Genomic DNA, 242,140 nt, shown 5'->3' with positions numbered 1-242,140 from the left:
ACAGTAATTGTCCTTCAATAATTGTAAGAGACAATTTTAATTTTACTACTTCTGGAATTGCTATATTTCAATCAACGTTCATTTTTTTGGAACATGCTCAAGAAACTACAATCCAGATTGAAAAAATACGAAAATTAAAATGTTGGAACTCCCGAAACGAAAATCACTTTATACTTTGTAAAAGGGTCAACAATACGAAATTTCTGCCTTCTCTACTAAACAATATTTGGAAGAAACTTATTCTTAATTTCGTCGTGGTGTTTGTTCAGAAACGTTTGGAAATTTTTACTTATAACCCTTTCAAAGAAGAAATCATCAATATTACTCGATACGATCCTTGATACTTGTTCCCTGATAAGCTGTCCAATTTACATGGTTATCAGCTACGAGTGTCTTTTTTTAATTACTTTCCTCTTTCGATCAAGAAAAACGATGAATGGATTGGTGAAGACTACGTTCGTTTAAAATTAGTGGCCTCTATGATGAATGCTACATTTAGAATAATAGAACCACGGGAATCTCCTTTGTTTGATGGAGCTTACAACGACACCATGAATAATTTCACGGATTTTTGCTTCATAAGCCATTATTATATGGATTGCATGTACCAAGATGCTGATTTCACATACCCTCACCAACAAAACCAGATTGTTGTTCTTATTCCATCAAAAAAAGGATCTTTGTTCAACAATCAAACACTTGTTAGTATATTCCGGCCTGTTGTGTGGTTGCTGTTCGTATCTTCAGTCGTTGTTCTTTCTACAGTTACATTTGTTGTAAATTTATTTAAAAAAAGAACCTTCCATACGAACTGTCTAGAGTACTTGTCTATGTCGCTTGGTCGCCCGTCATTAAATCTGGACAGCCAGCCATTCGTACTAAAATTACAATCTACAGTATTCTTTTTCAGCTGTATCATATTTCTAACAGCATTTCAGTGTTCCTTAATAAGTACTTTTGTAACACCAAAACAAGACCATGAAATTAGAACGATCTCTGAATTTCGAAATACCAAATTGAGTGTCTACACCACAGCGCTGTTAGCTAATATGATTCCTCCTGAAGAAAATCTCTCTGATAGAATATTCAACATTTCTGCTAATGAACGAATTGAACTACTATACTCTCTAGATACACGATCAGCTCATATAGTGCTATCGACGTATGCCAAAAAATTTATAGAAACTTTGAAGAGTAAGTACGCCAATCCGCCATTTTACATAATAGAAGAAGCTTTAGTACCAAGCGTAGACAGGTACTTTTTTCAAAGGCATTCTCCTTATTTAGAAAAAATTAACGAATGCTTGTTAAGACAGAAGCAATACGCACTGTCAGAAATTAGAATTCACTCTGGTTCATCTCTTAAAGGCAACATTACCAGGAACGAAGGTTCTCGGACCGTGTTAGGAATGAAACATCTTCACCATGTGTTTCACTTATTTACCATGGGCTTGTTTTTCAGCGTCGTTGTTTTTATATGCGAAATTCTTTTGAAAAACAGACCAAAATTCATTATCTGGCACAAAAACAAATAAATTGTCTATTATTTTCGAGTATTTATTCTAACAAAAAGCAACTATACATTTTTTTAGAGCATTGTTTCCAAATGTAAATTTCTGACTTTTTTTACTTTAACCTCATAAACACATACAAATATTAATTATAAATGAATGAGACGTGTGAGAACTTTTACATGTGCATGTTGTTTGTATTGTTTTATCTATTTTTCTTTGTCGTGGTTGTTTATTTGTAATTTTTCTTTTCTTTGTACATTTAGAATTACTAAATAATATACTAATGATTTGTTAATTACGAGTATGTTTTTCCTGAACTAGAATGTCATTAAGTTAGCGAAACATGTATCAAATAGGAAATGTGTATGAAAGTACGACAGCCTAATAAATATTTTTTATTGTGTCGTGCTGCTATAAATCATTAATTTATTATTTATGATCAGTTAATACAAGCGAATATCATTCAGTCTATTTTGAAAGTCTGAGTTAACGCTAAAGCCAAAATTAAAAAAAAAACTGATTTCGTTTTTAGCACAAACAATTATTCTAAAACCTCAATGTTGCAATTTTTATTCATGCTTCTCATCTTCAGCCTATTGTTAAAATTTACTCGACCTGTAAAACACGCACAAACACAATTTTTGGTAACCGAATTTGAAAAATACGTCGTTAATTACCGACGTTTCAAACACGTTTCCTCTTGTAGCTACATCAACGTCAATTCCGAAGCGACTAAAGACATTTCAAACGTGTTCATCAAACACAGTAATTGTCCTTCAATTATTCTAAAGGATAATTTTAATATTACCACTTCTGGAATTGCAAAATTTCAATCAACTTTCATTTTTTTGGAACATGCTGAAGAAACTATGATCCAAATTGAAAAAATGCAAAACTTAAAATTGTGGAACCCCCGAAACGAAAACCACTTCGTACTTTGCAAGCGAGTCAACAATACAACGTTTTTGTCTTCGTTATTGAACATCATTTGGAAGAAGCTTATCCTTAATTTCGTCGTGGTGTTTGTGTGGAAACGTTTGGAAATTTTTACTTATAACCCTTTCAAAGAAGAAATTATCAATATTACTAGCTACGATCCTTGATATTTGTTCCCTGACAAGCTATCCAATTTATATGGTTATCAGCTAAAAGTGTCTTTTTTTAACGACTTTCCTCTTTCCACTAAACTGAATGGTAAATGGACTGGTGAAGACTACGTTCGTTTGCAGTTGGTGACCTCTATGATGAATGCTACATTTAGAATAATAGAACCAGAGGAATTTACGCATGATAGAATGTACGAAGATACCATGAGTGGCGTCACTGATTTTTGTTTCATAAGCCATTATTTAATGGAATATCTTTACCGAGATGCTGACTGTTCATATCCTCACCAACAAAACCAAATAGTTGTTCTTATTCCACTAAAACAAGAATCTATGTTCCATAATCATGGACTTGTTTCGATATTTCACCCTGTTGTGTGGTTGTTATTTATAGTTTCAGTCGTGACTCTTTCCACAGTTACACTTGTTGTAAATTTAGTTGAAAAAAGAACCTTCCAAACAAACTGTCTAGAGTACTTCTCTATTTCTCTTGGTCAGCCGCCGTTCAGTCTTGACAGGCAGCCAATCGTACTCAAAACATCATCTACAATATTCATTTTCAGTTGCATCATATTTCTAACGGCATTTCAGTGTTCCTTAATAAGTACTTTTGTAACTCCAAGAGTAGAGCACGAAATTAAAACAATCTCTGAGTTTAGAAAGAGCAGATTTAGTATCTACACCACACCGCTCTTAGCTAATATGATTCCTCCTGAGGAAAATCTCACTGATCGAATATTTAACATATCTGCCCAAGAACGAAACAACATGCTATATTCTCTGGATACACGGGCAGCTCATGTAGTCATGTGGACGTATGCAAAAACATTTACAGAGACTTTGAAAAATAGGTATGCAAAACCACCATTCTACATAATGGAAGAAGCTTTAGTACCAGGCGTAGACGCGTATTTTTTTCAAAGACATTCGCCTTATTTAGAAAAAATCAACGAATGTTTACTAAGACAAAAACAATACGCACTATCAGAAATTAGAATTCACTCTGGTTCATCTCTTAGAGGGAACATTACTAGGAACGAAGGTTCTCAGACCGTGTTAGGAATGAAACATCTTCACCACGTGTTTCACTTACTTGTAATGGGTTTGTTTTTAAGTGTCGTTGTTTTCGTATGCGAAATTATTTTGAAAAACGGACGAAAATTCATCATCTGGTACAAAAACAAATAAAGTGGTTATTATTTACGAGTACTTATTATAACAACATGCATTGTGTGTATACGTTATTCGGCAAAATTAAAAAAAAAAATAAGAGTGTTATCTCCAAATGTAAATTTCTGACTGTTTTTGCTTTCACCTCAAATAAATACCTAAACATTAATCATAAATTAATGAGACGTGTGAGAACTTTTTCATGTGTATGTTTCTAATGTTTCATGTATTCTTTCCCAGCATGGTTGCTATATGTAATCTTTCTTGTTTTTTTGTATATTTAACATTATTAAATAATGTACGACTGATTTATCATTTGTGTTTTTTCTGACCGAATACTGGTTGTTCTTTATTATTTATCATCATATGATGCTACAGAATATTAAAAATTCAATGTATTCTTAAATTTCGCAGTAAATCGTTAACCAAAATAATCTGTTTCAAGAATGTTATTAAGTATATCTTGATTGATTTTTTTACATTTAACATAACTAAATGATGTACTAAAAGATTCTTTCAATATTCAGATTCACAGATACGTTACACCTGTCGACACGATTTATTAATTGCGTTTTTCCTATCTGAGAATGTATCAGTAAGATAGCGAAACATATCAAATTGAAAAACCCATATAAAAAATATGTCCTGTATAGCTAGATATGTATTATTACAACATGACAAATATTCCAAACTAAAAAATATTTCTTATTTTGTCACGCTACTATAAATAATTAATTTATTATTTATCGTTAGGTAACAGTCTCGAATATTGAAAAAGAATTATTTTGATTTTCAGTGTATTTTTTTAATACAAAAATCTAAGTGCTCTACATCCAAATATTTCATTACCACAATGTTAAAGTTTTTATTCATGCTTTTCACAATCAACGTATCTTTAAAACCAACACAATTTCTAGAAACCGAATTTAAACAATACTTAATTAATTACCAAAGTTTCAGACACGTTTCTTCTTGCAGCTACATCAACGTCAATTCTGACGTTACTAAAGATGTTTCAAACTTGTTCATCAAACACAATATGTGTGCCTCGATAATTATAACAAAGAATTTTAATTTTACTGCTTCCGGAATTCCAAAATCCCAATCAACGTTTATTTTTTTAGAACATGTTGAAGAAATTATAACCCATATTGAAAAAATCCAAAATTTAAATTTTTGGAAACCGCAAAATGAAAATCACTTTGTACTTTGTGAACGAGTCAACAACACGAAGTTCTTGCCTTCGTTGCTGAACACTATTTGGAAGAAACATATTCTTAATTTCGTTGTGGTGTTTGTTTGGGAACACTTGGAAATTTTTACTTATAATCCTTTCAGCAATGAAATTATCAATATTAGTAGTAGTCATTCTTGATATCTTTTCCCTGAAAAGCTGTCCAATTTGTATGGTTATCAGTTAAGAGTATCCTTTTTCAATGACTTTCCTCTTTCCACAAAGAAAAATGGTGAATGGATTGGTGAAGACTACGTTCGTCTAAAATTAGTGACCTCTATGATGAATGCTACTTTTAAAATAATAGAACCAGAAGGCCTGCATCCATTTGATGGAGCTTACAACGATATCATGAACAACGTTACTGATTTCTGTTTCATAAGTCAATATTATATGAGTTATCTCTATCAAGATGCTGACTATACATACACTCATCGACGAAACCAGCTGGTTATTGTTATTCCATCAAAAAAAGGAACTTTAGTCAACAGTGGTACATTTGTCTCCATATTCCATCCCACTGTATGGATACTGTTCATGTGTTCAATCATAGTTTCGTCCATAGTTACATTCATTCTAACGTTTTTTGAAAAAAAAGTCGTCCGAATTAACTGTCTACAGTACTTCTCCACTTTCCTTGGTAACCCGTCAGCCAATCTTAACACGCAGCCATTCATACTCAAAACACAATCTATCGTTCTCATTTTCAGCTGCATCATATTTCGAACGGCATTCCAGTGCTTCTTAGTAAGCAGTTTTGTACTTCCAAAACCACATGACGAAATTAAGACTATCTCGGAATTTCGAAACAGCAGATTCAACATTTATACCACACCGTTCTTAGCTAATATGATTCCTCCAGAAGAAAATCTTTCTGATAGAACAATCAACATATCTTTTGCTGATCGAACTAGAATGCTGTATTCTCTGGATACGCGGGGAGCCTATCTAGTCACACGTATCTTTGCAAAAAAATTCATAGAGACCCTGAAGAATAAGTACGCAAAGCCGCCGTTCTACATAATGGAAGAAGCTTTAGCTCCAAGTATAGAGACGTACTATTTTCAAAGGCATTCCCCTTATTTGGAAAAAGTTAACGAATGCTTGCTGAGACAAAAACAATATGCACTGTCAGAAATTAAAATTCACTCTGGTTCATCTCTTAGAGGCAACATCACCAACAGTGAAAGTACTCAAATCGTATTGGGAGTGAAACATCTTCAGAACGTGTTTCACATACTTGCAATAGGCTTGTTGTTAGGTGTCGTTGTTTTTATCTGTGAAATTCTTTTGAAAAACAAAAATAAATAAAACGTCTGTTTCTACTACAAGTATTTTTTAAGAAGTATCTGAAAATAGTTTCTTACAGGGTTCATATAAAACAACTATCCATGACTAATCTAAATTTTCAAAAAAATGTTTACAATGTAAATTACATCTAGAAAACCAATTACTTTGAAATTTTGCACACTTAGTATGATTGTTGTGAACATCGCAAATAGGTCATCAAAATTCATCCCTTACTAAAATTTTGTTAAAAATATTTATAGTGTGATTTAAAATTTTAAATTAGATTTCACTATTTATCTTAATATCAACGATTTTTTTATTATTATTATGATAAGATACTAGCCAGCATTGCTTTAGTGATTACAGAATATCTGGAAAGTTCATGACGTCAACCTAAAATAAATTATTAAATAACTTATTGTTGTATATTTCGTCAACCATACACTAAAATAACGAAGAAAGGAAACAAGGAAAGAGAAAAAGAAGAAAAAAGGAACGCATCAAAGAAAAAAGATAGAAAGAGGCAACGATGGATAGGGGCAAAGAGAGAAAGAATGAGTGTAAGAGGAGGACACAAGGAGCAAAAAGAGGGAAAGACGAAAAAAGGAACGAAAGAATAAGGGAATGAAGGAGAGGGCAAAAATAGTGAGAAAAAGAGGAAAAACGTGACAACAGAGAGAAAAAATGAAAGAAAAAAGGGAAAAGGGAAAGATAGAACGTGGGAAAGTGAGAAAGTGAGAAAACAGGGTGAGAGCAACAGAGTGACAAAAAACGGGAGAGGGAAGGAATGAGGAAACAAGAAAATGCAGATTTGCGAAAAGTGGGAACGAGGAAGATAGAGTGAAAGAAATAGATGGAGAGTGGCTGAGAAAAAACAAGAGAAAGTTGGTGATAGCGAGGCAGAGAGACAGAAAGTATGTAAGGACAAACATAAAAGTGTGTCATCTTGGAATTAAAAAAGAAGTTTTTTTTCAAATTTAACGGGACATAACTCCAAAACATTTGCAGAGCAAAAAAAGACAAGAGAAAAGAGGGTGAGAGGGAAAGAGAGAGACAAATATACGGATGGAGAAAAAGGGGAGGCAGAGAAAAAGAGAAAAAGAAACATGAAGAACAGAGAATATGGAAAGAGGGAATAATGACGAGTAGCATAAAGAAAGAGGGATAGAGAGAGGAAAAGAGGCGAAGGCGAGAGGAAAACACGGACAGAGGGAACCAAGGAATGAGGAAATAGGGGAGTGTGGTAAAGAAAGACATAGATGAACAGGAAGACAGGAAGACAGGGAGATAGTGAGTGAATGAGAAAGGGTGAGAGGAAAAGAGGGAAATTGACAGACAGAGAAAAAGGGAACGAGTGAAGTAATCAAGAAATGAACGAACAATCGGAAAAACGAGGAAAAGGGAAAATATGAATGGAAGGAAACAGGAAAATAGAGAAAGAAGAAAAACGGAAAGCGGCAAAAAAAATATGGAAAGGTGGAATGATGGACGAAAAGAGAGAAAATGGGTGCAAGAGGGGGATACAAGGAGCAGAAAGTGTGAGACGGAAAGAGAGAGACAGGGGAAAGAAGGAGTAAAAGGGAAAGGCAAGGGGAGAGGGAAGGAACGGGGAAACAGGAAAATGTAGATTTGAGGAAAGTGGGAAAGAAGTAGACAGGTTGTGTGAGAGAAATAGAGGGAGACTAGGTAACAATAAACAAGAAAGTAAAGAGAGGAAGCCAAGAAGTGGAAATGAGGGAAAATGGCAAAGTGAGAAAAATGGAAGTACGGAGATAGGAAGACGAGGATATAAAGCGCTGGAGAGAGGGGGAAAGAGGGAGAGAGTGAAAGTTGAGAAGAAAAAAAACCAATGAAACATACAGAGGAAAAGGGAAAAAAGGGTAAGAGAAAAAAAAGGAATATCAAAGAAGTACAAAAAGAAAGAGAAAAGATGAAAAAGGAGAATAAACAGAGCTGGCAAAGGGGGAGTGAGAGAGGGAGAAAAGAAGAGACAAGAAGCAAAGAGAGGGAAGCACAAAATAAGAACAAGAAGGGCAGAGGGAGTGAGGAATTATAGAGAGTAGCAAAGAGAGAAAAGAGGACAAGAAGGAAAGGGCAGAGTTTTTAAGTGGGAAACAAGATGATAGGGGGGCACAAAAACAGGGGAAGATGGACAAAGTGAGAGAAAACGAAGAAACAGAGAAACAGTGAATTCGGAAAAGAAGAAATTAGAGAAGAAGGGAAATCGAGATGGAAAGAAAGAAGGAAAAGAGGAAAGAGGTAAACAAGGAATGACAGAAAGAAAGAAAAAAGTAAAGGTTGAAAGAGACAAAAATGGAAAGAGGGAATGATGAAATTAGCAAAGGGAGAGAGAGAGACAGCAAGAGGGGCGAGGGGCAAAGGAATGGAAAAACGGAAAGAGGGCAAGAGGGAAAAAGGGAAAGAGAAAATGCGGTTTGGAGCATTCGATTTCTGGAGGATTTCTAGTCCGACTGGTGAATTTTCAGGCCGAATCCGTTTAGAGTAAAGGGACGAATATAAGGCATTTCCGAACTAAAAAAAAGTCGTTTTTTCACATTTAACTTCTACATCTTATTATTTCAACTGTATTTAAAGTTACGCACCTAAAAACTCCCTCATATAATATATCAATTTTATAAACGTCTAATGACAAAAAATATTAGTTATTATCTTTATTATTCATCCAAATTTTCCACTCCACAAATTAGCCTAATTGGTTCTAATTTATTTATATTTAACATTAATTTTTTATATTATTATATTTATATTAATATTACAAACAAATATTTTATTACCACAATGTTAAAATTTTGTTCATAATTTTTGCTTTCAGTGTTACTTTAAAATTTACTCAACCTGTGCAGTATGCACGAACACAATTTCTGGAAACCGAATTTAAAAAGTACGTTGTTAATTATCGACGTTTCAGACACGTTTCTTCTTGTGGCTACATCAACGTCAATTCTGAAGCTACTAAAGACGTTTCAAGCTTGTTCATCAAGCACAATATGTGTCCTTCATTAATTGTTGGGGATGATTTTAATTTTAATGCATCTGGAATTGCACAAAATCTGCAAAAAGTGTTTCACATACTTATAGTAGGGTTGTTGTTAGGGTCGTTGTTTTTATTTGTGAAATTATTTTGAAGAACAAAAATAAATAAAATGTCTACTAATTACGAATTTATTTCAACAAGATGTATCTGAAAATAATAGCATAGTCTATGAATCCGCCTTGATTTTTAATCACAATTATTTTACAAAAATGCTACCATTTGTTCCAAGTAACGATATCTTGTGCGCGTGACCATTTTTTAAGATATTGAATTTGTGTAGTGTTTAAAATCAGGTGCGGGGGGAGTTCTGTCTAAAATAACTGAACCATTTTTCTATGTTGTATCCGGCTGTCCATCATCAGTTCTTTAAAGAATAAATTTCAATAAACATACCGAAAATACAAAAACAAAATAATTGGCGGAAGGTTATTTCGACAGAACTTCCCTCGCTCCCAGAGCACAGTACAATAAATTCCCCTTTGAAAAATTATACATAATAGTGGTAATAGCGTGAAAACAATGAGAAAACATGTTCTCTCACTGTCTCAGTACATGCGTAACTTCGACTGTTTATGTTTATACTTCAAAAGAATTCGCCTATTATCACGCTCCGATAACAAGCGTCTGCGTTAAAAGAAAATGAATTTTGATTGATTTTGTTTCCTCAAAACAGAGGCGACGACTAATTTAATTAATTAAGCTACAGTGGGGCAAAACGGACCGAATATAAAGTTAATATCACATTACATAACCCACATGTTAATTTAATGGTGGAAATTATCTCGATGATTTTTATGTTCGTACATTGATCTCTATGTATGAAGACATAATCTATGCAAAATCTAAAAATATCATACCAAAATTGACGATCAGTGAACAATTGATCGACTGCGATTTATTGATAATTCCTCATAAAATATAAAAAAGTACTGATATTATTGAATTTTGACGCATTAAAAATATGTTTCAGAAATGAAAATGTAGTGTTCATAACTTCGGCACAATCAACACATAATGCAGCTTTAAAGTTAACAAATATTCTAAATTAATGATAATTTTTATGCTGTTACTTGCATCACGCACCCTTTTTGCTAGAAATCAGTGTTTTATTTATTATTCATGACGAAATAACAGTAGCAACTAAACCGCGATCACAACAAAATCTTTTATCGCTATAATGTTAAAATTTTTATTCACGTTTTTTATCTTCAGCGCATTTCTAAAATTCGCTCGACCTATGGGACAAACACAATTTCTAGAAGATCAGTTTAAGAAATACATAGTTAATTACCAACGTTTCAAAAACGATTCTTCTTGTGGCTATATCAACGTAAATTCCGAAGCTACAAAAGACGTTTCAAATTTATTAATCAAACACAATCAGTGTGCTTCAGTAGTTGTAGGAGACAACTTCACTGCGTCTGGATATATACCAAAACTTCAAGCAACTTTTATTTTTTTGAAAACCGTTCAAGAAATTGTAACACAAATTGGAAAACTCCGAAAACACAAGTTCTGGAACTCGCGAAAAGAGAATCACTTTGTGATTTGTAGGAGGGTTAACGACATCAAGTTCTTGCCAGGATTGATGCAGACTATTTGGAAACAACACATTCTGAATTTTGTTGTAGTATTAGTCTGGAAACGCTTGGAAATTTTTTCTTACAATCCTTTCAAAGAAGAAGTTATTAATGTGACTTCACACAAGTTTTGGCATCTCCATTTATTCCCCGACAAGTTATCCAATTTGTACGGATATCAATTAAGAGTGTCCCTCTTCAGTTACTTTCCTCTTATAACCAAAGAAAATGGTGAGTGGATGGGTGAAGATTACATTCGTTTGCAGTTAGTGACCTCCATGATAAATGCTACGTTTAAAATAATAGAACCACCGGAGAATACTTTTTTTGGCGGAGCTTACAATGATGTCATGAATGACGTAACAGATTTTTGTTTTATTAGTCATTATTACATGCATTACCTTTATCAAGGTGCTGAATACACCTACACTCACCAACCAGATCAAATCATCGCTGTTGTTCCATTTCAACATCAAACTTTATTCCACAGTTACACAATTTTTTCGATATTCAACATCACTGTGTGGGTTTCGTCTATATCCATGATAACAATTCTTGTTATTTTTACAACTATTATAAACTTATTGAAGACAAAGGTCGTCCAGATTAACTGCCTGGAGTACTTCTCCGCCTGCCTGGGTAACTATTTACCCAGTTTTGACACAAAACCATTCACAATCAAAATTGTGCTTTTAATTTTCATTTTGACTTGCATCATCATTCGAACAGCTTTCCAGTGCTTCTTAATAAGTACTTTCTTAACGCCGAAACCAGACGACAAGATTACGACGATTTCTGAACTTCGTAAAAGCAACTTAAATATCTACACTTCAGCTTTCTTAGCTAATATGATTCTGTTTAATGAAAATCTCGGTGCCAGAGTGTTCAACATGTCTGGTCCAGAACGTACCAAAAGACTGTACTCTCTGGACACCAGTGCATCCTACATTATTACATTGACGCTTGCAAACAAATTTATGGCGACTGTGAAGAGTAAGTACGCAAGACCACCATTTTATATTCTGGAAGAAGCTTTGGTGCCAGGTATGGATATGTATTTTTTTCAAAGGCATTCGCCATATCTGGAAAAATTTGACGAATGTTTGTTAAGGCAGAAACAATACGCACTGTCAGAAATTAGAATTCACTCTGGATCATCTCTTAAAGAAAACATTTCCAGAAGCGAAAATTCTCACATCGCATTGAGAATGGAACATCTTCAAAGTGTGTTTCACATATTTGAAATAGGTTTGGGGTTAAGTGTCATCGTTTTCATGTGTGAAATTCTTTTCAAAAACAGGCGGAAACTCATCATTTGACATTGAAATAAAGAAAGTGTTTGCTATTGACGAGTACTTTTATAAATCATAGACCTTGCACAAAACTCTTGTTTCTTACCAGAGATTTCGACTTAGAAGTATATTAAAAAAAAAATTATGTTTTTTCGACGTTTCATGGCCCCTAGATTACGAAAAAATAAGTCTAAAATAACATACTCTCTTACTTGTGGTTTATGAATCTGCCTTGATTTTTACTACCAATTAATTTACAAAAATTCTGGTGCGATAGTTACAATTTGTTCCAAGTAACGATATCTCGTGCACGTACGTAAGAGACACGGAAGTCGGTGGCCGCTTGATTTAAGGCATGAATTTAAGCAACTTGAACTCTGTGCGCGTGAGTTCGAATTCCATCCTCGTCGATTTTTTCAAGACATTGAATTTGTGTAAGTGTGTAACACCAGGTGCGAAGAACGTTCTGTTTTTCTTCACTTCTTTAAAAAATAAATTTCAATAAACCTACTGAAAATATAAAAACAAAATAATTGGTCGAAGGATATTTTGACAGAACTTCTCTCGCCTCCAGAGTACAGTCCAACAAATCCCATTTGAAAAATTATACATAGTAGCAGTAACAGTGTAAAAAAATTGATCGAAAGTTGTTTCAACACAACTTCTCTCGCTCCTCAAGTACAATGAAACATATCCAGCATTTTCGAATGGGCGCACCCTCAGTGACTCAGTGATTAATTTTTTTGAGACATCCTCTATAAGCAAAACTAAAAAATATGAATGGAATGATAAATAACAAGTATAGTCTCATCCTATTTTGGACATTTTAGATAGGATTCATTTGGCAAAATTTTGGGCTGACGTCATCAATTTTTTGGAGGGGATAAGTAAATTATTTTGAATAAAAATTTAATATGCTTGTCTTATGTTTAAAACATCTGCAAGATTTCAAAGTATTCGGTTTAGCAGATTCAAAACTAAATTGTAGGTGAAACGAACTTCACAGGGTCAGCTAGTTATTGGTAATTCCTCATAAAATATAAAAAAGTATTGATATCATCGAATTTTGATGCATTAAATATCCTTCTCGTTTTAACATACTGAAAAAACTCCTTGTACATCTATAACAGTGTTTATAACTTTAGCACAATAAACACATAACAAACAATAAAGTTAACAAATATCCTAAATGAATAATAATTTTTATTCTGTAACTTGCATCACGCACCCATTTTGCTAGATAGAAATCAGCGTTTTATTAATTATTCATGATGAAATAACAGTAGCAACTAAACCGCCATCACAACAAAATTTTTTATCGCTATAATGTAAAAATTTTTATTCACGTATTTTATCTTCAGCACAATTTCTAGAAGATCAGTTTAAGAAATACATAGTTAATTACCAACGTTTCAAAAATGATTCCTGATGTAGCTATGTCGACGTAAATTCCGAAGCTACAAAAGACGTTTCAAATTTATTCATCAAACACAATCAGTTGTAGGAGTCAACTTCACTGCGTCTGAATATATACCAAAACTACAAGCAACTTTTACTTTTTTGAAAATCATTCACGAAATTGGGGTCGACTACAATTCTTTTTTGCCTACGCTTGGAAAGTAAAAAAGAACAAAACATAGATAGCTAAAATTACCCAAGTTAAAACTATTTGAACAGTTACATGTTGGACCACAAAATTTAGAAATTGAAAAAATAAGAATTTTTTTTCAAAAATGTATGCAAATAAAGCACGCCGACAAAGTAACTTGGGACAAAATAGCTTCACCGCAAAATAGCTTCACGGTAAAATAACTCCATCAAAATAGCCCAAGATCTAAAAATCTCCACTAATGCGCAAAAATATCAGACAATAAAAATATGTAAGTGGATTTTCTTGAAACATTTTTCATTTCTGAACCAAAAGAAACTACTTTGAAAATTCGTAAAATACAAACAGTTGTTGGTTAATTCGCAATTTCATTTTTTATTAAGAAAAAAGTATATTGTACGCAAAAAACATTACTACTTAATTATGGCCTGAGCTGACCTGACCTGACCTGATCTGACTTGACCTGACCTGACCTAACCTCTCTATATTGTCCCAAGTAAGCAAATTATTAATAATTTCTATTTTCATCTATACCGAGCTATTTTGGGGCTGTTTTGCCGGGAGCAATTCGTCACCTTAGAACTGGTTTGCCGCATATCCAAATCGCGTCCGAGGGATTTTCGCCTCTACTGCTTGGTGCAGATTTGCCGCATGTCGCACTTGGGCGAAGCGAAACATAGTTTAGATTCAGTGCTGATTAGCCGCATGTCCAAGCAGAAATCGATACAGTACCGTTATCCGTTTTTACATACTTCCTTGCTGTTTTGCTTTTCAGCGCTAGGTTTGGGGTTGGGAAAGAAATCGTATTCAACTTCACGCGCAGAACAATAAGAATAATGTGAAATAAATAAAAAAGAGACTTCACAATTTTGATGAATCTGAAATTTAAAAAAAACAACTGTAATTTGTGCAACTCTTTTTCTGTTGTTATAGATGTTACAAATATTTTCGATTTTTTTTTTTAAGAAAGATTGAGTTTCAAATTATTAGATTCGAAATTTTACAAATTTAAATTTCAAATAGATTTGTTGCTCGTTAAACAAATAATTTAATTTTTTACTTAACAGTAACATTTTTATTTAATGATTTCTCGGAAATGATTGAACTTATTTTCTCTAAAATTTTAGTCAACAAAATTCATAATGCTGCATACTTATATTCGTATTTGTGGAAATGATATTTCCACATCAATAATTACAGATAATAATAGATACATTTTTCAGAGATAATTAAGATTAAGATTTCTTAATCAACTTCACACGCAGAACAAGAAATACGGCAAGGACTCATAATGTGAAATAAATGAAAAATTGAAACGATATTAGAAATCTCGTGGTGAAGTAGTTAACTAAGTATAACGAACAATGAATGTTAAGTTATTGATGTTTTGATTCGATTTTTTCTAAATATTTTTAAAATAAAGAGACTTATTTTTCTTTATTTTTATATAAAATCTACATTTGATAAAACTCATTGCAGTCATTCATTTTTCCTAAAAACTGTAGAATCCAAATATTGCATTGTTAATTTCCATTGTTAAATGGTGAATTGTGAACGAAATACGGAGTACCAAATTTAAATGTGTTTTACAGAAAGGAACTATTTTTACAAAGGATAATAAAATGATATTTTCTTTGCATTGGCGGAGTAAAGGCGGCTCGTTGACTCGCTGCAGTCCTACTAAAATTGCAGCTTAATATGTAATTTTTTTTATATAAAATATTCAAACTGATAAAGAACACTCGGGTAAAAATAGGTTGTTGTCTCAAACAATTGGATTCCAGTATTTTGATTACGTGGATATTGACTACAAGTAGCTATTGTCGGGCAACCAAAGAAAATTAGCAGTGATACTGTTTAAAACTGTAAATGCAGTATATTTGGATTTGGAAATAAATCATTCGTTACCATGTCTTATGTATCAGTGACAATTATGTTGACTGCAACCCAAATCTATTTGATTACCCCTAACTCCATAATATCTAGTACTTAATATAGTTATACGCTTTTCAGTTGAAAATGAAAGAATTATTTGTACTGGTAGTTGTAAACAATTGTATAAATCTTTCCGTTGGATTCCTTTGCGAACTCTTTGTCAATTATTATTTATGATACTATGGTATGATCCCAAACTGTTTAGAGAAGAAAGGGAGGCTGTGGTGTGCGCACGTAAACTTGTCCTATTTCTTTCCAATACATTAGCTCTAAATATTAGCTCTCTGTCTATCATCTCCTACGTGCGCTTATCATAGACTCCTTTTATCTAAAAAGTATGCAGTATTTCCCGCGCAAACCAGCAGTCAGATCTCTAGATTGCTTGGCCTCGTGATTTGTCACGTATTTTTAAATAACATACAGTTTTCTAAATTTGCTGAAGTACTACTAAACTACAAAAATAAATAAACGGGTAAATTATATTCTCAAATTATAACTCCGAATTAAACATGCCGTGAACCCTACTAAGTATAAATTAAACGTCATTGTTTGCTAACTACATAATTGATTAAACTTATTATTTTAATAAGGTAAGGTATTAAACTAGACAGAGACGTGAATACTTTTTTTTACTAATTTTAATAATTCTTATAAATGAGTAGATACTTAATAATAAAGCAATACATATTATTATACGCAAAAAATGTATTTGCATGTTTTTGCATAAACTTCCTGCACTTATAATTTATGAACAGTATTTTGGACGATGCTCAATTAATTGATAAATAATAGTATGTTGATGTAAAAAGAGTATCATTACATTACTTCAAATTCTTTTAACTTTCTTTATGTCGTATATCCTGGTTCCAAAATCTCAAGAAATTAGGGTTATTATGGTAATTTAATTCAATCTGGGTGCTTAGGGTAAAAACTCAATAAACAACAAATGAAAAAGTATGTTATTTTTAAAAATCATATAACATTTATTGCTGTAAAAGTTGGAGATGACGTTATATGATGGGGAGGATGATTACAAATGTTGGTCAGCATTTTATCAACTGGAAACGAGAGACCTATGTTTTCGTATTATAGGAGTCATGAAACGTTGAGAAGCCATAAAAGTAGCCAGTCGCCCGATGAACTTGATTACAATAGTTCCTTAGCTTACGCTCGAGACATAAAAAAAAATAAACAATAACATTTGGATTTAATAGCTTTTGATATCTGGTATACCTAAACAGTGAGTGAATTTTATGCGGCTATTATTACCATTACATATAACCATCCAGTTAAATTAATTGGTAAAAAAATTTACCCATAAATAAGTTATTGTAAAGTTATTTTTATTTACACGCGTATAATTGCACAACAATAATTGTTAGACAAATAGAATGATAAAGAAAGGCAATGTCATATTAAAAAACAAATTACTCGTTTCGATGTAAGGTACCTTATATAAGTTAACAACATACATCTATTTAGTTATTATAGGTAAAATTCTAATACGGAATTTGTTCTTGAAGTAAGTCGTAAATTGTAAATAGCTATAAATTCGGAAATAATTCTTTTTAAAAGATACAAGTCAAAAATGTATTAGGCATGATTGTCAAGAAACATTCCAATTCTGTTTCAAATTTGCAAGCATTTTATGTCAAAAGCTGATTTTTGTAAACGTTCCAGTAATAAATTTCGAAGCAAAGTCCACCTAAACAGATTTTGCTTCGAAATTTTAATTTTCATATTACTTTTACAACATTTTAATTTAAAAAATTAAAAATGTATCTATTATTTGTGATTATTGATGTAGAAATATCGTTAATAAAATGTTACTGTTTAGTAAAAAATTAAATTATTTGTTTATCGAACAACAAATCTATTTGAAATTTAAATTTGTAAAATTTCGAATCTAATAATTTGAAAATATTTGTAACATCTATAACAACAGAAAAAGAGTTGCACAAATTACAGTTGCTTTTTTTTAATTTCAGATTCATCAAAATTGTTAAGTCTCTTTTTTATTTATTTCACATTATTCTTATTGTTCTGCGCCTGAAGTTGAATACGATTTCTTTCCCAACCCCAAACCTAACGCTGAAAAGCAAAACAGCAAGGAAGTACGTAAAAACGGATAACGGTACTGTATCGATTTCTGCTTGGACATGCGGCAAATCAGCACTGAATCTAAACTATGTTTCGCTTCGCCCAAGTGCGACATGCGGCAAATCTGCACCAAGCAGTAGAGGCGAAAATCCCTCGGACGCGATCTGGATATGCGGCAAACCAGTTCTAAGGTGACGAATTTTTTCGTTAAACTATTTAATCGGGGCTAAATATTTTGACGCCTGAAAATATAATAAAATCGCAATTATTGGCACTAAAGTTTCCTCGCCTGTAAAACACAACCACTGCCATATTCGTTGTTTTCAAACCAAAAAAAAAAAATTGTCTATCACAGCTTATTTACGACATTAACACGAAATTCTTCACATTCTTCAGTAGTTGGACTACAGTTTAAGTGAGGGTGTTTTACTACTCAAAAGAAGAAATTGATTTTTTTTCTGGTGACAAAAATTTTAGTTCAGTCAAAATAGGAGTTAAATCATTGTTCAAATTTATGTCAACCCACCTCGCGAGAAATGATTAACTTCCCATGCTCATTGTAAAGTATACTGTTATAAATCAACCTGATTTATTCCACCTGAAACATGAATTAACATTTATAGACCTAACTTCAATAAATTTAAGTACTCTCCTGGGGTATTGGCTAATCGACTTCGCCCTAATGTATAAAACATTGAAAGTAGAACAAAATATGGCTACTATTATATATGTAATAAAGGGGCGTGGATGCCATTATTTTATTATAATAAAACAAAATTACAAATGTACATGAAGATGACCACATAAAACTTAAAAATATAATTCTGTGTTTTGACAAACGGCAAAAATCATTTGTGGTAAAGTTAATATCACAGTTGATGACCTACATAATAATTTAATGGTGGAAATTATTTCGTTAATGTGATTTGTATGTTCGTGCATTTATCTCTATGTATGAAGATTTAATATATGCAAAAAATATCAAGCCAAAATTGACGGTCAGTGAATGATGGAGCGACTACGAATTATTGACAATTCCTCATGAAAAATAAAAAAGTATTGATATTATTGATTATGACGCATTAAATACCCTTCTCGTTTTAACATACTGAAAAAACTCCTGTAAATTTATAACACAAATGAAAAGGTAGTGTTTGTAATTTTTACACAAAAAACACATAATGTAGCTTTAAAGTTAACAAATTAATAATACTCCTAATTTTTATTCTGTTACTTGCATCACGCACCCATTTTGTTATACATCAGTGATCTATTTATTATTCATGACGAAATAACAGTAGCAACTAAACCACCATCACAACAAAATCTTATATCATCGCTATAATGTTAAAATCTTTATTCACGTATTTTATCTTCAGCGCATTTCTAAAATTCGGTCAACCTGCTGAACAAATACAGTTTTTAGAAGATCAATTTAAGAAATACATAGTTAATTACCAACGTTTCAAAAACGATTACTCCTGTAGTTATATCAACGTAAACTCCGAAGATACAAAAGACGTTTCAAATGTATTCATCAAACACAATCAGTGTCCGTCAGTAGTCGTAGGAGACAACTTCACTGCGTCTGGATATATACCAAAACTGCAAGCAACTTTTATTTTTTTGAAAACCATTCAAGACATTGTAACGCAAATTGGAAAACTTCGGAAATACAGGCTCTGGAACTCGCGAAAAGAGAACCACTTTGTGATTTGTAGGAGGGTCAACGACATCAAGTTCTTGTCAGGATTGATGCAGACTATTTGGAAGCAACGCATTCTTAATTTTGTTGTAGTGTTTGTCTGGAAACGCTTGGAAATTTTTTCTTACAATCCTTTCAAAGAAGAAGTTATTAATGTGACTTCGTACAAGCTTTGGCATCTCCATTTATTCCCCGACAAGTTGTCCAATTTGTACGGATATCAGTTAAGAGTGTCCCTCTTCAATAACTTTCCTCTTACCACCAAAGAAAATGGTGAGTGGATCGGTGAAGATTACGTTCGTTTGCAGCTAGTGACGTCCATGATAAACGCTACGTTTAGAATAATAGAATCACCGGAGAATTCGCTTTATGATGGAGCTTACGATGATATCATGAACGACGTAACAGATTTTTGCTTTATTAGTCATTATTACATGCACTATCTTTATCAAGGTGCTGAATACACTTACACTCACCAACCAGATCAAATCGTCGCTGTCGTTCCATTTCAACATCAATCTTTATTCCACAATTACACAGTTTTTTCAATATTCGACATCACTGTGTGGGTTTCGTCTATCTGCATGATAACAATTCTTGTTATTTTTACCACAATGGTAAACTTAGTGAAGAAAAAAGTCTTCCGGATTAACTGCCTGCAATATTTCTCGACCTCACTGGGTAACCCTTTAACCAATTTTGGCACACAACCATTCGCAATCAAAATCCTGTTTTTAATTTTCATCTTGAGTTGCATCATCTTTCGAACAGCTTTCCAGTGCTTTTTAATTAGTACTTTCGTAACGCCAAAACCTGAGGAAAAAATGACCACGATTGCTGAATTTCGTGAAAGCAACTTAAATATCCACACTACAGCGTTCTTAGCTAATATGATTCTGTTCAATGAACATCTCAGTGATAGAGTGTTCAACATATCTGCTCCAGAACGTATCAAAAGACTGTACTCCCTGGATACGAGTGCCTCCTACGCGATTATATTGACGTTTGCGAACAAATTTATGGAGTCTTTGAAGAGTAATTACGCAAAACCACCATTTTATATTCTGGAAGAAGCTTTGGTACCAGGTATGGACACATACTTTTTTCAAAGACATTCGCCATATCTGGAAAAAATTGACGAATGCTTGTTAAGGCTGAAGCAATACGCACTGTCTGAAAAGAGAGTTTACACTAGTTCGTACTTTAAAAGAAACTTTACAAGAAGTAGAAGTCCCGTCATCGTGCTGGGTGTAGAGCATCTCCAGAGTGTGTTTCACATACTCACAGTAGGGTTGTTGTTGAGTGTTCTTGTTTTTATCTGTGAAATTGTTGTTAAAAAAAAATTCACGTAACAAAAATAAAGTGCTGGTTGAGTGTTGTTTTACACTGGATTTTCTGTCAACTCATTTTAGTTTTTTTTTCTTTTAGTTCGGTTAAGCATTATTAATTTTCCATGTGTTTACCGGGTTTTCAATAATTTCCGTGATTGGTAAAAACATGAATCAAAGGCTCATTACGTTTTTTGTTTAGTTATCGACTTTCCTATGTTTTTAGTACCCAAGCGTAAGCTAAGGAAATATTGTAATTGTTTTATCGACGTAGATAAAACCTAGAGTAAGAAAAAATAGGACTTTCGTTTCCGTCTGTCTGTCTGTCCTCTCTCCGCTTCTGTGTTGATCTTTATTAGACAGAAGTAGTATATAAAATGTTTCTTCTAGACCAGGATGTCTGTATGTATAAAAATCAATGAAAAACAGTCCAAAAAGAACATGAAACTACCAAGAAAGAGCCCAAAATCCATAAAAAAAACCCCCATAAACCCCAAAAAGGCTTTTTACTTCTGGACTAAGGCATTTGGCACTTGGAAAAATCCTTAAAAATCACCCCTAATCAAACAAAATTACCTCAAAAGCCCTCTAAAAAAAACTCAGAAATACTTTGCTTTTAAACACCCCAAAACAGATTTTAATTTCAAGAGTCTAAATTATCATGGCTGATTTAGATTTTTAGCTAATTATGCTGATTCCAAAAATATAGCATATTGATAGTCACGGAGCAACATTTTCGAAACAATCTGTACGAAATGCGAATTTTTGAAAATATCTAAAAATTTTGATATTTCTACGGTCGATTCCGGAAAAACGTTTACAGTTATCAAAGAAACGAAGCCCGAATTGAGTTCTAGAGCTCGAAATCTACCAGAAAATGTGTTTTGTTAGGTTTCGAAAATTTCAAAAATTGGCTGAAATTTGAAGAAGGGGGGACCATTGAAAAAATTTCTCTTTTAAAAAAGTTGTCTAAAAATCGTGAAAAAATTCAGAGCCGTGGATATCGACATGCTGATTCCAAAAATATAGCATGTTGATGGTCACGGAGCAACTTTAAAAAAGTTGTCTAAAAATTGCGAAAAATTCAGGGACGTGGATGATTCCAAAAATATAGCGTGTTAATGGTCACGAAGCAACATTTTCGAAATAAGCGGTACGAAATGCTCTTTTTCAAAAATTTCTAAAAATTTCGTTATTTCAACAGTCGATTCTGGAAGAGCGGTTCTAGTTATCAAAGAAAAGAGGGCCGAATTGAGTTCTAGAGCTCAAAATCTACCAGAAAATGTATTTAGTTAAGTTTCAAAAACGTCAAAAATTGGCCGAAATTTGAAGAAGGGGGGACCATTGAAAAAATTTCACTTTTAAAAAAGTTGTCTAAAAATTATAAAAAAATTCAGGGACGTAGATCTCGACACGCTGATTCCAACAATATAGCATGTTGATGGTCAAGAAGCAACATTTTCGAAAAAATCGCTGCGAAATGCGAATTTTTTAAAATTTCAAAAATTTCGATATTTCAACGGTCGATTCTGGAAAAACAGTTGCAGGTATCAAAAAATCGAGGCCGGAATTGAGTTCTAGAGCTCGAAATTTACAAGAAAATGTATTTAATTGAGTTTCGAAAATATCAAAATTTTTGCGAAACTTGAAGAATTTCGATTTTAAAAAAGTTGTCCAAAAATTATGAAAAAATTCAGGGACGTAGATATCGACACGCTGATTCCAAAAATATAGCATGTTGATGGTCACGAAGCAACATTTTCGAAAGAAACTAAGTATTAATCAATGAAAAGAAATTCTTATCCAAAACTTATTGCGTTTACACATTTTTCATTTCTGAACCAAAAGAAACTACTTTGAAAATGCGTAAAATGCAAACAGTTGTTGGTTAATTCGCAGTTTCGTTGTATCATATCGTATATTGTACGCAAAAAACATTACTACTTAATTATGACCCGAGCTGACCTGATCTGACCTGACCTGATCTGACTTAACCTGAGCTGACCTGACCTAACCTCCTCTATATTGTCCCAAGTAAGCAAATTAATAATAATTTCTATTTTTATCTAACCCGAGCTATTTTGGGGCTGTCTTGTCGGGAGGAATTTTTTGCTAAACTATTTAATCGGGGATGAATATTTTGACGCCTGAAAATATTAAAAAATCGCAATTATTGGCACTAAAGTTTTCTCACCTGTAAAACACAACCACTGCCATATTCGTTGTTTTCAAACCAAACAAAAATCTAGCGGTACGAAATGCCACTTTTTGAACATTTCTAAAAATTTCGTTATTTCAACAGTCGATTCTGGAAGAACGGTTCTAGTTATCAAAGAAACGAGGCCCGAAGTGAGTTCTAGAGCTCGAAATCTACAACAAAATGTATTTAGTTAAGTTTCGAAAATGTCAAAGTTTGGCCGAAATTTGAAGAAGGGGGGACCATTGAAAAAATTTCACTTTTAAAAAAGTTGTCTAAAAATTGCGAAAAAATTCAGGGACGTGGATATCGACATGCTGATTCCAAAAATATAGCGTGGTGATGGTAACGGAGCAATATTTTCGGAAAATTGGGTGTGAAATTCGAATTTTTCGAAATTTTTAAAAATTGCGATATTTCAATGGACGATTCTGGAAAAACAGTCTAAGTTATCGAAGAAATGAAGGAATAAGTGACTTCTGTGGTCCAAAATCTACAAGAAAATGTATTTGGTTAAATTTCGAAAATCGTCGAGAATCGGTCGATACCTAATACGAATACCTACATAATGGAAAATTTCATTTTTGAAAAAGTCATCTAAAAATTCTGAAAAAATTCAGGAATATAGATTCCGACGTGCTGATTCCAAAAAGATAGCGTGTTTATGGTCATGGCGTAATATTTTTTTCAAATGTGTCTATTAAGTATCCATGGTTACTTGAGAATACTTTATTTCTGTTTAAAGTATATGAAGTTCTTATTCAATTCCCATTCTGATTTTTGAAAATTCGCTGATCCGAACACACCTTTTCCCAATTAATTCGGATTATCGAGGTTCTACTGTATTATTATTCTTATATGATCGTAATTAAATAAAGACGTGGGTATTCTCACATTTTCTAGAAAATGAGGATCTTAATTTGATCAATAAAAAATTGGTCGAAGGCTATAAGTATAATCCCACAAATCCAGCTCTTTAAAAAAATATATAAAACTTGATTTTACGATTGTCGTTACGTCATAACCGCTGTAAAGTAAAAAGCAACGACATAAATAACACCCCCGCAGCTCCAGCACCGTACGGACAATGTAAAATATATTTAAAGCACAGAACTAAAGGCATAAAATATCCTTCAGCACTAGGTACAGTTTTTTTTCTGGAGCCAACTGTAATAGCAATCTGAAGCTCAAGTGTTTATTTATGGTTCTGCATCGAGAGAATGTCACGTAGAAATTAGTTCGATTTGAATGAGTTTGTCTTCTCAAAACAGAGGACTAGAATTATTAATTAAACGACTGACATCACATCACTATAAACCACAATTGAACAATGCGTTTAAATGCAAAATGGTGAACCCCAAAGTTGGAAAAGCGCCCTTAAATCAATCACAAGATATGGAGAACACAAATATTGTTTATTCCTCCATTTTGGTACATACAAAAACACATATTCAATGCGATCAAAATCACAAAAAGCTGGTCTCCGAAACGCTACACTTTGAAGCTGCGCCATCGAGAATAAATCTTCAAATTCAAGCCGCAAAAATATTATTAAACCTGCAAGAAAATAATTAGATCTGAAACAACCTATTAAACCTCGTCCAGAAGGACATGAATTTGACTAATGGAGGTTTCAAGGTCCTTTCTTTAAAATGGGATCTACGTTTAAGATGTTCTGTTGAAGAAATAAAACCCATTAAAGTGATTTATTTATTTAATAAAGCGATAAAAAAATGACTTTTGAATGCGACTTTTTTATTGAAATTTAGGGAAAATGGGCAAGAACTTCAGCTGTTCCAAGCTTTGCATGAATGTTCGCAATATTTATTATACTATTAAAAATGGGGAAAAATGTCCAGCAATTTTTTCACTTTTTCTATTGTGCTCCATCTTTTGCATTTATGAAACGACTTAAATTTCTAATAAGAAACTGTTTCATTATTACTATTTCTTCGTAATATACAAAAAATATTATTCATAATATAAATAACTGATTAATATCATTCCAAATAGTTAGTACAAATGAAGGCACTAACACTAAGGCATCATAATCTACTACTGTCTACTGTTTAGCAAGATCTTGGTACAAAGATTCCATAGTCCAAACTTCAGTACACCTCTGTACTTCCTTCTCAGGATAAAGCCTGCTAGTTAAAATTGATAAGTCAATATCCCCTATATTTCCAAAGTTCGGTTGTCCGGTTTCAAATTGAGAATCTAGCTCTTTATAGGTTGACTCTTTCACAGTCATGCTACAACCAATCAATATGAATCCCGCTAACCTATTTACAACAAATACTTTGGAACTTTAACATCTGGTAAATTCAGAGGATCATCTGGCATATCATCAATATCAGGTATCACTGGAATGTCATCGTCAGACTCATGTCCTTTTTCATTTTGGAAACGTTCCCTAAATTATTAAAACACATTTAATTACACACAAATAATCTCAGACTTACTGTTCCATGATATTCGGCCCCTTTGTCCTACAACATTATAATCAAAACGCAACAAAGTAACTGATAATAAAACACTACTTGCTAGATTTTGTGCCCTCAACAGCCCACCCGCCAGTTTTCCTAGTTCTTATTGGAACATCAGGAGTATTGTTTGACCCTGAACCGTCCAAAACTTCCTCTGGAGTTCCTGGTGTATTACTGGCCCGTCTACCGTGTTTGGTGGCAGACTAAAATAATGAACACGTTACTAAAAAACTAAAAAAATTAGTCGCATACCTTTTTATTTGGTAACAAATCTACATCTTCGTCCCAGTTCATTATACCTTTGTTTGTATTTAAAAAAATCAATTAAACGGTGGCTATTTGAGGTTGGAATAAACAACACAGATGACGTTTCGTTGTCATCTGCGCATGTGCCACAAGATGCGCGATAATTTTAAATTTAAACAATAAATTTAGTACAGGGTATTATTGTTTTTTGTACCACCCATAATGGCTTTTATCTATTACTACAAACTGTTTAATAAATTGCTTAATACATGTTTCGTGTCTACTTGCAAACTTTTATTTTATCTATCCATTTTTGTAGCTGAATATCTTAATTGAGACTAATAGTCTGTTGTTAATGCACCTAATGGATTTTCTTCACGTATAAAAAACACATTACTTAAGTAATCAAGCAAAATAATGCATTTTGTTGACAACATATTACAAAAATTGTTATTAATGTAACACATCACTCATGTTAAAATGCTGCCGTGGTTAATTTTTATTGCTCCAATTCAAAGTATCTTTATTCCAACATTTGGAGAACAATACAAAATTAATATCCCCAAAGATTCTTTGATTGAGAAAGAACTCAAAAATTTTTTTACTGAATGTTCGAAAAATCGTTATTTGGAGACTAAATTAACAGTAATCTTATCCTCTACAAATTATGTCGTTTACAATGTAGTACAATGGTACCTACAGAATGAACAATATGAACATCTACTTATTGGCAACTGTAGCAATGAAACAGGAATTTCTTTTACTTCTGAAGAACAATCTGAATTATTAATTTTACCGAACATAATTGTTTTCGTCAAAGTCGAACTTTTAATAGACTTTTTGGAAGAAATCAAATCGTGCCCTTTATGGTCCCCAAATTCGAATATTTTTTTCATAATACCAAATTTAGTTAACAATAAATTAGTTATAGAAGAAATTTTAGAAATTATATGGTTGAAAAAAATTTTAAACTTCGTTGTAGTCTACGTTGATACTGAAATAAACGTCTTTACTTATAACGGATTCAAAGAAGAAAAAGTTATTCGTTATAGAAATTTTTCCGAAGATCTATTTCCGAATAAATTACTGGACATTAATGGGCATGTTTTAAAAGTGGGGATGTTTTTGGATGTTCCTAGAAATATAAAAAACTCTCGTGGACAATGGCACGGTCCCGACTACCACGTACTTGAGACGGTAATTTTTATGATGAATGCAACTCTAGAAATTGTCGAGGTACCTCCAGAACAGCATTATTTTGCTCTGTTTGATTATGTAGCAAACGAAACCATCGATTTTAGTTTTATTCCTTACTACCAGATAGACGATGCACATGAAGTTGATTTTTCCTACCCTAGGAAGTTGGAAAATATGGTTGTTTTGGTACCAAAAGCGACACTAATTCCTAGACGAAACTATCTGTTTTTGGTGCTAGATTATAAAATTTCACTGGCCACACTGGCATTCCTAATTATTATAACTTATGTTCTCAAAAAAACTACTTTTTCAAAGAATAAGAATCCAACATTTGGCTACTGGATGCTTATCTCCTGGAAATGTTTCATAGGGAATGGAGGCACCACAAACTTTCAAACTAGACATGTTTCAGTAAAAATTATTTTAACTTCATGGATGTTACTGTCTATAATTATAGGAGCATCGTTTCAATGCTCATTCACAAGCACTCTTACCAAGCCCAAATACCACAAGGACATTAATACTCTGGAAGCTTTGAGGGCCAGCAGAATCAGGATTCTTTGCGCGGATTATTTTCGTGATTATTTTTTAAAAACCGAAAGCCATGAGCTGCAAAAACAACTAGTGTTTGTAGATCCTGAGGTAATTGTGCAAATCAGAAATGGATGGTCAGCGGGAAAAGTTGCCTTCATTGAAACCTATGGTCGGGCCGTAGTTTTGCAAAAATTCTACGGGTACCACATCGTTAAAGAACCCATAGCGACTGGATACACCGTTTATTTTTTCCAAAAGGGTTCTCCGTTTAATGAGGAAATCCACAGGTGTGTTTTAATTGACCAAGAAACAGGACTGTCAAAAAGAAAAAACCAGATCAGAAGACATCTCAGAAAAAAGTTCGTCAAACAAATAACTACAGATCATTCTTATTTGACGTTTCATCACCTGCAAGGGATATTTTTGGTACTGTTAATATTTTATCCGATTAGTATAATCGTGTTTGTGTGTGAAATATTCGACAATGGTAGTAAAAAAACGAGAAAATTCAAAAAATACACAGGTGTTTGATTTTCCCGCTCTGTCGTTGCACATTATTACCTCACAGGCCAGCCAACCTGAACTTAGTTACGTGACAAAAATGACATTGACAGATTTCATTAATGTGACGTTTCAGTAAAAGCTGATTAATTTACGGTGTGTTATCTAAATTAAATGAAAAGATTTAAACACTGATAAGGATTAAAAAAGTACAAAATGGTGAGCAAGTCACTGTGACAATAAACGTAGCAATTTTGCTTAGTGAAACTTTCACTTGCACTCAGGAGCATTGAACTGTAAATAGTGAAAGAATTGTTACACTTTTTTTGCAACGTGCACGAAATTAGTGATTGTCAGTACCTTTTTAGGTGTACAAATGAATAATGGAAAAATATCCCTTGAAAAAGGCCGGCACGGCAGTACCCCAGCATTCACCAAGCTATCAATCTGTTGATAAGAAGGTAATTATAATTTTTCGAGTATAGGGATTCACAAAGGTTTGGCGATGGTTATTAGTTGTGTGTTCGAGTAATCAGACAAGGGGAATATTTTATGATAGTAAAACCGTTATATTTTATTACTTGGGATTTTCAAGAGTCAACAATGAACAATCACTTTGAATTCTTGGAAGTGGAACAACCACAAACTGTCATTGACAAACTTTTTATGGATTTAAAATTGTCTACAAAATGGTGTGTTACAGTTATATTATTATTGTGTGTTGTGTGTGTTGATAAAATGATATTGTTGTTTGGAATTGAACTCGGAATAGTAGCAACTATGTTTAGCACTAGAGGGTGATTTAGTGATAAAACAAGGCAGAGAAGAGGTACAAAATCTGAAGTCATTGGCAAAATAAAATATTCAAAGCGTAGTAATTCAATATGACGCAAATTGAACTTCCTACATTATCAAGAAAATTTTATTGACTTGGTAAAATCCATTTTCAATATTAAATTGGTATTTATAATACATATAATAGGAAATTGCTTAATTGTGGCTGTTATCAAGTATGTGAAATGGCCACCGCCCAAGTTAAATTTTGTGAGAGATAAATTACACGCCGAACATCTCATTTTTTATGACTGGCTAGTTGTACATTATATAACAGAGGAGATTTTTTTGCTACCTAAATTTAAATATGCCTAATGAAAATTATTATTGTTGGATCTAGATTTTTAATAATTAATTATTTGTAGTTTATGTTGTATTTCCAGCACTACCATCACATATCTTGCGATTTATTAATTAATAATTGACTTGGTTGACCTGAAATTTGAAGAACGGACAATTTAAAGCAATTATTGTAGCCAGAAGTGTTCAAATCAAAATGTAACATGAGAACTTGGCATTGTGACCTTATCTCTTTCTGTATGTATTTATCGTTGTTATAATCAATTCCAAAATAAAACATCATCTGTTGGATTTAGTTAAAAAACCCCGATTGCATAGTTTAGTTATTATAAGATTGGCACTACAATGACTTTAGAAAGAAACATAACCTTAATTTATTTCACACTAGAATAAATTACTAAAACTGATGTTGTTACCAATCGTATTTTTGAAGAAATTGCGGTGTTGGTGGATTTTTATGAAACGACAATCTTGTATGAATAGAAATTGATGGAAATTACACAATAGATACAGAAAAAAATCAATTCGCTTTTATTTAAGGAAGTGTGACAACTTATTTTTGTAGGTAACGTTGTAAATTACCAGAAAACAATAGTAATTTATTTGAGTACACGTAACACACAGGAAAAATATCTATTTAAATTTTATAAACTAAACACATTAAAACAAAATGCGTCAAACTAACGTACAAACAACACGTTAGGCATACTTCCAACGATAAAAATGTATGCGCAATGGCGATAATTTTTTTAGGTTTGCGGGTGTGCGGAACGTGTTGTGGTTGTGTAGTGGTTATAAATTGAACGTTTGGCGTGATTGCATTCAATATTTTCTGGCGACAATAAATTGATTCTGTTCAGATGTAATAAAAAAAAAACGTGTTCATGTAAGTTTTTGAAATAAAATGTCAATTTTAATGAGTGAAGCCTTGAAATAAATACACCTATGCGCAGTGGCAGTAAACACGCGAACTGGTTAATTAGTTTCTCATTGTTCTTTTTTTTTCGAACTATAATGTTATATGTACCTTATAATTTAATAGATAAATAACTGGCACGTGACAAACATGCACGTTTTTTCAGTCACTGCTAAACTGTAAATATGTACGTTATGTGTTTCTGTTTAAATTTACAAGTTACAACAAACTTACAATTTTGGAAATTTTTAACGGTGTAGCTTTTTTTTTATTGTTGTTTTTGTTATTAATGTTTCTGAACGTAATTTTTATTTCTTTGATATTTAGGTTTGTTTTGACCTTGTCATTTAACTGGGTTCTTACCCGTTGGACGATAATAATAGCTTAATAAGTAAAGATGAAAGGGTTGGCATACCACTTTTTACTTCCGCTCTATTTGTAATGTAATTTATCCTATACGTTTATAAATAAATGTGTACTGTACATTAATAATTTTCAAAGGTTTGAAGTAATGACAGTTAGTTCATGGTAAAGTGAACACCTTAAAAATGATAAGAAAATGGTTTTAAAATGCCACATTTTCCAAAAAGATTGTACTTGATTAACTTATTTTAGTGTTTTCTTATTATTTTTTAATCGATCTTCCTCCTAAAAATCTCTGACTAATTCTACATTATTATATTTTTGTATTTTATGTCTAAGGATTTTGCTGTATTATATCGTCCAGATAAATCGAATTGTTCTGTTCCATACATAGGGTTATTTCACATGTTTTTTCATCGTAGCGGCTTAAACAAAAGCGGAAGGCGACAAATAGATAGACTGAAACTTTTTTAAGCCACCTACAATGTAAGAAACATTTATAATAACTCTGTATTTTAAGAATATAACAAACAATTTGGTACAAAAATAAATTAATTCCATTTGAATTAAGTTATCTTTAAAGTTTATTTAGTCTCATAAACACAATACATAAACGGAAAGAATTCGCCCTTTTTGAACATTCGGTACATATTTTCATATTTATAAAAAAATATTGTTCTTTTGAAGCATTCGAACAACAATTGAATGTTTCGTTCGTTTTATATTGATATGATTAGCTATATAAGTATATGTTTTAATATTCTAACACAACAACATTTAAAATTTCATTTCATTTTTATTGTTCCCATTTTTTTCAGTTCTCGCCCTTCTCGTCGTTCGCGTTTCTCGTTTCCCACATTTCTCATTTCTCAAGTTTTTCATTTCTTATTTGTCACATTTCTTACTTCTTTTCTTTATTCATATTTCTCATTCTCGCACTCCTCATTTCTTACAGTTCACAATTCTCTCGTTTCCCATTTCTTACGGTTACCACTTCTCACGTTTCCTGTTTTTCAAGTTTTTATTACATATTATAATTGTTTTTTTTTTTTGACCGTTAATAAACATCATCAAGTTTACCATTTCTCAGTATTCCCATTTCTCACGTTTTTTCATATTTTTTCATTTGTAACCTTTCTCATTTCAAACGTTTCCCATTTCTCATTTATTTTTATTTCACATTTCTCATTTTTCAGGTTTTCCATTTTCACGTTTCCAATTTCTCATTTTTCTTGTTTTCCATTTCTCGCCTTTCTTCATATCTTTTTATTCTCACGTTTCTCATTTCTTACATCTAATTTCCGATTTATCACGTTTCCCGTTTCTCACGTTTTCCACCTCTTACGTTTCCTGTCTTTTACGTTTCACATTTCTCACGTTTTTTCATATCTCTTCATTTGTCACGTTTCACATTTTCAACATTTCTTATTTATTCAATTTTCGATCCCTATTTCTCACATTCCCCATTTCTCACGGTTCCTATTTCTCTGATTTCTCATCTCTCACGTTTACTCATATCTTCTCGTTTATCACGTTTTTGTTACTAACATTCCGCATTTCTCATTTATTTTTATTTCATATTTCTGACACTACATTTCTGAGATTTCCAAGTTCTCACGTTTCCTATTTGTCACATTTCTGATTTTCCATTTGTTACATATCTGAGATCCCATTTCTCATTTCCCTCATATCTGATTTCTCATTTCTCACATATGTATCTGATTTCTCATTTCTCACGTTTTCTCATATCTTCTCGTTTATCACGTTTTTATTTCTAACATTTCGCATTTCTCATTTATTTTCATTTCATATTTTTGACACTTCACATTTCTGATATTTCCAAGTTTTGACGTTTCCCATTTCTCACATTTCTGATTTACCATTTCTTATGTATTTCGTTTCTCAGGTTTCCCATTTCCCACTTTTTCCATTTTTCATCTTTTCCATTTGCACATTTCTGATTTACCATTTCTCAGATATTTGAGATCCCATTTCTCATTTCCCACATTTCTATTTTCCCATTTCTTACGTTTTCCGTTTCTCACATTTCTCATTTCTCACGTTTTACATTCCTCACATTTTTCATTTCTCATGTTTCCCATTTCTCTCATTCTCATTTACTTATTCTCAGTTCTATTTCTTACATTTCCTGTTTTTCCCGTTTCCTATTTCTTACTGTTTCCATTTTTCATCTTTTACATTTTCACATTTCTGATTTCCCATTTCTCGCATATCTGAGATCCCATTTCTCACATTTCTGATTTCTCATTTCCACGTTTCCCATTTCTCCCATTTCTCATTTGTCACGTTTACTATTTCTGACATTTCACTTTTCTGAGATTTCCAAGTTCTCACGTTTCCCATTTCCCACGTTTTCCATTTCTTACATTTCCTGTTACTTCCGTTTCTCATTTCCTACTGTTTACATTTTTCATATCTTCCAGTTTCATATCTCTGATTTCCCATTTCTCGCATATCTGAGATCCCATTTCTCACATTTCTGATTTCTCATTTCTCACATTTCTGACTTCCCATTTCTCACATATTTGAGATCCCATTTCTCATTTGTCACACGTTCCCATTTCTAACATTTCTAATTTCTGGATTCTCACATATGTATCTGATTTCTAATTTCTCACATATCTGATTTCCAATTTCTCATGTTTTAATAATAATAATAATAATAATTTTTATTGAACCAATTTTAAATAAATTAATTAAAAAAGCATTGGTACAAAAGGTTCGGATACAGCAAAAACTGATATTAATCAAAAAAATTTTACATTGCTCACATATCTAATTTCTCATTTCTCACATTTTTCATTTCTCACGTTTTCTCATTTTATCTTCTCGTTTATCACGTTTTTATTTTTATATTTATATTTTTGACATTTCACATTTCTGAAATTTCCAAGTTCTCACTTTTCCCATTTATTACATTTCTGATTTCCCATTTCTTATGTTTCTCATTTCTCAGGTTTCCCATTTCCCACCTTCCCCATTTCTCACGTTTCCTATTTCGTCCGTTTCTCATTTCCTACTTTTTCCATTTTTCATCTTTTTCATTTTCACATATCTGATATCCCATTTCTCACGTTTCCCATTTCCTACTGTTTCCATATTTTATCTTTTTCATTATTACTTTTCTGATTTCCCATTTTTCGCATATCTGAGATCCCATTTCTCACATTTCTGGTTTCTCATTTCTCACGTTTTCCATTTCTCACAAACACGAATGGATTTTTTTACCTAATTTTATTTATTATTTTCATTGCAGTAGGTGTAACACAAAACACTCATTTATTTATGTAACAGGAGCAGACATGTCGTCAACATTAGGAAATCAATTCCTTAAATTTTTATAAAATTCGAAAATTTTAGTTTTATTGGTATTTATCTCGGTTCAAATTTAGAAAAAAAAAGATTAATAAAAATTGTACATGGACTTACATATGGCTCCGGATTTACGAAGTTGTGTGGTCTTTAACATTGCAAGAAAGCTATCTTTTTAAGTTTATGCTTAATTTATTAAAAGTGTATTTATCTTAAATATTAAGTACATTTTCTCACCATATCTGAAAGAAATCATAACAGTGCCATTAAAAATTACGTAACAAGTAACCCTCAATTTGTCGAAATTAATTTCTGTATGTATTTGTAGGAACATAATGTAGACATCGACAGTGGCGTAACCTTCGTGATAGTCTTATAATCATAAATTTGAATGAGGGAATCATTGCGGTTAAATTACCATAGAAACGATGTTTTCTCAAATTTATTTTTATTTTTCTTAAGAATCGTCGATGTATCCCTTCACCATCTCTCAACAGTTTCCAATCTCCACGTCGCTTAAAAACGATACAATTTTTTTTCTGAAGTAGTATGGTGGGTGTAGGGAATTATCTCGCAGCTCCCGATCTCCGCTACTAATTTCGTAATCTTGCTCATCCTGTTCGGACTCGGAATGGTTAGTGCACTTTCCACTTTTGACTATCTTAAACATTAAAAATTCTTCAACGGGAGTTTCACAGATATTTTCGGTAGTTAGGTTTTATGCGTTTTTTTTTTTATTATTAAAAAATAGTCCAGCGAGATTATTCTCTGAACTCTCAAATTGGTCAGTGGTACTGTATTAAAAAATTACGCATTTGACTTGAATTACAATATGAAATATAATGGCCAAAGAAAAAATGATACGAGTACCAACAAAAAAAATGGACATATTTTATTGTGCTAAGGAAACGTAGATAAGTCTCTAGTTAAGACGTTACAGAATCTTTTCTTACTTTTTCCGTAAGTGGTATTGCTGTGATTTGACAGTTATGTGTGAATATAACTGTCGTTGTTACCAACGTCATTATTTTAAAAATAAATTTCATGACCTACTTGCGGACTTTTTATCATCATATGGCATTATCTGTGAAGTAGACATTTTTAAGACTGCGTCGTTATTTTGTCTTAAGTTAAGTCAATGTCAACATTCAGTACCTGCATGTCTCGCAGCCAACTCTAATTCGTCACAGTTTCGATCGCACGGTTGTTTTAAGCAACAATTAATTTAGTAGATTAAATTTACGACCCTTCCAAAATTGACGTACAATTAGCGGAAAACATCTTTTAATGAGGTTAGTGTAATAACTCAGTGGATGCGACATTGAGGCCGTAATCAATAATAATTTGAACGAAGTTTGCAAATTGAATTGCCGACCTTGAACGCGCTATTTTCAGATATTAATGAAAACACGACAGCCCCTGGAGAGTTATATATTCTCCGCAGACCCCCTAATGACTAAACCCACTTCCATTAATCTAAACCCTCCGAACAAATTTTCAAAATTTCCACCACCACCAACAGGACATGCACGTGTTGCTAACGCACCAATAACAATTTCAGTTGCGTCCTTCTTTATTGATAAAACTTGGTTCGATAACTCGAAGTTCGTAAATAACAGTCCCGATCAACATTTAAACAATTCATGGTGTAATTTCCTCCCGCATGCGTTATTCACGTGAAGGTTTCCCAAGCTGGTGGCATTTCTTATTAACGCACAGGTGTGTTTTCCCAAAACCGACCTTCATAGTAATCTCGGTAGTAAGAACCACCATATGCGACAGAAGCAAAACAAGAGGCGGACTCGTCCATTCATGAGCCCCAATGCAGAATGACCTGATAACGTATCGATCTGGAGGCCGCGCATGCTGTTACATACAAGTTGACAGAGCAATTGTGATGCGTTAGAGTTGTGTTGTTGATTGTCGCGCCTCTTCAACCCTGTGTTTGACTTTGGTCTTTTTTCCATGTAGTACACGAACGGCAACAGAGCCACTTTCGTCGCAACGCCGGATGAAGATATGATTGACATCACAACTTCAGGAGGCGGAGAGAGGACGACGAGATTGGGCGAAGATGAGGATGGCACGTCACATTGTGAGTATTTGTTGTAAACAACACGGTAGTGTGGAACGTCAACTTGATGTTGACGCTGGGTGTTGGGGCTCAATGAGATGCCGGAAAGGGAGAAGCGATAATGCGATTGGGGATTCAATTTTGTTTGGGTTGGATAATGTGGGTTTCACTCGGACGTAGTAACATATGGGTGCTGTAATGAATTGATTTTTGTTGTGATTGTAGGCTAATGTGGACACATGCGTATCGTTGTTTCATTGGAAACGAGCATTTCGAAATTAATCGCGATATTAATTATAGTTTGACAATCGTTCCGAAATTGGTGTCTTTGTTTTTTGACTTGCACCTTTCTTTTTATTAGTTTAATACATATTTTGGTTTCTTGGTCGATATCAAAAAATTTCTCGTTAGAATGTGCCGTGGAAAAATCTTGTCTCTTTGATTGATGTTATTATCGTTTTTTGGATAGCCCTATCAATACTACAAGCGTGGACCCGACCATAAAAAACTCTTTAACTTGCCTAGCAACACACTTGACGACAAAATTTTATCACTGTTTTTTTCCCACCAACAAACTTTTGACGTTTATCCAATTCCATATTTTCCTCCAATTTTGTGATGACGTCCCCTCGAAATTTTTCATAGAAAACAGGATTTAAATTTTACATTTATAAGCGGAGCTCCTACAAGGTTATTTATTAGTCAGCTTATTGCGTACAGTGTTCAAGTTGCCAGTGCTTGTTGCACCGAGCACTGGCAACTGGCACACTGTTACTGCTATATCGATATTTTTCAAGAACGGTGCACCCCATTTTTTCAAAAATGTCACCCAAAATAATATTCAAAATCAATCAAATTTCATTTTCTTTTAATTTTTGACGCTGATGTTCGTTATCTGAACGTGCCAATTTGAACGTATGAAAGTAAACAAAGCGGGATTTGTTATTGTGAAATAACCTTCAACCAATTTTTGATAGGTAGAAGATACAAAATTAGAATGAAGCAACTCATTTTAGTGATCAAGTCAAAAACGGCTGCTCTAACTGTCTCAAAATTCTGGGACTACCATACTGTTATTGGTAGTTGAAACTAATGTGTATCTTCTCACCACAAAATCTATGGATGTCATGACAAAATTTTATTAAGAGTGTCTGAAGCATGCAACATAGCATGTTTTATGTGGTTTAATAATCCAAGCGTACCTTTATTTTGATATCAGATGCAGGTCAGATTTTGTAATTTATCTAGGAAATTAGACTTTTAACTTTTCGAACTTTATGTTTTCTGAACGTTTCGTGGCCCCTAGAATACGAAAAAGTGGATATCCTATTTTTTCGCCTGTCTGTCTGCCTGACTGTGTTGATTTTGATTATACAGATCATTTCCGCAATTAGTGGACCGATTGTTGTCAAATTTTGTATGCATTGTTACAAAGTTTTTCAAAAATAAAACAGTGGAGACCCCAAGATTGTTTCAAATTCTTTCAAAAACAAGAGAACACGGGTCACCGATATTGCTTCAATTTTTTCCAAAAACAAGACAGGACGCCCCGAGATTGTTTCAAATTATTTCAAAAACATGACACCACAGGCCTCCAAAGTTATTAAAAAATTTTTCAAAAACAGGACACAAAGGGTTATTGAGATTGTTTCAAATTTTTCCAGAAAGGAGACACAAGGGGTCCCCGCGATTATTTCAGATTTTTTCAAAAGTAAGACAGAAAGGGGCACAGAGATTGTTTCAAAATTTTCTAAAATTAAGACAGAAGGGGACCCCGAGATTGTTTAAAACTCTTTCAGAAACATGACATCATAGGCCCCCAAGATTCATTCAAATTTTTACAATAACAAGGCAGACGGAGCTCCCGAGTTTGTTTAAATTTTTTCCAAAAACAAGACATATAGGGCCCTCGAAGTTGTTTTAAATTCTGTAAAAATAAAGACCCCGAGGACCTACATGATTTTTTCAAATTTTTCCAAAAACAAAACAGAAGGCGCCCCCGAGATTGCTTCAATTTTTTCAAAAACAAGATAGAAGAGGCTCCCAGATTGGTTCAAATTTTTCTAAAAGGAAGACAGACGGGTCTCTCGAGGTGGTTTAAAAATTTTCCAAAAATCAGGGTGAAGGAGACCCACAGATTCTTTAAAACTCTTTCAGAAACATGATATCACAGACCCCCAAGATTGTTTCAAATTTTTCCAATAACAAGGCAGAGAAGGCCCTCAAGATTGTTAAAAATGTTTCCAAAAACAGAATGGCAGGGGACCTCAACGTTTAAAATTTTTCCAAAAACAAGACGTATAAAGCCGTTCAAGTTGTTTCAAATTCGCTCAAAAAAAGACCTCGGGGACCCCCATGATTGTTTCAAATTTTTCCAATAACAAGGCAAACAAGGCCCTCAAGATTGTTGAAAATGTTTCCAAAAACAGGATGCCAGAGGACCCTAACGTTTCAAAATTTTCCAAAAACAAAATGTATAGGGCCTTCCAAGTTGTTTTAAATTCTCTCAAAAAAGACCCCGAGGACCCCCATGATTGTTCCAAAAACATGACAGAAGGGGCCGCCGAGATTGCTTGAAATTTTTCCAAAAAACAGGACAGAAGGGGTCTGCGAGATTGCTTAAATTTTTTTCAAAAACGAGAGAAGGGATCCCCGAGATTTCTTCAAATTTCTCCAAAAAAGGGCCCCGAGATTGTATCAACTTTTTCAAAAACAAGACAGAGGGATCCCCGAGTTTGTTTCAAATTTTTACAAAAATAAAACAGAAAGAGCCCTCGAGATTGTTTCAAATTTTTCCAAAAAGAAGGCAGAGGGGGCTCCCGGGGTGGTTTCAAAATTTTCCAAAAATAAGACAAGGGGCCCCCACATTGTTTAACACTCGTTCAGAAACACGACATCACAGGCTCCAAAGATTGTTTAAATTTTTTCCAAAAATAAGACAGAAAGGGTCCTGAGATTGTTTCAAATTTTTTGAAAATCGAAAATATCAAAAATTAACTATGTAGTTACAAAGCCTAAATGAGAATATGTAAAAATGTACGGGGTATTTCATTAAAAAAACTAAGCGTTGAGGTACGCTTTAGAAAACAATACTCTGTATACATAGTTAAAAATAATTTTAGTGTATAGTCATTAAAAAACTGTACACTATTGGTCTTGCCTTTTTTTCTCTCTATAATAATAGTTAATGGGATATCGAAAACCACACGCTTAGAGAATCACCTGTATATCTACACACTTGTCCTTATCAAAAGACTGATGACATAATTTCAGGAAATTATTTAATAATAATTTAAGTTCGTTTTCGGAATTTTGGGATAATGTATAAATCAAACCAAAAAATCAGAAGAAGAATGTTACGATTTTTCACTCTTAATGATTCTAATACAATTGTAAAAAAAGTATCTAATACTTGCTAAGGTAAGACTGATTTTGGCCAGTGATATACCCTCTAAGAAATAAACGATGGGTGAATGACGCTAGTACTTGCTAAGATAAGACTGATTTTGGAAAATGATGCACCTTCCATGAAAAATTAGGGCGGGTGGGCGGGGCTAGTATTTTCTAAGATAAGACTGAACAATATCAAGAGTAGTCACTAGAATGAAGTCTCTGTAGAAAAAAGCTAAACCTGACCCCCCCCCCCCCCCCATTTCTTTTCTCCATTTCACTGACTTATTTTATTTGCTGTAAAATGGGTAGAATGTAAAATTTAAAACAAAGTCAGAAAGGTAGTATTCCATTCGAACTGGGGGAACGAGGTAACGGTTGAGTTTTGGGTAAAAGTTTCGGGGGAATTTTGATACCAAAATGCCGATAATTCAATAATCTAAATCTATTTTTCTGCGAAAACAATCAAAGAAAATACACCAAGCGCTCCTACAACTTTCTTTTCGAGTTCTCTTCATGTGTCAATTAGTTCGTGTTGTGTTTTCGTAAAGTGAAGTTCAAAAGTGTAAAAATGTTTTAAAAATTGTTTATCATCTAGTATTTTGTGCAATTTTTAAAAATACCCAAAGTCAAATCGTCTTTAAAGGACAAGTTAAGAAAATGGACGAAAAACAACATTTTTCAATTGTTCTGTAAAGCCTGTAGGAAAATCGTTCGCCTTCAAATTAGCATAATTCCTTCAAATGTCTAGCACTAAAAAAGTCTTAAATTATTTTAATGTAGTTGTGTTTTACGTAACGAGTTTGGTTTTTCGCTATTGTTGCAACATCAAAGCTCGGTTTATAGAACGTCGTGTTAAATTTTAACAGTGAGGTAAGTTAACTCGCATTCCCATTGGTTGAAGTACCTGGTTTTGACCAATGAGATGTCAGCATTTCAAATTAACTGGATGTTAAAATTTAACACGCAATTAAATATTTAACTTGCGTTCTAGCTATAAACCGGCCCTTAGACAAATAGAACAAGAAAAATATTTGTTTTCATAGGAAACAATTGTCGTATTTAAAAATTCAGATCCGCCATCTTTAAAAATGGAGGATTAAAATGTGCACAAAATTTTTAGTCACCTTGCCTTAACATACGGGAAACAAATTAAATTTTATTTTTCTATGGAAGTACCCTCTATTTTCTTAAAGGGTACGTTATTTGTCAAAATCAGTCTTATCTTAGCATTAACCCGCCCACCCGCGTTCTTCTCATTGTACAACGACTAATTTTATTTCTGTTCTGCATAAGATCTACCTATCAGTCAGACCAGATAAAATAAATAACTGAAATGTCGATTGGGGGGGGGGTGGGGGGGTGGGGGGCGCTAATTATATTTTTCCACTTTTGATCTTATTTTAAATCTTAGATTTTACCGATTGTCAAAATAGATATTCAATTCCCATTTTACAATAAATAAAATAGGTCAGTGAAATGACTAAAGCAAGCACTAATAAGACGTATAGGACCCTCAAAGTTGTTTTAAATTCTTTTAAAAAAAGACCCCGGGGACCCTAATGATTATTTCAAATTTTTTCAAAAACAAGACAGAAGGGGCTGCCGAGATTGCTTCAAAATTTTCCAAAAATAAGACAGAAGGGGCTTACGAAATTGCTTCGATTTTTTTCAAAAACAAGACAGAACAGACTCCCCAGATTGATTCAATTTATTTCAAAAACATGAGAAAGGGTGCTTATGAGGTTGTTTCAATTTTTTTCGAAAATAACAGAGAAAGGGGCCTGAGATTGAATTTTTTCCAAAAAAAACAAGACAGCGATCCCGAATCTGTTTTAAATTTTTTCAAAAATAAGACAAAAGTTGCTTACGAGATTGCTTCAATTTTTTTTTTTTTTTTTTAAACAAGACGAGACTCCCCAGATTCTTTTAAATTTTTCCAAAAAGAAGACAGAGGGGGCCCCCGGGGTGGTTTTAAAATTTTCCAAAAATAAGACAGAACGGGACCCTGGGATTGTTTAAGACAGAAGGGGCCCCGAGATGGTTTCAAATTTTTCTAAAAACAAGACAAAAGTAGGAATATACGAGCCTATTCATCCCCACCAAGAATTTTATGTCATCACTTCAACATTTTGTGAAGTAAAGAATATTTAATTTTTTTTAAATAATGTGCTCGTATTCTGGTTGTTTATGAACCTTGATTTATTATTTGTTATTATAATTTTTATTGTTTAATTCTTCCTCTGTTTTAATATGTATGTAATACGGAGTTCTAACTCAATACCCATTTTTTTTAATCAAATCAACGGTTCATTCCATTTTAATGAAAATGTAAAAATACAATAAATGCAATAATGGCGCGTCTGCCTATATTAAATAATAATAATAAAAAACGTATTATATAGGGACTTTGCTAACTTGATATCATTAATCCTTTTGACAATCAGATATGTCATCATAAAATTTTAAATATGTAGCCAACTTGACAAAAAATAAACATTAAGATGGCGTTGAATTACATTACAATAAAGTCATTATAAAAGATTGTACATCAAGTCGCTTTTCAAATTTGGTGAATTTTGACGTCATAGAACGGTTATTTCATGTACAATATTTTATAATCACCTGTATTAGAATTGAAAAACTACTAAATAAATCTTTTTGGGAAAAAACTAACATGCACGAAGAATTAGTTATCCTTTAAATGCGAGAATAATTCCATCTAAATAACTTCCAACCAATTTTTTCCCCAGGGTTGTGGTTTTTTTGGGTCGTTATACTTATCTCGTATTATTAAACTCAGCCAAACTTTCCATCTTTCGGATCATAACAATACTTGGCCAACTTTTTTAATAAATGTTTTACCAGTTAATCTCTGGTAGCTTAAAAACAGTGGATGCATGATTTTAACACTTGTTGGATTTCATGGATTAAAGATCAGATCAATAAAGAGTCATTTATATCTTCATTGTTGATTTAGTTGGAACTTTGATAACTGAACGAAATTACTCTATTTTCAAACATACGTACTGTAGCATTTTAAACGCAAGTACTTTTTTACTAGTAAAAATAATAATAATTTTAAAAACAAATAAAAAAAAGGAATCCTTTGACAGCATTATGTAAATAAATACTAGCAAAACCATTTTATTATAACCGTTGTTTACTTACAAGGAATTCATTTTTTTCCCATTTTTTTCAATAAATTCTTTCAACACTGTTGTACGTATAAACGCACTCACACACACGCTACCTTCAAAGTTTTACTTATCCAAGTCATGAACAGGATTTATATTCATATACTTCTATAAAGCACAATTTATGACCTATAATAATATGAACAAAACTATACATAATGCTTAAAAACGTACTTAACTTAAAAATAACCATAACATTCAAAAATAAATACGTTAATTGATAAACACTACGATTGTTCCAATTACATTTTCCAACGTTTTCATAACTTCGTGTTTTATTTCCAGATTCAGTATCTTTCGGAGGCATGCAAGGTAAGTATCCACTCCCACTCCCAGAATAAACCCTCTACCGACAAATCCGTCAGAAAACGTCGATATTCCTGGTATCGGCCAATATGACGATTTCCACACTATCGATTGGCAACGGGACATCGCCAGAGACCGGATGCGACACCGGCACATCATCAAAAAGAAACAGGATTCCCTATGGAACTTGATAGAGGGAGCACATGACGCGTGGTCGGGATGGCTATGTGTCCTGTTGGTTGGATTGTGCACTGGTATGGTAGCCGGTGGTATCGATATAGGCGCTAGTTGGATGACAGATCTCAAATTTGGTATTTGTCCACAAGCTTTCTGGTTGAATAGGGAGCAGTGCTGTTGGTCGTCGAACGAAACCAGTTTCGACTCGGGAAACTGCTCCCAGGTTTGTATATTTTCTGTAATATGTCTCTGGGGTCTTTAAAAAGGGATTCTTGTTGTTGGTTTTATGGATTGAATCCAAGGGGGCAGTTTATTTCATGATGTACAGTTTGTTGTAAACAAACAGGTATAAAAATGCATCCGTGTTTAAGCGCCTTATTTAAAAAAAAAAGAAAATTTAGACTGTTTTTGTTAGCTAGTTTTAACTAAAATTCATCAATATCTGGTGTGTTGTTACGACGTAAATAACAAACGAGGATTAATGTTATCAGTAAGTTGAATTATGCAAAAATTCGTGGAATTGTTTTTATTGCGCTTCATCGATCAGACTTATTTTTAAGGTTTCACTAAGACAGGTTTTATTTAATGAAGCTTTCAGTATTTATTTGACTTTGTGTACTTTGATTGTATATGTTATTTAATTTAAGTTTAATTTCCCATATTATTGAATTTTATAAATCAAAAAATATTCTTCGAACTCGATCGTTTAAAAAAAAAAAACACAAGTCTACTGTTTTCTAATAAACGACAAAGCTGTTATTACAAATTGTAAAGCAAAAGTTTAATTTTGTCAACATTGTTTATGAATGCGACAAATTTTTCAACCTTACATTTATAAGAAGATAACCCAAGGAAAATTCTGGGAATTTTGAATATATTGTACTCTACCGACTACCAACAGACTTGCTAGGTTTTCGTGGAAAAATTTCTAAAACGGAGCAAGAATTTGCACATTGAGAACATTTCTAATGAGGCGTCTAAAGATCTGACAATTCATGAAAGAAACATTTTTCAGAAGTACTCTGTCTCAGTTCAACAAAATGAGTGGAACAGTGATCTAAAATTAGCAAATTGATATTGCAACGAGTGTCTTTCAACTCTTCCGTTTCCGTCTGTCTGTCTGTCTTTCGTCTGTCAGACAAAATTTGACAACAATCGGTCCAGTGATTGCTGTCAAATTTTGTATATACAGCCTGTTATTGAAAGGTACGTACAAAATAAAATCGGCAATTGGTCTCGAAGTATAGGTGCTAAAAGTTAAAAAAAAATCAGGTAAAAGTGTTCTCCTTTTAGAGATAAAAATGATTAAAGTTTATGTCCAAATTCGTTGTACGCCTCTGATAAAAAGATCATCTTTCGTTTCCGTAGCAACATTTAGTCTTGACAAAAGTTTTATTGTTACAGTTGCTAGGATTTACTAAAATAAATTAATTTTACCTATTTAACGTTCAGTAGCGTCTAAAGAGATTGGATAAGGGTTAATTTTCCCGTTATAATTTTGATAACATAAAATAAGTTTTTCCGACTTCTTAGACTTCGCGAAGAACTGTCCATTTTGTTGTACGTACCTTTCAATAACACCCTGTATGTTGGCAATATCATATAAGTAATAGTATAATCATATAAGTATAAGTAATATCGGTAAGTAAAACGCTAACCAAAATTTGTCTGCTCAGCCCCATCAACAATGGAAATGTTTTTTAAATTTTATAAAATAACTCCTCCATGTGTGGTTTATGAATCCGTGTTGAGTTTTTACTTTAGGCATCCATATTTTTAGAAAAAAAATCAAAATTGTAAAACATTGCAATTTAACTTTAAAATTGCAAAATCGAATGCTTTGAAATCTTGCAAACGTTAAAGAACATAAGCATGGTAAGTTGTTAATCAAAATTTATTTGTTCATGCCTTCACAGGAATTAATGATGTCATCTTATAATTTTGTGGAATAAGTGTTATTTAACTGTTAAAAAGTAACATATACCTAAACGTCTAGTTTATGAATCCATGTTAAATTTTTGTCGTAGAGATCGAGACTTTTGGAAAACAAAGCAGATATGTATACAAATTTTTCGATTTCTTAATTTCTAGACATACAATATTGTCGAATTTTGGGTTTTCAACTGTCTCAATTTTTCAGTATTTCAGTTTTGGAATTCTTCAATTTCTCGATTTCGTCATTTTTCGATTTCTCAATTTTCCGATGATTCAGTTTTACGATTTTTCAATTTTTCGACTTTTGACATTTCTAATTTTTCAATTTTTCGATTTTTCAATGTCGCGATTCACCATTTTTCCATTTTTCGATCCCTCAGTTTCTCGCTTCTTCAAATTTTTGATTTTTCGATTTCGTCATTTTTCGATTTCTCAATTTTCCGATGATTGTTTTACGATTTTTGACGTTTCAAAATTTTCGATTTTTCAATGTTTCGATTTTTCAGTTTTTCAATTCTTCAATTTTCCAGGTTTTTGAACTATCCAATTTCTCCATTTTTAAATTTTTTCGTCTTCAATTTCTGCATTCTTCAAATTTTTGATTTCTCGATGTCCCGATTGATCGATTTTTTTAATTTTCTCATTTATCGATTTTTCAGTTTTTCCATTTTTCCATTTTTCAGGTTTTTGATTTTTCGGCTATCCGATTTCACAATTTTTCCATTTTTCGATTTCTCAGTGTCTCGATTACTCCATTAATTTTCTCATTTCTCGATTTTTCAATGTTTCAATTTTTCAGGTTTTTGATTTTTCCATTTTTCGACTATTCGATTTCTCGATATTTCAATTTTTCGATTCCTGAATTTCTGGATTCTTCAAATTTTTGATTTCTCAATTTTCCGATGATTCAGTTTTACGATTTTTCAATTTTTCGATTTTTGCCGTTTCTAAATTTATAATTTTTCGATTTCTCAATGTCTCGATTAATCAATTTTTTAATTTTCTCGTTTCCCGATTTTCAATTCTTTTACTATTTTTCAATTCTTCAATATTTCTACTATGCTACTTTTCCATTTTTCAATTTTTCGTCCAGTTTTCAGGTTTTCGATATTTTAATTATTTTGGGATTTATCAATTTTTTGAAGTTTGGATTTCTCGTTTTTTCAATTTTTCGATATTTTAGTTGTCCAGTTTTTAAAATTTTAGAATTTTCGATTATTCGGTCTTTTGTTCTTTCGATTTCTCGATCTTTTCTTGATTTTAAATTTTTTTCGATTATTAACATTTTTGATTTTTTAATTTATCGGTTTTTAAAATTTTTCACTTTTTGATTACTCAATTTCTCGATTTTTTTAATTTTTCGATTTTGGCCGGTTTCAATTTTCCAATTTTCCGATATTCCAGTTTTGGGATTTTTCAATTTTTCGTCCATTTTTCAGGTTTTCGATATTTTAATTTTGGCATTTATCAATTTTTCGAATTTTAAATTTGAATTTTTCAATTTTTCGATTTTTTGAAGTTTGGATTTCTCGATGTTTCAATTTTTCGATATTTTAATTTTCCAGTTTTTAAAATGTTAGATTTTTCGATTTTTCAGGTTTTTGATTTTTTCGACTATTCGATTTTTCAATTCTTGAATTTCTCGGTTCTTCAAATTTTTGATTTCTCGATTTCGTCATTTTTCAATTTTTGACGTTTCTAAATTTTCAATTTTTCGATTTCTCAATGTCTCGATTAATCGATTTTTTAATTTTCTCATTTCTCGATTTTTCAATTTTTCGGTATTTCAAGTTTCTGATTTTTCAGTTTTTCTGCTATGCGACTGTTCCGTTTTTCAATTTTTCGATATTTCAGTTTTGGGGTTTTAAATTTTGTCCTTTCGATTTCTCGATCTCCAAATTTTTCGACTTTTCTTGATTTTAAATTTTTTTCGATTATTAAAATTTTTGATTTTTTAGTTTAGCGCTTTTTTAAATTTTTCGCTTTTTTGATTATTCAATTTCTCGATTTTGCCCTGTTTTAATTTCTCAATTTTTCGATTTTTCAACGTTTTGGCTTTTGATCTCCCGATTTCTCATACTTCCGACGTTTCAATTTTCGGCTTTTCCATTTTCCAACTATTCGAAATTTCGATTTTTCAATTTCCCAATTTTTTGTAATTCCAGTTTTTCAGCTTTTCGATTTTCAATTTTTCGATTTTTCAGTTCTTCCATATTTCTGTTTTTCCATTTTTTCGAATTTTTAAGTTTTTGCTTTTTAATTTTTCGATTTTTTAATTTGCGACTTCGATTTTTAGATTTCTTGATTTTTCAAGTTCTCAATTTCTCAACATTTCGATTTTGAGAACTTTTCAATTTTTGGATGTTTTCATTTTTTAACGTTTTGATTGCTCGATCTTTCGATTTTTAGACTTTCCGGATATCTATTTTTCGGTTTTTCAATGTCTTGATTTTTCATTTTTTGATTTTACAGTTTTATTTTTCAATTTTTCAGTTTTTACATTTTTCGAAAAGCATTTTTTCCCGTTGGTTGTCTGCTTTAAATATATTTCATATTGTCTTATTTTTTTTATTGCTACTTTTAGAGTTTCCAGATAATTGAAAAACTAAAAAAAATCAAAAAACAATTGATTTTTGATTGTAAAAAAAAATATAATTGACAATAAAAAAAATAGAAAGGACCCTTTTTCACAAATTACGAATAAACATGTGGCGCCACTTTTTTTTATTGTTATTATTATCGACGTAATTATGCTTAATGAGGACAATTTAAAAACAATATTTTATATTATCAGCACCGTGCCAAGTACGAATGAGTCAAATTTTAGATGGCATGAGTTCGCAGAATTATAAACATATCTTAAAAATGTTGGTTAAGGCGGCTTTTGTTCTTTCAAATCTATGTCGATCTAAAGTAGTTAGCATGCTTAAACCGTACCCACTACTGTGATCACCCTTAACTGACCATTTAATATTTATTTCACCACAAAGGAGAATATTGATCTTGAATAAATAGACATTATTGACTAAGTTGTGTGAAGAATACCTCTATTTAGTTAATATTCGTGAATTAATAGACACAATATATAGGCAAATATTATTGTCAAACATATGTTGATAAAATCATTAGTGTAAATTGTTAAAACCAATATTATTGTTTTAATTTATTGTAAACATTTAGATGTCCATATTCCAGATCACGTTTCATGACATTGCCAATTCGTTAAAAACACCCAAATTCCCTGTAAAGGAAAAAAGATAATCAAATTAAAACTTAAATGATCAATCTTCCGTACAACACTAATAAAATAAAGAAAAATCAATTTACAACGTACAGAATTACGGTAAGAGGAAGTTTCAAACCCCATTTTCTCTCAAATTTTATTTTATAGCTTGATGTAATTCCGCGTTATTGCATTTAGAAAATAATAAACTTAACGACCGGCCGGAGCTGCTTCCGCTGCCTTGATACCTCTAAACTAAGTGAATTGTGGGTCGTAAAAGCATGTTATTTGAAATGGGAAAATACGGAAAATGAAATTATATCACTGTAACTGAAACCCACAAAATTCAAATACTCTCCACACGATGAAATTTTACAGGGTATATTAGTGTCACTTAAGCTAACAATGCTCGAACAACCTCCCTCAAAGATCCTCGTCTGTCCGTGACGTAAAAGTTAAATTCATAGTAGAGCAGGGGATTTTTCATTTTTAGCTTGTAAAATTTTATTAGTGTGGTTGATATAATTTGTGAAGCCAACACTGGAAACCTGTATATCGTTACATTAAAACGTGCAATCTAGTGAACGTTTAGTGATGGAGATTAATTGCAGTGGTTGACATGGCCTGAGATGCTCGGACAGTCCCGAGAAGGAGCTGGAGCTTACATAATTTCCTACTTATTTTACATAGTGTTGGCCCTTTTATTTGCCGCATTGTCAGCCTCTTTGGTTCGTATGTTTGCGCCCTACGCTTGTGGATCTGGTATTCCAGAGGTAGGTACCATGATAATGTAAGCCGCCTTAGTTTAGCTACGTCGTTTCAGATTAAAACAATACTGAGCGGATTCATTATCCGAGGGTATTTAGGAAAATGGACGCTCATCATCAAATGCGTGGGCTTAATCCTGTCTGTTTCGGCAGGTCTCAGTTTAGGGAAAGAGGGACCCATGGTCCATATAGCTTGTGCAATAGGTAAATATTACTCTTAGTGATATTTAGTCAATCAGGAAGTTGTAATAAGATTGTCGCGTCAATAGATTTGCTTCCATGTTATAGAAAGTATAGCAATCAAAAAATTGTAGGTAATATTTTATCATATCTCTTTCCCAAGTATGGGAGAAATGAAGCCAAGAAAAGAGAAATTTTGTCGGCCTCGGCGGCGGCGGGCGTTTCTGTAGCCTTTGGGGCGCCGATCGGAGGCGTACTTTTCAGTTTAGAGGAGGTGAGTAGTAATTTTAAATGGTTGACGTCATTTCACCGCTCAAAATCACAAAACAACACCTTTCAGTGACCCTAACACCCCTTGACCTCACCAATCAATCAGATAACTAATTATTCTCAAGAGGTGTTAAATAGTTCCTTTATCGTCACAGCGACACCTATGACGTCCTACGCCATTCATCTATCCGTCTAAATTTTGTCCGCTCTTAATAACTTCCGCACGAAAATGTCGTCAGCGTTCCCCGTTTTGGAAAAGAATAAATCTTTCATTGACCCTTGCATAACACATTTAATTTCATTGCCAAAAACACACCTCAGATCACCATCAATGCCACATACTTAAATAATAATTAAGCACATAATACAGCACACCCAAACCCGTACAATAATTTTTTGTGTATTTGTATGTTAAGGTCAGCTATTATTTCCCGCTGAAAACCTTATGGAGATCTTTCTTCTGCGCTCTGATCGCCGCATTTATTTTAAGATCGATTAATCCGTTCGGAAACGAGCACTCGGTCCTCTTCTACGTGGAATACAATAAGCCGTGGATTTTCTTCGAGTTGATACCCTTCATAGGGTTGGGGATTATCGGGGTAAGCAAGTACACAAACGAGGGAAATTTAATCTGGCTCATCTTTATTAATGAAGGGTATAATCGCAACGATATTCATCAAGGCCAACCTCTACTGGTGTCGGTACAGGAAGTATTCGAAATTGGGTCAATATCCTGTGACGGAAGTTCTTGTGGTGACCGTGCTGACCGCCATCATCGCCTACCCCAACCCCTACACTCGAATGAACACGAGTCAGTTGATTTATTTGCTGTTCAGTCAATGTGGAATCTCGAATTCGGATGATTTGTGGTAAGTCGTAGGATAAATAACTTCTCATTCGTGAAGGAAAAGAATTTTTTTCATGATGGGTTCAACTAAGTAACGTTTTGGTACCAAAAAACTGTTCATTTTTTCGACGTTTAACAACTTATAAAAAGCGAAAAAGTTGGTCTCACGTTTCCGCCTGTTTCTATTCGTTGGCGGTTTGGTGAGACACAATTTCCGAAACTGCTGAAGCGATTACTTTGGGATTTTAGATAAACTCTAAGATCATTATGTAGCCGTCCTTGTAAAATATGTATGTCGGCATCCTAAAATCCTCTTTAGTAAAACTTACTTGAAAACTAGAAACTGTACTTACTTCGAAACAAAATACGGTTGCAAACGGTGTTAGGAAATCTTTAAGGATTTAAGTTTAAGTCTAAGAACTATAAGTAAAATCTCGTCGAGTTCAAGCGAAATGACCCGAAAACGTAATTATCATCTGTATTATGTCGAGTGTAGCGAATAATGGATGAAGGGTCCAACACTGTTACTTCGTGCATTTCGTGTTTTTTTTTTTGTGTGTAGGATTTTTAGAACACTATTTTTTTTGGTTGATTATAGTGTTTCGAATTTCAAAATTGATGACTATTTTTCGTAAAGTCAGGTAACAATAGCCTTCAAATACGTTTACCCACTTGAGAGCCTCAATGTAAACTCTGGCCATGGCAATATTAGGTCGGAGCAATTAATAAAAATAAGAGGTCAGTTTTAAAACTAATTTCTCAAAATTATAGATACATGTCATAATTTGCTACGCCACTGAAAAAAATAAGTAGTTTATTTAATCGAAAAAAAAAACGGACCTTAAATGCATCATTACATGGAATTAATAATTGACTTTCGCTCACATAAACATATCATTCCAGTTTAATATCAATAAACCGCTTTTTTCTCCATTTATAAAATTACTTTACCACCATGTGTTCATTTTTAATTTTTTTTCTATAACGACCTCTTATCATTTCAGTCGAAACTGCAGCCAGTATTGCCGCTAACCACTCATGGCATTTTTAAGTAAAGTATTTAATATGTTTATTTAGACGGTGGTCGATTTATTCGTTTACTTCAAATTTATGGCCAATTAAAAATCCTTCGATTTTAAAGTTCACCATTTCATTAATTATGCAAGTATGAATTTTTTATGACCCGGAACATCCATATAAAATTGCAAAAATAGGGAGTGATTTTTATTTCAAAAAATGTTTTATTTCCCGAAGGTAGGTTAGGCCTATTATATGGATTTTCAGCATTTCATAGTTCCTAGAATATGAAAAAGTGGGTCTCCCGTTTCCTTCTGTGTGTCGTCTGTTGGATATTGTATTAGAAAGATTATCTTTGAACTGCACTGGATATAAACTGAAAATGTGTAAAATAATAATAACAATCAAATGCATCTGATGCTTTATTAATCAACCAATGAAAAGATTTTTTTGTGGTTTAGCAGGGTATCCATTTTTTATTTTGAATTTTTGTTACTAGATGTTTTAAAAATAATGAATGAAACAATTTTATGTTATCGATTAAATCAAAAACTTTTTACTTTTTTCCCCGAAGTTCTGGATGTACTTTTTTTATTAATACTACCCTGTACGTAACAATATTGTCATATATTTGTTCCCACCAAAAAATTGATGACGTCACTAGAGGCTGAAATTTTACTTCACTTATTAAAAGTATATAAAATTTGGATTCAAAGACCGAGGTTCTGGGGCCTCTGGAAAATTTGCGATTTCCGATTGTGCCTGGTTTTTGAAGTAGTTTAAAAAAATTTCGGGGACTCCTTTTTTTTGTCTTTGAATAAATTGGAAAGAATCTCTTTTTGAAGCACATAATCTGAAAATCTCGGGAACCTCTTGTGTTTTTGAAGTAGCTTGAAATAATCTCCGCGATCTCGTGTGTTGTGTTTTTGAAGTAGTTTGAAAAAATCTCGTAGACCCCTTTTGTTATGTTTTTGAAGTAATTTAAAAGAACCTTGAGAAACCTTGTCTTGTTTTTGAAATAATTTGAAGGAATCTCAGGGACTCCTTGTGTTTTGCTTTGAAGTAGCTTAAAAGAATCTCGTGGACCTGTTGTGTCTGTTTTTAGAAGTAGTTTGAAAGAGTCTTGGGGATTCCTTGTCTTGTTTTTGAAGTAATTTGAAAAAATATAGGGGACGCATTGTGTGTTATTTTTGAAATAGTTTGAGGGAATTTCAAGGACTATTTTTGTTTTGTTTTTGAAGTAACTTGAAAGAATCTCAGGGACCTCGTGTGTCTGATTTTTGAAGTAGTTTGAAAGAGTCTCGGGGACCCCTTGTGCCTGGTTTTTGAAGTAGTTTGGAAGAATCTGAGGGATCCCTCGTCCTGTTTTTGAAGTAATTTGAAAATATCAGGAACCCTTTTGTTGTGTTTTTGAAGTAATTTGAAAAAAATTCGGGGACCGCTTTTGTTTTTGAAGTAGCTTTAAAGATTCTCGGGGATCTTTTGTGCTGTATTTTTGAAGTAGTCTGAAAAAATCTTGGGATCCAGTGTCTGGTTCTTGAAGTAGCTTGAAAGAATCTTAGACACCTCTTGTGTCTGATTTTTGAAGTAGTTTGAAAGAATCTTAGGACGTCTTGTGTCCGATTTTTGAAGTAGTTTGAAAGAATTTCGGGGACCTCTTGTGTTTTGTTTTTGAAGTAGTTTAAAAAAATCTCGGGGACCCCTTTTTTTGTCTTTGAATAAATTTGAAAGAATCTCTTTTTGAAGTACATAATTTGAAAATCTCGGGACTCCCTTGTGTTTTGTTTTTGAAGTGGTTTGAAAAAATTTCAGGGACCACTTTTGTTTTTGAACTGGCTTGAAATAATCTCGGCGATCTCTTGTGTTGTGTTTTTGAAGTAATCTGAAAACATCTTGGGATCCCGTGTGTATGGTTCTCGAAGTAGTTTGAATGACCCTTTGTGCCTGGTTTTTGAAGTAGTTTGAAAGAATCTCGGGGACCCCTTTTGTTATGTTTTTGAAGTAATTTAAAAGAATCTTGAGAAACCTTGTCTTGTTTTTGAAATAATTTGAAGAAATCTCAGAGATTCCTTCTGTTTTATCTTTGAAGTAGCTTAAAAGAATCTCGTGGACCTGTTGTGTCTGTTTTTTGAAAGAGTCTTGGGGATTCCTTGTCTTGTTTTTGAAGTAATTTGAAAAAATCTAGGGGACCCTTTGTGTGTTATTTTTGAAATAGTTTGAGAGAATTTCAAGGACTATTTTTGTTTTGTTTTTGAAGTAACTTGAAAGATTCTCAGGGACCTCTTGTGTTTGATATTTGAAGTAGTTGTTTTTGAAGTAATTTGAAAATCTCAGGAACCCCTTATGTTGTGTTTTTGAAGTGTGAAGAAATCTTGGGATCCTGTGTCTGGTTCTTGAAGGAGCTTGAAAGATTCTTAGAGACCTCTTGTGTCTGATTTTTGAAGTAGTTTGAAAGAATCTCGGGGACCTCTTGTGCCTGGTTTTTGAAGTAGTTTAAAAGAATCTCGGGAACCCTTTTTGTTTGGTTTTTGAAGAAGTTTGAAAGAATTTCAGGGATCCCTCGCCCTGTTTTTGAAGTATTTTGAAAAAATTTCGGAGACCGCTTTTATTTTTGAAGTAGCTTTAAAGAATCTTGGGGATCTCTTGTGTTGTGTTTTTAAAGTAGTCTGAAAAAATCTTGGGATCCCGTGTGTCAGGTTCTTCAAGTAGCTTGAAAGAATCTTAGGGACGTCTTGTGTCCGATTTTTAAAGTAGTTTGAAAGAATCTCGGGGACCCTTTTTGTTTTGTTTTTAAAGTACATAGTTTGAAAAAATTTCGGGGACCGCTTTTGTTTTTGAAGTAGAAAAAATCTTGAGACCCCGTGTGTCTGGTTCTTGAAGCAGCTTGAAAGAATCTTAGGAACTTCTTGTGTCTGATTTTTGAAGTAGTTTGAAAGAATCTTGGGGACCTCTTGTGCCTGACTTTTGAAGTAGTTTGAAAGAATCTCGGAGAACCTTTTTGTTTTCCTTTTGAAGAAGTTTAAAAGAAACTCAGGAACTCCTTATGCTGTGTTTTTGTAGTAGTTTGAAAAAATTTCAGGGACCACTTTTGTTTTTGAAGTAGATTGAAAGAATCTCGGCGATCTCTTGTGTTGTGTTTTTGAAGTACTCTGAAAAAATCTTGGGATCCCGTGTGTCTGGTTCTTGAAGTAGTTTGAAAGAATCTCGGGGACCCCTTTTGTTTTGTATTTGAAGAAGTTTGAAAAAATTTCGGGGACCACTTTTGTTTTTGTAGTAGTGTGAAAGAATCTTGGGGATTCCTTGTCTTGTTTTCGAAGTAATTTAAAAGAATCTCCGAGAATTCCTCGTTTTGTTTTTGAAGTAACTTGAAAGAATGTCAGGAACCTCTTGTGTCTGAATTTTGAAGTAGTTTGAATGAATCTCGGGGACCTCTTGTGCCTGGTTTTTGAAGTAGTTTGAAAGAATCTCGGGGACACCTTTTGTCTTGTTTTTGAAATAATTTGAAGGAATCTCAGAGACTCCTTGTGTTTTGTTTTTGAAGTAGCTTAAAAGAATCTCGGGGACCCCTTGTGTCTGGTTTTTGGAATTACTTTGAAAGAACCTCGGGAACCCCTTTTGTTTTGTTTTTTCGGAGATCCGTTGTCTTGTTTTTGAAGTAATTTGAAAGAATCTTAAGAGTCCCGTGACTTTATCATTTTGATACCTACTACCGAAAGCAGTAAAAACACGATCAGAGGCAGCTTTTGATTTATGAAGGTTTGTCTTTGATACATTTTTGTTTTGTCAGATTGCCGTTAATTTGAAGTTTTAGTGAAAAATAAAAAAAAAAACGACAAACGTTAAAAAATCCATGGCTGTTTTTGATCGTGTTTTTATCACGCTTTTATTAGCTTGGGTTGTATGTATGTATGTAACGGAATCTTTGAGTTTAATTTTCATCGGTTTCTAAAAGTCTGATCATCTTGAAACTTTGCACACGTCTCAAGGATCGATGACAATGCAATAATTTGGTAACAGTTTCCCATTATCCTTATTAGGACCGCCAGGATTTATAAATTCTTTTATGCATGTAACGGAATCTTTGAGCTTAATTTTCATCGGTTTCTAAAAGTCTGATCATCTTGAAACTTTGCACACGTCTCAAGGATCGATGACAATGCAATAATTTGATAACAGTTTCCCATTATCCTTATTAGGACCGCCAGGATTTATAAATTCTTTTATGGATCCTGTGTAGTGGAGTAAAAGAGATAAAGCTAGCGCGCGATCTGCGCATGCCTGTAGTATCTGGTTTACTCTTCGTTGTAATTATAGTCTTGATTAAAATACAAATAACGGATATTAAATGAAAAAAACAAGAACGGACTTTTAATTAACTAAACGTGTGCAAAAATGGCTGATCGCATCTTAATTGTGTCAGTATATACCACGGTTATCTCTCTCCGTGTCGATTATACCGATCTATACCGATTATTTCTGTTTCAAGGACAATTTCTGCATAGCTTTGGTTTTACAGTCGGTAAAGAAGGAATTAATTATAATTAAAACATATCTAATCATGAATTCTCACCAACTTAAATAAAGATAACAAATTTTGATTCAGGAATACAAACATGGAGGAAAATTAACTATTTGGGGGGTACCTACAACTAACCACAATGATGAATTGTGTCCCGTTGGTCCGTGAGGGCGATTGATTTCGAACTAATTCCCGTTGATCGATCATACGGAGACCACTGAGTGGTTCTTTCTAGAAAAATCTAAATAAGTAATTAATTCCCCAATTTATGAATTTGTCGCAGACTAAAAAATGAAAAATAAATAATAGTTTAAAAAACTAAAAAAACACGCTTTTATTGCTAATCGAACTAAAAACTAGAAAATAATTTTTAATGACAGAGTTTAATATTACAGTAGTAGAAGATCAAACAATCAATCATAATAAATCACCTCAAATTAAAATTATAATAAAATTTAAGTTATTAACAGAATAATTCAATTCAGAGTAAAAAGCGTGGGGTGCATTTTACTGCGGTTCATAACTATCCTCTCATAGATAGTTGCCAATAGAATGATTGTAATATTTAAAATATCAAGCACCCCACGCTTTTTACTCTGAATTGAATTATTCTGTTAATAACTTAAATTTTATTATAATTTTAATTTGAGGTGATTTATTATGATTGATTGTTTGATCTTCTACTACTGTAATATTAAACTCTGTCATTAAAAATTATTTTCTAGTTTTTAGTTCGATTAGCAATAAAAGCGTGTTTTTTTAGTTTTTTAAACTATTATTTATTTATTGTCCTCTCGATATAATTATCTGTGATAATAAGTCAAGTTGATAGGTAGCCAAAAAGTTTATTGTTTCTGTTGTTCCTGGGATCATGCTTCAGAAATGAACAAATCTTTAAAAAAACTCCATAGCTGCCTTCGATCCTGTTTTTTATTACTCCATCAGTTAAGTTAGGACACGGTCAAAATAAAGTGTACAATTATATTGGCCGTATTTTTTGCAGTGTATAGAAAATTTATTCGTAAACAATTTCTTTTTACATTATTTATGCAACAGAAACAGTTTCCTAAAATATAATTTTCTCAAATAATTTATATGTATTTAATATTTTTAGTTATTGCAGCCAATAGTTTTGTAAACTTATTTGCAAATAGTAACGTACTCCTATCCTTGTAGTTTATGAATTCGCCTTGATTTTTGACTTTCGAGATCCAGATTTCTTGAAAAAAAAATTCAAAATTACCGTAAACATGATAAATCGTTAAACAAAATTCGTCTGTTCATCCTCCAAAAAATTTTATGACGTCATCTCAGAATTGCTAGATATGTTCTATTTAAAATATGCAAAATATAAGTATCAATTTGTGATTTGTCATTTTCATAGTTCGTAGAATTGCTTCTAAAGGTAACAAACAACAAAACATGAATGAAGCGATCCATTCTAATTCAAAATTAATATGGCTTTGGTAAAATGTCAATGACGTCTTCAATGTTTTACTAAGAAAAAGTCACTTGAAATATACGCATAGTTTGCTTCTTTACCTACAGTGTAGCAGTTCACAGATATCTTGATTTTGGCGTAAAGGGGTTATATTAAAAAAAAAACATCAACCAAAATTTGTCTAATCCCCATCAAAAGTGGAATGACGTCATCCCACAATTTTATCAAGTAAATTCTGTTTAAAAAGTGTAAAATTATATGTTTCTGGACTTGTAATTTATTAATTTAAATTTGTGCATTCAGGTGTAAAAAAATCGAAGTTGCCTATTAAAATTGGGACCATTTGACTTTATTAAGTAAATTTCACTTAAAGCGGGGATTTACTTTCCCTTATTCTAGGAGCTATGATACGCCGAAAAAACATTAAATCGACTATTAAGAATAAATTAATTTTAAAAGAAACCCAGTTTTTTTTTAAATGGTAGAATGATGGCGACTTGAATCTTTGATTCTTTTGCAGCGACTACAACCGCAACTTCACCAACGTTAACTCCGCCATCGAAATCGCCGCCGCCGGTCCCGGCGTCCACAAGGCCATATGGCTCCTCATCCTGGCGCTCATCCTCAAGCTGATCATGACCATCTTCACCTTCGGCATGAAGGTCCCGTGCGGCCTCTTCATCCCCAGCCTCTGCCTCGGCGCCATCGTCGGCCGCATCGTCGGCATCGGGATGGAGCAGCTCGCCTACACCTACTCCAAGAACTGGCTGTTCAGCGGGGAGTGTTCGACAGGCGACGACTGCATCACGCCCGGGCTGTACGCGATGGTGGGGGCGGCGGCGGTGCTCGGGGGCGTCACCCGCATGACAGTGTCCTTAGTGGTGATCATGTTCGAACTCACCGGGGGTGTGAGGTACATTGTGCCGCTGATGGCGGCCGCCATGGCCAGCAAGTGGGTGGGGGACGCGCTGGGCAGACAGGGCATCTACGACGCGCACATTGCGCTCAACGGATATCCCTTCCTGGACTCCAAAGACGAGTTCCAGCATACGTCCTTGGCGGCGGATGTTATGCAACCCAAGTAAGTTTTGTTGATAAACATGTCGCGGTTGATAATTCGGCGCGAGGGATTGGTCCAAAGATCAAAGTCGGGCGTGCTTGCCCTGACCTTGGTGGATTTTTGCGATCGGAATGTAAACATTGTTGGGATTGTAGACTACTTATGTGTGTCGGGGAGATTATTGGGTGACTGTCGAAAGCTATCTATTGAATTTGTGCTATGTGACTTAAGTCAGGGATGGATAACTTAGAGTATAAGCTAAAGATAAAAAAAAATCAGCTGCAAATTTTATGAGGTTAATTAAGAGATTTCAGCTAATAACTTCTTCACACGACTACATCATAGCTACTTATTTGGGCAGAGACAGAAAAAAAGCAAAACGTTATAAAATATATTTTTATTGTAAAATGGAACGATAACAAAATTCACTGCAAAACACAAACAAAATCAAAGTCCAGTTGTGTACACTACACGTTATGAAAGAATACGTCAGATGCATATCTGTAAGAGCTGGCAGTATAGTTTTGATTATAGTGGTAATCATAAAATGTAGTTATAAAAAAATTACCTTATTTTTTACATTTTGAATTTAAAAACTTCCTCAAGCTTTTCATAATTCACATATTAAATACCAGGAAATCTTACGATTCTTTCAAATTTTTTGATAAAAACAAATTTCAAAAAAGGCCCAAGATGCCTTTAAATTCTTTAAAAAAAAAGTCCCAAGGGTTTTCACATTCTCAAAAAAAAAAAAACAATAAATTCTAAATTCCTTCAAATTAAAATATTTATATCTAGGAGCCCCCAGAGTTCTTTCATGCTGAAAAAAACCTAGAAGACCAAATTCTTTAAAAAATAATTGACCCCCTCCTTGGAAGTCCTTCAAATTCTTAAAAAAAGGCAGCAGACGTCCTTCAGGAATCTGCAACTTCTCAAGAAAACACTAGAAGCCCCAAAATGCTCTGAAACTTTTTTTTCAAAGGCAAATAAAATACCAAAAACCTCCAAAAACATTTCAAATTTTTTCAAGAATAAAACACCAGTAGCTCCCAAGATCCTTTACAATTCAAAAAGAAAAAAGAAAAAATAGAAACTCCCAAAATGCCTTTAGATTTGTAAAAAAAAAACATTCCCCCGAGATTCTTAAAAAAAAATAGAAAAAAAAAATACGGGGTCCCAAGATGATTTCCGATTCTTTGAAAAACAAAGCAACAGACGTCCTCCGGGAATCTTTCAAATTCTCTAGAAATATCACAAGCTACTAATGTGAAGGTACCTTCAAATACTTTTAAAGAGCCCTCAAAAGTTCTTTGAAATTTTCAAAAAAAAAAGGTCCCCTCGATTCTTCCAAATACTTGAAAAAATATGTACTAGAAGAGCCCCAAATTCGTTTAAAAGACACTCGAAGCCCTAAGATTCTTTCAAATTCTTTCAGAAATAGAACACCAATAGCCCCAACGATTCTTTACAATTCTTAAAATCCAGGGAACCCCAGGATTCTTCCAAATTCATTAAAAAAAAAAAACATTAGAAACTCCCAAGATGCCTTCAAATTCTTAAAAAAGCAAAAATACTAGGGGCCCCTTTTTTTCAAAATTAAAAAAAAACATCAAAAGCTCCTTGGCTTCTTTAAATTCTTAAAAAATAAAACCCACGACCTCAAGATTCTTTCATATTAGAAAATACAGAAGCTCCCAGAGGTGCTTTCAAACTGTCAAGAACCTCCAAGAACATTTCAAATTTTTTCAAAAATAGAAAACCAGTAGCCCCCAAGATTATATACAATTCTAAAAAGCCCAGGGGACCCCCGGATTCTCTCAGATTCTTTGGAAAAAAAGATAAACTCCCAATATGCCTTTAAATTTGTAAAAAAAATACTAGGAGTCCCCGAGATTTTTTCAAATTTTTAAAAAAAGAAAAAACACCAAGATGAGTTCAGATTCTTTGGAAAACAAGACAACAATCAACTTCCGGGAATCTAGGGGCCTTAAAATTTCTTCAAATTAAAAAAATATCAGAAATTCCCAGATGCCTTCCAAGTACTTTCAAATTTTCAAAAAAAAAGGTCCTCTAGATTCTTCCGAATACTTGAAAAAATATACACTAGAAGAGCCTCAAACTCGTTTAAAAGACACTAGAAGCCCCAAGATTCTTTCAAATTCTTTCAGAAATAGAACACTAATAGCCCCAACGATTCTTTACAATTCTTAAAATCCAGGGAACCCCAGGATTCTTCCAAATTCATTAAAAAAAACATTAGAAACTCCCAAGATGCCTTCAAATTCTTAAAAAAGCAAAAATACTTGGGGCCCCTATTTTTTTTTTCAAAATTAAAAAAAACATTAAAAGCTCCTCGGCTTCTTTAAATTCTTAAAAAATAAAACTCACGACCTCAAGATTCTTTCATATTAAAAAAACAGAAGCTCCTAAGGTGCCTTCAAACTGTCAAGAACCTCCAAGAACATTTCAAATTCTTTCAAAAATAGAAAACCAATAGCCCCCAAGATTATATACAATTCTAAAAAGCCCAGGGGACCCCAGGGTTCTCTCAGATTCTTTGGAAACAAACAGAAAATCCCAATATACCTTTAAATTTGTAAAAAAAATACAAGGAGTCCCTGAGATTTTTTCAAATTTTTTAAAAAAGAAAAAACACCAAGATGAGTTCAGATTCTTTGGAAAACAAGACAACAATAAGCTTTCGGGAATCTAGGGGCCTTAAAATTTCTTCAAATTAAAAAAATATCAGAAATTCCCAGATGGCTTCCAAGTACTTTAAAATTTTAAAAAAGAAAAAAGGTATCCTAGATTCTTCCAAAAACTTAAACAAAATGCTAGAGGACCCCCAAATTCTTTTAAAAAACGCTATAAGTAAATTTTTTTCAAATTTTTTAAAGGCAAAAAGGCACCTCCAAAAACAATTCAAATTCTTTTAAAAATAGGACACCAGTGTCCCCATAAATCTTTACAAAAACCCAGAGGGCCCCCGAGATTCAAATTATTTCAAAAAACGATCAGAGGGTCCCAAGATGATTTCAGATTTTTGAAAAACAAGATAACAAACAGCCTTCGGGAATGTCGAATTCTCTAGTCACTAAATTTCCTTTAAATTAAAAAAAAAAAATAAGGAGCTTTCAAGAGCCTTCAAATTATTTTAAAAATACTAAAAGCCATTTAAGTTCTCTCAAATTTAAAAGTCCCCTAGATTCTTCCAAATACTTGAAAAAAATACTAGAGAACATTTCAAATTCTTTCAGAAATATGGCACCAGTAGCCCCAATGATTCTTTACAATTCTAAAAAAAAAAATAGGGGACCCCAGAATTCCTTCAAATTCATTGAAAAAAACAAACAATAGAAACTCCCAAAAAAAAACGGAGGGCCCAAGGATTATTCCAAAATTCTTTTTAAATTCTCGACAAAAAAAAAAGCGCTGCAGGTTCCCCTTTTAAAAAAGAACCAGGAGCTTAAGTATTCTTTCACATTAAGAAAAAATGTCAGAAGCTCCTAAAATGCCTTCAAATTCTTGAAAAAAGTACTAAGAACACCCAAAATTCTTACAAATTCTAAAAAAAAGCACAGTAGAGGTTTCCTAGCTTCTTTCAAATTCTCAAAAAAAGAACAGTGAAGGATCCCAAGATGGTTTGAAATTTTTTAAAAATCTTTCAAATTTTTTCAAGGCAAACCAAAACACCAGGAACCTCAAGTGCCTTCACTATTCTTAAAAAAAAAAAAAAAAAAAAACAACCAATGATACCAGGATTTTGGAATGCTCAAATTTAAAAAAAAATCAAAAGTTTAATTGCCATCAGTAACCCAAGAGTATCAAAAACAAAAATTAATACAATGCTAATTATGCGGTTTACGGGTGTAATTGTTCCCCACCAACAATCTGCCCTTATCATAGACATCAAGAGTTTTGAAAAAAAAAATTATACGAATAAATTTGCAAATTTATCTTAGAAAGTACCGACGGCCCTGAAATCTTTTGGATGAAATGATTTATTTATTAGATTATTCAAAATTTGTCTGTTCATCCCGTTCAAAACCTTGGCGTCAGCCCAAAATTTTGCCAGATAAATCCTGTCTAAAATACCACCCACGAAACCTGAAAATATTTGCTTTGTGATATGATCAGTTCTGATCACACAATGAGTAAATTTTATCACTTTTGTGACAGAACTATCAATAAAATTAAATTCAAACATGTCAGCGATTTTAGAAGAATAATATATTTAATCGTGACGTATCTTAAAAGAATGACGTCATACTATTCTCAAGTGATTGCATAATGTAGGGTAAGCTTTTTTTAAAGAGTTGTTTTCATATATATAAAAATACTGCCTAGCTTGCGCCATGTCTCTGTCAAAATTGGAAATCGACCAAATACAGTTTTTTTCCGTTGACAAACACCCGAACACATCAAGTCTGTCTTTTGTCTATATTTAACTCGGGCGTAGGATGCCTATTTCCTTTATTTTGTTGGTTTTTCATTAAGACTTCGTTGACAAAAATTTTATGTATATAAGATATAGGAGTGCGCTCCGAACAACACGTAACAACGAATCTAGCGTTGCCATTCGTTAGACAACATGTGGCTCAATAGATAAAACATCGATAAAATAGCGATTTGAAATATAAATTGATAAAAAAATACTGTATAACTCGTATTTAGCTTTGTATTTATGTGAACGATTTGGCCAAGTACGAATAGCTGGGGTCACACTGTCTCCACAGTTACAACAATTTCGCTGGCAAATTTTCAACATTATGCGTCAGGTTGTTTTTACAGTTAAAAATGACCAAGTTAACAAATTCAATTATTATAGTGTGATGTTCAAATTGTCACCATTAAACTACAATCACACCACATAAGTCACAGCCAATTTATCAGTTTATCCATTGACACGACAAATGGATACACAAGATAATATTTCATAACTTTGTAACCAGATTGGTAGCTTTATGTTATAAACATTAAGCGCCGGCCAAAAATAGGAGACTGTTCAATGAACACTGACAACAATAATTTATTATTCATTGAATTTATAACATTTATATTTATGAGACGGTAAAGCTATTACTAATCGCTCTTTGACGGAGATATATTGGCATTTAAAAAAAACTAATTGCATTTAGAAAACACGAATACTTTTATTAGTGCTCACATAAAAAAGAAATAACAAAATGAAAGCCCAAACTCAATTTAAATTTTATATCGTGGAAATAAATATGTGAAGGTTGATCACTAAATTCTAAGACTTTGTTTCCACGCTCTAGTTCGTTTTCGTTCGTTTCATTTTGAGTTAATAAATAAACAAAAATTTAATAATAATGAGATATTAAAACCTGTAACTGAGATCTTCTTCGGCGCCAATTTAAGTGATCATCCGATGCGAATTTTTCATGTTATCTAATCAAATATCGCTGAAAACCACGTGCTCAGAAATGCTCAAAACGTGAAGATATGTTGAAGTCTCCATATCGAAAACTTCATCACTAGTGGTACTAATTCAATAGATGGATACTTAACGACATTCATAACATGTTAACGGTTTCTGATGTCTACGAAGTCTTATTACTAAAACTATTTTTAACTAAGACGGGTTTCCTGTTCACCAGTAGCAAATCTGTTCAATTAGATTGCTTTAGTCCGGAATCCCTAAGTCTATAAATACAATTTCAAAAAGTCACTGAACTTGACGTTGCTAATTGCAGACGAAACGAGACTCTGAGCGTCATCACGCAGGATTCAATGTCCGTGGATGACATAGAGGCTCTCTTGAAGGAAACAGAGCACAATGGATATCCTGTGGTGGTATCCAGGGAATCTCAATATTTAGTAGGGTTCGTGCTTAGAAGGGATTTGAACTTGGCAATAGGTACGATTAATTCTGGATAATCCAAGGTTTTAACAACTTAATTCCAGCTAATGCCAAGAGAATGGCTGACGGGATTTGCGGTCAGTCGATAGTGCTTTTTACTAGTGGAAACCCACCACAAACTTTAGGACCACCACCTTTAAAACTGAAGAAAATTTTAGACATGGCACCAATTACCATCACCGATCAGACTCCGATGGAGACTGTTGTAGATATGTTTAGGAAATTGGGGCTGAGGCAGACTCTAGTCACACACAACGGGTAAGTCTCCAAAAAAATTGTCCACAAGAGTAACGATTTGCCTTCCAGACGCTTACTCGGAGTCATCACGAAAAAAGATGTCTTGAGACACATAAAACAAATGGACAATGAAGACCCTAATTCAGTTCTATTCAATTGAAGAGCAAAGGATATGTTAATAATTTTATTGTGTATATTATGGTTTATTAATACTTGTGTATATTAGTAATGTATTGTTAGTCAAATTATTATTTATTATGAACTTTTACTTCTGATGTGACGTGACTTTAACGTATACCCACTTGTCTTCCCTGCCGTAATTTTTATTAAACTTACAGCCTTGTTTCGTTACGAACGATTTGAGATTTAAGTAATCATATTAGTTGTCAATAATGCTCAGATATATAATAAAAATTTTGTAAGTAGTTGACTTTTCATTGCCTAGGACCTTCCAGGAATAAATGTTGTAGGGTCTAAGAGGCACCTCTGCGTGACTCACTTTCAACTTTTAATTTCCTTGTTGTCATTTTTGCGCTCAAGTTCAAAGATGTTTTGGTTTCTTGACCTTCAGTTCAAAGCTAACGATGTTCGATTAGGTGCTGATTTATCTCATTTAACACGTTTATGATTCACCGAGTCCGCAAGATCGATTCATTGACATTTAACAGATTTAAATTGATAAACGAGTCCGAGTGCATAAAAATCATAGTTGGGTTCACTGTAACCAGAATTCACTTGGTGAACCTTGTTGAGTCCAATATACTTTTCATTCTTAACGGTAAAAATTTCTCAATCGTTGTAAATTCTCGTCATTTCAATGTCAGTCGTTATCAGTTTCTGGTTGTAGTTAATTTTATATATTATTGAAGGTCAAGGAGCCTTTTGGGGATAAAAGTTGATAAAAATGGAGTCACTTACGTCGGCGTTTGTGTAAGCACGTGTTGTAATTCGTGTCGTTTTCGCGCGTTGGATATTAAAACCCTGATTCTTTTCCTTTTTTGAAGACATTGTTAGTTTCCTAGTAGTTACGCAATTATTTCGTGCAACTTTTTCGACAACTATGCGGTATTTCCTTCACTTTTTCCTTCCTACTGTCATTTTTTAAGACAAAAAAATCTGCCACCTATAAAAATTTAATTTTGGCTTTTCGCAAGGTTTCCGGTTTGTTATCAAACCGAATTTCCGGTTTATGCATCTGCTGGAATGCGTATCCTCAAGGTATAGCCAAAACCGTGCACACATTGTACTTTCACTCTAAACTAACGATTTTGTTCTTGGACTCTGTCTATTCGGCAAACTTGTCCAACAAATCGGTTCAAAAATAGCACTTGGACATTGTTCAATAATACACTGTTCAATGAACAATCTAGACATATTTTGCAGCTCAAAAAACTCTTATAACGATTTGAGTAAACAACGTGTTCGAATTTCGGTTATCATTGTCGTTCTCAGTCTGCACAAGTGAGTCAGATTAATTTTAGGAACCGATTGAAAAACGTCTGCTGAATTTATCGATATCAGTCATATCACTTGAACTTTGTCCCAGTCGAGTTTCTAGATTCGGCGTGTTGAATACCCTTTTGGCAGTGAAATTTCACGTTTTGCAATCTTGGCAGAAACGCCTTCTGTGTCAGCGGTGTATTTATAATGCGAAAAATTGTGCTTCAATAAGGTCATCACCCCACCAACAGAGCATCTCGTGCGGCCCCAAACCACTACAGACAATGTCAACATCGTGCCGTGTTATCAACCATCCCGAGTGACTCCAGCCGAAAAAATCAACTGTGTACAACCGCACATTGACCGGTCGTTGGCAAGTGACTTGTTTCATATTGTAGATAAGAATTTTTAGTTCATACTAGTTTCTGTCGGCGGATCGAACAGAATTGGTGGTGTGTATCCTTCAGTTCTGTCTTTGACTATAAGTGGTTATTACCTCACTTGATGAACTAAATTTTGTGCAAGGTTCGAATCTGGCCTTAATCAAGAACAATAAAGTGGTGCTTGACATGCTGGTATGTACCTTCAGAGACTACTGCGTTTTTTTCTACAGCTAATGATTGCCGATCTGAGTTAAGTCATCGGTGCTACCTTGTAGCGACTCTAATTACCAATTACGAATCCCATTAAGGGATTTGCCATGGAAAGCGAAAACGTCAGTTACCCAATTCTAATAGTGATTCACACAAAGACCAGATGCGTCAATTTAAAAAAGCCAAGACCAACTCTATTGACCTTATCTTCTCCAAATCTCACCGGAGGCTTTGTTTACAAGTTATGCTAATTCGGTTTGTTTACCGCGAACAAAGCTACGCGAAAACAATATTAATTTTGATACAAAGTCCACTCTATAAATACCCAAACAGTGTCACAAATCCCGTCCAAAATCAAACCCAATTTCCCAACTCGTTTCGAATTCAATTCCGTACTTTATTTCTGCTGATTTATGGCAGGTGTGGCAACGCCGCCGACACATTGTTATCGCCGTAGAAAAAACTAGCGCACTTTTGTTTACAAATTTGGGCGGCGTTGCCAGTGGTGATAAACATTAAAACGTTCCCCCCTGCGTGGCCATTGATCACATTCGAACAACTTGTAAACAGGAACTCCCTAAATTAATTGGGATGTTAAAATAAGAGCGTTGCAAAAGACCCAACCTGTGGGCACGTGTTGGCGGGCTGTCTACTGAGTGTTGGAAAATTCTATCGAATATTTTCGTACTCGATAGAAATAGAAGCATTTGTCTCCGACACTTGATTTATCGCGTGCGAGATAAATTTTGGCAAAGTTTCAGCATTTGCTTTGTTTAGGTTGGATTTTGCAAGGCAGGTATTTATTGTGCAGCTGTGAGTCGAGGGATGTGTGCATCATGATTGTAGAGAAAGTTATTTTTCAAAAATGTTGTAAAAATCGGTTGGTATATTAATTTCTAGTGTATCATGACCGGTACAAGTGTACAGCTAGAGAAGGGTACTTAACTGTACCACTCTTTGAGTTGCATGATCGTCACAGAATAGTGGCATGATCACTTGATCAGACAACGTGGTGTTAACTAATCTTGGATAAAAATTTCGTCAAAAATAACACAGGCAAAATTGTGGAAACAAAATGACTTTTTAAAATAAAAAATTGACTGACGGCGAATACACAATAATAATAATAATAATAACCAGGTTAGTCCATTACGTTCCTATTTGTGTATACGTAACATTTCACTTTTTACTAATTTCGTCCCATCCTGCGTCCTTCAATGTGGCACAAATTTGATAAAAATTATGCAACATTACAAATAAAATTAAAGAAAATAGTTTTACTTTTTTTTAATTATTGACTTAAAATGTCAACAACTATAATATCATCAATACTTTCTTTTACTTCTTATTGTGAGCTTTAGGTGATCTTTACGACTATCGTATGAATGGTTCAACGTTAATCAGAAGTTGTTTGTTCATCCTCAGCAACAATTTGATGACGTCATTTCAAAATTTTGCTTGGTAAATTCGTTCTGAATTTTATAAAACTATAAGCTCTATGCTTGCAATTTATTAATTGTCACCCATTTTTATTTACCTTCGATTTTAGATTTTTGGAAAACAATTCCAAATTGTACAAGCAAATGAGAATCTTGAATCGTTTTAAGCGTATTGTGTACAAGATACTTATATTGCTAATCAAAATTTATCTGGTCATCTCCGCAAAATTCCTATAAAAAAAATCCTAAATAAATTCTATCTAAAAAAATCCAAATTTACAAACATAATTTGACATCTTTTTGAAGATGAAGAGTAACAAGTAACAAAAAAATTCAAAATGGTAATTTAACCGAGTTTCTGAGATAATGGGCCAAATAAATTTATTTTACACTAATTGTGTTGCAACGTCCTTAAGCCAAGCAATACCACATCCTAGGATGATATTTTTAAATAAAAATTTATTTCATTTTTTTAATGAGACCATTAACTTCCTGGAAATGTGGCCTCATACCACAATTTCCAAGAAGTTTAAATATCACCATGACCTCATTGAAAGATCAATTTATTTTTCACTTGTTTTTATATTTCAGTTTTTGTGTCATATAGGGTGATGAAAAAATTACGGATAAGCTCGATGGTACGTTGCTACGAAGGCTCTGAAGAACTCGAAAAAAAGTGGTTTAGAAAATCCGTGAACCAATTTTTAAAATATTAAATCTCAAAGTTGAAGGTACACGTACCACAGAGTTTATACGTGATTTTTTGATCACCCTGTATACTTTCCGATATCGATTTTGCCTGATATGTTAAAAAATAATTACAAAAATTGGGTCGCCATTTAAAAAGTAATTGTAATTGTATATGATGACAAGAAATCAGGAAAAAATAAACAAACTATAAACGTTCATTTAATTAAAAAAAAACAAAATAGTAAAGATATTAGAAACATTCTAATAAATAAACACAAATTTCATAATTAAAAAGGAAGCATTTATATTATGACGAAAAATTATCATTTGTGGCTATAAAGCTATGATAAATTTAGTATAAATCTGGTTAAGATAACTTATTTTATCAAATTTAAACCTAATATTTTTATCTAAATTAGCTGAGATGCCTCGGACTGTTTTTTTTCAGATTACTAAATTGTTAATTAAATTTAACAAGTCAAAATGTTTGCGACGACCAAAAACCGTCCCCAAATTGGCAATGAATTTTAATTGTTTTTTTTTGCATTGTTTGTTGTAAAGAGCACATGAAGAGAAACTTGACAACCTTTTTTGTCGACCAGTTAGCTCCTGTGGAATTAAGGGAAAGTATCGGCAAATTAGTTCACTTTTTTTTTAAATTGTAATAGCGTCCGAATGGGTACTTTAATGTTTTCTCGACGTTTCATGCCCCCTCGAGTACGAAAAAAATAAGTATCTCATTTCGTCTGTCATCTGTCTGTGTCGATTTTTATTAGATAGATAATCTCGGAAACTATGAGATCGATTGTTGTGAAATTTTGTGTGATTTGAGAATATCGTACAAATGGTAAACGCTAATCAAAATTTGTATAATCATCCACACCAACAATTTGATGACGTCCCCGCATAATTCTGGGTAGTAAAGGTTATCTAAATTTTATGACTGTACTCGTGGTTTATCAATCCGCCTTAAAAAAAAATTTTGTATAATATTTTATATTTATATTTTAATTATATCGATTTTTTTTTACACTGTGACTGGTATTAACTATATTTTTTTACAAACTTTTAGGGGTTATCATAACATAAATAAAATTTTGCAAAATCTAATGAGCGAGGAAAATTCTGAATAAATAATTTAGGACCAATTTTTAATTCCCATCAAATTTTACACCTACGTATCTCAGACTATACATAACAAATTCCTAAACTACTCAATACCCAAAACGGCTGAATATTGAGCAAATTTGTTCGTCCCTTCGAGTGAGTTATGACGCCATCCGAAAAAAAAAATTGAATAAAGTAATAGTTTGATTATTGAGAGAGAGAGAGGTTCTTTTGTATCCTCCATAAAATATGATTTCAACAGCTAGGATTGGCACAAAAAATAATACGTGGCGTCATAAATTTAATAGTGTTAATCAGACAAGTAAAATATACGCACACTGTATTCATAAAATGTTACGCTTTGCTGGTTTAACAATTCCATTCATCTATTGACGTCTTAATACTGAAAATTAGTTCCTGTGAAAACACCTTGTAAAATAGGTGTTCGACATTCCATTGTGATATTGAATACTTTAGAAGCACGGAATTTATTTTTAAGAGGTTCCGAAAAATCGTTTCACACCTTTTACAGTCTTTTAGATACATTATAAAACTGTATTTCGCAAACATTGTACATACATTAAAATCACATATCGACGCACATTTTAAATCCTGTTTACTTAATAATGTTTGAGGTGACGTCAGTAAAATTTTGGTGGGGGTGGATAGGCTAATTTTGATTAGCGATTTATCATCATTGCGATAACCTTAAAATCTGTACAGCTGGTTTTGTATTTTCTTCTGAAGTCATAGATAAAATTTTATACATCACTCGTGGGTTAATGAATCATACTCCCGTGATGATACACTTTACTAAAACCTCGTTATGAATAAACTTCCCACCCGTATAGTGGTAAAGCTCATCTTATTTATATAGTAAGTAACTATAGTTTAGCTTTCAAAGTTCAGTGTAGTTATAGCTCGAAAGAACAAAAAACAAAAAAATGTACATCGAAATTTCGAATAAAGTCCCACGCTTAAGAATGTAAGTAATCTTATTGTTTTTTTTTTTTATACCATATGATCGAAAAAAATGTCCTCTGGTAGACCATGAAATTTATTTTTAAAATGATTTTGTTTTAAAAATAAATTTCATGGTCTACTAAAGTACTTGTTTTTTTCGATCATATACCAGCTCTTTAATTAATACTTTTAGTTAAATTTAAATTTATCTAAAACTTACGCTTTTACATCACCTAACAATAAAAAAAATCCAACAAAACTTTAAAACCCTGGGCAAAATTTTCTTGTCAAGTTTGGATTTTTTCCCAAAGATTTAGAATCTAAAGTAAAATCTTTAAGAGTCAAAATGACAGTCTCATTCTTAAAGTATGTCGGAGATAACGCGTCTAATTAAATTGCGGACGGACAGACCGCCGGAAACGGGAGAGTGACCCTTGCAAAATATTTTTGATTCAACAATAGAAAAACGATTTAGATGATACGATAATGAAAAAAATGCAGCTCTTATGTTCGTCAAAACATCCGTTCTCCTGCGCCAAAGTACTATTGTGTGTACTAATTACACAAATAACTAGTTTCATACGTTCATTATGCCACATGAGTGGAAATCTCCAAAGCGTGCTTTCCTAGAAACATTAAAACAAAATCGTAGACTTTTTCCCCACTATCTGTGCGATAAATTCCTCGAAACTGAAGGATGAATGTTATAAATTACCATTTTTTCTTTTTTTGTTAAATTCCCGTTTTTATTTCAAAGAAATAACACTGGACCCGGTCCCAATGATGTAATAATTCGCACATAATTACAAACAAGCAAAGCTTTCACTCCCAAACCGCCTAAAAATGCTCCACGATCAAAAACAAAATAAAATCTACGTGAGCAGCGCCGGCACCTTCAATAATAGACCACTACAAAGGTCAGCGAGTGTACTTCCGCGTCATTAAAAATTATATCCGACTTACTTATTATTATTAATGTAAACACGTCTCTCGGTGACTGCTCACCTGTTCTAAGGTCGAGGGTGCTCCATACCACCTCTATCCGACCGGCGTTTAAAAAACTTACTTAACTTTAAGTCAACTTAGTCGCACCGCTGTCGTGACACATGCAGTGAAAAGGTGGTAAAACGCAGAATGAGTGATATCTGGGAAGAGCCCCAAAACGGGACGATCAACCTGCGGGAATCCCTGGCTCTGGCGGAAACCCTGACAAAAATGAGCATGATGACCACACCGGCTATGAAGAAGAGACTCGTGGCGAGGAGCATGGAAATCAAATTCGGGCATCTCGACGAGCACTCGGGGGCCTTCATTCCGCCGAAGCAGTTCCTGCTCTATCTCGTGAGGTAAAATTTTTGACCTGATTAACGCGAAAATAGAATGTTGTGGGAAATCGCGACTTGGAGATGCGCCAGTGCAGGGGCTAACGGCCTCTGCAATCTCAAGAATTCTTATCGGTGATAAGAATGCGGCAAAAATTTTATTCATTGCTTTATCTATTCTGATGTGCCGAAAACGTGATGATCGGTTGACGTCATTTGACGGATTATTGTGGTATTGCCAGTCAGAGATATCGGGAATATTAATTGGAAATGTGAAAATCGCCGGTGTCGAGTGAATGTGTTAAACCCATGAATCATGTGCAAACAAAATGCAAATTAATAGAAGTAGCGCACTTCCTATTGTCAAATTTAAATAAAAAATAAGTAGTTGAAAATTATCATTTTTTTTAAATGAATTCGCACTGGCGCTAAATCAACAAAAAATACAAGTTCGAGTTTTTTTTATTATTACCGCTAATTACGAATATTAAAAACGTCAAAACGTGCAACTTCTAAACAAATCAACGTCCAACATTTCTGAAACACTCGTGTCTGATTGGTCAATTCAAGCTTAAATTTGGAGGCACAATGGTTAATATAGCAGCAATGACAAGTGGCGTTTGTTCTTTAAATACTATGATGATTATAAAATGAAACACAGCTTTGCAAAAAAACGCCAGTTTTATAATTGATTTAATTGATTTCAATTTTTTTTTTAACTATAGAGAGATAAGTTTACAAAATGATAAATTTATCACAGTAATGTAAAATTTGTGTTGATTTATCGTTATACACGGAATGAGTGAAAAAAAACAAAAGTGATTTAACAGAAAAATGTACTAAGTATATACTTATATATTTACAGAGAATTATCCTTGTCCATCGCAATAACTGCAATTACCGATCATCGTAATGGGTTATTTATGTCGTTACTGGAGTACTTGTCTAACACCACTTTTTTGAGTTTTTTCCCATTAATCAGACAAAAATTCTGAAGTCATAGATAAAATTGTATATGCTACTGGTGGGTTAATGAATCATACTCGCGTGATGGCACACTCGGCCAAAACCTCGTTGTGAATAAACTTCCCACACGTATAGTAGTAAAGCTCATCCCACTTGTAACGTAAATAACTATAGTTTAGCTCTCAAAGTTCAGTGTAGTGATGCTTGAAAAATCAAAAAACAAAAAAATATACATTCGAATAAAATCCCACGTTCAAAAATTTTTGGGTAAGTAATTTTGATGTGCTTTTTTAAAAGAACGGGATATTTTTTATGTATCAGGTCTTTAATTAATAATTTTAGCTCCTCCAAAATTTAAGCCTTTAATGAGCAAACAATTCAACAAACACCCCAAAAATTTCGTTGTACAATTCCAGAAAAACGGTCAAAATTATTTTGTATAACAGGAATCTTATTTTAAATTCAAGAAATGGCAAGAACTGAAAATATTTGGTACCCCTATTCTACTGCTGTCAATTCTCAAAAACCGCCCAAATCGTCCTACACTTATTTTGATAATTTTTTAATCGTAGAAAATTAATTCTAAAATCAGAAAGGCTGTATAAAATATATATGTTTTTGGGGTTTCATGCGCAAGTTTTACATTTTTGCGTCCCGATAGTAACCTAAAGATTGATTGTAATAGAGTCAAACAATCAAAATTTTAATGAATAACGTGCTTCTACAGCTGTGGTTTATGAATCCGTCTTGATTTTTTACCCTAAACATCTAGATTTTGAAACTACAAAACCAAATATTATGAAATCGTTGACCAAAATTTTACCGGATACATCTAACCTGAAATGTGCAAAAAAATTCGCAAAATTAAATTTGCTAATTTTTTAAAGAACCTGTATTTGTTCGACTGTACTTCAAGAGCAAGGGAAGTTCTGCCTAAATATCCTTGGACAAATGTTTTGGGTTGTAAAACATTTAATCGAAAATTAGGACAGCCTACAAACATGGTGTTAAAAAATGTTCATTAAAAAAATGGTCTAAAGTTATGCAGACAGAACTTCCCTCATCCTAGAAGTTAAAATAAAGCTACGTGTGGACTGTTCAACTACAGGTGAAGAAGCATATTACGCGTATGTTTTAAGTGAGTTTTCCATGCAAAATTTTATTATGACATCATCACCATTTTAACGAGGACGCTTATGTCAATTTCAATAACGTGTGTAATACTAATAATAACAGTATGGAGGATGAACCATTCTTGATTTGACTAACAAAAAAAAAAAAAAAAAATGCGACCCGGCATTGATCCACGGACCTGTTATCTACGTCGTTAGACAAACATATACAACAATAATAAACAAAATCAAGGTAGATTCATAAACCAAGTAGTTATTTTATAAAATTTAAATGGCTTTTACTAAAAATTATTTTGCGGGGACGACGTCACATGGTTGGTGAGGATGATAAGACAAGTTTTGGTTCGCGTATACCTAAATATAAAATTGGAAAACAATCGGAAACAGAGACCTATTTTTTCGCACTTTAGAGGTCATGAAAATATCATAATCAAATTTAAATCATCATCAGAATTGAGATAGGGCGGATGGACGGAGTTTGTATTTTGTTTTTTTTTTTTTTCTGAATATACATATCCATCTTTTCACAACAAGAAACTTAGAACATGGTTAAAATCGTATATTTTTGCAAGGAAATATGGATTTTGCAATTATGGGGCGGAACCTAATTGCAATATCGATATTTCTTTATACAAATTTTCCATTTTAAACATGTTTTAAGTTTCATGTTGTGAAAAGAAATCTACACATATTAAAACAAAAAGTCAAAATATTAACCCGCCCACCCGCCCGTCTCAATTGTGATGATTTTTTTTTTATTCTTAGAAACTCAAAACATTTAAAATGGTAAATTTTTGTTAAGAAATATGGATTTTGCGATTAGGCTCCGCCCCTAGGTCGGCCAACGAATGAAATTTCATTACTATTTAGATCAGGACAGTTATGGTTGGGTTTTTCTTAATATACATAGCATTCTTTGAATAACACGATACTCAAAAACATGTCTTACATGGTAATTTCTCGTAGAAAAATAAGGATTTTACAATTAAACTCCGCCCCTTGGCTTACCACGAATAAAACAAATCATCAGGGCGGGTGGGTGGGGCTTATATTTTGCCTTTTTTTTTTTCTTGATATCCATAGCCATCTTTTCATAACAAGAAACTTAAAACATGTTTAAAATGGTAGGCGGGTATGGGTGGGGCCTAATCTTTGGTTTTATATTTTTCTTAATAAAGATAGTATTCTTTGAACAACACGATACTCAAAAACATGTTTTTAATTTCTTGTAGAGAAATAAGGGTTTTGCAGTTAAGCTCCGCCCTCTTGGCTCACGACGAATAAAACAAAATCATCACAATTGAGATAGGGTGGGTGGGCAGGGTTACATTTTGCCTTTTTTTTAATATGTGTAGCTTATTTCGACAACAAGAAACTTGTCTAAAATGGTAAATTTTTGTAGTAAGCGGGAACTGCAACGGGAACTTCAACCCAAAATTAATTATTATCAATAGTTATATTTATTTAGACATATTATGTAAATATCTGCAGTCAACGTTCTGCTAATATACCACCATATAAAAAATCGTAATTTTTTAATCATGTTTTATGTTTTAAAAAAGACAAAACAAAAAAGGAAGCCCATTTTTGCGTCCAAATTGAAGTAAAAATATTTTTAAACAAATTATTATTAACAAAAAACAACTGGAGAAAGGGAAAGGGAAACATGTTTAGATGATTTGTGTGTACTAAAAATAATCCAATATTGCACAATTTGAATTCAGTACTAACCATGAATCCTTTTTACCAATAACAAGGAAACACATTTCCATTTTTTCACACACTATGGTAATTTTGTAAAACTGTATCTCTCTACACTGATTATAAAGAAAATCTAGAAGAATCAAACTGCAACGTCAAAAACGCCGGTTGCAACGACAATAAACTAGTAAAGAGCAGTTCCGTAATCAGAAATTCGCAAAACAAAATTGTAGATATTCCACGCTCAAACAAATTATACTCATTTATCGTAAAGCACTTTGTTATCAAAAAAAAAGAATTCTACGAAAATTTTGCTAACGCTAAAGTCGAAATTTTACACGCAGTAACTTCAAATTTATTTATAGACTTCCAATTACTGATGTTCTAAGTAAACAAAACACCGATTTATAGCAGGGTTATTAGAAGGTGACACTTTACACTAATTATGGTTATTAAAATAAAAAAACAAATGCGAAAATGTGAAAAATATGTTTCAAGCCACATATTTAAATACCACTTTTCGCTCATTAAAATTATTTATATTTCACTATTAAACTAAAATAAAATACAATAAATAATGACTAGTTTAACTTTTAAATGCACAATTACGACCAGAGTCGGCGCTGGCTAATTTTGTATTATTCATTCGAAAAATACTCATTCTGGAAAATGATGCAATTACCAATAAAATAATATTCAAAACAAGTAAAAATACCGACGAAATACAATAACTACTCGGTAAATGCAGACGATATGACGTCATCAATTTTTTTTTAAACGGAAATATATGTTTTTCTCAATAGACAATAACAACGTTGTAATTTCCACGATCAAGAATATAGTTCCATTAAAAACAAGTAGAAACAGTTTTTACAGTTCTTTGAGTTGTTTTTGCGTCATTACTTTTAAGTGTGAAGATTTTATCGCGTGATTTTATCACCACTTCGTATAACAAAATATATGCCGCATGTGGGAGAAATATAGAACTATGTATTCTATATCCAGACAATCGGTATTGCATGAAATTCTTATTCTAGTCATACAACACTAATAAAAAATTTCGGTAAAATTTGCCAAAACATCACACCACGTTACTGATTTCTCACAGCTGAAAAAATACAACACACTCAGATAAGCTATATCGCACCATTTCACTACATCCTAAAAGGTATTTCAGCATGTTGTCCTTTCTTGAATATTACAAATATCTGCATGCATTAAACAAATTACTTCACAGCATGTCTTAACAGAACCTTGATGACAATTTTTCAAGGATAGCAACACAGATCTTGATAAAATTACACCAAATTCTGTTTCACATTGTTTATAATTCAATTGTCATGTCGTAGTTGGTCTGCAGTACATATTTTCCTTGAAATTATTCTACAAATAGTACTGATGGCACCAGCTACGTGCCATTTCTTGTCAACTTGTAATTATTAGTCATCGTGCCCCCAATAATAACAATAACAACTACTCCACTGTACAATGATCTCTAACTCTTTCAGATTTTCCTGTAAAACAGCAGCTTTAATTATACAAAAAATAAATACACCACATAAGTACTATATTTTTGTTTGTGGCATACAATTTTGTATTTTTTTTTTTTTCAAATACAACTTGAGAAACAAGTGTCTCTGCGATTTCCATTAATTACTGGTAATTAAAAGCGCGTCGGTAATGATGATAATTTACGAATTAGCTCTACGCTGCCATGGAAAGGGGTCACATTCACGATAAATAATAGGAATAAAAACATTAATAATAAATTTAATTACTTGAACATGGCTTGAAAAAACCAGTTTGATCTATTTTTACCTAAATAATTAATATATCGTCCTACCCAATGATAATCCCTGCATCAACAAGGCGGCAACTAAAAGTTAACGCCCATTCTTATAGATTTCTACAACAATGAAGCAAATATAGGAAGTAATCTTATTTTTTTCGTACTTGTAAAAAATAATCTTGTTTGTGGAAGTTTCGCAATCACAAAAATAGCAATAAATGGATTAGGAATAGTCTGAGTGGGTTTGTGTCCTCGACTCTGTCTGCCACTCCATGAAAAATGATATCACAGATCAAATCTCATCGCTAAATCTTAGACACTTCACTGATATGCCAAAAATTGTTTGTCTCTTTTAGTGCACACACTTGACATAAGTACAGCATCTACGTCAAAAAAATTAGCCATATTTCAAAAAAAATCATTTTCGTTCTATTTTTATTTGTTGTTTTTCGTGTAACAAACAACCTAATCCGTGTCAGAGCCCAGCCCGTAATTAATAAAATCCGATAATAAAATAGAGAACATGGGAGGCATGTTGATTTATGATAATGAAGTCTTCAATCTACGCAGTAAACAGGACCAACATCATCAATTTTTTGTCCATGATGACATAACATTAGATAATATACATGTAGGATAATCAGTTTTGATGATAAAATCCAGCGCATTTTTGCCAGTTCGCGAAGAAACCCAGAAGCACAAACAATCGTCTGCTTTCCTCATCCGGCCTTAATCCAGTTTCAACTAAATTTTCGAATCAAACTAGATGTTTCCAGTGACGTCTTATCAGACTCTATTAAATAATATCGATAGTTTTGGTCCTTATTGGCTATCGCGTTAGGTACTGATAACATCGCACGATTTTTTAAAGATGACCTAGACAAGACGGCAATCGTTAGTTCTAACTATGCAATGGATAACACAAGTCTTCGTCTTTGCCACAGGACAAGAACAATTCAATGAAAAATATTCGCGACAAAGTGATGCCATTCAAGTGGAATCTTGTGCAAGTTCATAGTAGACATTCTATTCCTTGTAATTTATAGTAATTGGTGTTAAAATAAAGTGAACATAATGGCGGTTAGAGGGGGTCAATTTTTCTCACTGTCGATACGAAGATTTGCCCGCATGCTGGCCTTACCAAGGTAAGAGGAAGTTAATTTAATGCAACCTTTAACTTGACCTTAACTTTGAATTTTCTAATGCCGAAATTTATGGCAATTGCTCGAATTTTTACCAATCAAGGGGCCTTATTAAAAAATTTATTTTTATGACTGTCCAAGGATTAAAATTAGTCATGTAAATCAAAGTCTTGATATGCTATGTCGACAGCGAATAAGTGGAGACAGAGGCGACTCGTTTAGTATTTATTTATAAAATTTTGAAATTCCACTATTTTTGGTTTTTATAACATTGAAAAAGCACTACAAGTTGCAATTTTTAATTTTGATACATGGTAATTTGCCAAAACAAACAAACAAATAGGTTATTGGGTTATCGGACCGAAACGTCTCCAATCTCGTTTCATCAAGAGCAAAAAATACCCGTTCCAGATACATTCGGTATTTTTATTGTTTCATTGTAACCTTTAGCGCGTTATTTTTGCCCTTTGGCCGAACGCGTGTGCCGCCTCTGCGCTCCTCCACGATAACTAACACAGTCCAACATAAACACAACGGCTACATGTGAAGTAATACAGGTGTCCAAAGAGTAGTGAAATAATTATTGGGTGAAAACAGGGTTAAAGAAATAAATTAACAATTTTATAGCAACTCCTCTGATCAATATAAGCCTACATTGTTATATCAATAAAAAATCTAAAATTAGAGCAGCATTTCTTTGAATGAATCCAGCCGAAACCTTTAGGTTTAGTGTAGTTAAAAACTTAAATTTAAACAAAAATGAGTTCGGCGCTACCACATTTTTCAAATAATTCGTTTGTGAACTTGTGCTGTCCTGGAACACCTCTACCGTGAGTTTTTCATAAATTAGTGTTTATTTGCATTTTAATGGCGATTATCAGTCGGAAGGAGAAGTGATTTGTTGGAAATGTCCACGCATACGATTATTATTCATAAGAAAATAAAATTAAACTTGTAGTAGGAAAAATTTTAATAATAACCTAAGTTTTAGAGAAATTGACATCTGGAACTGGTGTGGCAGGTTGTGGCACTATAAATCAAACACAGAAACCTGTGTTATGTTTATTTATAGTACGCCTATTCTCTGCCAGATGTCGCCGACTCAACACGAATCTTGAGCCCAAAATTCAAACTAATAAATGCGTTCTATCCTAAAATAAATAATTCAAAAAAGCGATACGATTTTCACTCACTAAAATAATTTTTCTGACATTTGACACCTCCTGTTTGTTTTACCTCACAAAACAATTTAAATCTTCACGTGAGGTAAACATTTGTGTTGGCATTGAAACTCATCTCGATAAATGAAAACAACAAGATAAGATGTCCGAGATAATACGTATTAGCTCAGACCTTTGACTTCGTAAATAACAGATCTGGCAAGATGCTGAACAAAAGTACAAATATTTTCTATGTTAAAACCGCATTAACATTTCTTTTCATATGTATAAGCTTACAACATATCAATGTACTAGATATAAGTGAGCGCGTGGGTACAGACGTACTAGTTTCACGTGAAAATGCTGAAAATTGACATCTGCGAGGAGAAAATTTTGAACAATGTCAAGCTCCAAAAGGCTATCTTGCAGCGGTAAGTCCCACCGGGCTTTCCAATTTCCCACACATAATCAATCATATTATCGAGATGAGATCAGTTCGCTGTATTTTACTGTAATTAAAATCCCACACTATCATACTTCGTTAATCGATTAGTAATTGTCGTTTTTGTACAGAATGGGCAGCTTCAGCTCGACGCCGAAAATACTGAACGATGACAGTCAAGACAACGACATCCAAATGCCCATCAACTTCAGCCGGTTTGAGTTGCTACAGTATTGTCAAACCCAGCCTTTAGTTGAACCCATGGTGAAGAGGGCCTTTAAGAAGGCCGGCGAATCCAATGACGATTCTTACGCATTCAAGTACAAAAAGCTGAATGCCGTGACCAAAGGTAGGCACTGAGTACCGCTTTTTGACAATTTTTAAACCACAAGGTGTGTTTGATTAGGGTCGGAACCAGGTTAGTCAACTAACACAAAATTTGGGCTGGTAGAAAAAGATGATTAACAAAATTGGTGCCACATTCTGGTGTTAGTTTTTAGTGACATGTGTTGTGCTGTTTGCATATTTCAATTGTGTGTTTTTCTGTTCACAGGTTGTAGTGATTATGTTTCTAGTCCTTATTCTCTAAGAGTTTTCCAGTGGAATATTTTGTCCCAAGGTGAGTTATCGAAGTCTAGCGACGTCTAGAGTTTGTGACCAGTCAACAAATTAATATTTTCGCTTCTGCAGCACTTGGACAAATGAATGATAATTTCGTCAAGTGCCCCGATGAAGCTTTGGAGTGGAACTCTCGAAAATTCCGTATAATTGAAGAGATCGTGGAATACTGCCCTGACATTATTTGTCTTCAAGTAAGTAGCGTGCGACATTCACTGAGAAGGTTCATTATTTCTAATTTGTAAACCAGGAAGTGGACCACTTCAACTTCCTAAAACATGTCCTTGGTACTCAAGGGTACACCGGAGTCTTCTACCCGAAACCGGATTCTCCCTGTGTCTACATTACGGGCAACAATGGTCCAGACGGGTGTGCTATATTCTACCGAACGAACAAATTCGACGTAATAAATATCGAATCCAGAATTCTGGAAATCTGGAGAGTACAAAGTAATCAGGTAAAGATTTACAATTTGTGTCTTGCAAACGCTTTCTCAGAGTAATTGTGTTGGCGTTTTGAGATATTCCAGCTGTGACGTAACGTGAAATGTCAAGTGGAGTAGATAGACACCTTAACTTTATATAATACATCTGGAATATTAATAAAATGCTATTGAAACATTTAAAATTTCCACACCATTGGCATTGACAAGGTTATTACTGTTAAAATTATACGGGTTTTGGCGCCAACTTTGTGGACTTTAATTTCCTTAAAATATTATTGACAAATATTATGAGACTTTACACCCAGACCGAATAATTTTAGTCTGTGTTGACTTGCTAAAAAATGACTCAATAATCGTTTCTACGAAGCCATAAGTTGGATATTTTATTTTTAAATTCTACTCTGGTTCATGCCAGTTTTTCGAATTTTAAACACCTTAAATAATAACTATTTATACTTACATTAACATAAATAAAAACTATGCGTAAATAGATTTTTTTAAATTGCAAGGCTAAATTAGCATTTATGTTTAAAACCAAAGTACAATAATAAAAAAGGTGTTTTGTCTAATAAATGGAAACTGCCACATTTTCCTAATTGATTGTTAAATCCTTGTTCTTAAATACATTTTTTTATAACTACTAAATTATGGTTTAAAAAATACGACAAGTACGCCATCTATGGAATGACTTCATGAAGTAGTGATTTTGTGACATTACGGTTTTGCTTGAGCCGACTTTTGCGATTACTTCGTCTTAGATTTGGAGTATTTTATTTCCTTAAAATTTTTGGTAACACAGTAACATCAGTTATTTATTCATCCCTTAAAAAATGTATGACGTCATTTCAAAGTTTTGCTGTACCCATTCGCTTGAAATATATAAAATCGTGTGCTTCGAAACCGTAATCCAGCTACGTTGATGAAGTTAGCTTCATGTATAAATTTTGGTTGGTCTTTTACCATCTACACAACATTCCTAAAATACCTATAAAACAGTGGTAGTTTTGGAGATTATTGTCTAATAAATATCACAAGACTGACGAAAACGGGTGACCTATTTTTTCATACTCTACGGGTCATGAAACGTCGAGAAAATATTAAAGTATCCGTTAGAGGGATGGATTAATAATTAAACTTAACAAACTTGGTTTACTTTCGAGTTGGTCAACGGCGGGGAAAAAACGCTTATCGAAAAACTGAAAAATCTAAATAACGAGATATCAAAGAATTTTAAAAATCGAAGACCTGAAAAATCTAAAAATTTGAAAGTCGAAAAAGCCAGAAATCGAAAATTCAAAATTAAAAAAAAATGCGAAAATTGAAAAATCGAAACATCGAAAAATTCAAAAACTGAAACGTTGAAATCTCGATAAATAAAAAAATTGAAAAACCAAAAAATTGAAAAGCCGAAAAATTTAAAAATCGAAAGATCAAAAAACTGGAAAATTTAAAATTTGAATATTCGAAAAATTCAAAAATCGAGAAATCGAAAAATCTATAATTTTAAAAATTGAAAAATTAAAATATCGCAAAATTGAAAAATCGAGAAATCGAAACATCCATTAATCGTAAAATTGAGGAATCGAAAAAATGAAAAATCCGAAAACTGACACATCCAAAATTTGAGAAATCATATAAATGAAAAATCGAAAAATTGAAAAACTGAAAAATCGAAACATCGAAAAGTCGAGAAATCGAGAAATTCAGAAATAAAAAAAAAATCGAAAAATTGAGAAATCGAGAAATTGAAAAATAAAAAAATCGAAAAATTTAAAATTTATAAACGTCGAAACTAGAAACATCGGCAAATGAGAAATTGAAAAATAAAGAAATGGAGAGAACGAAAATTTGAAGAAATAAAAAATCCAGAAATTGAAAAATCGAAAAAGTCGAAAAACCGAGAAATCGAAAATGCATATGCATAGATTGAAACAATAGAAAATTGGACAATCGAAAAACTGAAAAATTGGAAAATCGAAAAGTCGAAAAACAGAAAAACCGAGAAATCGAACCATCGAAAAATCGAAATAGGCCTAAGTTGAAGAATCGAGAACTCGAAAAATTGAACTATCAAAAAACCGAAACATGAAAATCTCGATAAATCAAAAAATTTAAAAATCTAAAAATCTAAAAATAGAAAGATTGAGAAATTGAAACATCAAAAAAACTGGAAAATTGAAAATTTGAAAATATCGAAAAATTGAAAAATCGAGAAGTTAATAAATCTAAAAAGTGAAGAATTGAAATACTGAAAAATACCAAAACTGAAAAACGGAAGAAAAATTGAAAACTCAAAAACTTGAAAAATCGAAAAATTGATAATTCGTGAACTCGAGAAATTGAAAAATAAAAAAATCGAAAAATTGAGAAATCGAGAAAGTGAAAAATGAAAAAAATCGAAAAATTAAAAATTTACAAACGTCAAAAGTTGAAAAATTGAAAAATCGAAACTAGAAACATTGGCAAATGAGAAGTCGAAAAGTGAAAAAATGGAGAGAATGAAACTGAAGAATTGAAAAATCCAAAAATTGAAAAATCGAAAAAGTCCCAAAATCGAGAAATCGAAAAGTGCAAAAATTGAAACACTAGAAAATCGAACCATCGAAAAATTCAAAAACTGGAACATCGAAAAATCGAAATAGGCCAAAGTTAAAGAATCGAAAACTCGAAAAATTGGGAAAAAACTGAAACATGCAATTCTCGATCAATAAAAAAATTAAAAATCGAAAAATTGAAAAACCGAGAAATCGAAACATCAAAAAAACTGGAAAATTTAAAATTTGAAAAATCGAAAAATCTATAATTTTGAAAGTTGAAAAATGAAAATATCGAAAAATTGAAATACCCAAAGTGACACCTCCAAAAATTGAGATATCAAAAAAATGAAAAATCGAGAAATTGCAAAGTCGAGAAATCGAGAAATTGCAAAGTCGAGAAATCGAGAAATTGAAAAATCAAAAATCGAAAAATTGGGAAATTGAAAAATTAAAAATTTATAAACGTCAACAGTTGAAAAATTTAAAAATCGAAAATAGAAACATCGGCAAATAAGAAATCGAAAAATGAAGAAATGGAGAGAACGAAATTTTGAAGAATTGGGAAACTGAAAAATTGAAAAATTTTAAAAATCGAAAAACCGATAAATCGAAAATGCAAAAATTGAAACAGAAAATTGAAGAATCGAAAAACTGAAAAATTGGAATATCGAAATGTCGAAAAATAGAAAAACCAAGAAATCGAACCATCGAAAAATTCAAAAACTGAAACATTTAGAAACCGAACCATCAAGTAGGCCAAAATTGAAAAAGTGAAAAATCCAGAAATTGAACAATTAAAAAACCGAAACATCGAAATCTCGATAAATCAAAAAATTGAAAAATCGAAAAATTGAAAAACCGTAAAATCTAAAACCGAGAAGTCGAAAAATCGAAAGATCGAGAAATCGAAACATCAAAGAATAGAAATACTGAAAAATCCCAAAACTGAAAAATTGAAAAATCCTAAAATTGACACATTCAAAAATTGAGAAATCGAAAAAATTAAAAATCAAGAAATCGAAAAGTCAAAAACCTGAAGAATCGAAAAATTGAAGAACTGAAAAACTGAAGAATTGAAACATTGAAAAAAATCGAGAAATTGGAAAATCAAAAAATCGATTAATCGTGAAATCGAGAAATCAAAAAATTTAGAAACATCAAAAATTGAAAAACTGAAAAATCGAAAAATTAAAAAATCGTAAAACTGAAACATCGGCAAATGAGATATCGAAAATTGAAGAAATCGAGAAATCGAAAATTTGAAAAATTGAAATTGAAAAATCGAGAAATTACGAAACCGAAAGTTGAAAAATCGGAAAATCGAAAAGCCGAAAAATCGAAAATTCGAAAAATTGAGAAATTAAACAATAGTCCGTAGAACTTTCATTTTTTTTTCCAAAAATCTCGATATCTAGGATAAAAATTTAACACAGATTCATAAACCACAAGTTCAGAACTGTGCTATTTGTTAACATTTAAATAACATTTATTCGACAAAATTTTGAGATGACGTCATGAATGTTGTTATAATTTTTACTTCTTATCCAAAAATCTGAATGCCTAAGATAAAACTTAACACGGATTCATAAACCACAAATGAAGGAGTACGTTATTTTGTAAAACATAAAAAATTTGACAACAATCGGTCCGATAGTTTGGGAGATTATCTGTGCAATTAAAATTCGGATAGATGACAGACAGACAAACAGACAGACGGACAGACGGAAACGGGAGACGAGAAAATATAAAATTAGCCAGTTGCCCGATGGACTTGATTACAATACTTCCTTAGATTACGCTCGCGAAGTAAAAACAAATATACAGAGTAGCGTAAAAGTCTGGAGCTGGTGAAATATCTCAACAATCATTTATTTTTTTGTTCGAAGTGTATTTGGTTTATGCAATTTTTTCAAATTTTTATCCTGACTAGTTTTTGAGAGTCAATGTCAAGTTTTTTTTTCTGAGTGACAGTATAGGGCAAATTTCACGTCAGTATATTTTCGTCTAAAGTCAGTAAAATGTGATAGTGTTATAATTTCTTTTATTTTTACTTCCCGAAGTATTATAATATGATACATTCGGCGAATAACTACTTTCATGTTTTCTCGACGTTTCGTGACCCTTAAGGTACAAATAAGAGGTCTCCCAGTTCCGTCCCCCCGTCTGTCTGTCTGTCATCTGCTCGTCTTCGAAACTCCGATTGACTGTTGTCAATTTTGAATACATTTGGAATAATATTGTGTAGATGGTAAAACGCTAATCGAAATTTATCTAGCGATCTCGACCAACAATTTGATTATGTCACACAAAATTTTTCATGGTAAATCCGCATTTAAACTTTATAAAATAACAAGAAAAAATTCAATACACTTTTTGTGCAAGCAAAGAACGATTTTTTTTGTAGAAATTTAAAATCACAAGGACAGTAAAAGTTACATTGTTTTTGAAATATAACGTGATAAAGAACCAAAAAACGCGATGTAAATTTAAGAAAATTCGATTCACTATGAAATTTTAATATGTATATTAAAATCAAATTTTAAGATGAATGGAAGCGGACTGACAAAAACTTTATGATAACTTGTCTAAGATTTCACCTATGAACTTCTTCAGAAATTGGTAAATTCTTGTTAACTGGCAACACCGCCCTCGCATAAAATGGATTTCTTACGGGTTTTGTACGCTGCCAAGTCAAAGTAGAACGCACAATAAACTGTTTGAACTTTAAAATTTCCCCGCTTTAACTAATAATAACCTCGCAATCCTTAAACTGGGCGCCCATTTCCGCGTTTTGGTTATCACCTCCGAAAAAAAAAAGAGTCCCGATCTGATAGACGCTGTTCCAGGTGGCTCTTCTGGCGAACCTCCGCGTCAAAGAAACCGACCAAGAAGTCTGCATCACCACCACCCACCTGAAAGCCCGGCAGGGCGCTTTCCTGTCGACCCTCCGCAACGAGCAAGGCAAGGACTTGCTCCAGTTCGTGTCAGAGCATTCCGGCGACCGACCTGTGGTGATCTGCGGGGACTTCAACGCCGAGCCCGTCGAGCCCATCTACGGCACGATGTTATCTGACGAATCTTTAGCTCTTGGTAGCGCTTACGCTGACTGTGATAGTTCGAATAAAAATTCGGCGGACCGGGAACCCCCGTACACCACTTGGAAAATACGGGACGAAGGCGAGGTCTGCCACACTATAGACTATATTTTTTATAAGAAGGGTAGCTTAGAGGTTGAGGCTGTACTAGAATTACCAACTGGGGAGGAAATTGGGGAGGATCGGGTTCCGTCGTTTTCGTATCCTTCGGATCACTTTTCGCTGGTCTGCGATTTCAAGATGGGTAGTCAGAAGGTGCAAGCTTCACTTTAAGTGGTACAATTTGTGATAATGTATTTTTAAGTTATGTGTTGTGAAGTGTCTTAAGGTTTAAATTATTTGTACTTACGGTAGAAGTGTAGGATTTTTTCAACTAACAGTAACAATAAAAGAAGGTCGATAATTTGTTTTTTTTTTACTGTTGTATACTCTTGTACCTAAAGCCAATTGCAAATCAGTCGAGTCCACTTCCATAGGCAAAAAAGTTGAAATCGTACAACACTGAGGACGTATATGCATATTCGAAGGTAAAATTAAAATACCAATACAAATAAAAACTGAGCTATCATGAGTCCTCACGAATAATGAAACCCATACGACGCATATGGGTTCTCGTATGTACGGCGATGATGACTCATCGGCGGGCGGGCGGCGCTCGCTAAAGAAAAACCTGGAAGCGGAACTCGTGATGGGTATTCCAGAAAGACCCCGATCGCCCAACATCTAGAAGGAAGTATGGCTTTAAATAGAGGGCACCTTCGGGAACGATTATTATTCAGTTAACGAGTCGAGTCCAGTCAAATTGCGCCGGAATTATTTTATATATAATCGTTGTGTAATCAGTCGTGTAAATTAGAGTTATTAAGAAATAAAATGTTGAGTTTTACCCACGTCAATTTTTAATTACGATCGAAGTAATAACAGTATATACATCGTGTAAACTATAAATTCCATTATCACTATTCCGTCACAATTTTCATTAAAATGGACGTAGCTTGTTTTAGTTTCGGATTCATATGTAAAAGCGAACGGAAATTAGACGAAAAAAAAGTTCGGTAAAATAGGTCGAAAATATATTGTGATGGACGGCAATATAAATACTTTCGTCTTGTATTATCATTCTTTACTATATTGTTGGTTGCGTATAAAAAAATGACATTTCTCATTCGTTTCGCATTTTGCATTTCTCATTTTAAAACATTGCAAAAATTGAAATAATACAAAACTGAAGAATCGAAAAACTGGAAAATTGAGAAATTGAACAATTCAATGAAAAACTGACAAACCGAAAAATCTAGAACCGAGAAAGTCGAAAAATCGAAAGATCGAGAAATCGAAGCATCAAAAAACTGAAAAATCTAAAAATTGAAAATCCAAAAAATTGAAAAATCGAGAAATCGATTAATTGGGAAATTGAGAAATCGAAAAATTACAAATTTAAAAACGTCAAAAACTGAAAAACCGAAAAATCTAAAACCAAAAAGTCGAAAAATCGAAAGATCGACAAACCGAAACATCAAAAAACTGAAAAGTCTAAAATTTGAAAATTCGAAAAATTAAAACATCGAGAAATCGAAAAATCTATTAAAGTTTTAAAAATTGAAAAATTAAAGTATCGAAAAATTGAAAAATCGAAACAATAATAAATAAAAAAATTGATGAATCGAAATACTAAAAAATACCAAAACTAAAAAATGGAAGAACAATTGAAGAATCGAAAATTGAAAAATTCCAAAACTAGCACATCGAAAAATTGAGAAATTGAAAAAATGAAAAATCGAAAAACTGAAAAACCAAAAAATCTAAAACCGAGAAGTCGAAAAATCGAAAGATCGAGAAACCGAAACATCAAAAAACTGAAAAGTCCAAAATATGAAAATTCGAAAAATTAAAAAATCGAGAAGTCAAAAAATCTAATATATATTTTAAAAATTGAAAAATCGAGAAATCGAAACATCAGTAAATCGAAAAAGTAAAGAATCGAAATACTGAAAAATACCAAAACTGAAAAATGGAAGAAAAATTGAGAAATCGAAAAAAAAATCGAGACATCGCAAAGTAGAAAAATGGAAGTCGTAAAATCGAAAGATTGAAAAATCAAAAACCTGAAAAATTGAAGAATTGAAAAACTGAAAAATCGAAACATGGAAAAGTCGAGAAATCAAAAAATTACAAATTTAGAAACGTCAAAAATTGAAAAACCGAAAACTAAAACCAAAAAGTCGAAAAATCGAAAGATCGATAAACCGAAACATCAAAAAACTGAAAAGTCTAAAATTGAAAATTCGAAAAATTAGAAATCGAGAAATCGAAAAATCTACCAGTTTTAAAAATTGAAAAATTAGAATATCGAAAAATTGATAAATTGAAAAAATGGAAAATCGAAAAATTGAAAAACCAAAAAATCTAGAACCGAGAAGTCGAAAAATCGAAAGATCGAGAAACCGAAACATCAAAAAACTGAAAAGTCCAAAATATGTAAATTCAAAAAATTAAAAAAATCGAGAAGTCAAAAAATCTAATATATTTTAAAAATTGAAAAATCGAGAAATCGAAACATCAATAAATCGAAAAAGTAAAGAATCGAAATACTGAAAAATACCAAAACTGAAAAATGGAAGAAAAATGGAAGAATCAAAAAACTGGAAAATCCCAAAACTGACACATCGAAAAATGAGAAATCGAAAAAATGAAAAATCGAGACATCGTAAAGTAGAAAAATCGAAGTCGAAAAATTGAAAATTCAAAAACCTGAAAAATTGAAGAATCGAAAAACCGAAAAATCGAAAAATTGAACGGTTCAATGGAAAATTGAAAAACCGAAACATCTAAAACCGAGAAAGGCGAAAAATTGAAGCATCAAAACACTGAAAAACCTAAAAATTGAAAATTCAAAAAATTAAAGATCGAAAAATCGAAAAACCTAAAATTTTAAAAATTGAAAAATTAAAATGTACCCAAAAAATTGAAAAATCGAGAAATCAAAATATCAATAAATCGAAAAATTGAAGAATTGAAATACTTTGAAACATACCCAAACTGAAAAATGGAAGAAAAATTGAAGAATCGAAAATTGAAAAATCCCAAAACTGTCACATCGAAAAATTGAGAAATTGAAAAAATGAAAAATCGAAAGATCGAGAAACCGAAACATCAAAAAACTGAAAAGTCCAAAATGCGAAAAATTAAAAAATTGATAAGTCAAAAAATCTAATATTTTAAAAATTGAAAAATCGAGAAATCGAAACATCACTAAATCGAAAAAGTAAAAAATCGAAATACTGAAAAATACCAAAACTGAAAAATGGAAGAAAAATTGAAGAATCAAAAAACTGGAAAATCCCAAAACTGACACATCGAAAAATGAGAAATCGAAAAAATGAAAAATCGAGACATCGCAAAGTAGAAAAATCGAAGTCGAAAAATTGAAAATTCAAAAACCTGAAAAATTGAAGAATCGAAAAACCGAGAAATCGAAAAATTAAAAAATTGAAATATTAAAATATCAAAAAATTTAAATATTATTTATAAGTCTAAAATATAAAAATTCGAAAAATTAAAAAATCGAGAAATCGAAAAATCTAGTATTTTAAAAATTGAAAAATCGAGAAATCGAAACAACAATAAATCGAAAAATTGAAAAATCGAAATACTGAAAAATCCCAAAACTGAAAAATGGAAGACAAATTAAACCATCGAAAAATTTTAAAATCCCAAAACTGACACATCGAAAAATTAGAAATTGAAAAAATGAAAAATCGAGACATGGCAAAGTAGAAAAATCGAAGTCGAAAAATCGGAAAATTGAAGAATTGAAAAGCTGAAAAATTGAAACATTGAAAAGTCGAGAAATCGTGAAATTGGAAAATCAAACAATCGATTACTCGAGAAATTGAGAAATCGAAAAATTACAAATTTAGAAACGTCAAGAATTGAAAAATTAAAAAATCGAAAGATCGAGAAATCGAAGCATCAAAAAACTGAAAAATCTAAAATTTGAAAATTCGAAAAATTAAAAAATTGAAATATTAAAATATCAAAAAATTAAAATATTAATATATCGAAAAATTGAAAAATCGAGAAATCGAAACATCAATAAATCGAAATTCTGAAAAATGCCAGAACTGAAAAATCGAAAAATTTAAAAATCCCAAGACTGCCACATCGAAAAATGAGAAATCGAGACATTGCAAAAAAGAAAAATCGAAAGATTGAAAAATCAAAAACCTGTAAAATTGAAGAATTGAAAAACTGAAAAATCGAAACATGGAGAAGTCGAGAAATCGAGAAATTGGAAAAATAAAAAATCGATTAATCGGGAAATTAAGAAATCGAAAATTTACAAATTTGGAAACGTCAAAAAATGAAACATTGAAAAACCGAAACATCAAAAAACTGAAAAGTCTAAAATATGAAAATTCCAAAAATTAAAAAATAGAGCAATCGACAAATTTAAAATTTTAAAAACTGAAAAATTAAAATATCGAAAAATTGAAAAATCGAGAAATTGAAACATCAATAAATCGAAATATGTACTGAAAAATGCTAGAACTGAAAAATCTAAAAATTGAAAAATCCCAAGATTGACACATCGAAAAATGAGAAATCGAAAAAAAGAAAAATCGAGACATTGCAAAAAAGAAAAATCGAAGTCGAAAAATCGAAAGATTGAAAAATCAAAAACCTGTAAAATTGAAGAATTGAAAAACTCAAAAATCGAAACATGGAAAAGTCGAGAAATCGAGAAATTGGAAAATTAAAAAATCGATTAACCGGGAAATTGAGTAATCGAAAATTTACAAATTTGGAAACGGCAAAAATTGAAACATTGAAAAACCGAAACATCAAAAAACTGAAAAGTCTAAAATATGAAAATTCGAAAAATTAAAAAATCGAGCAATCGAAAAATCTAAAATTTTAAAAACTGAAAAATTAAAATATCGAAAAATTGAAAAATCGAGAAGTAGAAACCTCAATAAATCGAAAAACTGAAGAGTCGGAATACTGAAAAATCCCAAAATTGAAAATTGGAAGAAAACTTGCAGAATCGAAAAATTGAAAATCACAAAACTGACATCGAAAAATTACGACATCGAAAAAATGAAAAACCTAGATATCGCAAATTTTCTACTACGAAGGTTGCATATAAAAAAAATGGCATTTCTCATTCGTTCCGCATTTTACATATCTCATTTTTCATTTTACATTATTAACTTCTCATTTCGCATTTCTTGTTTCTTATTTCGCACATTTCGTTCCGCATTTCTCATTTCATCCCAGTTCTCACCTCCTTTCTCATTGATCGTTTCTTTTGAATTTCCTTTCATCTCATTTCGCATTTCCCATTTCTCATTTCTCATTTTTTCCTGCTTCTCATTTCACAATTCTCATTTCGTACTTATAATTTCGCAATTCTCATTTCGCATTTCTCATTAATCATTTCGTCTCATTTCTCGTTACATCCCATTTCTCCTTTCTCATTTCGCATTTCCTATTTCTCATTTCAGATTCTCGTTTCTTCCCATTCCTCACCTCATTTTTCATTTCACATTACTTATGAATTATTCTTTCTCATTTCATCTCATTTATCATTTCGCGTTTCTTATTTCGCATTTCTCCTTTTTTCCTATGTCTCACTTCATTATTATTTCACATTTTCCATTCCTCATTCCGTATTATTCATTTCTCATTTCACATTATTCATTTCGCATTTTATATTTCTCATGTTTTCCCATCTGTCACCTCATTTTTCATTTCACATTTCTCATTAATTAATTCTTCTCATTTCTCATTCACTTCGCACATCTCGTTTGTTATTTTTTCCCATTTCTCATTTCACATTTCTCATTTCTTCCCATTTCTCACCTCACTTTTCATTTCACATTTCTCATCAATCATTTCTTTTCAATTCTCATTTCATCTCACTTTTTCTTTACCATTTTGCACATCTCATTTCGCATTTCTCCTTTCTTCCTATTTCTCATATCGCGTTTCTCATTAATTATTTCTTATTTTTCGTATCATTTCATTTCTTCTATAACATTTTTTATTTCTCATTCATTTGATTTCGCATTTCTCATTCCGCATTATTCATTTTTCATTTCGCATTATTCATTTTTCATTTCGCATTATACACTTCTCATTTTGCACTTCCTATTTCTCATTTTTTCCCATTTCTTATCTCGTTACTCATTTCACATTTGTCATTGTGCATTTCTCATTTTTCAGTTTTCATTTCCCATTTCTCATTTCGCATATCTGATTTTTTCTAATTTCTCACCTCATTTATGATTTCGGATTTCTTATTAATCATTTCTTCTCAGTTCCCGTTTCATTTCATTTCTGCTTTCTTCTTTCGCATTTCCTATTTCTCATTGATCATTAAACGTTTCTACTCACTTCTGGTTTCTTTTCATTTCTGCTTTGTTTTTTTCGCGATCTCCAGTTCCCATTTCGCATTTCTTTTCGTTTCGTATTCGTCATCTTTAGTAGGTACCTGTTTCTCTTTTTTATTTCTCCATTTCTTATTTATCCGAAATAAAGAACAGATCGTAAGACGAAAGCCGTTTCATTCCTAAAATAGGCTTTCGTGCGAAACTTATATTTAAATGCGTTTCAGTATTAGTGCCTATTTGCCTATTATATTGCGTAAAATGCCTAAATTAGGCATTTTAGCCAATACTTTATAAAAAAAGCTTTTTTTTAATAAATAATAAAGCAGCTTTAATAGAAATAATTCGACCTTACAAAGAACCTTCTCTTGAAATACAAAAACTAATGGGATAACTAAATGCATAAACGGGTTTTAATGAGAAATTAGAGCTATTTTTCAAAGCTTCTACACATAGAAATACAAATATTATTTATTTTAGTTTAGGAAATTTAGAAAGGTTTACAATTTTCAAAAGTAACTCCTATTATTGGCACTGAGAGAAAGAAAAGCTTTTTCTACATAAAACTGCCCTTCATTTGAGACAAAATACTTTGGTACTCTCTCTGAAAATGTAATTATTCAAAAAATACGTTAGTTGCTTCATTATTACACCACTTATGGACAAAGAAACAATTTATACCGTCAGACGAGACGTTCGTCTTTTAATCCGGCTTTATGCTACCTTTCTGCAAAAATGTTGACCATTCTGTTCTCTGATTGGTTAGTGGTTGGGCCTGTTTTACAAAGCACCAATTCACCAACTGTTAATTATCATGTCAAATATATGCGAAGAGTTCAAATGAGATTCAATTACCGATATCATCGATAAACACCAGCGTATTTGTAAAAACCGAAAAAACAAAATAACGAAAGCGAACACCCCCATGTATTGCGGTGAAACCCGCCTTTGATAGTAAAGCGAATTTAAAAATAATTATTATTGTAAATAATTCATTGTATTGTAAATAATTCATTGTTAAACTTTTAAGGGGGCATCAAATCTTTTGTGAATTAATAATACAAAATTTTAAACTTACTTGGCAAGTTTTCTGTCAACCACCAAATGACGTCACAGGGTTTTAGGGAATTTCTCAAATTTAAAAATACTATTGGTACAAATCACAACGCCGCGCAGAAGTACATGGGCGGAGCTACAATTTCCACGTATTGTTTCTGCAGTTTACTCGGCCAATGTGTACTTTTCGAGGAGAAATAATTGTTTCTCTCTCCACGTACCCCACGTTTTGGTGTGTAACTATGTGACAACTGACAGAACACCAAACATTAGCAAAGTGTAAGCAAAGTTATAAACTACTCAGTGGTTATTAAATGCAGAGTGCGTTAAATAAATCCACATAGACTCACTTTTTATCAACATTAAACAACGCCGCATTATTTGAAACAGAAAAGCAAACACTTCAAGTAAACAACATAACTTTCGCAAGAGTATGGCATCATCTTTGGAAAATTTAGAAACTCAACTTGAAATGTTCATCGAAAATGTGCGACAAATCCACATCATTGTTAGCGATTTCCAACCACAGAGCCAGAATGTGCTCAACCAAAAATTGTAAGTAATAGCTAAAAATATTCGTCATCTTATAACCACGTTTTAGGTTGGCTCTAGTACATGGTTTACAAGAAGTAGACAAATTAAAATCTCAAGTACAAGAAGTACATGTACCTTTGGAAGTCTTTGAGTAAGTTTCACAAAAGTCTGTAATAATTGTGTTACAATGTTGTAATTTTAGTTACATTGATCAAGGACGTAATCCTCAATTATACACAAAAGACTGCATTGAAAAAGCTCTGGCTAAAAACGAACAAGTTAAGGGTAAAATCGACGCCTACCGCAAGTTCAAAGCAAACATGCTGCTGGAACTAAGCAAGACGTTTCCTAATGAATTAAGTAAATACAGAGCAATCAGGGGAGATGAATAAACAAGTCAATTACTTTTATTTAAAAATAAGTTATTATGTTACAAAAATACAAATTGTCTTATCAAAATGATTAAACTTAAGTATTGTATTCTTCTACGCTTTTTAACGATTTAACATTTTCCTCATGCCTTCGCAAGTCTGGCAAAATTATAGCCAAAAAACCTTCATTTAAATCATCCAACAAAAAATTTGGTTCTTTAATCACTCTGCTGTTTATCTCTAACAATTTACCATAAACACAGGCGTGAACAGGGTAGCGTGCCCCATCTACAGTCTCCATGTGGCAAAGAATAGAATCAGGTTGTAACAGTTGGGCCCCCCTTTTACCTTTACCAAACATTGCGTTCTTCAAACGATTCACTTTCTTACTCACTTGGAAATCGATGGACTGCAACCTTTGTTGATTTTGTATGACTGAATGCTTCTCTGAAAGATATATGAGACTAATTTTGTTAGTGTGTATTCTGACACACGTGTCTAAATTAACAGTATCTGTGGTGAATCTCGTGCAGTACTTTTTTTCAAAGTAACGTTCATGAAAAGGCCTAAATTCATCAATTTGTTGTTGTGTGATGCTATCAAGTATTGAAGGAATTTCTATATCCTCGTCATCGCTTTCGGTTTCAACTCTAGCCTGAGACGGACCTGGATCCTCTTCAGGGTTTGAACTTGTCGATGGTATCTCTTCGCTTTCTTCCTTTAATTTGGAATATTATTGCTCGATTAATCGCTAAACGTGTTAAAACTTACTTTTTCTACTTCCATTTTTACACACTTCTGTCCAAATTCATTAAAAAATATTTCTATTTTTTGTAGCGGCTAACGCTTTGACTTGAATTAGGTTAGAATTTTGACAGTTCACGTTTCTCGTCGACCAATCAGCTGCATTGGCGCCAAAACACAAATTACAAAAACAACCATTACCAGCTCATACAAAGTTTATTGTATTTATTTAATTACATTACTTATTATTACAATATTATAAAACCACAACGTCTTCAAAAATCTTGATTCCCCCAGCGTATCTGCAAACAAATAAATGTTCAAAATTGCCATCTACAAGTTGAAATTCCTTACATCGGTTCTTGCCTTCAATTTTCTATCAATCAACCCACATAAAGTTTCTGATCTAACTGATAGGGTGTCGATTTTCTCAATCAACTGCTGGTACGGCGAAAGAGGTTGTGCTCCCATGACGACGTGCCCCAATTTTGAGTCAATCTTAGCGTCAAGTCGAGCATTTCTAATCAAATTAACAATCCAACATTCCGCTTCTTCGGGGTTCATGTTTAACTTCTCAGCCAACATTCCAATACTGATACATTGATGAATTCTGCAGAAAGTCTCGAAAATCATCAGACGCGCATTTTCAACAAACTCATCTAAACACGAAATCAAAAAGAAATCGTTAAAGAGGACAGACTGACATTCGTGCAGTTTCTGCCTCGCTCCATCAAAGTCAAAATTGACGTATAAGTGTTCCAAAAATTCGGTTATGGGGTCCCGGTAGGTGTAACTCTCTTGTTGGATTACTTTTACCAGATCTTTCAGAGCCGATCGACGCACTCTGTTAATAATAACTGCAGTGGCTAAGTAGCGTAAAATGTGGGGGCACATTGTTTGAATCGCGTTCAAATAGTGTGGTCGGTATAAAAACATTTCAATAATTAATTCACGACCCATTGCGTGATTGAAAAAGACAAACAATGACCAGTGGATCAACCACGTTCGTTGTTGCAACAACTGGAGGCTGTTTCCACCAAACTGATTCGGGCTGGAGTCTATATATTCGCGCAACTTGTTCAAGTCTTCCAACGCTGAGTCCCAATTCTGGACTAAAATTTCTGAGGCAAATTTCCCCCAAAGGACGCTCAAGTAATTTTTGTCACTAGGTGGTAACACTAGCATGCAGAAGTACAGGTAGGACGTTGATACGGAATAGTTGCCACATTCATATCTGTATTTGGCGAGCTTGTGCAGAGATTCAATCATCTCGATTTCAAACTATAAGAAAGAAAAAAATGTTTGTGTGTTATTTAATCAACTGTAATAAAAAATTACTTTATAGTCCTTTGCTAGAAAGTTGATCAAGGTTTTGGAATCCCTCATATTCTCCATGTTTTTCATGACTTCATCATCCGCCATAATTTTTAAAATTGGCTGTACTTCTTGCTGAAGTTCTTGAAGTTGTGCTACAACATGAACACGCCTTTGCTTCAAATCTTCAGGAACTTCTTCGTTTGGGTACAACTGCTTTCTGATATCGATGGCATAATCGATCATGTTGGTTTTACTGAGAATGTCCAATTTGGCTTTCAGTAGTTCCGTTTCATCGTAAATCTGCCGGTTAGTCTTTTAGAGAAGGAACATAACCTTAAAATAAATGCGTACCTCTTTCGCGGACAAGAATTCCAACAAAGGGAACACCAAATGCCGATCCAGATATTGTCCCATGCGGGACGTTAAATCAAACTGTGCCATTTTGAGACTTATTTTGTATAAATTAAAATTAGCGAAATGTGGTTCACATATGGCTACCGCACGCCAGCGTGGAGAATTACACGTTTTTAGGTTGGCCATTGACACATGTCATACTTGTCAAAATCAAAGCGCACATTTTTAAATCATTTTATTTTTCAAACTACCACATAACAGAAAATACAAATGAAAATGAAAATTACACATGCACGTAAGCAACTTTTCACTGCCCAATGTATTTGTCAATTGACTCATATTTCCATTCAGTGTCCTTCAAATAGTCTAGTTCTTTCCTCAAATTTTTTATCCTATTTTGGTGCATGTCTTGAAGACTTTGTCCAGCGTTAGTTCTCACAATTTCAAAATATCTGGTTTGCTTCAGTGTTGCCGATAACGACGTTCCATCGAATTTTTCCTCGGAGAAGGACGGCGACGACAAAATGGCTTTCGGTAAATTTGACCCCGACATTTCAGTAAAAATTGAACAAATTTACTGTATTGGACGCATAACCTATAAACCTTTGACGGATCAATGAAGCAGGTATGACACTCACAGCACGAAAAAAACGGAATTTCGCTTCTCGTTTGCGTGGACTTTAACACTTTCATGTACACGTCTGATAACGTCGTTGCGATTTAAGTGCAAAATGTAGCGAAATAGTCGAATTAAACCCCACTTAACAACAACTTTTATAAGAAACGATTTTTTCTTCAACGTTGTTACGTTGGTGACCCTGCGCGAATTCATTACAAATTTGGTTAAAAAATGATTTGCGCCAGTGAGTGAAAAGTTGTAAATTGTGTTGGTTGTTGTTCAGACCTTGACGTTGTGAAATCATAACATAAAATGAAAACATAAAGCCGGTTAAAATTAGTTCCAAGGTATATCAAGCGCAGACAAGTAGTGATGAGCATGGAAATCAAAAGTGAAGAACCAACACAAAACAGAATTCTTTTGGAGGAGACCTTTTACGTTTTAACGAAGAAAAATTGCGTGTTTCGAGTCCGTTTAAGCAAAACCGGTTTGTGTTTAGTAAAAGAAAGCGAAAATAACGTCAAGGAGCAAATCATTCCCATACAGGACATCATAGGATGTAGATGTCTACGGAGCAAAAAACAATCAAAGAATTGTGCTTGTCAGTCAATTCCACGTTCCACTAACTTGAAAGTTGTCGAGGAAAATTCGGGCGATTTGGACGACACGGATGTGAGCGCTTATCTGTACATTTACGCATATATTTTAGTGAATAACAAAGGCACTAGTAAAAAGAGGGAACGTACTATTATAACACTAAGGTTTCGATCATTTGACAAGTATGAAGACAACAATAAAGAAGCGCAAAGGTGGAGGACGATAATCAAAAGACTTATTAAAGGGGATAATGTTTCTACGAGCCACATTGCTGAGTTTTCCATGTCTAATAAATTTAAGGAGAGCAGAAGATTGTTGGTTTTGTGCAACCCCAAAAGTGGGCCAGGGAAAGGAAGAGTTATTTTTCAACAGAAGGTTGTTCCTATTTTGCAAGAGGCAGAAATTCCATATGATTTACATATCACCAAACATGCCAATTTTGCCAGGGAGTTTATTAGGACATGCAATATTTACCAGTGGAGTGGAATCGTTCTAGTAAGTATAATAAATTTTACTTTTAAAAAACGGTATACACTGTTATCAAATTCATAGCATGGCAAAACATTAAAGTAGTGATAAAAATAAAAAGTGACTCATTTGGTGGATTTTTGCATAATAATAAGTACACCCCACCATTATGTGTCATGGAAAAAATTAATTTATTTTTAGTTATTTTCCATATATTTTTTTAAAGATATTCAATCACGAATTTCTAAAACTAATAATAATAAAAAATCTATGATATGTGTGATAGGTTTTAACCTTTAGAACCCTGATAATATATGTAATCAATATCTTTTCAAGCATTTTCATCAGCTGCGATAAAATAACATGACTTTTTTTTGCATAACTTTTGTTTTAGCCTTTGAAGGGTCACCTAGAACTACAATAATATTGCTTTTTATGTAGTGTTGCATGTTCTCAGATTAATAATTATTAACCATGACGAAACATGTACCACACATTTCAAGGATGTTTTTTTTTTACAGAAAAACGCACGTTTTGTTTGTATAGTCATGAATATGTTGAGAAATATGAACATTAAAATTGTAAATCAAATTGATTCCACCATAAAATATAAAATGGTTGAAGTAGAAAACGACCTATCCCAACATTGTTGCATTTTTTTCACTGACTTGCAGTGATGTCAGGGACACGTCGTCTTGGCCAAATCAATTTAATGCAATTAGTGTTAATTAAATGAATTAATAAACGCGGAAAAAATTTAGTTCGTTGACTACGTAATTTGTCGTTTCACCGATTATCCAACGCGGAAAGCGGAATCGCCGAAAACCGCAACAATTTACTAAAAAAAAAAATTGGCGTATTTTAATTTTTTTTTTATATTAATGAAGATAATCTGTTATCTTCAAATAATAGCGGAAGTACTATGTAAACTGCTGTGTAAATATTATTGTATATATCTTTTAAAATTAAGTAATTTATAACTGTGACGCAGCCCACTTTATTAAGAGAACGAGTTTGCGGACGCGTGTACGTAAATTTATCGTTTATTTATTTTTTTTTCGTTTTTACAACATTCGATTTATATGTTTGTGGTATTAAACACTTGTTGTCAAGTTTGTTTTATTGAGTAAACATTTGTACGACTGTTAACAATGGGGAAACGGTGTTTTTGCTTGGTCTACAACCTTCACATAATACGGTGAGATATTTCTGTAAGAATTTACTTTTTTTTAAAGGTAAACCCGTTTCTAACTAAAAATACAGCAACAATTAATTTTTAAAAATTCATTATTGTGTTTACCTTCGCTGTCTTACTTTGCTGACGTTGTTCCGATATTTTCCATGATTTTTTGCAGTGCATAATTTATTTTCGTAATTGTTGCAATTTGTTAATTCATGAACTGCGTATATAAACACTCCAATTTTTCAATATTCAGGAACAAAGTTTAGAGTTGAATGTTTCGCAAAGGTGACCTTATCAAGGTAGACATCATTATAATTATCTAATTTCCAAAATAGGAACGCAACAACTATCGCTTCAGATAAATTCAAATTGCAGCGAATTTATAAATAACATATTAATTATTCAGAAAGCTTTTTTTAATATAGCCCTAAGTGCACTCCACCCATCTCATAAATTTAAAAGTTGATCGTACTCGATAACGAAACAACCCGCAAACTGTCTCATGAATAAACAGTGTTTATCGATTTTGTAGGATATGAGTTTCGGTTCAAAATAATAGTTTCTTGCAACTTTCGTAGACGTAGACATAAGAAAGTTTAGTAGTAAGTGTAAAACGAAAAACACAAAGTATGGTTGTGTTGTAAATAAATATGCAGTTAGCAACAAAATTGTTGCGTTTCCGATTTTATGGTACTCATAAAAATCAAACAGTAAATTTATTGCTTTTGTTTACTGAAAAGTTTATGGTTGTGTTGTTATCGAAATTTAAATCGTTGTTTTAAAACTGTTTTTTATGTTATGTAAACACTTATATGATGATTGTATAGACGTATTTAAAAAAAACTGCAATTATTATTTACCATGTTATCGAAAAAAAGTCTGGCAATGTTTGAAGTTTAACAGTTACGGTCAGATAACTGTCAAATAGAGTGTCAGATAGCTGTAATGCCAACATCATTATTTTAAAAATAAATTTCATGGCTTACTAGATACACATGGTAGTCCTATATATGTTGGATAGACTGATTTCAAAGACAACGTCGAGCCAATTAAGAAATTAAAGCTTACTAGTTAATTAAGTTTGTATTAATTGTGCTACCGACAGAAAAATTAAACACGTAACGCAAAAAGTAGGACAAGTACAGAATAATAACTCAAATTCGCTTTATGTTATATAATTTCTGCAGAGAGCGAACATTTCCTGATGTAGCAATCAGTTGTTTAATCTCAGGAGGGACAATAAATCTAATAGCATTTTTGCATGGTTTTAGTTAATACAAACAACTTTTTTCCATTTTGCTAAATATTCATTTTAGAGGTGGTACTTTATATTTTGTAAAAAGTTTTAAAACTGTAGGTTTTAAATTATTCGTGTTGTTTGGATAACTTCTGTTACTTATAAAACATGACTGTGCGATGATTAATCATAGTAATATAAGTTTACTGTTAGACAGTTTTTATATGATGTAGATGCGTTAAAAATAGCGTTACGGTAAATTTATAACACCAGAAGATATTAACGCATATTACCATTTTTATTGCATGTGTTGAAACAGTAATATGAAAATTATCAAGAATTTGCTTCAGGTTGTCGAAAAGTTGATATTTTACATTCTTTGTGATGCATATTTTAAAATAAGGTGTTCATTTGTGGTGGCACTGAAAGGTCATTTAATTATACAGTGTTCTAAAATAACTGCTGACAAAATTTAGAGCAAAACAATTTCGCTAAATTTTGAATACTTATTTATTTTACTTAATAAGAAACTGTGACACCTATAATAATGCTTGAAAACGTCTATGGAAGCATTATGAAGCGAGTAATTTGTTTGCCTACGTGCAAATTGACGCAATTTTGAACATCTACTTTAATCTACATAATTCTTGTTCGTATTGTTGTTTAATTTTTGTTCGTATTGTTGTTTGACGTCCATTCATTTTTGAGTAGATTTATAATTAATTAATAACATAATGAAAATAAAGTAACAAAAGTTTGTATTTAATAAATTTTATAATTCTTCATAAACGCAGAAAATTTCAAACTTCAAATATTGCGAGTATATCGCTGAAAAAAGATGCATCTACAACGGAAATTAAACCAACGTAGATATTAAGATTATTTCACATAATAATAATAAGACTTCTTCAACTTTACCGCGAAGATTTACCACGTAGATAGCAGATATAAAAAACTGATGATGTACTTGTAGATGAAAAAATATATAGATTGGAATCGAGAACGAATTTCAATCGAATCAGTGATTTTTTTTAATAATATTTCATTGAATAAAGTCAATAATCTACCTATGATATTTACGCGGCCTCAGGTTCGTTGTCGGCTGCATTGTTTGCAAAGGAGTCAGAAAAATTCTTATAGCCCCGATCGATAATTACGGGTATCTAAATTCCGCCTACAACAACCAAAAGGCTCCTACTCGATAAAATTTACCCAACACCCAAGGTCTAGAAGTCGAGGAATACATAACATGAAGCTCAAAATATTACTCAGCAGTTTTTCCAAGATTCAACCCACCGAGGACCACAATTCTTCCTTATCGATTGTATAACTATGAAATGTGTTCAACGTCACCACTGACATTAAGCAAAATATTGTGTTACACAACAGAAAATAAAGTGCGTGCCAAAAGCGATCATAAATCCTCAGTTTGAAAAATATCTAAATTGGAAGTAGCAGAATAAATAATGTCTCCTTTTATAACTGAAAACATTATTTTTGTCATGAAAAAAAAATGTATAACTTATAACCAATTCATCAGAGAGGTGTGAATGTTAATTCCGTTTAGTCAGTACAATTACACCTTCAGAATTTTTACGATTGCACGCGCCACCTCTTATTACCCGGGCGCTTTTTAATCGTCCGACTTCACTCCTCTTCACATCGTGTCATAAGATCATTAGTCAGAAATTAAAACAATTGTGGTTAGGTGTGTCTCGATTTTCAGTAATCTGCCAGAATGAACTAATTGATGCTTATTCTCTTTAATATTTTTCGAGATGAATTTTGCCAAGGTTCTACTACCTCCAAAGTTTACAGCGTGGGCTTGCTGCAACGTGGTTGCTTAATTATATTACTGTTGTTTTGGGTGTGACGTAATTTCGTTTTTGGGATAACCAGTGACGCGCATTTCAAGCTGAGTTTTGGGGGATTACATCTTGTAATACTGATCCCACTATTTACTACAATGGAAAAGTCAGGAAAATGCTATTATTTTTATTTTTGTTAAATTTATCTGAGACACACGATAACGTAGATCCATCGTCAGGTCGGCGGCGACGGCATCGTTTTCGAAGCAATCAATGGGCTCTTCGAGCGTTGGGACTGGTCCGACGTTGCAAAAAACATTCCAGTCGGGGTGGTACCAGGGGGGTCCGGTAACGGCCTAGCCAGAAGTATAGCGTACCACTGTTCAGAACCCTATGACCCATCACCCACACTACCTTCAGCTTTGGCAGCTGTTCGACACCACTGTGCCCCCATGGACCTCGTCCGCGTCGAAACTACCTCACAAATAATGTTTTCTTTTTTGTCGGTTGGATGGGGCTTCCTATCAGACATCGATATAGAGAGCGAAAGACTACGAATGCTGGGAGGACAAAGGTTCACGGTATGGTCCGTGGCAAGGCTCATAGGACTGCGGAGTTACAGCGGAAGGTTGTGGTATGTTAATTATTTTTCTAATGTGAACTTTGAACAAACACGTTTTGCACTTGCGCTAATTAAATGTAACGACTGTTTGATTAACGGAATGAAGGATATCACTTGTACTTTCACCAAGTTATGTAACAGTTTTGCATTGTTAAAGTGAAAGTAACTTCCTGCCAAATCTCGGCTGACGCCTCGCCAAAAACATGAAATTATAATTAGTGTTACATTGTACACGCCAAAATAACTTAACAGATCTTTTAAGGTATCTACCAGCGAATGTGCCTTTGGTGCAAGCCAAACCCGAACTGAACCCAGGAAGTTCATTGGACTTACCCACCGAAGTGCACCTAGAGACCCAGACGGGCCGCCAGCGCCTAGATTCGTGGTACAGCGCCGCCTCCAGACGCAGCGCCTACTTCTCTGCGACCGGCAGCTCCTACCAATCGACGACGGACAGCGGGGGCGGCGGTGACAACCCCGGCGGCGACCCCGACAAACCCCGAATGTACGGCCCCGGCAGCCAGCTGCCCTGCCTCACGCAGCCTCTGCCGGCGACGTGGAAGTGCATGGAGGGCCGGTTCGTGATGGTGCACGCTTCCTACCAGACTCATCTCGGGGAGGACTGCCTCTTCGCCCCCGACGCCAAACTCAACGACGGGACGATATGGCTGCTGATCGTCCACGGGGGCACCACGCGCACGCAGCTGCTGCATTTCTTGTTGGGGCTGAGCACTGGGGCTCACGCAGCTATGGTTACCCAGGTATTAATACAAAAATTTGTCTAGCAAGCCTTGAAATTTAACTGTCAAATAAATTTCATGGCCACCTTAAACTTTTCAAAATATGTCTTTTTATCTGCGCCAAACAATTAGGAATTTTGAACAAGCGATTTTTTTTTTGAAATTTTAAAAATAGAAGCATTAGGTAACAAACAGGTTTTTTTTTTCTCTTTGTTCCAGTTAAGAATTTTAATAAATTTGGCAATATCTGAAACAATTCACATATCGTCATCACATCACTTCATTTATATTGAATTCGAGATATCGCTCGAGTTTAAAAATTTTTATCTGGAAGAAAAATATTGTTACTAAGTATCGTCTCCTTTCAGAGATAATTGTATTTTAGATCATGTTCTATAACATCAATTCAAAATACGTTTTATGTAGATTAAAATAAATTTGAAGACATTAGTTACATTGTTGTGACCATGTTACTTTTAAGAAAAGTACTAAAATTGTTCCAAATACAAAAAGACTACTAGGAATTTTTTCCAAAAGTAGTTGTCTAAATATTCTGAAAAAATTCAGGGATACATATTCCGACGTGCTGATTCGAAAAATATAGCATGTTTATGGTCACGGACTAACATTTTCGAAAGAATTGGTACGAAATGCGAATTTTTGAAAATATTTCAAGGGACGATTCTAGAAAAACGGTTGCACTTATCAAAGAAACGATGCCGGAAATGACTTTTGGAGCTCTAAATCTACAAGAAAATGTATTTAGTTAAGTTTCGAAAATGTCAAAAATTGGCCAAAATTTGAAGAAGGGGGGACCATTGAAAAAATTTCACTTTAAAAAAAAATTGTCTAGAAATTGCGAAGAAGTTCAGGGACGTGGATCTCGACATGCTGATTCCAAAAATATAGCGTATTGATGATCTCGAAAGAATCGGTACGAAATGCGAATTTTTGAAAATTTCAAAAAACTTCGATATTTCAACGATCGATTCCGGAAAAACGGTTGCAATTATCAAAGAAACGAGGCCCGAAGTGAGTTTTAGAGCTCGAAATCTACAAGAAAATGTGTTTAGTTAAGTTTCGAAAATGTCAAAAATTGGCCGAAATTTGAAGACCATTGAAAACATTTCCCAATTAAAAAAAGTTGTCCAAAAATTGTGGAAAAATTAAGGGACGTAGATCTCGACATGCTGATTCCAAAATTATAGCAAGTTGATGGTCACGGAGCAACATTTTCGAAAAAATCGGTAGGAAATGCGAGTTTTTGAAAATTTCTAAAAATTTCGATACTTCAACGGTCGATTCCGGAAAAGTTATCAAAGAAACGAGGCCCGAAGTGAGTTCTAGAGCTCGAAATCTACAAGAAAGTGTGTTTAGTTAAGTTTCGAAAATGTCAAAATTTGGCTAAATTTGAAGAAGGAGGGACCATTGAAAAAATTTCACTTTTAAAAAAGTTGTCTAAAAATTGCGAAAAAATTCAGGGACGTAGGTCTCAACATGCTGATTCCAAGAATATAGCATGTTGATGGTAACGGAGCAATATTTTCGAAAAATTCGGTCTGAAATTCTAATTTTTCGAAATTTTTAAAAATTGCGATATTTTATTCGACGATTCTGCAAAAACAGTTTAAGTAATCGAAGAAATGAAGCCAAAAGTGACTTCTGCGGCCTAAAATCTACACGAAAATGTATTTAGTTAAATTTCGAAAATCGTGGAGAATGGGTCGAAAAAAAAATCTGATACGAATACATAATGGAAAATTTAATTTTTACAAAAGTCATCTAAAAATTCTGAAAAAATTCAGGGATATTGAACCCAACGTGTTGATTACAAAAAGAATTTTTTTTTCGAATGTATATATTATCCATTGTTGCTTAAAAATACTTTATTTCTGTTTAAAAAAATTAAGGTTTATTTCTTGAAGTTTGTTGTTCAATCCCCTTTCAGATTTTTGGGAAATTCGCTGATCCGACCAAATCGCTAATCTGAACACACCTTTTCCCCAATTAATTCCGATTATCGAGGTTCTACTGTATTTCAAAAACAAAACACTACGCCGGTCCAGGATTCTTTTAAATTCTTCAAACCAGCAAGAGTTTTTCAAACTTTGGCAAAAATAAAACATCCCCGATTCTTTAAAATTTTTTCAAAAACAAAACACCGAAAGGCCCCCCAAGGTCGTTGCAAATAAAAAAAGACACTAATTTGTTTCGAAAAGAAAAAAACAAAGAGCTCCAAAGATTCTTTTAAACCAGATAATGAAGAAGAAAATGAAATTTGATTGATATTAGGGGCAATTCTCTAGAAACTTAGGGGGAGATTCTCGAAACTCGATAAGGCCTTGCAAGGATCTGCAAATTCAAAACCATAGCAACATGTATTGTTGTTGCATTGTATTTGCAGTTTCGATAGCGATTTGCAACTTATCGGAGTTTCCAGAATCTACCCCTTATCAAATTTAGGAATTTAACTTGTTACTATGGAAATTTGCAATTTTCCATAGTAACAAGTTAAATTCCTAAATTTGATTTTTTCCCTAATGTGTCTCCTTAAACCAGAGGAATGGACTGATTTATACAGCAAAACGGCCCGAAAATTATTTTGGGTGAGGAGCTGTTCTTTGAAAAATTACAAAATTAGATTTTGCGATAGTCTCTATAAAGTAAAAACCAGCGGCATAAATAAGACTCCCGCACCCCCTGCGCCGTGGGGGCCCAAATTGCACGAGTACGGACAACGTAAAATATATTTAAAGCAGATAAATCAAAGGGGAAAAAACGGCCTCTCAGTAATAATAATAAGCTTTAATTTCAAGTGCCTGTTTATACATCTGAACAATGTCACGCAGAAATTTGTTCGATTTGAATGAGTTTGTCGCCTTAAAATAGGGGACTAAAATTATTAATTAAGCCACAATCTAAAATAATATTCTGAAAGGTTCTAGGGTCCTCAAGATTCTTTCAAATTTACTATATACTTAAAAATCGATAAATAACTGATTGCAGCCTGTGTTACAAGCTCCAGTAATAATTATTTAAATTAAGATGACGTCATCAGTTTTTTATAGGAGATAAATAAATAAAATTCTATATTCACTATGCAATTTAATCTTCCACTAAAAATTTAAAATCACTGATTTCTTAGGTGCGTCGTAAATTTTTATTGTGGTAACCATACATTTTTTAAGATAATGACTCCATGTTAAAATAGAATAAAAATTGATTATTAAATTACAGAGAGAATACGTTGCACTACAGGTTTATAGTAAATTTTATTATAATGTTTTGTGGAGATAAGTGTTATCTTTCGATACTAATAACAACGATACTTATTAGATAATAGATAAGATTTTTGACTTTGTGGTTAATTGTTAATCACTTTGTCTAACTGTAAAATAAAAAGATACAGTCGAACCTCGATAACTCGAAGAATTTTTGTGTCAGTAGCATTTGGGGTATAAAATCCTCATAAAATTATTTAGACAACTCGTCTTGCAGATAAATGATAAATTTTTTATTCTTCTTCGTTATGTGCTGGAATCCTATGGATACACATGGAACAAAAGTTTTGTTGAAAAAAAACTGATTATTTTCTTCTAATTTTCAATATATTTACCAACTCAATTTTTGTGGCTGGTGACAGTTTGCCTATTCAGGTCCGACTGTATTATTAAAACACAAACGGAAATCTTGGGGCATATTTTTAATAAATATTTGTTCAATAATTTTTTGAGATGACATCAATTTAGGACGGCGGCGTGAAAAAATTAAACATACTTCAAAATGACCTTACTGCACTTTCTTGGTTTACGCTCTTGAAATAAAACTACAGTCTCCTGCTTTATTGATTGTTGTGAGTCATAGACCGACATTAGCGTAATCACTTCTGATGATCGGAAATGGCAGAAACGCATTTCTTTGCTTCCAAGGAGAGCTAATATTCTGATTTACATCATCAAATGGGTCTTTCATTATCGCTGTTCAAGTACATACAACCATGTACGTATATACACAGAATTTGTCCCACTTTCTGCTACTCTTCTATTGATTAATTTTATAATTATTAAGTTATATTGAAATTCGGACCTTATTTTTCTAAGAATGTGGAGAAAGCATCAGCTGGATGAACAACAAAATGTTATTAAAATTGTAAAAATATTTATTAATTTAAGAAATGTACCGTTTCGTTTCAGGGAGGGCCTATCGAGCTGATCGCCGTGAACGCCTTCCGGATAGAGCCGGACATGCGCGAACAGGGGTACATTACAGTCGACGGAGAGCACGTAGAGTACGGGCCCATTCAGGCCGAGATTTTCCCCGAGTTGGCCCGGGTGATGGTTCCCTGATCAGAACATTCCATGGGCACTAATAGTAAGAATAAATCTAAGGTTGTGATTTTGTCTACTTTAGAGCCACTACTTATAAGGCTTGACAGCATTTAGAGCCGCGTAGAGTACAGGCTCCAAACACCTGGAGTAGATATCGTGTCAAATTTTGCCAGCTAAGTCTTGCTTTTTTTGTTACAAATGAGATTAGTGTGGTGCTATGTAAGTAACTGTGCTCCAATTTATATCTTCCGACTTAAGCCATATCCACCAAAAGTTCACCAATCAAATTGGGCGCATAGCAACTATTTCAGGAACTTGTAAACAATAGGGCAATCATTTTTTAGTTGCAATAAACAGTGATATGAACACCACTACGTTAAAAAAGTAAATAGTGATGATTTTTACCGACGAAAATGTTGAATAACGATGTGTAGCTCTCATAAATTTTAAATACTGTTAAAGTGTCAGAAAGTAAATATTTTTCCTAGGATTTGAAAAAAAACTAGATTTTGTCTAGGTGATAGTTGTATATATATCGTAATTGAAAATCTTAGTCAATTTATTTTTTAACAAATTCACGGCGTAATATGGGTGTCACTGTTTTGTGGGTATATGTGCATTCAAGGAGCTGTTTGTTTACAAAATTATTTTAAGCATCTAAAGGAATTGGACTGTTTTTAGTTTTTGGAGAAAATTTCTGAACATATCAATACATGATGCCATCGCCCATTCAAGACTTTTGCATAAGCTGTTTAAGATTATTGTTTTAAGACATTTTTATAATAATTTGTAATATTACATTTTAGCGGGATATTTCACTTGGAAACACAATCAATTTTATCAGAATTACGTCTGTTAATCATCAAATCGTATTAGCATTTAGCAGTAATATTAGTTTTTAAATACCATAAAACAGTTTAATTATTTTGTAAAGCAATCTTAAAACCCATTCCAACTCGATATAGCTAGGTGTCAAATGTTGTTGTTAAATAGCTTAATGATTGTTTATGTTCGTTCGCAATAAATAAATAAATAGTTTTACTGTAATTTAAGATTGTAATTGACGTTTTGAGAAAATTCTCTAACATAATTTTCTTTGAAAATATACATTTTTGTCAGCGTTGTGTTAAAATTCGTCTCACTCAGTAGATAGATCTTAGGGTGCAATAGATATTAACGCTACAGTTAGAGCAAAATAAACTACGAAATAATTGTTTGTACAAACATTTCAATAGATATATTTTTGTTGTTTTATATGTGGTATAATGGAATATCAGGCTAGATGTGATACTGCAAACTTTTATCTATGAAGTCCTTGACCACGGCAGCCTTTTAAATTATACGAAATTCTCCAGGAAATTTTGATTATTCTCCAATTACTAATAGTTCCTTGTTTACTTAACAATAATTTTTTGAATGAACTGCTCAATTAACGAAATATTTTGGGGTTTTCGAGACGCACGCAAAAAACGTTGGCGTGCAGGTTTAATTTATTTACATTATAACTGAGAGCCCTGTTGTTATAAATTAAATTGTTGTAGAGTAGTGAAACTACTTAAAGCTAGTTCAGTTGTGCAAAGCACAAAAATGCTCATGTTGTAGGCAATAATCCTGCATCATTTTAACATGTGAGATTAATTATGATGTAATTAAATTACTGTAGGTGAAGGCTGTGAATTGTTACCATAAAGTCTAATTTCTGTTACAAAAATCTTCACCATATTTATTTATTTGTACACTTGTTTGTTTGCTCAAATTATCGTACAATGTAAAAATGTTACATCATAGTATTAAAACTTATTTCTGTGATTATAAATTGTAAAGCAATATTTAAATAAATTAAAAGTGGGTTACTCTAATATTTTAATCCCTTCCAGTTCTTTAAGTAGTTTAGACATTTGATTATCTACACTTTCTGGAGTTTCTGCATTCAATGAAAGCTTTCTCATTAGTTCATCCACGTCAGTAGTAGCCGACGCTTGTAAAACCTCTTTTAAGATCTCCACAATCTACAAAGCAACAAATGCATCATTGTATTACAATTTAGTTCATGCATTTACAGATTCCAGTTCGGAGCGAACTTGGATCGTCTCTATCAATCCTTCCCTCCAGCTGCGCTGCAGTAATTGCAGCTTGCCTTGGGCTAGTTGCAACGGATTTTTACCACGCACATCCAGCTGTCTCACATCCGCGCCTGCTTTTAAAAGCAGCGAAATAATCGCAAAATTGTGTATACAAGCTGCCAAATGAAGTGGGGTGTTATAAAGTCGGTCTCTCCGATTGGGGTCAGCGCCGCTTTCCAGCAACAACTTTACAACTTCTATGTGCCCCCTACTAGTAGCTATATGCAAGGCACTTCTGCCCATCATGTCAGTACAGTCCGGGCTTGCCCCCAGCAATATCTGTTCCTTTATGCCTTCTGTATTATTACTATGTGCATAGAAAATTACTTTACAGTCCCTTTTGAAGATCATGTTGTATCTCAATCCAGCGAGCTGGTTTTTCGTCAACCCTTTTCCGTCCGATCGTTTGAATGTCATATTGATTTCATGGAGATGTTTCTCAAATAATGGAGTAGTACTAGCAGTCTTGTGTGAAAAGTTCGAAGGCATCGCGGTGGATTTAGCACTTCAAAATCGGGGAAAATGGGAATGTAGCAAACGCTGTCAGCATTAAATATCACGCATCAATTCGTTCAGAGTTTGGAGAAAGTTTACAAAAACAATATTGATATTTGTTTTTGTGCACTACGTCACTGTGGCACTTTTGTGTCAGTAACTTGTGACAATGACAGTCAGGGGGGCATGCTAGTCACCAAAAGTCCCTGGAGGGCAAGGACTTGGTGAATTAGGTTTTTCTAAACAAAAGTAAATAAAATCACTACACCTTATTAAAAATGATTATATTTTACTGGTTATGCACGTTATTTTTTTGTAAATTTAAATTATCATTTTGTTTATCACGTGACTACGAACAACAATCGAGGACTTTTAGTGTGGAAGGATTGGTATTACGATTACGAATGACATTAACAGCTGAAAATGACATTGACAATTTGACAACCGGGTTTTTCTTTAGTTTAATTTTTTTTTGGTTGTATTTTGGATAAAATTGAATGGGGAAGATTATAAATTGATAATTTTATAGTCACCAAGTGCTCTTCAAAGGTATTGCATGAAAATGCTCCACTCGATGTTTATCATGCTTAAATTAATTTACAGCAAAATGACTACACCCGACGCATTTACGACGGAATTCCATAGTTTACAAGGTGTAACAGTCGCAGAAAAGAGAAAAAGTTTTTTCCACTTGCTACAAAGAAACTCGTCGCTGCACCAAAATGAAGCTTTACTGGATTTAATTACACAACAGTTAGTAGCTGAAACCCACCTTGAAAAACTATTTTATGTCGATTTTTTAATCTACTTTCGCCGCTTTAGAAAATTGTCAAACGAATTTTTATCCGGAAATGATATAGTCGTCAATAAAATCAGCAAACAAACCTGGTTTTTTGAAAGAATATTTCAAGAGAAAAACACCGACTTTGTGAATCAATTTTTGCCAAAGCTGGGTTACAACCTGCGCATCAAAATTCTGAGGAAACTATCGTTTATTTTAAATGAAGAGCAAAGTGATCAACTTTTAGACGCACTTCTCAAAAGATATGGTTTTTTTGTTGCTTCAAACGTTTTAACCAGTTGTAGCTGTGATAAAATCGAACAGATGTTGAGAAACCACCCCATCAAGTTGTGGACCAATCAACTCAAACTTCTATACAACAAGAAACCTGACTTGATTTATGTTTACTTAGATGAACAGGTGAAACATGAGGGTAATTCAGAATTTTTAAATTCTAACCCAATAATACAATTCATTGCAAGGAAAAATCCAGAAATGTGCTGCAAATTATTAGAAAAATACAAAATTCAGCACAGTAGAATAGGGAAACGATCGACCAAAAAAATTGTGCAATATAACAGAGATAGCATCATTGCTAAACCAGAATTTTATGCTAAAAATTTAAATTCGCCGCGTTTTGTCAGAAAACTGGGTAAAGACTTCGAGCAAGTCTATTTTAAACTGTTTCCAAGAGACACTAATTCCGTTTTTTCACACTGGAATGATGCATCGAGACTTCTAACTTTCTACACGAAAAAACGCCAATTTCCCTTGTTTGAAAAAACGTTCAACGAAATTTTTTATGACAATTTAGAAAGTGCATGTGCTTCTATCAATAATAATAATAACAACCATCACTACATGTTAGCAATGATCTCTGACCCTGACGAGCGTGAAAAGTGGGCAAAATTTATTGGAGAACATAACAAAAACGAACAACACTTAAAATATTTGAAGGCTGTGAATTGTATAGATGTAATCAAACCGAAAATTAACCTGTTGAGTCCGGCCACAAAAAGGGCTCAGTATGTTAAAACAATTACTGAATGTTGTTTGCTAAATCAGGATTGTGGAACTTTACTGACAGTCTGTGAATTGATGTGTGGGTATTTAAAAAATGACACTGAAGAAGTACATACAAAATTTTTAGAAAAGCTAACAAATCCAAAATATAATTATATTTTTGACCATTTAAGCGAGACGCACTGGCAATACATTAAACAAATTATAACCAAAGCGGAAAATTTTAACTCAGTGCCACTCGTTTTCAAGTACTTTGAATTCACCTGTCACCAAGAAGTTCAAAATGAAGGTGAACTCGTCAGTTTCTTCAAAACAACGAAGTGCGTTAATTGTTTGTTTGATTTTGAACGGCGGTTTAAAATGGGAAAAAGATTGCTAATGTTTCTTATTGAAAGTGCACCAGAAATACTTTATGACGACGTCACAATTGAAAAAATTGATATTCTTCTAATTCTGGAATGCAAGAAATACAATTTGAACCACTCTGACGACAAAATCAGTGTTTTTAGTTATGAAAGATTAATACAGTCGGTTAAAAATGTTCTGAGTGGTGAAGCTGAAGCTGAAAGTGATAATAACTTTGCAGCTGCAGTGGAGTGGTTAATTTGTAGTGGTCAGGGAAGTGAGGAATTCGAAAATTTGGTAAAGCGTTATTGGGATAATTTGGAGAATTTTGCCACGATAGGTCTCACCGTGTGGTTCCTTAAACATAAACCAAATTTAGTAATGGCAAAGATTAACACATTCCTTGATGTCACAATTTTTGGGAAATTTTCCTACCCGAATTTGTTCATTTTTGAGAAATTGTGCGACCCGAATTTCTCGTACAAACAAACTCAACAAATTTGGAAAAGCGCAAAGTGCTACAGTCACCTACATATGGACAAAGCGATAATTGACTTCTGTATGAGCAAACTACGTGATGACAATTTTGAGGAAAAAATTTCCCTCATTGAACCATTATCTCTAGTCATGCCCGCCAAAAATTTCGTCAAATTGGTTGAAAGTTACAAACCTTCTAAACCAACAGTGGATATGCTTAACAACGAAGAAAACAAAGCTTTCCAGTTTCAAAAAAACTTGTTAAAGTCGTTCGTGCAGGTGAACGAACCTACAGACATAGTCACAGTCTTGTTCCAATTTTTAAACGGAGACTATGTAGCTTCATGTGTTAATCCTCTACACAGTTGTCTTTACAAAATTCCTGAAGATCGCGTCAAAGCAATTTTAGACAAACTATGCAACACTGGAGCCGTTTCCGTAAAAAAACACGGATTTTACTTTGTTTGTGTGACCCAGAATGAGACTATAATCCTCCAGACTTTAAAGTCATGCTCTTTGAGCCAGTCAGTAGCAATGAGCTACCAACACTTCGTCAAAAACCCGTCCCAGTCTTCATGGGACGTTTTGAAGCACAAATTACCAAAACTGGACAATAACGACCACTTTACTTCCTTATTGCTAGTCAACAAACCCGCGCCCAAAAATTATAGAAGTAGATACTTCGAGTACGCTTTTGAAGTCTTTAGACAGAAACGCAACCGGTTTACGACCGTCCTAGTTGACAAGCTCCAAAAAGAATTCGCCGGTCAACTAACAACCAACTTCTTTACATCACTAAAGAACGACTTGTTTGATATCAAAAAGTCGGACTTCGTTTTGAGTTGTTACTTGCTGTATTGCCCAGACACGCTAAAATTCGACGTTATTTTCGATATTCTGCGAACCTTCAAACAGAAGCGTTGGTCACTGCGGTCGTCCGAAGCGAGGGAAAAGTTGAAGAATTTTGTCACGACTTTGCATAAATTGTATATGGATTGCGATAAAACCGATCTGACTCTAGTTACGACGTTTACGGAAGGTTTTATCAAAATTTTTTCCCCGGTTGAAGCTTTTGAAGAGTTCGTTCTGCTAAAAATTATGCAATTTAAAAACCAAAAGGGCGCGAATTTGGTCAACTCGGTTGTTGCTTTAAACAACGATTTAGTAAATACGTATGGGAAGCTGGTTTGCAAGATTTTTGCCGATTGTGTCAATCAAACACTGCCGAAATTTTGTTCAGATTCTGTGTCCACTTACGATTTTTACTGCTCGTTGTTGAATAGTAAGAAGAGTGTAGAAGATGTATTGTTAGTTATTAACTTGCTACCTCAAGCTCGCCCCGAGGTTAAAGAAAGCGCACTTTTGTATTATAAGACGTTGGAGTCTTTGAAGGACAATAAAGATGAAACGGTGCAGCTGCATTTACAGCTTTACTTAGAGTAGGAAAAAGGCACCAGTGTGTGTGATTAATGCACTAATTTTTATATGTACTTATTTGATATTGTTATTACTAAAAGAATATATGCTTTTTTATAAATCATATATGTAATTAATTCATCTCGAATACCCCACAAGTTAAGTATATATATACCCTAACAAACTTAAGTGCATTGTGCTCGGTTATGATTTGTTGTATATACTTTATTTGTAACACTTGATTTCAGTTTTGAAAGCTGGAGATGATTTTTACGATCTAATCACACGACTAAGTTGGCGGGATGTTTGGGTTCTCTTATCACATTGCTTATGGCTTGGATTTGTGTCATATTACAATTATATTATTTTTCAAAATGGGCGCGAAGGTCAAGGACACGCAAAACTCAAAAATTTACTCTTAACTGTGTATGTTAGTATTTTTTTACACCTCCTTATTTTACTTTATCGACAATGCAATAGTGACTGATCTGTCAGTTGAGACGTCAAGAACCGTATTAAATTTGAATCGTTTCTATGAGCGCGTTCTATCGCAATATTTATGATAGATTATGTTCTTACGAAGTGGAGAAGTTAAAAGAACAACTTAAAAGCACCCAGCAGAGATCCTAAAAGAACAGATTTATAAATATGTCTAGGGTAAATGCTATGGCAGTGACGAGAGCAAGAGGAATTATCCACCTATTTTTCAATATTCCTACCACTGTCAGTATTTTCCAATTGAACTGGCGTGGGAACAGTGTAAACTATATTACAATAAATATATTCGGGAAGACGGTGGCGCTATTGGTGTTGTACAGTCCTTATGGCTTGAGGCTCTTGCTACAGTAGGTGCAGACAAATGGCAAAATATTATTAGACATTGTGAACGGCTGATCATGGATGATTGGAAGCGTTTAATGGGGTAATGCACCATATGAAGACATACCACCAATCATAATTTCTCTCGATTCTGATTCTGATTCTGAATCAGAATGTTTTTCTAATAACTTGTCAGCTTGTCACTTTTTCATTTGGCATTTAATGTCAACAACAATCAGCATTAAGCCCTCAATGCAAACGGCTCTAAAGGCCTTGCTATGTACAGCAGCAGTGTTGAAACATGAGAGTGAAAGCAATGTAAATTCTGTGTTTTCTGTTATATAACATACTATTTAGTTACATTTTCTTTCGTTTACAATATTATAGACGAGTACAACACAAATGTACAACAAAACGTGTTGTTTACTGTAACGTCCGCGACCCTACAGTTTTGCAAGGGTTGTGATCTCCGCTAACTACACTGGTAAGTTGTCGACCTTGAAATTTGCTTAAATTTTGAAAAATAATATAATTTTGACTTCGCTCTACAAAATCTAAAATCAGCTGGGGCATTTAAATAATTAAGTTTGACCCAGTATATGATAATCAGACTTCGGCATCACGGAAATGATGCTCATTGCCGTCCGATCGCCAGCGCTATTACAGTCGTGGCCTACAGTTTCGGGAATTCTTAATAACAATTAGGGGTACTACTTTTTTTCCTCAGTTGTACAAGTTCTCCTAGATTTAAAATGCTTTAGAAATTAAAAATGTCTGTTCAACATCACAATTTTCGTGATCATTCTGATTAGATAAAACCTGAATTGGATCAAACGTTACTGAGGCTGAGACTGCACAATCGTTTTTAATATTTGTCTGATTAATTCCCCATCACTTCGGCTTTGCCCAACTCTGATGATAATGTACTAGTAGATGATTTATATACAGTGCATGAAAATAAAATTTAATATAATCTTCAACTGAAATTCGTTAATGATTTTTTTTATTTGAAGATACATGAGTATATATTCAACCGAACTACTAATTATAAATTCATATTTCTTGTTTCGTTTCCCATTTATATAGATTTATGACTGATCTAAGGTAATTTATAAAAAATATCAGTTACCTTATAGTCGAACTTTTCAGTTCCGGAAGGAAAATATGTCTAATCCAATGTTGAATCCTTTTTGATCCAATAGTATCGGCTGATTTTTTAAAATTTCTGCTCTAGTTACCCATGACTAAAGTACATTACATTATACCGGGTGTATGGAAAATGGCGGATGACGTTATAAAATTGGCAACACTGCACACACTTAATGCGTGAATATCTCCGGCTTACTTTTTGATTTCTTAGTAACGATGGTGACTGAAATCCACTTGTTACTTTTTTTTAGGACAATAACCATAACAACCAGTAGTGATTAATCGTTGTGCATTATTATTAACAAAGCAAGCTGTTATTTTTCATTAATAATAAATAAACAACAAAAAAAACATTTAATAAGACATTTATAAATTATAAACAAAAACAAAACCAACAAAGCCTATAAGTAAGCTCGTAATGTTTCCAAATTTTGATCATTTTTTGTAAAAATTTGTCATGTCTTGTTAAGATAAAACTGATTTTGGCAATGATATACCCTCTAAGCTAAGAGAGGGCGGGTGGGCGGGGTTAGTAGCTGCTAAGATGAAACATATTTTGGTAAATCACATACAATCTAAGAAAAGCGAGGGTGGGTGCTAGTAACTGCTAAGATAAGACTGATTTTGGCAAATGACGTACCCTCTAAGAAAAGAGAGGATGAGTGGGCGGGGCTAGTATGTACCTGCTAGGATAAGACTAATTTTAGCAAATGACGTATCCTCTAAGAAATGTAATGAAATTATTATAAGAAAAGACGCTAGAGGCTCCAAAGCATTTTCAAATCCTTTCCAAACAGGAATACCTGGAACCTCAAAATTTAATTTTTGCTTTAAATTTTTCAAAAAAAATCTCAAAACAGGTGAGATCAGAATTTTCCAAAAATAGAACACTAAAGTCCCCCACAATTATTTTAAATAATTAAAAAAAAAATCTCCATGAGCTCCCGAAATAATACACCATGGGTACCCAAGAGTCTCCCGAATAAAAAAAAAACTCTGTGGCACTCAAGACTTTCGCGAATTAACTTTAATCCGCGTTCTATAAACCGGATCTAACGGACATAAATTAACTGCGAACATTTTAAACGTAGGGTTTTGAAAACTATTACAATTTTTTATACGTCAAACATTTGAAGGTAAGCAAAGAAAAATGTTGCTGTGGGAATCGAACCCAACGTCTCCCACTTGCCGGGCGGGTGCCTTGACCACTAGACCGCTTATCTTCCTCCGCTTATCAACATGTTATTGTGTCGTCACACATTTTTAACTGCTTACTAGATTTTTTTTGTATTGTAAGATCGCTTTAAAAGCATAGTAATAAAATTTTATGGTAAAATTAGGATTATTTGGTTGACAATGTCGAATCGGCTTTTCGCATTAGGTTACTTGTAAAGTTATAAGCCTTGTCGCGTACCTACAGAATTTCCTGGTTTGCCCCAACCAGACTATCTTTGGCGATCGTACCTATACATATAATGTATGGTTTTAGAGTTTTGCGAGTTGTTTTCTTTGACTAAAGTTGTAAAATATTAATAGTATGTATTTAAAGTGATCTTAGCATACCTTCGCTTTATATCAGGCAAACATTGTTGTCAAATGGAATTTTACCAAATTATTACAAATAAAACAACACAAGATATCTTTGTACATTGTGTGGTGACCGAGTTTGAATCAAAAGTTCACGCTGAAACAAAATTAACAGCGGCGCGAATTCATATTTGAATAATTCGAATTAAAAAAAAAAATATGTCAAAAGTAATCGGCAACCATGTGCACGTTAGCGCTTTTTGGGTACTGGATAGTTCTGCTTGGAATTTTTAGTTAGAGGGTTGGTAGAAGAAGGCGGTTTGGTAGCAAAAAGATGGCTGCTTGGTGGAGGGATGGTGAAAGCGTCATTGTTGGTTTGGTTCTGTGTATTAGGTAAGTTTAGTAGCTGATTCTTGCGACTTTCGAAGCGGAAAAATGTGAATTTTCGACCGTCATGTCAGTACAGTCCGGGCTTGCCCCCAGCAATATCTGTTCCTTTATACCTTCTGTATTGTTGCTATGCGCATAAAAATTACTTTACAGTCCCTTTTGAAGATCATGTTGTATCTCAATCCAGCGAGCTGGTTTTTCGTCAACCCTTTTCCGTCCGATCGTTTGAATGTCATATTGATTTCATGGAGATGTTTCTCAAATAATGGAGTAGTACTAGCAGTCTTGTGTGAAAGGTTCGAAGGCATCGCGGTGGATTTAGCACTTCAAAATCGGGGAAAATGGGAATGTAGCAAACGCCGTCAGCATTAAATATCACGCATCAATTCGTTCAGAGTTTGGTGAAAATTTACAAAAACAATATTGATATTTGTTTTTGTGCACTACGTCACTATGGCACTTTCGTGTCAGTAACTTGTGACAATGACAGTCAGGGGGGCATGCTAGAGTCACCAAAAGTCCCAGGAGGACACGGACTTTGGTGAATTAGGCTTTTCTAAACAAAAGTAAATAAAATCGCTACACCTTATTAAAAATGATTAATATTTTACTGGTTATACACGTTATTTTTTCGTTAATTTAAATTATCATTTTGTTTATCACGTGACTACGAAATTCTGTGCTACGAACAACAATCGAGGACTTTTAGTGTGGAAGGATTGGTATTACGATTACGAATGACATTAACAGCTGAAAATGACATTGACAATTTGACAACCGGATTTTTTATGGTTGTATTTTGGATAAAATTGAATGGGGAAGATTATAAATTAATAATTTTAGAAAGTCACCAAGTGCACTTCAAAGGTATTACATGAAAATCCTTCATTCGATGTTTATCATGCTTAAATTAATTTACAGCAAAATGACTACACCCGATGCATTTACGACGGAATTCCATAATTTACAAGGTGTAACAGTCGCAGAAAAGAGAAAAAGTTTTTTCCTCTTGCTGCAAAGAAACACGTCGCTGCACCAAAATGAAGCTTTACTGGATTTAATTACACAACAGTTAGTAGCTGAAACCCACCTGGAAAAACTCTTTTATGTCGATTTTTTAATCTACTTTCGCCGCTTTAGAGAATTGTCAAACGAATTTTTATCCGGAAATGATATAGTCGTCAATAAAATCAGCAAACAAACCTGGTTTTTTGAAAGAATATTTCAAGAGAAAAACACCGACTTTGTGAATCAATTTTTACCAACGCTGGGTTACAACCTGCGCATCAAAATTCTGAGGAAACTATCGTTTATTTTAAATGAAGAGCAAAGTGATCAACTTTTAGACGCACTTCTCAAAAGATATGGTTTTTTTGTTGCTTCAAATGTTTTAACCAGTTGTAGCTGTGATAAAATCGAACAGATGTTGAGAAACCACCCCATCAAGTTGTGGACCAATCAACTCAAACTTCTATACAACAAGAAACCTGACTTGATTTATGTTTACTTAGATGAACGGGTGAAACATGAGGGTAATTCAGAATTTTTAAATTCGAACCCAATAATACAATTCATTGCAAGGAAAAATCCAGAAATGTGCTGCAAATTACTAGAAAAATACAAAATTCAGTATTGTAGAATTGGGAAACGATCAACCAAAAAAATTGTGCAATATAACAGAGACAACATCATTGCTAAACCAGAATTTTTTGCTAAAAATTTAAATTCAGCGCGTTTTGTCAGAAAACTGGGTAAAGACTTTGAGCAAGTCTATTTTAAACTGTTTCCAAGAGACACTAATTCCGTTTTTTCACGTTGGAATGATGCAGCGAGACTTCTAACTTTCTACACGAAAAAACGCCAATTTCCCTTGTTTGAAAAAACGTTCAACGAAATTTTTTATGACAATTTAGAAAGTACATGTGCTTCTATTAATAATAATAATAATAACAACAACCATCACTACATGTTAGCAATGATCTCTGACCCCGACGAACGTGAAAAGTGGGCAAAATTTATGGGAGAACATGACAAAAACGAACAACACTTAAAATATTTGAAGGCTGTGAATTGTATAAATGTAATCAAACCAAAAATTAACCTGTTGAGTCCAGCCACAAAAAGGGCTCAGTATGTTAAAACAATAACTGAATGTTGTTTGCTAAATCAGGATTGTGGAACTTTACTGACAGTCTGTGAATTGCTGTGTGGGTATTTAAAAAATGACACTGAAGAGGTACATACAAAATTTTTAGAAAAGCTAACAAATCCAAAATATAATTATATTTTTGACCATTTAAGCGAGACGCACTGGCAATACATCAAACAAATTATAACCAAAGCGGAGAATTTTAACTCAGGGCCACTCGCTTTCAAGTACTTTGAATTCACCTGTCACCAAGAAGTTCAAAGTGAAGGTGAACTCGTCAGTTTCTTCAAAACAACGAAGTGCGTTAATTGTTTGTCTGATTTTCCACGGCGGTTTCAAATGGGAAAAAGATTGCTAATGTTTCTTATTAAAAGTGCACCAGAAATACTTTATGACGACGTCACAATTGAAAAAATTGATATTCTTCTAATTCTGGAATGCAGGAAATACAATTTGAAGCACTCTGACGACAAAATCAGTATTTTTAGTTATGAAAGACTAATACAGTCGGTTAAAAATGGTCTGAGTGGTGAAGCTGAAGTTGAAAGTAATAACTTTGCAGCTGCAGTGGAGTGGTTAATTTGTAGTGGTCATGGAAGTGAAGAATTCGAAAATTTGGTAAAGCTTTATTGGGATAATTTGGAGAATTTTGCCACGATAGGTCTCACCGTGTGGTTCCTTAAACATAAACCAGATTTAGTAATGGCAAAGATTAACACATTCCTTGATGTCGCAATTTTTGGGAAATTTTGCTATCCGAATTTCTCAATTTTTGGGAAATTTTGGTACCCGACCTTCTCGTACAAACAAACTCCACAAATTTGGAAAAGCGCAAAGTGCTACAGTCACCTACATATGGACAAAGCGATAATTGACTTCTGTATGAGTAAACTACGTGATGACAATTTAGAGGAAAAAAATTCTCTCATTGAACCATTATCTCTAGTCATGCCAGCCAAAAATTTCGTCAAATTGGTTGAAAGTTACAAACCTTCTAAACCAACAGTGGATATGCTTAACAACGAAGAAAACAAAGCTTTCCAGTTTCAAAGAAACTTGTTAAAGTCGTTCGTGCAGGTGAACGAACCTGCAGACATAGTCACAATCTTGTTCCAATTTTTAAATGGAGACTATGTAGCTTCATGTGTTAGTCCTCTACACAGTTGTCTGTACAAAATTCCTGAAGATCGCGTCAAAGCAATTTTAGACAAACTATGCGCCACTGGAGCCGTTTCAGTAAAAAAACACGGATTTTACTTCGTTTGTGTGACCCAGAATGAGACTATAATCCTCCAGACTTTAAAGTCGTGCTCTTTGAGCCAGTCAGTAGCAATGAGCTACCAACACTTCGTCAAAAACCCGTCACAGTCTTCATGGGACGTTTTCAAGCACAAATTACCAAAACTGGACAATAACGACCACTTTACTTCCTTATTGCTAGTCAACAAACCCGCGCCCAAAAACTATAGAACTAGATACTTCGAGTACGCTTTTGAAGTCTTTAGACAGAAACGCAACCGGTTTACGACCGTCCTAGTTGACAAGCTCCAAAAAGAATTCGCCGGTCAACTAACAACCAACTTCTTTACATCACTAAAGAACGACTTGTTTGATATCAAAAAGTCGGACTTCGTTTTGAGTTGTTACTTGCTGTATTGCCCAGACACGCTAAAATTCGACGTTATTTTCGATATTCTGCGAACCTTCAAACAGAAGCGTTGGTCACTGCGGTCGTCCGAAGCGAGGGAAAAGTTGAAGAATTTTGTCACGACTTTGCACAAATTGTATATGGATTGCGATAAAACCGATCTGACTCTAGTTACGACGTTTACGGAAGGTTTTATCAAAATTTTTTCCCCGGGTGAAGCTTTTGAAGAGTTCGTTCTGCTAAAAATTATGCAATTTAAAAACCAAAAGGGCGCGAATTTGGTCAGCTCGGTTGTTGCTTTAAACAACGATTTCGTAAATACGTATGGGAAGCTGGTTTGCAAGATTTTTGCCGATTGTGTCAATCAAACACTGCCGAAATTTTGTTCAGATTCTGTGTCCACTTACGATTTTTACTGCTCGTTGTTGAACAGTAAGAAGAGTGTAGAAGATGTATTGTTAGTTATTAACTTGCTACCTCAAGCTCGCCCCCAGCTTAAAGAAAGCGCACTTTTGTATTATAAGACGTTGGATCCTTTGAAGGACAATAAAGATGAAACGGTGCAGCTGCATTTACAGCTTTACTTAGAGTAGCAAAAAGGCAGCAGTGTGTGTGATTAATGCACTAATTTTTATATGTACTTATTTGATATTGTTATTACTAAAAGAATATATGCTTTTGTTAAATCATATAATTAATTCATTTCGAATACCGAAGTTAAGTATTCTACATATACCCTAAGAAACTTAAGTGCATTATGCTCGGTTATGATTTGTTGTATATACTTTATTTGTAACACTTGATTTCAGTTTTGAAAGCTGGAGATGATTTTTGCAACAGGTTTCCAAATTTTACCTGTCGAGAACGGAGGAATAATAAACAGTGTTTCCTCTTGTAGGAGCGTTTTTCCAACCTTGGGGTTCACAACCTTGCATTTGAACGCATTTCGCAAAAAAAACAATGTACGAATCACGTGACTAAGTGTGGCTGGGGCATTTAAATAATTAAGTGTAACCCAGTATATGAAAGCAGACTTCGGCATCGCGGAAATGATGCTCATTGCCGTCCGATCGCCAGCGCTATTGCAGTCGTGGCCTACAACTTCGGGAATTCTTAATAACAATTAGGAGTACTACTTTTTCTCGGTTTTCCTCAGTTATACAAGTTCTTCTAGATGTTAAAATGCTTTAGAAATTAAAAATGACTGTTCAACATCACAATTTTCGTGATCATTCTGATTAGATAAAACCTGAATTGGATCAAACGTCACTGAGGCTGAGACTGCAGAGTTGTTTTTAATATTTGTCTGATTAATTCCCCATCACTTCGGCTTTGCCCAACTCTGATGATAATGTATTTAAAGTGATCTTAGCATACCTTCGCTTTATATCAGGCAAACATTGTTGTCAAATGAAATTTTACCAAATTATTACAAATAAAACAACACAAGATATCTTTGTACATTGTGTGGTGACCGAGTTTGAATCAAAAGTTCACGCTGAAACAAAATTAACAGCGGCGCGAAATCATATTTGAATAATTCGAATTAAAAAAAAATTCTGTCAAAAATAATTGGCAACCATGTGCACGTTAGCGCTTTTTGGGTAGTGGATAGTTCTGCTTGGAATTTTTAGTTAGAGGGTTGGTAGAAGAGGGCGGTTTGGTAGCAAAAAGATGGCTGCTTGGTGGAGGGATGGTGAAAGCGTCATTGTTGGCTTGGTTCTGTGTATTAGGTAAGTTTAGTAGCTGATTCTTGCGACTTTCGAAGCGGAAAAATGTGAATTTTCGACCGACGCTAACACCTGTAAATTTAATTCATTGTTTGTAAATTCACAGTTCATCTTAGGAGTTTAATCGTTAACTGGTTCTAACGCAATTTAACAGATTAGATTTGTTTAGATAAATCACTCACTAGGAGATTTCATGAAATTCACTTGGTCCGGATAACACCCTTTGTTTACAAAGTTACGAATAACGTTTCTGGATGCTAATACTTTATATAGTGTTATATTATAACACTTCTTAATTCTTCACACAAGATTGCTAATAGTTCATTTATGGCAGTTAAATTAACCTAACGTTGCCCCACTGTGGAAAAAGACCGTAGAAAAGTGTAGCAGAATTCAAAATATAATATCGTGGACTAACGGGGGGATTAAAGATTTCTCTTTTGCAAATTACATCACCGAGGAGTTTTCCTCTCAACGCCTGATGCATTTTGTATTTGTTTATCATATGTTTTGTTTGGGGTAAACAGTCCACGATATAAACCTTCAAAACAAATTGTTTTAAGAAACCAATCGCTTGAATCGTGGCATAATGATAGATAGATAGATATATAGTATATTTGTGTTAGAATACAAGTATTTACACACGTCAAAATAAAATTACATTCATCGTTACATTTTTCTTATAATAAAATAAAGAATTAATTTGTTATATATATGTATATATGTAATACATAAATACATAAAACATAAAATAAAATTATCTACTTAAATATTAAATTAAATTAAATTACACAGCTTCTGCAACTAAATCACTAAAATTATTTCTTAAAAATTCATCACAATTGTAGAAAGTTTTTTCTACGAGATATTTTTTTATTTTATGTAAAAAGATTTTTGGTGGAAGTTTTTTAATTAATGTGGGAATAATATTATAATATTTAATAGCTAAATAATGCGTTCCATCTCTAGTTTTAGTCAACCTTAATGTATTACATGCAACCATCTCCGTTCTTGTATAATATTGATGACTTTCATTAAGTAACGGGAAGGATGTAAGATTAGTGACAATATATTCCAAACATTTATAAATAAATAAAGAGGGTAATGTGATAATATTCAGTTCCCTAAAATACTGCCTGCAGTCGTCTCTATATCCAATGTTAGCTATGACTCTGACAGCTCTTCGTTGTAGTTTAAACACACTTTGAAGTGAGGACGAGTGACCCCAAACCAAGATACCATACTGAAGATGAGAATGTATTAGAGCAAAATATACTGTTCTAAGAAAAGTTTGTGAGAGACTGTTAGACATGAATCTTAAAAAATATATACCTTTGGAAATTTTATTTGAGACTTGTTCTCCATGTTTGTGCCAGTTCAATTGACAATCGATGTGTAAACCAAGAAATTTTGTAACGGCTGAATAGGTATTGTCTAAAACAGTGTGTTTTAAGGTGAATAACATCTGGACAGTTTTGTCTTTATTTAAGGACAATCTGTTGATTACAAACCATTCTTCAGCTAAAGTATTAAGTTGCTTCTTTTTGGTAGTAAGGTTATCTAAAGATAAATCTGATGTACTTATATAGTTGTATCATCAGCATACAAAATTATGTCAGTCTGATTAAGAAGGTTTGGTAGATCATTTATATATAGTAAGAAAAGTACCGGTCCCAATATAGACCCTTGAGGCACACCATATTCAACATTCAATTTGCTTGATAGTTTTCCATCTATTTTAACACATTGACTTCGGGTACTAAGATAAGACAATAGTAGCTTCGTAGCACTAGGATGAAAATTATAATAAAATAGTTTTCTTATTAGAATGTCATGGGAAACACAATCAAACGCTTTGCTGAGGTCCAAAAAAGATGTGGAGTAAAATTTTTTAGATTCAAAAGATTGAAAAACATTATTAATAAAATCTAAAATTGGTGATATGGTAGAGCGACCTTTGGAAAATCCACATTGGCACTGCGATAAGATATCATTTGCTTGTAAATAATCTAAAATTTGATTAAGCAGTAGTTTCTCTAATATCTTGGACAAAACAGGGAGAAGAGAAATAGGCCGGTAATTGTTTAATTCATCAGAGTCTCCTTTTTTATGTATAGGCACAACTAAGGCCACTTTCAAACAAGAAGGGAAGATACTTTTTTCTATACAATAATTACACAATTTCGTGATCTCAGAAATTAGTAAATTTTTTACATATTTTATTAATGGGACAGAAAAACCATATATATCTTTGGCGTTACTATTATGTAAACTATTTATAGCATCTCTTACCTGGACACAAGATATTTTCTTAGCTTTGTGATTATTGACAATGGTCCACAATGCTCTTGGCTTATTTTTATTATCAAAAACAAATTTTTCTGCTGCGTTGATTTTTGCTTTTTTAATAGATAATTTATACCGCTTTTTATACGAATCTAGGAGTGTTTTTAATTCTGTAGTACCGTGTAACTTATATGCATCTTTAATCAATTCTAAGGTTCCTCTCATTTTATATAAGTCACTAGTAAACCATTTACAATTATTAGAATTATGTCTACAAGAAACAACTGTCTTAGATGGAAAGGCTAAGTCAAAGTAGTGGCACATTGTATTTAAAAACATGGTAAATTTATTTTCTATATCAATATCCGAATTTATGAAATCCCACCTGGCTTTACTAAGTATAGTGAAGAAGATAAATTTTCCATATTGTGTTATAGGTTTTACAATTTTAATTTCTTGTTTGTCTTCTTTGCATATTTTAAGACCTATTATATTTTGTAACGATATCACTACACCAGTGTGATCGGATACATCATCCTTAAACGGCATAACTTTACAACAATCTGGTGTAATATTAGTGTAAACATTATCTAAGCGAGATAATCCTCTCGTTGGGAAATTTACTAAATGTTTCATGCCGAAACTTGTCATTAAGTCAGTTAAAACTTTAACAGTTTTATCATCCTTTTTCTCAAAATGTAGATTAAAATCGCCACCAAGTAATATATTCCTATTTTTAAAGTCTAAACAGTTAAACACTTGTGTTATTTTGTCAATGAAATTTTTAAAGTCTCCGGAAGGTGATCTATAAATGACAACAATATACAGATAAAATGCAGGGAAGTACGTACCTACCATTTCACAATCTTTTTCGACTGATAAATTCGTAACATTAGTTAAAGATCTGAAGTTTTTATTGTAATCAACGAGTTGGATAACGCCTCCATGGGAATGTTGCATTCTTGCATAAGCTGCTGCTGTTATAAATTTTTCGAAGAAGACAAATTCTGTTTCAGTGGTAGTGAGCCAGTGTTCACTTAAGCACAAAACGTCAAATTTATAAGTTTGCAACAATGCGCCCATAATATTAACTTTGTTCCTCAAACATTGTACGTTTAGAAAAAGCACCTTAAAGTTTTCTTCTTTATCAGTTGGTTGCTATGCAACGTAGTTAATTTTATTTTTGTTAATTTCCACTTGTCTTTTGTATACCTCACAGTTACAATCAAAACGAGAGTGTTCAATATTTAACTGCAAATTTAATTTCTTGTTGACTTTCACGCAGTTTATACATATGGGTTCCTGTTCACACTCTTTTTCAGAATGATCATCGTTTCCACAATTCAGACATTTCGGATGATTTTCTTTACATTTCTCAGCCATATGGTTAAAGCCACCACATTTGAAACATCTAAGAGTGTTAACATGTTCATACAGGGCGCACTCACTCCATTGTATAAAAACTGTTTTTAAGGCCATAAATTTGGAGAAAGTGTTTGGATCAACTTCAATAATGGCTAAATATTTTTTGATCATTTTCTTGCAAGTTACGAGTTTGAAAATACCCGTTATATCTTTAAGTTCGGCGTTTTGCTTAATGAGACATTCTTTTAAGTCTTCCACATTAAGATTTTGAGCAAGTCCAACAATTTTAATTTTGGGGTTTCGCAATTCTATTTTTTTTATGTGGAAATTATCACCCAGGTTAACTTTTGCTACCTCTTCCAGTTTTCTAGTTTCTTCTTGATTGTTGCATGTTACGGCGATTCCGCCGTCTTTTAAAGGTTTAATTTTCGTAATTCCAACTTCAATTTGTTCAGGTTTGATTTTCTGTTTCAGTGTTTCAATTGTAGCTGATGTCTCTTGCCTATTTTTTGGTCTTAATATAACAACGTCTTTCTCACGTTTGACTGTTTCGCTGTATGATTTTTTGGGAGGAAGACTCTGCTCCTGGTTGACTTGAATTTCGGGTATTCCCATCGAATTTTGAAGTTCAATGAACTTCCCATTTATAGTATCATTGATTTCTTTTTTCATAGATAAGAAACAATCAGAGAATTCCGCTTTCACCTGGCTGATAATGTTTTGTGGGTCATTTTTCAATTGAAGTTGTGTTAATTCTAGTTTTTTTTTTAAGTCGTCATTTTCCTTCTTAAGGGTGTTATTTGCAACTTTAAGTGTTTGGATCGCATCTTGAAAAGTTGCTTCAATTGTACTGATGTCACGGCAATGATCTTCGCATAACATGACTTTATCTGTAATTGTTGTAAATTGTTTGCCTCTATTTATGAGTTGCTGCATACAACTTTTATGATAATACTTGTCACACTTTGCACATTTAGTAAACACAACTTGAACTTTTTCTTTGCACTTTCTACACACTTTTTCGACATTTCCACCTGGATCGATGTCTCGAGCATGTTGCGATTGCGACATGGTATATGGTAAATGAAAAAAATCTTTTTGTTTGAATCGTTAATAAATATCGTTGATAAAGTGTGGCAAATATTAATCTCATGTAAATTTGTTAGCTTTTGTTAGCAATTTTCACCACATACAATATTTCTCTATCTCACAATTTTAATTTCAGTAATTTTCTTTGTTGTATAATTTAAACTGAACGTAAACTTTCAGTTTCTAACCTCACGTAATATTTTATCTTTACAAGTTTATTTCACACCAGATCTTTTGTTTTTATAAATCTTTGCTAGTTTTTTTTGTTTTGTAAATATTTTGTTGATTGATGCTTCCATCATAAAATTACCTGCTTTCCAGTCTTAATCTCAGACAAGAATTCTTTGCTATTTCATATTTCACGAGAGTGTATGGCGAATTTAAATGTTGTTTATTGCTCTTTGTTGAAACTTTGACACTTCTTCAGTTGTAGTTTAATGTCATCGTTATAGAAATTGAACATTTAAAATGTAATTGAGGTAAATAACACAATAACACTTGGCGGAAGCGGAGTGCGAGGTTCCTTTTCGAGCTATCAGATTTAGATTATTTAGAATAGGAGTTACGGACGGTCAGTGGAGGAATAAATAAATTTTGTGTCCTCCATAAATTTTCTGTTTTATTTAGCGGTACTTTTCCAACCTGGGTCCACCATTTGCATCTGAACGCACCCCGCCATTTTTCAAAACGCAATGTGGGGTTACATTTTGTACGACGATCACAGCCAAGGCAAAATTTTTTAATTTTCGCGGGCTTTTAATTCTTTTTCACATGTCAATTTAAGGCGGGATGTTTGGGTTATCACAAGGTCGATGAACAACAGTTGTCATGGGTAAAAAAATAAATTCCATAGCTGTCTAGACGACGTTTTTCACCTAACTAAGAAATATGTAAATTAGTCCACAGTGGACTTTTTTAAAACAATTACCTAAGCTAAATTTACTGAAATTGTTAAATATTAACAGTTAATTCACAACAAAAACGTATTTCTACCGTTTAATTTTCTTGACGCTTTGCAGCTCATAAAATACGAAAGTGCGAGTTTCTCGTTTCACTTACCTACTTGTTTTTGAAATTTGGAATAACTAGCAGATAGTAAACTGTGGTCCTATTATTAAATTTAATTTCTTGCTTGTACTCACTCACTGAGATCTGGTTCTCTGCAAAATTTAAAACAAATCAGTGGTTATTTAAACATAAAATTTGTATTATCTACACTGATTCTTGAGTTTTATTACAAATTTAATGTAAATGAGGCAGTTAATCATTATGCAACACATTTAACTCCAAAGTTAACTGGGGTTGCCTCTATTGACTTTATTGTAAGTTGTTTCGATTACAGCATTAATTAAAAAAATCATCGCTAAGAAAAAATAAAAAAAGGAGTGACATAGCACATTTGGTAACACAAAAGGTAAACTGACTATTAAGTATAGATATTTTAAAAACGTAATTGGGTTTATTTTCCGTATTATAGAAATAATTCAAGAGGTTATGTAAACAGTCCAAATTATTTATCCACACCATGACTCAACCGGCAGAAATTGTAGCAAATTTTGCCAACCAATTCCACAACATACAGGGTGTAACAATTGCTGAAAGAAAAAAGAATCTACGAAAACTTCTAAACAGTGCCTCTATTCTTAAAGACAACGCCCCATTACTCGACACTGTAGTAACACAGCTGCACCCTCAAACCTACTTAGAACAACGTTCCTTCATAGAATTTTTAATTTACTTTCGCAAGTACAAAGAGCTTGCAGATGAAGTATTCACAAAGGAAAATCCCATAGCAGTAAAACGAATTTTAAATCAAAAATGGTTTTTTGAACAAACACTTCTTGATTCTGGGCCAGGATTTCTTACACAGATTGTACCCACTCTCAGCTATAAATTGACGTTCAAAGTATTAAAAAAGATAGCCCCACTTCTGGAAGAAGAACAAGCTAATGTAATTTTTAGTTCATTGTTGGAGATTTATGGAATTTCATTAGCTACAATTGTACTGACATCTTGTAGTTGTGCTACAATTGAAAACAGTTTAAAAAACTATCACCTTACTTTACAACAGCGTCAGTTAAAATCGCTCTTTGATAAAAATCCGCATCTGATTTATCTTTATTTTGATGAACGAGTGAAACATGAAGAAAACCAAAACTTTCTGGATTTTAATCCTATATTTCACTACATCGCAAAAAAAGATTTAAATGTGTTTCACGATTTATGCCAGAAGTACAACTTCAAGACTAAATTGGGTAAAAGGATTACAAAAAAATTAGTTGCGCTTAAAAGAGTGGATATTTTATCTCATCCAGAACTTTATGTGAAGAATTTGCACCCTCGCTGCCTGATTAAACAACTAGGGCCCGATTTTAACGCCGTTTATCTAAAACTGTTCCCGAAAAAGATCGACGACTCGCCGAGTTCAGAGAGCTCCAGACTTTTAAAACACTACCCTCAACGAACCCAATACAATTTAATGATAACCACATATAATCAAGTTTTTGCGAAAAAACTAGAGGAGCGGCCACACTTAATCGACGAGTATTTATTAGAAATGATTCCCGATTCGCAAGAAAGGGAGAAATTGGCTAAACTAAAAGGTGGCGATGACACAAATGCGTACCTTAAGTATTGTTCTCCAGCACGCTGCCTTCAGATAGTCAAGGAACGGGTTAATTTTGCCAGATGTCCCTTCGAACGAGGCAGTTACGTTGCACTTTTAGTGGAGTCGTGTTTCATAGATAAAAACTACGACGCTCTTTTAGAAGTTGCAAAGTTTGTAACCGAACGTTTCAAAAATGACAGTCCTGACGTCCAACAGAAATTTCCCCAGATGATGTTGTGGCGATCCTGTGACTACAGCCAACTTAGTGAAGAACACTGGCACGAAATAAAAAAGATCATGGCCAGACCTGACCTGACTTTGTATAATTCCAACACCATAGAAATATTTTGTAAGTACATTGAATTTCTCACTAGGTTAAAAAAACCAATTGAGCAGGAAATTGTGGATTTTTATGGTAAGAAGGATTTTGCTGCTAATTATGTGGCATTTATCAAAGATCCACGTGTTCAGAAAAGATTTTTAACCACTTTTATTGAAATAGTTCCTAAGGTGACTACAACCAATATAGAGAGTTTAGATTGTAAATTACTGTCGGCTTGTCTGAAATACAATTTACAAAATCCTAAGGAAACAATACAGGTGCTTCAGTATCCTAGATTATTACAGTCTTTACGCAATGTTCTCTCAAAGAAAAATAAAAATGAAGAGGCAGCACTCCCTCCAGCTCTGGAAGTTTTAATATGTTCCAAAGGGACAACACAAGATCTGGAACAGTTGAGGCAAGAGTTCTGGAATAACGTTCAATTTGCCACAGCATCCCTTATGAAGTGGTTTTTGAAGTATAAACCTGAATCAGTTCAGAAGAACCTAAGTTCATTTTTGTCCTTCGCAATAAAAAATGGCGAACTTGCCAAGGATACGAAATTCTGGTCGTCGCTAAAATATTATAGTCACTTGAGTATTGATAAAGGGGCTATTCAGTTTCTCACTCGTGACTTAACGGCTTTAAAGTGCCGCCTTTTGTCGTATGTATCGTCAGAAAAAGATTTTTTGACTGTAGTTGAAACATACAAACCTGCAGAATTTAAGGTAGATGGAAACAATGCAAAATTTAATATACAGATGGCGCTTTTGAATAATATGAAGAATCTTAACTCAACCGTTGCCAGTTTGGTATTACTACTGAAGTTCTGCAATGGTGAATATATTCCGTTTTGTTTGGGTCCTTTATACAGTATTATTTTCAAAGTTCCAAAAAACCACTTAACCCCTCTATTTGATGAAATGAAGAAAACTTTGACACATCACGCTTATTATTTTATTTCGTTAATATGTAACAAAGAGGTCGTTATACAGAATTTGAGAGATTGTCAACTGGATCAGTCTGTTAAAATCAGCTTTAAGTATTTTTTAAATAATTCAAGTGAAGAAACTTGGGAACTTTTCACCACGAAGTTATCCACAGCCGCGAGTGTTGGCTCTTCTACGTTAAAACTTATTGCGACCAAGCAAGTTCCTATAAAGTACAAGACGCAACACTTTGAGAAAGTTTGGCCGATTTTTCATCAGGATAACAAATTTAAAGATTTGTTCTTCAAAAGTCTATCAAAGGAAACACTATTACGACTTCCTTACGACTTTTTGCATAGAGTGATTGAAACTGAGTTGTTTTTTGGTCTCGAAATTAACAAACCCTTCAGTGTATATCTCATTGCCTCTTCTAAGTTAGAGGAGAATATGAGGATTGTTACAAATGTACTAGAAAAGTATAAACTCTCAGCGCAGTTTTCGATTAAACGTGTGCACGACTTCATTGCGACGTTATTTACAACATACATGGAACAGTCGCTCCAGAACGACACTTTGATTGAGGCTCTTCTCTCACTCTTTCAACGTATATTCAAGATGGGGAGTATTTTTGAACTCTACGTAACCTTATCCCTCATGAAATGTAAAAATCAAGTCCCGAAGGATTTCGCAGCTTCTGTTGTTGTCCTACATAACAGTTTGATAGCAAGGTATGGCGAGACAGTTACTGAGATTTTTGGGAATGTTTTGAAAAAGCTGCTTCAAAAATTTTGCCAGAGTGATCCACTGAAGTACGAGTTTTACTACTACTTACTGGTTCACCAAAAATCTATTAGTGATGTGTTACTGGCGATTAAACTTCTACCAAGCGACGCAGAACCAGAAGATGTTGAAAGCTGTAAATATTTCGAAGATGCTGTTCATCAACTTGAAAATTTAAATGTGCTGAGTGTGCAGTTGCATCTAAATTTGTATTTCAAGCGTTTGAAAATCGTGAAGGATGTTTCCTACTATACGAGAATTCCTACTATTCATGGTATTAATACGTAGGGTTGGCTATATGTATTACTGAAGAAATTATTTTACAAAAAGTGTAGTATTGGCTTTAAATTAATATTTGTTGTTATTGCATAGCAAAGATGTATAATTTTGTATAATTAAAATAAAATAAAAATCGGGAGTTACATTGGGCTTTAAAAACAAAAGATGAGTTAAGTTTATTATGATCCTTCCATTTCTTTGCCTGATACGATTTAATCCAGAACATCATGTTTAGTTAGTGTTTTTTTTTCATGTTATTGTTATTTTCATCTTTGAAAATAACAATACTAAAAATACTGTTTTTCAAAAGTTTGTCCCGGCGCCTCCACCATTTCTAAATGTATTAGTCATTTTGAAATTTTAATACGTAATAGAGTTATTCATTTGAGTCTAGAAATGTCTGAGAAAGTTGTAGGGAGAATAACAATAGGTAACAAAAATATGAGGTCTGCTTTATAAAATCCATAGGTGGATTATCCTGGCGCATCCACCATTTTAAATTAATTTTATTTTTTTGCTTAAATATTTTTAAATAAGATTACTACATGTTAAAAACGTCTCTGATAAAAGTAGATTAGAGGGAGTGACAAATAATGTATTCAGAAAAAAACAAGTGAGACTTGGCAGAAGTATTCCATATATACCGAGAGAGCAATAAAAAACATTATCAAAGGCAGTCATGGATTTTTAAAGATTTATCTTCAAAGAGTGTACAATAATTCTTCAAACATGCATGGCTGCCTTTGATCGTGTTTTTTACTGATCTCTTACATATCAGACTACATTAAAATTTTAGCAAAGTTAAGTATATTTTTTTTGACTTATTTTAAATACAATAATTGCCTTGTAGTTATTAAAAATTATAAATTATTAGGTACACACCTCGTTGCATTTCTAGATAGGTTTTTAGAAAATTTTTACGCTCCACTATTTCAGTGTACTGTTATTAAGATATGTACCTAATTTATTAAATTATCCTTTCTAAAATAAAAAATATTATGACTCTATACTTGTGGTTTATCAACGCACTCATAGTTTTTAGAGTTACTTATACAGGATGGCTCAAAAAAATTAATGGATGAGTCATTTTATTTTGTTTTATTGATTAAATCAGAAACTGTTGGTCCCCTTAAGAAAATGGATGACGTAATTTAAAAAATTAGTGGAAGGTTATTTCGCTGGAAAGTCCCTTCCTGAAGTTCAACCCAACAAATCCCGCTTTTTTGACAAAAATAATAAAATTTGGGTTTTTTTTTGGTGAAAACCTAAAGTAAAAATCAGTGGCGTAAATAACACTCCCGCAGCCCCATAAAAAATGCTGTTCGAAAAATCGAAATATCCCACAGGTTTTTCGTTGCTTCTTTAAGTTTTTAAATCTTTTCAGATTTCCAAATTTGAATTTTTCAGTTTTTAATTTTTCGATCTGCAATTTACCGTTTCGGTTTATTTTCTTTATTTTTTCAATATGTCGATTTGCGTTTTTAAAAATTTCTCGAGTTTTTGATTATTGATTTTTCAATTTATCGGTTCTTTAATTCTTCAATTTTTCGGTTTTTTAATGCTCTCATTTTATAATTTTATTTTATAAGTGGGAGCTAAGGACCTGTGGTTATTTTATTTTATTTTATATGTAACGGAACTTTATACCTAATTTTTGTTTTTTTCAATATGAAATTTTTGAAATTTTCGGTGTGCAATTTTGAATTAGTTATTTTTCGTATCCCCAATTTTTTATTTGCAATTTTTCTAGTTGTAATTTAAAAATATAATTTAATCGCAATTATAGAATTTTTCCATTTTTCAATTATTGCATTTTAAAACTTTTTCATTTTTTCGAAATGTCGATATGCAGTTTTTCTTTTCGGTTTTTTGGTTGCTTTATTTTTACAATTTTTCGATTTTTCAATGTTCTGATTTTATAATTTTTTGTTTTTTCAATTTCAATTTTTAGTTTCTTCAATTTTTCGATTTGCAGTTTTTAAATTTTATATAATTTTTTGTTTCTTCAATTTTACGATATGCATCAATTCGAGTTTTCGTTTTTAAAATTTTCAGTTTTTCGATTTTCCAACTTTTGGATGATTCAATTTTTAGGTTTTGCAATTTTAGTTCTTGGAATTTTTCAATTTTTCGGTTCTTCAATGTTTTGCTTGCATTTTTTTTTTCAATGTGAATTTTTGAATTTTTCAATATTAGATTTTTCGGTTTCGTAATTTTTCAGTTTTTCATTTCTTGAATTTTAATTGCAGTTTTTCTAGTTATTTTAAATTTTACGATTTTAAAATTTTTCCCTTTTTCAATTATTACCTAGATTTTAAAACTTTTTCATTTATTCGACTTCTCAATTTTTTATGTTTTGTTTATTTTTATTGTACATGAGGGCAAAAAAAGTTCTGTCGAAATAACCTCCGACCAATTTTTTAAATAATTTTTTCGTGAGGCCGTATTTTGTAAATTCTGAATGGCGTACTAGTAATTTTTGTAACAGAAGGCATCTATCCGTGCTAAAATGTTGATGAGGTCGACACAAAATTTTATCATGAAAAAACTCACTTGAAACATACGCATAACATGATTTGTACTTTAATATTTCGAACGTACATATTTTACTACAAAAAATCGCAAAATAAATTTTTTTAGTAAGAGAATAAATTAAAATGTTCATTTGAGTATGTAGGTATTTGGCGTTTGCTCTAGATTTGTTCAGATCTTACGTACTTTAACACACAGAGCAATCTACGAGTACCTAATTAGTATTCTGACTAAAATATCGCAAGACAAGAGAGATGTAATCTATGATACATTAATTTGTTAACATTATTTATTTGAGAAATATTATTAAGTAGGTAACAATAACACATACTGATATAGATCGTTATTTTTTCAAGGCAACATTTTTATTCAGTTTTAAAAGTCATGCTGTAATTTTTGATTACCTACCTATTGTTTGCGTTTCCCCTTTTGATTGTTTCTATAATTCCTTCGATTTACTGATCTGCGTTGTTGCATTTATAAAAATATGTTTACTTCTCAGCCGAAAAATAAAGCTGTTTGTTTGAAAAAGGCCCAATCGAAAGTTTTCGTTAAATCACAGGGTACGATAAAGCAAGCTCTTGAAAAGTACCAATTTGAAACAGTGTTTTTGGAAATAAAAATTAAAAACCTACTGATACCTATAAGGTTACAGGAATGTTAAATTTTTCTTTTCTCAATTTGGTCTGGACTTGTAGGCCATTTAAAAATTTTTATTTCACAAAGCGGTTCGAGATTTTTAGCCATTTATTTATTCATTTCTTTTTTTGCTGAGATAAATCGAACTGATTTTTAAAAAACACGTGGAGTCAAACCTCGATTATTTTCAATGATTAAACCTTCAAACTTCATTTAATGGTGAAATAGGATCTTTAAACACTTTGATTAAAACTGAATTGAAAATATTATCTTTCATCCGAACAAGTACACTGATTAGAAGGGCCGGTCTTTTCACCTCCTGATAATTTTTATCTACTGGATAATGTCAAATGGGGTCTTTTTACCACCTGACAAAATTATCTTCCAGATAAATAGCTCTTATTCGGCAGATATACTATTAATTACACAGTAGAACAGTGTTTTTGTTACATATATTTTCTAAACATGGTCGGAAAGGTAATTTTGTGCTGAACAACTCTTAAAAGAGATAATATACCCATGTCGTCAAAAAAAAAAATTCAGATTTTTATTGTCGTCCTGTGAACAATTAGAAAAAATGAAGTGAATTCTAATTTTACATAGAAAAACGCACAAGAAGCACTAAAAAATGTTCCACAGATTTCTGTCGTCAGATATTTAATTACGTCTACGAATATTTAACCTTCCTAGAATATGTAGAAAGATCTAACTCTTTATAAAAGCCTCATGTAGGTATTCGGAAAGAATGGACACTTGGGTTTTTCTCTTAAATTTTCTTCGGCTTTCTTGATTTCTCAATGAAAAGATTATCAGCAAAGAAATTTAAATGAGACATAATTTGTGGAACGTTTGTTTCCTAAAAATTCACTGATCACTAAGATTCTATGTCACTAAGCTAATTGATTCCCAAGTAAATTTTTCCGCATCAATGAAAATTCCTAAATAGAAAACGTACATAATATGAAAACTGAAATTCATTCTAATATTTTAGTTTTAACTTGGTTTATGTTAGCAGCAGAAAGCTTAGGAAATATTGTTTTCAGATGTTGAAATGCTTTCTCTCTTGTATTTCACTTGCATAAGAAGCACATATGCTTGGTATATCCAGATTGGAGGCCAGTTACTAAAGCCACAATTTTTAAATCGTCCATCAAATTACACTCAAACTTTTTGTCGTTAATAGAGTTTAACAAGTGTGGAATATTCTCATATGTTTCTGCAGTTTGTATGGAGCATGCAGTCCGCAACACTAGATATTTATTCCCATTATGCAATAGTACACCTTTAACTGGAACTATCTATGAACAATCTCCAAAAAAAATTGTTTTTGACGACGTAGGCATAATGTCTTATTAGATAGTTATTCAGCACAAAATAACCTTTCAAAATACATTTTCAGAATGCTTGTGCAAATAGTCTTTCTCTGTTATTCATATCACAATACCAATAGCTCTCACTCTCTCGCTTACAGCTGTACTAGCTGATGATTGATTATTATCAAAGACCTCTAACAGTTGCAAATTGAAAGGACGGTTGGAGCTTGTGATAACCCAATCTTCCCGCCTTTAAATTGACCTTGAAAAAGTTTGAAAGGCCCGCGAAAAATTCAAAAATTCAACATTTGGCCTTGGCTGTGATCGTCTAACAAATGGGAACCTACGTTGTGTGTTTTTTTTTTTGGGTTTTGAAAAATGGTGGGAAGACGTTCTTTCATACAAGTGTGCATATACTGCATGTGATTCGAGAGCGCAAGAAATAATAGACAAAATTGTTTTGGAGGGGGAGCACGGCACCCCCTCGCAGGAGGAAAGAAGCTGCGAAGATTTACTCCTCAGCGCAAAAACCCCCTTGTTATTATTCACGGACATATTACATTTCAAACACCTTAAGATATATGAAAAAGGGACACTCGCGAATTGACAGACATACACATATGAAAAACAAACAAACGCAACATCCTATACATCTGTTTGGAATCAATGCAAATATTTGAATATCACAAATTTAATAAAAACAAAGCAAAATCCGACTTAAGTAACTGGATGCAAATACACAAGTTATTACGGGCGTGTGGCGGCAGATTTTAAAGTTACGGCAGTTAACAGGAGCACAACAAAAGTACCCCTGGGGTGTTGTAGCACAAGCGGAGTTTGGGCTACCGGTCTGGGGCTATTCTCCCCCCACGACGGTGATTCTATCTATCACAAAGCCTACCCGCACACATATCTCCATTACGAACGTGGTCTGCGGAACTAGGCCATTACGGTCGCCAGACCCGCAAGAGGATCTCGGCTATGGACAGAAGCCGAGAACTTTACAACATCGACGGCCGCTCCTGAATCTGTCCAAACATGTGGACTTGTACAGGTGACACGATAAATCTCGCCAGCTCGACTAGGAACCGAACTTCGCTTCTGCCACGTTTTCTGTGTAATTTAACCTCAATTCCATTTTAAATATTCAATCTCTCATAACTCTGGTATTAACAACAACTGAACAAGTGTTAAAGTTTCAAAAAGCAATAAACAACATTTAAATTCGCCATACAATCTTGTGAAATTTTAAACAAAAAAATAAATCTTATGTGAGATCAAAATTGGACATCAAACAATTTATGATAGAAACATTCATTAACAAAGTATTTTCAAAACAAACTTAGCAAGGATTTATGAAACAAAAGTTCTGGTGTGAAATAAACTTGTACAAATAGAAATATTATGTGAGGTTAAAACTGTAGAACATGAAATTTACGTTCAATTAAAATTATACAACAAATGAAAATTACTGAGGTTAAAATTGTGAGATTAAAGAGGTGAAAATTTGCAGAGTTAACAAAATTTACAGGAGATTAATAATTGCCACACTTTATCAATGATTCAAACAAAGAGTTTACATTAGGTTAAATTATATCATGATCTAAGTGATCGGTTACTTCAAAAAAAACAATTTACTTTGAAAGTTTAAAATACCGCGAACTGGTTACCCCAACAAAACACATAATAAACAAACAGAAAAATATCCAATCATCGCTCCGAGGAAAGAGCGTCTCGGTGATGTAAATTTTAAAATCGTTGCGAGGAAAAAGCGTCTCGGTGATGTAATCAATCTGTAGCGTCGTGAGGCATGCCTTGATAAATTAATCAATCTGTGGCGTTGTGAAGGCATGCCCTGATGAATTAATCATGATAACGATGATAAGCGCCTAAGGGAAGAAAACATTTTAAACCCCTCCAGCCAGTTCGCAGTATAATGAACTTGTTTAACTGCCGTAAATGAACTATTAGCAATCTTGTGTGAAGAATTTAGAAGTGTTATAATGTAACACTTACGCATATGCATCCAGAGACCTATTCGTAATTAAACATAAGGTGTTTTTCCTGACTAAGTGAATTTCATGAAATCTTCTAGCAAATGGTTTATTTAAATAATCCTGATTGTTAAATTGTGTTTGCACTAGCTGACTATTAAGAAAAACTAACTTGATTGGTGAATTTACAAACAAAGCAACAAATTTACAGCACGTGTCCGCGTCGGCCGGAAGTCCGCATTTCTCCGATTAAAATGGCGCAAGAATTAACCGCGCGGGTTGGGGACAACTGTATCATTATGAAAAATATGTTTGATTGTCATTAAACAAAGGCTTCCTCCCGTTTTATTAACTACCAAACCAAGTAATTTAAACCTAGCGCTTACCACGTGGTTACACTCACACAAGCACATTCATAATAATCCTACGCCATGCAGCTTCTCTACCAACCCTCTAACCGAAATCTCCCTAGCGCTACGTGCTGCCATCTAACTCAATGATCATGCATTAACCCCGACATGTCTATTTGGTTGCCTATGTTTAACGATTCCTTTTTCGTGATTGAATTTTTTTTTTTCAAATTCAAATAATTCAAATGTGATTTCGCGCCGCTGTTAATCAGTTTCAGCGCGAAAACTTTGATTTAAATTCGGTCACCACAACTGATTTTGGCAAATGACGTACCCTCTAAGAAAAGAGAGGATGAGTGGGTGGGGCTAGTATGTACCTGCTAGGATAAGACTAATTTTAGCAAATGACGTATCCTCTAAGAAATGTAATGAAATTATTATAAGAAAAGACGCTAGAGGCTCCAACGCATTTTCAAATTCTTTCCAAACAGGAATACCTGGAACCTCAGAATTATTATAATTATTTAGAATAGGAGTTAGGGACGGTCAGTGGAGGAATAAATAAATTTTGTGTCCTCTATTAATTTTCTGTTTTATTTAGCGGTACTTTTCCAACCTTGGGGTCCACCATTTGCATCTGAACGCACCCCGCCATTTTTCAAAACACAATGTGGGGTTACATTTTGTACGACGATCACAGCCAAGGCAAAATTTTTGAATTTTTGAATTTTTCGCGGGCTTTTAATTCTTTTTCACATGTCAATTTAAGGCGGGATGTTTGGGTTATCACACGGTCGATTAACAACAGTTGTTTGGTTAAAAAAATTTTTTCACCTAACTAAGAAACATGTATATTAGTCCATAGTGGACTTTTTTAAAACAATTACCTAAGCTAAATTTACTGAAATAGTTAAATATTAACAGTTAATTCACAACAAATACGTATTTCTACTGTTTAATTTTCTTGACGCTTTGCAGCTCATAAAATACGAAAGTGCGAGTCTCTCGTTTCACTTACCTACTTGTTTTTGAAATTTGGAGTTACTAGCAGATGGTAAACTGTGGTCCTAAGTCCTATTATTAAATTTAATTTCTTGCTTGTACTCACTCACTGAGATCTGGTTCTCTGCAAAATTTAAAACAAATCAATGGTTATTTAAACATAAAATTTGTATTATCTACACTGATTCTTGAGTTTTATTACAAATTTAATTTAAATGAAGCAGTTAATCATTATGCAACACATTTAACTCCAAAGTTAACTGGGGTTGCCTATATTGACTTTATTGTAAGTTGTTTTGATTACAGCATTAATTAAAAAAATCATCGCTAAGAAAAAACAAAAAAAGGAGTGACATAGCAAATTTGGTAACACAAAAGGTAAACTGACTATTAAGTATAGATATGTTAAAAACGTAATTGGGTTTATTTTCCGTATTATAGAAATAATTCAAGAGGTTATGTAAACAGTCCAAATTATTTATCCACACCATGACTCAACCGGCAGAAATTGTAGCACATTTTGCCAACCAATTCCACAACATACAGGGTGTAACAATTGCCGAAAGAAAAAAGAATCTACGAAAACTTCTAAACAGTGCCTCTATTCTTAAAGACAACGTCCCATTACTCGACACTGTAGTAACACAGCTGCATCCTCAAACCTACTTAGAACAACGTTCCTTCATAGAATTTTTAATTTACTTTCGCAAGTACAAAGAGCTTGCAGATGAAGTATTCACAAAGGAAAATCCCATAGCAATAAAACGAATTTTAAATCAAAAATGGTTTTTTGAACAAACACTTCTTGATTCTGGGCCAGGATTTCTTACACAGATTGTACCCACTCTCAGCTATAAATTGACGTTCAAAGTATTAAAAAAGATAGCCCCACTTCTGGAAGAACAACAAGCCAATGTAATTTTTAGTTCATTGTTGGAGATTTATGGAATTTCATTAGCTACAATTGTACTGACATCTTGTAGTTGTGCTACAATTGAAAACAGTTTAAAAAACTATCACCTTACTTTACAACAGCGTCAGTTAAAATCGCTCTTTGATAAAAATCCGCATCTGATTTATCTTTATTTTGATGAACGAGTGAAACATGAAGAAAACCAAAACTTTCTGGATTTTAATCCTATATTTCACTACATCGCAAAAAAAGATTTAAATGTGTTTCACGATTTATGCCAGAAGTACAACTTCAAGACTAAATTGGGCAAAAGGATTACAAAAAAATTAGTTGCGCTTAAAAGAGCGGATATTTTATCTCACCCAGAATTGTATGTGAAAAATTTGCACCCTCGCTGCCTGATTAAACAACTAGGGCCCGATTTTAACGCCGTTTATCTAAAACTGTTCCCGAAAAAGATCGACGACTCGCCGAGTTCAGAGAGCTCCAGACTTTTAAAACACTACCCTCGACGAGCCCAATACAATTTAATGATAACCACATATAATCAAGTTTTTGCGAAAAAACTAGAGGAGCGGCCACACTTAATCGACGAGTATTTATTAGAAATGATTCCCGATTCGCAAGAAAGGGAGAAATTTGCTAAACTAAAAGGTGGCGATGACACAGGTGCGTACCTTAAGTATTATTCTCCAGCGCGTTGTCTCCAGATAGTCAAGGAACGGGTTAATTTTGCCAGATGTCCCTTCGAACGAGGCAATTACGTTGCACTTTTAGTGGAGTCGTGTTTCATAGATAAAAACTACGACGCTCTTTTAGAAGTTGCAAAGTTTGTAACCGAACGTTTCAAAAATGACAGTGCTGACGTCCAACAGAAATTTCCCCAGATGTTGTTGTGGCAATCCTGTGACTACAGCCAACTTAGTGAAGAACACTGGCACGAAATAAAAAAGATCATGGCCAGACCTGACCTGACTTTGTATAATTCCAACACCATAGAAATATTTTGTAAGTACATTGAATTTCTCACTAGGTTAAAAAAACCAATTGAGCAGGAAATTGTGGATTTCTATGGTAAGAATGATTTTGCTGCTGATTATGTGGCATTTATCAAAGATCCACGTGTTCAGAAAAGATTTTTAACCACTTTTATTGAAATAGTTCCTAAGGTGACTACAACCAATATAGAGAGTTTAGATTGTAAATTACTGTCGGCTTGTCTGAAATACAATTCACAAAATCCTAAGGAAACAATACAGGTGCTTCAGTATCCTAGATTATTACAGTCTTTACGCAGTGTTCTCTCAAAGAAAAATAAAAATGAAGAGGCAGCACTCCCTCAAGCTCTGGAAGTTTTACTATGTTCCAAAGGGTCAACGCAAGATCTGGAAAAGTTGAGGCAAGAGTTCTGGAATAACGTTCAATTTGCCACACCATCCCTTATGAAGTGGTATTTGAAGTATAAACCTGAATCAGTTCAGAAGAACCTAAATTCATTTTTGTCCTTCGCAATAAAAAATGGCGAACTTGCCAAGGATACGAAATTCTGGTCGTCGCTAAAATATTATAGTCACTTGAGTATTGATAAAGGGGCTATTCAGTTTCTCACTCGTGACTTAACGGCTTTAAAGTGCCGCCTTTTGTCGTGTGTATTGTCAGAAAAAGATTTTTTGACTGTAGTTGAAACATACAAACCTGCAGAATTTAAGGTAGATGGAAACAATGCACAATTTAATATACAGATGGCGCTTTTGAATAATATGAAGAATGTTAACTCAACGGCTGCCAGTTTGGTGTTACTACTGAAGTTCTGTGATGGTGAATATATTCCGTTTTGTTTGGGTCCTTTATACAGTATTATTTTCAAAGTTCCAAAAAACCACTTAACCCCTCTATTTGATGAAATGAAGAAAACTTTGACACATCACGCTTATTATTTTATTTCGTTAATATGTAACAAAGAGGTCGTAACACAGAATTTGAGAGATTGTCAACTGGATCAGGCTGTTAAAGTTAGCTTTAAGTATTTTTTAAATAATTCAAACCAAGAAACTTGGGAACTTTTCACTACGAAGTTATCCACAGCAGAGAGTGTTGGCTCTTTTACGATAAAACTTATTGCAACCAAGCAAGTTCCTACCGATTACAAGACGCAACACTTTGAGAAAGTTTGGACGATCCTTCACAAAAATGACAAGTACAAAGGTTTGTTATTCAAAAATGTCTCAAAGGAAACACTATTACAACTTCCGTATGACTTTTTGGACAGAGTGATTGAAACTGAGTTGTTTTCTGGTCTTGAAATTAACAAACCCTTCAGTGTATATCTCATTGCGTCTTCTAAGTTAGAAGAGAACATGAACATCGTTACAAATGCGCTAGAAAAGTATAAACTCTCAGCGCAGTTTTCGATTAAACGTGTGCACGACTTCATTGCGACGTTATTTACAACATACATGGAACAGTCGCTCCATAACGACACTTTAATCGAGGCTCTTCTATCACTCCTTCAACGTATATTCGAAATGGGGAGTATTTTTGAACCCTACGTAACCTTATCACTCATGAAATGTAAAAGTGAAGTTCCGAAGGATTTCGCAATTTCTGTTGTTGTCCTGCATAACAGTTTAATAGCAAGGTATGGCGAGACAGTTACTGAGATTTTTGGGAATGTTTTGAAAAAGCTGCTTCAAAAATTTTGCCAGAGTGATCCACTGAAGTACGAATTTTACTACTACTTATTGATTCATCAAAAATCTATTAGTGATGTGTTACTGGCGATTAAACTTCTACCAAGCGACGCAGAACCAGAAGACGTTGACAGCTGTAAATATTTCGACGACATTGTACATCAACTTGAAAATTTAGATGTGCTGAGTGTGCAGTTGCATCTAAATTTGTATTTCAAGCGTCTGAAAATCGTGCAGGATGTTTCCTACTATACGAGAGTTCATACTTACGCTATTAATATGTCGTCTTGGTTGTGTCCTGGGGCCCAGCGTTGGGTTGGCTATATCTGAAGAAATTATTTTACAAAAAGGCTTTAAATTAATGTGTTGTTATTGCATAACTAAGATGTATAATTTTGTATAATTAAAATAAACTAATAATCGGGAGTTACATTGGGCTTTAAAAGCAAAAGATGGGTTATGTTTATTATGATCCTTCCATTTCTTTGCCTGATACTATTTAATCCAGAATATCATGTTTGGTTAATGTTTTTACTTCCCGAGCGTAAGCAAAGGAAGTATTGTAATCGAGTCCGTCGGCCGACTCTCTACTTTTACGTTTTCTCGATCTTTCATGACCCCTAGAAGACGAAGAAATAGGTCTCCCATTTCCGTCTGTCTGTCCGTCTGTCCGTCTGTTGTCCCGGATTTTTATTAGACAGATAATCTCCGAAAGTACTCGACCGATTGTTGTGAAATTTTGTACTTATATTAAGAATATCATGTAGATGGTAAAACGCTAACCAAAATTTGTCTAATCATCCCCACCACTAATGCGATGACGTCACTTCAAAATTGTACATAGTAAATGGGTTTTCAATTGTATAAAATAACATAGTCCTACACATGTAGTTTACAACTCTGAATCGACTTTTCACCCGAAACGTCCAGATTTTTGGAAAAAAAATCAAAATTATAAAACAACATTTTGAAATTTAATTTTTAATCTGCTAACCAGAATGCTTTGAAATGTTGCAGATGTTTTAAGGCTATAAAGAGCATCATAAATCTTTAGTCAAAAAATATTTGCTTATCCCCTCCAAAAACTTGATGACGTCAGCTCAAAAGTTTGTGGAATAAATCATATCTAAAATGTACAAAATATGATGAGTCTGTACTTGTGATCTATCACTCCATTCATATTTTTTGGATTTGCATATACAGGGTGACTCAAAAAAATTAATGAATGCGTAAATATATTTTATTGATTTAATCAGGAACTACAAAACCGAATGCTCTGAAATCGTGCAGATGTTTTAAGGTCATAAAGAGCATAATAAATGTTTAGTCAAAATATATTTGCTTATCCCCTCCAAAAACTTGATGACGTCAGCTCGAAAGTTTGCCGAATAAATCATATCTAAAATGTACAAAATATGATGAGCCTGTACTTGTCATTTATCACTCCATTCATATTTTTTGGATTTGCGTATACAGGGTGACTCAAAAAAATTAATGAATGCGTAAATATATTTTATTGATTTAATCAGGAACTACAAAACGGAATGCTCTGACATCTTGCAGATGTTTTAAGGTTATAAAGAGCATAATAAATGTTTAGTCAAAATATATTTGCTTATCCCCTCCAAAAACTTGATGACGTCAGCTCGAAAATTTGCCGAATAAATCATATCTAAAATGTACAAAATATGATCAGTCTGTACTTGTGATCTATCACTCCATTCATATTTTTTGGATTTGCATATACAGGGTGATTCAAGAAAATAAATGAAAGCGTAAATTTATTTTACTGATTTACTCAGGAACTACAAAACCGAATGCTTCGAAATCTTGAAGATATTTTAAAATTATCATAAGCATGGTAAATTTTTGATCAAAACGTATTTGGTCGTCCCCCCTAAAAAATTTATGACGTCACCACAAAATTTTGCTGAATAAATCCTATCTAAAATGTACAAAATATGGTGTGTCTCTTCTTGTGATTTATCATTCCATTCAAATTTTTTCCATTTGCATATACAGGGTGACTCAAAAAAATTAATGAATGCCTAAATTTATTTTATTGATTTAATCAGGAACTACAAAACCGAATGCTTTGAAATCTTGCAGATGTTTTAAGGTTATAAAGAGCATAATAAATTTTTAGTCAAAATATATTTGGTTATCTTCTACAAAAAACTGATGACGTCAGCTCAAAAGTTTGCCGAATAAATCGTATCTAAAATGTACAAAATATGATGAGTCTGTACTTGTGATTTATCATTCCATTCATATTTTTGGATTTGCATATGCAGGGTGACTCAAAAAAATTAATGAAGGCGTGAATTTATTTTATCGATTTAATCAGGAATTTCAAAACCGAATGCTTTGAAATCTTGGGAATATTTTAAAGTTATTATAGGCATGGTAAACTTTTGTTCAAAATGTATTTGTTCATCCCTCCTAAAAAAATTGATGACGTCACTCTTAAATTTTGCTGAATAAATCCTATCTAAAATGCAAAAAAATATGATGAGTTTGTACTTGTGATTTATCATTCCATTCATATTTTTTAGATTTTCTTAAGAGGTGGTTCAAAAAAATTAATGAAGTCAATTTATTTTATTGATTAAATTAAAGGCAACACTTATTATTAGTATTACACCCCAACCAACCCAATTTGGTAGACACAAAATTTGTTAAAGGAAAAACTCGGTTGAAACATAAGGGTAGCACGCTTATTTACATCGACTTTAACATTACAGACCTGCATTTGTTTTATGCGCTCACTTGGTTCCGCGAATATGAAATAGACATGTTTATGATCAACCAATTGTGAATTTCACCGTCAAGAATTAAAATAAAACCCAATGTTTTATATAATAAGCGGAAGTCGAAGCAATAAAACCGATGGTCGTTTTGTTTACAGTTTCTCTGTTTGACTCTCACGTATGCTGTTACGCCTGTCATCTTAAATTAAGAATGTTTATACATACACGATTTTCAGTTGCCTCTGATACGTATACGTGAGTAAATTGTTTCGTTATTTTATTGATTATTACAAATCAATATTCAAAACGACCCAATTCATTTTCCCGAAAATTTAAGAATATAATAATTTTATTCTTAGTATTACACTACATCTATCCCAACTGATATACGTGTCCTTGCAAAAATGTTGATGACGTCATCGCAATTTTTTTTTAAATTCCCACTACAAAAATGTAATGAGAAAAAAAACACAATAGGCATGCAGTCGTCAAGTTTCCGACAGCGAGGGAAGTACTGTCTAAACTCTGTAGACCAATTTTTTTTTCATGTAAATCTTAACAATACTAAAAATACTCAAAAGTGTATCCCGGCGCCTCCATCATTTCTAAATATACCCCTATTTTAGAGTCGTTTTGAAATTGTAGTACGTAAGAGAGTTATTCATTTCAGTCTAAAAACGTCTCGAAAGTTATAAGGAGAATAACAATAGGTAAGAAAAATATGAGATCTGCTTTATAAAATTCATAGGTGGATTATCCTGGCTCATCCACGATTTTTAATTAATTTGATTTTTTACTTAAATATTTTAATTCAAGATTACTATATGTTAAAAACATAACTGATAAAAGCAGATTAAAGGGAGTGGCAAATAATATATTCAGAAAAAACCAAGTGAGAATTGGCAGAAGTATTCCATATATACGGCGAGCGCTATAAAAAATATAATCAAAGACAATCATGGATTTTTAAAGATTTATCTTCAAAGAGTGTACACTAATTCTTCAAATTTGCATGGCTGCCTTTGATCGTATTTTTTACTGATCTCTTACATATCAGACTGCATTAAAATTTTAGCAAAGTTAAATTTATTTTTTTTTTGATTTATTTTAAAAACAATTCCCTTGTCGTTATTAAATACATATTTGAAAATATCATAAAAATTATAAATTATTAGGTACACGCCTCGTTGTATTTCCTAAACAGGTTTTTAGAAAATGTTCTAATGGAAATTTTACGCTCCACTATTTCAGTGTACTGTTATTAAGATCTGTACCTAATTTATTCAATTATCCTTTCTAAAATAAAAAATATTATGACTCTATACATGTGGATTATCACCGCGCTCATAGTTTTTAGAATTACTTATACAGGGTGGGTCAAAAAAATCAATGAATGAGTCAATTTTAATCTTTTCTGATTCCTGTTTCTTCAATTTTTCGATTTGCGTTTTTTAAAATTTCTTGAGTTTTTGATTTTTCAGTTTATCGGTTCTTTAATTTTTCAAATTTTTTATTTACAATTTTTCGTTTCAGTTTTTTATTTTCTGCATTATTTCAATTTTTCGGTTTTTTAATGTTCTGATTTTATAATTTTATTTTATAAGTGGGAGCTAAGGACCATTGGTTATTTTATTTTATATGTAACGGAACTTTATACCTAATTTTTGTTTTTTTCAATATGAAATTTTTCAATTTTTCGGTTTGCAATTTTGAATTAGTTATTTTTCGTATCCTCAATTTTTTATTTGCAATTTTTCTAGTTTTAATTTAAAAAATATGGTCGCAATTATAGAATTTTTCCATTTTTCAATTATTTTTTCATTTTTTCGATGCAGTTTTTCTTTTCGGTTTTTTGGTTGCTTTATTTTTACAATTTTTCGATTTTCCAACGTTTGGAAGTTTCAATTTTTAGGTTTAGCAATTTTGCGATTTTAGTTTCTGGAATTTTTGAATTTTTAACTTTTCAATTTTTCAATGTTCTGCTTTCATATTTTTTTTTGTCAATGTGAAACTTTTCAATTTTTGGATTTTTTTCAGTATCAGATTTTTCAGTTTTTCGTTTCTTGAATTTTTTAATTGCAGTTTTTCTAGTTATTTTAAATATTTAATAATAAACATTTAAAAGTTTTCACTTCAATTTTACGATTTTAAAATTTTTCCATTTTTCAATTATTATCTAGATTTTAAAACATTTTCATTTATTCGACTCTTACATTTTTTTATGTTTTCTTTATTTTTATTGCACATCAGGGGCGAGGAAAGTTCTGTCGAAGTAACCTTCGACCAATTTTTTAAATAATAAATAAATAACAACTGAACGCACAAATCAGTGTACCTCTCGGCACCCACACGTCTGTCTTACAAACAGAACTGATGGGAATAATGCTGGGAGCTAGAATCATTGCTGAACGTGAAATCGGCAACAAATCAATACGCAGACTTACTGACAGCAAGTCTGCACTACTAGCCCTGGACAGCTGTATGGTTCGATCCGGGCTGGTTTGGGAGTGCAGACAAACGCTAAAGTATGTAACGCAGAGGAATAGTGTGGAACTTTGTTGGATCAAAGGACACAGTGGCAACGAAGGAAACGAGAGGGCAGATGAGATGGCGAAGCGAGCCGCGCGTATGCCCTTCTGGGGACCCGAACCGGCAATCACGCCTTCGGTCGCCCTCTCGAACGAACTCGTAAAGCAATATACCCAGAGACGCCATGAGCAGATATGGGTGAAGTTGAGCAGCTGTCGGCATAGTAGAGCTTGTATGGCGACACCAGACCGTAAGTTGACGAAATTTTATCTCTCACTTTCAAGGGACAAACTGCGTAAACTGGTAGGATTCCTTACGGGACATTACCAGTTTAACAAACATCTATATACGATAGGGGTGGTAACAGACCCAATCTGTCGTGGATGCAATGAAGAAGAGGAAACAGCTGAGCACATTCTTCGTGAGTGTCCAGCCCTAGCCTCCTACAGGGAATCCATACTAGGGGACATCTGGCCTAGTATGGCAAATATCAGGGAGTTTCCACCCTCTGCATTACTCAAGTACATTCAAGCAGTTGGGTGGCTTGACGAGTAGAGGAGCGGGAAAACACCCTGATATGGACTTGGGGAAGGTACAATGGGCCCAAAGGCGAGGCCTAAGTGCCGGCTGGCTACGGTCAGCCCCCATAAATTAAGAATCCAGAACCTTCGACCAATTTTTTAAATACATTTTTCGTGAGGCCGTATTTTGTAAATTCTGAACGCCGTACTTATAAATTTTGAACTCTGTATTGTTTACATTCTAAATGCCGTACTTGTAATTTTTGTAACAGAAGGCATCTTCTTATCCGTGCTAAAATGTTGATGAGGTCGACACAAAATTTTATCATGAAAAAACTCACTTGAAACATACGCATAATATGATTTGTACTTTAATATTTCGAACGTACATATTTTACTAAAAAAAATCGCAAAATAAAATTTTTTAGTAAGAGAATAAATTAAAATATTCATTTGAGTATGTATTTGGCGTTTGCTCTAGATTTGTTCAGATCTTATGTACTTTAACACACATAGCAATCTACGTGTACCTAATTAGTATTCTGACCAAAATATCGCAAGACAAGAGAGATCTAATCTATGAAACATTTGTTTAATATTATTTATTTGCGAAATGTTATCAAATAACAATAATACATACCGATATAGATCGCTATTTTTTCAAGGCAAAATTTGTATTTGTTGTTAGATCTTACGTACTTTAACACACAGAGCAATCTACAAGTACATCAGTATTCTAAGCAAAATATCGCAACATAAGAGAGATGTAATCTATGATACATTTGTTTATCATTATTTATTTGAGAAATATTATTAAGTAACAATAACATATACTGATATAGATCGTTATTTCTTAAAGGCAACATTTTTATTCAGTTTTAAAAGTCATGCTGTAATTTTTGATTACCTACCTATTGTTTGCGTTTCCCCTTTTGATTGTCTCTATAATTTCTTCGATTTACTGATCTGCGTTGTTGCATTGCTGATTTATAAAAATATGTTTACTTCTCAGGCGAAAGATAAAGCTGTTTGTTTCAAAAAGGCCCAATCGAAAGTTTTCGTTAAATCACAGGGTACGATAAAGCAAGCTCTTGAAAAGTCAATCTGAAACAGTGTTTTTGGAAATAAAAATTAAAAACCTACTGATACCTATAAGGTTACAGGAATGTTAAATTTTTCTTTTCTCAATTTGGTCTGGACTTGTAGGCCATTTAAAAATTTTTATTTCACAAAGCGGTTCGAGATTTTTAGCCATTTATTTATTCATTTCGTTTTTTGCTGAGATAAATCGAACTGATTTTTAAAAAACACGTGGAGTCAAACCTCGATTATTTTCAATGATTAAACCTTCAAACTTCATTTAATGGTGAAATAGGATCTTTAAACAGTTTGATTAAAACTGAATTGAAAATATTATCTTTCATCTGAACAAGTACACTGATTAGAAGGGCCGGTCTTTTCACCTCCTGATAATTTTTATCTACTGGATAATGTCAAATGGGGTCTTTTTACCACCTGACAAAATTATCTTCCAGATAAATAGCTCTTATTCGGCAGATACACTATTAATTACACAGTAGAACAGTGTTTTTGTTACATATATTTTCTAAACATGGTCGGAAAGGTAATTTTGTGCTGAACAATTCTTAAAAGAGATAATGTACACATGTCGTCAAAAAAAAAATTATTCAGATTTTTATTCTCGTCCTGTGAAAAATTCAACATTTGGCCTTGGCTGTGATCGTCTAACAAATGGGAACCTACGTTGTGTGTTTTTTTTTGGGTTTTGAAAAATGGTGGGAAGACGTTCTTTCATGCAAGTGTGCATATACTGCATGTGATTCGAGAGCGCAAGAAATAATAGACAAAATTGTTTTGGAGGGGGAGCACGGCACCCCCTCGCAGGAGGAAAGAAGCTGCGAAGATTTACTCCTCAGCGCAAAAACCTCAGCGTCTCGGTGATGTACATTTTCAAATCGTTGCGAGGAATTGCCTCGATGAATTAATCAATCTGTAGCGTTGTGAGGGCATGCCTCGATTAATTAATCAATCTGTAGCGTTGTGAGAGCATGCCGCGGTGAATTAATCATGATAACGATGATAACCACCTAAGGGAAGAAATTATCATAACCTCCGCAAGTTTCTCAGTATAATGAACTTGTTTAACTGCCGTAAATGAACTATTAGCAATCTTGTGAGAAGAATTAAGAAGTGTTATAATCTAACACTTACGTATATCCGGAAACCTATTCGTAATGAAACAATGAGGTGTTTTCCTGACTAAGTGAATTTCATGAACTTTCTTCTAGCAAGTGGTTTATTTAAATAATCCTGATTGTTAAATTGTGTTTGCACTAGCTGACGATTAAGAAAAAGTAACTTAATTGTTGAATTTACAAACAATGAAATAAATTTACAGCACGTGTTTCGCGTTGACCGGAAGTCGGCAAATTTCAATTAAAAGGCCGCAAGGATTAACCGCGCGGGTTGGGGACACCTGAGTGACGTCAGTTACGATTGATTGTCGTTAAACAAAGGCTTCCTCCTATTTTATTAACTACCAAACCAACTAATTTAAACTAGCTCCTACCACGTGTTTACACTCACACAAGCACATTCCGACTGACCCTACGCCATGCCGCCCTGTCTCTACCACGCAACCAACCCTGTAACTAAAAACCCCTAGCGCTAAATGGTCCGATTACCAAGCAAGCATTTCCGTGCACCAGGTTGCCTATGTTTAACGATTTCCTTTTTTGTGATTGACTTTTTTTTCTTTCAAATTCAAATTATTCAAATGCGATTTCGCGCCGCTGTTAATTAAATTTAGCGCGAAAACTTTGATTTAAATTCGGCCAGCACAAGCTTATTTAGGGCCGGTCCGGCCGGTCTTATCATGTCCCAGATAAAGTGTCCGATAAACGATCATTCCGATAACGATCTGACTTGGCCATGATCTGGCGGCCTCATTTTATCTATAGATAATAACAAGTTAAGGTGTCGGGGTGATAGTTTATGGAACATTTTATCTGGGACAAAACTCCGCCCTTTTTTTTTAAATCTAACAAAATACAATACTGCAAAATAATTTAATTCTACAGTTGTGCTCAGAACCCTTCAGCTGTAACTGATACGTGTAAGTAAGTGGTAGTTGATATTATTAACGGTATGAGTAATGTTTATATTATAGACGATGGCAGGCTATAGCGCTGAAGAATATTCAGAGTTTTCTGAATTTTTCTTAACTGAAAGTAATACTTGTCTAGCAGTTAACAGGACAAGTGCTATCAACGAATACGTCAACATGGAATACCAAGTAGTACAAAATTTAATTATATTTATCGGATTGTTATTGTTATACTATTTCTCGAGAAAGTTCAGCAGTTGTTGTAAATCAGACCAAGAAGAAATGACATTTTGTTCCATTTTAAACATGGGGCACGAGAGTGTAGAAACTCGTTGTGGTCCAGAAGCAAAGCAATACGTGACATTCCTGTGGAATTTGGTTATAGCATCATTTGTAGTAATGTTGATATCACTAATAATTATTTTGCCGATAAATATGCAGGGAAGTTTACAAGAACTATCAATTTTTAGCTACACCACTATGAGCAACTTGGAACCACAGTCAACCTACTTGTGGGCACACATTTCAATAAGTTGGCTATTCTTCTTACTGTCCATTTCGACTCCACTCTTCAAAATTGTATACTTTGTTCCTTCTTCGTGTCGTACAATAATGATCAGAAATATTACCAAAAAAGAAAGAAACATAAGTTCAATACAAGCCATTTTGCAAAAACGATATCAACTTAATATCCCAACAAAGGACATAAACTTGGCACACAAAATAAAAAAACTGACGGAACTAGTAGAACAAAAAAAACTGATGGGTGAAGCCAAGGGTTACTGTAATGAAATTTCACGAGACATCAGACGACGACATTTTTGGTTGTGGTCCAAAGAAGAAGCACTAGAATATTACACGAAACGAGAACAAGATTTTTCGGATAAAGTGGAACAGGAAAGAAACAAAACTAAAGAGGATCCTCTTGGAATTGCCTTTGTTACTTTAGACTCTGAAGATACCGTGAAAAAGTTGACAACATGTTGCGGTTCATGCGACAAATGGGATGTTACATTAGCCGAGCCAGCGTCTAACATAATCTGGGAAAATTTGGAAACCTCTCTTAAATGGAGGATCTTTATGAGAGTGGTAGTATATGTTTCTATATTCTTGTTAATATTTTTTTTCGACATTTGTATTCACATTTTTGACTTTTTAAAAACATATTTCCCGGTGACTCACGTTAATCCAATAGTTCTTAATTTAGTGGCCCTTTTTGTATATTCGATCTACCGCGTTCTCACACCATTGATTATTAGAAAATCTGAGTTGTGGGCATTATATTGGACTAAGTCCAAGAACAGAAATTTGTTAGTACTAGCAATATTTTATATGGTTTTAATAAGCATAGATTTCGTTTTACCAGCTTTAGGCTTAACAGATAGGTTTGCTTTTACAGAATTCTTAAAATCAACCAATCATAGTTTAAACTGGAATTGTGCTTATGTAGTTGACAAAAGTTTTTTTTTCTTCATGTTTGTCATAGAATTCGCTTTCACATCAATAGCTATAGAATTACTACACATTTGGGAGTTCTTTTGTTATATTTTTACGTTTATTTGTGTCAAATCAGAGGCAGAAGAACCTAGCATCCGTAAGAATATATGCGGTGAGTTTCAGTATGCCGCTCACGCTTGTAATGCTGCTGTTGTTTTCAATGTATGCTTTAGTTATTGTTTAATGTGTCCTCTGATCACTATTGTTTGTTTCATATATGTCTCGATAAAGTACTGTGTTGATAAATACAATATCTGTAATTTTCATAAACGTGGTTGTACATCACAGGTATATAGTTGTTCGGTACATACAAATTTTGTTATGATTTTCTTGGTGTGTTCGTTTTTATTGCAACAAATATTCCTTGTTGGTTTTTTATACATAAGAACAGGTACAACTGTTATGTTTTGGGTTTCCTTAAGCGGTGGTATTATCATTTATGTTGCAGCCGGATTTGTTTTACAGTTTCGAATGAAGTTTGAACGTTTAAAAAATAACTACGAATATGTCGCACCAATACTAAATGATAAAAAGGGAACAGACGGTCAAGATATTTGCGTTATTCCTATTGACCCCAATTGTTCTGATGCATAACAGTATTGACATGTTTCATAATTTTAGTAGCAATTTTATAATTCATATTTAAATTAAGTTACTATCATTGTTAAATTTTCGTTACAAAAGCCTTGTAAATTGTTTATAAAAATATATACATGCTGTTAATTAAATTATTATTTACTGTTTTTATTTCACGAGTATAATCTAGTGAAGTAATAGGGTTCATCCGACGAACGACTATTTTCAGGTTTTCTTGACATTTCATGGCCATTAGAGTATAAAAAATAGTTCTCCCGTTTCCGTCTGTCTGTTATTGTCTATCTGTGCGTCAGTCTGTCTGCATCATAAAAAAAATTGGTCCAAGGTCATTTAGACCGACTTCCCCCTCCCCTGAAGTACAGTACAACATATCATTTGATTTGATTTTGCGAAGTTTATTTTTTATGATAACCGCTAGACCTTAAATAAAAAGATAAATATCTGTGTCGTCTTAAAGGGAAGGTAATAACAGTACTGTATTAAAGAACAACCTTACTACTAATGGGATTAAACAATAAAAATTATAATAACAAACAAAATCAAGGTCGATTCATAAACCACAAGTACAGGAACACATTATTATGTTATAAAATTTAGATAGCGTTTACTAAGCCAAATTTTGAGCTAACGTCATCAAATTGTTGATAGAGATGATTAGAGTTTTACCATATACAATTCTACTCCTAAAATTTGACAACACATAGGCTAGCTCTCTGCACCTGCATAGTTTAGACCGGGAATAGTCTGTTTGAAATTTTTGGTTTTGTATGGATAATAAAAACAAACGTGCTAATTTCAGTACATACTCAATTATTAACAATAATTATTAGATTACACTAGTTTACAAATTTAAACTTTTTTTCATAATCAAAAATAAAACAATTATTTTTTACTTCTAAATTACTTGCTGATAACAAATGCAAAAACGGATTATCTTTATCAGGTTTTTCATAAATCCAAAATAATGAACTTTGGTTTTACCTTCACGTTAGTGTTAAACTGATTCATGTTAATGCACCATTGTCGCATAAAAAATATCTTCGAGATCGTACAAAGTAAGTGCAAATCTGTTTTGTTACGTTTGCGGTAAAATTATAACACTTACAGCGGGAAGACCTGTTGAAATATGCTTTAAAAAAAGGTACCAAGGTTTTTGGGACGAAAATATGTTAGGGGATTACTGTTGGTCTATTATAAGGGAAATTGACACTACTGTCAATAAAAGAAACGCTAGTGTTAATCATTTTTAATTTTTAGTCATAATGTTTATAATATATACTGGGTGTTGCTTTTATTTAATGCAATCCCTGTAATTTCTTTATTCTTAAAGATAAACCTGTATACAAATAAACAAATAAATTGATCAAGTAGGCACTTTGATCAAATAGGCACTATTGTTACCAATAGTGCCTACTTGATCAATTTATTTGTCTATTTGTAAATTTATTTTTTTCCAGAAATCACTGCACCACTTTGTTATTTTGTCATTTTACTTTTCTAGTTTCATATATTTTACAGTAGTTATGTATGTTAAATGTTTTTATTTATTGTAATTAAATTTATTGTGTCCTTTTTGAACTTAACTGTTCGTTGGATAATAAAGCTTATTATTATTGTTATTATTATTTCTTTGTGCAAATTTGTATCATTTTTATAGATCTTTATGAGGCCAACCTTACGTTTTTATTATCACTTCCCGTAGAAAAATCAAAAGCAACCAATATTCTAAAATTAATACTTAAAAAATAGGAGTATTCAGTAAAATAGGCGAAAAAATGATTTATTGATGACAATCTTGTAGCTTGAAAAATTGACACTCATGTCATTTATTTACGTAAATGATTTTTTAAAATGATACAAATTTGCTCAAAGAACTATATGTTCATATACATTTAAAAATAAAAAAAGTTACAAAAGTTGTATCAAAGAAAAGAAATAAGGGATATGTTTATATCCATATCTCAAAAACCTGACCTGATGGATTTTTTCTGCTTTCAGATTTGGATTTCCCGAACCCAAATCCTTTAGCTTCAACTATTTTTGTATTTGGATATAAAACCTTGTAAACTAGTGTTATTAGATGCAAATTTTTGAAATATTGTGGTGTCCCAATTTGAAAAATAAATTAAGAATGTTCACTTTCGCCGATGTCGACACGTAAGGTAGTATAAATTTTGTTCGTTGTTTGTAAATCACAGCCCATGTTACGATGTTTAACTGTTCCTGGTTCTTACGCAATTTAACAGTCATGAAATTGTTCATATAAACCACGTGTTAGGAAATTTATTTATTCAGGTTTCACTCTTTTGTTTATGAAGTTTTTTTCTCTTAAGTATTACTTACATTATAGCTCGCTTATTAATTGCTCGGTCGAGATTACTAGTAGTTCATTTATGGCATTTAAACTGAAACGTAAATGGATGTGCTCATTTACGACGACTATTCAGTCTAAATTTTCCTTCAAAATATACTTCCCTAACGCCGGAAACCCCATCCGTTACGACTGGTTAGGTTAGATTAATAAATTACCCCATTCGTCTTCATATTTTTCGTCGATTGCAATGGTACCTTCAATTCCAGTATTGCAACTCAAAAAACCCCAAATAATCCTTTGTTATATTTTGTGACGTGCTCACAATGAGGGTACAGAACACTACCCGTTTCCTTCAAATTTATTTTAATGTCCATGTATATTATCATTTATTATCGTCTGTAACTGTCTGTAATCATTATGTAGCTTTAGGAATAAATTACCCCAATTAGCTTTATCTCCTTAGCTCTTGACCAACTTGTGTTAGTTATATATTAACAGAATACCTACGAAGTCAAATCAACCGCTATTCTAATTAACCCTTCTAACTATCCCGAAACGGTTCTTCAAGCTCCGGGATCTAAGGTGATGTTTTTGCGACGGCTAGATAACAAGCAAAATTAGAAAAGAGACAGCAGAGCCGCCACATAAGTTACTAATTGGAGTACGGTTTTGGGTGAGAACTATGACGTCTGTAGTTTTAAAGCCCATATTAAAAACATATCACCTGTGTATAACGTGGCGTAGCGAAAATCTTTTTTAAATCAGGTTCGCAAATGAAGAGAAATTTTAACTTACACGTCCAAATAAGGTACCTAACAAACCACAGTTTGTTTTGTTTTTCTTCAGTTCTTCATGTTTTCAAAATACTGAATCTTGAACAAGAACATCTAGTTTTGGCCAGTGATTCACTCTGAGTAGTAAATAAACAAGGATTTGACTTAACACCACAGTTAATAAAACAATGTGGGGCTGTAGAATGAAATAATATTAACTCTGACAACTGCGCGTCATTTTACAGTGACACTTCACCGCTGTCCCAAAACGTCATTCACCTCACTATGAGGTCTTCTGAATCCTACAAAATTTCCTGATTACAAACCTTACTTTGCATGGAACCTGTCACGATCGGCGTCACTAAGGAATACCTCGAAGGTGCCTCCGTCAACGACTGCGAAGACTATGGCGGCTTAGGGGCCCACTTCCTCGACACCCTCTACGAGCACATCAACAAGATCCACCAAGTAACTCCTTCCCCGTTCCAACCCTTTCCAACCCCCCTTTTCCAGATAGATACCGTCACGGGCGCCACCGAGACCAACGGCTCCGTCCGCACCAGGTCCATCCAGATCGCCCACGAGCTGCGCCACTTCGGCGTCGGCGAAAACGACATCGTCATTATCTGCTGCCGCGGCCACGCCGACCAGACCGTCGTGGTCCTCGCTTGTCTGCTCATCGGGTCCATCGTGGCGCCCATCGACCCCGAGCTCCAGCACAAGGAGTGCGTGGAGCTCATCCGGCAGCTGCGACCCAAGATCTTCTTCTGCGATCTGCGCACGCTGAAGCAGATGGAGAGGGTCTGCGCCGAGTCGGAGATCACGGCCATCATGGTGCACTTCGGGGAGCAGCAGCAGTACGCCATTCCGTTCCGGAAGCTGCTGATGACCAGGCACTACCCCGAGCAGTTCAAGCCAGTGAGCGTTGACCAGCCGAGGAAGAAGGTGGCGTTTATCATGGCCACGCAGGGTACCAACGGTAGTCCTAAGCTGGTTTGTCTGTCGCACCACTTCATCTTCTGCCAGGTCAAGGTGTTCCTGAACGTGATGGAGTTGCCGGAAAAGATCATTTCTTATTATCCTTTATCGTGGGTGATGCAGGTCGTCTTGATGTGTTTGTGTTTTAAGGCGCACGTGGTGAGGGTGCTGCCGGGGGCTTTCGTGGAGAGGACGGCGTGTAAGCTGATTCACGACTTGAAGGTTGATCATGCGTTTCTTAATACGGATCTGGCGTTGCAGCTGGTTGAACATGTGGCTGTCAGGGTAGGTTATGTTTCTGACACTCTTGGATTTAGTGATTGTACCTGCTTGGTCAATTTCAGGATTTCAATTTATCGAGCCTCAGATGTGTTTTCATTGGTAGTTTAACAACTACCTCTCATGATATCAAGCGTTTGAGCCATCGTCTACCCAAAGTGAAATTCACCCAAATGTATTGCACTACCGAAGTAGGAATTGTGGTCGCTACCCCTCCGGAAGATTACCCCGAATCCTTAGAAAGAATAGGGACCGTAGGCAAAGTGGTTCAAAACTGTAAAATCAGAATAGTTGATATCGAAAAGAGAAAAGATCTAGACGTGGAGAGTTCTGGAGAGTTGCTTGTTGCTAGCGACTGCATGATGCTTGGGTAAAAAATAATAATAACAACCATCCGAATTTTCTTGTGCAGTTACTTTAAAAACATAGCTCTGACCAAAGCGTCTACTCAAGAGGGTTATTTTAAAACCGGTGACATAGCAAGGTACGACTCTGGTGGATGGATCTTCATCGAAGGAACTATATCGGACCTGATAAATGTGGAAGGCACCAACGAATCTCCGCGCGAAATAGAAGAAATTATTTTGCAACATCCCTACGTCAAAGATACTGCGGTTATTAGCGACGAGAAGGAGGTAGTGGCTTGTGTTATTGTCAAAACAGATGCGAAACTTGACGAAGATAAGCTAACCAAGTATTTTTTGAAAGAATTTGTTGGTGTTTTGTTAAATCTGGAAAATTTTCAGGTTTATGTCGGACCGAAATCTTTTACGCAAACCGGCAAGGATCCTTTTCATGTCCGATTTTCCTACAACTCCGCTTGGAAAAATTCGACGAGATTTATTAAAACAGGATGTTCTGACCATCAAAATTGAGCGCAGCACTGATCATTTAAGCACCACAAGCTGCTAGAAATACTCTGTATATTTTTTGTGAAAAATTAAAAATATATTTTCAAATTTGTTGTTGTTCACAGTTACGACTTTTATATTTAGCGTGTTTTTATTATTCTGTTTCAATTTTTACTTCCCGAGCGTAAGCAAAGGAAGTATTGTAATCGAGTCCGTCGGCCGACTCTCTACTTTTACGTTTTCGCGATCTTTCATGACCCCTAGAAGACGAAGAAATAGGTCTCCCATTTCCGTCTGTCTGTCCGTCTGTCTGTCCGTCTGTCCGTCCGTCTGTCCGTCCGTCTGTCCGTCTGTCCGTCTGCCGTCCCGGATTTTTTCTGTTTTTTACTTCCCGAGCGTAAGCAAAGGAAGTATTCTAATCGAGTCCGTCGGCCGACTCTCTACTTTTACGTTTTCTCGATCTTTCATGACCCCTAGAAGACGAAGAAATAGGTCTCCCATTTCCGTCTGTCTGTCCGTCTGTCCGTCCGTCTGTCCGTCCGTCTGTCCGTCCGTCTGTCCGTCCGTCTGTCCGTCCGTCTGTCCGTCCGTCCGTCCGTCTGTCCGTCTGTTGTCCCGGATTTTATTAGACAGATAATCTCCGAAAGTACTCGACCGATTGTTGTGAAATTTTGTACTTATATTAAGACTATCATGTAGATGGTAAAACGCTAACCAAAATTTGTCTAATCATCCCCACCACTAATGCGATGACGTCACTTCAAAATTGTACATAGTAAATGGGTTTTCAATTGTATAAAATAACATAGTCCTACACATGTAGTTTACAACTCTGAATCGACTTTTCACCCGAAACGTCCAGATTTTTGGAAAAAAAATCAAAATTATAAAACAACATTTTGAAATTTAATTTTTAATCTGCTAACCAGAATGCTTTGAAATGTTGCAGATGTTTTAAGGCTATAAAGAGCATCATAAATATTTAGTCAAAAAATATTTGCTTATCCCCTCCAAAAACTTGATGACGTCAGCTCAAAAGTTTGTGGAATAAATCATATCTAAAATGTACAAAATATGATGAGTCTGTACTTGTGATCTATCACTCCATTCATATTTTTTGGATTTGCATATACAGGGTGACTGAAAAAAATTAATGAATGCGTAAATATATTTTATTGATTTAATCAGGAACTACAAAACCGAATGCTCTGAAATCTTGCAGATGTTTTAAGGTCATAAAGAGCATAATAAATGTTTAGTCAAAATATATTTGCTTATCCCCTCCAAAAACTTGATGACGTCAGCTCAAAAGTTTGTGGAATAAATCATATCTAAAATGTACAAAATATGATGAGCCTGTACTTGTCATTTATCACTCCATTCATATTTTTTGGATTTGCATATACAGAGTGACTCAAAAAAATTAATGAATGCGTAAATATATTTTATTGATTTAATCAGGAACTACAAAACGGAATGCTCTGACATCTTGCAGATGTTTTTAGGTTACAAAGAGCATAATAAATGTTTAGTCAAAATATATTTGCTTATCCCCTCCAAAAACTTGATGACGTCAGCTCGAAAATTTGCCGAATAAATCATATCTAAAATGTACAAAATATGATCAGTCTGTACTTGTGATCTATCACTCCATTCATATTTTTTGGATTTGCATATACAGGGTGATTCAAGAAAATAAATGAAAGCGTAAATTTATTTTACTGATTTACTCAGGAACTACAAAACCGAATGCTTCGAAATCTTGAAGATATTTTAAAATTATCATAAGCATCGTAAATTTTTGATCAAAACGTATTTGGTCGTCCCCCCTAAAAAATTTATGATGTCACCACAAAATTTTGCTGAAAAAATCCTATCTAAAATGTACAAAATATGGTGAATCTCTTCTTGTGATTTATCATTCCATTCAAATTTTTTCGATTTGCATATACAGGGTGACTCAAAAAAATTAATGAATGCGTAAATTTATTTTATTGATTTAATCAGGAACTACAAAACCGAATGCTTTGAAATCTTGCAGATGTTTTAAGGTTATAAAGAGCATAATAAATTTTTAGTCAAAATATATTTGGTTATCTTCTACAAAAAACTGATGACGTCAGCTCAAAAGTTTGCCGAATAAATCGTATCTAAAATGTACAAAATATGATGAGTCTGTACTTGTGATTTATCATTCCATTCATATTTTTGGATTTGCATATGCAGGGTGACTCAAAAAAATTAATGAAGGCGTGAATTTATTTTATCGATTTAATCAGGAATTACAAAACCGAATGCTTTGAAATCTTGGGAATATTTTAAAGTTATTATAAGCATGGTAAACTTTTGTTCAAAATGTATTTGTTCATCCCTCCTAAAAAAATTGATGACGTCACCCTTAAATTTTGCTGAATAAATCTTATCTAAAATGCAAAAAATATGATGAGTTTGTACTTGTGATTTATCATTCCATTCATATTTTTTAGATTTTCTTAAGAGGTGGTTCAAAAAAATTAATGAAGTCAATTTATTTTATTGATTAAATTAAAGGCAACACTTATTATTAGTATTACACCCCAACCAACCCAATTTGGTAGACACAAAATTTGTTAAAAGAAAAACTCGGTTGAAACATAAGGGTAGCACGCTTATTTACATCGACTTTAACATTACAGACCTGCATTTGTTTTATGCGCTCACTTGGTTCCGCGAATGTGAAATAGACATGTTTATAATCAACCAATTGTGAATTTCACCGTCAAGAATTAAAATAAAACCCAATGTTTTATATAATAAGCGGAAGTCGAAGCAATAAAACCGATGGTCGTTTTGTTTACAGTTTCTCTGTTTGACTCTCACGTATGCTGTTACGCCTGTCATCTTAAATTAAGAATGTTTATACATACACGATTTTCAGTTGCCTCTGATACGTAGGTATACGTGAGTAAATTGTTTCGTTATTTTATTGATTATTACAAATCAATATTCAAAACGACCCAATTCATTTTCCCGAAAATTTGAGAATATAATAATTTTATTCTTAGTATTACACTACATCTATCCCAACTGATATACGTGTCCTTGCAAAAATGTTGATGACGTGATCGCAATTTTTTTTAAATTCCCACTACAAAAATGTAATGAGAAAAAAAACAGAATAGGCATGCAGTCGTCAAGTTTCCGACAGCGAGGGAAGTACTGTCTAAACTCTTTAGACCAATTTTTTTTCCTGTTCATGGTTTATTTGTCTTCCTACAAACAAAAATCCCAGTTCCTCGCTATTTCTTCGACAGGATATGTTCGAGAAGGTCATAGAAGATCCTTACAATTTCTCCTTAATTGGAAACTTACTTGATCATGATTCAAGTCTCCTTTTCTATCATATTCGTTGATTAAGATGTAGAATTTCTCCAGGAGGTCTTCTTCCATCTTGTATTTCTTACTTCTTTGCTTCTGCTTTACAAATGTTCTAGAATTCTTCGTTTCGAACTGGATTATTGAGCAATTTCTTCACACGTCTTCAATCGTTTTTAGATAGAATCGTTCTTGGACGTTGTATGCTGAAGTCAAAACTCACATCCACATCTGTTCTACTCCCAAAAGAGAATTCATACAGAATCTTCTCAAATGCGCACTAGTTACTACATTCACTGTGGTTAAAATTCTTCTGTATCTTCTTCCCTTTTGCCAACAGAAAGAAGTCTTCTAGAACTTTATTCTTGCCCGACTCTTCTATAATCTGCTTCCTTGGTTTTTCTAATTCCACTAATTTGGAAAATATGTAGAACAGTGTAACAACTGGAAGAATTTGTCATGAGTTCGTATCATTTAAAAATTGGTAGTATATCTTTCGTCAAACTTTACAAATAATATGATACGAGACTGAGATAACAGACACGTCTTAATTATCAAACTTTACTAACTTTACACTTTATTCTTCTTAAAGATGAGTTTTGAAAATTGTTTGTACAAAATTTTTCAAGTTTAATAAAAACGTCTGTTCATATTTTATATTTTATCCGGTAAATGGCTACTTCCAAGTTTTCTCGCCGGTTCATGATCCTTAGAGTACGAAAGAATAGGTTTCCCGTCTCCGTCCGATGGTTGTCACATTTAATGTAATGTACAGTCGTTTCCAACACATTTCGGGCAAGATGAGCAAATCAGGTTCTCATAGATCAATGAAAAGCAATGGGAATATGACTTTTTTGGAAACGACGGAATGTAAATGTGTCCCCCAACAATTTGATGACGCCCGTTGATCATTTTGCATAGTGAAAGTTATCCAAATTTTATAAAATAGTTTATTTCTGTACTGGTGGTTGACGAATCCGCCTTGATTTTGATCACAAATTTCTTTGTGAAATATTTTCCACATGTTTCATGTAGCCGATATCTCGCTAATGCGTGGTTCAGACTTGTCCTCTGTCTTGGTGGGTAGAATCCCATCCTTATGGAAAGTTTTTTGCTTCCCGAGCGTAAGCAAAGAAAGTATTGTATTCGAGTCCATCGGACGAATTGCCACTTTTGCATTTTCTTAACATATCATGACCTCTAGAGGACGAAGAAATAGGTCTCCCGTTTCCGTCTGTCTGTCCGTCTGTCCGTCTGCCGTCCCGGATTTTTATTAGACAGATAATCTCCGAAAGTACTAGGCCGATTGTTGTCAAATTTTGTATTTATATTAGGTATATCATGTAGATATTAAAACGCTAACCAAAATTTGTCTAATCATCCCCACCACTAATGTGATGACGTCACTTCAAAATTGTACATGATAAATGGGTTTTAAATCGTATCAAATTACATAGTCCTACACATGTAGTTTATGACTCCGAATTGAGATTTTACCCAAAACGTCCAGATTTTTGGAAGAAAAATTAAAATTAGGAAACAACATTTTGACATTTAATTTGGAATCTCCAAAACCGAATCCTTTGAAATATTGCAGATGGTTTACAGTTATGATAATCCTGATAAGTTTTTATTCAAAATATTTTTACTCGTCCCCTCCAAAAAATTGATGACGTCACTTCAAAAGTTTGCCGAATAAATCCTATCTAAAATATAGAAAATATGATGAGTCTGTACTTGTAATTTATCATTCCATTCATATTTTTTGGATTTGCATATACAGGGTGACTCAAAAAAAATTAATGAATGCGTGAATATATTTTATTCATTTAATCAGGAACTACAAAACCGAATGCGTTGAAATTTTGGAGATGTTTTAAATTTATAATAGGCATGGTAAATTTTTGATCAAAATATATTTACTCATCCCTCCTAAAAAATTGATCACCACCCCAAAATTTTTCCGAAAAAATGGTATCTTAAATGCGCATTATGCAAAGTATGATGAGTCTATAATTGTAATTTATCACTGCGTAAATATTTTTTAGATTTGCTTATACGGGGTGTGCGAAAAAAATTAATACCGAGTCAATTTATTTTTTTGATTAAAACAAGAATTGCAAAACTGAATACTTTGAAATCTTGACGGTTTGAAGTTATTATAAGCATGGTAACTTTTTAATGAAAATGTGTCTGTTTATCAACCCCAAAAAATTGATTACGGCATCTCAGAATTTTGACGAATAAATTCTTTCGCAAATGTGCAAAATGTGAACAGACTTTTAATCATTGCATTCGTATTTTTACTTCCCGAGCGTAAGCAAAGAAAGTATTGTAATCAAGTCCATCGGCCGACTCTCTACTTGTACTTTTTCTCGATCTTTCATAACCCCTAGAAGACGAAGAAATAGGTCTCCCATTTCCGTCTGTCTGTCCGTCTGTCCGTCCGTCTGTCCGTCCGTCTGTCCGTCCGTCTGTCCGTCTGTCTGCCGTCCCGGATTTTTATTAGACAGATAATCTTCAAAAGTACTGGACCGATTGTTGTGAAATTTTGTAGTTATATTAGGAATAGCATGTAGATGGTAAAACGCTAACCAAAATTTGTCTAATCATCCCCACCACTAATGTGATGACGTCACTTCAAAATTGTACATAGTAAATGAATTTTAAATTGTATAAAATAATATAGTCCTAAACATGTAGTTTACGACTCCGAATTGAGTTTTTACCCGAAACGTCCAGATTTTTGGAAAAAAAAATCAAAAATATAAAACAACATTTTGCAATTTAATTTTGAATCTGCTAATCCGAATGTTTTGAAATGTTGCAGATGTTTTAAGGCTATAAAGAGCATCATAAATCTTTACTCAAAATATATTTGGTTATTCCCTCCAAAAACTTGATGACGTCAGCTCCAAAGTTTGCCGAATAAATCCTATCTAAACTGTACAAAATATGATGAGTCTGTACTTGTAATTTATCACTCCATTCATATTTTTTGGATTTCCATATACAGCGTGACTCAAAAAAATTAATGAATGCGTAAATTTATTTTATTGATTTACTCATGAACTACAAAACCGAATGCTTTGAAATCTTTAAGGTGTTTTAAAGTTATCTATCATAAGCATGGTAAGTTTTTGTTCAAAATGTATTTGCTCATCCCCCCTAAAAAATTTATGACGTCACCACAAAATTTTGCTAAATAAATCCTATCTAAAATGTACAAAATATGATGAGTCTTTTCTTGTGATTTATCATTCCATTCATAGTTTTTGGATTTGCATACACAGGGTGACCCAAAAAAATTAATGAATGGGTAAATGTATTTTATTGATTTAATCGGGAACCCCAGAACCGAATGTTTTGAAATCTTGCAAATGTTTTAAGGTTATAAAGAGCATAATAAATTTTTAGTCAAAATATATTTGGTTATCTTCTACAAAAAACTGATGACGTCAGCTCAAAAGTTTGCCGAATAATTCCTATCTAGAATATACAAAATATGATGAGTCTGTACTTGTAATTTATCATTCCATTCATATTTTTTGAATTTGCATATACCGGGTGACTCAAAAAAAAAAATAAAATCTACTGCGAAAATAAAAACATAATAGACATGCAGTCGTCACGTTTCCGACAGCGAGGGAAGTACTGTCTAAACTCTTTAGACCAATTTTTTAGATTTGCTTAAACACGTGACTCAAAAAAATTGATGAATCAGTCAATTTATTATTGATCAAATTAAGAACGAGCTACCCTATTTTCTGGAAAATGTGAGAATACGCTCGTCTTTATAACAATAAAATAATGATAAATCAAGAATTATAATAATAACATTCAAGATATTTTGTTCAATGGAGGGTTATGAATAATTTTAGTCATGTGTTTTGGGGCGATAAACTCATTCAAATCAAACAAATGTCTACGTGACATTCTTCCGATGTAATGTATTCCTGTTGATAATGTGCTGTAAATAAATTTTTTGCACTCATAGCCTTTTTTGATGACCTTGGTGCAGTCAACAGCATGCGGGACGTCGAACATCACGCACAGACGCGTTTTGCTATGCTTTGCCACGGTAGCCTAGCCCGGAAATGTCAAATTGGTGAGTGTTTATGACGTCGTTGTTTATAAATAAAGCTGGGCTGTCGAAATTTATTCATCCTATCTACCCGTCTGAAGTGCGGCCGGTGCATCCTTGCTTTACTCGCTTCTCGCTTTCCAATTGTGCATCATTTTTAATAATTTACAGAAATAGTTTTATTTTCAGCGAGACCGACACTTGAAAATTATTAAAAATATTATTATTATTATGTCGTGGATATGGATTTTAAAATCATCAATTGACGTTCAGTTAACGTTAATAAAATATATAAAATTTAATAAAATTAAATATAATAATATATATATTTAAAAATAAATAAAATTTTGCAAAATCAAATTTTATAATCTTGCGAAAAAACTGGATTTGTTCCATTGTAATCAAGGGGCGAGGGAAGTTCTGTCTAAATAACCTTAGGCCATTTTTTTGCAATTATCTAGCACAGAAATTGATGAACTTATGGAAAACTAAAATATGTAAAAAATTAATTGCATAATTATAAAAGTTGATATTATCATCAGTTTAATAAATCGCTAATCAAAATTTGTCTATCCCTCACCAAAATTTGGATGACGTCATTTTAAAAGTTTGATAAATAAATAAATTTTTAGTAAACATATACAATCTTTCAAAATTAATTTTGGTGCAGCAAGTAAATAATATATCGTCAATATTTTCTTACGCTTGGGAAGTATTGTAATCGAGTTCATTGGGCTACTTGCTACTTTCATATTTTCTCGACGTTTCGTGACTTCTAAAATACGAAAAAAATGGTCAGTCGTTTTCCTCTGTCTGTTGTCTGTTTCGATTTTTGTTAGATAGATCTCCGAAACTACTGGACCGATTGTTGTTAAATTTTACATGTGTGTATGAGAAATACGACGTAAATGCTAACCAAAATTTGACAGATCATCCTCACCAACAATTTAATGACGTCCGCCCATTATATGAGTGTATGAGATATGAGAGTATGGAAAAATCGATTTTACCTCAAAATTTTTGCAGTAAATGGTATTTAAATTTTATAAAATAACATAATTGTGGTTTATAAATTGGTATCAAGCGACATACAACCGGCAAATTAGTGTACATCAATCGATCTATCAGTATCTGAGTAAATGTTTACTCAAGACATAATCTAATTTTAACAACCTTCCACAAATTCGTTATTACCCTCGTAAACCAAATTATGCATTCGGAAACTACATCAAGCGATAATCCAAAAACCTGTTTTATTTGTGCAATTCGCCCAATTTTGCAAATAAGCTGGCTTAACACATTTTCAGCCAAATATTTCTGTGCTCATAGTCGACCTTCTTCTTACCCACACTTCGAAAAATCCGATTTTTTATGTTTTATGTCTTTATTAAGTGCCGGTTTTCTGGTAATATCAGCTGCAATAACTCTCTTCGAAATAAAATCCATGAAATTCCCCGAGCTAATTTTATCGATAATGATGTTCCAGGCTTGTGTCGTCACATTCACGATTATCTTCACTTTGCAGAAGTATATGGACTTACAAATATGCCACCATCACGGAATTCTTTACATCGTGGAAAACAGACACTACTTCGAAATAGACGAATTTTTTGGAAAAACTTTTAAAAACGACGTTTTGAAAATCGTGTGGCAGTTCTGCACTCCGTATTTGGTTCTAACTATAGTTGTATTCGGCGCTTCTCTCTACAACTACCAAAATCTCACTAACGAGCTCGTTCGCAAACTCGTAACTTTGTTGATAAACATCATCACCAACTTATCTAACTTTATAGTGACCCTTTTATTCACAGATGTGTACAGTCTTCTGTTCAAGAGATGTCACAAACAAATAGAAACAGTTTTAAGACAACGTTGTTACAAATACACCAACACGAACTCTTTCCAGATGAATTTTTCCCTAAAACAGAAACTTCGAGCTTTGCAGTTACTACACATGAGAATTTTTGCTAACTTTCAAGTCGTGCAGACAGTTTTTAGCATGAATTTGTTACTGTTCTGGGCTAGCTTTTGTACGATTCTCGTTGGAAATTTTTTCCTTGTTATTACTCGTCTTGTACAATATACCGCCCCCACTGATGAAGAAATTTTATCTTTTGTTTTGTACTTTGCGGCTTTTATTGGTTCGAATGTGTTTTTTGAGAAACTGCAAAGGCTGAAGGATACGGTAATTTTATTTTTTGGGTAGTTGGATATAATAGGTAATTTTTGTAGGGTCAAGAAACAATTTCATTTTTATTGAGATGTCCAACGTCTAGATTGAGCATGATGGAGTCGCTGCAAGTAGAAATGCTGATCATTACTTTGGGGTTGCAAAGACCAGTGCTAAGAGCTGCAGATGTTTTTACTGTTGGGAAACATTTAATGGCCTCGGTTTCTGGAACTGTTCTTACTTATTTGTTGGTAGCACTGCAATTTAGTGCACTATTAAGATAATTGAGTTGTTCGTTAAATGTTTAGTGTTTTGATATCATTTAAAATAAAATGTTTATATTAAAAATAAATCTAAGCCTTCTGAAATCCCTCTGTAGTAATAATTGAGTTTATTGGCTTAATTTTTTTTACTATCAACATGATATTCTTAATACACATACACAATCTGACAGCAATCGGTCCGGTGGTTTCGGAGAATATCTGTCTAATAAAAATCGACACAGACAGACAGACAGACAGACAGACAGACAGAGAAATATCAGAACAAGTGTAATAAAATAAACACATTTTTTTGTTTTGATAAAATGATGCGTTCTATTTTTCACGTCGTTTTTTGTCAATAATACAGAAAAAGAACGATTAAATCATAATGACCCCACAATAACGCCGCACTTTTTTACCTAATTATAGTTTAATGTTTCGTGTCTATATTCGTCCATTCGCTTATCAGTGGCACGCAATAAATAAAACTCAGACCTAATACAAAAAATTAACACACTGTATACCAGTATAACTCTAAATATTTTAAATTTCGCCATGAAAGATACTTGCGCTGTTTGTGCTTTTCAGCCCGCGATAAGAGTTTCCAGATTTAACACACTAACAGCATATACAACATGTCCACATTCGAACCCACCATCTTACCCCTACTTTTACAGATCTGAATTATTTTCACTACTGGCTTTTCTCACAGTAATTTTTTCAACAGTACGAAGTCTCGCAGCTCTTGTATCTCTAAAGTCAGTGGATTTCAACAGTATGATATCCTCATTAGTACTAATTAGTCTCAGTACTACCAACAGTACAATAATAATAAAACTGCAATTCATCATGAAAAAACAACTTCAGCATGTGAACGGCATGTTGTACATTACTGAAAATCGACAAGCCTTCGAAATTCAAGAAATAATTAACTACGGTTTTAAAAAGAAGATTTTGATGATGTGCCACCAATTCTATGTACCGTTAGTACTACTAACTTTGATATTTTGTGGAACAAAATTGTACGATTTTCAGCTACTAACCGTAAACAAATGTCTCGATTTAGTGACACTCACACTTATTATTTCTACCGATATCTCTATTTTTCTGATCACTCGTTTATACTTTGAAATTTATCTCTTATTTTGTACGAAGTGTTACGAAGAAATAAGAAAATGTTTTACTGAACAACGTTTTAAGAGGCGGATAAAACAATTACGACGATTTTATCTGTGTATATTGGCAAATTTTCGAATGATGCAAGATATCTTTGGAAATAATATGCTACCATTTTTCCTTTCTGGTTATGTTTTGTTCATTGGAAATCTGTATCTTATATTGAGCCTTTTTCAAGAGAAGCAGTCGATAGCTCAGGAAGAAATTTTATCGTTTGGTGTGAGTGCCTTTGTTTTCTTGGCGCTCGTTTTAACTGTTTTAAAAATGCAAGAACTTCATGACTCGGTAAGTAATCAATGGAATTAAAGATCATTCTTTCGTGTATTTTCAAATTTCTAAAAACTTTTTGGAAGGAAAAAACAGAAAAGAAGATACAATCTAGCAAATATTTTGAATATGAAATATATTTCTCATTAACGACTTTCCCTGTTGTTTGAACCATATGAACTTTGTTTTTCGTTCTTAATTGAAATCCAATACACCACTAATAAAACGTTAGTTATAACTTGATACAAATATGAGTGAATCTTCTAATTGCCCTATCTGTATTCTAAAACCAAACTTGTTCTGGAGTCGATTAAACACATTCACAGTGTATACAACTTGTCCACATTCTAAAAGGCGCTCTTTTCCGCAGATTTACAAGTCAAAGTTACTATCAAGCTTTTCGTTTCTATCTGTACTATTTTTAGCGATAAAATGCTACCTTTCGATCACTAATTTTAACAATATCAATTTTAATGAAACTGTAGTATCGACAGTAACGGTCATTTTGAGTATCACAATCGGCATTGTAATCATTAACATGCAGTTGAACTTATCAAAACTCGTCCTACATGGTAACGCTCTGTTGCACATATTAGCCACCAAAAAACTTTACGAAATCGACGAATTTATTAACGATAAGTTTAGAGAGAACGTTCGGTTAATAGTTGACGGAAGTTATCCTTCATACTTAGGACTATGTTTGCTTCTTACCGGAAAAACTTTCTACCAATATCAAATTCTAACCGTCGGAAAAGTCTGCGACCTGTTGACACTTTTGATCTTTCTTTTGACGTATTTTTCAACTTTTGTGGTAGTTTTAACAATGGTGGAGGCATATTTTTTACTTTTCGGTAAATGTCAGCATCAAATGAAAATGGTCATCGCACAAAGGGATATTTTTTCGGCTAGATTTTTAAAAAGACGTTTGCGAAAATTGCAGAAGTTGCACATGGTTTTATCGCTGAATTTTCAAATAATTCAGGAAACATTCAACTTTTCGCTGCTTTTGTTCTGGTTTGGTGGGACTACTATTATGATTGGGAACATTTTTGGTTTGTCAAATTATGTTTTTTATGACGAGGAGCTAAGTGAGAATGCTATTGTCACTTTGGTAGTGAGTGTTTTTGGGGCTCTGAGTACTACGTATCTTATTTTCAAATTGGATAAGCTTGGTAATGTGGTAAGAAAAAATGTCTTGTTTTTCATTGTTGACTATACTATTACGAGAAAAAATAATTTTAGTAAATACTTTGATGATTTTTTTTTTGTAGAGTGAAGATATTTTGTCCTTTTTGTTTCAATGTCCAGTCAGCAAACTGAATCCTCTAGAGTCTGCTCAAATAGAAATGCTGATTTACACGTTAACGTTACAAAAACCAGTTCTGAAGGCTTCTGACATTTTTGTTCTTAAAACGGGATTGATAGCTTCGGTAGCCGCTAAATTAGAAATATTTATTTTTCTATTTTCTTTTTTTAGGTCTCTGGAACTATACTAACTTATGTTTTGGTGGCGCTCCAATTTCACGCTGTGTGGTCCAAAAAGTAGGAAAGAGTGTAACAATATTGTAAAATTAAAATGAATAAACATTTTTCTAGATTCTTTTATTTTTTTAACTTTTTTAACTACCTATTAAAATGCTTCTTTAGCGTACGCTCGGGAATTGTGGTAAAAAGAGGCAAGAACACTGATAACTGCAAAATAATTGCCAAAAAAGGTTTTATGGCCGCGAACCAGAGGGTTTGAAAATGATAAAAATTATACAAAAACAATCGGTCAGAACTTTTTCAAGCTTACACGAAAATGAAATTTTTGATTAAATAATAATCTAATTAGAAGCAAAATTGTTTGATGAAATTAGTTTTATACAATAATAAAAAAAAAATCTTGTTTTCAGCAAAAACCGGCCACTTGTTGACGCCGAAATTTCAGTTGTTTTGCTTATTCTTCTGTGTGAGAACGTTTGTTGTTGATTACTCCTTATAATATTTCTAATTTATTTCTTTTATTGAAATTTATTTTCTAAAAGAGTTAACGCCTACATACTTTCCAGCTTGTCAAGTTGTTGTGAAATATCCTGTTTAATTGGGGTTGCTGCGGCAGCATGTGCAAGCGTTGTTAGAAGGAAGCGAGTCCGAAGTCAAGCTGAGTTGCATTTCCTTTTCCGCGATTGCTAAGTATCGACTCAATCAAAATTAAGGAGGTCATGTCATTACTCCGCAACTATGGCCGGTCACATGACTATAGTTGTCAATATATAACTTTTGGCTCGCACCTGAAGAAGTTAGTTGTATTAGTTGTATTTGTATTTGTAGTTGAAGAAGTAGTTGTAGTTGTAGCAGACAAGGGATAATTGTAACCAACACCCGTACCAGCGACATTTTCTTCTAATAAATTTGGTATACTGCCCAATCTGTTTGAATTGCCAACCCCTACGCGCAACATTAATTAACATAACATTCGAAAAAAATCAGGTAACACAATATTCTAAAGGGGCTTAAATTAAGGGTATTATTTTGATGTATAGTCGCTTCACGAGAATAAGAAACTTTGAATGAAGCTATAAATCATAATGACAAAGAAACCATCGAAAAGGTATTATTGCATTTTTTTCAATTGTCTCTCATTTTGTACGAAGTGTTACGAGGAAATAAAAAAATATTGTACGGAGCAACGTTTCAAAAACCGGAAAAAACCACTACGATGACGTTATTTTTTTCGTTTACTCTTCGGTAAGTCTCAGTACCAAACGAGAAAGCTTCTGATCGAACACGGTTCTTAAAAACACGCCTGGGAAAATGGTTTTATCAGTGAATTTTCAAATAATTCAGGGAAGCTTCAATTTTCTGCTGCTTTTATTCTGGTTTTTTGGGATCACAACTATGATTGGGAACTAAATTACTTTTTTTTATAACGAGGAGCTAAGAGAGAATGCTATTGCTACTTTGGTAGTGAATGTTTTTGGGTCTCTGAGTACTACGTATCTTATTTTCAAATTAATAAGCTCGGTAAGGTGGTAAAAAAAATGTCATTTTGTTCTTAAAACAGGATTGCTAATAACCTATGTTTTGGTAGCGCCTCAATTTCACGCTATGTGGTCTAAAAAGTAGCAAAGACTGTAACGATTTTGTAAAATTTAAATGAATAAACATGTTTCCAGATATACTTTTTTTTAATTTTTCATTTTTGTATAAAATTACAAATTTCGTTTATAGTTAAATATACAAGTTTCGAAGTATTTGCACTACATCCATTTAATAGTTGTGAACTTAAATTGTGATATGATGATATGAATTTAACACAGTTTAATTCTTGACTCGCTTGACATACAAGTACCTAGTAAAACTTTACAACTCCATTATGACAACCAGGGACAGTAATAATCCTTACGGTTCGGGTCCATAAAGTTTACAATAAGCTTAAGTCATAAAAGTTTTTCTAGGTGTATGTCAAGTGAGTTTCGACAGGTCTTCCCTCAATAACTACTAATGTATTAATTAAACACTGAAAACTAACCACAAGCATTCATATTTCCAATAATGTTTTTAACATTTTTGTAATTGTTTCACGTCTCGACAAGTTCTTCGAGTTTGGGGTGTTTTAGGTCACATTATTATTCTTGGAGACGGAATTTCTTAACTCAAAATTTTATACCATGCCTACATACCCATAAATTACTGTTCAATTTGCTACTATTTGTCGAAAAAGGTTCCTCCGACGCGAACTAGAAGGCTGTTAACAAAAATGGACAAAGTCGTAAAGAATTAAGTATGCAAAAAAATTGTTTTTTTTACGGAAATTCAAATCTGCTCGGTACCAAGTGATGAAATGAATTTTATAAATAATAGTAAAGTGTTTTTAAGGATATTTGGAAACAGAGTTATAGCTATTAACACTCCTAGGAATATTATGGATTTTATTACAGCCGCAGATGTCAAGTTGAAACATGAACTAATAAGATATATGTTATGGACCATAACATCCGTGATTTGTTCAATAGTTTATCAGTTTCGAGTGACCAGCTTCCGATTTTGTGAATTTATAAAAAAAAAAAAATTCTTACAACTATTAAAATTTTTTTCCTTAAAAATCAAAGTCGTTATGCACGATGTTGATATAGCTTTCTTCTCACGAAAAAATCATTTTCATAAATTTTAATACTTTCTCAAATGAATGAAACGACTGGAACTAATTTACATCAAAACGTAGTGGAAAGTGCTGAAGAATTAGTAATTCGTTTTTGTATATTGCTATTACTGATAATTTTGATAACAAAGGTTTATCAAATAATTTCTTTTCTTGTGTTGTAAAAATATTACAATACCAATACGACATTTTACATTACAAATAAAGTTATAAGGTGTATTACAACCTAACTTGTGTGAATGTTAAGGACCTCTTTACATCCTGACACCCAGAAAATTTATTGCACTCTAAGTGGGATATAAATGCCTCCATCATAAATGTTTCAAAGCCCAGGCCTTCACTGCATACGAACCGGATTGTACTCGGGTACTTTCATGGGGATTAAGCTCAATTGCAAGAAATTGAAGGTTGACCAGGGACTAATGACACTCATAAAGTGTCTCTTTCCAAATATCTTTAGAAAATGTATAATGGTTATTCCGGGTAGAGCATTATTCTAAAGCCACTTATTTAAGGCAGTATTTTTCTTTGGTAATTATCACTAAGCCTCTTCAATAGGAAAAATTTTGAGGTGAGGATGAACAGACAAATTGCGGTTAGCGTATCACCATAAATAATATTCCTAAACTATAGCCTTCCAGATTTTCTGAGGTTATATGGCTGTTGTAAAATTGGGGTACTGTGAAGTCGACAACGGAGCGGTTAATAAGGCACACCGACAGTTCTAAAACTTTTCGATTGTAGTACGATTGGACTGAATACATGTATGAACATAGTTAGTTAGATGGCTACGTAGATTTTATTTCCATCTTTATTCGTCCAGTATCAACTATATAATGCCACTTTCTAAGTGGATAACTCATCTGAATTCCTGTTAAGGAGGTACAAAGGATTATTATTTCCCATTATTATTAGGTTTAATGGGACCATATAACTTTAGAGAGTCTGGAATAAAATTATTTTGGTAGTTTCGGAGATTAATTATATAATTAATATGCATGTATAATAAAAATAGACACTGACGACAGACACACGGAAACGAGAGACCTACTGTTTTTTCATGCTCTAGGGTCCTGAAACGTCGACAAAACTTGAAAACCCAATTACAGCTTACGCTCGGGAATTATGGGAAAAAGAGGCTTTTACCTTTTCTATATTTCATGAAACCACATTCAGATAAATTTATATATTGTCAGTAGTATATATTTTCTTAGTTTATATATTATTATTATTATTATACAAGCAGGAACACTGACGACTGCAAAATAATTGCCAAAAAACGTTTTATCGCCGCGAACCAGAGGGCTGTTAAAAAAAAAAACGGTTTGAAAAAAATAAAGAATTATACAAAAACAATCGGTTAGAACTTTTTTCAAGCTTCTACGAAAATTATTTTTTTTTTCCATTACTCAAATTTTTTATTAAATGATAATTGAACGATGTTAACCAAAAACGTACTAAGCGTGTGCAGTGCTTTGTTTCCTTGTAATTATCCTACAAACTTAGTGTTTTATAAGCGTCCATTTTGACTTTATAACGAGAGTATTTACTCCAGTAAAACAAGGAAAGGACACTATTTTATTTGGAAAAAAAGAAAATAGGTCGTGGCGCACAAAAGGTGGGGTCTTGTCTTAAGAGCTTAATACCTACTGAAAATTTTACCAAAAAGGATATAACAGAACTGACTCGGTGGTCTGACTCTTGTGGGCGTCAAAATAGTAATATAAACAGTGTATTCATGCTAAAATCAATATTATAGCAATATTCTACTTAACAAACGATTTATTTGAAATTTTTTGTTTCGGAACATAGTTTTTTACCAAATGACAAAGATTTTGGAGTCATATAAGTATGTGGAGTATATACGCCACAAGATTACGCTAATATTATGTTAAATGTTATAAAGAAAAATCCACTTATTTTTTAGTTTATGCAGAAAGAACATTTTTGTAGTGAAGCCGTATTAGATTCTAGTGTCACAAATAGAAGGCATACATGAACAAAAAATTAGATGCTTGAAAACAAGAGTGATTAAACTTACTAAAGATAAACCGCTTTCTATTTTTATGGAAAGTAATCAGGAAAATGAGATCTACAATGAAGTTTTGATGCATAAAAGGAAAAGACTTCTAAAAATTTTGGAAAATTGTCTACATTATGGGCCAATGGAAAAGCAATATCGCATAAAAAGTTGGCAGATCTAAAAACATTATCTCCTTTTATTCCCGAGGATGCAAAACTCTTTTTTCAAAAACTTACGGGGAATAAACTGTGGAGAGTTTTTCAGATGATATCGATTTCGAATTAGGGAAAACAAATTTAACTTAATCATTTTTGTTTTTATTTCATGGCATATGTCCCTTTTTATAGCAGGTCGTTAAATTAATATAAATATATATAATATTTTTCAAAAAATTACTTAGTGCCTTTTCACGGAATAATATGCTTCTTTAAAACAGTATAGGACTGGGTGTTTTTGATGCCATTAACAAAGTAGACTACATTCATAAAGTCATGTATTCTTAAGGCAAAAATTTTATTCCGACATTAATATAAATTTTTAGTTTTTAATGAAAGTTTACTCGAGTATTACTCAAATTGCAATTTTGTCGCTTAGTACGTTTTTGGTTAACGTGGTCCAATTTACTTAGAACCAGTATAGTTTGATAGAATTAGTTTTATACAATAAAAGAAAAACGTATAGTCAGCAAACATCGACTTTCAGTTGACGGCGAATTTTTAACTGTGCTGCCTATTCTTTTGTGTGAAAATGTTTGTTGTTGATTACTTCTTATAATATTTCTAATTTCATTTTTTTTACCGAAGTTTATTTTCTAAAATAGTGGACGACTACATGACTTTGGCTTGTCAAGTAAAACATTCGAAAAAATTCAGGTAAAACAATATTCTAAATTTTCATGTAGGATTTAAAGCGGTAATTTGCTTTGGTATTTATGACTCAGCCTCGTTAATTCCTTCATCTGTCAGTCAGCTTAAGCCATAAAATTGTTTCTCTTGAAAATTGAATTACCTGATATTTGTAAACCTAACTAGTTAATAAATTCGTCCAAAATTGTTTGAATAAAACTTGTCTCGTAAACAGTAGCTGTTGCGATTTTTTTCGACGCATTCGTCAATTTTGTGTACGAACGCGATAAGGGGGCATTCAAGTAGTGGGCGCAATTCGGACATTTTCCGAGAAGGACAAGGGCGCAACTCCTGTATTTTTCAGGTCAATTGGGACTTCCCCATTTAAGGCGGTATTCTTTGGTAATGATACCATAGTCTGCATGTACCAACCATCTTAATTCTCAAAATCTTTACCTTTGTTGCTAACTGTTATCAGGGGCTTACACCCCTTCCCTTGACCTACCCATACCACATTTTGCATCCTATAAATACCACCTATTACCTGAATGACTTCAGTATAGTTCGAATAGTTTCACAGCAACAACCACTAAAACTCAAAATGTTCGCTAAAGCTAAACGCTTCAACTACCCCGAGGAAGCCCCAAAAAGTAAGTTCCTTCACTTCATTATTTTAGTAAATTTTATTTTGTCTTACTTCAACTAATCTACTCCTTCTTACAGGACCCGTCACACAATGTGTACGGCATACCCACCATATGTCCGCCTCAACTCGCAAACCGAAACCCAAACTCAAAATTGAAAATCATTCCTCAACTGTAGTTCCCAAACCCGTCTTCAATGCGATCGCCTACGATTCGATGGACTCGGACAACCAACAGAGTTCGATTTTCACCTCAGAAGATGGCTTGTTCTCATCGGGGGCTCCTTCAACACCGTCTGTAGAAGAGGCCGCGACACCGTCTCTCGAGTTCCAGGTCAACCGCATACCGGTGGAGAACCTGGAAGAAATTTGCGAGATAGTCGCAGGCATGGTACGGGCAAAATTGGAAGCCGAGAAACAGAAGAATAGTTTATGGCAGAGGGCCAGGAAGTGGTTGAGAAGAGTGAAATGTTCTGAATAATTTAGGTTAAGATTTTACTGTGTATTTTATGTAATTGTATAGTTAGTTATAGGCAAATACTTATTTTTAAAATTATAGTTTCTCGTTTTTTTTCTGAAACTGAACTTTAACTGAGCAAAAAAGATCGAACTGAAACAAAGAACCATCTTCAAAAAAGGAAGATTCGTACACCGTACGTATAGGAGTAAATTATTATACAACATTGAAATCATTTTACATAGAATCTTTTGAGATGACATTATATTGTGTGGAATGATTTTAGCGGAATTTTGGTTAGCGTTTAGATTTTAGTTTCATAACTTAGTGGCAATCGTTTAAAAATTAGCAGGAGGTGGTCATATTGAGAACACTTGACATAAAAAACAATCAGATCAGAATATTCAAACAACTGATAATATCACAACATAAAACTGTAAAGAAAAAACCAAAAATATTTACATAATTATTCTTAATGAGATTTTGATCACATTTACAATTCTGTTCTATTATAAATTAGACACAAATTTGTCCATTCCGACACCCACGATGTCCGAGCACAGGAGTTTAAAGCAAAATCCTAAAAACAATATACCAAGCGATTGCCCAATCTGTGCATTACGTCCCGTGCTCTACATAAGTCACGTAAACGTATTTCAAGCCAGATACTTTTGCCATCATTCAAACCCACCATCCAGACCCCATTTCGAACCATCAAAGCTTCTCAAATCAATAACATTCACCTGCAACTTAATGCTAATGTTCGCAATATACAACGATTTCAACCACATCTCGGGAAAATTCACACCTAAACATGTCCTGTTATATCTCGAAATCGTTTTCAACATTTCTGCGATCATTCTGAACTTTGTATTTATGTTCAAAAATGACCTTAGGCTTTTGGAAAGCCACGGATTGATCGAACTGATCAACATCAAATTTAAATTCGGTGTTTACACCATTTTGTCGAGCAATGCGGCAACGTTTCTGCATAAATTGTCGCTATGTTTAATCATCGTTTTTATTTGCGAAGAAGTGATAGTGTTCAACGTTGCGCTGGCTTTCGAAAATGTTGACAAGGAGCTATTCGTACGAATGGTGTTGCTTGAGGTTGTTATTTTTTCGTGTGTTTCGTTTGGGCTGTTTAGTATTCAGGTGTTGCTTATGTACCATCGACTCCTCGACAAGTGCTACTGCGAAATTGAGACATTTTTGAGGAGACTGTGCGAAGACGGCGGGGACCTTTCTGGGAGAATTTTTACCAATCGGTTGCAGAAATTACAAAGATTGTACATGTGTTTGAGACGGAATTTTAAAGTCAACGAAGAACTTCTTCAACCTTATGTGGTTATCGTTTATAGCGTTTATGTTTGTCTTCTATTGATAGGTTATGGGTACTTTGCTACAACATTTATCTTGGGAGAAGTTGGAATGCTAAGATTTGATCTCTACGTACTTGCTAAATCTTTAACTATTGCTGTGGGGTTTTACAGTCTTTGTTACGAGGCAGAAAAGATTTCAACAATGGTGGAACAACATTGATTGAAATTTTAAAACACTAAATTTGTTTTTTTTTAGAGTGAAAAACTTTTGTCTTTTTTGTTCAAGTACCCAGTCAGCAAATTAACTCCTTTGGAATCTGCACAGATTGAAATGTTGATTTCGAGTCTGACTTTGCTAAAACCGCAGTTGAACGCTTCTGATATTTTCACCATTGGGACAGCTTTATTGGTCTCGGTAATCTGCCTTATCAGTTTTTCGTTTGAATTTTTGTTCTAGCTTTCAGGAACTGTGGTCACCTATGTGCTTGTAGCACTCCAGTTTCATGCTTTGTTATCAGTGGACTAAAACTAGAACACTGAAGGATGAATTTCTTAATCATTTAATTATTATTTAAGTGAGATGTAGCACTGAGTTCAGGAAAAGATTGCAAATTCTGTGAATATATACATCTTTAGCGTTTATTAATAAATGAGAAGTTAGAAAAAGTTGTAATGTTTACTTCATTTGTTCAAAATTTTGGGAATTCATTAACAAATTGAATGTATATAAACTTTTTTTGTTGCATGTTTAGTAAAAACCAGTATATTCAATGTTAAAATCATGAAATTTATTTGTCATTAACAACTTTCACTATTGTTTGCATCCTGTGAACATTGTTTCTCGTTCTTAATTGAAATCCAATACACCACCAAATCATTAGTCAGTAACTTGAAGCCAAAAATTTCGGGAAAACTGTATAAATATGGGTGAATCTACTAATTGTCCTATTTGCATTCTAAAACCAAACTTGTTCTGGGCAAGATTAAACATGTTGACAGTGTATACAACTTGTCCACATTCTAAAAGGCGATCTTTTCCCCATTTTTACAAATCGACGGTGTTATCAAATTTTGCGTTTCTCACTGTCACATTTTTGTCAATAAGAAGCTACGTTTCAGTCGCTAATTTTAACAAGATCGAATTTAATGAAACTGTAGTGTCGGCAGTAATGATCATTTTAGGTATCACAGTAAGCATCATAATCATTAACATGCAGTTAAACTTATCGAAAATGATACAACACTGTAATAATTTGTTGCACATATTTGCCAGAAAAACACTTTACGAAATTGACGAATTTATCGATGATCAGTATAGACAGAAGATGCGCTTGATAGTTGATGGAAGTTACCCCTCATATTTAGGACAATGTTTGCTTCTTATTGGTAAAACTCTCTACCAGTATCAAACTCTGAACTTAGAAAAAGTCTGCGACTGTTTAACTATTTTAATCTTGCTCTTGACGTTTTTATCAATTATTGTAACGTTTTTGACAATGCTGGTGTCGTATTTTTCAATTTTTCAAAAATGTCACCAGCAAACTAGAAAGTTTTTGATCGAACAAAGTGCGGGAAAATTGTTAAAAATACGTCTGCGAAAAATACAAAAGTTGCACATGGTTGCGTCTGCCAATTTTCAAATAATTCAGGACACTTTCGATTTTCCGATGCTTTTATTCTGGCTTTGTGCGTCTATCATTATGATTGGAAACTTTTTCGGTTTATTAAATTATCTTTTCTATCACGAAGAGCTGAGTGAGAATGCTATTGTTACTTTGGTAATAAGTCTTTTTGCAGCTCTGAGTACAATTCACCTGGTTTTCAAATTGGACAAGCTTGGTCATGTGGTAAGAAAAATGTTTTTCGTGATTGGCTAAATTATACTTCGATAATATTTATTTATTTTGTAGAGTGAAGATATTTTATCATTTTTGTTTCAATATCCAGTCAGCAAACTGAATCCTCTAGAGGCTGCTCAAATCGAAATGCTGATTTACACACTAACACTAAAGAAACCGGTTCTGACAGCTTCTGATATTTTTGTAAATAAAGCAGGACTTCTGGCTTCGGTTGCTATTATCTTAAAAGTATTTTTTTGTCTATTTTCTGTTTTTAGGTCGCTGGAACTGTAATAACTTACGTTTTGGTAGCGCTGCAATTTCGCACTGAGTGGTCCAAAAATTAGGAAAGTTGAATTTTTAATTTTTTTATAAAATATAGAAATTTCGTTCATGATTTAATATCACTCCATAGTATCTATATCGTAGACAAATAAAATACATTTCTAGGAAATTAAATGGTTCATTTTTAAAGTAATCGAAGTAATTCGTCCTCTTTTTTATGAAGAAGTAAATGACAAAAAATGTGGTAAAGTTTGTGAAATCATTGGTTTGTTTTATAACTACACAAATTTCAAATTTCGGGACTGATAATGAGACATTTGGCAGTTGGAATTAAAAAAATAAGAAAGGAAAATAACGAGTACAAAAAAATGTATCAAAAAGAAAAGAACAGAAATAATCCGATCACCAAAGGAATGAAAATAAAATAAGTAACAGGGAAGTTTTATAAGGATTGGAAAATTTTATGAAAAAAGAATTAGAAATAGAACTGGAGGAATAAATGAAAAGATGCACGGAACTGAAAAGTTTTGAGGATAAAGTAAAAGTCCTTTGAGATTAAGTAGACGAAGTAGAACTTAGCAGACGACAGACAGACGGAATCTATTCTTTCGCACTCTTTGGAGTCATGAAACTTCGAGAAAACATGAAAGTAGCCAGTCGCCCGATAAACTCGATTACAATAGTTCCTTAGCTTACTACGCTCGGAAAGTAGAAATAAATGGAACAAAAAACTGAGTAAGGTACAGAAATAAAATACAGTGTGTTTTATTTGAAAAAAAAAATCTGAATCTGAAAATTGTAATATTTTACAATTTTGTATAAACTCTCTGTACATTAAAACCAATTTAATTTACACACAACAAAGCGCGTACCTTTCTTTATTTCCTGATAAATTGCAATAAAAGAGATTTACAAGAAAAACCTATTATATTTTATTGTGAACCCTTACATTGCAAAAAATTTAGAAAAAAGGGGGTAATGTGGCAGTGTCGCAGAATTTCCAAAATAAACGTAGAAACAAACCAATAAGAATATTAAAAAATATAGAGGTGATGTACTAAAAAAAAACTAATTTGTATATTGTCTCAAAAACAGAACACTCTGTATAGTTGAAAATAATTTGAATATATGCTAGTCAAAGAACTGTACAACTTAATAAGTGACTTTTTTTGTATTTATTTGCTATAGTTAATGAAATATCGAGAAGCCTGCTTAGTGGCTCACCCTGTATATAAACATAAACACTTACCTATACATAGTCAATCCAAAATGTTACACACATTTTGGATTTTTACAAGTTTTAAATTTTATACTTGAAATCTTAAAAATACATATTTGCAATAAAATCTCCAAATCATCGTGTACGAGTAAAATTTACAATACGGTATAAAATTTTGAAAATTGAAAAAATTGTTTTAAAAATATAGATTAAAGAAGATAATCGATTGTATTTCAAAGAAGCCCTGGAAGATTCAAATTCGGAGAAGATTTGACTTCACTATAGAATGGAAATTTAAGACACAATCAACGAAATTTAGTTATGGCTTGGGATAGTTTAGTAGGTACGAGTTTTTTATTATATTAAAAAATTGGGCCAAGGTTACTTCGACAGAACTTCCTTCGCCCTTGAAGTACAATTTAACAAATTCCGCTTCTTTGAAAAATATAAAAAGTTGTGTTTTCTGATAATCTTTATATAATAAAAACCAGTCCTGTAAATGACACCTCGAACCCTCTGCGCCGCGGGGGTGCAAATTCCAAGAGGGTGCCGTCCGCAGATATATAAACAATATGAAATGTATTCAAAGCAAATAACCAACCGAAAATAGTATATTATTATCAGTGTACATGCTTAACTTCGATTGTTTATGTTTATACATCGAAAGAATATTACATAGAAATTTGTTTAATCTGAATGAGTTGTCTCCTCAAAACAGAATTAAGCCACAATGGAACAAAATGTTTTGAATATGATTATTATTATTCTTATTTGATCATAATTAAATAAAAACGTGAGTATTCTCACATTTTCTAGAAAATAAGGTTCTTAATTTGATTAATAAAAAATTGATCGAACACTATAAGTATAATCCGACACGTCCAGCTCTTTAAAAAATTTTAAAATTTGATTTTACGATTTTCGTTTTGTGATAATCGCTATAAAGTAAAAACCAGAGGCATAAATAACACCCCCTGTCCCGCAGCATTAGGTAACAGCAATCTGAAACTCAAGTATTTCTTTATATTTTATACATCCAAAGAATATCACGTAGAAATTAGTTTGATTTGAATTTGTCTTCTCGAAACAGGACTAAAATGATTAATTAAACCACAATCGCACAAAATGTTCTGAATATTATAATTCTTATTTAATCATTATTATATAAAGACTCGTTCTTAATTTGACCAATAAAAACTTTGTGACGACGTCGTCAACATGGACAATTCTAGTCATAGCACAAAAGAAAAGTAGTCACAGCGTACATCCGACACTGTGTCCTAGAGACGTACAAACCGTGTAGGGAATAAAACGTTATTATAACTTGCAAATGTTTTTGCGAAAATTTCAACGTTTACCGAAAAAACTGAAAGCGGATTCGTACACTACAAGTATATGAGTATATTTTTGTGTAACATTCAAATCATTTTAAAATACCATTCATTGAAATGACGTCATCAAATTGTTGGTGGGAATGATTAGCCAAATTTTAGTTAGCATTTAATCATCTACATGATATTTTTAATATATATATACAAAATTTGAGAACAATCGGTCCATCAGTTTCATAGATTACGTGTCTAATAAAAATGGACACAGACACCAGACAGACAGACAGGCAGACGGAAACGACAGATCGCTTTTTTCGTACTGTAGGGGTCATGAAACGTCGAGAAAACATAAAAGTAGGAAGTAAAAATAAGAAAACAAAATAACGAGTACAAAAACCAAATGAAGAAATTAGCACGTGAAAACGAGGAGTTAAAAAGCATAGTAAAAAAAATGACTCAGAATAGAAAAAATAGAATTGGCTCTGGAAATATACCAAAAAGAAAAGAAGAGAAATAATCTGATCATCAAATGAATGGAAATAAAAACAAGCAACAGAGAAGTTTTACAAAGAGTGGCAAATTTTATGAAAAAAGGACGGAAACGGAAAATCTATTGATTCGTACTCTAGGGGCCATGAAACATCGAGAAAACATGAAAGTAGTCAGTCAGCCGATGAACTCGATTAGAACAGTTCCTTAGCGTACGCTCGGAAAGTAAAAATAAACGGAATAAAAACCGAGTAAGATGCCGAATAAAATTATTATTAAAAAATTGGTCTAAAGAGTTTAGACAGTACTTCCCTCGCTGTCGGAAACTTGACGACTGCATGCCTATTGTGTTTTTTTTCTCATTACATTTTTGTAGTGGGAATTTAAAAAAAAATTGCGATGACGTCATCAACATTTTTGCAAGGACACGTATATCAGTTGGGATAGATGTAGTGTAATACTAAGAATAAAATTATTATATTCTCAAATTTTCGGGAAAATGAATTGGGTCGTTTGAATATTGATTTGTAATAATCAATAAAATAACGAAACAATTTACTCACGTATACCTACGTATCAGAGGCAACTGAAAATCGTGTATGTATAAACATTGTTAATTTAAGATGACAGGCGTAACAGCATACGTGAGAGCCAAACACAGAAACTGTAAACAAAACGACCGTCGGTTTTATTGCTTCGACTTCCGCTTATTATATAAAACATTGGGTTTTATTTTAATTCTTGACGGTGAAATTCACAATTGGTTGATTATAAACATGTCTATTTCACATTCGCGGAATCAAGTGAACGCATAAAACAAATGCAGGTCTGTAATGTTAAAGTCGATGTAAATAAGCGTGCTACCCTTATGTTTCAACCGAGTTTTTCCTTTAACAAATTTTGTGTCTACCAAATTGGGTTGGTTGGGGTGTAATACTAATAATAAGTGTTGCCTTTAATTTAATCAATAAAATAAATTGACTTCATTAATTTTTTTGAACCACCTCTTAAGAAAATCTAAAAAATATGAATGGAATGATAAATCACAAGTACAAACTCATCATATTTTTTGCATTTTAGATAGGATTTATTCAGCAAAATTTAAGGGTGACGTCATCAATTTTTTTAGGAGGGATGAACAAATACATTTTGAACAAAAGTTTACCATGCTTATAATAACTTTAAAATATTCCCAAGATTTCAAAGCATTCGGTTTTGTAATTCCTAATTAAATCGATAAAATAAATTCACGCCTTCATTAATTTTTTTGAGTCACCCTGCATATGCAAATCCAAAAATATGAATGGAATGATAAATCACAAGTACAGACTCATCATATTTTGTACATTTTAGATACGATTTATTCGGAAAACTTTTGAGCTGACGTCATCAGTTTTTTGTAGAAGATAACCAAATATATTTTGACTAAAAATTTATTATGCTCTTTATAACCTTAAAACATCTGCAAGATTTCAAAGCATTCGGTTTTGTAGTTCCTGATTAAATCAATAAAATAAATTTACGCATTCATTAATTTTTTTGAGTCACTCTGTATATGCAAATCCAAAAAATATGAATGGAGTGATAAATGACAAGTACAGGCTCATCATATTTTGTACATTTTAGATATGATTTATTCGGCAAACTTTCGAGCTGACGTCATCAAGTTTTTGGAGGGGATAAGCAAATATATTTTGACTAAACATTTATTATGCTCTTTATGACCTTAAAACATCTGCAAGATTTCAGAGCATTCGGTTTTGTAGTTCCTGATTAAATCAATAAAATATATTTACGCATTCATTAATTTTTTTGAGTCACCCTGTATATGCAAATCCAAAAAATATTAATGGAGTGATAGTTCACAAGTACAGACTCATCATATTTTGTACATTTTAGATATGATTTATTCCACAAACTTTTGAGCTGACGTCATCAAGTTTTTGGAGGGGATAAGCAAATATTTTTTGACTAAAGATTTATGATGCTCTTTATAGCCTTAAAACATCTGCAACATTTCAAAGCATTCTGGTTAGCAGATTAAAAATTAAATTTCAAAATGTTGTTTTATAATTTTGATTTTTTTTCCAAAAATCTGGACGTTTCGGGTGAAAAGTCGATTCAGAGTTGTAAACTACATGTGTAGGACTATGTTATTTTATACAATTGAAAACCCATTTACTATGTACAATTTTGAAGTGACGTCATCGCTTTAGTGGTGGGGATGATTCGACAAATTTTGGTTAGCGTTTTACCATCTACATGATATTCTTAATATAAGTACAAAATTTCACAACAATCGGTCGAGTACTTTCGGAGATTATCTGTCTAATAAAAATCCGTGACAACAGACGGACAGACGGACAGACGGACGGACAGACGGACAGACGGACAGACGGACAGACGGACAGACGGACAGACGGACAGACGGACAGACAGACGGAAATGGGAGACCTATTTCTTCGTCTTCTAGGGGTCATGAAAGATCGAGAAAACGTAAAAGTAGAGAGTCGGCCGACGGACTCGATTACAATACTTCCTTTGCTTACGCTCGGGAAGTAAAAATAAAAAAAAATAGAAACAACGTGGCAACGTCGCATCAAAATTTTCGAAATAATAAATGTGTATTGTCTCAAAAATAGAACACTCTGCATAGTTGAAAATCATTTTAGTATATGCTAGTTAAGGAACCGTGATAGTCTAGTCTGACTTTTTTTGTTTTTATTTTCTATAGATAATGAAATATTGAGGAACGCGCTTACTGATTCACCCTGTATATGAATATAAACACTTACACCTAGCCAACAAAACGTTATAATATTACACACATTTTTTATTTTTACAAGTTTTAAATTTTATACTTTATACTATACCTCAAAAATATTTGCAATAAAATCTTCAAATCATCGTGTAAAATTTACAATACGCCCTAAATTTTTAAAAATGAAAACAACCTTTGCATTTTACAAAATAATTGTGGACTTTGATTAACAAAAAAAAGGTTTTTAACTTGAGTTCGTGAAGCTTCTGAAAGCGTTCTATTTTGCAAGAAGAACAAAGGATTATTCTGATTAAAGAAGTTAATCGATAGCATATCAAAAACCTCTAGAACATTCCGATTCGGAGAAGATTCGACTTCATTACAGAAAGGAAATTTAAGACACATGATTATCAAGAAAATTTCGCGATGCTTCAGATAGTTTCAGTACAGGTGTTTCATAATGTATATTATATAGTAAGCAATGAGGGTAAATTCTAGGTTCCAAAGAAATTCTAGAACATTCGAAAAATGGGAGGTAATTTTGTAAAACAATTGTAGTAGAGAATAAGCCGAATTTTCGTGTAAATTTGGACTCAAGGAGGATGAAGAAAGTTTCAAAAAGTACTCTAGGAAATTTCGATAACTAGACCATCTTCGGAAAAAAATTCGTAGTTAAAATGACAAACAAAATGATTCACACAGAGAAAATAATTGACGAAGCATCCGTAAAAGTGAAGAAAGTTACTTTGACGGTCTAAAACACATTTTTTTTCTGATTTTGCATTTAGAAAGTAAAAAAAGAGTAAAAAAAAAATATATATTTCTTATTCTGTTTCCTCCTAAAATAACGACAAAATTGAGCATAATTGTTAATGTTATTATCATAGAAGACATTTCTTTTTACAAAATAAAATGCCTTTCTCCTTTTAAGATCAATAAAGATATTTTGTATTGAGTTTGTTAAAAAAAAATCACGATAGCCGTTCCAAAAAATATCCACCTTATCAGTTCTAATACCTGTCGGTTACTCGAAAGCCCATTTGAATTTTCTTATGCTTTTCTAAATTAACTAAACTTTTATATACAAATTTACAAAATTATAGGTTCTGAAATTTATTGTTTATAAAATTCTGAGATGATGTCACCAATTTTTGGGGGGATAAACAGATATATTTTGATTAAAATTTTACAAGCTACGATAACTTTATTTTGATTTTTTCCAAAAATCTGAGAACTCAACATGGATTCATAAAATAGGAAACTTATCAGCTAGGATTATAGATAAACGAAAAATAAGCTTAAGAGCACGGATACCAGCAAATGTGAAGAAGGAAGAGAAATCAAGACTCAGCAAAATTTTATCTCAAAACCGAAAAAACTTCTATTGAGGTGATTTCTTTTTTACATACCTTTCAAAAACACCCTGTATAAAAAATAGTTTAAACATTAGAATGGGAAGGTCACTTTTGAGAAGCGCTGCGCATAAAGAAACAAATGATCACAATACTAAGACAACAATTGATAACATCACCATCGACTACAAAGAAGAAAACGAAAATACATAATTACACCTAATGAGTTTTCGATCACATTTACAATTCTGTTTGTTTACTTTAAACCTTACAAACCTTACTAAATTAGACTACCACCTAATTTCACCCAACGATGTCCGACCACACCACTTTAAACCAAAACCCTAAAAAAACCAAACCAAGCGATTGCATAATTTGTGCATTACGTCCTGGTTTCTACTTAAGCAGCCTAACCGTATTCCAAGCAAAATGCTTTTGCCATCACTCAAACCCACCATCAAGACCCCACTTCGAACCATCAAAACTTTTTAAAGCAATATCAATCACCTGCAACTTATTGCTGATACTCGCAATATACAACGATTTCAACCACATCTCGGGAAAATTCACACCTAAGCACGTCCTTCTATATCTCGAAATCGTTTTCAACATTTCAACGATCATGGTCAACCTCACATTTCTGTTGAAAAGCGACTTGAAGTTTCTAGAAACCCACGGACTGATTGAACTGATCAACAACAAGTTTAAATTCGGGGTCTACACAATCTTGTCGAGCAATGCGGCAACGTTTTTGCATAAATTGTCTTTATGTTTGACAGTGGGTTTTATTTGTGGAGAAGTGCTAATTTTCAACGTTGCTTTGGCTTTGGAAAATGCTGATCAGGAAATGCTCGTACGAATGGTGTTGTTTGAGATCGTTGTTTTTTCGTGTATTTCGTTTGGAATTTTCGGTATTCAAGTGTTGGTTTTGTATCATCAGCTTCTTGACAAGTGTTACTGCGAAATTGAGACATTTTTGACGAGATTGAGAGCTACAGAAGAAATTTCTGGAAGAATTTTTACCAACCGGTTGCAGAAATTACAAAGATTGTACATGTGTTTGAGATATAATTTTAAATTGAACGAAAAACTCTTTCAACCCTCTGTTATTATCATTTACTGCGTCTTCATATGTTTTCTGTTGATAGGTTACGGGTACTTTGCCACAACAATTGTCTTGGGAGACGTTGGAATGCTAAAATTTGATATGTACGTACTTGTTAGATCTTTAGGTATTGCTGGAGGATTCTACGGTCTTTGCTACGGGTCACAAAAGATTTCGACCATGGTAAATCTAAACTGACTGAAAATTTAAAACACTTCACTTCGTTTTTTTTTTTAGAGTGAAAAGCTTTTGTCTTATTTATTCAGATATCCAATTAGTAAATTAAGCCCTTTGGAATCTGCACAAATTGAAATGTTGATTTCTAGTTTGACTTTGCTAAAACCAGAGTTGAATGCTTCTGATATTTTTACGATTGGAACAGGTTTACTGGTTTCGGTAATTTCCCTCCCCAGTTTTTCGTTTGTATTTTTGTTTTAGCTTTCAGGAACTGTGGTGACGTATGTGCTTGTAGCACTTCAATTTCATGCTTTGTTGTCAGCAAATTAAAATTAGCACATTGAAGCTGAGTGACACTTCTGATTAATTCAATTATTAGAGATGATTCTGTGAAATACATATCCAGTATTTATTAATAAATAGGAAATTTGAGAAATTTGTAACTTATTGACGTCTAATTTTCCTTACCTTCTAAGTTTTCATCACCTATTTTTAAAGATCAATATCTCAGTTATTTTTTATGGAAATTTTGGAACGCGGTTCTCACCACTGTTTTTAGCTTACAAAACTCTATGAATGGTAAGAAAAATATTATCGATTTTACTTTTTACTACTTTATTCTACTAGTTGTTTACATGTTTGATAGCTTGTAGTCATGTTTCTAAAAACACTGAAGATATCCAAACTTTATTTATGAGACAACAGGGCATCAAATTGGAGTGCCACAAGTACATACGTAACCACAGTCCCTGACATCTGAAATCAAAATTTCAAAAAAGTGCAAAAATCCAAATCTGCCACTTACAGAAACCAATAATCCAGTTCCCAGAGTAACAATATCAGAAGCTCTCATTTCTGGTTTCAACAAAGTCAAAGTCGAAATCAGCGTTTCAACTTGAGCAGATTCAATCGGATTCAGTTTACTAACTGGATATTTAAACAAATAAGACACAATTTTCTCATTCTGTAAAACAATAACTAATACTTTGAAACTTAAACAAAAACAACAATACCATCATAGAAATCATTTGTGCTTCGTAACAAAGATAACAAAACCATAAAGCAAGACCTAAAGATTTAGCTAAGATAAAGAGATCAAACTTCAACATTCCAACATGCCCCATAACAAAAGTTGTAGCAAAATACCCATACCCTATCAACAACAAACAAACATAAACGGTAAAAACGAGAATGACAGTAGGCTGCAACAACTCTTCGTTAACTTTAAAATTGCGTCTCAAACACATGTACAGCCTCTGTAATTTCTGCAGTCTATTAATAAACACCCTTCCAGAAATCTGGCTAACCTCCGCTGAAACCAACTGTCTGCTCAAAAATTTCTCTATTTCGTAATAACACCTCTTGAAAAGTCGGTCATACAAAAAAAACATCTGTATTGCAAAAAAACCGAGACCACCAAGTGATAAAATGATCACTTCAAGAATGAACAATCTCACAAACAATTCATTGTCCATGTTCTCGAAGGCAAAAATTGCGTTGAACATCACCAGCTCTTCGGAAACAAAAACCAAAACCAAGAACAAGCATAATCTGTACAAGAACTTTGCTGCGTTAGCTGGCAGGATCGTGTAGACTCCGAATTTAAATTTATTGTTGATCAGTTCGATCAGTCCTTGCGATTCTCGAAGCTTGGTTTCGTGTTTGAGCACGAATACGAAGTTGAAGATGATTGTGGTGGCGTTGAAAACTATTTCGAGGTATAGAATAACGTGTTTGGGTGTGAATTTCCCCGAAATGTGGATGATGTCGTGGTATATTCCAAAAATGAGGATCAAGTTTAGGGTGATCGTAATTATTTTGAAGAAGTTTGACGTTTCAAAGTGGGGTCTAGAGGGCGGCTCTGAATGCCGGCAGAAAAATCTTGCTTGAAAAACGTTGACGTAGCTGAGATAAAGCGCTGGACGCGTTGCACAGACTGGGCAGTCGCTTGGTATATTGTTTTCGGAATTTTGGTGTATGCTGATGTGTTCGGACATCGCGGTGATCAGAAGCGACGGAAGTGAAAGTTGGGGGACAATTTGTGGGAAAATTATGTGTATGGATTTTTATCTCATCAAAAAGTCATTATGATTGTAACAGATTTTCATGTTTAGTTTAGAGCTAATTGTAGATCTTGATCTGTTGTTTTTCAATCATTCATTTAGCAAAATTACCCTTGGAAAATTTTCCACTGTTCAAAAGCAGCAAAACGAAATAACTGTATTTTCTCATTATTTTGTTGTTCGTTTTTACCTGCCTGTTAATCTGTTAGTTCGGTTACATTATATATGTTGTTTACCTTCAATTGCGATCTGTCGTGTATGTCGATGTTTATTAGACAAATAATCTCCGAAACTACCGGAATAATTGTTCTTAAATTTTATACACATTTATATTTATAAATCTTGTCTGATAATCCTCACCAGAATTTAATAACTTCTTCTCAAGATTTTGCATAGTAAATGCTACTTAAATTTTATAAAATAACATACTCTTGTATTGACGATGCCCTCTAAATGGAATGTTTATGTTCTGGTGGACAATAAAACTATTTATTAAAATTTATTTATTTATTTATTTAAAATCAAAGAATTTAAAAAATTCAAAAATATATTTAAAAACTCAAAAAATCGAATAATTCAAAAAATCCAAAAGGTCGAATAATATCGCGAAAATCCAAAAAATCAGAAAATAGAAAACCAAAAAAAAAAACAAACAAAAATAAAAACTCCAAACAATTCAAAAAATTCAAAGAACCGACGAAATCGAAAAACCTAATTCAAGAAATACAATAAATCCAAAAAAAATAAAAAATCCGAAAATTCCGAAAAATCTGAATACTTAAACAAAAAAATCCAAAGAATCCAAGAAATCCAAAGAATCCCAAGAATGCAAAGTATCTAAAAAATCCAGAGAATTCAAAGGCATTTTCGCAAATGCTATAACAATATTTTATAAGAAAGCAGAGCAATGATAGTGAGGCGTGGTAGTAACAACGTCAATGTCGTGGGTTTGACTTCTTCAGGGTCTTATATCTTTTAACTAATAGAAATTTAAATAAAATTTCGCAAAATCAAATTTTATAATTTTTCGAAGGAACTTCTACCCAAGTAACCTTACATTAGTTTCTGAAACTTAATGTAATTTTTTTTTTTTTTCTAAATGACAGAGTATATGGTAAATTTAGTAATGTCAGTATATTTTGAAAAATCCAAAAAATTTGAAAAATTTAAAAATCCGAGTACTCCAAAAATAGAAAAAAAAACAAAAAATTCAAAATTAATATAGGAAACCCAAGAAACTCAGGAAATCCAACAATCCAAAAATTGGAAATATTAAAAAAATTAAGAAAACATAAAAATCAAAGAATTTAAAAAATAGAAATAAAATATTTAAAAACTCGATAAAATCGAATAATTCCAAAAAAGCCACACGGTCGAATAATATTACGAAAATCGAAAAATAAAAATCAACCCCCCCCCCAAAAAAAAGAAAAAAACAAAAAACTTAAAAATCCAAAATTCAAAAATTCCCCAAAAAATCCACGAAATCGAAAAATCCTATTCAAGAAATTCAATAAATCCAAAAAAATCCGAAAAATTCGAAAAATCCGAAGAATCCGAAAAATTCAAAGAATCCAAAGAATCAGAAGAATCCGAAGAATTCAAAGAATCCAAGACATCCAGAGAATCCAAGAAATCCAAGGAAAATCCAGACTCCAAAGAATCCTCAGAATCCTCAGAATCCAAAAAATATAGAAAATCCAAAAATCCAAAAAAAACAAAAATTTCAGAAAGTCCAAAAAACCGGAAAATCCATGAAATCCGGAAGATTCTAAAAAAGTGGAAATTCCAGAATATCCGGAAAATAAGGAAACTTTGGAAAATACGAAGAAACCGCAGAATCCGAAGAATCCGAATGATCCGAATAATGATCCAAAAAATCTAAAATATCCAAAAAAAATCAAAGAATGGAAAAAATACGAGAAACCCTTCAAGGAAAAATGAAAATAAAAACCAAAAAAAAAATTATCCAAAAAATAAAAAAAATTAATAACCCCCACCCAAAAAAAACAAGAAAAAGACAAAAAACTATAAAATCCAAAATTCAAAAAATTCAGAAAACCCAAAAACTTAGGAAATCGAAAAACCCAATTCAAGAAATTCAATAAATCCAAAAAATCCGAAAACTTCGAAAAATCACAAAAATTCAAAGAATCCAAAGAATCCAAAGTATCCAGAGAATCCAGAGATTCCAAGGAATCCAAAGAAAATAAAAAGTATCCAAGGAATCCAAAGAATCCAAAGAATCCCAAGAATCCAAAGAATCCAAAGAATCCAAAGAATCCAAAGAATCCAAAGAATCCAAGGCATCCAGGGAATCAAAGGAATCCAAGAAATGCAAGAAAAATCCAAACTCCAAAGAATCCAAAGTAAACAAAAAATCCAAACAATCCAAAAAATCTAGAAAATCTAAAAATCCAAAAAATCCAAAAATTCCAGAAAGTCCAAAAAACCGGAGAATGCAAAGAATCCAAAGAATTCAAAGAATCCAAAGAAAGAATCCAAAGTATCCCAAGGATCCAAAGTATCCAAAGAATCCAAGGCATCCAGGGAATCAAAGGAATCCAAGAAATCCAAGAAAAATCCAAAGATTCCAAAGAATCCAAAGAATACAAAAATCCAAAGAATCCAAAAAATCTAAAAAATCTAAAAATCCAAAAAGTCCAAAAATTCCAGAAAGTCCAAAAAACCGGAGAATCCATGGAATCCAGAAGATTCTAAATAACCGGAAAATCCAGAATATCCTGAAAATCAGGAAACTTTGGAAAATTTAGAATACGAGGTAACCGAAGAATCCCAAGAATCCGGATAATCCGAATAATGATCCAAAAAAATCAAAGAATGGAAAAAATACGAGAAACCCTTCAAGGAAAAATGAAAAAAAAAAAATTATCCAAAAAAAAAGAATTACCCCCCCCCAAAAAAAAAACAGGAAGAAAACAAAAACTAAAAAATTCAAAAAACCTAAAAAAACTCACGAAATCGAAAAATCCAATTCAAGAAATTCAATAAATCCAAAAAAATCCGAAAACTTCGAAAAATCACAAAAATTCAAAGAGTCCAAAGAATCCAAAGAATCCAGAGAATCCAGACAATCCAGACAATCCAAAGAATCCAAAGAATCCAAAAAATCCAAAGAATCCAAAGACTGTAGAGAATCCAAAGAATCGAAAGAATCCAAGGCATCCAGGGAATCAAAGGAATCCAAGAAATCCAAGGAAAATCCAAACATTCCAAGAATCCAAAAATCCAAAGAATCCAAAAAATCTAGGAAATCTTAAAATCCAAAAAATCCAAAAGTTCCAGAAAGTCCAAAAAACCGCAGAATCCATAAAATCCGGAAGATTCTAAAAAAGCGGAAAATCCAGAATATCCGGAAAATCAGGAAACTTTGAAAAATTTAGAAAATACGAAGAAACCGAAGAATCCGAATGATCCGAATAATGATCCAAAAAATCGAAAATATCCAAAAAATCAAAGAATGGAAAAAATACGAGAAACCCTTATAGGAAAAATGAAAATAAAAACCAAAAAAATAATTATCCAAAAAATAAAAAAAATAATAACACCCCCCCCCCAAAAAAAACAAGAAACTAAAAAATCCTAAATTCAAAAATCAAAAAACCCAATTCAAGAAATTCAACAAATCCAAAAAAATCCGAAAAATTAAAAAAATCTGAAGAATCCGAAGAATCCAAAAAATCACAAAAATCCAAAGAATCCAAAGTATCCAAAGAATCCAAATAATCCAAAGAATCCGAAAAATGTAGAGAATCCAACAATAAAAAAAAAATCCGAAAATTCCAGAAAGTCCAAGAAATCGGAAAATCCATGAAATTCGGAAGATTCTAAAAAAGCGGAAAATCCTGAACATCCGAAAAATCAGGAAACTTCGAAGATATCCGGATTAAGGGATTAGTCAAAGGCAATAAAAATAAAATCGAAGTGGTGTCAACTAGGTTTAATTGCGTGTACCTGATTAAAAAATAATTAAATAATTTTTGCAGTACAAAAGATCTATGTTTTTAAATTTTTCCATCTGTTTTTTCTTGAATCGAAATAAAGATAGCAAATTATTTAGCTGACCAGGAAGCATGAAACTGTAGAGCCACTAACACATACGTAAGAACAGTTCCTGCAATCTAAACCCCAAGTAGAAATTTTTTTTAAGCAAAGATCATACCGAAACTAGCAATCCAGTTCCTAAAGTAAAAATGTCAGAAGCCTTGATGTCAGGTTTTTGTAGACTCAAAGTAGAAATCAACATGTCTATCTGCGCACATTCCAGAACGGTCAGCTTGCTGATTGGAAATTTGAATAAAAACGACAAAAGTTCTTCGCTCTGTCAAATTTGTCGTTAATAATGGGAAATGAAATTCATGAGTTACTTACCATTGTCGCTATGTACTGTGCCTCGTAACATAAATAACCGAAAGCTATAGCAATAGCTAAAGATTTGATAATCAAGTAGATATCAAATTTCAACATTGAAATTTCCCCCAAAAAGAAAGTCATACCAAAATAACCATAACCTATCAATAAAATACAAACATAAAGACTATAACCGACGAAAACCACTGGTTGAAAAAACTGTTCATTCAGCTTATAATTTCTTCTCAAACACATGTACAATCTTTGTAATTTCTGCAACCTCTCTATGAGAAGACTCCCAGGGGTTTGATCCTCCACTCCCGACAAATATAATCTACTTAAAAATTCCTCAATTTCAGAATAACATCTACCAAATATCGCCTTATATAAATGCAGCGCCTGCACGCAAGCAATCCCAAGAACCGCATTGGAAAGTATAAGTATTTCAAGCATGAACATTCTGATAAATAAATCGTTATCAACATTTTCCACCGCGAAAGTGATATTAAACATGATCAACTCCTCCAACAAAAATATAATCGTTGCATAGAACAAAATATCGTGAATCTTTTTAGCTGATTTGCCGGTCAAAAGCACGTCTACCCCAAACTTGAATTTATTATTAATCACTGCGATCAAACCATGAGCTTCCTGAAGCTTTATTCCATTTTTGGAAAAAAATGTCCCGTTAAATAAAACAGTCAGTATATTCAAAAACATTTCGAGATAGAGAATGACATGCTTGCTGGTGAATTTCCCAGATATTTGATTCAGGTCGGCGTAGACGCCGTAGAGAAGAACGCAACTGCAGAGGATTGTTAGAACTTTTGCAGTTTTGGACGGCTGGAAATGGGGTCTTGATGGGGGTGAAGAGTGACTGCAGAAGAAGCGAGCTTGGTAGATGTTGATTTGATTTAAGTAAAGTCCAGGACGTATTGCGCAAATGATGCAGTCGCTGGGGATGCTTTTGTGGCGGTTTTGATTTAATATTATGCTGTTGTGATCGGACATTTTCGTGGTTAGTAATTTATCGGAAAGTGATAATGTTGGTACGTCTGCAAGGGAGCTATTTTTAGGGAGCAAATAAATTTTTGTGTAATTAGAAATACATTAGGAGAGTTTAGTGTTTCTGGTGAAATTATGGTCATATGTTTCTGATTACAAAGCAAACACGTGGGAAAGTGGGAAGTGTTATCACGTTAAATAATAAATTTGAGAGCTATAATTTCGCAGATTTGAATAAAAATCATTAAAATTCAAATGGGGTTCAAGTGATCGACAGATATTTATATTTTTTTAATAAACAATTCAAAGTGTCCTAATTGAGCTTAAAATTTTGAAAAAAAAAAATTGTTATACATATGATAATAATATTATCAATTATGGCCAATTTTGTCGTTATTTTACGAGGAAACAGAATAAAAAAATTATATTTCTTTCTTACTCTGTCGTTACTTTCTAAATACAAAATCAGAAAAAAAATGAAATTGTTCTAGACTGGTAAAGTAATATTCTTCACTTCTACAGATTCATCGTTAACGATTTTCTCTTTTTGAATCATTTGGTTTGTCATTTTAGCTAAGAATTAGTAGATATCAAATGGAACTCTCAGTTTACGAATGTTCTAGAATTTACGCAAAAATCCTGGCATTCACGCTTTCTTCCTACGTTATCGAAATTTCCTAGAGTACCTTCTAGAACTTTCGTCATTCTGATTCGGTCTTTTCCATAATCGCAAATTTCCATAAATACTTAAATATATTTAATTCTGTTTATTTTTTATAACACAGGGCCCAGTCGTCAGATGTGTAACCGTTTCCTTCGATAACATTCACCCTCTCGGTCAAGTACGATTACAAAACCTTAAAACGACCATCGGAGAAACTAATACTGGATAATTTATGGAGTAAAATTCGATGATTTACTCTGTCAAGAGCTTTGAAGTTAGTTAGTATTCATTTATTATTTGCCTTACAGGCTTAATAAGATTCCCAGTACAAGTACAAATTAACTTAATCTACATAATACAAATAAGTCAATAAATCAATAAAATAAATAAAATAAATATTCAAGTTTTATATAATAATAATTGTTCTATTCTTTCTGCTTGCCCATTCCTTAGTTCCCTTATCTTCCGTACTTCTTTCATCCAGTCCAGTCCTTTTCCATCCTTGTTTAACACTTCTTCCCTACTTTCCTCCGATTCTCTCAATCCTTCCCCTCCTTCCAGCATATGCTCTATTGTTTCTCCCTCTCTCCAACATATCCTACACCTTCTGTCAGTTTCATCCATCGAAAATTTATTCTCTTTCTCTTCATTTCCACACCTAAATCTCGCCATCATTTTTTCTCTTTTATACTATCTCTTTCTGTGTACTTTGGTACTTCATCCTTTACTATTTTTCTATACTCTGCATTATATCTAGACTCCCATATTCTGGATCTGCGTTCTTGCTTATCTATATCCTTATCTCTTACACTCAGTTCTTCTTTGATACTCCTTCCCATTTCTCTCATTCTCTCTATTTCTTCACATGCATATCCCTTTCCTACATAATACTTGTCTCTTTCACTCCAAACACGTTTTCCCCCTTCTTTTCTTATTTCTTTCCAACATTCTTGCAATATTTTACAATCACCTCTCTCAGTAAACTTCTCTTCAAATCCAACCGCCCTTTTACCCGCTTCCACTCTCATTTTCTCCTTTTTTGTTTCTTCTCTCACTATATATGCCGGCGTATACTTTTCCAGTCCCAATGTCCATTTTAAGTATTTTTCTTGCACTCTCTCTGTTTCTTCATATTCCATCTCCAAATCTCAGCTCCGTACATAAATACACTTTTAATCAAACTATCAAACATCATCATTCTTCTCTTATAATCATCTCCAAATTTTCTCTCTCTTATTTCCCATACCACTCCTATCACTTTGTTCGCTTTTCGGACCATTTCTTGAATATGCGCTCTATCTGAGTTAATGCTCTTTGATGTATATCCTAAGCACTGGAATTCTTTTTTCACCTGTTTAATCTTCTTCCCTCTCCATGCCCACTCTTCCTTCTCCTTTCTTACTTTCTTCCAAAATACCATAGTTTATGTTTTTTCCACATTCACTTCCAATTCCTTTTTTTGTACGCACTTCTCGAAACTTTTAATCATTCTTTTCATTTCTTCTCTTTTCTTTGCCACAATCACCAAATCATCTGCGAACGCCAACAATCACACTTTCTCTTTGCCCACTACCACCCCTCCTGTCTGTGCTTTTCTGAACATTTCATCTATATGTCCTAGATAATCTGCAAACAATGCGGAGCTAAGTGGGCATCCCTGTCGCACACCTCTATTTGTATAAAAACTCTCGCTGTCTATTCCATTCACTCTCACCTTATTTACTGTTTCTTCCATTTTCGTTACCAGGTACGGCTCTACTCCCTTTCTCCTCAAATACTCCCACATTTTCTCTCTATTCACGCTATCAAACGCTGTTTTGAAATCTATGAACAATACGTACATTCGTACACACTCTTTCTTTATTTTTCTTCCCACTAAATGCCGCAGGGTGTACACATTGTCCATAGTACATCTTCCTTTCCTAAACCCTGCCTGACCATCTGGTAACATACACCTTGCTTCCATCTCCTTTAGTAACCTCTCATCTAGTATCATCGCATATATCTTGTACGCCGTGTTGAGCAAGGTGATCCCTCGGTAGTTCTTCACCTCACTTTTTTGCCCCTTTGTAAATAATGGGATTATTATACCTTCTCTCCACTGCTAAGGAAACCCTTTTCCCTTCCAAACTCTATCTACCACTTCCCATATTCTTTCTTTCACTCCTTCTGTCCCGAACATCCACGCTTCGTTCTGGATTCAATCCCCTCCTGGTGCCTTTCCTCTTTTCAGGCTTTCAATCTGTCTTCCTATTTCATCTTCTGTTATTTCCGAACCTCTCCACATTTCTTCCGTCGTTGTGATTCCTTTATTTATTTTGTAGCATTTTTCCTCACAACCTCCCAATAATTCCATAAAGTGTCTTCTCCATTCATGTATTTTGATTTTCTTACTGACTTCAGTCTTCCTTCTTCGTTCCTTGTTTATATATCTCCATACTTCTTCTGTTTTCAGGGACTTTATTGTCTTCTCTTCTTCTTCTTCTCGTTTTTCTCTTTTTCTTTCTTCGCATTTTCTCTTATAATTCTCTCTTGCTTTTAAGTACTCTTGTTTCCTTCCCCTGTTATTCTTCCATTTTCTTAATTTTTCCCTTGCTTTTCTTTTCAACTCACTACATTCAACGTTCCATCCATTATTACTCCCTTGCCATATGTATATCTTTTTTTTCCGTAGCTTCTACAATTAAGTTGATTAGTTCTGCTATCATAGCTTCTACATATATCTTCTTTTACTTCGAATTTCTTTTTTCTAGTCTACTTCTGTATCTTTGAATTCCCTCTTCATCCCATATTCTTTTTTTTATTTCTTTTCTTTCGTTTCTTCTCTCTTGTCTTTCGTACTCTTGCTATTTTCCTTTGATTTTTATTCCTAGTGGCATGTGGTCTGATTCTACCCTTTCCCCCACTTTGAAACTCTTTATTTCTTCCCACGCCTCTTCATTGACAATCCGATAGTCTATAATTGATTCTTCCCTAGCCCCTACGTACGTCCATTCTCTTTCTTCATCTCCTTCCTTGTTTCCATTGAAAATTTCCCATTCCATTTCTTCTATTATCTTCCACAATATTTTCCCTTCTTTGTTATTTGCTTTGTCTTTTGGTCCTCTTTTCTCTCCCTTTTCTTTATCTATATATTATTCTTGTCCCATGATCGCCCAGTCTTGCGTTAAAATCCCTTCCTGTAAGTATTTTTTCATCTCCTTTTTCTTTTGTTTCCTTTTCTATGTTTATCTTGGTATCCTCCATTTTCTTGCTATAAACGATTATTATTTCCGTTCCATTAGTCCGTTTTTATTATTACTTCCCTTTTCCAATTCTTGCATTTCTTTTCGAATTCCCATTACTATTCCCCCGCCTGCTCTCCCTTTTTTCTTGTCGTTTGTCGCCCCTTGATACTCCCACACATATTCTTGTGGTAGTGTCTTTTCAAATTTCTCCCAGTTTTCTCTTTGTACCCATGTCTCTCTAGCCCCACCACATCAAATTTTCCCACGTAGTCCCAGAACTCCTTTTCTCTTTTTCGCAACCTTTGGACTTTCCAAAACAATACTTTCACCCCGTTTTCTCCTAATTTTGTACCAGCTTCCCTTTTCCGATTTCCTTATCTGCATCCTTTATTCCTTTTCCTTTGCCTTGTTTCCTTTCATTTTTCCTCCTTTTCTTCCTTTTCTTTTGGCTCTTTACTAAACATTTTCTACCTTCTTGAGTCTGCCCTCTTCTTCATTCCATTCAAAATTTCTGCCATCTACAGTAAAAGCTTTGAAGGAATAATATAAATAACCTCTAATTGACCTCTGGTGTCTAGTGTTTCGGAGATAGCCTGTGACATGCAGGTTAGGTTGGTCAGTGTTGATCTACCAGCCATAAAGCCGTGTTGACAATCTGTTAATAAGCATTTAAGACGGAACTGAATTTGATCATAGATCACTCTTTCGAAAATCTTACAAAAGTTGCACCGTAGGGAAATTGGTTTGTACTTAGTCTTGTGGATCATCGCCTCTAAAAACGGGTACCATTTTGGCTTTTGTCCAAATTGTAGGAAATTTCGAGTTACTTAAAATTAGATTGAAAATATACGATAGTGCAACAATTTAGATTTTGAGTCTTTTGAACCAGCTATAAAATGAGGTACATTGTGGTAGAATTAACATTCTCAAAACATTCAACAAATGTTTCAAAATCACATACTGAAACATGAGGTGGTATCTATGTAAACCGTGTATACATAAATCTTTTGAGAATTACCATAAATTTTACAACCAAGTGTATCTATTATGGTCACAGCGTTAAAGTTAAACGTATCCAGCTGAGCCACATCAAACGTATTCTTGACAGCAATAAGTGCTCCGCCACCACAAACGTAGCCGGTAAGACCAAATTTCTGATCCGAACGAAACACTGAAAACTCACGCGCCACAAATTCAGAATTTTATCAATAGAAGAATCTAACCAAGTCTCTGTCATAGAAAAAACGTCGTAATCATTATGCTCCATAGCCATATACAACTCATTAACCTTAGACTTAATGCCGCGAACGTTTTGATAATATAAACATAAAAGATTATGGCTGTTGGACCCTAACTGTTTGAAGGCAGCGTTGTTTTTTGAATAATCTGCGGTATATTATTTACATATTTAATCGTCCCCCGGCCATCCTGACACCGCACGATGAGTCATCATGGCTGGACATACTAGAACTCATAGGCGTTGTACCGGAGCGGCGTATGGGTTTCTTTTGTAACAATACTTTCACATAATTGTTTTCTTTGCCCTCTTTCTAGGGTATAAAATCGTAGTCTATTTTGGAGATTTTGATGAGACGTTATCCTCATTTTTTTTTTAATTTTTTAATAATACATATAAGGATCCATAAAAACACAAGGGGGTTATTTTTAAAATCTCTCTTACCACAGTTTGTCAAGGGATAAGAAAAAGGTCCGCGCTTTGTTGTGGTGTAAATTAAATTGGCTTCTAATTACTAAAACATCACAATTTTCAGATATTTATATTTTTTTCAAACAAAACACACTGTATTTTACTGAAGCACCTAATTCAGTTTTTTTTTCAATTCTTTTTTTTTCCCACCGTAAACTAAAGAATTATTGTAAACTAGTTCGTTGGGTAACTGGCTACTTTCATATTTTCTTGATGTTTCTAGACCCTCAGAGTACGAAAGAGTAGGTCTCCCATTTCTCTCTGTCTGCCTGACTGTGTCGATTTTTATTAGATAGACCATCTTCGACACTACCGAACTATTGTCGTCGGGCTTTATACATATGTTAGAAATATCGTATAGATAGTAATAATAATAATATTAATAATAATGATGTAAACCGCTGAAGAAATTTTAAAGAAGACACTGACATCGAAAGAAAGTGGGCAAAAAATAGAAAAAGATGAAACAATTAAATATATGGTGTTGTATTTGAAAAAAACTGAAATATCAATAGTTTGAAATTGTAAATTTTGTAACACACATGATAAAAATTGACCTGTTGTGATTTTTTTGTGAACCCTTGTATTGCTAAAAAAAAATCAAAGAGATTGGGATAACGCGGGGACGTCGCATCGGAGTTTCAAAACAATTTAGGATTATAATAAAGCCTACAAAACAACGAAGCGAATCAAAATATGCAAAAATATATAGGAAAAAAAATGTATTCTACTCATTAAGAAGTATATAGCTTTAGTCTTTAACTTTTAAATATATCTCTAGATAATTAATCAGATGTCGAGGACCGCGCCCTGTTGATTTCTTTATGGTTATTATAACAGTCAGGAAGAGTTAGCCTAAAGATATTTAGACAGAACTTTCCTCTCCCCTGAAGGACATTCCATAACAATGCAAAATTTCAGAGAAATCGGTTTCGTAGTTTTTAAGTTAAAGTGTAAAATTATGCCTAACTCTATAATTTTCAAGGTTTTTCCCAAATCAATTAAATTTACAATTAAAAGATGCATTCGTAAATTATAAGTAGGTAAATGTAGAAGCATATTATTTTGGTCATTTTAAATAGGATTTACTTAGAAGATTTCGGGATGACGTTATCAAATTTTTAATGGAGATGATTACACGAATTTTGGATCACGTCAACATACGTAACATTTTAAAGTGATCGATTCGGTAATTTCGGAGATGACCTGGATAAACGACAAATGGGGTGTAAAAACTATAAATAAATTAGTATCAAGAACTAATCAACTCTTTTCTACCTTAATGGAAATTCAATATCTCCTATCAATCTTCCCGAAATAACTTAATTCGATAAAATGCTACCTAGCGACTGTTTTATTTGTGCAATTCGGCCCGTATTTTATATCTGTAGATTCAACATATTCACCGCAAACTTCTTTTGTCCTCATTCCACCTTTGCATTGCACCCGTATTTTCAAAAATCAAAACTTCTCTCGAAATGTGCTCTCGCCTGTATCGCTTTTCTTGCCTTTGAAACTTACGTGATTTTTGCGGATTTAAAAACAATGACGTTCAACAAAGTTTTGTCGAATTTAATGATAATGGTTACAAATGTCACCATTATCATCATGATAATTCAAAACCAGTTTAATTTAAATGCTCTGGTAGATCACGCTAATGGGATTTTACACATTTTACTAAATAAAGACAGGTATGGAGTCGAGAACTTTTTGGGGCCACAGTTTCAGAAAACGCTGTACTTACTGTGTTACAAAAACTACACTCCTTTCATGATCATATCCATTATCCTAATCTTAAACGAACTCGCCAACTACCAAAACGTAACAGTAAAGTCGTTTCTAAGATTAGTCAACTTACTAGTAAACACATACACCAATTTGTCTCTGATGTGCAACATTTTGCTGCTGGTGGAAATCTATCGCACGCTTCTCAACAGATGTCATGAACAGATGCAAACAGTTCTCGATTTGGCAAGTAATAGCACCAAAAGAAATTTTTCTATTCGAAAAGATCTTCAAAAACTGCAACAGCTTCGTACCCACATTTACGAAAATTTTGAAAAAGTTCAAGTCGTTTGTGGGTCCAATTTGATAGTGTTTTGGTGTTGTGGATGCACAGTCTTAGTGATGAATTTTTTCCTGCTCGTGGATGGTATCAAACAGTCTAGAGTTCCTGATTATGACGAAATTTTGTTGTTTATTTTGTATTGCTTGGGGTGTGTAGGTGCTTACCTTGCGGGTATGAAAGTCCAGAAACTTTACGAAATGGTAAGAAATGTAAAAAACTGAATTGATGGATTCTTTGTGCTTTTTTTAGAGCAATCGCATTTTGTCGTTTTTCTTCAGATATCCACTTAGTAAATTGCATGCTGACGAAACAGAACAAGTCGAGATGATCATTATTTCTATAGTCGAACAAAAACCGGAAATTAGTGCTGCAGATATTTTTACTATTAAGAAGAGTTTAGCGTGTTCGGTAAGAATTTGTGTGAAGAAGATTTTAATTTGTGAATGTCGGTTTAGTTTGTAGGGACTGTTCTTACGTATGTGTTGGTGGCGTTGCAATTTCAGGAATTATGGACAGTTAAATAAAATTTTAAGAACATTTAAAATAGTTTAATGTGAAACTGTATAAATCAGTGTGCATATTTCTCACGACTAGTTTTTTTACTCGAAAACTAGCCACTACCTCTTCTTTTAAATTATGCAAATATGTATATCACAAAGGTTTGGTGAATATATTTTTTATTTTCTGCATGTTTTATTTCTTATATCACTTAGCATATTATAAAATTTCTTGATTATACTCAGAGCTTAGTATGTTAAATAATATAGCCCTAAAGGTGGATTTATAAACTTGTCGCTGAAGTTACTGTTCGCTGTTGACGTTGCCGTTGTAAGATAAATACGTAGCGAAGGTATGCTTAATTTTTGCCTTGTTTGTTCTTAACATACGTAGTATTCTTTGAACAACATGATAATCAAAAACATCTTTTTTATTTTTTGTAGAGAAATAAGGATTTTGCACTTAAGCCCCGCCCCCTTGGCTCACGACGAATAAAAAAATCATTACAATTGAGCTAGGGCGGGTGGGCGAGGCTTACATTTTGCCTTTTTTTCTTAATATGTGTAATTATCCTTTCACAACAAGAAACTTAAGAGGCTTCTCTTTTGGCTTCTTTTTTAATTAATACATTTATAGTTTTGTTTATATAACACAATTACTTAAGGACATATTTCACATGGTAATTTATTGTAAAAAAATAAGGGTTTTACAATTAAGCTCCGCCCCTCGGCTTGCGACGAAAAAAAATCATTAGAATTGAGATAGGGCGGATGGGCGGGGCTTATGTTTTGCCTTTTTTTTTTCTTAATATACATAGACATCTTTTCACAACAAGAAACTTAAAACATGGTTAAAACGGTACATTTTTGAATAAAATATAGATTTTGCAGTTATGGGCTGGAGACTAATTGAAAAATCGATATTTCCTTATACAAATTTTCCATTTTAAACATATTTTAAGTTTCATGTTGTGAAAGGAAATCTACACATATTAAAACGAAAAGCCAAAATGTATGCCCGCCCACCCGCCCTATCTCAATTGTGATGATTTTTTTTATTCGCCGTGAATCAAGGGGGTAGAGCTTAACTGCAAAATACTTATTCCTTTACAAGAAATTAAAAATATGTCTTTGAGTATCAGATTGTTCAAAATATTAACCCCACCCCATCTGAATTGTGATGATTTTTTTTTATCTGCCAACGAATAAAAAGTTCATTACTATTTAGATCAGGGCAGGCATGGGTGGGGCTTAATCTTTGGCTTTATTTTTTTCTTAATATACATAGTATTTCTTTGAATAACACGATAGGTAGGTACTCAAAAACATGTCTTCCATGGTAATTTCTTGTAGAGAAATAATAACGATATTGCAATTAAATTCCGTTAATTTGGCTCTCGATTATTAAAAAAAAATCATCACAATTGAGATAGGGCGGGTGGGTGGTTGGATATGGGTGGTGCCTAATCTTTCGCTTTATTTTTATTTATTTTTTTTTAATATACATAGTATCCTTTGAACAACACGATACTCAAAAACATGGTTTAATTTCTCTACGAGAAATGAGGATTTTGCAGTTAAGCTCCGCCCCCTTAGCTCACGACGAATAAAAAAAAGCATCACAATTGGGATAGGGTGGGTGGGCGGGGCTACATTTTTCCTTTTTTTTTTTTTCTTAATATGTGTAGACTAATTTTGACAACAAGAAACTTAAAACATGTCTAAAATGGTAAATTTTTGTAGTAATCAACTTAAATCCTCCACTTTTCTTCTACAACCTCTTTAAATACGGCAAAAGTTACTATCGACGGCAACTTGGCAACGTAGTTTATAAATGACAATTTTCAGCTATAAAAGCCACGTCAGCGGGAACAGTAACTGCAACGGGAACTTCAACGTCAAGAGGAAGGTTATAAATCCCACTTAACTTTACGGGGCACCATCGGTGTAGTATAGTTTTGGAAATTTCGTTCTACCCTATAAAATATTATTGGCAATAACGAGGTGGACAGTAGTACAATGGCAAGAAATATTAATGGTCACACCAGTTCACCCGAATTTGTTTGAGAACATTTAGCAGGTAGTTGTACTCGTAAAATAATGCTCATTTTTGTTTGTGAGTAACGATGGGCCCTGTCCGGACCTGGATTATTCTGCTTTCTAACATCTGGGGATTACCGGCACGCGACAACTTCAAATTATAAATATCTCTTCCTATTGTACTACTGTCCGTCTCGTTATTGCCAATAAAATTTTATAGGGTAGAAAGAAATTTCCTAAACTATACAAGGTTCAAATCTTGTGCCTCTAGTTTTTTCTTTAATTTCTAAATGATATTCAGATTTTGGATAATCTGCTTTTTTGAAGCGATTTACGACTATCTCAAGAATAGTTCTTTTAATTTTCTTAAAATTCTAGGCACATGGTTATATTGTAGATTCCAGTAATTTGTTTGCAATCGCAGAAACTTCAGTGCAAAATTTTTTAAATGTACTTTCCGAATATAAACTAACTAACAAACTTTATGGTCATGGTCAACATGATAGTTTCTAATCAGAATTCATTTATCCATCCCTTCCAAAAACTTGATGACGTCATCTCAAAATCTTGCCATGTAAATCTCACTTGCAGAATAGCATACATTCCAATACTTTGTTGATTATTAATAAACAATAATATCAATAACTTCAACACATTTCTGTCCGTCATTCTATCCATCCGTCCGTTTGTCTGTTCGTCTATACGTCCTGTGTTTAATTAATCCACCAATTTTTAAACTTGTTTACATACTAAACTACTAAAGCAATTGCTCTGAAATTTAGTACAGCGTTGAGGACATCATCGGCTTGATTTGTCTATGCATCCCCATCAAAATGTTGATAACGTCACTTCAAAAGTTTGCTATGTAGTGCATTTGAACACATCAAATAATTTCTTTATTAAACCGAAAGTGGTTTATTCTACTATCCCAAAATTTTGGGAACGCAAGATTACTTTATATTTTAATATAGATGCAAAAAATAAAATTTGGAGAACCGCCGTTTATAATTTATCTAGAAAACTGGATTTATTTGGGTACGGCTCAGATTTAAAGTAGGTTTTGTCTAAATAACTTTAAATCAGTCTCTCGACGTTTTGTGATTCCTGGGGTACGAAACTACTGGACTGATTGTTGTCAAATTTTATATGTATGTTAGAAATAACGTTAACCAAAATTTGTCTAATCATCCCTGCCAGCACTTTCATGACTTCACCTCAAAATTGTGTGCATGAAGTAATCATCATCGAAATTTTAGAAAATAACATACTCCGGTACTTGTGATTTATGAATCCACCTTGAGTTTTTCCCCTAGACACCCAAAATTATTATCAATTTTTTTAACTTAATTTCCCAAAATCAAATTCTATAATTGTCGGACTGTACTTCAGGGGCGAGGGAAGTTCTGTCAAAGTAACCTTAGACCATTTTTTTAATGTAATACAATTTCGCAAAATCAAATTTTATTTCTTACCCTGTGACTGATATTGGAATTGTTTTCTAAAAAACTGGACTTGTTTGATTGGATTTCAGGGACGAGGGAAGTTCTGACTAATAATATCAGACCACTTTTTTCTTTGTTGCTCTAATTTTGACCAAGTGTACGTCAAACAAAGTAACTATAGATCACAATCATAACACTAGCATTCTTGGAAGTACTTAACCTTCGATCATGATGAAATTACAGACGAATGGAATATTGTTAAATTTGGGTCAATAACATTTTTTCCATCGCCGTTTTAATAAAGCGCCTATGCTGAAAACAAATCAAATTTAAATCACATTTTTGCACGCATCCATCTATAGAAATCACGAGTTTTTTCAATGTCAAGGAAATCTATTGTTGCACTAAAAATTATATCCTGTTATCTAAAACAACCGTTGCAGCAATTATTGTATTTTAAACCTTAGATATAAATAAAACTGAACTCTCGAAATATATAGTAGTGCACTTGCTCCCATAGCAGTCATTTTCGTACGTCTGGTTCCAAAATGGTTCTTCAGCGAGGCAACATCACAATTTCAGACGACTTTATAATAACAACCCCAAACCCCATAAAAGAACCCACCGAAGGTATCGGATGTACTATATACACGCATATGCAAAACCACACGAACCAAGTTGCTCAGGTACTACTCCACAAACATTTATTTGATCACAAATTTTACGATGTTTATTTATATTTCAGATTGATGCCAGAACCGGAGAAGAAGACACTTTTGGTCAACTCTTGCAACGCTGCATTCGAACCGCTCTCCACCTTCGGGACAAAAATATAACACGTGACCATATCGTCAGTCTTTGCACCAGTAACCATCTAGACACTGTGGTACCCTACATAGCCGCACAGTTTCTAGGTGCTAAAGTAGCCTCCTTGGACACGTCTTTCTCCCAACAAGAAATGCTCCATCTGCTAAAACAAATACGTCCAAGAATACTTTTCATAACTCCGGAATCGGTACCATCTATAGAGAAAAGTGTCCAAGATTTGTGTCTGGATTCAGAGATTGTCGTATTCGGCGAGACCCAAAAACACACTCAATTTAGCGATTTTTTGGAGCCTCACTGGAACGAAGACGAGTTCAACCCTGTGACGATCAACGACTTGAAAGAAACCGCTGTTATACATTTCAGCAGTGGTACCACCGGATTACCGAAGGGAATATGTTTGAGTCACCATGCTTGTATAGGTCAAAGTTTGAATATTACTCATACCGAGAATCCCGACCATGAGTACATGAAGAGTCAAGCTGAAAGAGTGTCTTTTCCGTTGACTCAACTCGGCTACACTTCTCTGTATTGGGTATCCGCTAGTACTATGTTGTTGACTTCCGTTATCCAAGGTTTCTGTAGACTAATATGCCCAAGTTTTGACGCAAAAGAAATCTGGGATTTTATTGAAAAATATAAACCATTAGTCTTGATGTTGACGCCTGTTGAAGCAATGGAGATGTTATCACACGTTAGAAACGTCGACGTTAGTAGCATCTTGAGCATCATCATCGTTGGGTCACCTATATCGAAGGAGTACTGCTTAAAAATACGCCAGGTTTTTCCACAGGCGGATTTAGCTCGAGGCTATGGTCAAACGGAAGTGTGTGGAGTGTTAACAAACTTTCGTGGGAATGATATTTTCCACAGACCTCTTATGAAGCGCGAAGATAAAATCGAGTCTGTTGGACTTCCACTTAGAGGAATATCCTATAAGGTAGACTTTTGTCAATGTTTTGTTTTTGTCGACTTAATTCAAAATTCCAGGTTGTGGATCTCGACACTAATCAAAATCTTGGGCCAAATCAGCGTGGTGAGCTTCGTGTCAAATCGAGTTTTGTCATGAATGGGTACTACAATATGGATTCCTCGGATTCGTTTGATGAATCTGGGTGGTTGAAGACCGGTGATGTTGTTTACTATGATGACGACTGCTGTTTCTACGTGGTGGATAGAATTAAGGAATCTTTTAAATATAGAGGATGGTTCGTTGCACCCGCGCTAATCGAAAATGAGCTGTTGAATCATCCTGCTGTTAAGCAAGCAGTGGTTGTTGGTATACCACACGAAGATGGGTATCATCCCATGGGCTTGGTTGTCGTAAGAGACGGTTTTGGTGTAAGTGAGGAAGATCTTGAGAAGTTTGTTGAAGAGAGAGTACCAGAGAGACAAAGGTTACGAGCTGGGGTTAAATTTGTTAAAGATTTGCCTTTGACGGTGACTGGGAAAGTAAAAAGAAGTGAGATAAAACAGATGATTTCGGAAGGATTAAAGAATATTTGATTTTTTAGTCAGATTTGATAATAAATGTACTCGAACTTTAGTGCTAATTGTATTTACAAATAAAAAATATAGCATGATTATAAGTAAAATGTAGTTTTAAAATTGCATTATATTTAAAATTGTGACGAAAAAAGTGATTGAGTTATTTATAATGAAGTAACAATGATATTCTAATCAACAGTTGACAATGAATTTTGGTTATCTGCGTCTTCTTTTTCTCTAATTTTCATTAATTTTTAATTATAATTTAAAACTAGCTAACATCGAAATAAATCTAGATGCCATTTTGATGAAGTGACCAAATCAAATTGGTTCTTGCTGTCAAAACTTCTAAGTTTCTCTTTTGTTGTTAATAAAAATTTTACCCCTACCATGGTCCAGGGCAGAAGGGACGACTGCTATTTAAGGGCTGCTATGTGAGCGAAAAGGAGCGAATTGCGCGGAAAGCCGCAATTCGTATAAATCCGTGACGAACGAACTACAGCCACGACGTATTTCCAGTAACGTAATCCTGTTCGAGCCCTGAGCTCCGAGAGGATCAATTCATATCTTCGAATTGTACTTATACAATAGATGCATCAATAAACTTCTGGTACAATTCCTATAAAGCGACTTAAAAAAAAAATGTGAACACGCCATTACTTTTTCTGCGAAATCAAATATATTAATTTCGAATGTATTAATTTTCAAATTATTAAAATGCTGAAAAATGTTGCTGTCCAATTGTGTGATTAATTTTTTTTATTTGTATTTAAACGGTTAAATATAATAATTGTAATTAGCGACAATTCTTGTTATTATAAAGGCCTGAGAATGGCTAGTCATTATAACCGAAACCGGTCGTAAAAAATAAATAATAAAATATCCTGAATAGAAAGTTAAATGTAAGAAATAAAAGGAACAACTAAATAAATTTAGATCAGGATGGTCTTTATTAATGATTCTAACAGTACTTTTCTCGTATTTTGCTATTCCAGTCATTTAACTATCTATGAGCGATTGAACACATTCCGCCATTTTGTTTCACAATTTGAGGATTCAGTAATTTTAGATTACTGAATTATGATTTCTTAAATATGTATATTTAAATATCAATGCCAAGGAATTGATAGTTTCTTATTATTCGGAAAAATATGAGTCATTTAATACGTCAATTTAGCACCTTATTAATGATATTTAATTTATCATTTTAGAAATTTATTAGAATTACAATTTAAGTAATACATTATGTATCTTTTTTAATTATCGTGTACAGGTTTCTTCATTTATCAGATTTTAAATATATTATTATTAATATTATTATCATTATCAGATCCATCACTGACCCGGAAATAACGGGCATTCAGGGTAGACTTGTGTCATTACAGGTACTTAGACCAAGTAAATTCTTATCTTATTTTAGCCGTTAATTTTTACTTCCCCATCGCATTAGCTAAGGGGCGACTGGCTACTTTAATGTTTTTTCGACGTTTCATGACCCTCAGAGCAGGAAAAATTAGGTCTCCCATTTTCGTGTCAGGTCGACTTTTGTTACATCATAATCTACGAAACTACTGGACCGATTATTCTTGTCAAAATTTTGTATGTATGTTAGCAATATCGCGTAGATGGTAAAGCGCAGTAATAACTAATATTTTTTTAGCAGATATCATTTAAAAGATTATAAAATAAGATACTCCTATACTTATGGTTTATGAATCCGCCTTGATTTTTCACTCTAGGTATCCAAATTTTCGCAAATAACTTTTTAAAATTCTTGAATGAAACACATCCAAAAAATGTTTGGTTTAATTTTGAAAGTTTTGGAATTCCGCGTAAAATACTTTAGGTTGTAAAATTGTAACAAGTCTTTAGTTTTGCCTTTCAGTATCACACCACACTGACGATGACCAATTTGTGGACGAAACTAGGTGAGAATCAATTTGTGGGAAAGCAGAGAAAAATGTTGTGCCTCGGTGGGATTCGAACCCACGTCTCCAAGCAATCCGGGCTGGTATGCTAACCGCTACACCACAAGACAACTTATCTTTACTCTGCTTTACCCGCGTGTTATTGTGCCGCCACAGTACTCCCCCCCCCAGCGACACAGCGCGCGGTCGTGCTGGGGTGCGAAGGAGATAGTTGCTGGCGTCGCTCCTGCCACTCTTACGTTCGTCGTTCGAACCCTGGCGATGCTGCGGACCCCGAACACAGCGGGCACAGGGCGGTGGCAGAAGGATGTTGCGTGCGCGTTGCCTGTCGGTGGTCACCAATGTGGGAAAGCAGAGAAAAATGTTGTGCCTCGGTGGGATTCGAACCCACGTCTCCAAGCAATCCGGGCTGGTATGCTAACCGCTACACCACAAGACAACTTATCTTTACTCTGCTTTACCCGCGTGTTATTGTGCCGCCACAAATTCATGTAAAAATAAGAAAGGTCCCACACTTTTTTTACCAAACACAATAAACATTAATTAATATATATTCTCAACAAAATATGACATAGTTAAATATGTATTTTATTATATTATGTATTTTTGCTAAGAAATGTTTACACGGAATAGCTTTAAAAATGTATATGTATGACTCGATTTTTTTTATCTATTAGAGATTAACTCGTTGATTTAATCTCTGTTTAATATGAACTTGGAAATGTGTTTATCTCTTTCAGTAAGTAGTTAAAAACATTTTTCTTCAAAAATACGTCTAAAATAAACAAATTTATTTGTTAAGTTCTTAAACACGAGTGTCGCCAAGTAATGTAGGTTAGAGTAAACAATTCTCAACATCCGATATGGTCTAGTGGCTAGGATACCTGGCTTTCACCCAGGAGGCTCGGGTTCGATTCCCGGTATCGGAATAACTTTTTTTTCCAATTCACATGTTTATTTATTTGTGCTTTTTGTATATTTTTTTATACAATTAAATACCAATTGGAGAACACCGTTTATACACAGATTTCTAAAATTAATAAATAAATTACGTTGATTACCAAAATAAGTGAAATTGTAGTGCAACTAATGTGTATGTTAAACCAGTAGTAACAATCTACAACAAATACACTAGAAAAATGTAGTAAAAACACATTGAATATACCGGAATAATAAGATCAGATTTTATAGCAAAGAATTCCGAAGCTTTCATCTCCATATTCTGCTCGATCATTATTCGTATCAGAGTTTCTACCTAAAAAAAACATTTACTAAATAGAGTAACCGGGAACACTAAGCTCTTAAAAATTAATGAATAGATAAAAAATTTAAATTAACACCAGACCTAAATAGAACGAACATGAATGGATTTTTTGAAAAATTAAAATAAAAAAATATTTAATTAATACGAAAAGAAAAATACCTTCGATGCCTCATTATTACTAAGACGACTAAGCGGAAACTTCATCAAAAACGACATCGGCTGCTGAATCAAACTGCTCAAATTCTCCGACTGAAAACAAAAAACAATTTGCCCAACAACCACCACAAGCGACTTGACAAAAATCTGGGAACAAGAAGCGTAAACCTCAACCTTGCCCCTAAAATAGAGAAGCACCACATAGGTTTGACAAATAATAAGCAGAACCGTATTCATGATATAGAACACTATCGCACTCGGTGAAAAAAAATTCCCACTCAAAATAAAATTCCTCCGTAGAGCCATATACAGCCGCTGCATCATTTGCAACTTCTCCGAAACAAAAATCCCCTGGCAAGAGGTTAAAGAAGATTCGATTTCGCTGAGACACTTGTGGACTAGACTGGTGTAAATTTCGCTGTTTTGGATCAAGTGGACTTGAAGCGTTATCAGTGCCATGGTGGAGAGTTCCGATGGTAGTACCCTCATCCACTTTATAAAATCGGTGGAATTCACAGCCACCACGACGCCCAAATTCAACAGCTCGAAAATGGAGAGCACCGTTATCAATGTTTTCATTTTCTTGTTGATGTGTTGCGAGCTTTCTTCGCTTATAACGAAGTCCATTCCGTATTTGTTGTCCACGATGGCTAAAAGTCCGTTGTATTCTTTGACTTTTTCTTTAGTGGCTAAAATGTAGCTGGTGTTGCAGTAGATTACGCAGATGTTGATGGACACTTCCATGAAAGTGAAGAGATGTTGTGGCTCAAGATCTTGGTAAATTGTGACGAGGTCTTTAATGACAGTACCGGCCAACACTATGTTACACAAAAGATTCAAAAACTGAAAAGTTTTGGAAACTTTGAATTTCGCGCGCGATATGATTAAAGAGGTGTGTTTACATTTGTAATTGGTGTTTAAAATGTTTAATCTGCAAAAATTTAACGATGGTCGGATTGTGCAAATGAGGCAGTCGGCGTGAGGTGTTGTCATGTTGGCGGCAGCTGATTTTGTGAGTCAATGGAAAAATTTGAGACGATTATTTCGTAATTTGGACGAAGATAACGATGGACAAGCACCGTGTTATTAGTATTTATCAAATAATTTTTATCTCGTTACTCGACTTATTTGATTGGAAATTATAGTACTTTAGCTCGATGAGCGATAGATACTAATGAATCCTTACAAAGTTCATTTATTCGCTAATGTCGAGTCAATGACGAAATTGCAACGTTCAAAGAAGTGCACAATTATAGTTATCATTTTTATCGATCCTAAGTTCAACAAGATTAGTAATTGGTGCAGTAGATCAATGTATAACAATTGTTATCTCTATTTAAAAAAATCCAAATAGTAATAGTTATAAATAAATAAATAAATGTAATTTTACATTTTATTACTTAGGAACAATTTTTTTTAGTAAAATATTTAAACCAAAACCTGAATACCAAAAAGCCCAAACGAAACACACGAAAAAATAACAACCTCAAGCCACACCATTCGTACGAATAACTCAACATTTTTGAAAGCCAGCGCAACGTTGAACACTCACTTCTTCGCAAATAAAAACGATAATTAAACATAGCGACAATTTATGCAGAAACGTTGCCGCATTGCTCGACAAAATGATGTAAACACCGAATTTAAATTTGGTATTGATCAGTTCGATCAATCCGTGGCTTTCCAAAAGACTAACGTCATTTTTGAACATAAATACAAAGTTGAGAATGATCGCAGAAATGCTGAAAACGATTTCGAGATATAATAGGACATTTTTAGGTGTGAATTTTCCCGAGATGTGGTTGAAATCGTTGTATATTGCGAACATTAGTATTAACTTGCAGGTGAATGTTATTGCTTTGAGAAGCTTTGATGGTTCGAAATGGGGTCTGGATGGTGGGTTTGAATGATGGCAGAAGTATCTGGCTTGAAATGCGTTTACGTGACTTATGTAGAGCACGGAACGTAATGCACAGATTGTGCAATCGCTTGGTATATTGTTTTTAGGATTTTGCTTTAAACTCGTGTGCTCGGACATCGTGGGTGTCGGAATGGGCAAATGTGTGTCTAATTTACAGTAAAACAGAATTGTAAATTTGATCAAAAACTCATTAAGTATAATTATGTCAATATTTTTGGTTTTTTCTTTACAGTTGAATGATGTGATATTATCAGTTGTTTGAATATTCTGATCTGATTGTTTTTTTATGTCAATGTTCTCAAAATGACCACCTCCTGCTAATTTTTAAACGATTGCCACTAAATTATGAAAATAAAATCTAAACGCTAACCAAAATTCGGCTAAAATCATTCCACACAATATGATGTCATCTCAAAAGATTCTATGTAAAATGATTTAAATGTTGTACAATAATACACTCCTATATTTACGGTGTACGAATCTTCCTTTTTTGAAGATGGTTCTTTGTTTCAGTTCGATCTTTTTTGCTCAGTTGAAGTTCAGTTTCAGAAAAAAAGAGAAACTATAATTTTAAAAATAAGTTAATGTTATTAAAAAATTATGTATTTGCCTATAACTAACTATACAACTACATAAAATACATTTACAAATAAAATCTTAACCTAAATTATTCAGAACCTTTCACTCTTCCCAACCACTTCCTGGCCCTCTGCCATAAACTATTCTTGCGTTTCTCCTCTTCCAATTTTGCCCGTACCATGCCTGCGACTATCTCGCAAATTTCTTCCAGGTTCTCCACTGGTACGCGGTTGACCTGGAACTCGAGAGGCGGCTTCGCGGCCTCTTCTAAAGACGGTGTTGAAGGAGTCCCCGATGAGAACAAGCCATCTTCTGAGGTGAAAATCGAACTCTGTTGGTTGTCCGAGTCCATCGAATCGTTGGTGACCGCATTGAGGACGGGTTTGGGAACTACAGTTGAGGAATGATTTTCAATTTTGAGTTTGGGTTTCGGTTTGCGAGTTGAGGCGGACCTATGGTGGGTATGCCGTGCACATTGTGTGACGGGTCCTGTAAGAAGAAGTAGATTAGTTGAAGTAAGACAAAATAAAATTTACTAAAATAATGAAGTGAAGGAACTTACTTTTTGGGGCTTCCTCGGGGTAGTTGAAGCGTTTAGCTTTAGCGAACATTTTGAGTTTTAGTGGTTGTTGCTGTGAAACTAGTCGAACTATACTGAAGTCATTCAGGTAATAGGTGGTATTTATAGGATGCAAAATGTGGTATGGGTAGGTCAAGGGAAGGGGTGTAAGCCCCTGATAACAGTTAGTAACAAAGGTAAAGATTTTGAGAATTAAGATGGTTGGTACATGCAGATTATGGTATCATTACCAAAGAATGTCGCCTTAATTGGGGAAGTCTCAATTAACCTGAAAAATATAGTAGTTGCGCCTTTATCCTTCTCGGAAAATGTCCGAATTGCGCCCACTTATCGCATTCTTAGACAAATTGACGAATGCGCCAACAAAAATCGCAACAGCTACAGTTTACGAGGCAAGTTTTATTCAAACATTTTTGGACGAATTTATTAACTAGTTAGGTTTACAAATGCCAGTTAATTCAATTTTCAAGAAGAACAATTTTATGGCTTAAGCTGACTGACAGATGAAGGTATTAACGAGGCTGAGTGATAAATACCAAAGCAAATTACCGCTTTAAGTCCTACATGAAAATTTAGAATTTTGTTTTACCTGAATTTTTTCGAATGTTTTACTTGACAAGCCAAAGTCATGTAGTCGTCCACTATTTTAGGAAAATAAACTTCGGTAAAAAAAATGAAATTAGAAATATTATAAGAAGTAATCAACAACAAACGTTTTCACACAAAAGAATAGGCAGCACAACTGAAAATTCGCCGTCAACTGAAAGTCGATGTTTACTGACTATACGTTTTTTTATAGTATAAAACTAATTCTATCAAACTATACTGGTTCTAAGTAAATTATCATTTAATCGAAAATTTGAGTACATAATGGAAAAAATTTAATTTTCGTAAAAGCTTGAAAAAAGTTCTAACCGATTGTTTTTGTATAATGCTTTATTTTTTTCAAACCTTTTTTTTAACAGCCCTCTGGTTCGCGGCGATAAAACGTTTTTTGGCAATTATTTTGCAGTCGTCAGTGTTCCTGCTTGTATAATAATAATAATAATAATAATAATAATAATAATATATATATATACTAAAAAAATATATACTACTGACAATATGTAAATTTAGCTGAATGTGATTTCATGAAATACAGAAAAGGTAAAAGCTTCTTTTTCCCATAATTCCCGAGCGTAAGCTGTACTTGGGTTTTCATGTTTTGTCGACGTTTCAGGACCCTAGAGCATGAAAAAGTACTAGGTCTCTCGTTTCCGTGTGTCTGTCGTCAGTGTCGATTTTTAATATACATACATATTAATTATATAATTAATCTCCGAAACTACCAAATTGATTTTCTTCCAGACTCTCCAAGGTTATATGGTCCCATTAAACCTAATAATAAAGGGAAATAATAATCTTTTGTACCTCCTTAACAGGAATTCAGATGAGTTATCCACTTAGAAAGTGGCATTATGTAGTTGATACTGGACGAATAAGGATGGAAATAAAATCTACATAGCCATCTAACTACATGTATTCAGTCCAATGGTACTACAATCGAAAAGTTTTAGAACTGTCGGTGTGCCTTATTAACCGCTCCGTTGTCGACTTCACAATACCCTAATTTTACAACAGCCATATAACCTCAGAAAATCCGGAAGACTATAGTTTAGGAATATTATTTATGGTGATACGCTAACCGCAATTTGTCTGTTCATCCTCACCTCAAAATTTTTCCTATTGAAGAGGCTTAGTGATAATTACCAAAGAAAAATATTGCCTTAAATAAGTGGCTTTAGAATAATGTTCTACCCGGAATAACCATTATACATTTTCTAAAGATATTTGGAAAGAAACACTTTATGAGTGTCATTAGTCCCTGGTCAACCTTCAATTGCTTGGAAATGAGCTTAATCTCCATGAAAGTACCCGAGGACAATCCGACCCGTATGCAATGAAGCGCTGGGCTTTGAAACATTTATGATGGAGGCATTTATATCCCACTGAGAATGCAATAAATTTTCTGGGTGTCAGGATGTAAAGAGGTCCTTAACATTTACACAAGTTGGGTTGTAATGCACCTTATAACTTTATTTGTAATGTAAAATGACGTATTGGTATTGTAATATTTTTACAAAACAAGAAAAGGAATTATTTGATAAACCTTTATTATCAAAATTATCAGTAATAGCAATATACAAAAACGAATTACTAATTCTTCAGCACTTTCCACCACGTTTTCATGTAAATTAGTTCCAGTCGTTTCATTCATTTGAGAAAGTTTTAAAATTTATGAAAATGATTTTTTCATGAGAAGAAAGCTATAGCAACCAATGTGCATAACGACTTTGATTTTTAAGGGAAAAAATTTTAATAGTTGTAAGAATTTTTTTTAATAAATTCACAAAATTGGAAGCTGGTCACTCGAAACTGATAAACTATTGAACAAATCACGGATGTTGTGACCCATAACATATATCTTATTAGTTCATGTTTCAATTTGACCTCTGCGGCTGTAATAAAAGCCATAATATTCCTAGGAGTGTTAATAGCTATAACTCTGTTTCCAAATATCTTTAAAAACACTTTACTATTATTTATAAAATTAATTTCATCACTCGGTACCGAGCAGATTTGAATTTCCGTAAAAAACCTGAAAAAAATGTTTAACCAATTTTTTTGCATACTTAATTCTTTACGACTTTATCCATTTTTGTTAACAGCCCTCTAGTTCGCGTCGGGGGAACCATTTTCGACAAGTAGTACCAAATTGAACAGTAATTTATGGGTATGTAGGCATGGTATAAAATTTTGAGTTAAGAAATTCCGTCTCCAAAAATAATAAACACCCCAAACTCGAAGAACTTGTCGAGACGTGGAAGAATTACAAAAATGTTAAAAACATTATTGGAAATATGAATGCTTGTGGTTAGTTTTCATTCTTTAATTAATGCATTAGTAGTTTTTGAGAGAAGACCTGTCGAAACTCACTTGACATACACCTAGAAAAACTTTTGTGACTTAAGCTTATTGTAAACTTTATGGACCCGAACCGCAAGGATTATTACTGTCCCTGGTTGTCATAATTGAGTTGTAAAGTTTTACTAGGTACTTGTATGTCAAGCGAGTTTAGTATACAAGAATTAAACTGTGTTTAAGGCTCCTCCACACAGTCATTAAAACATGCCAAAATAAGGCAAAACGCCAACCCATTTTGCGCCTTCATTTTAACTTAAAAATCTTTAAGTAAGAGTCTTGTATTATTTAAAAAACGTTGCAGTTTTTAAAATAAAATATAAAGTGCGTAAAACCCGAGCGGATTTTTAGCGAAAACTATAACTCGATGTGCTTTTAAAAAATATCCTGGTGATAGAGAATTTTTTTCTCCTTTAGGCGCCATTTTTCGTTTTCTATCAAAATTTTACTTCTTTTAGCTAATTTTCGAAAGTGGGTGAAAAATGATCAAGAATTTCATGGGGGGGAGTATTGAAAAATTGAAATTTTGGGAAACTTCCCAAAAAATCTACAAAAAAATCTGAGATGTAGACCTCAACGTGCTAATTTGAAAAATATAAAGATTTTGTTGCCCCAGAACAAGATTTTTTAAATATTGGGTTTAAAACTAAATTTTTAATACTTAATTCTAAAAATTGCCATTCATTCAATTGGCTGTTCTTCAAAACTGGTAGGAATTTTCAAAGAAATGAAGTCTAAAAGAACTTCTAGGCGTTGAATTATACAAAAAAATTTCTACCGCTAATTTTCCAAACAATTAAGCGTTTGGAAAAACGGCCCGAAAATCCACAAAAAATCTGAAAAACAGATTTCGACGTGCCGATTCGAAAAATAGAGCGTGTTTATGGTCCCGGACCAAAATTTCCTAAATATTCGGTTTGAACCTCAAATTTTTTAAAGATTCAAAAATTTCGTACATTCAAATGTTAGGACTTTTTGACAAAATAAAACCAAAAATAACTTCTGATGTCTTTCGCCAGTTTTCGAAATTGTCGAAAAATGAGATGAGTATTAAGATTTATCACTGAAGCTATGTTGCCACATATATTTTTGATAGAAATTGTGACGTTTGTGGACTTAAAAAAAAAATTGGTCTAAAGAGTTTAGACAGTACTTCCCTCGCTGTCGGAAACTTGACGACTGCATGCCTATTGTGTTTTTTTCTCATTACATTTTTGTAGTGGGAATTTAAAAAAAATTGCGATGACGTCATCAACATTTTTGCAAGGACACGTATATCAGTTGGGATAGATGTAGTGTAATACTAAGAATAAAATTATTGTATTCCCAAATTTTCGGGAAAATGAATTGGGTCGTTTTGAATATTGATTTTTTATAATCAATAAAATAACGAAACAATTTACTCACGTATACGGCAACTGAAAATCGTTTATGTATAAACATTCTTAATTTAAGATGACAAGCGTAACAGCATACGTGCATGAGAGTCAAACAGAGAAACTGTAAACAAAACGACCATCGGTTTTATTGCTTCGACTTCCGCTTATTATATAAAACATTGGGTTTTATTTTAATTCTTGACGGTGAAATTCACAATTGGTTGATTATAAACATGTCTATTTCACATTCGCGGAACCAAGTGAACGAATAAAACAAATGCAGATCTGTAATGTTAAAGTCGATGTAAATAAGCGTGCTACCCTTATGTTTCAACCGAGTTTTTCCTTTAACAAATTTTGTGTCTACCAAATTGGGTTGGTTGGGGTGTAATACTAATAATAAGTGTTGCCTTTAATTTAATCAATAAAATAAATTGACTTCATTAATTTTTTTGAACCACCTCTTAAGAAAATCTAAAAAATATGAATGGAATGATAAATCACAAGTACAAACTCATCATATTTTTTGCATTTTAGATAGGATTTATTCAGCAAAATTTAAGGGTGACGTCATCAATTTTTTTAGGAGGGATGAACAAATACATTTTGAACAAAAGTTTACCATGCTTATAATAACTTTAAAATATTCCCAAGATTTCAAAGCATTCGGTTGTGTAATTCCTGATTAAATCGATAAAATAAATTCACGCCTTCATTAATTTTTTTGAGTCACCCTGCATATGCAAATCCAAAAATATGAATGGAATGATAAATCACAAGTACAGACTCAGCATATTTTGTACATTTTAGATACGATTTATTCGGCAAACTTTTGAGCTGACGTCATCAGTTTTTTGTAGAAGATAACCAAATATATTTTGACTAAAAATTTATTATGCTCTTTATAACCTTAAAACATCTGCAAGATTTCAAAGCATTCGGTTTTGTAGTTCCTGATTAAATCAATAAAATAAATTTACGCATTCATTAATTTTTTTGAGTCACCCTGTATATGCAAATCGAAAAAATTTGAATGGAATGATAAATCACAAGAAGAGACTCACCATATTTTGTACATTTTAGATAGGATTTATTCAGCAAAATTTTGTGGTGACGTCATAAATTTTTTAGGGGGGACGACCAAATACGTTTTGATCAAAAATTTACCATGGTTATGATAATTTTAAAATATCTTCAAGATTTCGAAGCATTCGGTTTTGTAGTTCCTGAGTAAATCAGTAAAATAAATTTACGCTTTCATTTATTTTCTTGAATCACCCTGTATATGCAAATCCAAAAAATATGAATGGAGTGATAGATCACAAGTACAGACTGATCATATTTTGTACATTTTAGATATGATTTATTCGGCAAATTTTCGAGCTGACGTCATCAAGTTTTTGGAGGGGATAAGCAAATATATTTTGACTAAACATTTATTATGCTCTTTATAACCTTAAAACACCTGCAAGATGTCAGAGCATTCCGTTTTGTAGTTCCTGATTAAATCAATAAAATATATTTACGCATTCATTAATTTTTTTTGAGTCACTCTGTATATGCAAATCCAAAAAATATGAATGGAGTGATAAATGACAAGTACAGACTCATCATATTTTGTACATTTTAGATATGATTTATTCGGCAAACTTTCGAGCTGACGTCATCAAGTTTTTGGAGGGGATAAGCAAATATATTTTGACTAAACATTTATTATGCTCTTTATGACCTTAAAACATCTGCAAGATTTCAGAGCATTCGGTTTTGTAGTTCCTGATTAAATCAATAAAACATATTTACGCATTCATTAATTTTTTTGAGTCACCCTGTATATGCAAATCCAAAAAATATGAATGGAGTGATAAATTACAAGTACAGACTCATCATATTTTTACAGTTTGGATAGGATTTATTCGGCAAACTTTCGAGCTGACGTCATCAATTTTTTGGAGGGGATAAGCAAATATATTTTGACTAAACATTTATTATGCTCTTTATAACCTTCAAACATCTGCTAGATTTCAAAGCATTCGGTTTTGTAGTTTCTGAGTAAATCAGTAAAATAAATTTACGTATTCATTAATTTTTTTGAGTCACCCTGTATATGCAAATCCAAAAAATATGAATGGAGTGATAGATCACAAGTACAGACTCATCATATTTTGTACATTTTAGATATGATTTATTCCACAAACTTTTGAGCTGACGTCATCAAGTTTTTGGAGGGGATAAGCAAATATTTTTTGACTAAAGATTTATGATGCTCTTTATAGCCTTAAAACATCTGCAACATTTCAAAGCATTCTGGTTAGCAGATTAAAAATTAAATTTCAAAATGTTGTTTTATAATTTTGATTTTTTTTCCAAAAATCTGGACGTTTCGGGTGAAAAGTCGATTCAGAGTTGTAAACTACATGTGTAGGACTATCTTATTTTATACAATTGAAAACCCATTTACTATGTACAATTTTGAAGTGACGTCATCGCTTTAGTGGTGGGGATGATTCGACAAATTTTGGTTAGCGTTTTACCATCTACATGATATTCTTAATATAAGTACAAAATTTCACAACAATCGGTCGAGTACTTTCGGAGATTATCTGTCTAATAAAAATCCGGGACGGCAGACGGACAGACGGACGGACAGACGGACGGACAGACGGACAGACGGACGGACAGACGGACGGACAGACAGACGGAAATGGGAGACCTATTTCTTCGTCTTCTAGGGGTCATGAAAGATCGAGAAAACGTAAAAGCAGAGAGTTGGCCGACGGACTCGATTACAATACTTCCTTTGCTTACGCTCGGGAAGTAAAAACCTTCTTTATCTGTCGATACAGATGGCAGACCGACGACAGAAAAGCTACAAACAAACAACAGACAGACGGAAACGGGAGACTTACTTTTCCATACCCTAGGAGTTATGAAACGTCAAGTTCCTCCTTAGTTTCTTTCCTTTCGAAACAAAAAATTCAAAATATTAAAAACTGTTAAACTGTGCCAAATTTTTAAAACCAGAACTTTTTCAAATTTACGAATTGTAAAATGGGTTAAAATAAATAGTTCAATGTAGTTATCGAACAGAAACATTTACAACATTCAGACACTGTACAATTTTATTTCATGTAGCGAATACACAATAGTTTTATTAAAAGACCATACATAATTTTCCTTATTATATGGCAATTAACATTTTAATAAAAAATTGAAAACAAATTTTTGATTTCGGTGGTGTTACACTTTCTGCTAGAAATTTGTATACATATAGTAAGAAATTTGTGTAGTTGGCTGTAAATCCAGGCCAAAGCCTGACAGTGATAAGAATATGTTTTAATATTTTCAAACATCCATCTGACGTTCTCAATTTTCATCTAGGTGCAACAAAGCTCGAAACTGCAGTGCCACTAACGAATACGTTATGACAGTTCCGCAGACCTAAAACAGCCAAGATAACACGAAAATCAGTAGCTTTCGAAGCTCACCGAAGCCAGTAATCCCGTATTGACATTGAAGATATAAGAAATATTCAAGTTGGGTTTCAGTACAACAAAAGTTTGAATAATCAATTCAACCTGTGCAGACTCCAGCGAGCTCAACTTAGTTAACGAGCACTGAAACAAAAGCGACAGTGTGTTTTGCGTCTAAAATCCAAAACAATAACATTCAACATAAATGTGACCACTTCGTTAAACCTGAATTAAAATCCGCTCAGCCTCGTAACAAAATATACAAAATATCGCCACCAGAGCCAAGGATTTCACAATGACGAACCAATCGAACTTCAACAAATTAACGTCTTGTTCATTCAATACAACAACTAGGTAGCTGAAACCGATAAGCAGCAAACAGACGTCGATTGTGTAAATTATTATCATTCCAGAGCGAAAAAAAAGCTCGTTCAGCTTAAAATTTCTCCTCAAGCACATGTAGAAACGTTGGAGCTTTTGAAGTTTCGTCAAGAGTCTAGCGTGCGTTTTGGTGCGTAAGCACTGTCGTAGTTCTTCGTAACAATTTTCAAACATGATGTGGTATAAATTCAAGAACTGTACAAGATAATAAGCTATTGAAATATTACAAAAGATAATCATCTCGATCGCGAACATGCGAACGAGTAAAACTGAATCTAATTTTTCTGCTATGACGGTTCTGAAGAAAGTTGCCACTTCTTCGACAATTAGAATTAGAACGAGGAATAATAGCAGATCGTAGATTTTTCCAGCAGATGATGCACTTAGGACTTCGGTTACTTCGAAAACCGTTTTTTTGTTAATCAATGAGATTAAGCCGTGGAGTTCTTGAATTTTGAAGGGGCTTTTGAAGAGGCACTGTATATTCACGATGATCGTGGATGCGCCGATTAGTATTTCCAAAATGAGTAGGAGATGTTTAGTTGTTATTTTACCTCTAATCTGTAGAAGATCATTTATTATTCCAATTATTAGAACGACGCAGCATAAAATGTTAAGAAATTTGTAAGTTCTTGATGGCACCAAATGGGGTCTTGAGGGTGGTGTTGAGTGACTGCAGTAAAATGTTACTGGATACACATTTAGTTGATTAAGGTAAAGAGCGGGTCGTGCGGCACAAATTACACACTCCGCAGGGATCTTTTTTTGTCCCCTAAAGAACATTTTACTCCTTGGAAACATTTCTTTGACAGTGTCAGTTTTGTCTAGTCTATCGTGGATAATTACACTGCTGGTAATTACTAATCGACTGATATTACTAGCAGATTAATATCGCAATGTTAAATTAAAAAATAATAAATAAATGTAGGTCATGTTTACCGGTGCTTTAAAACACATTTTCTGTCGACCAGGAATACAATGGTGTTTATGTATAATTTGTAATCGAGTTATCTTTGGAATTGAATCCGTATGTTGACACAAAATGGGCAATATTTTCAGAATTTACTCTAATAATTTAATTTCATTTATTTACTAAAATTAATTATTCTTGTGCCAATTTTCCCTGTAACTTCACACCTCCTTTATTAAAAATCTTATTAAACTGTGTCCGCCATATTTGATTTCATATTAGTCACTTTTTGACATTTGTCAGTGTGGTTTAATCACCGACATGCTAAACCAAGGGTGACTCGATTATAAATTATGTTGCTCGCCAGATATATTATAACTTTTAAAACAGTGTACTAAGATCTAGAAAGCAATCGTCTGAAACTTTTCCGGAAAAAGTTTAATCGAGTTCCACTTTAAACTTGTGTAAATTTCACTGTTTTGCATAAATTCTATTCGATGCAATAAATTTAAATAGCAAAATGTTAAACATAAAAACTTCTGAATTTCAAACAGGAAAGTAGTATAAAATTTGTACAGCAAAAAATAATTATTCGATACCGACAATGCTATTTGTCAATTAATGTACCATACTTTCCTCCATTTTTTGATTTTTACTTGAATTTATTGCCTTCGTCAGTTCTAAAGACACTAAATTTTGAAAAACTTTTCGGAATGTTTTCCTTTCCACGCTATTGCTTTTCAAGAGGCCAAAATTTCTGGGAACAGTAGGAGAAGATACAAATTTAAGTACCACTAAAAAACCTAAACAATGAAAATATCGTGTAAACAAAAACTCAAAATAAGTACTAAAAATTGTCAAAAATGTTGAAATGGTGCTTTTTGATGCTAAAATTATTAAGAATTTTTTTTTCGCCTCCATTATTGTGAATAGTCCAACCTGTAAGTCGAAATCATCAAAATATCTCTTTAGGTAATTTTCGAAAGTGCATAGAAAAAGGTCAAAAATTTCATACTGAAAATTTAACTTTTGGCAGAATTACCTAAAAATCTACAAAGAATTTTGTAAAATAGATCTTAATGAGTTGATTCGAAAAACATGATCTGTCGATAGTCCCAAAACAAGATTTTCGAAATATTCGGTTTCAAAATCGATTTTTTAAAATATCCCAAAATGGTTACATTTCGGTTTGGCAATTCTGGAAAAATGGTTGGAATTTTCGAATAAATAAAGAGGAAAACAAATTCTGCAATTCGAAATGAACAAAAAAATCTTTTTAAGTGCTCGGAAGAAACTAATCGTTTGACATTTTCGAATCACATTCTAAAATTAACTAGAAATTTTTGTGTTCATTTTTACTTGTAGAAGTTTTTTACAGCTTAATTTTTTCGAATAATGCAACCTGTAAGTAGAAACCAACAAAAATCTCTTTGGGTAATTTTCGAAAATGCACGGAGAGATAAAAATGTTCGTATTGAAGATTTCAGCTTTTTGGAAAGTTGCCTAAAAATCTAAAAACAATTATGTAGTATAAATCTTAACGAGCTGATTCAAAAAATATAGTCTGTTGAAAGTCCCAAAGCAAGATTTTAGAAATATTTAGTTCAAAATCAAATTTTTTAAATATCTCAAAAATTATCATATTATTTCGTTTTGTAATTCTGGAAATATGGTTGGAATTTTCCAAAAAATAAAGTCGAAAAAAAATTGTGCAATTCGCAATCAACAAACAAACTCTCAATAGGTAATTTTCGAAGGTGGTCTGGCTGCATATTGAAAATTTCAGACTTTGGCAAAGTTGCCTAAAAATAAAAAAAAAATCTGTGATTCAAAGCTCAACGAGCTTACTCGAAAAGTATAACCTGTTGATGATAGTCCTGGTGAAATATTCGGTTTCAAAATCAAATTTTTAAAATATTCCAAAAATGGACATATGTATTTCGGTTTGACAATTCTCGAAAAATGGTCGTAATTTTCGAATAAACGAACAGGAAAACAAATTCTGCAAATCGAAATCAACAAAAAAAAACTGGTAATTTTCAGAAGTGCTCGGAAAAAAAACTGTTGACCTTTTCGGAGCACATTCCACAATAACTGTAAGAGAAGTTTTCTTGATTTTGACAAGTTATTTTAGGCTTCATTTTTACGAATATAAAGGTCAAAAATTTCGTATTGAAAATTTCAGTTTTAAGCAAAATTCCGTTGAAATCTCAGAGCAAGATTTTCGAAATATATTTTTTTCAAAATCGAATTTCTAACATATCCCAAAAATATTTCGTTTTGGCAACTCTGGAAAAATGATTGAAATTTTGAAATAAATAAAGCCAAAAACAAATTCTGCAAGTTGAAACGACAAAAAAATCTCTTTAAATAATTGTCGAAAGTGCTTCAAAAATGTCAAAAGTTTGACCTCTCGAGCACATTCGAAAATTAGAGAATTTTTTATTGATTTCGGCCTGCAGAAGCTATTTTCGGCGGAAAAACGTCAAAAATTTCATATTGAAAATATGAGCTTTCAGCAAAGTTGTCTAAAAATCCACAAAAAAAATCTGTGACATAGATCTCGATGAGCTAATTAAAAAAAATAGTCTGTTCATAGTCCTAGAGAAAGACTTTGGGAATATTCTGTTTCAAAATCAAATTTTTAAAATATCCCAAAAATGGCCATATTTCGTTTTGGAAATTCTGGAAAAATGGTTTAAATTTTCGAATAAATGAAGCCGAGAACAAATTCTGGAATTTGAAATCAACAAAAAAAATCCCTTCAATAATTGTCGAAAGTGTTTCGAAAATGTCAAAAGTTTGACGTCCTTTCGAACGCATTCTAAAGTTAGATTTTTTATTGATTTCGGTTTGCAGAAGTTATTTTCGGCTTGATTTTTTTGAAAATTCCAACCTGGAATTCGACATTCCCAAAAAAAATCTCTTTAGTTAGGTTTCAAAAGTGCACGGAAAAACGTAAAAATTTTATATTGAAAATATGAGCTTTCAGTAAAGTTGCCTAAAAGTCCACAAAAAATTCTGTGATACAGATCTCGATGAGCTAATTCGAAAAATATGTATAATCTGTTTATGGTTTCAGAGAAAGATTTCCAAAATATTCGATTTCAAAATCAAATTTTTAAAATATAGCAAAAAGGACCATTTTTCGTTTTGGCAATTCTGGAAAAATGGTTGAAATTTTCGAATAAATGAATCCGAGAACAAATTCTGCAATTTGAAGTCAACAAAAAGTAGCTTTTAATCCTCTTTAAAGCTCCGAAAATGTCAAAAGTTTGACCTCTCGGACACATTCGAAAATTAGAGATTTTTTTATTGATTTCGGCTTGCAGAAGTTATTTTCGGCTTGATTTTTTTTGAAAATTCCAACCTGGAAGTCGACATGCACAAAGAGAAATCTCTTTTAGGTAGCTTTCAAGAGTGCACGGAAAAACGTCAAAAATTTTATATACAGAATATGAGCTTTCAGTAAAGTTGCTTAAAAGTCCACAAAAAAATCTGTGATATATAGATCTCGATGAGGTAATTCGAAAAATATAGTCTGTTCATAGTCCCAGAGCAAGATTTTCGAAATATTCGGTTTCAAAATCAAATTTTAAAAAAATCTCAAAAGTGGGCGTATTTCGTTTTGGCAATTCTGAAAAAATTGTTGAAATTTTCGAATAAATGAAACTGAGAACAAATTTCGCAAGTTGAAATCAACAAAAAAATCTCTGTACTTAATTGTCGAAAGTGCTACGAAAATGTCAACAATTTGACCTCTTTTCGAGCAAATGCGAAAATCAGAGATTTTTTAATGATTTCGGTTTGCAGAAGTTATTTTCGGCTTGATTTTTTTTGAAAATTCCAACTTGGAAGTCGACATTCCCAAAAAAAAATGTCTTTAGTTAGGTTTCAAAAGTGGACGGAAAAACGCCAAAAATTTCATATTGAAAATATGAGCTTTCAGTAAAGTTGCCTAAAAGTCCACAAAAAATTCTGTGATACAGATCTCGATGAGCTAATTCGAAAAATATGTATAATCTGTTTATGGTTTCAGAGAAAGATTTCCAAAATATTCGATTTCAAAATCAAATTTTTAAAATATACCAAAAAGGACCATTTTTCGTTTTGGCAATTCTGGAAAAATGGTTGAAATTTTCGAATAAATGAAGCCGAGAACAAATTCTGCAATTTGAAATCAACAAAAAAATTCTTTAAATAATTGTCGAAAGTGCTTCGGAAATGTTAAAACTTTGATCCATTTTTGGGCACAGTCGAGAATTAGCGAATTTTTTATTGATTTCGGCTTGCAGAAGGTATTTTCGGCTTGATTTTTTTTTAATTCCAACCTGGAAGTCGATATTCACAAAAAAAAAATTCTTTTAGGTAGCTTTCAAAAGTGCATAAAAAATGTAAAAATTTCATGTTGAAAATATGACCCTTTTAGCAAAGTTGCCTAAAAATCCACAAAAAATTCTGTGATATATAGATCTCGCGGAGCTCATTCGAAAAATATACTCTGTTCATAGTCCCAGAGAAAGATTTTCGAAATATTCGGTTTCAAAATCAAATTTTTAAAATATCCCAAAAATGGCCATATTTCGTTTTGGAAATTCTGGAAAAATGGTTTAAATTTTCGAATAAATGAAGCCGAGAACAAATTCTGCAATTTGAAATCAACAAAAAAAATCCCTTCAATAATTGTCGAAAGTGTTTCGAAAATGTCAAAAGTTTGACGTCCTTTCGAGCGCATTCTAAAGTTAGATTTTTTTATTGATTTCGACTTGCAGAAGCTATTTTCGCCTTGATTTTTTTTAATTCTAGCCTAGAAGACGATATCCACAAAAAAATGTCTTGTAGGTAACTTTCAAAAGTGCACGGAAAAACGTCAAAGTCAAAAATGTACTGAAAATATGAGATTTCAGCAAAGTTACATAAAAATCGACAAAAAATTCTGTGATATAGATCTCGATGAGCTAATTCAAAAAATATGGTCTGTTCATAGTCTCAGAGCAAGATTTTCGAAATATTCGGTTTCAAATTCAAATTTTTAAAATATCCCAAAAATGGACATATTTCATTTTGGCAATTCTGGAAAAATGGTTGTAGTTTTCAAATAAATGTCTTTTTTTTTATTTAGTCTTGTATAAGTTATTCCCGCTTATTTTTTTTAATATTCCAACTTGGAAGTCGATATCCACAAAAAAAATCTCTTTTAGGTAGGTACTTAGCTATCAAAAGTGCACGGAAAAACGTAAAAAATTTCTTATTGTAAATATGAGCTTTCAGCAAAGTTGTCTAAAAATCCACAAAAAATTCTGTGGTATATAGATCTCGATGAGCTAATTCGAAAAATACACTCTGTTCATTGTCCCAGAGAAAGATTTTCGAAATATTCGATTTCAAAATCAAATTTTTAAAATATAGCAAAAAGGACCATTTTTCGTTTTGGCAATTCTGGAAAAATGATTGAAATTTTCGAATAAATGAAGCCTAGAACAAATTCTGCAATTTGGAATCAACACAAAAATTCTTAAAAAATTGTCGAAAGTGCTTAGGAAATGTCAAAAGTTTGACCCATTTTTGGGCACAGTCGAAAATTAGCGATTTTTTTTATTGATTTCGGCTTGATTTTTTTTTTTAATTCCAACCTGGAAGTCGATATCCACAAAAAAATCTCTTTTAGGTAGCTTTCAAAAATACATGAAAAAACGTCAAAAATTTCATGTTGAAAATATGACCCTTTTAGCAAAGTTGCTTAAAAATCCACAAAAAATTCGGTGATATAGATCTTGATGGGCTAATTCGAAAACTATAGTCTGTTCATAGTCCCAGAGAAAGATTTTCGAAATATTCGATTTCAAAATCAAATTTATAAAATAATATCACAAAAATGGCGATATTGGAAAAATTGTTGCAATTTTCAAATAAATGAAGCTAAAAACAAATATAGCAAGTCGGAGAAAGGTCAAACTTTTGCACTTTCAGAAATTACCTAAATGTCTCTAGGTGATTTTCGAGAATGTTCGCGAAAAATTCAAAAATTGAAATTAAATTGAAACAAACTACAAATAAAAATTTTATTTTGTTTGTTTTGTAGATGCACACATTTTAAAAGCAAGCACAATTATTGTGATAGAGAAACATGTTTTTAAGTTGCACAGTGCCATTTAGGATCTGTTTAGACAATTATTTTATTACCGTTTGTAACTCCACAAGACAACAAATTTTAACAGGTGCAAAAATAACTTTCTGGCGGGAATGAACTGACCTAATTTACAAAGAAGTTGCAACGGTCAAAAGAAAACTACAGAACAAAGAAATAAATAGAGTTGCTAAGCCAGAAGTTGTCCAGTTTATCTAATAGCCGGTAGCAACATGTTCAGACATATTTATAAGTTTTTAAACGTAAATCATTAGTCTCTTGACAATAAGGCTCGAAACTGCAAAGCCACTAAAACATGCGTTAAAACAGTTCCACAAATCTAAAACAACCAAGCTAACAACAAAATTACTAAATTTCCAAAAACTCACCGAAGCTATTAACCCCATATCAGCAGTGAATATATACGAAGCATTCAAGTCGGGTTTCAAAACACTTAAAGTCTGAATAATCGACTCAATCTGTGCCGCTTCCTCAGACTTCAATTTAGTTGTCGAACATTGAAACAAAGACAACAATGTATTTTGCGCCTAAAATTCAAAATAATAATATTTAAATCAAAACGATCATTTCGTAAAACCTTATTCAAAATCCGCTGAGCGTCGTAACAACCAACAAAAAACATCCCTATCAATGCCATAGATTTCCCAGCAAGATAGAAATCTAACGTCGTCAAATCAAGTTCCTGTTCAGCCTGTAGAACCACAAAGTAACTGAACATGATAAGTACCAAACACACGTTGATTGCGTAAGTTATAACAACTCCAGATCGAACGAAACGTTCGTTTAGTTTAAAATTTCTCCTGAGACACATGTAGAAACGCTGCAGCTTTTTAAGTTTCGTCACAAGTCGCACGTGCGCTTTGCTTTGTACGCATTTTCGTAGTTCTTCGTAACAATTCTCAAACGTGATGTCGTACAGAGTCAAGAATTGAGCAAAATATAAAGCTAATGACACATTACAAAGGAGAATTATCTCAGTTGCGAATATACGAACAACCAAAACGAAGTCCAGTTCTTCGGTTATGACGATTCTGAAAAGAATTGCCACTTCGTGTAAAGCTAGTATTAGAATGAAGAGTAATAACAGATCGTAGATTTTTCCAGCCGATGACGCACTTAGGACCTCGGTTACTTCGAAAACAACTTTTTTATCAATCAAGGAGATTAAGCCGTGGGACTCTTGAATTTTGGTGTGGCTTCTAAGGAGACAAAGTATATTCACGATGATTGTGGAGGTGCTGATTAGAAGTTCGCACACGAGGAAAAATTCCTTAGCTGTTAATTTAACTCCGAACTGTAGAAGATCATTTATCATCCCAATTATTAGAACAAAGCAGCATAAAATGTTAAGAAATTTGTAAGTTTTTGATGGCACTAAATGGGGCCTTGAGGGTGGAGTCGAATGATTGCAGTAAAATGTTGCCGGACACACGTTTAGTCGATTAAAGTAAAGAGCAGGTCGTGATGCACAAATTATACACTCCCTAGGGATCTTTTTTTGACTATTGAGGGACATTTTACTCTTTGGAAACATTTTGTTGCGATGTAAGTTTGTCTACAGTGGATCGTTCACTGTTCGTAATTACTAGTTTCGTGATATTAGTAACAGATTAATATCGAAATGTTAAATTAAAAAATAATAAATAAATGTAGGTCATATTAATTTACTTCTGGCGTATCTGATGTTTAAAACGTCATATATTAAGAAATAAGATTTTCTGTTATACTGGTTGAAAATTTTACCTAACATTTTCAATTGCTTTTCTATATAATTTGCATTGTGTTTGGTGGCTTCAGAACCCGCTAGCAATTGATCTTGCTTACAGACTTTTTTGTGAGGATATATTAATAATACTTAAAGTGATTGTGCTTGATGTTAACGTTTCACTGTAACCCTAGTCCCTGGTTACAGAGAACATAGAGAAGCGTCATAGTTTAAATTAAATGACGGTTGAGGACTCCTCGACATATGTTGGCAACAGTGTTTGTTTCTAACTAGGAATAAAATTAACTAGAAAAAATGTAATAATATTTTTAACGACGCGTTTTACTTTCGACAAATTGACACTTGATTTACCAGAATATTACAAGCTGCTTACTGTTTCCTTCATTTTAATTCAGGTCACGCGAATTACAGTTCGTCGTCTGAGAACTTGTTTGATCTGCGGTCCAGAGCGCACTCAGGCCAATGTCGACTCTAAGCGTTCGGAAACGATTTGATTCTGATACACATCCTAATCGGTTTTGACCACAATTTCTTGCTGTTTCAACTTTCGAATTCTCAGTTTTTCGAAATTTTAGTTTGGGGACTTTTCAGTTTACTCCTATTTATTATTCAATTCTTAATTTCTCAGTTTTTCAATTTCTCAGTTTTCAGTTTTTCTCTTCAATTTTACGATTTTTAAATAGTTCGATTTTTCAATTTTTAACTTTTATAAACTCTGTATTTGTCGATTTTTCAATTAATTGATTTTTCAGGTTTTTTGGTTTTTCAATTTTTTTAGGTTTCGATTTTTCAACTTCACTTTTTTGATTTTTCGATTTCTCAATTCTTCAATTTTTTAATTTCTCAGTTTTTCGACATTTCAGTTTTAGGATTTTTCAGTTTACTTATTATTCAATTTTTCGATCTTATGATTTTGCAGATTTTTGATTTTTCAATTTTTCGATTCTTTAGATTGTCAGTTTTGGGATTTTTCAGTTTTTCGATTCGTCAGTTTTTCTTTCATTTTTCAGTTTTTCGATATTTCAGTTTTGGGATTTTTCAAAATTGCTGTTCTTCGACTTTTCCATTTTTGACTTTGGATTTTTCGATGTGTCGACTTATTACTTTTTCGATTTTTAAATTTTAGATTTCTCAATTTTTTGGTATTTTAATTTTTTAATATTTAAAATTTTAGGTTTTTCGATTTTTCATTTTAGCTCTTCCATATTTCAATTTTTCAAATATTTCGATTTCTTAATCTTTCGATTTTTCGACTTTCCGGTTTTAGATTTTGTTTTTCAATTGTCGTTTTTTCAATTTTCTGATTTTTAAATTTTAGATTTTTCGATTTCTCGATTTTTCATTTCAGTTCTTCGATATTTCAGTTTTTCAAGTTTTCGAATTTTTCAAATGTTTCGATTTCTTAATCTATTGATTTTTCGACTTCCCGGTTTTAGATTTTCTGTTTTTCAATTGTCGTTTTTTCAAATTTTCGATTTTTCAATTTTTCAAATTTGACATTTATAAACTGTTAATTTTTCGATTTTTCAATTAATCGATGTTTTGATTTTCCCATTTCTTGACTTTCGAGGGTTTCGATATTCCCGTTCAATTCTTTAATTTTTCGATTTTTCAGGTTTTTGATTTTTCATTTTTTAGTTTTTTTAAGGTTTCGATTTTTCGACTTCACTTTATTATTATGGATTTTTCGATTGCTCAATTTTTTTATTTTTTAGGTTTTCAGTTTTTGGATATTTCAGTTTTCGGATTTTTCAGGTTTTCCTATTTTTCAGTTTTTCTTTCATTTTTCACTTTTTCGATATCTCAGTTTTGGGATTTTTCGATATTTTGATTCTTCGACTTTTCGATTTTTGACTCGTGGATTTTTCGATGTGTCGATTTTTTTACTTTTTCGATTTTTAAATTTTAGATTTTTTAATTTTTAAAGCTTTAGATTTTTCGATTTCTCGATTTTTCATTTCAGTTCTACGATATTTCAATTTCTCAAGTTTTCGAATTTTTCGAATGTTTCCATTTCTTAATCTTTTGATTTTTCGACTTCCCGGTTTTAGATTTTCTGTTTTTCAATTGTCATTTTGTCAAATTTTCGATTTTTTAGTTTTTCAAATTTGACTTTTATAAACTCTCAATTTTTCGATTTTTCAATTAATTGATGTTTTGATTTTCCCATTTCTTGACCTTCGAATGTTTCGATTTTCCTGTTCTTCAATTCTTTAATTTTTTGATTTTCAGGTTTTTGATTTTTCAATTTTTCTATTCTTTAAGGTTTCTATTTTTCGACTTCACTTTATGGATTTTTCGATTGCTCAATTTTTTGACTTTTTAGGTTCTCAGTTTTTGGATATTTCAGTTTTCGGATTTTTCAGGTTTTCCCATTTTTCAGTTTTTCTTTCATTTTTTCTTTCATTTTTCATTTTGTCGATATCTCAGTTTTGGGATTTTTCAATATTTTGATTCTTCGACTTTTCGATTTTTGACTCCTGGATTTTTCGATGTGTCGATTTTTTTACTTTTTCGATTTTTCAATTTTTCGATTTTAAAATTTTAGATTTTTTAATTTTTAAAGTTTTAGATTTTTCGATTTCTCGATTTTTCATTTCAGTTCTGCGATATTTCAATTTTTCAAGTTTTCGAATTTTTCGAATGTTGCCATTTCTTAATCTTTTGATTTTTCGACTTCCCGGTTTTAGATTTTCTGTTTTTCAATTGTCAATTTGTCAAATTTTCGATTTTTTAATTTTTCAAATTTGACTTTTATAAACTCTCAATTTTTCGATTTTTCACTTAATCGATGTTTTGATTTTCCCATTTCTTGACCTTCGAGTGTTTCGATTTTCCTGTTCTTCAATTCTTTAATTTTTTGATTTTTCAGGGTTTTGATTTTTCAATGTTTCGATTTTTTAAGGTTTCTATTTTTCGACTTCACTTTTTTGATTTTCGATTTTTTAGTTTTTAGATTTTCAGTTTTAGGATTTTTCAATATTTCAATTCTTCGGTTTTTCTATTTTTGACTTCTGGATTTTTCGATGTGTCTACCTTTTTACTTTTTCGATTTCTCAATTTTTGAATTTTTAAATTTTAGATTTTTCAATCTTTTGATATTTTAATTTTTCAATATTTTTTCGATTTTTCGACTTCCTTTTTTTTTTAGATGTTCTGTATTTCAATTTTTCGATTTGCTAATTTTTCATTCCCGATTTATCGAGATTTGATTGTTTAGGTTTTCGATTTTTTATTTTGATCTATTTCGGTTTCTCATTTTTTCCAGTTTTCCATTTTTTCGTTTTTTTTATTTTTCCACTTTTCCAATTTTTCATCTTTTATCTTTTTGTTTGTCGATTTCTCTATTTTTCA

The 242,140-nt window shown here is 33.1% G+C and overlaps 16 protein-coding genes, 1 long non-coding RNA gene and 1 other non-coding gene across 32 annotated transcripts; 13 read left to right on the top strand and 5 right to left on the bottom strand.

Moving 5' to 3' along the window:
* Positions 1–8,163: 8,163 nt before the first annotated feature.
* On the top strand, positions 8,164–8,644 carry LOC135139373 (putative uncharacterized protein DDB_G0271982). The gene is made up of 2 exons (XM_064069580.1): positions 8,164–8,356; positions 8,457–8,644. Exons 1-2 carry the CDS (start codon positions 8,164–8,166, stop codon positions 8,642–8,644), a joined length of 381 nt encoding a protein of 126 aa, XP_063925650.1.
* Positions 8,645–24,811: 16,167 nt separating this feature from the next.
* On the bottom strand, positions 24,812–25,971 carry LOC135139310 (intraflagellar transport protein 43 homolog). The gene is made up of 5 exons (XM_064069504.1): positions 25,854–25,971; positions 25,656–25,804; positions 25,578–25,604; positions 25,415–25,528; positions 24,812–25,367 (listed from the first exon to the last, which is right to left on the bottom strand). The coding sequence occupies exons 1-5, from the start codon at positions 25,893–25,895 to the stop codon at positions 25,178–25,180; spliced, it is 522 nt and encodes a 173-aa protein (XP_063925574.1). The 5' UTR covers positions 25,896–25,971; the 3' UTR covers positions 24,812–25,177.
* A 2,219-nt stretch (positions 25,972–28,190) lies between these two features.
* LOC135139209 (H(+)/Cl(-) exchange transporter 5) lies at positions 28,191–64,774 on the top strand. 5 transcript variants are annotated; one of them, XM_064069345.1, is made up of 14 exons: positions 28,191–28,298; positions 28,448–28,540; positions 35,797–35,920; positions 42,772–42,798; positions 42,852–43,192; positions 48,739–48,900; positions 48,951–49,098; positions 49,209–49,348; positions 49,761–49,943; positions 49,999–50,213; positions 57,689–58,249; positions 63,946–64,109; positions 64,157–64,370; positions 64,419–64,774. In XM_064069345.1, exons 2-14 carry the CDS (start codon positions 28,463–28,465, stop codon positions 64,507–64,509), a joined length of 2,448 nt encoding a protein of 815 aa, XP_063925415.1. In that variant the 5' UTR covers positions 28,191–28,298; positions 28,448–28,462; the 3' UTR covers positions 64,510–64,774. The 5 variants fall into 5 exon arrangements, with proteins under 5 accessions (XP_063925415.1, XP_063925416.1, XP_063925414.1 ...); XM_064069346.1 differs by having other exon boundaries at positions 28,287–28,375; XM_064069344.1 differs by lacking the exon at positions 28,191–28,298 and having other exon boundaries at positions 28,305–28,540.
* Positions 64,775–65,809: 1,035 nt separating this feature from the next.
* Cu (curled) lies at positions 65,810–87,334 on the top strand. Of its 9 annotated transcripts, none has more exons than XM_064069317.1 (8): positions 65,813–66,162; positions 78,437–78,637; positions 80,368–80,585; positions 80,643–80,654; positions 80,790–80,855; positions 80,927–81,048; positions 81,105–81,311; positions 86,683–87,334. In XM_064069317.1, the coding sequence occupies exons 2-8, from the start codon at positions 78,567–78,569 to the stop codon at positions 87,202–87,204; spliced, it is 1,218 nt and encodes a 405-aa protein (XP_063925387.1). In that variant the 5' UTR covers positions 65,813–66,162; positions 78,437–78,566; the 3' UTR covers positions 87,205–87,334. The 9 variants fall into 9 exon arrangements, with proteins under 9 accessions (XP_063925390.1, XP_063925387.1, XP_063925386.1 ...); XM_064069316.1 differs by lacking the exon at positions 65,813–66,162 and adding an exon at positions 66,171–66,364; XM_064069320.1 differs by lacking the exon at positions 78,437–78,637 and having other exon boundaries at positions 65,810–66,162.
* Positions 87,335–94,551: 7,217 nt separating this feature from the next.
* On the top strand, positions 94,552–95,396 carry LOC135139207 (mediator of RNA polymerase II transcription subunit 10). The gene is made up of 3 exons (XM_064069343.1): positions 94,552–94,934; positions 94,981–95,064; positions 95,116–95,396. The coding sequence occupies exons 1-3, from the start codon at positions 94,813–94,815 to the stop codon at positions 95,303–95,305; spliced, it is 396 nt and encodes a 131-aa protein (XP_063925413.1). The 5' UTR covers positions 94,552–94,812; the 3' UTR covers positions 95,306–95,396.
* Positions 95,305–96,161, bottom strand: LOC135139206 (uncharacterized protein). Its single transcript, XM_064069342.1, has 2 exons — positions 96,056–96,161; positions 95,305–96,002 (listed from the first exon to the last, which is right to left on the bottom strand). Exons 1-2 carry the CDS (start codon positions 96,068–96,070, stop codon positions 95,382–95,384), a joined length of 636 nt encoding a protein of 211 aa, XP_063925412.1. The 5' UTR covers positions 96,071–96,161; the 3' UTR covers positions 95,305–95,381.
* A 64-nt stretch (positions 96,162–96,225) lies between these two features.
* On the bottom strand, positions 96,226–97,875 carry LOC135139204 (eukaryotic translation initiation factor 3 subunit E). Its single transcript, XM_064069339.1, has 4 exons — positions 97,697–97,875; positions 97,367–97,645; positions 96,383–97,309; positions 96,226–96,330 (listed from the first exon to the last, which is right to left on the bottom strand). The coding sequence occupies exons 1-4, from the start codon at positions 97,784–97,786 to the stop codon at positions 96,304–96,306; spliced, it is 1,323 nt and encodes a 440-aa protein (XP_063925409.1). The 5' UTR covers positions 97,787–97,875; the 3' UTR covers positions 96,226–96,303.
* A 175-nt stretch (positions 97,876–98,050) lies between these two features.
* On the top strand, positions 98,051–111,154 carry LOC135139202 (sphingosine kinase 2). The gene is made up of 4 exons (XM_064069337.1): positions 98,051–99,410; positions 103,851–104,245; positions 104,496–104,994; positions 109,167–111,154. The coding sequence occupies exons 1-4, from the start codon at positions 98,691–98,693 to the stop codon at positions 109,317–109,319; spliced, it is 1,767 nt and encodes a 588-aa protein (XP_063925407.1). The 5' UTR covers positions 98,051–98,690; the 3' UTR covers positions 109,320–111,154.
* On the bottom strand, positions 110,998–112,111 carry LOC135139205 (ankyrin repeat domain-containing protein 54-like). Its single transcript, XM_064069341.1, has 2 exons — positions 111,362–112,111; positions 110,998–111,310 (listed from the first exon to the last, which is right to left on the bottom strand). Exons 1-2 carry the CDS (start codon positions 111,911–111,913, stop codon positions 111,152–111,154), a joined length of 711 nt encoding a protein of 236 aa, XP_063925411.1. The 5' UTR covers positions 111,914–112,111; the 3' UTR covers positions 110,998–111,151.
* A 237-nt stretch (positions 112,112–112,348) lies between these two features.
* Positions 112,349–116,085, top strand: LOC135139198 (uncharacterized). The gene is made up of 2 exons (XM_064069334.1): positions 112,349–112,468; positions 112,523–116,085. The coding sequence occupies exon 2, from the start codon at positions 112,527–112,529 to the stop codon at positions 115,986–115,988; it is 3,462 nt and encodes a 1,153-aa protein (XP_063925404.1). The 5' UTR covers positions 112,349–112,468; positions 112,523–112,526; the 3' UTR covers positions 115,989–116,085.
* A 4,449-nt stretch (positions 116,086–120,534) lies between these two features.
* Positions 120,535–124,317, top strand: LOC135139379 (uncharacterized). The gene is made up of 2 exons (XM_064069587.1): positions 120,535–120,713; positions 120,768–124,317. Exon 2 carries the CDS (start codon positions 120,772–120,774, stop codon positions 124,234–124,236), a length of 3,465 nt encoding a protein of 1,154 aa, XP_063925657.1. The 5' UTR covers positions 120,535–120,713; positions 120,768–120,771; the 3' UTR covers positions 124,237–124,317.
* Positions 124,318–130,767: 6,450 nt separating this feature from the next.
* LOC135139208 (uncharacterized) lies at positions 130,768–144,541 on the bottom strand. Its single transcript, XR_010282140.1, has 4 exons — positions 144,452–144,541; positions 142,878–142,985; positions 131,173–131,273; positions 130,768–130,992 (listed from the first exon to the last, which is right to left on the bottom strand). It is a non-coding gene; the product is annotated as an uncharacterized LOC135139208 (long non-coding RNA).
* Positions 131,425–135,190, top strand: LOC135139200 (uncharacterized). The gene is made up of 2 exons (XM_064069336.1): positions 131,425–131,527; positions 131,591–135,190. Exon 2 carries the CDS (start codon positions 131,639–131,641, stop codon positions 135,038–135,040), a length of 3,402 nt encoding a protein of 1,133 aa, XP_063925406.1. The 5' UTR covers positions 131,425–131,527; positions 131,591–131,638; the 3' UTR covers positions 135,041–135,190.
* On the top strand, positions 143,137–146,915 carry LOC135139199 (uncharacterized). Its single transcript, XM_064069335.1, has 2 exons — positions 143,137–143,239; positions 143,303–146,915. The coding sequence occupies exon 2, from the start codon at positions 143,351–143,353 to the stop codon at positions 146,792–146,794; it is 3,444 nt and encodes a 1,147-aa protein (XP_063925405.1). The 5' UTR covers positions 143,137–143,239; positions 143,303–143,350; the 3' UTR covers positions 146,795–146,915.
* An 8,346-nt stretch (positions 146,916–155,261) lies between these two features.
* Positions 155,262–158,987, top strand: LOC135139266 (calcium permeable stress-gated cation channel 1-like). 3 transcript variants are annotated; one of them, XM_064069437.1, is made up of 3 exons: positions 155,262–155,400; positions 155,455–155,580; positions 155,641–158,987. In XM_064069437.1, exons 2-3 carry the CDS (start codon positions 155,458–155,460, stop codon positions 157,480–157,482), a joined length of 1,965 nt encoding a protein of 654 aa, XP_063925507.1. In that variant the 5' UTR covers positions 155,262–155,400; positions 155,455–155,457; the 3' UTR covers positions 157,483–158,987. The 3 variants fall into 3 exon arrangements, with proteins under 3 accessions (XP_063925507.1, XP_063925504.1, XP_063925506.1); XM_064069434.1 differs by having other exon boundaries at positions 155,455–158,987; XM_064069436.1 differs by having other exon boundaries at positions 155,262–155,404; positions 155,455–158,987.
* A 1,816-nt stretch (positions 158,988–160,803) lies between these two features.
* Positions 160,804–162,748, top strand: LOC135139203 (luciferin 4-monooxygenase-like). Its single transcript, XM_064069338.1, has 5 exons — positions 160,804–161,040; positions 161,086–161,835; positions 161,895–162,199; positions 162,242–162,523; positions 162,576–162,748. Exons 1-5 carry the CDS (start codon positions 160,909–160,911, stop codon positions 162,739–162,741), a joined length of 1,635 nt encoding a protein of 544 aa, XP_063925408.1. The 5' UTR covers positions 160,804–160,908; the 3' UTR covers positions 162,742–162,748.
* Positions 162,749–213,583: 50,835 nt separating this feature from the next.
* LOC135139425 (luciferin 4-monooxygenase-like) lies at positions 213,584–215,438 on the top strand. Its single transcript, XM_064069650.1, has 3 exons — positions 213,584–213,756; positions 213,816–214,835; positions 214,886–215,438. Exons 1-3 carry the CDS (start codon positions 213,619–213,621, stop codon positions 215,399–215,401), a joined length of 1,674 nt encoding a protein of 557 aa, XP_063925720.1. The 5' UTR covers positions 213,584–213,618; the 3' UTR covers positions 215,402–215,438.
* A 2,730-nt stretch (positions 215,439–218,168) lies between these two features.
* On the top strand, positions 218,169–218,240 carry Trnae-uuc (transfer RNA glutamic acid (anticodon UUC)). Its single transcript has one exon. It is a non-coding gene; the product is annotated as a tRNA-Glu (tRNA).
* The last annotated feature ends 23,900 nt before the right edge of the window (positions 218,241–242,140 follow it).

Source organism: Zophobas morio, unplaced genomic scaffold, assembly GCF_036711695.1.
Source record: "Zophobas morio isolate AGI-343-1 ecotype UQ-CSIRO unplaced genomic scaffold, CSIRO_AGI_Zmor_V1 ptg000031l, whole genome shotgun sequence".
Classification (NCBI taxonomy): domain Eukaryota; kingdom Metazoa; phylum Arthropoda; class Insecta; order Coleoptera; family Tenebrionidae; genus Zophobas; species Zophobas morio.
This window is presented reverse-complemented; position numbering and strand designations above follow the sequence as displayed.

Excerpts from the sequence above, each read along its gene's own strand:
- LOC135139373 (XM_064069580.1), top strand. The coding sequence starts at position 8,164 with ATGAAACATACAGAGGAAAAGGGAAAAAAGGGTAAGAGAAAAAAAAGG. Across the intron at positions 8,357-8,456 it reads GAACAAGAAGGGCAGAGGGA|GGGAAGATGGACAAAGTGAG; the intron begins GTGAGGAATTAT and ends GCACAAAAACAG.
- LOC135139310 (XM_064069504.1), bottom strand. The coding sequence starts at position 25,895 with ATGAACTGGGACGAAGATGTAGATTTGTTACCAAATAAAAAG. Across the intron at positions 25,805-25,853 it reads ATTTGTTACCAAATAAAAAG|TCTGCCACCAAACACGGTAG; the intron begins GTATGCGACTAA and ends TCATTATTTTAG. Across the intron at positions 25,529-25,577 it reads GGGCCGAATATCATGGAACA|GGAACGTTTCCAAAATGAAA; the intron begins GTAAGTCTGAGA and ends TTAATAATTTAG.
- LOC135139209 (XM_064069345.1), top strand. The coding sequence starts at position 28,463 with ATGGAAAAATATCCCTTGAAAAAGGCCGGCACGGCAGTACCCCAGCAT. Across the intron at positions 48,901-48,950 it reads GTGGATCTGGTATTCCAGAG|ATTAAAACAATACTGAGCGG; the intron begins GTAGGTACCATG and ends ACGTCGTTTCAG. Across the intron at positions 49,944-49,998 it reads TAGGGTTGGGGATTATCGGG|GGTATAATCGCAACGATATT; the intron begins GTAAGCAAGTAC and ends TTATTAATGAAG.
- Cu (XM_064069312.1), top strand. The coding sequence starts at position 71,797 with ATGAGCATGATGACCACACCGGCTATGAAGAAGAGACTCGTGGCGAGG. Across the intron at positions 80,856-80,926 it reads GTGGAATATTTTGTCCCAAG|CACTTGGACAAATGAATGAT; the intron begins GTGAGTTATCGA and ends TCGCTTCTGCAG. Across the intron at positions 81,049-81,104 it reads CTGACATTATTTGTCTTCAA|GAAGTGGACCACTTCAACTT; the intron begins GTAAGTAGCGTG and ends TTTGTAAACCAG.
- LOC135139207 (XM_064069343.1), top strand. The coding sequence starts at position 94,813 with ATGGCATCATCTTTGGAAAATTTAGAAACTCAACTTGAAATGTTCATC. Across the intron at positions 94,935-94,980 it reads AATGTGCTCAACCAAAAATT|GTTGGCTCTAGTACATGGTT; the intron begins GTAAGTAATAGC and ends ACCACGTTTTAG. Across the intron at positions 95,065-95,115 it reads GTACCTTTGGAAGTCTTTGA|TTACATTGATCAAGGACGTA; the intron begins GTAAGTTTCACA and ends TTGTAATTTTAG.
- LOC135139204 (XM_064069339.1), bottom strand. The coding sequence starts at position 97,786 with ATGGCACAGTTTGATTTAACGTCCCGCATGGGACAATATCTGGATCGG. Across the intron at positions 97,646-97,696 it reads AATTCTTGTCCGCGAAAGAG|ATTTACGATGAAACGGAACT; the intron begins GTACGCATTTAT and ends ACTAACCGGCAG. Across the intron at positions 97,310-97,366 it reads TTCTAGCAAAGGACTATAAA|TTTGAAATCGAGATGATTGA; the intron begins GTAATTTTTTAT and ends TCTTTCTTATAG.
- LOC135139202 (XM_064069337.1), top strand. The coding sequence starts at position 98,691 with ATGAGCATGGAAATCAAAAGTGAAGAACCAACACAAAACAGAATTCTT. Across the intron at positions 99,411-103,850 it reads AGTGGAGTGGAATCGTTCTA|GTCGGCGGCGACGGCATCGT; the intron begins GTAAGTATAATA and ends ATCCATCGTCAG. Across the intron at positions 104,246-104,495 it reads AGTTACAGCGGAAGGTTGTG|GTATCTACCAGCGAATGTGC; the intron begins GTATGTTAATTA and ends AGATCTTTTAAG.
- LOC135139205 (XM_064069341.1), bottom strand. The coding sequence starts at position 111,913 with ATGCCTTCGAACTTTTCACACAAGACTGCTAGTACTACTCCATTATTT. Across the intron at positions 111,311-111,361 it reads TTCGCTCCGAACTGGAATCT|ATTGTGGAGATCTTAAAAGA; the intron begins GTAAATGCATGA and ends GTTGCTTTGTAG.
- LOC135139198 (XM_064069334.1), top strand. The coding sequence starts at position 112,527 with ATGACTACACCCGACGCATTTACGACGGAATTCCATAGTTTACAAGGT.
- LOC135139379 (XM_064069587.1), top strand. The coding sequence starts at position 120,772 with ATGACTACACCCGATGCATTTACGACGGAATTCCATAATTTACAAGGT.
- LOC135139200 (XM_064069336.1), top strand. The coding sequence starts at position 131,639 with ATGACTCAACCGGCAGAAATTGTAGCAAATTTTGCCAACCAATTCCAC.
- LOC135139199 (XM_064069335.1), top strand. The coding sequence starts at position 143,351 with ATGACTCAACCGGCAGAAATTGTAGCACATTTTGCCAACCAATTCCAC.
- LOC135139266 (XM_064069434.1), top strand. The coding sequence starts at position 155,458 with ATGGCAGGCTATAGCGCTGAAGAATATTCAGAGTTTTCTGAATTTTTC.
- LOC135139203 (XM_064069338.1), top strand. The coding sequence starts at position 160,909 with ATGGAACCTGTCACGATCGGCGTCACTAAGGAATACCTCGAAGGTGCC. Across the intron at positions 161,041-161,085 it reads ACATCAACAAGATCCACCAA|ATAGATACCGTCACGGGCGC; the intron begins GTAACTCCTTCC and ends CCCCTTTTCCAG. Across the intron at positions 161,836-161,894 it reads TTGAACATGTGGCTGTCAGG|GATTTCAATTTATCGAGCCT; the intron begins GTAGGTTATGTT and ends GGTCAATTTCAG.
- LOC135139425 (XM_064069650.1), top strand. The coding sequence starts at position 213,619 with ATGGTTCTTCAGCGAGGCAACATCACAATTTCAGACGACTTTATAATA. Across the intron at positions 213,757-213,815 it reads ACACGAACCAAGTTGCTCAG|ATTGATGCCAGAACCGGAGA; the intron begins GTACTACTCCAC and ends TTTATATTTCAG. Across the intron at positions 214,836-214,885 it reads TTAGAGGAATATCCTATAAG|GTTGTGGATCTCGACACTAA; the intron begins GTAGACTTTTGT and ends TCAAAATTCCAG.